Here is a 278,660-nt window from a genome sequence, read left to right on the forward strand (position 1 = left end):
CCTGTGGAGATCCTCGCTGGTTTGGGGTGGTGAAAACCACCCTGCTTCCAGGAAATGAGGGGTTTTGTGGGAATTCAGTGAAAAAGATAATGATTTTATTCCTTCTGCTCAGCAAGAAACAATCATGGTGGCAATTCTGATGTGCAGTGGGATAAATGCACAGCAACAAGATGCATTCCAACCCCTATTTACACCCTTAGGTGTTCAAAGTAGGTGTTTTCCCAGGAATTTTTCCCTGGGCTCAGCATCTGTGTAAATACTATATAAATCATCGTTATTCCTTCTCCATCACTGAGGGAAAAAGCAGCTGCCTGGCATTGCCTGACAGCGCCTGTACTTCCTTTGGCTCTCCAACAACTCAGGACTTGGAGAGTGGCCTGGATAAACCCCATTCCCAAAGACGTGCAGCTGGAAATGAAAACACTTGCACAACGCCCAAATCCCTGGGGAATTCTGCCCGTGGTTTATTTTTATTTTATTTCTGCACAGGGCCTCCCGCAGGCCTGGCTCACATCTCAGGTGATGGAATCACAGCATCCCGGGATCACTGAGGTTGGAAAAGTTCTCTGGGATCATTTGAGTCCAACCTGTGACTGATCCCCACCTTGTCACCAGCTCAGAGCACTGAGTGTCACATCCAGGCCTTCCTTGGACACTTGCAGGGATGGGGAAAACTGATGCCAATGTTTAACAACCCTAAATAAATCGATCCTCATCACAGAATCATGGAATATTTAGGGTTGGAAGTGACCTCTGGAGATCATCCAGCCCAAGCCAGGGCCACCTGGAGCAGGTGACACAGGAATGCATCCAGGTGGGTTTGGAATGTCTCCGGAGAGGGAGATTCCGTAACCTCCCTGGGCAGCTGTCCCAGGGCTCTGCCACCCTCACACTGAGGTGGAACTTGCTGTGGTTTAGTTTATGACCATTGCTGCTTGTCGTGTCACTGGGCACCGCTGAACAGAGCCTGGCACCGTCCCCTTGTCCAGCCTGAGCCTCCCCTCGAGCCGGTGCCCCTCCATGCCCTCCCCTGAGGGGGGGCCATTTTGTGTGAGGGGAGGGGGCCATTTTGTGGGTTCCACGTTCTCCTCGGGGCGGGCATCAGAACAAACAGAACATCCCGACGTGTCCGAGCTGTGCCAGGGCTGTGCGGGCGGTGCTGCCCGGTGTGCGGGGCTGCATTAACCCCTCTCCCCGGCCCTGCGGGGCTCCTGACACCGGCTCAGGGAGCTCCCGCACCGCTCCCTCAGTCCTGAGTCCGCTGGTGCGGTAGGGGGCGCTGCCGCCCGGCACAAGGAGCGGCCGGGGCGGAGCGGCCTCGTCCCGGCCGCATCCCGGGGCCTTCCGGGGCATCCCGGCCCGGCCCGGCGTGATTCCCGGGGTGATTCCCGGGGTATCCCGGCCTGCTATGATCCCGGTGTGATCCCGGCCCGGCGTGATCTCGGTGTGATTCCCGGGGTATCCCGGTCCGGCCCGGTGTGATCCCGGGGTATCCCAGCGCGGTGTGATCCCGGTGTTGTGATTCCCGGGGTATCCCAACCCCGTCCCGGTGTGATCCCTTTGGAATCCCGGGGTATCCCGGCCCCGCCGCCATGGGGAAGAAGGGGAAGCGCGACAAGAAGGGGAAGGGCGCCGAGAAGACGGCGGCGAAGATGGAGAAGAAGGTGTCCCGCAGAGCCAAGAAGGAGGAGGTGACGGGCGCGAGTGAGGGCGCGGGGCCGCTGCGGGTGCGGGGGAAGGTTGAGGGCAGCGTTGGCAGCAAAGGAGCGAGTCCAGACGGAACCTGGGCTGTCCAGGGAAAGTGTGGCTCAGGGAACATATCCTGAGTTGGAGGGGACCCACATGGATCATCCGGTCCAACTCCCGGCCCTGCGCAGACACCTCAGCAATCCACCACGTGCCTGAGAGCCGTGTCCAAACCTCCTTGAACTTGGACTTCCAGGGATGCCCCATCCCTGGCAGTGTTCCAGGCCAGGCTGGACGGGGCTTGGAGCAATCTGGGATAGTGGAAGGTGTCCCTGCCCATGGCGGAGGGGTGGAATGGGATGAGCTTTAAAGTCCCTGATTTTCTGATTCTAAGCTGAGTCAGTTACTTGGTTAAATCGCATGGCGTCCATTGTGTGTGACAGGAGGTGTAAAAGAAAGACAGGAAAGCACAGTTTAAGGCTCCTTTTTGCTTTCTATCCCCTTCATCCTTCTGGTCTTAAAAACAAACAAAAATCTTTGTTTGTCGCACTCTTCAAGGGGCTGTTTGCATTTAAGCCTTTTCCGAGTGACTCTTCCCTGTTCAAAACGTGGTGTTAGTGGCTTAATGACATGGAAAGTGTCCCTGTAGATGTGTCCTGGATGCAGGGAGAGCTGATTACATGCTGCAGAGGCAAAATTCCCACACTTTGGAAATCTCTGCTTGGCCCACACCTTCAGAAAGGTGACCTGAAGGGAGGAGATGAGCAGTGGGGTTGTAGGAGAGACCCTGGCTGAGAACTTCCTTCCTGCTTCTGCCCTTGGTCTGTCAGCAGTTTTGGGGGGCAGATTTTGGCTTTGATTGAGTGAAGTTGAAAGGGAATAAAGAAACATGAGGTTTCTCTGGATATAAAAGAGTTTCCAGTTGTAATTAGGTAGGATTTTCCGTTCTTTTTTTTTAAGGGAGGTTGTGGGAGTGAGTGCTGATTTCATGTGTGCTTCTGTGCATGTCAAGGAGCTCATATCTGGCTTTTTTTTTCCAGGAGGATCTTGAAGCCCTGATAGCAGAATTCCAGAGTCTGGATGCTAAAAAGACACAAGTAATTGAGTTGTCGTGCCCACCCCCCTCACCCAGGTAAGAGCTCGTGTGAGGCTTTGGCTGCCACTTGCAGAGCAGTTGGGGGTGCCTTTAATGGCATTTATTTATGTAAAGTTATTTCCCAAGAGTGGAAGGTATAGCTGATATCTGGAGTTAGAAAATACCTGATATCTGGAGTTATGAAACGCCTAGAATACTGAATACCTGGTTAAAAAAGGAACCAAAAACGTTTTGGTGCCAAAATCCGCTTTTTAACCATCCCATCAGCACAAAAGAGGCAACGCAGAGTCAGATTTCAGGGCTTTGAGGGAAAATAAAAGTGAAGAGGAAGTTTTGGATTTGGACTAGAGGGCTGAAGGGAATTCAGAGGCAAAAGGATGTGTCATGAGGTAAAAAGCACTTTATTAAAGTGGGGTTCACGTACTTGGGCTATTCAGGAGAGCAGTGACCAGCAGCAAGTGCAGAATAATGACACAGATAAATGGAGAGGAGACAGTGCAGAGTTCTGGGCCCTCATAAAAGTCATTTTTGTTCCTGCCACACCAGCATTAAAATTCAGGAGCTCACGTCAAAGGGGGAGTTAAATCACAGAGTAACGTGTGCTCCTGAAATAGGAGAGGCTCTCAGACAGTGCCCAATTCATCTTGGTGGAAGTTATGGAAGAGATTAATTTCTTTGGAGAAGTTTTTAGCCCTGGGGTGAACATCACAGGAGGGTAATTTGGCAGATGATAGAGAGACCTTTGTGGCTGGAGGGCAGAGGTGCTGATGCCTGAGTTAAAGGCTCCAAGGTTCAGGGTTTTAAGGACTTTCAGATCTGTTTTTTCCATCCTTGTTCTTCTTTCAGGCTGAACTGCTCCCTCTGTGCTCACCCCGAGAGAGACGAGCTGATCCTTTTTGGAGGTGAATATTTCAATGGCCAAAAAGTAATGTATACTTCATTTTCTTTTTCTTTATCTGCCCCCTCCCTCCTTTTCCTGTAATTTGCACGGGTCTCATTTGAAGGGAAATTCAAGGCAGAGTCATAAAATATGTATTTGTCCCTGAATGAGAGCAAAATAGCCTTTTAATTCTGCCATGGGTCTGTCTCATGGCTGAGCAGTTGGCAGGAAGGAGACACGCTGGAACCCATTAAGGAGTCAGAGTGATTGTCTCAGCATCAATATTTCAGGGCTCCATAATTTCTCCAGACTTAATTGTAGCCATATCTGCCCCTCATTTGGGATAACTAGAAAAGAATCTCTTCCACTTCTCAAAACAAGATATTTCTGCACCTTTGCTGCTGGCAAGGCACTGCCTGCCTTGGAGGTGGGAGTAGCAGCAAATTATTGCTCTCAGGAGCACTCTTGCTCCTGAATTGCTGCAGGTTGCAAGTGGTTGTTGTGCTCCTGGAGACAAACTGCCCTGGAAACTCCAGCCTGGCAGTGATATTTGGTCACCTCAGGGTTACCCAGTGTGATGAGCTAAACTGATTCTGCCTTTTTTACCACCTGGAGCTGTTCTTTGCTCTGGAGTTGAGCAGCTTTAACCTGAACATCTGTGTTAAGCTCCAGCTTTTTAAATCCTGGTATCTCAGGCTGTCACCAAGGGTTTGGGTAAGAACATTCCCAGCCCAGTGGAACAGTTGTTGCCTCCCAATGCAGTGCAGGAGTTTCTTGTCCTTCCCTTCCCGCAGAGGAGGTTGTGCTTTGCAATCTTCACCCAAATTCCACCAGGCAGAACTGAGCTGAGCTGAGCTGCTGTTTCCTGTCCCTGTCCCACAGACCTTCCTGTACAATGAGCTGTACATTTACCACATCAGGAAGAACAGCTGGGCCAAACTGGAGATCCCCAACCCACCCCCGAGGCGTTGTGCTCACCAGGTAAAGCTCTGGCTGCCAGAGCAGCAGCTGGGATTGTTTTAAAGATTATTTGGGAGGAGGGTTTTAATTTTTTCACCTCCTGAGGGTTTCTTGCCTCTCTTTGTTCTGCTCATAATGAGTTGCCAGTGGTGTCACTTCAGCTCTTCTGCTGAGGGGCCTGTCCAAGGCTGTCCGAGGTGCTCTGATCCCTGGGTGTCCTCTGGAAGTGTTCAGTGTGGAATGATGTTACAGCGGGGATACTGCAACACGCATATATCAAACCAGGAGTCCCGTGAAAAAGAAATAAATATATACGGACGGATTCTTGCTAGATGTTTCAGAGATGTTTATTTCCCCAGCCGCATGGCCGGGCTCTGCCGAGAGACTCTTACAGTCGGGGCCCGAGCTGCTTTGCCCGCGCAGGGGAACACAAACCAACCAATGGGGAACGAGGCTGAGCAGGGGCAGGGAAACCCCGTGCCTCCCTCAGGGCTACATGGCAGGGGAGGGACCCCAACATCTCACCCGTTTTATTTTAATAAAAGGAGAATGAAGACAATTGGATAAACATAACAAGAACAGTTTCAAAACAAAACAAGCCACCCTCCTGAGTCTTTAAATGTCCAAACAAATTCTGTGGAACATCTCAGGGCTGACAGAAGGGAGACAGAACTCTCTGGACATGCCTGTGGGGAAACTGAGGCAGGAGAGGGTTTAATTTCTTTCCTCCCCCTTTTCATCCCCCCATCGGCATCGGAAAGGGATTTTTGGGGAAACAATTGGCAAAGGCAGGGGTTTGTGAGGGAAACCATGGATGAAAAAACGGATTGGGAATAAACTGGGGATAGGGTAAACTTAGGAAAGGGTTCATATTGGGTATAGGGTAAAAGGGGAAATTAGGCTGTGGGTAGGGAAATTGCTGGAATGGATATTGTTTATAATTTTGTGCATAACGGCTGCCTTTGACGGGAATACCTCCAGGCCCAGTAACATTCGCTGCTTGTAAACCCTTCTTTCCTTGCACTATATCAAATTGAACAACTTCCCCATCTCCTACACTTTGCAGGTAATTTTTAGGGTTATTCCTTTTAATGGCAGTTCTATGGATGAATAAATCTTCCCCTGTATCATCTCGTGTTATAAATCCATAGTTGTTTTTCACATTGTACCATTTCACAGTTCCTGTGATTTTCGTTGCTAGAACGTCTCCTATCACGTGCTTGCGTGTCTGTCGTGGCTGCTGGTCCCGCGTGGCCGCCGCCTCGCCGACTCCGACGTCTCGGTCAGGCCCCCGCGCCGCGGCCGCTCTGCGCTCTCTGCACGGCCCCGCTCCAGCGCCTGTCTGGGCTCTGCACGGCTCCGCTCCGCAAACTCCACGCTGCTTCGAGAGCGGCCCCGTTCCGGCTCGGCGCTGCACTGCGCGGCTTCTCGTGTCGCTGTGGAAACCGCCGCTTCTCCCTGCATAGGGCTCTCCGAGCCGTATGCACAGAGCGGGCTTCCACGCTGACCTCCGGTTCCTGGCTGCTCGTGGCCCACGGCACCCATGGCGCCTGCGGTGTCGCTCCCTCACTCGCGGCCGGGTGGCTGGGGACCCCGAGACAGGGATGGGGTCCGCAGTAAGGCGCGCGCTCCCGAGGGGGCCGGGCACATCCAGCGCAGGCACCTCCGCTGGCACGGCTGCAGTCATACACTCCTGGGGTGGCCGCCACGCGGTCTCGGCCACGGGAGAAGTATGATCTTCTGCTTTAGGGGTAATGGGATCATACAGATGCTCCTGAAGAGCGTCACTGATTATAAAGGATCCACGGAGAGCTTCTATCGCTAGTCCATCCCTTAGCTTATCACAGATCTCGTTCCAGAAACACTCCTGAGAATATCCAGGAGGTTTGATATCAAAAAGTAAGTCTCGAGAAATATAGGGGAACTCTTTGAAAAGCCAGATAAAAAAGTGTTCAAGATCTCCCGGTTCCAATACTTTTTTGTTTTGTTGTTCAAGGATCCCTTTTACTTCTAGATACATTTTTTTCTGTGGCTCAGAGAGCCCCATTTCCCACGATTCTTCCATAGTCCAGATATGCAATAGCAAAACAAAACCAAGAAGAGGAATCCAAAGTTTCCAGGGTTTACTCACACAAATCAGTCACGGGGATCGTTCTGCCCGCATTCTCCACCATATGTTACAGCGGGGATACTGCAACACGCATATATCAAACCAGGAGTCCCGTGAAAAAGAAATAAATATATACGGACGGATTCTTGCTAGATGTTTCAGAGATGTTTATTTCCCCAGCCGCATGGCCGGGCTCTGCCGAGAGACTCTTACAGTCGGGGCCCGAGCTGCTTTGCCCGCGCAGGGGAACACAAACCAACCAATGGGGAACGAGGCTGAGCAGGGGCAGGGAAACCCCGTGCCTCCCTCAGGGCTACATGGCAGGGGAGGGACCCCAACATCATGAAGGTTTGGGGTTGTATCTGTTGATCTGGCAGGACTCCAGCAGAGCTAGGGGGGCGATTCTTCTTTAGAAATGAATTCTTTTTGCTGCATTGTACAAGGACCAGCTCAAATGCATAATCCCAGGGGGCCCTGGATTTTCAAACTGGAATTTGACCAAAGTGCCTTATTGCCTTCATGGCCACAGCCCTACATCCATGAGCATCCCAGACACTGCCACTGCTGCCAGCAGGGAGCACTTGGGCTCTTATCCACCTCTCTGGAAATCCAGGTCACTGGCTGCTTGTGAGGATGAAGGATTTGGGTTTGTTTACTTTATGTGAACACCTGCACAGTAGAAACCGGACCAAAGACTTGTATTTCTTGCAGGTCTTTGGCCCTCACCAGCTGATAAATTTTCTTACCCTGCTGCAGCCAGTGGGTGACTGGTACCTTCCCAAAGCTGCCATACAGGATGTGAATGTCCTTTTCCTACCCATCCCAAAGCTCTCCAGAGCTCCCTGGTAAGATGCAACACCCCAATTAGGTTCATATCCCTTTGTTATGTTACTAAGTGCCAGTCTTGCTCCGAGCTGCGTATCCTTGAATTGAAAGACTTGATTTTTGGGCTGCTTTATGTTGTTCTGACTAGAACTTGATTTCAGAGGCTGCATTCCAGTAGCCAGCAGGTGGCTGTCGAGCAGCTCCATCCAAAGGGAGCAGATCAGGAGCTGCAGCTGGATTACAACAACAATAATCTGAGGAGTCCTGCTTTCAGCAGTGTTTCCTGTCTGATAATTAATTATGGTTTCACAGGGGACAGTTCAGCCTCACGGGCTGACTGGTTTGTCTTCCTTGTGGCTTTAATGCATAGCTCAGAGTTAAACAGAAATGTGTCTGGGGGTGCCAGGTGCATGTTTTTAGTTTTATTTGTCATCCCTGGTCTCTGATACACAATCCACTGTTGGAGTTGAGGTGAGAGGAGCTAAGGGCAGGTGTTGGCAGTTGTTCCAGGAAAAGGTTTGGTTTTGTCAACGAATTTCAAGGCAGCTCTTGGAAAGGTCACCCACAAGTATGAGCAGGCTGTTGCATAAACCTTCCCCTTAAGCTTTTAAGCACAGGATGCCCATGGAATTCAGGCACATATCTGCTTTGTTTAGGTAACTTCATGTTCCCACAAATCCTGCCTGAAAGCACACCCTGGATTTTCTTACATAATCATTTCATGTTTGGGCTGGTTTATGGGAGGGCATGGTCCTGTGTGGGGCTAAAAATCTTTTTTTGCTGGGAGAGACAGGCAGGGAATGAAGCCTTGTGAGGAAAGAGATTATCCCAGAGTTGATCTGTGATGGGTACCCTGGAAGAAAACACAAATTGAAAATTGCACAGCCACAGCATTTCCCTTTTGGGATTCCTTCCTTCTTCCTTGGTCCTAATACAGATAATTTTAATGAAGTAGAGCCTTGCTCTCCTCCCTGCTTTTAACTGGCAGCTTGCATGCCAAAGGTGTTTTGGTGCTGTTCTGTGCCAAAAAAATATAAAAATACCCCTCTCTGCTATGACACAATCAAAGCAGTAACAGTCTCTCCTCTTGTCCAAATGCTGCACATTTCCTTCTGTGTTTGGTTCTTTTTTTTGTTCTGTTTTCTTTTTTTTTGTTTGTTTGGTTTTGAACAGAGGGAGTCGAACAGTTTTTGTTAAACTAATCCCAAGATGTTTCCTAGGAAACTTTGAACTTCCCCTAGGAAGTGGGAAGAGCCCAGCTCCTTGGCCATCTTTCCCTTGCTCTAGGGAAGGTGTGCTAAACACTGAGTACCTTTTATTCCAAATTCTCCTTCCTTCAGCCCCAGAGAGCTGCTGTTGTTCCCTCAGATTTGGAGCCATGTGCTTGGCTGGTGAAGTTCTGTGCCTGCTTTAGAATCCTGCTCTGATCCAGCTCTTCCCTCTCCTGCAGGCAGCTGTGGTGCCCACGGCTGGGGGGCAGCTTTGGATCTTCGGGGGGGAGTTTGCCTCTCCCAACGGGGAGCAGTTCTACCACTACAAGGATCTCTGGGTCCTGCATTTGGCCACCAAGACCTGGGAGCAGATCAAGTAAGTGCTAGGCCTTCATGTCTGGACCATGTTTTTGCCAAGAAATTTGGATCAGTGATCCCTGAGATCCCTGGAGATCTCCCAGTTGACTGGAGAAGCCAGTTTGTATTTACCCACGGAGCCAGCTTCATCCCTGGTAACTGGCATTTGCTGCCTTGAGATTCCTTGGGATAAGCAAGCCAGTGATTGAGACCTGTCAAAGTAAACAGGTGCCAAATGCCCTGGTAGTTTCTGACAGGAGTGAAGGTGTAAATATTTTCAGTGGATCTGGCCCAAAGTCCTCTGTTGATGTTTCCTTAACCTTTGGCTCCTCGCTTTGGCTGCTCACGTTTGTGTTTTCCTGAGAGGAGTTCTGACATGACACCCAGTGGACTGAGAGGCAGGAAATTGGCTTTGGGTCTGAGTTTGGCATTGGCTTCCTCTTGGCTTTGAGATTGTCTTGTACTCAGAACACAGCTTTGGGTGGGCTGGAGCTCCAGATCCACCCTCAAAGTGCGCTGGGAAAAGCAGCAGCTTTTGAACACTTAGGAGCTCCATGTTCTTCCTTCAGGTGGGAACACCAGATCTGCCCACGTTGATCCTTTTCCACCCTATTAAGGCATGGGATCTGTAATCTGTGTCTCTCACCCTGTTAAGAGTCTGGGGTCTGTTACCTGTGTCTGTCTCTGCTTGCACAGTAGCTGAGGGTGATTTGGGATGAGCTCTGCCTTGGCACATGCCTGAGGCCTCAGAGTGACTCACTGTGCCTGGCTCACCTTTCTCTCCTCTCCCTGCAAAGTGGGAACATTGATAGTGCCTGACAAGTGGGAATTTGGAGCCTCCTCCATTTGAGCTTCCTGCCATGTTTGGGTGGCTCTTGCTGGAATTCTGGGAACACCCATGTCCTGGTCCCAGTGTTGGAATCAGACAAAGCACATCTCCCATCCTTGGGCTGAGCTCCAGGAGCTGCATTAATGATGCAATGGAAGGGAATGGCTTTGTTTTAATGCTGACCTGGCTGAGCATGAAAATCCAGCTTCTGCTGCCTCTCTGCCTTTCTATATGGCATCTTGATCAGGAGCCTCCTTGGAAAAGGGAAAAGGAAATTGTTGAGATGATTGCTGAGTTCTGCAAGGGAGTTTTTCCAGCTTCTTTTAAAACTCTGATCATGACACCTGCTGCACTTCACTTCCCTCAGCATTTCCCATTTGCTGGGTCATGGTGGGGAACCATCCCTGGCACAAAGAGCCTTCACACGGGCCAAGGAAGAGTTCCATGTATCCAGTGTGGTGCCAGTGTTACCCCAATAAATGCCAGGTGGCAGACATGGGGTACAGACTAGAGCTGGGTGTAGAAGACATCATTTTAGTGCAAATAATAAAGAGAATTAATTATTTGTGGTGAAATGTCTGGACAAGAGAGGCAAAGTTTCCGTTTCTGTTCCCATGGGAGGGATCACAAGTGCCCCATTCCAGGTGGGTTTGATGTGTTGGTTTGTCCAAGATGACCCTGCTGTGATCTAAACTTGAAATTCTAGAAAATCTGGTTATTCCAGCCCCACAGTTCAGATTCCAGGCAGTTTTATTGTCCTTCCTGGCCTACTCTTCCTGCCACAAACCTGGTGCTGTGAGGGGCTTGTCTGTAAAACGCTTGGGAAGAGAAAACCTTGACTAACTGTGAAAACTTCCCTGTGCTGGGGAAGTGCAGCTCCATTTTCTCCTAGCACAGAGCACAGTGGTGCCAGGCTGCCTGGCAGAGTTCAAAGTTGCTATATTTAGCAAGATTTAGCTGTGTTTCCTTGCATTTTGCATGCACAAAGATGATCCAAACACAGCAAATCCCAGCCCGTTAGAAGCCGTGCCAGCAGCTGACTTTGACTTAGTGCAACCACCTTATCTTGTGTGTGATGCACGAGGTTTCCTCCGTCCATGAACTGTTTGTTACCCTGCCTTGGAGCAGCAATATTTTAACCTAATTGCCTCATTCCTTCCTAGACAGAACATTCCCCCTCAGCTCCCTGTGGCCCAGTGCACTCCCTCAGGGAGAGACAGGGAGCATCCTTGGGGCTGGTGCTTGGGAACTGCCACATCCCTCCTCTGGAGCTGTCATTTGAGCCAGTGGAGCTCCCTTCACTGAAATTCTGGAATGCTGATGATACTTCCTGTAGGATTTGGTGGGATGTGGTGCTGTAAATATCCCAGTTTCACCAGTGTCTGTTGAAGTGGAGCAGTCCTTGCAGAGCAGGATGGCCCAGCACAGGGCTGTGTCTGATAGATGCCTCTCCTTGCTCACCAGAAAAATCAGGTCCTGCCACACCAGGTAGAAGGTGCTTAAAGAAAAGAAGGGTGTTCTGGTGTAAATCAAGTAGATTGTCAGCCCAGAAATGAGCTGGTTCTTTGGCAGATCAGGAAACAAATGTACAACTGTGGATTGACTTCGCAAGGGGTTGGAATTGAGGATTTTGGGCCCTGTGCCAGTTGTGTTTTCCTTTCTCACCTTCCACCTGAGTGTCCAAACACGAGGGGACAGAATCTGTGCGTGCCACTGACCCCAACACTGGGGCATTCACAGGGAAAGGCGTAAAACAACACAAATCCTGAGTTCAGCTTCCTCTGAAGGATAAAAGTGCTCTGTCCTGAAGTGCCCCTTTGCTGGGATGTTCTCTTCACCCCCACTTTTATTATTATTGAACATTCCCAAGCTTCACCTGAGCGTTCTCTGGATGAAGAGGTAACTCCTGCAGCCTGTAGCCACTGGGACAAGTAATTCATGAATCTGGGGGCTGAATTCAGGTCTGGTTTGTTACTACAAGCCCCAGAGTAACTCCATGAGCAAAAGGAAATTCCTTATGGAGCAGCTCAGATCAGCCTCATGCTGTACATGTGTAGAGCCAGTCCTCAGCCAGACTTTTTAATCTATTTTTAAAAAAAGTCTGGAGAATTTACAGCTCCCTCCCACACGTCTGCTTTCTGGTGTCAACCCCATGAAATAGAGCATTAATCATAAAGTCTGGGAAACCATTTCCAAAAGGTTTCTTTGGGACCAGGAGCAGTGAAACAGGTAAAAGGGAAGAGTTTGTAGTTGGAAAACAAGTTGCAGGAAGACCCTTCTGGAGCAGGAATGAGGTTCTGCATCACTGCCAGTCCTGCCTGACTGTGCCATTTGTGCTTCGGAGTTAATTCTGCATAGGTGGGAGCTTTATTAAAACACATCAATGAGTAAACTTTTTATTGTTCAGGATTGATTTTGAACTTGGAGGAAACTTGCTTGAGAAACAAGGCACGAGATACTCTCTGGGAACAGGATTTTAGTGGTCATGTTGGGTTTTAATTCATTCTCTCCTTAAAAAAAATAAAAAGGTGATTTTAAAAGTGCCATCTTTTGGAATAATGACACGGGAGCTTTGTTACAGCAAGAGAAAATAATGATTTCAGGGCTTGATGAAATTAATACCAGAGGTGCTGTTCTGCAGGGTGATACTTAAAAACCCAGTAAATGCTTGGAAAAACCTCCTCTCTGTTAGAATAAAGAGTCCAAGCAATCAATATTAATTCAGTCTTCCCCAAACACTGCTGTTCTGGTGGAGTTTCTCATTATCACAGGGGTGAGGTTGTCATTTTCCATGGTGAATAAGGGCCCTCATTTTCCCTCTCCACAGAAATCCATCACCACATTCCCAGCTCCCTGCTGCCACTCCAAGTGTGGTGGGGGGCGGGGTTGTGGCTTTAGGTTTTGCTGCTGTTTTCAACTTCATTTAGGCCCTGATTGTGCAGTCACTTCCACACCTTAAGGCTGCCTGTTGGAGGAGTCTTGCTGGGCTCAGTGGTGCCAGCTGGGCACTTTGGGAGACTCCTCAGCGAGGGAAAACGGGATGGATTCCACCATGGGGGCAGGGAAGAACACACGCAGCAAACCCTGTTCGCCCTCCAGTTTGGCCTAAAGTTGGCTTTGTTTGAAAGTTCTTGGAGTTGTTTTTGTTGTCTCTCATGTGATGCTGTGGGTGAACGTGAAGGAAGGAGAATCCATGTTGGAATGGTGTCCAGGTGCCCGGCTCCTCGGGAGCATTTCGGATGTGACAGATGGAGGGGGTGTTGCTTGTTTTTGGAAGTGGAAGCAGCACATCTAACTGAAAGGTCAGAAAAGCTTGGAAGAGCAGAGCAGGGATGTGTAGCTGCTTTTGAGCGTGTAGGATCAGAGTGAGTCACAGTCATGGAATGCTTTGGGTTGGAAGGGACCTTAAAGCTCATCCAGTTCCAACCCTGACACCTTCCACCATCCCAGGTTGCTCCAAGCCCTGTCCAGCATTGCCTCAGACACTTCCAGGGATCCAGGGGCAGCCACAGCTTCTCTGGGCACCCTGTGCCAGGGCCTGCCCACCCTTGCAGGGAAGAATTCCTTCTCAACGTCCCATCTATCACTGCTCTCCTTCAGTAGGATAATGATGATAATGATGACTTATTTTGCTGCGATACCTTTGTTCTTGAGGAAATCTGAGTAATTCATGAAGTGTTTTCACTGGTTTGGTGTCATACCCAAACTGCAGGTGGATGAGTGAAGGTGTTGTGGGTATGTGATTTCCTAAGACACTGAAGGAGGGGGGATGTCAGAGCCAGGTTTTGTCTCTCAGTGCTTGGAGAAAACATCTCCGTTTGGAGTGTCTTCCCTGTAATTGTACAAGCGCTGTTCATTAAACTCTCCTGAAAAATCAGCTCCTGAGTCATCACTGAAAAGACTTTGGGTGCTGTTAGGATGGTTTATCTCAAGGAATAAAATTGCCTGTGCTGCCATCCCAAGAGTTCCAGGAAGAGCACACGTCCTGTTCAGGAGAAAAGCAGACATGGATTGAGGCAACCACGTTCCCCACGGTTCCCATGTCCAGGAGAGGTTGAGCTCAGCCAGCTCAGCTGCCAGTGACTTCAACAAAAAAGGCCTGGTGCACTACCAGGAAAGGGGATTTGGCTGAGAAATGGAATTTCTTTGTGTTTCAGGGCACCAGGAGGGCCCTCTGGACGAAGTGGACACCGGATGGTTGCGTGCAAGAGGCAGCTGATCATCTTTGGAGGTTTCCATGAGAGTGCAAGGTGGGTTGCAGGGGTGGCTGGGGGTTTGAGTCCTCCTTAAAAAAGGCAACAAAATTTCACCAGTAGCAGAAATATCTGAGTGGTAATGGGAGGATTATCCTCAGCAGAACTGGGACTGAAGTAGATTCTTGTGTTAGAAAGACAAGAGATCTTGATTTAAAGTCTTCAGGTGTGGGAGAAATCATTGTAGCACTGAAGTAGCTGCCCATCCTTGTAGCCAAAGCTCAGTCCAGCACTTTTGGCCTCTGAATCTTACCAGATCCTTATTTTGTAGAAACATCTTCTCCAGTGGGGTGTGCCATGCTGTGGGATCACAGCTAGGCTGTCATGGGGCTGGGAGCAGAGCTCTGAAGTGCTGTTTTAGCCTGTCCTGAGCGTGCCCATCACAAAACGTGCTGTGCCCGTGTGCTCTCCCTAGAGATTACATCTACTACAACGATGTGTACGCCTTCAACCTGGACTCCTTCACCTGGAGCAAGCTGGCTCCAGCAGGGATTGGGCCTGCTCCAAGATCTGGCTGTCAGATGACTCCCACTCCCGAGGGCAACATCATCATCTATGGAGGCTACTCCAAACAGGTGGGGGACACTTTGTGCTAAGTCCGATGTTGTCCACAGGCTGGGGACCAAAACAGGCATCTTCTAATTATGGCTTCTTTTCCATGCAGTTCTGCTGGTTGAGGGGCTAATCTTGGTTCAAATGAATTCTGTGTTTTCCCTGCTGTTCTAATCCAATATAAGGAATTGATATCACCGAGGGAGGAATAAGCAACTGGGAGAAATGACATTTTTTTGGCAACTTAAAGCATTCTCAGGTATTCCTTTGTGTTTCAGCACTTGCAGGTTGGAAGCAGCAGTTGCCAGGAGACTTTTATTTTGTGCCATCAGTGGCAGAGGTGAGGGAGAAAACTCAATAAGCCAAAAAAGACTTTTGATAAGCACCAGACTCCCCCAGCTCTGCTCCTTGCTCCGTTAATCTTGGGAATTTATTCCAGAGAGCCCTTTGGAGCACATTCTTCATTGAGCAGGTATCCCTGTCTCCGTGCTGGGCAGCAGGAAGGAAGTGTTTCATTGAGGAGAAGGCTCCTGCAAAAGCTTTTCGTGTTGGGGATGCAGGCAGAGGCCCTGGATCCTGCTGCTCCCATGGAAAGGCAGCGCTTCCAGCTGGGGGAGGAGGACGCCTTGTTCTTCTGAGGGGAATAAATGAACAAAGGAGGGAAGCAGGGAGAGGGGAGAGAAGGGAGTCAGTCTCTCTGTATATTTAGAAGCATTTATGCCTCCTCAGGGCCTGAGCTTTGGGCTCTGCCTCATCAGATATGCGTTGGATTCAACAGCAGTAACGACTCAGAGCCTTTCCCACCTGAAAGAGCTTTGTCCTCTTCCCTTGTCTGTCCTGTTTGCTCCCTCCTGAGGGTGGGAAGGAAGCAGGAGCCTGCATACTCTGCTAGGTGTGGAGCTCTCCTGGAAGCCCCATGGAAATACAGCAGTCACATGTGTTTGCAGCTGGTTCTGTTCCACTTCTGCTCTGGGTTGCTGTGGGCTGCTAAAAATGAAGGAGAAGGGATGGGGGGAATGCAAAGCTGCCCTCAGCCTTTGGCAGGGCACTGGGCAAGGCTAAGAGCTGAGGGAGGTTCTCTGCAGCTTGAAAAACAGCTTTTCCATTAAGACAGACACTCCATTAAGGCAAAACAGACATTCCATTAGAACAAGACATTTTAAACAGATGTTAAAAGTCTCCTTCCTTTGTCATGTAGAGAGCTCTGTGTGCTTCTCTCTGAGGGGCCATTCCTGACAGGCTCTGCTGTTGTAGCACAAACTGACCAAAGCTCTGGACAGAATTTTCTCTGCAGCCTTTAGGAACAACAAACCTTCAGCACGCTCCTGAAAATTAAATTCAGCAGGATATGGCCCCTCTAGGAGAGACCCAATTCTGTTAATGTGTGGCTATTTAATTCTCATTGTGTCTTCACTTAGAGCTGATTGTGGAGCTGAGTGTCTGGGTTTGCTTTGAAGTGGAGAAAATGTGTTTGCCTGGGATACTCTTGGGAGAAGGTAGACGTGGAGAAAACAATACTTAAGTGGAGTTGGGCAGCTACAGGAGAGGACTTATTCCTTGTCTCCAGTTAAAGAGGCAGATACTCCAGTCAGGGGTGCTGTGCAGACATTTTGGGGCATATGAAGACATTTTTCCATCTGAAACCAGGCAAATATCCAAGCAAAGCACCATTCATCAAATGTAGAGTGTTCTAAGAAGAGACAGGACTAAGTCACACATGTGATGGGAAATTTTGAAGGGAAGAGGGGAGGAAAATCATAATAGCTCTTCTTTTTGAATAGGGACATAATTTGGCTGTCACAGTGCTGGAGGAGGGTGGTGACATGGCAGGGCTGCTGTCCTGTGATGGGCAGGGAGCTGGGAAGGCAGAAACAGAGTTTTGGTCCCTGCTTTGATGTCCTGAACTTGCAGAAGTGATGTGGAGAGTCTGTTCTCAGTAACAGCCTGTCAGTCCAGGGCTGAATTCCCTTCATGGGACCTGGATAAAAAAGTCTCTTCCTGGCTGGGGAAGTAGAGGCAGAAAAGATGGAAGTGACTTGTCTGAGGCACTCTAGGACTTGCAGAGCCAGGACCAGCACCTTGGTCCCCACACACCTTTGCTGTGCCAGCCACTGCATTTTCCTGACCAAACCCGGCTGCAAATGGTGAAAAAGGAGCTTTCCAGCCCTGGGTGTGACTGCCTTGAGATGCTGGTGCCTGGTATTTTAAAAAGCAGGATTCTTAGCACAGTGGTGTCTGTGTGCTCCTGTTTCATCAGCAGCCTGGAGACGATAAAGACAATTTCTGTCATCTCCTGCAGAAGGGGATGTGGGTGCTGCCAGCTCTGCCTAGAGCACACCTCAGAATGCCCAGAGGAGCTCAGACTTGCTCTCCTGCTGATCCTAAAGATGTCCTGAGCCCTTTCCCGTGCTGGGGATGGGGCTTGCTGCAGCAAGCTGCATTTCGGGCTGTGTGAAGCACCGAGGCCTCTCCATTGCTAAGCAACAGAGGGGCTGGAGCTGCTGCTGCTCCGCCTTGCAGGTGCAGCCTACCGGCCAGGGGAGGGCTGGAGTTACACGTGGACAGGGCTTTGGGATGCTGGAGATGGCTGGGGTGTGGGGATTTTGTTGTTGGTTTGGGGTTTTTTTAGTGGCAGTTGTCGCAAAGCTGAAGTGGATTGTGCTGGGAGACGTGGAAGGGTTGAAGTGCCTGAATTGTAAGATCTGGTGGGACTGGCTCCCTCTGTAGCTCTGCCTGCTGAACACTTCTGCTATTTGGATGTTTTTTATCACTGTTGATCTCATATTGGACATTTTTAGCACGTGGAGAATCCTGATTCCACTTCCCAAGCTCTCCCTGCCTCAGTTTCTTTGCTGTCTGTCAGCAGAGTTGGAATTTCAGCTAATACCTGTAAAGCTCTGGTAACTCCCCACTGTACCTGCACGTGCAAACCACAGGCTGTCCACAGTGGATATCCTAGCCAGTTTTGTGCTGGAACACAAACACCTGGAACTTTAAAGCACAAAGGACAGTGGGGGAGCAGGAACCTCTTGTCAGTGATGAAGTGATTTGCTCAGGGCAGACATGTCCTGGCTGGGAGGGGATGGATCTCTCCAGCAGCTGGAAGTGTCTGTGAGCTGGGGAAAGCAGGCATGTCTGTGACAACAAAAACTGACTCCCACTCCTCCTCATGGCGGTTTTCTGAGCCCAGGGAGCTTTGTCATGTTGCACTCACAGCGTGTTTACTACAGGCAGCTTTTCAGGAGGAAGGAATGCAGTTATTCCACACAGCTTGGATGGTTGTGGAGCCAGCTGCTCTCTCTGTGTTTGCTTCCCTGCCTCTCCTGCCGTGCCCATCTCGCTGTGCTCCTCACACTTCACCTGTGTGCAGTTGTGCGGTGCCTGGAACACACTTCCCTCTCCTCTCCCTAAGAACTGAATACCATTCCCTGGAATTGGATACCAGGCCCTGCAGCAACAACAAAACCTGCCAGCTGCAGGGTACAGGTGTGCAGCAGGACTCTCATCCTGCTCTTCATCTTTCTGAGGGCTGAACCTTGGGATCCACTGCTGGGATCCCACTGGCATCCTGGGAGCACAGTTCCTCATCCCAGCAACACCATGGCCCCAGGAGGACAGGAATTACAAGGAAGCAGGAGCTGTGCATGAAGGATGGGTGGATAATGACATTATTAACAGACCTCCTACAGTGGTGTGGCACAGCACTGCCTTGGAATGCTGCTGTTGCCATGAGCACTGGAATCCAGGGCTTACAGGGAAAGGAGCAGGGAAATCACACTGGAAGTCAGGCATTTAATTGCTTCAGCTGAGCTTTCATCCTGCCCTTGCTGCTGTCTTGCTGTTGCCTTTTGTAGGGGTGGGAGTGGGGTTTCTGCTTCTGTTTGGGAGGACGAACCTGTTGCTCAGGGCTGTGTGGCACCCCAAATGCCACAGCTGCAGTGGGGCAGAGGTGTCACCTCTGCCTCTCCTGTGCTGTCTCGGGTGGGTGACAGGGACCCACAGCCTGGGCTGGTCACCAGGCTGCACCACATGAGGTCCTTGCAGATCAGAGCTTCTGCTCAGCATCCAGGGGCAGAATCCCAGAGGGCCTTACAAGCCCTGGGAAGTTGTTGTGTCCCACTTTGGGGGAGTGGGAATCTGCTGCCTTTTACAGGAGTTAAATCAGTCCCTTGAGAGCACCTGGCCCTGGCTGGGGCACAGTAAAAGGCAGGACCTTGGCTCTCCTGTTTCCTCAGTGCTGCCCATTTCCTTTGTTTGCAAAGCAGTTGGTTTTAATCCCTTGTGACAATTGATTTCTCCTTTCTGGGTCCCAAAATTCCTGCATCCCACAGTCTCCATACAGCCACAAATCCCCACAAACGTGTGCTGCAGCCTGGAGAGCCCTTCCTGCTGCCACAGCCAGGAACTGTGGCACATCACAGGGAGTATCCCTGCTTTGAATCCCATGGTTTGGAGCTGCCTGATGCTCCAGAGCCTCCTCTGTGGCCTCTCCTTGCCCAGTCACAGCATTTGCCTTTTCAGTTGGGTCCCCTCTATGGTTTGGGCCACTGAAGCTGTTTCCCTGAGCATCCCTGTGTTTCCCTTCCCTGCAGAGGGTCAAGAAGGATGTGGACAAAGGCACCCTGCACACGGATATGTTCCTGCTGAAGGCTGAAGGGGCAGGCAAGGAGGAAGGTGAGCACTGCAGGCTTGGGAATGGAAATCCTCTCCCTTCCTTGGAATAACACACCAAAAAAACCAAGGACCAAATCCCTCTCAGTGATAACCTCTGTGCCCTGATGTCGGCTCAGGAAGAAATCCAGGAAAAGAGATTTTAGTGATTTTTTTCTTCAGTTTGTATGTGGGAGGGAATTAAAACAACGTTTCCAGATTCTGGAAATTCTGTTTCTGGGACATTTTGATCAGTGCTTTCCCGTTCCACAACAGAAAATCATTGGGATTGCAGAATTCTCCTGGGGTGGGGTATTCCTGGGTGGATGCCAGGTGCCTACCAAAGGTGCTCTATCCTGCCCTCCTCAGCAGGAGGAGGGAGAGAAAATCCGATGGGAGACTCATGGGTTGAGATAAGGACAGGGAGAGATCACTCAGCTCTTTCCCTGCTCCAGTGTGGGCCCATTCCATGGGGTACAATACTTCTGGAACAGACTGACCCATTGTGGGTCGTTGGTTATCTTTGATTGGAATGGGAATTCCATGGTTTTCCTTAGGAGAGAGTATTTTGTCCTTCACTCAGGCAATGGGACAATTTCCTTGGAGCTGAGTTTCTAAAATGTTCAAAATGTGATTGATTACTCCAAACCTGACTGACTGGAATGGGATTTGGGGAGGAGGGTTGGTCACCAGCACCGTCTGGATTCCAGGCCCTGTTTGCATTATTCCTATTTGTAGTTTTATCTTGTTGGAATTGCAGTTCCTTTGGAAGCACAGGGCCTGGCAGTGCTTCTACCAGCCTGCATTTCAGGGATTTGCTCTGAAGTCAGAGTGGAAGGGGTTGGAGAAAAGCAGAGGGATAGAGCAAGAGCCTTGTTCTGCTGCTGAGCCCTTTTGTAAAGCCTGGTTGGGGCTTCTTGGGATGAGCTGTGTTTATTTTTGGGGGTAAGGCAGTGCTGCAGGGTGGCAGAAAAGGTAGAGAGAACTGATGGAAGGTGGGAGGGCTCCATAGGATAACTGAGGGACATTTATTGGTGCTTGAAGGCTGCATCTGACCAGGCCTTGTCTGAACTCCACCCTTCAGTAAAGGTGCAAACAGCCTCTTGAAAGATGTCCCAGAAAGCTCTGAAAACACCATGAGAATGTCCAAAACGGGTCATGGAATTCCTTGCTGGAATTCTGGGAGGCTTTGGAATGCACAAACCAACGAAGGCTTCTGCTCTGCTGACACTCCCATTTGTTCTCTCCATTGCAGACAGGTGGACGTGGAGTCGGCTCAGCCCCTCTGGAGTGAAACCCACTCCCAGGTCCGGCTTTTCCGTGGCTGCTGCTCCCAACAACCGCTGCCTCCTTTTTGGGGGGGTGCACGATGAGGAGGAGGAGGAGAGCATTGAAGGGGACTTCTTTAATGACATTTATTTCTATGACATCGGGAAGAACCGCTGGTTCCCTGCCCAGCTCAAGGTCTGGGGTTAAATACAGTCATTTAATCATCTGACACATCCTTTAGGCCTGGTTTGGTCTCTTTGAGCTTTCACAGTGTCACAGACTGGTTTGGGTGGGAAGGGACCCTAAAGAGCCTCTCATTCCACCCCTGCCATGGGCAGGGACACCTTCCATGAGCCCAGGTTGCTCCAGCCTGGCCGTGGACACTTCCAGGGATGGAGCAAGGAATTTTCTCTCTTTGGAGGAAGCCTGTGTTTCTGGTAGCTCTGGGTGCACCTGAGCAATCCCTCTCCTCCAGGAATCAGGCTACCCCATTATTGTGGACTGCAAAATGAATCAAAGCAGCTTGAAAATGTGTTTCTGGTGGTTTTTGAGGCCATCTCCAGGTCAGACCTGTGAGTCTGACATGAGGTAGTTCACTAAAAGCTACTGTGAAAGATCTGTTTGGGATCAAACCTGTCCCTCTTCTCCCCAGTGTTGATGAGCTACCAGAAGAGATGAAATATTAACCTTGGCTCCAAGAGCTTCAAAACTCAGCTCAGCTCTTGGATTGTGTTTGAGCCACTCTCACACACCAAGGGAGGTGCAAACCTGGTTCAGCAAACCTGGTTCAGCTGCTTCTTCCCCCTGCCCCTTCCTGGCTTTGTTCTCCAAATGGAGAAGTCAATCCCATAATAACAGGCAAACAGCCACTCAGGTGGTTGCTTCTGCCTTCCCAAACTGATTGTTCTCCAGCCCTTCCATACAGTACTTCCAAGACCTGGAGTGCTGCCTGGTAATGGGCTGTAATTCAGCACCCAGCAATTGTGATTTCAGGGAATCGTGGGTTACTTTCCTTTGTCACAGAGCAGTGACCTCTGCGTGCTTGTGGCACCTGGAGCAGGAGAGCTGCTTCTCTCTTAACAGAGGAAGCAATTCCATGTCCTGGATTCTCCAGGACCTCCACTGTTCCTTGTTTTAGGCTGGGAGAAGCTCATGCTGTAGCAGGGGACTGCAGTGATCACTTGAGACTTTAAATTGTGATGAAAAATAGGAATTGTCACTTCCTTCCCAGCAGCATCCGTGCTGTTTGTGTGAACTGCTGTTAGGGGCACGCAATTTCCCCAAAATCTCCTTTTATTCCTGTTCTCAGGGCCCGAAATCAGAGAAGAGGAAGCGCAGACGTGGCAGACAGGCTGAGGCAGAGGCTGCTGGGGAGGAGGAGCTGCAGCTGCTGCCTCCCCAAGGTCCCCTGGAGATCGTCAAGGAAGTGGTGGCAGAAGATGGCACCGTCATGACCATCAAGCAGGTGATTCCTGGAGCTGCAGAAGACAAGGACAGATCTGCCTCAGAGGAGGAGGAGGAGGAGGAAGGTGGAGCCCTGGGGCAGCCCGTGGAGCCATGCCCACGCTCCAATGCCATGGTGGCAGTGAAACACGGGGTCCTCTACGTGTACGGGGGCATGTTCGAGGTGGGCGACCGCCAGGTGACCCTCAGTGACCTGCACAGCATCGACCTGCACAGGATGGACGAGTGGAAGGTGCTGCTGGAGATGGATCCAAGTAAGCCCTGCTGGGAGCAGCTCTCCCTGTGCCTTCAGGGGAGCCAACACTGGGGAGAAAAACAACTGTGGAGCTTCCTCGGGGGCGGTGATGAGCCTTGGGGTGGAGGTTTTCCTTGGGAGTGTGTGATAATGCAGTGTCTTACCAGAAACCTGTGTGGCCCAGAGCTCTGGGGTCACTGTAGAGTGAGCTCTGCCCTGTTACTTGGAAACCCAAGACCTGGAAACAGAGTTGTGGTGGCATGAGCCATCCTGGGAATCCTGCTGTGCCCAGCTCCTCCGCTCCACCCTCAGGGATGCTCCTGCCTGTCCCCCTGTCTCAGGGCAGTGACGTCTGGTCCTGCCGAGCACGAGGGCATTACCTGGAGTTCTCTCTTTGTACCTTAATTCTCTCTTTGTTCTGTAATTATCTCTTTGTACCTCTCTTCTCTTTCCTTTGTCCTCAAAGAAACCCAGGAATGGCTGGAGGAGTCGGAGTCGGATGAAGAGGAGGATGATGATGTGGAAGGTGCAGAGGGAGGGGAGGAGGAAGAGGAGAGCTCTGAAGAGGAGAGTGAAGATGAGGAAGGTAATTATAAATGAATAATTAATAATTACTCTCCATACTAACCCGAAGTGGGGTTTAGTGCAGTGCCTGGTTCTGCTGCCAGCCTGGAAAGTCTCCCTGACATCCAGGTGAGTTTTCCAGCAGAAGCAGAGCTTTCCTGGTACATTGCTCTGGGGATACAAGAGAATTTCTCCTGGCTGCTGGTAGATTCTCAGGCTGTCACGTTCAGCCCCACGTGGCCTGGCTGATGTGGCCCTGGTGAGCGGTGTGTGACCTGTCTTTGTCCCTCTCTTTGCCCAGGGGAGCAGCAGCACCCAGCTGTGCAGCCTGGGGAGGCCCAGGCCCAGTACCTGGCCAGGACAGAGCACTACTGGCTCAGGCTGGCCCGCAGCCACATGGGCCCTGAGGCCAAGGACAAGAAGGTGCTCAAGGTGGCTCATGCCATGGCCAAGACTTTCTATGAAGATCCCGTGTAGATGTCCTGAGGCTGCTCCAGGAGTGAAGGAACGTGTTGGGAGCAGTGGTCAGCCCTGCTGAGCTCAGCCTGATGTCCATCCTGGCATTCCAGCCTTTCCCAGCTCTGAGGGCCTTTGGGCTGACCGGCCTGGATGGATGCTCTGGATATGCTGTTACTCCTGGGAATGCTGTGGGAGGGTCCTGAGGAACAGGATTGCTGTCCAAGCACTTGTTCTGCTGAGGTTGGGCTGTGCAGCACCGGCTTTGTTGTTCCAAAGTTGTTTGGGGTCTGTCCAGACAAATTGTGCACATGACAATGGTTCACTGGTCCCAAATTCCTGGCTGGGGCCAGGACGTGTCTCCAAGGGTTCCTACAATAAACTGACTCGGTTACATCATCTTGTTTTGCTCACTCAATCCCATCCCAGCTTTTCTACTTGTGTGGAAAAGGGATTGCAGTTCCTGCTGTGAGATCTGCAGGCAGCGGTTCTGAAGTGCACCAGCAGCTCTGCAATGCCTGGAAAAACCTGGGAATCCTTTCCTGCCTTACCTGTGAGATGCACATCACAGAAACCTCTTCCTTTTCCGTGTTCACTGTAGTTTTGCCTTTGTGGAATCTCCCAGTTTTTCCCCCTATTGGCCCAGTTGTCCTGCAAGTGAACTCTTCATGACCAGTGAAATTCCTACCTGCAGACCTTGCTGAGGCCAGGAAGGAGTGGGCTGATCCAGGGATTTGTTTTTCCCCCGTTTCAGCCCCTCTCCTCAAGGCATCCCTTCCTTCCCAGCAGAGCAGCGCTGTGTCCTTGGGGACAACAGATGGGATCCAAGTGGGTGCTGCAGCAACCAAGTGGTGCCTCGAGGTGCCACCAGGACTGGCTGTCCTTGTGCAGGGAATTCCAGGTGCCTTGGGTATTCCTCTGGCAGGGCCTTCCCCAGGGATGCAGCTCTCGGGAGAGCAGGGCTGGGATCTGCCGGGCTAATTAGGACAGAACATAGATTAAATGGAGCTGACAGGGAGCTTTAATTGGTGAGAGAAAAATGTGTCTGACAGGGAGGGACCTTCCCCACGAAATAACAGGTGAGAGGAGAAAACAAAGCATTTATTGATGATCCGGGAAGGAATCCCTGCTGCTTGCTCAGTCACTCACCCTGTTGTCCTCTCACTTGGGGGAGTCCACATCTTTGTGTGCCAAGCTTTGGGGGATTTGCCACTCCCTGTGAGGGTGGGCAGGCCCTGGCACAGGGTGCCCAGAGCAGCTGTGGCTGCCCCTGGATCCCTGGCAGTGTCCAAGGCCAGGCTGGATGGAGCTTGGAGCAGCCTGGGGCAGTGGAAGGTGTCAGGGTTGGAACTGGATGAGCTTTAAGGTCCCTTCCAACCCATTCCATGAGTCAATGATCCTACAACCAATGCAGTCATTCAGGAGCTGTCCAAGGAGCTGAGCTGTTCCCCTAAACCAGGAAAAGCTGCCTCTGCCAGGATTCTGTTCCATGCAAACCCCCAGGCCCCAGCTCAGGCCCCATCCCATCCCATCCCTGCTCTGTCCTGCCTTAGCACAACCCTCTGGAGCCGCCCTCTCTGTGTGACAGCTTCCAAAAATCCCTGCTTTCCATCCTCCCTTGCCTTGCCAAAGCTGCCAGGATGTGTAATTAGTCCTTAGGTCTCAATTAAGCCCTTCACCATCGATCCCACCCTGTTTTACTGTCGCTCCTCCCCTTCTGTTGCAGTCTGGCTGTGTTTTCCCGGCAGCGCTTCCTGGCAGAGATGCTGCCACAGCTCGGGATCTCTGGAAGCTCTGGAAGCTCAGGCCGTGGAGAGTGCTGGAATCTGGGTCTCGGGTACAGCAACCCAGACACCAGATGGGCTGGGGAGAAGCTGACGTGGCACAGGGCGTTTGTCTTCCTTCCTTCTTGCTTTTCCCAAGGATGCAGTGCTGGACCAGCCCCTCTCACACAGGTGGGATCCAAATCTCCTTTCCCAAATTTCCCCTTCCTAATGGCTCTGCTGTCCCAGCCCCTCCTCGTGCTGTCAGAACACAAAAATGCCAGTGCAGCCTAAAAAATGATCCAAACCTTCAACTATCCAAGTGCCTCTGCCAGCCTGGACATAAAGCAGCAGGTCTGGATAATTTCCATGGATTTATGGCCCACCTTGATGGGCATTTTAATGGGCCTTAGGTAGATCTACAGCAGCCAGGCTCGTAAGACAGGGAAATACACTGAATTACCTCTCTCTCTGGGCTACTTCTCAGGAATATTTCTGGCCTTGGGCAAATGTGAAAAGCCCAGAACTGAGACAAATTGCTCAACTGCCTGGGTTTAAGAAAGGAATCATTCTTTTGGACTATGTGGGTTGGGAGCCAATTAATATTAGTCTGTGGCTGTCTTTCCTACTGAGCAAAACTCAGCTTGACTGGGTGGAACAGAGAGCTGGGAAATCCAAGCTGGATTTGTGCTGGTCCAGAGACAAAAGCAGGAATAACTAGGCAGTCAGCAGTGGGAAAAATCCAGTCAGGAAACCACCAGTCCTTTTATTTGATGGATAACAAGAGGCATTTTGGTGCTGTTTTACAGATACCTGAATATCTGTGTGTGCAGGGCTCTGTTTAACCTGCTCCTGACAGGCCCTTTGTGTCATGCACCAAAAGAAAAGTCCTCGAGAGTCTTTCCAAAGAGTAAACACAGAATTCCAAACCCCAGGGGTGAATTCCCAGGGCTGCAATCCCAGTATGTCGTTTTTTGGTTCATTTCAAGTGTGCAGCAACCGTTGAAGGGGGGGGGGGGGGGGAATGATGACTAAGGAGCCAAAAGGAAAACCCAAAACAACACAAAAAAAGGAAGAGGTGGGAAGATGATGGACAGTTACCGTGGAGAATGGAATTTCAAAATTATCCTTTCCCCTGTCCACCCATAGCCCTGTGCCTGGAAAGGGAAAGGAAAGAAAAGAGGAAGCAAAACTGCGACAGGAGGGAATCAGACCATGTAAGGAAAAGAACTGAATTTAACTGGCACATGCTCTAATCCTTAGTTTATTTCTGGTTAAAAATATAGCAATCCAGTGCAGTGTAATAAGAAATCTGCTGAAAAGGTAGCAGAGAAACAGCTAAAACAGAAGCAAAGCAAAGCTGAGTCCACGAGTCCGGGCTGTATCCAACAACTCTGGATGTGAATGTCGAGGAGGGCTTTTCCCTCCTTCCCCACCCCCAAAATCTCCTGTGAGGGTCTCACCCTCCCCCTCGGGAGCTGCCACCCTCCTGCACCCTTCTCCTGCTGCTGGAGCTGCAGGGGGGGACACTGAGGGTGGGATTTGGTCCCCTGGCCCTACCAAATCCCAAAGGAGCCGTTGGAGCTGGTGGTGGTGGAGCACCATGGGGAGGGAATGGGAGCTTTGGGAAAGCCACTTCCAAGGAAGGGAGCTGAGAGCACGCTGTGTGATTGGGACCAGGACAGCTCAGAACAGGGATACGGCATCTTTAATGAGTATGCAGATTATCCGTGGGGACAGGGAGGGGACAAAATCAAGGCAGGCATAGTACAAAGATGGTAGAAACGAACAAATTAAGTGACATAGAAAAAAAAAAAAGAAAGAAAATACATCCTTAGAGGCTGCCATTGCCAATGATGTTTGGTTTGATTTTCTTTTTTTTCCTTTTTTTTCTTCTTTTTTTTTTTCTTTTTTTTTCTTTTTTTTTTTCCTTTTTTTAAATACAGGGACATGTTGGAAGCTGGAATATACATCCTGCATTACAAAGTGCAAAATACTACATGCTCAGAGCCCAAGCATGATGTCTGAAACAGTCCACAGCAAGATGTAAGAGACAAACCCACCACCCTCTCCCTCCTCTCTGGGACCTGCTCCAGGTGCTCCTCCCCAGGTGCCTTTGAGAAACAGTTGGATTTTTGCTTGGTTTTGTTTTATTGTCACCCTCAGTGGATTGGAATTGAGCCCTCTGTCCCCTGTCCCTCCCCACCCTGCTCCCTGTGCACACGTTTTGGGATGGGCTGGGATGCTCCTCACCAGCACAGCACCATCAGCCACTCCATCCGTGCTGCTGGAGGTGCCTCCAAGGTTTTGGTTGTTTTTGGGGAATCCAGGCACACATTTTTAGCCAGGAGAAATTGGCTGGGAATTAAAAGTAGCTCTGGGTGGTTTTCCAGCCTTGCTAGGGGTGAGGAGCAGCCTGGGGAGGAGGAGTGAAGGCAGGAGGGTGGTGGGGCTGCTGCTCACGCCTTGTGTTCCCTATTCCCCCCCCTGCCCCAAGGAAGTTTGCAAAAAGCCAATTTTGGTTTTAAAAACAAGGATCAAAATGGGGCCTGTTCTCCCATTTCCCATCCAGACAGGGTTCATTCCTTCCCCGTGCTCCTTCTCTCCTCCTCCTTACAGCAGCATTCCTCCATTTCCAAAGGGACAAAAGCCTGATTTTGCTTTTCTCTCCCATTTATCATTAAAGCTGTTACGGATTTCCCTGGGAATCTCAGCCTGGAGCATCCCAGAGCCCGTCCCCACTCCACCCAAACTCTCCCCACGGTCCCCTCGTCTCATCTCCATTTTGGGGTTCATTGCTGTTGTTACAAAGACAAATTTTTTTGGGGGGTTGGGGGGGTGAGGGGAAGGGAAACAAGGTTTTTCTTTTGTTGGGATTCCTTCTCATCCTTCCCAGTGTTGGGGGGGCAGAGTGTTGATAGCATTTTGCCATGCCACACAGCATAGTGTTATACAAGCAAAGAATTTTGGCTAAAATCCAAAAAACATTACCCAGGAAAAAAAGGCAAACTGTGAGTGAGACTCGATCGTTTGTTGTTCTTCTGTGAAAAGACTTGGAAATTGTCAGAGGACAGTTCGAGTTACGATTTTTCCCTTTGTTTTGTATTTTTTTTTGTTGTTGTTGTTTGTAGTTGTTTGGTTCTGGTTTTTTTTTTGTTTTGTTTTTGTTGGTTGTTTTTTTTTCCCCCATTCATACATGTAACTGTTATTTTTGCAAACAAGACAGTCTTGAATTAGATGAAAAAGTTAATAAACAAAATGGCGACTCCAATATTTAGTAAGATCACCATGACTACCAGGATGGGAGCTGAACCCTGCAAGAGAAAGAGAAGGACAGGAGTTAGATGGATCCTTGGAATTCTGCTGGGAGCTCTGTGCAGTCCAGGCAGCTCTGGGCATGAGCAGATCCCAATTTACACCTCCCAAAGTGCCCAGGAACCCTTGGAGGATTTCTTTAAGCTGCCAAACAAACACTTTGCTGCATCCCCTGACTAAAGTGGATCATGGATCATCCCCTGGAATTCTGGCCTTAAAAGCATAACTAAAATCAGTTGTTTATCAATGAAAAGGAAGAAAAACCCAAAACCTGAGATGATATCGGATCACAGAGTGGTTTGGGGATGGTTTGGAGCCGTGTCCTCAGGACATTTCCCAGTTGTTCTCCAGGTGTCCTGGACAGGCAACCTTTTGGGAATGCTCTAATAACCTCTGCTGAGTTTATATGGACCAAATGAAGCTCCTGGGAAATACCTGCAAGTGTCCAAGGCCAGGTTGGAGGGGGCTCGGAGCAACCTGGGATAGGGGAAGGTGTCCCTGCCATGGCAGGGGGTGGGATGGGATGAGCTTTAAGTTCCTTCCCACCCAAACCATTCCAGGATTTTACCTGGAAAGCATTGCAGGAACCCCACTGCAGCTGCCCTGTGCACACACCCACCCCAGCTGGGCTGAACATCCCAGGAATGGTTCCATCCCTCTGGGAGCATCCATCGCTTCCCCCTGAGCACATCCCAGACAATCCTGTGGCACCCGAGGGCACGGCTGTGGGACCCCATCAGCATCCCAGGAACATCGGGGCGCTGCAGCCAACCCTCCAGCACATCCCTCTGCAGAACACCAGTCAGGAAAACATCCACCCTGGCACCTCATCCATCCCTGGCACCTCTTCCCTGGCACCCAACATCCCCGGTGCCACAGTGTGAACGTGGCTCGCACCAGGGCGAGCGATGCTGGCAGCAGGTGGGTGGCTGCTATTTCTTGGAGTCGCTGGTATCCTCAGCTATTCCTGCTGCATCCAAGCTGTGCCAGCCTCCATCCCTGGAATGGTCCAAACGCTTTCCCCCAGGCTCTTGTCCCCCTCCTAGCACACCCCACGTTGCTAGGATGGAGTGGGGACAGGGCTGGGCACCCCTTGGGAGCTTCCCCTGGGCTGCTCTGCGGAGCTGCTGGCAAAGAAACGGGAAAGAACAGCTCCTGGCTGGCCAGGGATGGTTTCTTTTCCGAACAGCCTGATTCAGCTCGCGTTTGGGAGTGGGTGGGAGCGAGTATGCTGGAGCCTGCTGGAAAGGCGTATTTGTAGCTTAGCAACAGGGTCAAAGGCAGCCAAGCCAAGGCAGGGATCGCGGAGAGCCGCTCCCGGCAGCCAGGTGCCCATCCACGCCCGGCTGCTCCCGGCAAACCTCTCCTCCTGTGCCGTGCACAGCCTTCCAAAGGCACAAACCACCCCCTGCCCGCCGCTCCTTCCCTCTCCCAGCCCGGCTGTGCCAAGCCCGGCCTTGCTGGCACTGGGAGGGATTAGCTGCATCTCAGAAGATTATTGGGTTTTAGGGTTTTTGAGCTGCTGGTAATATAATAACAGATCGCAGGCGATTATCAGTGTCATTGTTTGCCTTGGCACGGCCCCGCCGAGGCATGGAACGCACTCCTGCCCCCGGCCCCGCAGCCAGGGAAGGCTCAGCCGCAATTCCACCAGCCCTGGGATGCTCCGTGGATGAATTCCCTGCCAAAACAGCAAACTTTCAGGGCTGTATTTACCCTTGCAGGACCCCATTTATTCCCTGAAAACCATCTTTACCCTTCCAGGACTCAGCCAGAGCTGCGCCTGTTCTGCTCACGCTGCTAATCCCTCCAATTCCCTGTTCCCTCACTGACCGAGGTGCAGCCCTTTGGTGCGATGTGTCCATGAAGGGAGCACAGCCTTCACTGGTGTGAAGGAATCAGCCTGGAGTTGTACCAGGGAGGTTCAGATTGGATATTTGGGAAAAATTCTCCACCCAGGGCAGTGGTGGAGTCCCCATCCCTGGAGCCGTGTGCATGTGGCACTTGGGGACATGGAGTAGAGGTGGCCTTGGCAGTGCTGGGGGAATGGTTGGACTCAATTCCAGAGCACTTTCCAACCTAAATGATCCCTTGGTTCTTTGATTTAGACACAGGGCATCCACGTTATGCCCTCAGCTGGGAAAATGGGGGATCCAACCCCCGCTGGCATCGGCAGTCCCTGGATTCCCGTGCACGGAGGCTGTGCTCAGCTCCCCGGCTCAGGCTGGGCCTGGCTGCATCCTGCATCCCCTCAGCAGGGCAGGGCCAGGAGAAAATCCTTCCTTTGCCACCACAGCTGTGGGGTCTCCCACGTTTGCCAGCCAGAGCACCCCAGGAACAGGGTGACCAGGGAGGGCTGGGAGCTCTGTGAACCGAACAGCTCAAATCCAGCTGACACCTCACAAATTCGGCTTCCTTTTCACAGCTCCCTCTTTTTCACCCCCTCTTCCCTGTGCTGCTCCAGCCAGGGCTGTCCAGGTGGGAATGGCAGGGAATGGCAGCTGATGCTGGATAAGCAGCTTTGCCACTCCAAAGATTCTGGTTTAGCTCCAATTACGGATCCTGCTGCACTTCCAAACACTTGTGTCTGGCTGATTTCTGTCCTGGGAGGTCTCGGTGCCTTCCCCTCTGCTCACAGGGAATGTCTGCCCCTCTCCTGTCCTATGGCAGGGATGGCCTGGGAGATGTGGCAGCACCAAGAATCATTCCTGCTCCGTGCCCGAATCAGTGCTGGAGCTGAGCTTTGCAAGAGAGGCTTTGCTGAGCCCAGCCTGGCTGCAGGGCACTGAGCTCCCTTTTGCTGCAGCAAAGAACTGGTGGTTTAGGACCAGTGGCTTTTAAACCCTTCCCACTGTGTTGCAACCCTCCAACAGGAGCCTCTGGAAGGAGGAGACACAGCCCTTGGTTTGCAGTTTTGAATGATGCTTTAGGAATTTGGTGGGGCTTTGTCTCATCTGTGGCCTCCTGTGGAATCATGGAACGGTTTGGATTGGAAGGGACCTTAGGGATCATCTCATTCCAACCCCCTGCCACGGGCAGGCATCTCCTGCAGACTTCTTTTAATTTTTTAATAAGATCCCTGGGGTCCTTCACAGGAGAAGGAAAACATCTGCCAAGGATGGGAATGTACACCAATATCAGCTGGGCAAAAGGATCTTTCTCTATCAACAGGTTGGATCTCCAAGGATTTTTAAGCTTTCCTTCCAGGCTTAAAGAACAGAAAGACCTAAACCCATGGAAACACTAAACTAGGAATAAACCCCTGTTATGGCACAGGAGTAATAACAGTAATCGTAGCTGTGGAGTAATTCCTGCCCCTCTGCCTTGTTTGTTTTCATCCTGGAACTGTTGTGTAGCAACTCCGGAGTTTTCCTGGGAATACGACGGACAGCTGGTTTACAAATGCAATTGTGGCATAATTAATTTAAGCATTAGCAGTCCATTATTATCTGTTATCACTGGGTACAAGCTCTGCCTCTCTGCCATGGAAACCGGAGTGCAGGTTACCTAGGAATCCCTCTGGGATCTATTAAGTGTAATTACTAAGGACTTGGATCAGCAAAAAAAAAATAGAGATATGCACCATTTTCCAGCCTCAGCACTGCAGAAAGGGCTGCAAACTTAGCAGCTCCATGACATTTGTGCTGAATTGTCACATCATTGCCAGGAACAGGCTCTGTGAAATGGTTAAGGAGCATTTAGCAAAGGAAACATCAGGGAGTCACTTGGCTTTCTCAGCGGGTTGCAGCGGCTCCCATGGCTCCAGGAAGGGGCCCAGGAGATGCCAAAAGTGCTCTTGTGAGTGAAAGTGAGTGGGGTGAGATGGAAAAACCTGCTTCTGGGGGGAAAAAACGGCTAAAAGAATGAGTGTTTATCCTCTTAGAGATCCTTTAGCCTCTTAGGAAACGGGTTTGTCACCCCTGGTTCAATCCTCACCTTCCAGGTGCTGGGACTGAACTCTGGGTGTTTGTTTAGGTGTGTTGGGAGCTCTATTTTTAAGATTTTTATTCTAAAAACAGCAGTCAAAGTTTGGTTCTGAGCAGCAGTCAAAAGCTGGTGTTTGGCCCCAGATTCTCCACGCTAAGAGGTGGAATCGGGCTCAAATCATAATCCAGATGACAGGAGCAGAGCCAGGAAGGTGCTCCCAGGTACATCAAAGGTCCTGGGGATGAAAAGGCTTTGAAAAGGAGCCTGTCATGTGGAACATCCCATTTCTCTCTGGAGATTATTTACCTCAGGTTGTCTGAACACAAAAGGGATTAGAGGAGGAACAGTTTATGATTATTATTTGTCCTAAGAAGAGACACCCCCTGCAGCAATGCTCAGCCCTGCCTCATTCCAGAGGTGTGATGGCAACAGGACTCCTCTTCCTCCTGCTTCCCATGAAATTATGGCTTCTGTTTGTCTGGACATGCAGCTGCCATCTGGGATCGGGGGTGCATCTGTTTGGTTGAGATGAGAGGAATAAGGAAAACCCAGGGGTAATTATATTGAGAGACCCAGGGGTGGGAAAAAATAAATGGAAAAACCTGAAGCTGGAAGGCCACAGGGATAAATCACGGGCTTGAATCCCTTGTTTAACACCAAACGAGTCCCCAGGTCCCTTTCTCAGCAGCCTCATCCCAAGGCAGCCAAATGGGAACATCTCCATTCACACCCCAACCAGGGGGTGCCTGGTTGGGATGGAGAAAACACCCAGGTTTTATTTTCAACTCATTCTACAACCTTTAGGGCTAAAGGCCCCCAACTTCCCTAAAAAAAACCAAACAACGCTCCACCTCGAGGTGAATCCCTTCAGGAATAACCGCCCAGCGCTGGCAAAGGGAGCATCCAGCGGGGAGGTGCCGGGGCCGGGGCTCCATCCCCCGCTCCCCGTGCCGGGGGAGGCTGTGCCGAGCCCCCTGCCCGCATCCCCGGCTCCGGCAGCTCGGCAGATCCTGCTCCGGCTGCAGATTGGCTGCCGGCTCCTGCCTTTCCCCAGCGACAGCGGAACCTGCCTGGAATATTTTGCTGGCAAATCCGCCCCTCTGCCGCTCGCTGCCGAAGGAGGGAGGGAGGGAAGGAGGGAGGGAAGGAGAGGCTGCGCTGCCGGGATCCCTCCCCGCCGCCCCCGCGGGGACCCGCCGGGGCCAGGGGGGGCTCTCGGAGATGCCTCAGCAGGGAGATGCCTTTAAAGCCTCTGCTGCGGCTCTTTCCCCGGGAATGTTTGCATTTGGGCTGGGATTTGCTCCCCCACCGTGTGACGGTGCGGGGAATGTCCGGGGTGGCGGGGCTGGGTGGGTTCGGGCTGCTGGCCTCGCGTCCGTGGGGATGCGATGAGACAGAGCCTGAAAGGGCCGAACCTCGAGCCTACTCACATGCCCAGGGTGCCTGCAGTGACACCACGACGCGTCCCTGGAAGGCTCCCTGTGACTGTTCGTGATTGCCGCTGCTAAGTGAGGACAGGCGGTGAATCAGGCTGCGGTCGTGCCTGATCCCGGCCCTTCCCGCGGGCACGCTGAGCTGCTCTGTGCCTAAAGCCCTTCCTTCTCCTCCCTTGCAGGAGCGGCAGATGTTCAGCACCTGCAGGAAAGGAGATCTATTCCCTTCTTTTCCTCCCCAGCCCTGCAACGGGCTGTGTTTTGTGCCCGTGGATAAAAGGGTCGCTGGCGTTTTAGAGAGCTTCTTTCCCTTTCCAGTCTCGCAACAATCCCTTTTTTCCTTTCCCGTTTTAGTTCTCCTCAAAGGCTTCAAGAACCTGTGAAGCATCCAGGCACAGGCTTTGTGCCTCGTGGGCCTTTAAGGCCGGGAAGGATGGTGACGTTCCTATAAATCCCTTTATTCCACAACACCAGCAGCAGTCCCGGCACGTTGGCTCCCATTTTCCTCTGCCCCAACGCTGGCAATTGCTGTGAGTTTGTCCTGTGGGTGCTGGGGTCAGTGCCCACAGAGACACAGATGGCCTTAAATGCCATTTTAAAGTGTTTGTGTGGCTCAGTGACCCCGAAACCCCCAAATCCCCCGGGAGCCAACACCAAGCACTGCTGAATTTCATCGACGTTATTGAGCCGTGCCCTCAAGAAATGACCTTTATGAGAGTATTTTTCAATTCCTGATGTGCAGCCCCAACAAAGGGGGGTTCTGGGAGCTTCTTTTAAAGGACTGGGGAAAAGTGACAGAGGAGAACAAAGTTCCCACAGCTCCTCCAGCAACCTGAACATCTGACTCCTCTGTGAGTCTGCATCCCTCCCTGTGCACACTTTGGAAAAGCTTGGATGTAAGGCCCCATGGTCCCAGCTTGTTTTTAAGACAGGAATCAAGAGCAGTGATTTTTTCGGGAGTGTGTTTTTGTAAGACCTGCACCCCCAGCCTGTTCCAGCACTTCTAGAGGTGTGCAGGCTCTGGAAGCTGGAGCTGGCCCTCCAGCACACAGCCAGCCCCCCGCGCTCATGGGTGGCTTGTGCAGAGCTGGTTTAGGGCAGATTATTTTTAAAACAAGCTAAGCCGTGAGGGTGACCTCGGTTCTGCACAGGGACACTCCAGGTAGGGCAAAAATAGCCGTGCTCATCTCCGAGCATCCTTCCCGCTCATTGGCAGCACCTTTCGGAGGGAGCCCAGCTGGTGGGAGGTGGGAGCTGCCCTTTGAGGGAGCAGCCTCCAGCTGGCACTGCTGGGATCCAGGGAAGAGGCTTGGAGCAGGCTTGGAGCAGGCAGTGAGCGGGCTGGAGCAGCGTGGGCTCTCACACGCCTGCACACAGCCGGCCTTGCCCCAGAGCTCACGCCCTGCCAGGCCACAGGGAAGAGGGATTTCAGGCCACTGTGGGAAATTGGGCTTTTGGGGGAATTGAGGAGCCTTGATTTGCTGCAGGGGAATGTGGAGCTCGAGCAGGATGCAGGGGGTTTTGCAGGACCAAGCGTGTGCATGGCCTGTGTCGCCGAGCACACGCCGAGGTGGGTGTGGGGTCTGTGGGAGAAATCCTTCCCCCTTAGCCTCCCCCTCCTCTTCCTCAGGGATTCACCACACTCCCTGAAGCCTGCAATGCTTTTGATGGCAGGTGCAGGCGAGGTCACGGATTTGGGCAGGAGGTTGGAGCGCAGATCCCTGCGCCTCCCATTCCTCCCCTACACCTTCCCCTGCTCCTGTCCAACCACCCCCTCCCTGCCAGGCCACTGGAACAAAACCCTGCTAGCACCGTGCAATTCCTGCTAGAACAAATTGTTGCTGGCATTGTGGGTTATTTAAATCCACATATTATCTCTTCCTCTGTATTACATTAGCTTCCTCCCAAACCTTCGCCATCTGTTCCACCCTCGGTTGTGAATGTGAGAAAACTGAACATACTGCTCCACAGCTCCAGCACTTCCAAAGTATGATGTGCATCCTAATGGCTTTTCCATGCACTTCTCCATGCAGGCTGGGGCCCTTCCTTAGTGCCCAGGACTCACTGGGAATGGTCAGGAATGCGTTGGCGGCTGTTTGCCTCCAGCGATGGGAAGGGAGCTTTATTGTGACAGCTCCGAGGTGGGAGCACATCTGATGGGCTGGGTGGGGAGGAACCCCGGGGCTGCTTGTGCCAGTGATATCCCCAAAATCACGTGGCTCTCAGCGAGGAGAAACAGTGGTTTCATCCCTCCTTTGGGCCCTGTGTCTCCCAGGTTTCGTTGTCAAAGATGCTGGAACATCTGCGTGTCCCACGGACTTCCCAGGGTTGGTGTCTGTGAAATTACTGCGGCTGCTCTTCCCTTCTGGGAGCCTGTCAGGCTCCTAATGCTGCCTGTCATGTCTCCAGTGCTTCCCAGGCATCCAGGCCAGCAGGCCAGGACAGCCTGGATGGCTCTGTTTTTCCAGGGCTGCAGGATGCATTCTGTGTAGCAGTCCAGCAGCAGCCCCCATGCTCAGCTCCCCCTCGGTGCTGGGTGGGAGCTGCCGAGCCTGAGCCCATGGATAGGGAGGCAGAGAGCCCATGGATGGGAGGCAGAGAGCTCCAGGGCTGCCATGTGGGGGATTTACCCACAGCCCCAGCAGGGAAGCTGGGGCAGATCCATCCTTCCCACATCCCGGGCTGCTCCCTCCTCTCTCCCCACCTCGGCTCTGCAGGCAGGGACTGGAGGAGCAGGGATGCTGCAGCCGTGGCAAATGTCACCACACCTCACACACCTCGATGCCTCTCACCCAAATTTTCGGCCTGACTGATGAATTCATTTCAGTTTCATGACCAGGCACCACCCTGTGCTCCCCTGACAGGGAGATTTAGCTCCTTTCCTCTGAAGTGTCACCTCCTGAGCGTGACAGGTTTTCCCTTTCTCCTGGGGCATCCTGGGGCATCCCCGTGGGACAGCTCCAGCCCTGCTCTGTGTTTGGCACTGACTCGACAAGGGGCAGTTTGGGGCAGTGGTGGCTTCCCCACTGCTCCCAGCAGACCCCATCACCTCTCCTGTCAATGCCAAACCAGCGGGGACAACAAGTGAGGAAGCTTCTAGTGGGAAATCTGGGAATCATCAGAAAACAAGACTGCAAAGGACCTAAAAACCACAGAGCTCAGCCTTCTCCCGAGGAGGTTCCGCTCTGTCCAGGTCCTGTCTGAGCTGGTGATGTCCAACCTTAGACCCTCTCCTCTCCCAGCCTCCACAGCCCCCCAGGCAATTCATTACAGCCCTCACCTCATTAGCGATGGTTAATGGCTCACCCTCCTTGACTTTAAGCCCATTAATTCTGTTCATGGAGAACAGATTATTCCCTTCCACTTCGCAGCAGCTTTTAAGATCGCTCTGTCTCCTCTCCTGAACACCTCCAGCCCTTCCAGCAGCCACTTCATGCCCAAAGTGTCTTTGTCTCCCCCAAAATGAGGAGCCCAGGGTGGGATGTCTCACATGGGGTTGTTCTCCACACACTTCTGGGCCAGCAGGAAGCTCTGTTGCCATAACCCAAGGAAACATCACCAATGCCTTCTCCTGCAGCTTTCCCACCAAATTCCCATCAATAATGGAATTTTATTGCTGACCCAGGGGCTGGGCTGCAAAACTCCAACTTGCTGCTCACATCCTTCAGGGAAAATCCTGCTGTTCCCATGGGAACACCCCACACCAAGGTCCAGCAGGATGGGAGAAGGGAGGAGAGGGGATTCAAGGCACAAACAGACGACAATTCACATTTTCCAAATTTCCCTCCCATCACTCCACTCAGCCCCACGACAGCCCCAGGCTTCTGGACCGGAATTCCACGCGCAATCCCTTCACTCACCGTACTGGATTTGAGCGCATCCCCACTGTCCTCTTCAGATTCTAGTGCAACAGGTAAAGATTTCTGTGGCGGGGAGAAGGTTAAGTCCCACCTCAGTAGCCGAGGTTCAGCTTTGTCCCCGAATCTCAGGTTTTCCAGTTTCTGCACCGTGGGCTCGGCAGAGGAAGCTGGCCTGAAATTCTCTTTGTTCTGGGACTTAGACCTCAGTCTCTGAACCCCGAAGCCCCGCTCTTCCCCGCGGTGCTCGTCAGCCACGCTCCTGCAGCCTCCCCCTTTGCTGTAGTGTCTTTTTTGGGTGTGAATCTCTTGCATATAAGAATCCATCCTCATGAGGGGCTTCATCTCCATCTCGTAGTTGCTCATCTTCTCCTCATCCAGCTCAAGCAGCTTGGAGCTCCCTGAGCTGTGGTTGTGGGACCTGTGGTGGGAAGTCCATGAAACCGTGGCTGGGGAATCTGTCCACCTCTCTCTCGGCTTGTGGTTGGAGGCCGAATGTTTGTGTCCCCCGCTCCGACCTCTGTAGTCTTCAGGGACAGGCGTGGAGCCCAGCTGCCCGCTGCGCATCGTCCCGCTTCTCGCAGCGCGGCTCCCGCCCACCTTCTCTTCGCTCCAGCTGTTGGGGCGCAGGTAATCCCCGCCACGCCCCTCCAGCAACATCTGGATCTCCCCACCCCTCTCTTCGTCCACCGAGACCTGCCTGGAGAAGTGGGCGCTCTTGTTCCTGCAGGAGGGGCCGAGGGGCGGCGTGGAGGAGGGGCTGGCAGGGAAGCTCTGCAGCGGGCTGTCGTCGGGGGTCAGGTCGGACGGGGTGGTCCCCTTGCGGTACAGCTCGGGGCTCTCTTGCTGCAGAGGCGTCCCGGTGGAGAGGACCTCGATGTCATCGCTCGAGTTCTGCCGCTTCGGCCGCTGGCATTCGAGCCCTTTAGGGGGCAGTGGCAGGGGGGAGAGAAGGGAGAGAGGAAGGCAATGGGGTTATTTCTATTTTACAGATGCCCCACGGGTTTTTTTGTGGCACGGAACAGGGAGCAGAGGGTTGGGCGGTGGGGAACAGCGGGGTGGGATTGGGACAGCGGTGTCACAGCTGCTGGCACTGCTGGCGTGACACCGAACCTGCCCTGACCCCTGGCCTGCAGAACCACAGCCAGCATGGGAATGGTTTTCCAGCCCCAGAAATGTGGAGAAGCCACCAACAATGCAGAGCTGCTGGGAGGGGGTTCTGATGGTTTTTTGGGATCCATCTGACCACATTTCCTATCAGTTCCCAGTCTGGAAGCATGGGAGGGAAATCTGTGATGTGGCTGGTGGCACACCCTGGGCTCTGTGTTTGTGTGTGCTGGGTGACACTGGGATCACCCTGGATGACACTGGGATCACCCCGTATGTGCTGGGTGTCACTGGAATCATCCCGTGTGTGCGGGGTGTCACTGGGATCACCCCTGGGTGTCACTGGGATCACCTGGAGTGGCACTGGGATCACCCCGTGTGTGCTGGGTGTCACTGGGATCATCCCTGGGTGTCACTGGGATCACCCTGGGTGTCGCTGGGATCACCCCGTGTGTGCTGGGTGTCACTGAGATCACCCTGGGTGTCACTGGGATCATCCCTGGATGTCACTGGGATCATCCCTGGGTGTCACTGGGATCACCCCATGTGTGCTGGGTGTCACTGGGATCACCCTGGGTGCCATTGGGATCACCCCATACCTGCAGCCCTCACACCCCTCCTGGGTGGGAACCACCTCAGTTTTCACCCTGCGAGGTGCAGGAGGGAGATGTCACCTCCAGCTTTTCATAGGGAAATGGCCACATCTGGGCAGTTGTGCAAGAAAAACCCCACAAACCTTATATCCAGGAGCTTTCCTGCCCCACACAGCCCAGCAGGACGTGGGTATTTCCCTGCTCAGCACCCTGGATGGGATGGAAGGCTGTGCCTTCAGGCAGGAGCCTGCTCAGGGCCACCTGAGGCCAGCACTCCCCATCCTCCTCATCCCACTGGAAACTCCTCATTCCTTCAACCCAGAGACTTCCCAGACAGTGTCACGCTGGGGATGGGGACTTCAGGAGGGGCTGAGTGTCTGCTGCTGCTGGAGGAACACGGAACAAAATCCTCCAACGTGTTCGTCACTGAGGAAACACTGAATGATTTCAAGCGAGCTAATAGTGGTTAATTCTCCTTTTCCCCTCTCCAGTCATTCCCAGCTAAAGCCATGCTAAATTGGGTGAATAATTTGATAAATATATTAAGTGCCTAATGCCCCTGAAATGCATCTAATTGCGATTGCTATGGCGAGACAAGAAACGAGGCTTGAAAAGGGAGAGCTCAATTTTCGTGCCGTCGTTTAAAAATAAACGCTCGGGAGAGCCTGCTCGGGTCTCTGCACTTCTGCTGAGGAATTTGCTCTCTTGAATCTTTTTGGGGAGCTGCTGGGATGTGCCTTCACCCCTGCCAGGGTTGGGATACACTCAGGGAATGCTGGAGTGTGCAGATGGATGTCCCCATCGGAGCACTGGCAAGGGAGGGAAATAGTAAAAAAGCTGCTTGGAAATCTATCCAAGCGATTTATGGGAAATGGTCTCCTAATGACTCAAGTTTTTGGGATAATGCTCACATAGTCCAGCCTTCATCTTTGCCCTGTTTGTATGTGGGAGACTGAATCTCCTGGGATTTATCCCTGAGCAATCCTCGTATTGGTGGGAAATTGCTGAGAAGGAGAAAGGTGGAGCTCACCCCTCTGTTTTCCTGCACAATAACTGTCTCTGGGATAAAAGACAAACTTTTTGGGGCTGTTTTCCAGGCATTCCTGTCCCAGCCACTTTCCAAGAGCACAAATGGGAAACTGAGGCACAGAGGGAATACATTACTTCACCTGACAAAGCTGGAAAGCCACCTGTGGGAACGAGCTCACCCGAGGCTTGGGGTGACCCTGGTTTTTGGGCTTTATCTTCCCCAGTTCAGGGATTTTGCTGGAATTCCAGGGATTTGTGAGCTTCCCACCAGCTCCAAGGCCTCCCGAGCTGATCTCCAGCCCCACAACCAGCCACAGCCTTGCTACACCCATTGCTCCTGTTCCCAGAGCCCCACAGAGGGACAAGAAATCCCAGTGGTGTCCCATCCCACCCCAGGGAAGAGAATCCTCCTCATCCTAAACCTTCCCCAGCCACCCTTGCCTCAATCTGCCCATGACTCTGCCTTTCCATGGGTTAATTCCCAAAGGGCTGGGGCTCTGGGAGGAGCAGGGCTGGAGCTGCTGGGGGGATGCTGGGCCACAGCTGCCCCCCAGCCCCAGAGCCCACAGGGATGGAGGCGTTTCCTCGTGCAGGAGCTCCACGGATGCACCCAGGCTGGCTCTCGGCACCCGAGGATGTGCAACAATTATCTGGAGCTAAAATTAGTCCTGGAGCACGTGATGTTCCTGGAAGAACGGTTGTGAGAGCACGAAGGAGGATGCAGAGCACCAAATCTGGATTTCCAGCAGGACAGAGACAGCCGAGCCCAGCCTCAGGAGGCTTCAAAGCCAAACCTGTGCTGCCCTGAGGAGCCACATTTGGGATTTGGGAGCGGTGCCAAGCTCCGGCCTCTAACTCTGGTGTGCTGCTGTCACCGGGAGGACTGAGTTCTCCAGCACCACTCAACCCAGGGGCCCATCCCGCTGTGTCCAGGAATTGGGATGAACAACCATGATGGGCACCTGGAGATCCCCATGGCTGATGGAGATGGAAACCACGGGTGAGGGGGTGATGCTGAACTGGGATTTTTTTGGTTTTCCCAGGTAAACACCTTTCCCTCCCAGGTACAGCAGCTGCAGGCACCCAGGGATGCCCAGGGATGCCCAGGGCTGATGCTGAGGTGGGCATGGACCCCCCTATGACTCTGGGAGTGTTCCACAGCATCCACAAACCCCTCCGAGGGGGCCACCCAGCACCCCTGGCACTCGCTGTGCCAGGTGGGTGGTACCCACACCCACCACCCTGCCGGGAGCACATCCAGCACCCAGGGTGCTGTGCAGGGAGCACAGCCAGCACCCAGGGGTGGGCGGCACTCAGCACCCACCACAGAGCGCCGTGGGTGGCACTGGGGACCTGCAGCACCCTGCAGGGGAGCACAGCCAGCACCCAGGATCCTGAACGAGGAGGGCACAGCCAGCACCCACAGTTCTGAATGAAGGGGGCACAGCCAGCACCCAGGATCCAGTGCAAGGAAGGGCATTGAGCACCCATAATCATGTGGAAGGGAGACAAATCCAGCACCCACAATCCTGAATGAAGGGGGCACAGCCAGCACCCAGGATCCTGAATGAGGGTGGCACATAGAGCACCCACAATCCTGTACAAAGGAGACAAATCCAGCACCCACAATCCTGAATAAGGAGGGCACAGCCAGCACCCACAATCCTGAATAAGGAGGGCACAGCCAGCACCCACAATTCTGAATAAGGAGGGCACATGCAGCACCCACAATCCTGAATAAGGAGGGCACATGCAGCACCCACAATCCTGAATAAAGGGGGCACATCCAGCACCCACAATTCTGAATAAGGGTGGCACATGCAACACCCACAATCCTGTACAAAGGAGACAAATCCAGCACCCACAATCCTGTGCAAGGGGAGCACATCCAGTACCCAGGATCCCGTGCATGGAAAGGCATTTAGAGCACCCATAATCCTGTACAAGGGAGACAAATCCAGCACCCACAATCCTGAATAAGGAGGGCACATGCAGCACCCACAATCCTGTGAAAGGGGAGCACATCCAGCACCCACAATCCTGTGAAAGGGGGGTGTTACAGCGGAGATACTGTAACACAATGCACCAAACCAGGAGGCCCGTGGAAAAGAAATATATATGTCGACAGGTTCTTGGTAGATGTTTCAGAGATGTTTATTTCCCCAGCCATGGCCGGGGCTCTGCCGAGGAACCCTCACAGTCACCGGGACCGGGGGTCCCTGCCCGCGCAGGGAGCACAGAACGAGGGAACGAGGCTGCCCAGGGGCTCGGGAAACCCCGTGCGTCCCCTCAGGGCCCCGCTCCCAGGGCTACATGGCGGGGGAGGAGAGCCCGACGGGGGGGCACATCCTGCACCCACAATCCTGAATAAGGAGGGCACATCCTGCACCCACAATCCTGAATAAGGAGGGCACATCCTGCACCCACAATCCTGAATAAGGAGGGCACATCCAGCACCCACAATCCTGAATAAGGAGAGCACATCCAGCACCCACAATCCTGAATAAGGAGGGCACATGCAGGACCCACAATCCTGAATAAGGAGGGCACATCCTGCACCCACAATCCTGAATAAGGAGGGCACATGCAGCACCCACAATCCTGAATAAGGAGGGCACATGCAGCACCCACAATCCTGAATAAGGAGGGCACATCCAGCACCCACAATCCTGAATAAGGAGGGCACATCCAGCACCCACAATCCTGTGAAAGGGGAGCACATCCAGCACCCACAATCCTGAATAAGGAGGGCACATCCTGCACCCACAATCCTGTGAAAGGGGAGCACATCCAGCACCCACAATCCTGAGTAAGGAGGGCACACCCAGCACCCCCGATCCTGTGCAAGGTGGGCACGCAGAGCCCCTGCAGTGCCCTGAGGGTGGTGGCAGCTCCCCCATCCCTTTCCAGCCCCGCCAGCCGTTTCCAGCCTGAGGTGGCGAGGGCTGTGGGTGACACAGCCACTCGCACCCATGATGTGCCCGAGTCGCTCCGCAGGCACTTCCCGGTTTCCCGGCACATCGGGGATGCTGTGTTTGTTTTTTAATACACTCTAAGTGGAGCCGCCTCCCCTGCCCTCCCCTCTCGTGGCTCTCACAGCCCCTCCTGCCAGAGCTCCAGCCACACAAACCCCAGCACGAGCGAAGCACCACGGCCCCGTCCAGGAGGTAGTAAAAAATGTATTACCTAAAAATATCTTTCCAAGAGGTGATTTAAACCAGCAAAGTCTCCTGGCAGGAGGAAATGGAGATGAGGAACATCTCAGGCCTAGAGAAGCCCCTGGGAGCTCGCAGGCCTTCGAGAAAGCTCAGATCTGCCGTGTACAAATCGGGCCTCGGCAGGAGGAGGGGTGAGGGGGGTTTGGAACAAGGCTGAGGAGGCAGAGGGTGCCAGGGGGGTGCCAGGGGATGCTCGGCCATCCCGGAGTGTCCCTGGCTGGGGATGTGGCCTGGCTCAGGCTGCAGCCGGCCCCCAAAGCCCGTCTGGGCCGTGGTGCTGACCAAGGGATGCCCCCGGCCGCCCCCGCATTTCCGAGCCACGGTGAGGAGAGCACCGGGCCAGGGCCAGGCTGGACCAGCAGATCCAAGGTTCCCTTCTGCCCGGGATCGGGAGCAGCCCCGGGCCCTGAGTCACCGGCAGCAGCTCCTGGAGCAATTAAAGCGGGTGAGTAATCCTGGCTTCGAGCTGGGAGGGGGAGAATAGTGACAGCCGCCTCCTGAGGAGGGCTCGGTGCTGGAAAACTTTCCCATAAACTCAGTCACAGATTAATGGTGATGTTAATTATCGCTGAGGGGACTTGGAGCTTCCTGCTCCCACTCGGCTGCAGACCCCGGCCCGACCCTGGGTTGGCTTTGGCTCCGTCCTCCCCGAGCCTTTGCTGAGCAAAAATGGGGACAAACCAACAAGGAATGGTGAAAAGGATGGATGGATGGATGGATGGATGGATGGATGGATGGATGGATGGATGGATGGATGGATGGATGGGAGGGAGGGAGGGAGGGAGGGAGGGAGGGTTTGCTACCAGGAATGTGGATTTTGCCATCTCAAATGTGGATTTTCCCCGTGACTGATTTGCACGGCTGAGGGAAGGGTCAGGTCCCATTGGGTGCCATCCAAGCATTCTAAAGAAATCAGGAACCACACAAGCCATGGGTGTAAGATGAGTGGTGACCTCTGAGATCATCTGTGTTTGCATTTTCCTTCCAGAGCCCTTGTCAGGCTCTTTCTGTGCAACCATCAAGGACTGTGAACTAAAAAATGGGGGTGTTCTGGTGTGAAAAGAGGTGATCCCGGGAAAAAAGCCCTGAACACAGTGGAATTGCTGGATATAGACAGCCTTGTGCTAAATCTCCCCAGACCTGGTGATCCAGGGAGCTTTCCCACCCCAAGAGCTCCACTGGGGATTGGGAGCTGCAGGCACAGACTGAGCCTCCAGCCAGGGGAGTTTTGGGGGGCTCGGAGGGGCAGGGACTGGCAGGGATGGCTCCTGGACTGACCGTTCTCCCTGTGCTGGAAGGAAGGCGAGAACTCTTTGGCAGTGATCCTGGCGATCCGCGCTTCCTCCTGAGCTTTCTGCGCCGCCGTCACGGCCGCCTCCGCCTTGGCCCTGGAGTGAGAGGTCCTGCAAGGCAACACGAGACACCAGGACCCCGTTAGGCAGCTCCTCCCTGCAGACCCCGCCATGGAAAACCCCACATTTCCCCCACAAATTGCTCCGAAACCCTTTGGCTGTGAGGGAGGAGCCGCCGCCAGGGCTTGGGGCTGGTTGGGGATTTTCCAACAGGTTCCTGAGCTGCTCCTCAGCCTGGAAATCACCCAGGAAATTTGGGATCAGGCGCAGGTTTTCCCCCAGGGTCCCTCCATCCCATTTCCCACCCCGTCCCAGCAGCCTCTCCGTGCATCTCCCACGAGCCTCCAGGGCTGGAGGCCTGAATTTCAAGCTCTGGTTTGGTTGGGTTTTTTTTTTAACCAAACCCATTCGCTTTGGGGATGGGAAAAAGAAAAAAAAAGAAGAACATTTCCACGCCCACCCCCACGTTTTGCGTAAAATGCTGGATGTAAATAAATACTGGGAGCAGAGGTAGGAGCGGGAGGTTCGGCTCCGGCGCCGCCTCCACCATCCCTTCACACATTTTGAGCGGGGCACTTTTTCCCCCCTCTGGATCAACAACTGTCCCCTGCACTCACCGATGATTCCCCAAAGGCTTTTTTTGGATGGCATTTCATCCGTCACTCAGGATTTACAGCATCCTCCGGAAGCTGCTTTGCCCCTTTTTCCCCCTTATCTGAGCTATCCAGGCACTTTCAAAAATTCCTGCTCCCACCCCGGTGCAGGCAGGGTTATAAATAGCTCCGCTGATTTCTCTTCCCTCCAAAATCAGGCCCTCCATCTCCTTTAATCATTTTTTTTTTCTGCCTCTCTCTGAATTCCCTCTAATTTCTCGACATCTGCGTGGAGAGGGAGTGCCATTTCTGACAGGCTCCTAAAAATGGAAAACAGGGCCAGGAATGTGCCTGCTTTGCTTGGAAGCATCGCCGGGGCTGGGGAACAGGGTGTGAGTGTGGCTGTGCTGTCACCTGTGTTCCACTCCTGACACTTCTCAAGTGTCTTTGCTTTGATAACTGCTTTATTCCCATCCACTGGCTGCTTTGGAGTAGCCCTGGAAGCGGATCTGAGCTGTTTTCCAGAGTTATGGAGGTGCTGGAGGGGCTGTGGTGATGCTGGCGCAGGTCCTGAGGGTTCTCTGTGATTGATGCACCCAAAAATTGGGTTTAAATGGGTTTTTACCCAGCTGGAATCCAGTGCTCTCCCTGCTCAGCACTCACTGGGGTCGGAGGAGGGGACAAAGGTGTCACAGCCCATTCCCTGTCAGGTATCCCAGCCCTGCTCTTTTAGGAGGAGCAGGGATGCCCCAAGGAGGAGCTGCAGCAAACTGCCGGGAGAGGAGGTACAGCCTGCTCCCGTTTTTCATGGAATCATGGAACGGTTTGGTTTGGAAGGGACCTTAAAATCCATCTCATTCCAAGCCCTGCCACAGGCAGGGACACCTTCCACTGTCCCAGGTTATTCCAACCCAGCCTTGGACACTTCCAGGGATCCAGGGGCAGGTACAGCTGCTCTGGGCATGCTGTGCCAGGGCCTGCCCACCCTCAGAGGGAACAATTCTTCCCCATATCCCATCTAAATCCACTCTTTTTCAGCTTAAAGCCATTCTCCCTTGTCCTGTCACTCCATGTCCTTGTCCAAAGCCCCTCTCCAGGTCTCTTTTTGGCTACATTGCTGGCACCACCGTGGTCTGTGGGAAAGGCTAGGGCATCAAACCTGTGGGTTGACCCATCGGAGCCACCAGAGGCCTAAAATTGAGATTCCGCCCCTCTGAGCTCATTAAACCTCTGGCATCTTCCAGGAGAGCTTCTCAGGGACGTGGATCCAAAGACCCTCCATCCATTTATCCCTGTGCTGTCTCCTGGCCTGGAAGCTGCCCAGGGCTGGGGCTGTCCCAGCCACTGCAGCTTTTTCCAGGCTGCAGGTCCCTGCTGGCCCCAGCCGAGGATTAACAACGTCTGCGAGCGCCTGGCCCGCGCTCAGCAGCCAGGATTACACCCTGCTCCCGACACTCCTCCCTGGAGAGGCGGCTGGAAGCGCTCATCCCTCTCTGCCTGCCAGGGAAGGAGGCTGGAGCAGCAGCCTGTGCCATTCCAGGGGGCTGGGGCACACGGGGGTGGTGGCAGAGTGGGAGGTGATGCTGGAGGAGCCCACATGGAGCCACTACCCCGGTCTGGGGTTCTCGGATCGCCCGGGCTCCGCTCCTCTCTGCAGCATTCAGCACCCCCTCAATGGAACCATGGGATCATTGAGGGTGGAAAAGAGCTCTGGGATCACCAAATCCAAGCTGTGCCCAATCCCCACCTCGTCCCCAGCCCAGAGCACTGAGTGCCACCTCCAGGCCTTCCTTGGACACCTCCAGGGATGGGCACTCCAAACCTCCCTGGGCAGCCCCTGCCAAGGCCTGACCACCCTTTCCATGGAGAAATTCTTCTTGACATACAACCTAAATGGATTAAAATCACCATCCCTTGGGGATGGATGCATTTCCATCCGTGAAAAACTCACTCCAACAACTTCTGGATCTGCTCATCCCTACAGACTCCCAGGATCAGCCCAGGAAGTGCAGGGAATTTAAAAAATGGAAACTTGGGGCTTTGGCTCAGAAAAGGTTAAAAATCAATCACGTCTAGGAAGCCACCTCTGATCCAAAGTACACTCGGAGAGGGCTGGAATGTGCTGGATTCCCTGGAGTGGATGGAACGGGCTGGGTTCCCCGGAGCAGATGGGATACACTGGATTCCTTGGAGCGCATGGAACGCCGCTGATTAATTGTTTGTAAAGCTCCCCGAGACGCCGGGAGGAGTGAAAGGCAGAATTATGGAGATCCATACGTTGCATGATAAAATCCATAAGTATTCCCAAATAAATGCCAGTAATCCAGTTAGGGCTTGCACGACTTTGTCACGTCCTAAATTTACCAGCTGGCTCCTTTCTCCACGCCTGCTGCTCGTGGCGTGCGCTAAATCTTAATTCCCACTTAATTGCCTGGAGTTTATTTCCCTGGAAAAGTGGGGTTTTTTTCTCCCTGACACATGGACAGGGCCTGATCTCATCGCTCTGCTCCTCCTGCCCTCAGTGCTGCCGTAAATTTTTTCTGGGATAGAGACGCCAAACTGGAGACCACGGTGAAAATAAAGCTGGGGCCGTCCTGATGAAACAGAATTATGGGATGGTTTGGGCTGGAAAGGACCTTAAAGATCATCCTGTTCCTGTGGGCTCATGATGGGATGGAGGGAAGAGTGATGCAAGAGGAGCTGTTTAATTCCTCCCACCTCCGAGCATCCCCATCCTCCTCCTCCAGCTGGGATGAATCTGGGATAGTGGAAGGTGTCCCTGCCCATGGCAGGGGGTGGAATGGGATGAGCTTTAAGGTCTCTTCCAACCAAACCATTCCATGATTCCAGGATTTTAGTGCACTTCACTATCCAAACTGAACTGGAGGAGGGTGTTTAGGCAAAGATTGGGATTGGGAAGAGCCACAGGGGGGAAGGCTGGGATGGTTTGTGGCTTTTGAGGCCCCGTTTTGGGTCAGGGCAGAGAGTCCCTGCTGGGGCTGGCCTGGAATATTTTATTTATTAATTTTTTGCCAAGCTGACTCACTCTTCTCAGAGGATGAGCGGGCAAGTGGTCAAACTGGCAAGAGGAGCTGGCAGGAGGCAGGGAAAAATCCCAACCAACCAGATTCCCGGAAATCTTTGCAGATCTCCTATGATTTGGCTGGAGCTGACAGAGGAAGGGATAATACCTGGGCCTGCTTCCTAATGCCAAGTTTATCAGCTCCAGCTAATCTATAAGAAGCTGGAATCAACTGATTTGCAAGAAAGAACTTGGCTTTTTAGGAATTCCGACAGCAACTCTGGGATGGCTTGGAGTGAGCGAGGAGTGGATCCAAGGGTTCTGCTGCAAACCCAAAGCTGGGGGCTGGTTTAGCCAAAAAGGGGTGAACTCCCAGCAAAATCCTCAGGGGTTCAGGAAGGAAGGAAGCAAAATTCAAACCAGGTGAGGCTTGAGAGGTGTTTTGGCTCCAGGAACGCTTTGGCAGGGGAGCAAGTGGGACAAAGTGCTTTAAAATTAGGCTGGAAATTAGAGCAAGTTTACAGAAGCCCAGAAAGCTTTCTGAGCTGTAAATGTGACACCTGGAATTGCCAGGATAGCACCTGGAGCCAGGAGAAACCCGGATCGCCGGTGTGTCCTTCTCCATCCATTGTTTGAATCCATCCAGGGGAGGGATTTGCTATCCTTATTCCTATTTTTCCAGCGCTTTTGTAAGGAAAACACATTCCAACAGAAACCAGGCAGCAGACTCTGAGCAAACTTGTGTTTGGGGTCACAAGGTACTCCATGCTGAACACAGGGAGGAATCCACGCTATTGGGAATGTTAAAAAGCATCCTGTGGGTGAGGTTTCTGGGAAGGAAGGCCTGTTTCCCGAAATTCACATGGCAGCTCTGGCTGGTCTTTTCCAAGGAAATTTCTCACTTCCCTGACACCCCCCTGAACTCAAAGCCTGGCTGAGGGACCCCCTGATAGGGAAGTAGGAAATTCCTGCAGGGACCCTGTGCAGGGATGGAGACGCTCAGCCCTCCTCCACCCCATAGCCAGAGCTCTCCTGGAATCCCAACTCCAACAGGAGCACCACAAGGCTGCACCAAGTCCCAAAAAACCCCTTTCCACCCCATAAAAGTACCCCTATTTTCATGGAAAAGCTGGAAATTGGCACATTTACCACAGGTTTCACCGGGAGTGGTGAGGATGGAGTTAAGCTGGCAGTGAGCTCATCCCTAATGAACAGCCTCAAGTTTTCCTGAGGGGCCGGGCTGGCTCCATCGGATTCACTTTGTCTCCAGGTCAATACCTCATCAGGCAGCTTTGGGGTTGGTTTTTTTCCTCTTTAAATGCATCTTTATCTTCCTATAGGAGGGAACGTTTTCTCTCCCTCCATTACAAGAGCTTCATGTATTTTTCAAATGGCAAAATTCAATTAAAACGCACGCCAGCTGCAAGGAAATACTTCAGGAAAAATTCAGAGAGAGCATTTGCAGGGCGTTTAAGACTCACTCATCCAAACCCCGGGGTCAGGAAAGCCTTGGGATGCACCTTGTCCTGAGAAGGGATGGCTGGATGAAGGAGGAAAAGGAGAATTTTAGTCCAGCCTCCCCATGTGGAAAACCCAGGCTGGCATGAGGCTGGATCAGGTGAGGAGAAGATTTTCAGTCCAGCCTCCCCAGCGTGAATCCCTGGGCTGTGTGGGCTCCACAGGGGTTGTTTTCCAATCCCTCTGGCACAGCGGGAGCAGGATCCAGCCCTGAATGCATCCACCAAGGAACACGAAGCACCGGTCCCCCGGTGATCGATGCCGGTCACCAACCCCGGAGCCCTGCGAGAGGGGGACGCTGATGTAGCGCTCTCCCAGGAATATGGGATCGCTCCGGGGTGGGGCAGGACAGGCCATCCCAGCTCCCAGATCCCTGCCAGCGTGGGATCGATCGCTGCAACAGCCCCGGGAGGCTCTGCCTGCTCCGGGCAGCCAGGAGGGGAGGCTTGGCTGGGCTTCGTGCTCTCCTAGATGGGACAAATTGGGACTGAATTATTAATAACCACTGCAGACTGTCTGCTTCCCACCTCTGCGGGAGCCTCTCTGATTTAGGGCACAGCTGCAGTGCCCATCCTGCCTCCCTTCCCCATTCCAGGAGCTCCGCCGGGCACCGCATCCCGCATCCAGCTCCTCTCCAGAGGCTCGGGATAAGCACAGCCTGGAGCCAGCCTCTGTCTAGACATCGCCCTGAGGGAACGGGGAGATGGCAGCAATTAACAACCTGTTTGTTATTTTCCCTATCTGGCGTTTATTGCCCCGATAAAACCCGCTCCTAATTCCAGCCTGGCTCTTCCCACATCTCTCCCGGCTCCCTTGTTATTGCACCAGGCTCGCCGTGAGTGATTTGTGCAGGCAGCAACACCGCGCGGGTCCTCAGGGGGTGGAATATTAGACGCACCAATTAGCTGTCTGTGGATAAATTCCCATTTACCTGCTCCGCTCAGGCATTTTTCCCAGCCCGCTCCCTCCGTCTGCTTTTCCCTCTGTCCCCCCTCCATCGCTGGAATTCTTAATCAAGGGGAAAAAGCTGCTTAATGTGACCTCTGACATGACGTAATGCAGCCCCGAACGGCTGCTCGGGCTCTGAGCAGCCAGACACGGAGCAGGTGCTGTGCATAGCAAAGAGAGAGCCAGACTTCCCGGCTCCAGATGGAGATTTTGGGATGGGAGGATGGATGGATCACCCCTGAGCACCGGCAGGAGGAGCAGGAAAGCTCCCACCAGCGGGAGGGGAGGTTGGGAAAGGCTGGGATGGCACGGGACAGAGGGAATGGTGGTGGCACACTCCGAAAAAAAAGGCTCTGGAAGGCACATTTCAAGAGAATTAAGGAAAAAAAAATACTCAAACCGTTTAATTCTGGGAATAAAACCCCCTCAATGTGTTTGTTGCTGCCCAAGAAAGCAAATTACAGAGAAGCATGGAAAATGTGGTGGTCAAAAGGGCAAATCCAAGTTTCCCTGTCACGTTCCGGGGGGAAATCATTCCCAAGGCAGCTGGGAGAGCTGGTGGGGAGCAGGTGCCCGTGGCCCAGCTGGGACATGGAATGCACGAGGTCTCCCAAATTCATGGAGATAGGGCTGGAGCCAGTTCCCATTTAGCTCATTGCTCCAGGCACCTGTGCCAGGGCCTTCCCTACCTTTATATTTTTGGATTTACAAATTCACCAAGGAATCTTTTGCCATTTTACACTGAAGTTCCATTTTTTTAATCCAAGTAAGCAGGAAAAAAGTATCCCAGGCTCTGTCCTTGGGTCCTGTGCCTTGCCTTGGAGTGGCCAAAAGGAGTTTTGCTGGAGAACTGAATTCACAACATGGAAAGATGTGAAATCTAGGTGGCTTGGGGGACAGGGATGTTTCTGGGAGAAACAGCTCAAACCACATCCCTGAGCTGGGTCATTCCCAGTGGAGAAAGGTGAGAGCATCAAATGCCAGGATTGTCTCCAGCTCACCTTATTCCCACCATCCCAAAAAGGTGCTTGGATTTCCTTATTTTATCCCTGTTTTTGCTGAACAAAAAATGCCAAGAAAATCCAACTGTCGACTTGAAAAGGCTGGGCCAGGTGGAGCTGGTACCCAGAGGCACATCTGGCACCATCAGCCAGGATGATCCCAGCATCTCTCTGGCCAAGGAAAACATGGAATAAGCAGGGCCAGGCAGATTCCTGCATTTCCCTCCTGGTGAGATTCCTTCCTCTTAACTTCGTGCCCCCCAGCAAGGGCAGAGCTGATGGGCTTTGCATCGAGATGATGCCCTGGATGTTATTTACAGCTGGCCAGAAAATCAACATCTGCAGAGGGAGCTCATCCCCGGCCATCTGTCACTGGGAATGGAGCTCTGCAGGAGGCAGGTGAATGGCACAGCCAGGCAGAACCTGCCCATCCCGGTGCAAAACACTGGGATTTGCCTTGGGAAAGGGTGGCTTTGAGGCCACTGTCCCACCTGAGGTTTGGCCTCTCTCCAGAGTGGTCGCTTGTCACTCAAAATGGGCAGTGCTGGGACAGGGATTTACTCCCAGGATGAAGCCAAGCTCCGGGAAATTCCCTCTCTTAAATCAGACACGGAGGGAAGAGCAAACTCCAGCTCCAGGGATGGATTTTCCCCTTTTCCTATAAACAGGGGAAGGCAGGAGACAATTGCAGAGCTGCTCTGAGCATTGTTACCTTCTGGAAAGGGCTGCAAAACCTGTGGGAAGCCACTCAGAGCAGGATTTGGGAAGAGCTCACTCAGGGAAGGGAAAGGAGTGAGCAGGGGGGATGTTCCTGCTTTCCAGCTGGGGTGCTTTGGATAGGGCAGGTTTCCATGATTTTGCTGGATCATTGCCATGTCGATCATGGGAAACGCACACAGCGGGAGTGGGAAAGGCTGCGCCCCCTCTCCATCCCCTGCCAGCCCTCCCATCCCGAAGGCACAGCAAACATCCCTGTAACCCCGGGCAGAACCAGCTCATTCCAAACCAGCCCGCCACTTCCAGGCGGGAGGCAAAACAGGTTGGAAGAGATCCCTAAAAATCCTTGGAAAAGCAAAACAAAATAAATAAAGGAAATAAAAAACCCAAGGAAAAGCAAGCAAAGGCACAAAACCTCCCAGGAAGCCGGGCAGCAGCGCTGGATCATCCACACACTGCAGCTTCTCCAGGCTGGATTAAGGCAGGAATGGAAGAGCAGGAGAGCCCTCCATGGATGCTGCAGTCGGAAAGAGATTTTGGAATGCACAGCAGGCCAAGCCCAGCTCCTGGAGCAGCCGTAGCTCAGCCTGGCCGTGGGCAGTGCTGGCCTTGGCTGGACACGCTGCTGCCCGGGCTGATCCCGCATTCCGGGCACTGTGTCCGGGCAGGGCCGGCTCCAGAGGCGGCACCACGGGACCCTCACGAGCCCAGCGCTGCTCCCGAGGCCTGGGAATTCCAGGGATTGGGAGGAAGCTTGGGGGTGGGTCTGGATAGGTGGTTTGATGGGATATGATCCATCTGCATGGAGTCATCAAGGAGAGGGGCGGGAACACACAGTCCTGGCATGGCCACGGCAGCGGGGTTGGAATGATGAGCTTGGGATGAGCTTTAAGGTCCTTCCCAATCCCCAAAAAACCATTCTGTGATTCCAGGATTGCTCCCAGCCCAGCCACAAATTTGGAATGACCTTTGTGGGATGGATGGATGGATGGAGGGAGGGAGGGAGGGAGGGAGGGAGGGAGGGAGGGAGGGAGGGAGGGAGGGAGGGAGGGATGGATGGATGGAGGCTGTCAGAAAACGCCTGGCTCCAGGTGGACACTGGGCACTTCCTCCTGCCCCAGGCTGAGGGACAAAATGTAGAGGATCCAGTGGACCATCAGCATCCCACCCTGGCCTCCATCACCAGGAGGCTCCCAAAACATCCCATTCCTCCTGGCTGGGCTGATGGTCCCACAGGATGGAGGAGGGATAGGACTCTCAAAGCCAAAGGTGCCAAATGCAGCACGGGGACAGGAGCTCAACCAGGCCAAGGGAGCTGAGGGAGCCTCTGCTCTGCCTCCAGGGAATCCCTCAAATCCCTCTGAGGAGCCACCAGCACACCGCAGCCCCTTGGGAATCATTAGAGGCTTTTTTTCCTACAGCCAAGGGAAAAGGGCTCAGAAGAAGAGAATTTGGGGAGTTCAGGCAAAAAACTCTAGGTGAGGGGGGGTGCTGACAGCAAAGCAAAGCTGAGCTGGCTGTTGAATTTCAGCTTCATTTGGATGAAACTGAAAACTCCTTCCGAAACTCCATCTAAAAAGAAGGAGTTAAACCAAATTCCAAAACAAACCACACCAGAACCACAAGGAAAAGTCTTTTTTCCTTCCCTGACCCTTTGCCCCCTTCGGGTTTTGGCCGAAACTCTTTGGCAGCTTCTCAAGTTTTGGTCACCTCAAGCAAAACAGACTTTTGGCAACTGAACTTTCCAGGCAATTTTTTTTTTCCCTGCTGATGGAGGCACAAAAGTCGGAAAGAGGCAGTGAAATGTTGTCCCTCCCTTTCCCCTGGTGATGGAGAGGGAAGATCCACGAACTTCCTCTGTTTTAACCCAACAGCAAAATCCGCCCCAGTTCTGAGCAATCAGCACAAAAACCTCATCCAGAATAGAGCAAATTCTCATTGAACTGAACTTAAAATTTTATTTCCAGCCCAGCCTGGCCTCGGGCCAAGCCAAGGAGTTGGAATGGCCTCGGGGGCACCGTTGGATGCTCTCCAGCTGCTGGAGGAGAGAGGGTTGATGTCCATCCTCGCCCTCCAGGACCCTCCACCGCCTCCAGCCCTGTGAGGTAGGAGAGAGGCTGCTTTTCTGGGTGATGTGACAGGGTCTGAGGGATGGAAAGCTGTGTTTGGATCACCAGGATGCTTGGGAAGGGAAAACATCTGTGTTTTGCTCCCTGGAGGGTGACACACAGGGACAGGATGGGGCCGATTCGGGATGTGGTGGCAGTGGGGCTCTGCTGTCCCGGCTGGAAGCGAGCTGTGGCAAAGGGAAGCTGCCCTCCATGGAAAAGGGGGGTTGGAGATGGGCTAAAATTGAAAAGTAGGTCCCACTGGATGCGGGGCTGAGCACCAGACACGGCCACCATGGGATTTTAGGGTGTTCAGCACCCTGGAGAATTGGGACTTTCTTAGTCACAACTTCAAAGGGATAATCGGTCGGATCCATGGGTTAAATCCCCCTGGGATTTTCAGGGGGGAAATTTGCTTAGCAGGGTCTACGGTCAAATCCTTTAATTTCCTGGATTAGGAAGTCAGGACAGCTTGTCATTTGTCCTGTGGGGAGGAGGTGACAGAAACCTCATTGCGTGGGGCTTTTCAAACCAAGTGCAAGAGCTTGGAGAGGCTGCGATACTCCAGCCCATTCCCTGCAGTTCCCGGCATCCCAAACTCGGGGGGAAGGAAAAGCAGCAAGGAAAAGACTCAATAAGAGGAGCAGGCAGCCTCCCTTTGCGCCGCACTGCCCTCGCCTCCTGCCCAGCGCTCCGGGGCAGCCCCTTCCCATGGAAGCGGTGCCTGCCAGGAGTGAATCACCTCCCGTCCTCCCCGCCTCGCTGCCAGCCAGTGCCACCCCTCCCTGTCCTTTTCCATCTGCTGTCCCTGCACAGGTGACCGCGGAGCAGGCGCTGCTGGCACCGCGCTCCGGCACCGCTCTCCCATCCCGGCTCTGCCACCGGCTGTTTCCTCCTGCATCCCAAATCCCTTTTCCTGCTCCATTCTCTGGCAGAACCATCCCTTCCAGCTGCGCTTTGCTGCGGGTCTGCCACGACACAAACCACACGGATTTGGGAGATCTTCCCTGTCCATCACGGGGAGCAGGACAGAGGCAGCTGGGACAACGCTGAATCCAAGGGCTGGGAATCTCTGCTCTGCCTGTGCCGTCTCTGCACAGCCCAGCAAAGTTGGGAATGCTTATAGGAATGTTTGTCACACACCTGGGCCATGGATAGGGGGTGTTTTGGCTCATATTTAGCTCAACGGAGAAGGAAGGGGGTGGGAATGGCCAAGTTGGGTTCAGTAGTGGTGGGTGAGGGATGGGAGTGCAATAAAAACCAAAACCCCACTGAGCTGAGCTGCTCTCCCAGAAGACACAAAAGACCCTGCTGAGGTTTTTCCTGGCAAAGCTTCATTCCTACAAAAGGCACTTCATTTTCCAGCCTACCCATGCCCGTGGATGGACACACCCCGTGGTGGGGTGGCTGTTGGGGACACACTGAGCTGGCCCTGTGCAAGCCCAGAGGCCGCTCCTGACTTTTGACACGGCCACAAAAGGGCTTAAGGCTGCAAATCCCGTCTGAGCAGGAAGTTATTAAATTGGCATTGCAGGAGCACGTAAACAGTCACGGTGCCGGCATCACATCCCGCAGGAGCCGGCCACGGGCAGGGATGGAACGCTCCGGGATGGCTGGTCCTTGGGTGGCCTGGGCTGGAGGTGGAAATGTGCCCGCCGTGAGTCAGAGGTGCCCTTGTCACCCCGGCTGACAGGGACACACCGCCAGCAGGAACAACAGCTGATCCTAATCTTATCCCCTGACCCTTGCCAGCATGGGCAGGAGCAGGGAGGGAGGCGGCGGGGAAGTGGCAGGGAAGGAGGGAATGCTCAGCTCCGTCAGCAGCAGAGCCTGTTGGGGGCTGCCAGCCCAGGCTTTGCTCCCTTTGGACTGCACAGGGAATGTCTGGGGGAGAGAGGGCTGGAGGGAACAAGGAGACAGTGCTGTGAAGAGAATCACCTCCTGCTCCAGCTGCTCTCAGCCTTTGAGTCACCCCCATCCATCCCCTCCGTGTTTTCCTCCCTGTCTCTTTGTGTCCCTTAAGGAAAGGATGGAGAGGCCGGGAAAGGATGGAGGGAGCAATTCACCCTACACGAGACCCGGTGATGCCCTCGGTGACCCCATCAGTGCCTAGCTCATGGGCTGAGGTGACTCCTGAAAATCCCGAGCACCAGCTGGCTGCAAGGGCCTCAGCAGGGAACAGCAGCACTTCTCCAAGGGGCCATAAGCAGAGGAATCTGGGCTCAGAGCTTCCCAGAGAGGAGCTGGTGGGAGACCCTGCCCACCTGGGCATCAGCCCAGCCCCATTCCTGCAGCCAGTTCAGCTCTGCCCCATCCTGGCTTTGTTTGTCCCTGCTATCTTGACCTGAGGAAGGGGACACAAAACCCTTTTGGGGCCCTTAACCCCCACCCCTCCTCCTCGTCCCTCTCCATCCGCATCAGGAGTCCCTCAGGCAGCACAAGGCGGGATTAGGGCGAGACTAATGCGGGGTCCCCCCAGGCACCCGAAAAGCAGCAGCAACCCAAAATCAAAGGCAGCCCAGACAATGGCAGAGCTGCAGGCTCAGGCCTGGCAGAGCATTAAGCAGCAGCATTACCGGGGCCAGGGAGCGCCGGTGGGGACATTACCGCCACTCGCAGCGCTCCGGTATGCGCCTGCAGCAGCTTTGCTTTTCTCTGGGTTTTGCCCAGGCTGCGTTTCCATTTTTCTCGAGAAAATACCTGTTTGGCTCTAAGAACCTCCTGCACTTTGCTGCTCAGCTCTCAGGGGCTTTTCCTGCCTGCCTGCTCCCTGTCCGACGTCAGCCGCTGCCGATGCTTCGCCCTCGCTGCAGCATCCTGAGGGAGCATCCAGGCTGAGTCCAAACATTCCCCTTCTCCCCTCCTTGCTGCCAGGTTGTCTTTATTTGCTTCCTGCTCCTATTTTCCTCCAGTTTCCCTCTCTGAATTTGAATGACACTGAGCTAATTTGCAGCCCAGCTCCTCCTGAGACCGTGGAGCTTTAATTATATTTTTCTCCTGGTTGGTGCAAGGCTTGGCTATAATTATGCCAGGAAGAGCATTACTTAGGACTGACCTGGGAGCAGCATTCCCTCTGGGAGCCAGCGTACTGGCTGCTCCCAGGAATTCTTATTTAAGGTGCTGGACAGCAGACTCCCACGAAGCTTGTGCTGGAGAGGAGCGGAGTGTTTGCCACATGCCACCATCCCTGGGACTCATCCCCAACACCAGTGATGGTCCCTCCTCTCATAGCCAGCCCAGCTGCTAATTACAAACCCTTGAACTGTGGAAGCAGGAGGAAACCCTGGAGAGATTTAGGGTCTGCCTGCTTTGCTTTAAAACTCCCATCACCCATGCTGGAGAGCTGGAGTTGGCCCTGAGCTCCCCCCTGCCATTCCCTGTGCATCCATCCCCCACAGCAGGTGGCTGTGCCAAAATCCAGGGGCTGGGATGAGCTTCCTGGCCCACCACTTTTGTTGCCTGGATATTATATTTTAGTGGATCATGACACACCAGTGCCTACAGATAATTTGCCTGAGGTATCAATTAGCACTAATGAGATGGGAGTCTGTGTCCAGTACATCCTTTGTCCTTCCAGGGTGGCAGCAGAAGGAGTGGTGGCTCTTGGCTGATTTGAGAGGGAATGAAGGATCCCAGAGCACTGAGAGAACACTCTGAACATCCATTTTAAACTGGCTGGAAAAGAGTTCCCTCCTTGTCTCCCTCTGAAAACTGATCATGGAATCAAGGAATGATTTGGGTGGGAAGAGACCTCAAAGCCCATCCAGTGCCACCCCTGCCGTGGGCAGGGACACCTTCCCTATCCCAGGTTGCTCCAGACTTTCTCCTGGCCTTGAACACTTCCAGGGATGGGCCAGCTGCTATCAACAGGAGTTCCTCAGCTCTCTTTCACATCCCTCCTCCCCGTTTGCCTTCCCCTGAACAACTCCAGCGAATCAGAGCGAATAAAGCGTTCTCCCCTTTTAATTACAGCAAAGAAAATTTAGGAGAAACTCCTCTCGACCCTAAAAGAAACTCCTTAAACAAGCAGATATCACCGTGCTCTATCCAGACTCCAACAACTTTAGGAAAGCAATTTACTTGTCTCCAGCACACTGTGCTTTTAGCCTACTTCCCTCAGGAAACGGGGCTCACTCCTGTGATTGTGCTGTTTATGTATCTATATGCCATCACTCCCACACTAATAACTTTTGAGCGTGTTGGCCAATTCCAACCAGATCTGACAGAGCGGCAGAGTTTTCAAAAATACTGAATTCTTACAAATTTAATGAAAGCCGTGGGTGGGCACATATTTTTTTTTTTTCCCCCACCAAGGGAAAGGCTGCAGAGTGAACTCAGGATGATCAGACAGAAAGGAATACACACACACACACACACACACATGCACAGCCACACCAGGGCTGTGTAAAACCCCTGGGTGCTGGGAAATCGGAATTTATGTTGGCATTAGAAGGGGAATATTCCACCCCTGAGCCCCAAAACCTCAGGAATGGGCAGCAGGATTCTCCCCAGTTTTATTTGGTGGTATTTGGATGATGCAGTTTGGTGTGGGCACTGCAGGGGAGAGTTCCTTCATTAGGAGGCTTTAAAATTAATCAGACTAAGATTAATAAGAAAGCTTTTCTAGCTGGATCTAGGATGTAAAACCTTGCTCTGCTCTGGTTCTGCGGGCTCAGGGACTCTGCCAAAACCCTTGCAAGGCGGGAGAGCTTGAGCTGAGGGATTGGAGGTTTCAGACAAAGCGGTTTAAGGTAAAAGAGCAGAGATTTACATGGGAATATTGGGAAGGAATCCTTCCTGTGAGGGTGGGGAGGCCCTGGCATAGGTTGCCCAGAGAAGCTGTGGCTGCCCCATCTCTGGAAGTGTCCAGGGCCAGGTTAGGAGTGGGAAATCCCCACCCAAACCAGTCTGGGGTTCTGTGATTTTATGATTCGGGTTGGAAGGGACCTTAAAGCTCATCCAGTCCCACCCCCTGCCATGGGCAGGGACACCTCCCACTATCCCAGGCTGCTCCAAGCCCTGTCCAGCCTGGCCTCGGACACTTCCAGGGATGAGCCTGTCCCTGGACCAGCCTAATCCTATCCATCTCCATCCTCCACCCTCCCCCCTCCCTGCTGCTCTCCAGCAGAGCCCAGGACCACCCAGTCAGTGCAGGGCAGGGAGGTGTTCACACCTGGCATTCCTGACTCGATATTTTCCTTCTCTCCCATAATTAGAGGTGGAATATTATATGCCAAGAGCTCACTAAGCATCTTGTCCAATCCCACTCTCATGGTGTTCCAGGATCATTACCCCTTGGGGACGGAGGATGCTCAGGTTCTCAAACCCAGCAGACTGGAGCTCCACTCTTCCAGCATCCATCCCACAGCATCCTAGAGCTCCACACTTCCAGGATTCCAATCTTTCGAGGTATTCCCACCCATCCCCAGATAACAGGGAAAGATCTGGTCTTCCCACTCCTCTGCAGTCTGTTTCCTACCTGGCATTCTAGTGGGATTTTTCATTTTTTCCAACCATCAGCTCGAAAACATCATCAAACCCAAATGTGCTCCCCAAGCAGGCCCAGGAGGCTCATTCATATTGCAGATAAGCCCTTGGCAGACGTGCTGATAAAGATTTCAAGTGTGACTCTGCATACAAATATTCCAGACCCAACAATTAATCCAGCACAGGAGGCTCAGGAGGTACCTGGGTTTTTCCCTTAACCCCAGCCCTTTTTTCCTGGCTGCTAAATATAGCTCTTGCTCAGAAAACAGAAAGGAATGACATGCTCTAATAAACCATCCCAAAATGTGAGACAAAGAGCCCTGAATTCTCCAGAGGAGCTTTTCCTCCTCGCCTCGCCACTGGTCCGGGAGGTTCCTGCAAGGCACAGGGCTCCAGGTACTTTTTGGGAGCCAGCTACAGGGTGCTTGAGCTGGCCCTGCTTTGAGCTGGGACCTTATTTCAACCTAAATTAGACATGGCTCATTTTCCCCTTCTCTCCTGCTGGTTTTCAGCCAGATCAGATCCCAGCTCTGGATCTCTGCGCAGTTCCAGAGGGCTGCAGCCTGTGCAGGGAGAAGGGGCATTACTGGGCACCCAGATCTGCTGTTTTCCAGCAGAGCCTCAGCCAGGGCAAACCCTCCCTAGGCATCAGCCACATATTTGACTTGTTTTCCTCTCCACATCCCTTTTGGGAATGGAAATAACTGGGAATCCTCGCAGCACAGGTCAGCCCTGGGATGGTTTCTCTTGGCTATGAGTCAGGCAGAGGGTATGGGCAAAGAGCACCTCAGGAGCTCTTCTGCTCAGGATATCACCCTGCTTATCCAAGAGGGAAGGGGAAAACGGGATGAATAACCCAATATTCCCTAAGTGACAGCTCTCAGCCTGTGAGCCCCACATGTGCAGTCCCACCATGGTGCCACCACATCCTGCCCAGGCTGCCCCGCTCTGGTGACCCTGCCTGGCTGCCCTGCCTCACTTGGGGACATTGTGCATCCCCAGCCTACTGGGAATTACCAGAGAGACAACTGGGCTTGGATCCACCCCGTTTTGAACAGCACCCCAAGGCTTGGGCAAGCCCAAGGCTGCTGCTCCTGCTGTGGGCCCCAGGTAGCACCAACCTGCAGATGCCCACCACGAGTCGCTTTCCTCCAGCAGCTTCCCTGCTGCAACAAAACCCTTATCCCATTTATCCCAAGTCCTCAGGGCAGGATCCCAGCTCAGACACGACCTCAGGACGGGCGGGAACCCCCTTACCTGGATGCCGCGATCTCCGCTTTCTGCTTGGCGATGGTGGCCGCCCGCTCGGCCGCCTCCACGGCCCGATCCACCTTCTCCCGGATCTTGCTGGCGCGCAGCGGGATGAGGTTCTTCCTCTTGCCGCTGACCAGGATGTTCTGCTTGTACTTGCCCTCCTCCTTGGTGCCGTCGGGGAAGGTCATGCAGCCGTAGCCGTGGCGCTTGTTGTTGGCCCACTCGCCCTCGTACTTGAGCCCGTCCGAGCGCTGGCTCACGCCCGAGCCCGAGCGCTTGTCGTTCTTCCACTCGCCCACGTAGATCTCGGTGGTGGTGGCGTCGATGTCGTCTTCGATGACCGAGAGCTCGGCCTCGCCCTCGCCCAGGCTGATGGTGGAGTTGATGTCGCTGGCGGTGGAGCTGACCGTGCTCATGCCGGCCTCGCTCCGAAACGAGCTCTGCTTGCTCCGCTGGCTGGCCAAGGAGCTCTTGGACTCGGACTTGCGGAGCTTGAGCCCGCTCAGCAGCGAGCGCCGGAAGATGCCCTTCTTCTTGCTCTTGAGGATCTCGGCGTCGCTGTGGGCCATGAGGACGAAGCCGCCGCGGGACACGGCCGGGCTGCCGGCCACGGCGGGCGAGGCGTCGGGGTGCAGCGCCGTGCCGTTGGTGTGCTCGCTGCGCAGGGAGTTGATGGACGTCCTCAGGGGTGACCTGATGACCGCAGCCATGCCGTAGGGAACGCTCTGCCGGACGCCGTAACCCTGGCGCATGCCCCCGACCCACTGGCCCTGGTATGTCCCTGCGGAGAGGAGACAAAAGCAAATGGGGGGGGTCATGGTATCAAACTCCTCTGGGAGCCCTTTGCAGCTCTGGAATCCCAGTCCCATCTCCAGGACGAGGATTGCAGCGTCACGTTGTGGAGGGAAAACTGGTTGGATTGCAGGCTTGCAGTCCAGCTGCAGCACGGGAATATTAGAAACCAGCCAAGGAATCAAGGAACTGCCCCTTAGATCAATCCCTAAGCTGAAAGGGAAGGGAGCAGGGGCGTGGAATGGGGGAATGGTTATCCAGGAGCACATTCTGATGCCATCCGTGCTGCTGGCAGTCTCACAGTGGATGGATAATGTATAACAATACATTTATTTATACACACAGTGCCTTCGTCCGCTGTGCTGGGGAAGGAAGCGGCTCCATAGAAATAAAGGCCTCACGGGGAGAGATCCATTTGGATATTCCCCTTGGAATTGTGCCCCTGTTGGAGCTCCTACATTTGCGTGGGCACTTCCTGGACTTTCTTAACTGGTTGTTGGTGGCACGAAAAACACACAGTGCTCCACCGCAGCACTGGGGATGGGGGGACAAGGAACCCACCCAGCCCGGGGGGCACTGCTGGACCACAACAACCACCCTGTGCACCGAAATGGGGGGTGGGTGGTAATCTGCTTGGGGTTCCTAATCCCATCCCCTCCTGGAGCTCGGAGCTTGGCACGATTCCAGACCTTATCCCAGCTGGTTGAAACGCAGGGCTTGTTTTTATTCTTAGGTCGGCTTAACCTTCTTCAGACCTGCTCAAGATGCAGCGATTCACTGCTCGCCTAAGTCCTCCTGGGGCAGACTGAGGAGCCTGAGGATGGCTCCTCGCCGGACACTGGAGCTGCTGGAAGGCTGTGGCCAGTCCCAGCTCTGGGATGTGAAGAGCTGGGATGGGCATAGGCAGCACCTCGCAGCAGTGGGACCTCCCTTTGTGCCAGCCCCACTCCCACACGCCAAGGGAGTCTTAAAATAGACCTGCTGAAATAGTGCACCCTGCGTGAATCGAGCCAGTCCTACCCCAGGACTCCCTTAGGAATTTCCCTGCCCAGTTCTGGAGCTCAGAGGAAGCTCTGGAGAGGTGTCTGGGCTTGAGCAGCTCATGCTGAGCACAGGAACTGCTTCCTGAGAGTGTGAAACCAGCACCTGGCCCACATCTTGGGGTGTATTTTGGGGTGCTTCAGCTGTCTTTTAGCTGCCAGTGCTTTGCACAAATCCCCCAGGATTTAGGCATCCTTCCCAGCCCTCCAATGCAAGCAACACCCCCAAGGTGTTACATGATCTGGGTGACAGCTTGGTGCACCCCAAAAAAAGCCAGTCCCAAGGTGGACATCCCACAGAGACTGCCCTGGAGAAGGGACATGGAGAGGCAGGGGTAGGCAGGATTTACTGAGGCTTTACTGGATTAGCACTGGGATTAGGGCAGGCAGTGGGATTAGGGCAGGCACTGGCAGGGCAGGGAGAAGGATGGGGGACAACCTGTGAGATGCAGCTCGGGGGACACAGCAGACAGGTCCTGTGGGGGGTTTGAGCAGTGAGCCTGCCTTGTCCTCTGTGGTGTCCCCAAGAACAGGGAACAACCAGTGCCGTGCACCCACGGCTCTCCCCGTGCCTGGAATCGTGGCTGTGGCAGGGCAGAGGCTGCCAAGGTGTCCCTGCATTCCCTGGGGGCCTGGCAGCACCTCTCTTCCCTTTCTGGCTCCATCCCAGAGCATCTCAGCAGGACAATGGAGCAACTGGGGCAGAGATTCCTCCCAGAGCCCCAAGTTCTCCTGCAAAGGAGCCTCCAGGATGGCTTGGGATGTCCTCACACCGTGCTCAGCCTCCTGCTTCCCTAGAGATGGATTCAGTGGGTTTCAGGGAAAAATGCCAGTGTGGGCAAGGGCACAGGGAAAACAGGTCCTGCATGAGATCCACCAGAGCCCACCCTACCCAAGCCCTGATCTCCCTTTCCCTTGGCTGAATCCCTTGACTCGATCCCTGACCCCACACAGGTCCCTCGACCTCCTCATCTGCTGGCAAATCTGCAGCTGAAAAAGCTCCCTGGATGAAGCTGGAGCAGTGGGAAGGATCACAGCCCTGTGCTGAAAACCTGAGGGACTGGCAGGGAGCAGAACAAAGCATTCGGGGCTGGAGCGTGACGGCGCGGCCCGGCTGGAGCACCGGCGGCAAATTGGTCACAGCAGGTCCTGGCTGCAGCCTGTGTGTGTCCCCAGCCAGGCTGAGGTGCCCAGGACGCTGCCATCCCTGCCTGGCCTCCAGACTTGCTCCCGGAATGGCACAGCTGCCAGGAGCAGTCTCTGCATCTCCTCGGCATCTCCTCGGCAGGGTGGATTTTCCAGCCACTCCGTCCTGCTTGTCCCCTCCCAGCACCGTGGAGCAGCTCCCAACCCCCAGCTCTGCTTTCCTAGGTGTTGTTGCTTCCCTGCAGGAGGCAGCAGCATGGATTATCCCTAGGGATTGCCTCAGAGTCCGCGCTCATGTCCCTGTCAGCCACCAAGACATCTGGGCACCTTCATGGCCACCAGCAGATCAAAGAGCTTCCTGTCAGGGAGCTCAGTCCTTCCTCAGCTCAGCAGCGCTCCTTCCTTCCCCTGACTTCATTATGTTTTAAACCCCTTGATATCCCAGGATTTGGCCATGGATACCGGGAGGCTCCGGAGCCATTTGATCTGCATCACACGCTGCCACCTCCTCCCCGAGCCCTGCTCAGCTTAACCTCTGCCCCAACATTTGCAGATATGTGCACAAAGCTTGATCTCACACGGAGCCCAGAGACTCCTGCTCCCCGCAGAGGAAACAGGATTTCACAATATTCCCCTTCCCATGCCAGGATGGACCGGCTGCAGCTGCTCTGGAGCTCGGGAGATGGAAAGGGAATGTACAGCGGGAATGTACATGGTGGGGACGCCAGGATGGGGCTGGGAGTGATGGAATGAGCACTTCTGGTGGAACAGAATGATCTGCTGAGGTGCTGCATGGAGAATTCCAAGGATTTTGGTTCTGAGCACCTCACAGGGTCTGGAACACTGGAGGGGAACGTGCTTCCCATTGGGTTAGGAAGCAGGGAGAAATCCAAGGCAATCCTGGCCACAAACTGATTGTATTGCCCAAGCCAGAGAAGAGCCAAAGCCACCGTGATGGAGGAGAATCCCTGGGGACGAAAATGTCCCAACCTCTTCCCTCAGCCATGCAGGGCACTCCTATGGATGCCTCCGAGATGCCACAAATACCCATCCCACTTCTGTGCGGTCCTTTTGCACCAGGCAAAAAGGACAAAGAGAGAGAAGAAAGTCTTGGACATGGAAAGTCAGGATAAAGGGTGAGGAAGTGGCCATGTCCATGCTGAGCAGAGCTAAGGACAGGGCACAACCTGAGGCTAGGAAAATACAACTGGAGTCATCCCAAAAGATGGATTGGAGAAAATATTCCTACTTCAGAAATAACAGATGAAGTGTAAGAAAGGGAATGGGCTCCTGGGAAGGACAGAGATGGGATGGAAACACAGAGAGAAGAAAAGGGGCGATGCTGTTGGACATATTCACTGGTGTTCCTAATCCTGAATTTGGGGGTTTTGTGGCTCACTCCCCTTAGAGCAGGGCTGGCTTGTTTCCAGAAGTCCTGCAGGAATTGCAGTTGCCTTGAGGAGCGTGCAGAGCCCCATCCTTGGCCGGAGGCAGCGGGGCTGAGAGCAGAGAGCGGGAAGTCCCTGGCCTGGGAAGCATCACTCCTGATTCTCCAGCAGTGACAGGGAGCAGCACTTCCTCAGCATTTGGCTAAAATCCATCCTGGGAAGAGAGCTGAGAGTCTGCAGGGCAGCTCCTGGTGGCCCCATAGTGCCAAAATCCCCAAAATCGGGGCTGGCCCAGGTTTGCACCCTGCAGCAAAGCGAGGGGGGCTCATCAGGACCCTGCTCCAGGCTGGGTGCAGCCCCTGCACCTCCATATTCCCTGCTGGAAACAGGGACAAGGCAGCGGCATTCCAGCAGTTCAGCTGGTTTTTGGGAACGCTAATTAAGCTCCTGTTTGCAAAGCTCTCCATGAGGATCAGAGGCATCGCAGGAAGAACGACATCTTTCCATTCATTTCCAAAGAGATTTTGGGGATCTTCCTGGGGAGGAGAGGAGCGATCTCCAGCTCTGGCTCATTCCTCTGGGATCCAGGCACTGTGGGGATCCAGCACTGCTCCCTCTAGCAGACAAGGTCTTTCTTCTCCCTGGGGAGGGGCAACCAAGCCATGGTTTGCTGTTCCAAACTCAGGAATTTCCTGGACCTGGAGTCCTTTCCTGCTTACGGAGAGATGGTGAAACCCCACAGTGATGCCCAGGGCAATCCGGCTTTCACACAAATAAACAGCCCAAGGAGCTCCCTCAGGAGCAGCTGGAGTTTGAACAAACCCCAAGGGAGGATTTTGTGCTGCTCACATGGGGCTTCCTCTGGCTTAAGGTGGGATCATGCACTTGGATATAAACCTGGTCCATGTTGCTGGAAGGAGGAAAAAATCAGGATTTTTTGGGTTGGAATGATGTCATTTTCTTTTCCCCCTCTGCCCACACCCGAGATTTGGTGTTTTGTAGTTGCTGAGCCCTCTGGCCCCACTCCAGGAACACCATTAAGGAGAAGCTTTATGGCTGGTCTCAGGATTTTCCCAAACCCACACGGCCAGTTCTGTGTTCTGCAGCATGAATCCTTTGGGAAACACATGGATAAAGCCCACGGGAGGTTTGCACGGACCTGCCCTCTTCCAGTTCCTCGTATGGAGACATCCAAGCAGGAATTTGGGATGTTGTGAAGCACTTTGAGGCCACTGGAAGCACACGTGTGATTATCACAACCTGACCTCAAAAAAAGACAAATGTTTGGAAAAAATTCCTTCTCCATCCCTAACACTGAGTTAAAAACCCAAGCACACCCACCACGGTGGGTCAATATTCCCAGGTTAGCTAAAATAATCAGTGACAGGGACGCAGCTTCCCAGGTTTGCCTGGAAAATGGGAGCAGCAGGCTCCAAAGAGCTGGAGCTCCATCCCATCCTTGAAGCACAGCCAGATCCTCCTGGTCCAGCGACCGTGCTGGACACCAGCAGCATTCCCAACCTCCCAGCTCGCCTTCCCCACTCAGCAAAATCCCGGGAAGGAGGGTGGAGTGGTCCGAAGTGCCCCTCTACTTTTCCAAGCCAAAGTAATTAGGTTTTACAAATTGCTGGCTTATCTTGCAAAGGATCTTTCCTGGTGTGCTCAGCCCCCCTCTTATCTCTGGCCTCTGCAGCATATTAATTAAAGATGTCCGATGGCAATAATTAGGCCGGGCTCTTGAATTCCGACCGAAGGAGGGAGTTTTACAGATATCCCTTTCCAGCTGCTCGATATCACAAATCCCAGGAGGATTCACACACAAATCACCTCAGAAAAACCCATCCCAAAGGGAAGGAGTGCGGGAGAAGAGAGACAACTGGAGGGCGCTCATCCAGCCTCAGTCCGGGTGGGGTGACAGTGGGGACGTCCTCGCTGGCCATCCTGGGGAATCACTGGGAAAAATGTGCCCCTCAAATATCCTGGCCTGACTGTATGGGGACCTTAAAGTTCATACTGTTCCTGCCCCATGTGGCAGGGACACCTTCCACCATCCCAGGCTGCTCCAAGCCCTGTCCAGCCTGGCCTTGGACACTGCCAGGGATCCAGGGGCAGCCACAGCTGCTCTGGGCACCCTGTGCCAGGGCCTGCCCACCCTCCCAGGGAACAATTCCTTCCCAATATCCCATCTATCCCTGCCCTCTGGCAGTGGGAAGCCATTCCCTGTGTCCTGTCCTTCCATCCCTTGTCCCCAGTCTCTCTCCAGCTCTCCTGGAGCCCCTTTAGGCCCTGGAAGGGGCTCTGAGCTCTCCCTGGGGCCTTTCCCTTCTCCAGGTGAACACCCCCAGCTCTCCCAGCCTGGCTCCAGAGCAGAGGGGCTCCATCTCTCAGAGCATCTCCGTGGCCTCCTCTGGAATTGCTCCAGCAGCTCCACGTCCTTCTCACACTGGGAAGCCCCAGAGCCGGACACAGCACTGCAGGTGGGGTCTCAGAGGGGGAGAATCCCCCCCCTCAACCCCCTGGTCGCTGCATGGATGTGGGGACACATTTCCAGCCAGGACACCCTTCCTGCACTGTCCCTGCTGGCAGCAGGACACGGTGTGATGCTGGGTGACTTCCATGCCCTGCCCTGTCCCCAGCTGCTGCTCTCATCCCCCAAACCCTATCCTAAATCCCACACAGGCATGGCATGGATGGCTGGGAGATGCCACCCGCATTGCCCACCGTGGAATGTGGGAATCGGTGACGCTGCCTGTGTCCAACTCCTCCTGGATCCGGAATCCATGGCAAAATTACCCTCCCTCCAGCCCTGCTAAGGTTCTCCATCACCAAGCCATGCTAAAAACACAGTCAGATGCTTCTGCTGTGGCTGCTAATTTGCCAAAAATATGCTCTGGTAACTGCTTACACAGGGGAAGGAAGAAAGTATGGATTTTTGAGTATGCAAATCTAATCTGCAGGCACAAACACGTGACGGGTGTTAGTCATAGTGCTAATGCTGGGTGCATCCAGACACGGTGGGCACAGCCAGGGCTGGGCATCCAGGGAGGCGTGGAGGGAAGGAGAAGAGCACGAAGAGGATGAGAGCTGTCAGGGGCTGCTGTGCTCCTGCCTGGGTGCAGGATGAAGTCTGGTTTGAGGGTCAGTAAATAATAAAGAATTACAGCTCGTACTTGTAAAAGCAGGGAGCCTCCATCTAAAGGCATCAAGCAGTGGAGGTGCTGGGTTTGGATGAGGTTTGGAAGGGGTAGGGATGGGAGCAGGGCTGGCTGTGGAGCAGCCAGAAGCTCTGCAGGAGCAGGAGCCGGGGGCTGCAGGGAGGAGATGGATTTCTACAGCCTTATGCCTCAGCCAGGGAATCTGCCTCCTCCTCCTCGTCCTCCTCCTCATCCTCCTCTGGATGCAAATAACAACAAAAGTATTTCTGGCTGAAACACCACAGAACAGGGATTGCTCAGCCCTTCTCCATGGGGAAAATCACCAGGAAATCACAGGTGGCAAGAATGCTCCTCTGGGGGATTGAAGCCCCATCCCAAACATGGGGAAACATTTCTATCCTCGGTGCCTGTCCCAAGGATGCTCTGCAAGCAGCAGGATGAAGCCTCCTCCCTCACTGGGAAACATTAGATTAATTTCCTATGGAAATTAATGTTTTCCAAGGCATTTCAGATATTGGCTTCAAGGGGGAAAAATCTTGGTTTGTTCTCCAGGAATAACCAAGCCTATCCTGAGCATCCCCTCCCTCTTCTCATTGCTTCTGCATCTCCTGCTTCCCCTAACCTGTTGGGAAATGCTTTTTTCCAGCTAGAATTCAAGGAAAGGCTTCAAAAAACCAGAATAAAGACAATCAAATCTCAGCATCACTGATTCTGGTGGAGCTCATGGTGCCCTTCAGGCCAGTTGTGATTCCCCTTAAAGCTGCAGCTCCTGCAGTCAGGGAAAACACAACTTTTAAAAGGAAACAACCAAAGAAAGACATTTCTTGTTGTCTGTCCTGGGAGTGGGAAGGGGTGGCTTTGCCAGACACAGGGAAAGTCAAGGAAGCATCATCTCCTGGTGAAATGGGGCCACGGTTTTCCCAGGGCAACTGAATCCCTGTGGATTCAGCCGCCGGCTGGGGTCAAAAGCAGGATGAGGTTTTATCCCCAGGGATGCAAACCACCTTAGGATATTGCTCAGCACCTTTATCCAGAACAATGTGCTCCTCTCACAAAGCAGAGTGAAATGGGGCTAATGCTGATTTCCCTTAATCCCCCCGTGCTCTAATCCTGCCACAAACTCCAGGATCTCACCCATTCCTCAGCGGAGATCCAGGAGGAAGGGCTGATTCCCAACCTCTCCCAAATGAGGCTGAGGGTTTGGGGGGCTGCATCCCCCAGGAGGTGTGGGGGGTGCTCAGATGGGTGGGATGAGGCTGAGCTCCCCATGGATCAGGGGTAGGGGGCTGCTCCAGGGTGGGATGAGGCACGAGCAGGGTTTATTTATTGTGGAATAAATCACGGAAGCACAGAGTGGTTTGGGTTGGAAGGGACCTTAAAGCTCATCTCATTCCAACCCTCTGCCATGGGCAGGGACACCTTCCACTATCCCAGGTTGCTCCAAGCCCTGTCCAACCTGGCCTTGCATGCTTCCAGACCTTTATTCATTCCAGGGAAACACCTTGCAGACCCCAGGTGATGCCCTGAGCAGGAAATAATACCTTTGTAGTGCTTATCTCCTTCTGGAAATCAGCAAAATGAGGGGCCCTGCTCTGGCTGTTCACTCATTCATGAAAATTCATGATGCTCTGCTGGGTGCTGAGAGTGAGTGGAACCTCTTCAGGGAATAATGTTGGGAAAGGAGTGGCTGTTCTTAGGGAATGCTCATGCATCCATTGCAATTTTTAAGGATTTTTGGTTCAAAGGCCAAGAGGCCAAGAATCTGCCTTTGAAAAGCCAATATTAAGCCCCAAAATAGAAACAGTTGCCTTTCAAGTTTTGTTTTCTCCAAGCTCCCCAGTTTTTCTGTTAAAAAATACTTTAACTGTGAGTTAAGCAGCTGCTTGCAGGGCAAATGACCACCAAGACTCTCCTGTAACTACTGCAAACTCCTGCAAAAAAAATCCCTTCTTGCTCAGGAGTTCAACCAGTGCCAAAACCAGACCCAAAGAGACAAAAAATCTCACGAGGCAGCCACTAAACCCCAGTGTTTGCCCCCAAAAGACCATCCCCAAGCTCATCCTGCCCAGCTCCTCCATCTCCAAGTCATGCCTACATTAATACAGCTCATTCATCTACGTCAGCGTTACCTGACTCAAAGCATTCAAAATTCATCAGGTTCATTTTAAAATCGAGGCATTTTTAAACAGAAGGCATTTTTAGCTCTCGTCTGCTGCTTCCCGAGCCTGGAAGAATGACTTTTCTGCAATAGCCTGGGTGGAAACCTTGCTTCCAAACTGAAGCTGAAAATCTTGCAAAATCACATGATTCCACAAGCTGGAGCTTCTAAAGGGAAAAAAAAAAAAAAAAAAAACAACAAAAAAAACTGTTCAGCTCCAGGAGCAGATGTCACCCAACCACGAGGAGCCCCATGGGATATCAAATCACATGCAAATATCCTGAGATTTGCATTCAAAGCCATGAGAAACCCACCCCAGTGAAACGACATCAACATTGCACTTCGGGGCTGAAGTCACCCTCGGCTGTGGGTCAGGGAGAGGGGGTTGATGGGGTCCCCAAGGTTGGGGTCCTGCACAATTCCCTGGAGAATCACTCCCTGGATAAAAGATTTGGGAAGATGGAGTGAGGGTCTGAGGCCTGTCTGGCAATTTCTGTCTCATGTTCTTTTCTCCGAGGTCAAAATCCTTCTTCCTCTGTCCTGAGCTGTACCTGAAACTAAGCAGCATGTTCCAGTGAGAGAAGTAATTACCATGAGTTCATAGCATTTATTTTTAATGAGGCTGGTCAGAACCTTCATTTAGTATTTTGATTCATTTTTCTGGGCTCGGCAGCTCCTGACGTCTCCGGTTTTGCTCTCCTGGAACCACTGCAAGCAGCTTCTAGACCCAACTCAGACAGTGGGATGCTCCATCACCAAAATCCTGACTTTTTCATCAATTATCAGGTTCTGAGGGGTTGTTAGGACCAGCTCTGGCTGCGTCTGGGTGCTGCAGGGATGGGAGGATCGAGGATCAGGGTGCTCTTGTATTTGCTTGTTTCCGCCCACTGTTTAAAGTGCATCAACAATTCCTTCCCGGCAGCAAAACAAGGGAAGTGCTGGTACTTTTAAGGTAATTCTGACATCCGTGCTATGAATAGATCCTTATGGAAATTTGCCCTCGCTCGTCGGTTCCCTGTGCAGGAACCCAGGGGAAGGCCGGGGTGGGGAGAGGCACCAGGCCTCGGCCATCGTGGCACTGTGGAATCCGGGAATGCTTTGGGTTGGAAGGGACCTTAAAGATATCTCATTCCAACCCTCCTGGCTGGTGGTGGTTCATCCCAAACCACGGCTCAGCTCAGGTGAGGGGATACAGCTCCTTCCCAGACAGGCAGGTCCCACACAGCATTCCTGCTCCATCCCGCCGGAGCAGACCTTTATGCTGGCTTTTGGGAAATATTCCACATTTTCCCCTTCCTCAACCACTCCCAAGCCATTTGGTCGGTAGCTCCTGGTGCACCTGCTAAGAGAGGTGTCACCAGTGCCACTGCAGGGCTGGGAAAGTGGGACATGGAGCAGGACAGGCTGGCAGGGCCCCACCCCGGCAGCTCCCAGCGCTCTGCTTCCCTCTCCCCATGGCAGGAATATTTCCCAGCCCGGGCCAAGAAAACCCACTTGCCTACTCAGCCAGTGCTAACAATGCAAACACTAATTATATTTCCCTCACCTATCAAAGGATGATTCATTTTAGGTGAGTGGGCACGGAGATTACACAAGATGAACACCACCATGCGACCGCCCGGCCCTTTCGGGGTAGCCCTCCTGAGAAACAAGGATTTAGGGAGCATGTGGATATCCAGGATGGGGAGAGGACTGGCAGCAGGATGAGCCCGGTTCACAGCACACACCTCCAGCCTGTCCCATTCCCTCAGGGATGCTGGGCAGTGAGCACCTGGGATGGGGCTGGTCCCATCCCACAGCTCCTGTCTGGTTTTGGATCCCAGTTGTTCAGCTGGGAAGAGGTGGAGAGAGGAGGAAAACAGTGTTGCCAGGGATGGAAAGGGCAAAAATAGATTTGGGGCTTCCTTCAGCCACCCCATCTCCTCCACCCCCACAGCCATGGTTTCAGCAGCTCAACCCAAACCCAACACGGAGGATTCCCATGGGAAGTCAGCAGCTACAATCCCAGCTGTCCCTAGGGTGAAGTCACTGAGCATTCCCAAAGTATCCGAGGCAGGAACCAGCTGTGATGTCTCCTGATCTCCAGACCTGCTCGGAAGAGGGTCTCCACCCCTCTGCTCCAGATCCCCCCAGCTCCACTGCCAGCAGCCCCAGCCTCACATCGGTGCTGATCCAGGTGCATGCAGCCCCTTTCACCTGAAGCAAGGGAGCAATTCCCGCTCCCTCCCCAGAGCTGGGATGAATCAGACAAGTGCTCCAACTCCAGCATCCGACTGAAGCAATCCTTGGGAGCCTGGTTTATGTAATATCAGGGTGCTCTGGAGGGGGGCAGGGGGGTTTTTGGCAGGAAGATGAGGATATATCAGCACTGCTGGGGAGGTCTGAGGGAGTGAGGCCACGGGGACAACGGGACAGCGCAGAGGCCGCGTGGCAGCCGTGCCAGGGACACTCGGCTACGCGTGGGCTCCTGGGAGAGCGGCACGGCTGCCTTGGCTGATCTGGGCTCCGTGTTGATGGACATGAATCCCCCGGGCTGGGGGAGCGGGATTTGCTCTCCCTGGGGGTCAGGGAGCGCGTGGGAAGGGCGTGGGGGGCTCGTCGGCGTGGGGGGACAGGCGTGGGGCGCGCGGCGTGTGCGGCGTGGGAGGTGTGAGCTCGGCAAGCTGCGCGTGGGGGCAGCGCTGCCTGCGCCGGCTGCGGGGCTGGCGGGAGCCCCCGGGCCACCGTGTGCCACCCCCGACACCCAACGCACCCAGCGGTCCAGCAGCCACACAATCACCCCTCCCAACACAGCGCTGGGGCAGGGGGAGCTGTGCCCTTCCCCGCTGTTGTGCAAGGGAATGGGAAAACTGGAGCGAATCCGTGGATTCTGGGGCTCCCCGAGCCCCGCTGCGCATTTAGGGCCCCATCCCCTAGCCAGGGCTGGGGAGCTAAAAAAAATGATGTGCAAGGGATGAATATTTATCTGTGGGTGGCAAGTGACAGATGCTGGGGCGAGGATTCTTGGATACTGGAGGTAATAACTGGAATAGATTAATGAGAAACATCCTTCCCAACAGTCGCCTTGCCGGTGCCACCGCTCCCGCACACAGCGGCCTCTGGGACCCAAACACACAAAGTTCAGCGAGGCTTGGTGTCCAAAAGGCTGCCGATGCCCAAGTTTGGTGGTTTCCACCCAGAATGGAGCCAGGCAACTGGGAAAGGGATGTGGCCTCTGGGTGCTGGGAGCTGAGTTGGTGAAAGTGGCCTTTGAGGTGGTTCTGGCCCAGCTGAGGTGGGGGAAGCTGGTGTGGAGGAGCATCCACAGTTCCCAGCACTCTGCATTTCCCCAGAATGGCATTCCTTCCTCCTTGGAAGGTTTGCAGAGTCCCACGGGGACCATTTTGCCACAGACCCTACCCTTTCCCAGCACTGATCCTCCTCCCTCCTCCTGAAATCGCAAACACGCGACATCGCTCTTGGGTCCCCGAGCACCGGCAAGCCGGGCTGGCCTGCCAAGATGGAAGGAGAAGCTCTTTGCTTCTGGTAGGTTCTCAGAAAACGCTGAAACTGCTGCTAAGCCACCCCAGTGTGGGGACGCTGCCCAGGTTTCCCTAAAAAACGCTGTGCTGCAGAGGATGGGGAGCGTGCCGGGGCGGGGGCACGTGCGTGGCTGGGGACAGGGCCAGCCCTGCAACACCCAGCCCTCAGAGACCTGTAGTTAGTCCAGACTTGGGTCTGTCCTCCCTCAAACCTCCCAGGCAAGGGCTGGGTGCCAGGAGGAGACAGCACCCACGTTGGGAGCAGGCAGAACTCCCCCCACAGCCCCTCCTGACCACCTTGGACGTGGGAGACCGCGCAGATTCCCTGCCCAAGCTTTATTCTCGACTGAAGGACTGCTGGGATTTATCCATGCCTTCCAAACACACACCCAGCACATCCCAGCTCAGTCCCCAGCATCCTTCCAGGCAGCCTAAACAAAAGGTTGCAGCTCTGTTTTGCTTGGGGGGAAAACCACCGGCACGAAATTATCCTTAAAAATCCCGAGGTGGTTCCGCCTCTCCCTATGAGAGCACAGAAAAAGCAGCTGCAGGTGAGGTTGAACCTCTCCTCCCTGTGCAACCACAAAGCAGCAAACTGCTTTTCCAGAGCAAGGTCTTGCAGCACCTTTCGGGAAGGCTGCGATGGAGCTCCCCGACGCTGCAATTTCCTCACCGTAGCCGTATGGAAAACCATAACGTCCTAAAAATAACCCGCCAGCCTGCTTTAGGAGGCCACAATTCCCGGGAAAACAAGGGGCCAGTGGAGCCCAGTGCCCCTGGCTGCCGGCAGGTAGGCCTGCCTGGGATTATGGTGGCAATTCCGACTGTGGAAGTAGCCACAACCCAGGAGAGAGGATGATACAGCCACTTACAGCACAGCACCAGCTGTTTCTCCCAGTTCAGCCCTAAAGCTTGTTAGCCCAGCAATTTTTTTGGGTTTGATCGCTCCAATTGGGTTTCCTTGTTTTTCCTCTAATCCCAGTTTCCCCTCAGCATCTCGTTAAGCCGTGTTGACAGCAGAGAAGAGCTCTGGTGATCCCTCTGAGCCCCTACGCTAAGCATTAAGCCGTAAACTAGGAATGTAAGACTCTTGTCTGAATTAAAGTCTTTTCCCTGGCATTATTGAGCGTGGGGCTGCCTTTGGAGGGGCTGCAGGAGGTGCTGAGTCCCCCAGCCCTGGCTGGGAGCTCTGGCAGCACTGGAGCTGCCCCATCCGCCCCGGATCGCCCCACACACCCTCCCTCGCCTCCATCCTGCCCCGCGTTGCTCCCATGCAAATCCTACAGGTTCCAGTGGTGCAGTCAGAACTGCCAATCCCATGTGCAACTTGGGTTGTCTCCCCAAGGCCTGGCCCACTCCATGCTCCCACTCTGGGCCAGAGCTGGGTGTCCCCCCACCAGCACAGCCCATTCCACATCCCAAAAACATGCGTGAGGAGGGGAAGGAGGGAGGTCCCAGTGCCCAGAGACCCCACGGAACATATGGGGCTACCTGTGGCAAAGAGCTGGGCTGATGCCACGCTGGGCTGGTTCCTTCTCTCCTGCAGGGTGGGAGCATCCCTTGATCCAAGCCAGCAGGTTGCAAACTCCCAGACTCTAAGCCAAACCCCGTTTGAAGGTGCTCCCCACCACCCTCCACCCCACCTGCCCCAGCCAGGAAGAGATCAATGCATCACCTACCTCCATCTGAGTAGGTCTCTGTCCCGTAGCCATCCTGTAATCCATTGCTCCAGGTGCCTTCGTACTTGGCCCCGTTTCCAGTGCATTCCCGGACCCCGTACCGTCCCTTAAATCCATGGGTCCACTCTCCTTTGTACACCCACTTCCCTTTGCTCTCCATGCCAATGCCATGGCGCTTGCCCTGCGCCCAGGTGCCCTGGTAAGTGTTGCCACTGGGCCAAGTGTAGACCCCCAGCACCTCAAAGCCGTGACTCCAGGAGCCCGAATATTCACCTTGACCCTTCGGGCCGGTACAGATTCCATGGCCATGAGCCTTTCCGTCCTCCCAGCCTCCACAGTACGACCCTCCATCGTCAAAATTAAACCTTCCCCCACTGGACATGCATGTAATTCGGTTTGCAAATCTCCCAAAAGGTGAAAAAAAAAAAAAAAAAAAAAGAATAGGAGAATAGGAAGAAATGCAGGAAATAAAATGCGAACGATGACTTGGGGAAAAAGAAATAAATAAAAATTAAAAAAAATTAAATCAAATCGAACTCAATCGAAATCATGCACCAGATCCACGGAGCTGCTTAAGCCAGTTTCTTGTGATTATTCATTCTCTGGGAGTATGTTGAGGATCAGTTCTCTCTTCCCCTGCTGTGGAAACAGGATCATTAAAAAAAAAAAAAAAAAAAAATAGCAGCAAGAACAGCAGCAGCTATTGGGTTTTGGTGCAAACGACTCCACCTAAAAACCATCCAAGGCAGGGAACGGGGGTGGGGGAAAAGGAGGAAAAAAAAAAAAAAAAAAAAAAAAAAAAAAAAAAAAAAAAAAAAAAGAGGCCAAATGCCAAGAGAAGGGAAGGGGAAAAAAAAAAAAAAAAAAGGGAAAAAAGCGAGCGCTGGGCAGCCCCGGGGCGAGGATGCTCAGAGCCCCCGCGGAGCCCCCCGCCGCCGGCCGGGCTGGCTGGGGCGCAGGGCCGGGGGCAGCGGCGGGCGCGGCGGCATCGCGGGGCTCGGCAGCAGCAGCGGCAGCAGCAGCAATGCGGTGCCTCCTCCGCCGCCCTCCCGCACGGCTCCCGGCCGCTCCCGCACCGCGCACGCCCCGCGCCCCGCGCCCCCTCCCGCCGCCTCCCCCGCGCCGCTCCCCGCCGCAAACCTCAGTGCCGGGGGGCCGCGCCGGCCGCGCCCGGCCGAGCCCGCATCCCGGCCCGGGGATGCTCGCGGCGAGCCCCGCTGCCGGCCCGAGGGGCTGCGGGGTGCACAGGGGGCCTGGGCTCGCCCCGCCGCCTCCCCCCACCCCCCCTTTCTCTCCGGCTCCCTACGGGGATAAATCCCGCTTATTAATGAGCAGGATCCTGGGCTTTCTGCTCCCGGCGCCGGGCTCAGGGTGGATTTAAAGAGACAGGAACTGCGTCGCCTTCGCCTCGCAGCCCAGCAGGGCCGCAGCCCCCCGCAGCCTCCCGGGATGCTCCCGCATTTTTATTTATCGCTCCGGCTCTCCCCCGCTCCGCCGCCGCCGCTCGCCCACGGCTCCTGCGGGGCGGAGAGGGGCCGGCATCCCCCGCCGGAGCCGGGGGTCCCCGTGGGCAGGTGGGTGGGTGGGTGGGAGGGTGGGAGGACACCGGGAATGGGCCAAACGCCTCGTTCCGCGCCGCCAGCGCCGAGTCTCCGGGCAGACTCTGCTCCGTGCCGGGTCCGGCACACCGCAACTGCAACACAGATTATTTATTCATGAAAAGGCCGCGCTGTCGCCTCGCTCCGGGCTGGATGGCAGCGCTCGGGATTTACGGCAGCGCTCCGGGCTGGGTCCCGATCCAGCTGGGCTGCGGCTCCCCTCCCTCCAGCACAGCGCATCCCATCGGGGTCCTCCCAGTTCCTCCCAGTCCATCGGGAGGCCCTCAGCGCTCTGGTCCGCAGATATTGGGGCTTTTTCTCCCTGGGATTTTTGCTGGAGATGTTGGGATCCTCCCCAGGCAGCGGCGGCAGCTCGCGTTGTGCCTCCGGAGCACGCGGGGTCCTGCTGGTGCATCCCCCTGGATCTGAACGTGCCGAATCTTTGCGGCACCGGGATGTGCGTGCGGGTCTGTGTGCCTGCAAATACCGAGATATTTGTGTTCCTACACCGGGGGATTCACACACCACTATAAAAGGGGGAGCTCTGCTGGAGAATAATTAAAAAGATGCTCACAAGTGCTTATAAGGCAAAATCTGGGCGATGGAGAAAAACTCAGCTCTTCCCCAAAATCTCCACGCACCGGCTCGGATTTGCACCCTGCCATCGCCACCAGCGTTACTGGAGTGGTGGTTTTGAGGCAGACCCAGCCTGGCCAGGACTCCAAGGAAAAAAAATAAACTGTGTTACCGCTGGTGATGGAAACGCGCGGGATTCAGGCTGTGCATCCCCTCTGGAAAGGCTGCCTGTGCTCAGTACCTGCCTGACTGCCCACCCACTGGGAACTTTCAGGCTGTGTCTTCCCACTCAGTTGTTTTTTTTCTCTCTCGATGCATTTTCTTGTCCATCCATGGAAACACATCACCACCCTCCTCTGGAAGAAAACCTTCCTCTCTCTCTCTCTCTCGGAGCTGGAGGGAAGAGATGCAACTGGAGTGGGTGGAAATTTTCCCACTGAAGCATTTCTTTCCAGTAGAAAATGTCTTTTCAAACTATGCCGAGTCCTTTGTGAATGCAAGAACTGTGCTCATTATATATCAGGGGACTTTATTGTTTCTTTCCCTAAAAATCCCACACTCCAGGTGCTGCATTGTTTGGCAACTGCAGACTCCCGTTTTTGTTTTTTTTTTTCACGGAGGGAGAATTTGGATGGAAACCCCCAAACTTTCCAAGAAAAACACCAGAACTGAAGTTGCTTAAATGCATATAAAAATTTTGGCTGGGAACAAAAGAAGTTCCAGTCCCCTTCTGTTGCTTTCTCACTAGTTTCAGACAGTTATAGTCGGTTTACATGTTAATTAGCCAATTAATTATTGGCCAGCTATTCCTTTGGGGGGCATTTGGTGGGATGTAGGGATCTGAGTCAAACACCTGTGTGTGACACCCCTCTGACCAACGTGGGATGCTGCTCCTCATAAAACAGGTGCTTAAAATAACAGCAAGTTTAATGGTACCCGGTGAAAAAGAAATTCCTGACAACCTGCTGGGGGAAGAGAGGAGAATGGGATCCACTCTCAGGATGGTGTGTGGCTTTAAAATGAGGGTTATTTTGGGAACAGCACCTTTGTGGCCGAGGAATGGGCAGGTTCCACTCTAAAAATGCAGCCTCGAGCAAATCTTCTGGTCATGAGCTGATTTGGGTTTCTTGGTGTGTCCCCAGCCTGTCTTGGTGCCCCGTGGCTGGAGAAGAGGGCTTGGTCAGAGAGGGACGTTTTGGTTATTAAAGGATTTCAGGTGGGATCTAGGAGGCCCCAAAATTTACCAGAAGCCACGCTGGAAGGCAAATAAAGCAGATTAAAAGTGTCCAAGGCCAGGTTGGACGGGGCTTGGAGCAACCTGGGATAGTGGAAGGTGTCCCTAAGGGGTGGAAGGAGCTGAGCTTTGAGACCCCGTCCAACCCAAACCATTCCATGATTCTCTGACTGTGGGATGGATTCTCTGTGGATTCTCTGATGAAGGGACTGGATGAACAATTAGAGGTGTCAGGGTGATCGTGGTGTGGTGGCCAACCATGACACTGCTGTCCCAACGCTGCAGGGGGACAGGGATTTTTCCTGGCTGGAATTCTGCAGCCCCGTGTTATAACCACCCTCTCCACTTGATTTCCACTCATGCTTGGAGGTCTTGACCTGCCAGTCCTGCCTGGAATCCCACTGGGCCTGGCTGGGAGCAGATGATCTCCCTCTCCCAAGCACTGTCCGGTTCTGAGTCATTAATAACAAGGAAATAAATGATCCAGAGTGTTTCTGGATCAATATTCCAGGAAATAAAGCATGAGGCAAGAAGGGTCTGCAGCAGGAACTCAACACACTCTGCTTCTTTAAGCAGCCACATCCGTAATATCTAATAAAAACCTTGGGATCACTGGGGAATTCCGGCTGAGCAATGGATGCTGGAGGTCCTGAGCTGCCAATATTAAAATACCCTTAGAACTTTGGGGGGAGGGGGAAAGATAATTTCCTAATGGAAAAAAATATTGTCTCCAGCACAAGGGAATTCCACATTTATCCTCACTCCAGCAGGTGAAGGTGGATTTCTCACTGTACCAGGCAGGGGCCTTCATGGCTTGATTATATTTGTTATGTGCAAATAAAGTTTAAAGCAGTAATATCTATAAATCTATATATTTACTTGCCACTTGAAAAGGTCCTGTTTCCCAAATCAGAAAATAATTATGAGTCAGATCAATTTAGAGAAGGACTTTAAGTGAAAAATGTGTTGAAAAGGGAGAAACCTTTGAGAATATTTTACCCCAAATGCAGCAAAGCAAACAGGGATCTTTGTTAAAATAACCAACACCACTTGGAAAGGAAGGGAAAGAGCTGCCAAGACTGACACACAAAATATAAACACACAAAACGAAGAAAAGGGAAACTGGTTGTAATTAATAGACCTCAGAAGCTGGGGATATTTTCCCAGAGCTTTGAGCAGAGGGGTGATCCTACGTGGAAATGGGAGGTTTATCAATAACACAGACAAGGCAGGAACGCTCAGGGAGGGATTTATCCTGGTATTTAGTGGGAAAAAAGGAAATACTTTCCAGGAGTGCCCAGGAGCATCCAGCTGATGGAGCTCAGTGTTTTCAAACCAGCAGATCCGAACTGAGGGAGCTGTAAAGGAGGTGGCCAAAGAGCTGCCTGGATAGTTAATGGTGGTTTCCAGTAGGTCTTGGAAGAGCCACTGGAAGCACCAGAGGACTGGGAAAAAGCCAGAACCAGCCCACGCTCCAAGGGGGGGAACAGAACACGGCGGGGTTGAAGCGTTTCAGGCTGGGAGGTTTCTTAGAAAATTACTGGAACCACAAACGCTGAACTGGGTAATTAAAAGAGGGTGGTGTCATGGCAAAACCTGGTAATTAGAGAGGGGTGGTGTAATGAGGGGCAAAGAGGAGTCTGAGGGAAACAGGCAGTGGAGACCTCTGGCTTTCACCTGCGGGGGGATGAGGATGTGAGGTAGAGATAATCCCACCAGTGGAATTCCTCAGCCTTCCACACAGCCCTGGGCTTGGTGCCTGCCACGGATTGATCAGGAAAAAATACAAATCAACAGGGCCTGCATGAAATAGATTAAGTTGTGAGGCAAAAGTGAGAGGGCCCAAGGTTCAGCTGTAAACAGGGAGGGAGTGCCTGTCCGGAGGCACTGAGCGGAGCAGCTCTGGGATGGGGAAGGATGGAGCTACAGGACAAGGGGGAATGGTTTTAAACTCAAAGAGGAGAGATTTAGATCAGATATTAGGAGCAAATTCCTCCCTGTGAGGGTGGGGAGGCCCTGGCACAGGGTGCCCAGGGAAGCTGTGGCTGCCCCATCCCTGGCAGTGTCCAAGGCCAAGTTGGAGCACCCTGGGATAGTGGAAGGTGTTGCTTCTCATGGCAGGGGGTGGGACTGGATTATTTTATTATCCCCTCTAACCCAAACCATTCCATGACTCTGGGATTGAATATCCTGCCTGTGCCACCTGCATGGAGGCAAAGGCTGGGGTTCAGAGCAGGCAGGAAGAAAGAGGAGGAGTTTATTCCCTATCTCCAGCTCAGTGGGACTCCCACTTTTGGCAGCACGAGAGGAGTCAGTGGTGGCTGCAGAATCCTGAAGCAGCTGGAGGGATCAGAAGCCCTCTGAGATGGCATCAAACTTGATACAGATAGAGATGTTTTTGAATAAACAGAGCACCTCCCTGGCTTGTAACTTTTTTGAGGATTGCTCACCTTCCACACCTCTCCTGGGATTAAACAGGTGCTGCAGCCCCCACCAAGCACAAGAGCCAAAACACTCCCAAGGTCTCCCAACATTAGATTGAAATGTGCAGCTTTGGAAAGTGGAATGATTTTCATTTTTGCTTCCCGCTCCATCCCTCCCCCAGTGAATTGAATTCCAGGAGTGCAGCATCACCTGATGTTGCCCCTAAGTTTTCTCTTCTCCACTTGGCCTCTGGCTAAATTACCCCCAAAACCAATTAAAGCCCAGAATGATATTGCAGCAAGCAGAACTGCTGCTAATCTTCCGGAAGACTGGAACTTATGGAAGTGATTGAAATGGTTGGAAATTACATTACTAGGACGAGGTCAGCCTTGGAGTTGTAAGTAGCATTTTTCTTTTTTAATATGTGGCTGCTTCAATGCTAATAACCCCACAGGTCAGGAAAAGCCAGGACCTGGGTTAAGCAGAAAGGAAAGCTCCTGCGTGTCCTTGGGTTTTTCTGCGGGCTGTGAAGAGCTGAGGAGAAAAGGATGAAACGTTTGGCACCGTGCAGCAACCCTGCGAGGGGAAATGGGTTTGCAGGGAGAGGAAGGATGGGGCTGGATAATGGGCATGTTCCAGGCATGTGGGCAATAAATTACCTCGATTGTCTTCCCCGTGCTGGGCATGGGCTGAGTGCATTCCCTGGTCACCGCCTGTATCGCATTAACCTGCTGCACACAGGACGTGTCTGTTTATCCTGCCAATTACTGCCAATCTAATCAGCTTGAGCCGGGTAAAAATAGAGCCAGTTTCCGTGTGGAAATCAGGAGGCACAAAAACAGCAGCAAAGAAGCTGATCCTGATCAGCCAAGCACATGGGAGGGAAGGTTGGCAGTGCCGGCAGCAGGAAATGGGTTGGGATGGTTTTTCCTCGTGGGCAGGTGGATCTTTTCCCCCCAGGGCTGGATTTTCCCCAGCATCCGTCAGGCAGCCTGAAGGAAGGAGCTGGAGAGTGTGGGAATCACAGGCAGGCCGAGAGCTCCTTGGAGTATGGATGTTCCATGTGCTTTCAGGAGAGAAGGAATAGGGCTGGAATCAGCTGGAAGGGACACACGAGGGGAGGCTGATGCCCAGAATAGAATCCTGGAATGGTTTGGGTTGGAAAGGACCTCAAAGCCCATCCCATTCCACCCCCATCCATGGGCAGGGACACTTCCCACTGTCCCAGGTTGCTCCAAGCCCTGTCCAACCTGGCCTGGGACGCTTCCAGAGATGGGGCAGCCACAGCTGCTTTGGTCTCTCCACCCTCACAGAATTCTTTCCTAAAACCTGATCTCTTTCAACTAAAAGCCATTCCATGATGATGGAGGGATGGATGGATGGATGGATGGATGGATGGATGGGTGGATGGATGGATGGATGGATGGATGGATGGACGGATGGATGGATGGATGGATGGATGGATGGATGGATGGACGGATGGATGGATGGATGGATGGATGGATGGATGGATGGATGGATGGATGGATGGATGGATGGACGGAGGGAGGGATGGATGGACGGATGGACGGACGGACGGATGGATGGATGGATGGATGGATGGACGGATGGATGGATGGATGGATGGATGGACGGAGGGAGGGAGGGATGGATGGATGGATGGATGGATGGATGGATGGATGGATGGATAGATGGATGGATGGATGGATGGATGGATGGATGGATGGATGGACAGATGGATGACCAGATTTGAGTCCCTGTGTGCTGTGGAACACACCCAGCAGCTGTGTTTGGTACAATCAAGCTGCTATCCCATGTAAGGGCCTGTGAAGGAGGTGTCATCCAAGGAAAAGAGCAGCACACGGCTCTGCAGGTGGTGGGATCCTATCCTCCTTCCCTCCATCCCTCTCTGATGTTTTCTGAGGGACAGAGGTAGATTTTTTGTGATCTTGGAAACTGGAAAATAAAACCAAGGGAAAACAACGTGATTTCCCCCCAACATGCTTTGTTTGCCCTTTTACTTTACTGCATCACCCTACAAAAAATGAATGTTGATAAATCCCAGCTCCATCTCCAGGAAGACACAGCCTGCCACAGGGGGTGGCCCTTCTTTGCCCTTCTCATCCCAGCTGGAAAATCCCCTTATTTGCAGGGACGTGGCTTCCCCAGCCTCCCCCATCTCCCCACATTTTCCACCCTGCTCGCCTGCCTGGAGCTCTGGGATACCCCTCAGCAGGGCAGAAACCCCCAAGGTGACCAATTTTCCACAGCTGAAAAATGCCTTTGAGTAAATCCAGGGTAGCCAGGCTTAACCAAACCAAGCAGGGCCTTCATTTCAAGGCTCGGAATTTTCTGTCTGAGCCCGAGGAGTGGGAACGCTGCCGATAATTAAGGGACATCTGTCGCCCGCGTGTTCCCGCTGGGTTTGTCAGGAAATGCTGACATAATGTGAGGAGAAGAAACCTGCTTTGGAGCAGGGCTTGGCATGCTGGCTTCCAGCTCCAGCCCTGCCACGGGCCAAGGCTGCTCCTGCCCGATGTTGGGAAGGGCTGGAGGAGCTGCTGTGGGACCCAGGAAGGGTCACATCCCAAAGCTTTGCCAAACCTGGAGCAAAAGCCATTTCTGCTCCCTCTGTCCCACCTCAGCCTTGAGATAAGGTTGAAGCTGCATGAGGTGAAAAAATAAACAACTTGGAGGGTGCTTTTTTTGCTTTGAGGGCATTTGGGGTATTTCCTGCCAAGAGTTTGGGTTTTTTTCTGGCTTAACAGCTACAGGAAGTTGAAGTTTTTAAATTCTGAGGATTTTTATAATCCAGAGAAGTTGAGGTTGTGGTTGCACCATCCTTTGCAGTGTCCAAGGCCAGGTTGGACAGGCCGTGGAGCAACTTGGGATAGTGGAAGGTGTCCCTGCACATGGCAGGGGGTGGAATGAGGTGATCTTTAAGGTCCCTTCCAACCCAAAGCATTCCAGGACTGTGTGATCCCTAAGAACTCCAGTACTGTGGGAGCTGCCATTTACAAGTATTGGCCAAATGGATTTTTTTTTATTATTCCCTCAAGCTCCTCAAATGAATCCTCATTTGTGACATCCCTGATGGGGAAACCCAGGCAGGGACCAAGGCCACACTCACTCCTCTGGTCTAACCCTTTGGAAAAGGGGCTGCTCTGACCTTTGGGATTAGAATCTGCTCTCAGAGGAAGAAATAAACATCAACCAAGTATTTTGGCACCTGAGAAGAAAGCAGGGCTCCCGCTCTCAGTTTAATGGAGCTGCTGATGCACGAATTCCTGTGTGAATAATGGATGTTTGGAAATGCTTTGAGCACTGTGAATGGGAAGGACACTGTTACTTCTCTGGGCTCTGAAAGCCAGTGGCAGAAGTTCCCAGAATTGCTTGGACTGTAGCAATAGGGATTTATAATTCATAACAAAGAAGAAATGAACCAAGAAGTCACAGCGACATAAAAAAGTTGACATTACTCATATTCTTTTCTTATGAACTGCTGTCACACAAGAGTGTCCAAGGACCTTTTTTCTGGGTAGATAAATACCTGTGGAAGGATTTATTCCATATTTGATGTAGGTTTTCAAGCAGTGTTTCCTTCTTTCAGCCTGTTTTGTAGGGATTTAAACAGATGCAACTTCCATCTGGAATAGCGTGTCTGGGCTGTCCAAACATGAGAAATTCCTGTGCTTCCCAAAAGCCAGAGTAGAAAGTTATCCTACACATTTTATGCATTGGGTTTAAAGGGGGAAAAAAAAGAGCAAAGCACAAAACAAACCCCCAGAAGACTCCAAGGCAGATTCGTGGGGTTTCAAGATCTGCTTAAGGAATCAGCGAGCAGGATTCAGGAGCAGTTAATAACAGCCTGTATTACAGGGTACCTATTAACATGGGATAATCCAGCAGGAAAAGAAAGGGCGAGGGATAAAGGAATGTCACCCTACAACAATGAGACCTTCAGAAATCAAGCCATGAGAGTTCTAAACCAGATTAACTCGGCTGTCACTGTCAGGCGCCGGTGCGGGCACAAAGCAGGAGCAGCAGGGATGGGGAAGAGCAGGATGTTGGGATTTTCCCAGGGATGAGAGGCACACCTCGGTCCTGCTGAAACAAAGCAGCCCAGGTGCTGACAAATCCCGGTGGAAATTGTTCTGAAGTGAGGGAACTTCTGGATTTGGACTGAAACTCATCCCAGACTTGATGGGATGAATGGAGCTCCCCAAAAGGAGCGGAGCTGGAGGCTGCATTCCCTGTCCTCATTCACTTCTTACCCAGCTTTGTTTCCAGCCAGGAATACAACCTTCCCTGGCTTTCCACCTCCTGGAAAAGCTCTTCTCACAACCACCCCAAGCTCCACTTTTACCCTCTGCTCTTATTTCCCAGTATTGCCTGACCCTTCCCTTCAGACTTCCTCCATTATTGACAGGATTTTCAAGACCGTGTGAATTTTGGATGGATAATTCTGGAGATCTCGGGGTGAAAGCTGGTGCCAGATGAAAACCTGCTTCAGTTTTTCACTTACCTTGAATGCCCCATCTTCATCAGGAGACTGAAGAGCAAGCAGAGGGCTGAAACATTAAAGTAAGGGGGCCAAGTCAAACTCTGGAATGAAAAGCCTCCAGGTTATTTGTTGGAAGAGAAAATTTGGAAGGAACTGGCTTTCAATCTGCATGCAGGCACCCAACTGATTAGCAGAGCTGCTGAGCACTCAGATTTGGCCTTCAGCTCTGGATTTATTGATCCTCAGTGCTCACACACAGCTCTGGAGTGCTGCAGAGCAGCCTCTGCTCCTCCTGACATGTTGGCAGCACGCAGCCCTGACAGGATCCATCCCTAAATCTCTGTACAAGTCTCCAAAGTTCCTTCTTGGCATGGTAGTAGAGGGATAGGTCCCAAAATGGGGAAATCGCATCCTGGGAAAAAACAGAACTATCTGAAATGAAATCCTGATCCAGCTGAAGTCAATGAAAGTTTGAACAGGGCTGAGGTCTCGCTCCGTCTGCAACAGGCGCCTGCCTCAGTGTCCCAAAAACCCCTCCTTAAACAAGAGCAGGCTGCCCATGGTTCTCATCAGTCTCAAGTACTTCCTATGTTTATTTCCTTGGCCCAGCCCCAGCTTTGCCAGTTGCTGCTCTGTGCACTCTGCTGGCCCGTGCTCCCTCCCATGTCCTCACATGTCCTGGCATCCCTTGCCATCCCAAACTGCTGAGCTGGGCCACTCTGAGCCCTGAATCCCACCCCATCCTCCTCCCCAGATACCTCTGGTTTATATTTACTCCTCAGAATGCTTCGAGATCATTTTGGGAAGGAAGACTCTCCAGCAATGTAAGATGAGACCATCCCTCAGTGGCTCTTCTCATGAGGGTGTGACTGCAGCCCAGGATGCTGCTATTCCCATCCCATGAAATCAGGGTGCTCACAGGGATCAGGGACCACAGACTTGGGAATAGGGTTTCCTCTTGCCCCTTGGCCACAGCAGCAAGGAAACAGCTGGGGATGGGCTGCCCAAGGTCTGCATGGGCCGTGTGTGATCCACAAAATCCATCCTCGTGACACCAGGGAAGCCACCAGGACCAAAAGAGTGGCCACAGACAACACCAGCACTCGGCCAAGCCTGGTTTTATTGCAAAACTGCAGTCTCAGACAAGTCTCCTGCTCCTTTACCATCCCTGGTTTTTTGTCTGTCAGCCAGAAGGAATTGCCAGCACACAATCCTGACTTTTGGGTTCAGAAGCACCGGATTCCTCCAAAAACCAGGGAAAGAAGCAGCTGTGAGCTGGCTGCTGACACAGCCCTCACCCACCTGCTCAGGACACCGCTGCTCCTGCTTTGTCCTGAATTCCCGGTCAGGAGAGTGAGGATCAGTCTTGCTGGGTGGCTCAGGGTCAGCCCTTCATCCCATCTGCTCTGGATCACCCACTGTGACCTGGGACAGGAGCAGACGGCTCCAAACCTGAGCCATGTTGGCTGAAATCCACGGGAAAAGCTGTCAGGATGCGATGCAGAGTCAGGCAGCGCTGGGCTTTGGGATCTAGACACGTTCTCTTCCCCGCCCTCACTGCAATCACCTGTAGCTTTCCAGACACCGACCCCAGGAAGGTTCCTATCCCCTCATCAACCACAACTCCACGTTCTCCAGAAGATCCCGTGCTGGACAGGCAGGTGGGGAAAGCGATGCACAGGGATGGATGTGCCCAGGATCTGCAGAGGCAGGGCAGGGACAAAGATATCTCATGTTCCAAGGATTCGTCTTCCTTTTTCCACATGTCAGCAGCAGTGTCCCCCCTGCAGCTGCACCACAGAGGAACCAGTGTCCACACTGCTGGGAGTGACAGGACACAGGGAATGGCTTCCCAGTGCCAGAGGGCAGGGCTGGATGGGATATTGGGAAGGAATTGTTCCCTGGGAGGGTGGGCAGGCCCTGGCACAGGGTGCCCAGAGCAGCTGTGGCTGCCCCTAGATCCCTGGCAGTGTCCAAGGCCAGGCTGGAGCAACCTGGGATAGTGGGAGGAGTCCCTGCTCTGGCAGAGGGTGAAATGAGAGGAGCTTTAAGGTCCCTTCCAACCCAAACCACTCTCATTCTATGACCGATCCCAATAAATCCACCAACCCTTCCACAAAATGATAGAACTTTTGTTTTTCCAAAGGTTCAAAACCAAGCAAGACACTTTTAAATCTGCCGTGTCTGCTGCAAGCAGCTCAGAGCTGAGGATGTTCTGCTCCTCCAAAGGGGCTGCTTTGGGATGGAGAAGCAAATCCATTCGATAACTGGGCTGTTACCTGAGGCTGGGTGATTTTTGGCAGACTTGGAGTAGAAGATGAGGCCCATCCTTTACTGTCTGTCCTCATCACTACACCCTGAGCACAACCAGTGGCAGCCACACAAACAGTTGTTTTCCACCAGAACTACCCATTTTTTGTGGGTAATACTTGGTTTTTTTTTTTAAACGAGGACTTCCTATTCACTCCGAGTGTGACAGCATTCCCGTGCCCAGAATCCTCTGGGAATGCTGAGATCTCCTGCTGCCCACATCCACTTCTTCAGAACACATCTCTGCCTGCAAAACACCCCCAGTGCAGTTTGGACAATGCTCTCAGGCACATGGTGGGATCCTTGGAAATGTTCTGTGCAGATCCAGGAGTTGGATCTGATGATCCTTTTGTGTCCCTCCCAACTCGGAGCATTCCGTCATTCTACGGTTCTCCTTTAGTTGGGCAGTGCAAGAATTGGGTCCAAAAATGGGTATGGATGTGCCCAGTCCCAAAATGTACGGCACAAAGTCGTGTTTTCCACGATTCCTGGGCTCTGTAGCAACAGTAGGTTCCTGGCACCCTCTAATGGAAAAGCTCAGTCACTGAATCACCGTCTCGGGCTGCGAGTCGCGGCTCCTGCCTTTCTGTTTTTAATCCCGTATCACAGGAATAACTCCGAGCCAGGCACGATACACGGCGTGCCAGGAAGGACCTGGAGAATGTGCTGAACAAATGTCAGGGCTGCTCTGGGGAAGGAGAGGCTGCCTGGTGCTCGCCCCCGACGCCGGGAATCCGGCACGCACAGGGATTGCTGCTTTACTTATGGAAATGCAAGGGAAGAGCTCATCAGCGCTGACATTTGGGCTTTGTTTGTGAATTTAAGGAACATTACTCGGGGGCTAATCATGTTACATTGCCTGACCTTCCCTTTCCCCCTCCTCTCCCTCGGCCACATTGAGAGGGTGGAATTTTCTAGGATATTTTTCCAAGTTTGGCATCCTGGAAATAGCTGAAATCTCAGGTCGGCCTTGGCTCTGGAGCCGGTTTGTAAACAGAATTCCTGGTTGAATTATAAGGTGTTTTGAAAGCTTGAGTCTTGCTAGAAAGTGACACCCATAGCCAGGGAAGCACTCCAAGGATTTGTCCCCAGCTGGGGGGGACACCTGACATGTAGAGGCACAGAAAAAGCCGGGCTGGAGGCAAGAACAGTGATCCTGTCAGCCTCAGGCCAAGGGGGCAGGACGCTGCGGCTCTTGGCTTCTGTCAGGAGCTGGGATGCAGGCTGAGGATCCCAGGGTGGATCATGGGGAAGAATTGGCTTTTCCACAGGTGGCTCAGTGAGATCCCTGCCCAGGTAAAACACGGAATGTCTGCCAAGTGAGAGTCTGCCCCTTGCTGAGCTGCCAGAGGAGTGGGGTAGGAAGCAGGACCCAGCTCATCAATCTCACCCTCGTCCTTTACACTCTATACCCAGAGACAAATAAAGTCATTTAAATAGCTGTTTAATAGAGGAGAATCCAATTTCCAGCAAATGCTGCTCCATGCCAGTCTCAAAGCTGTGGAGAGGAGCTCGGAGTCCTCCGAGAGGGGCTCTTCATCAGGAACTGGTGTGACAGGACAAGGGGGAACGGCTTCAAACTGAAAGAGAGTGGGGTTAGGTAGGATATTGGGAAGAAATTCCTCCCTGTGAGGGTGGGGAGGCCCTGGCACAGGGTGCCCAGAGAAGCTGTGGCTGCCTCTGGATCCCTGGAAGTGTCAAGGCCAGGTTGGAACAGCCTGGGGTAGTGGAAGGTGTCCCTGCTCATGGCAGGGGGTGGATTGGGATGAATTTTAAGGTCCTTTCCAACCCAAACCATTCCATGACTCAATGATTGGCTGCAGTGCGCAGGAGATTTCAGCCCATCAGGTGGCATTTCCCTTGGCAAAAGGCTCCCAAAAACCAATAAAAGCCAAAGAAAAAAGCAAGCAGCCCAGAGCCTGGCAAATGTGCCAGTGGTGACATGAAGCGTTTGACACTCCCATGGCTACCTGGGCATCTTTTGCCTCACAACACAGAGCAAAAACCAGGCTGAGATGTGCCAGACCATAAAAACCATACTGGACCAGTATTCCCCGGTATCCCCTGAGGGTTATCTGAGCCCCTCAGGTGAATTTTACCTGTAAGAGTAAGGCACAGTCAAACACAGACCTCTGGAAGTGAAAGCCAGTCCTGAAATCCAGCAGGTCTCTTCTGAAAACCCTTTAAAACCGTTTTACTTTTAGAATCCCAGTTTCCACAGCAACAAGACACACAGCTCTCTGCGGAGTTTGGGGCTATAAATAACCCCAAGATCTATAGTTGTGATATTAGCTATGAGGGCTTTAAAAAAAAAAAAAAAAAGAATTGTATGTGGTAATGAAGGGAAAAGCTCAGCGCTGAAAGGAAACAAATTTAACGAGGAAAAGATGGTTCCTAACTCAGAGCACAGCTTTGAACAAAGGAAAGCTGCTCCTGGTAAGATCCTGCCTTTTCTGAGAGTCAGATGGATTTCAGTCGGATTTTTGGGAGCAGTGCTTTACAATCTCCCTTTTACCTGTGTTTAAACTGTGTTGTCTCAAGAAAAGAAGGGGAAAATGGAAATTAGGTGTTGTTTTCCCAGCCTTGCTCGTTGTGGGGAAGCGATCAGGAGGTAACACTGAGCCAGGTTTTAGCACAGCCTGACCCTTGCCTGCCCCAGCAGCCCCTCCATCCCTCTTTGGGGAAGGATGTCTCCATGTGCTAACTTTAAACCAGCCTTTTAATCCTAATTGCTCCTCTGATCCGGGAGGATCAGGACCGCCCGCAGGGAAGATGCTATTCCTCGGGATGCAGTCAGAGGGCAGGAATTTGGTCTGCTGGCCCCAGAGAAGTGCTGGCCTTCCCCCTTGACATCAGCGTGTAAACAAAGGCACAATCCCATGAGGGAGGATAAATATTGGCCGTGCTGGAAGCAAAGAGGAAATTAAATAACCATCACATGGCGTAAAAATCAGCTCGTCAGGGGAGGGGGGGACTGGTGGCTCGGAGCTGGCAGAACAGATTTGTATACAGTAGTGAGGAGGAGGAGATGAGGAAGGAGAAGAAAGGAAACACAAATCAAAGAGTTATTTGGAGTTTCCTCTCTTACAAGCAGAAGGTCCGTGTTATTCAAACAGACGCACCGCATGTCACCAGTTTGCTGCTGTTTGTTATTTTAAGGATGGTCTTAGGAAGAAAATAAATTCCATGCCGAGGCTCCTTTATACCCATTTTAGGCAGTCTGTGGAGAGGAGCCCAAAGAGTGGGGTTGTGGAGATTCCTCCAGGCTGAGCTGCTGGTACATCCTCTGCTCTCTCTCCAGGAGGGAATTTTAGGGAATTGCTGGGAAGGAATCCCACAGCAGCTCCAGCTCGGGGCAGGCTGGGGCAGGAACCCACCAGCAGCACTGTGGAGCTGCCTCGCTGCTGCTCCTTCCCAAGGGCCCCAAAGAACTGGGAGAAAAAAGGTGGCTGGCACAACATGGATAGGCAAAATCCAGCAGAACTTGGAAATGGGAAGCTACTCTCTGGCCAGCAATTCCTACTCAGTCCTGTGTGGAGACACCTCTGCCTGGGGCTGGGGGGACAGAGGACTCTGCAGCAAGAGTGGAATAATTCATTTAAATGTGATCCCTTCAAGTCCAACCTGGGATCTGAGCAACCATCTGGGTCCTCTCTGGCCTCACCACCAGCTGGAAAAATTCGGTGGATGATGATCTGCAGTGGTGCCTCTCCAAAGGAATTGGCCTTGCAGCCCAGGATAAAGCAGGGAGCAGAACGACGTTGGAGTGTCCCCTGAGCCACACCAGAGTCAGGGTTTGTTTCTCCTGAAGGGGTTGGTTTGTCCATGGGGAGAAAAGTGAGATATAAACCACATTTTTCTGTTCCCCAGCACAAACATTATCCATATACAGAAAAAAAAAAAAAAAAAGAGAAAGAAAAAAAAAATTAAATGCCCAGCTGCAATTGCTGGGCTCAGAGTGCAAATATATAATTCCAGCACCTCCTGGCCTAGTGACATTTCTGGATGGATTGTGTTTTCCAAAGGGTTTTCAAGCTTCGCTCCTCCTCTGGATAAAAGCAAAGCAAAAGGAGACATGAAAAACCTTTCCCTTCAGAGAACACATCGGGCACAGGACATGCCGTGGGACTGGTGGAACACTTCTGTCCCTGTGATTAACTGAGCAGCACGCAGGACATTTCAGAAGCTGTTTTAATAGAAGACACAAAGAATTGGAATCAGTAAGAAATAGTAAAAGGAAAAGAAAACATGAGGCATTGCAGAGGGAGCAGGCACCAGGCCCATTCTCTGAGGGCTCTGTCCTGCTCCCACTGAAATCAAAAGGAGTTTTAGAGTTGGCTGCAGTGGGAACAGGAACAGTCCTTAAGGCACTAATTAGTACAGCTGGCTGAATAATGCATAATGAACAGTTCATTCAGCTAATTTCATCTCTTTTTCTATTCATGACTTGCCCGTGAACCAATCCCAATTTTCTCATTTTGGTCGTCATTCAGAAGCTATTTGTGGGTTTCTTCAGGAAATCATGCCCAGCGTGCATCCCAACATGTAAATATTGGGAATTTGCACAGAAATGTTTAAGTGTGGGACCTGCAGGTGGGACTGGGGACACCAGCTCTCTAAAGGTGGGCTGGGAGAGCTGGAGCTGCTCAGCCTGGAGAGGAGAAGGCTCCAGGGAGACCTTAGAACCCCTCCCCGTGCCTAAAGGGGCTCCAAGGGGAACTTTGGACAGGGACATGGAATGACAGGATGGGGGAATGGCTTCCCACTGCCAGAGGGCAGGGAGAGATGGGATACTGGGAAGGAATCGTTCCCTGGGAGGGTGGGCAGGCCCTGGCACAGGGTGCCCAGAGCAGCTGTGGCTGCCCCTGGATCCCTGGCAGTGTCCCAGGACACGTTTGAGCAACCTGGGACAGTGGGTTGGAATGGGATGAGCTTTAACTCCTTTCCAACCCAAACCGTTGTTTCATTCTTGCCCAAGCTGATTTTCTACAACCAAGTGCAGCAAGAATTTCAAATGTTGCAAAGAAACACTGAACTTTACATCCATATTCAGGACATCCTTGGGCACTTTTCCTTTTCTTCCTCGTCCTTTCTCCTCCAGCATTTTAGACGGATCTAGCTGGTTATTGGAATACTGACCCAAGCAGCGAGAGAAGGGATATGATGTGAAAACACCCCAAGGAATGTCACTGGAATGATCAAGTAAATACTTCCAGATTTTCCTTTCCAGCTCTGAAGTGTTTTGGCTTTATCAAGGAGTAAATTAACGTTGTGTAATGGATGGGGGCTGGAATCCGCCTGTGGATCACAGAGGACAACTCCATGCTAGGTTGCTGCCCATCCCTAATTTGGTAAAGTCACCCAAAATGTGACTTTGCTGGGGTAAGATTTAAGTAAGGAACTCTTCCAAACAGGAATGCAAAGGAAATAGCTGCCCTGTGATGGGGCAGGGGGGCCAGGCTGAGGCATCCCTGTCCTTCCAGTCAGGAGAGGCTGGGACAGGCCCAAGCACCGGCAGGGAAAGACAGAGAAACCCAAATGTGTTTCTTTCGCAGCAGTTCCCGAGACAGATGCACGGAGCGAGGGAAGGGAGCTGGGAAGTGTTTTTGGCAGCCAGGCACTGTGGATTTTCACGCTGAAGGAAGTGAAAAAGCCAGAAGGGCATCCTGGCTGTCCCAGAGGGATGTGCCAGCACTGCTGGAAGGGACACGGGGGACGCACGGGGCAAGGGATGTTCAGGGCTGCTCACGCTTTGAATTTTAAAAGGTGACAGGCGAGGCAGGGCGTGATTGAGGGGGGATCTTGACTGAGGGAGAGGAGAGCCAGTCTGTTATGCCTCCAGCTGGGAAAAAAACCTCTGGAAAATCCGTATTTACCGAGCCTTCTGTGCGTGTCGGGGTCCATCGGCAGAGGGCACTGACACTCGCAGGCACACGCTCATCGCCGGCAGCCTTCAATCCATCCCGCTCCCGCTGCCGTCACTGCAAGGACACCTTCCCCACCCTGCCCAAACCAAACCCGGCTTAATCCTTGAAAATCAAACCCCAAGGGATGCTGCAGACCCGGCATCTGGCCGCTTTTTGGTTTGGGGTCTGGGGTTTTTTTTCCCCCCTCTTCCCAAAGCCCACGTGATATTTTTCTCTGAGCTTCAAAGCCGGGGTTTGTTTGTTTTTTCAAGCCCGAGAGCTCCGATTCCAGCATCTGCGCGAAAGCCGACAGGAAATAACCCGTGTGCACAGAAGTAGTTGGGAGAACATGCAAGGGCAATATTTATCTTCCCCTTCCGTGGATCGGAGTGGAGACACGCAAGGCTCCAGCTGCTGCCACTCACTGCATCCCGGCAGGAAAGGACAGGGAGGGGTTTGGGGTGGAGCCGCAGGGTGAAAGGATTTCGGTGTGGGTTGGGAGAGCTGGGCGTCAGGCAGGGCAGAACGGCAATGAGGAGGAAGGTTTGGAACAAGGCAGCCAGGAAGGGGATAAAGGGAGAGGAAGGGGATGATCAGCGTCCGGAAATTTGGGAGAGGTGGGATAGAGCAAGGAGGTAGCGCTGAGTATCTCCAAAGGAGCCAGCAGGTCCAGGTGAAAGGCACAGAGATCGCGCTCTAAACAACCCAAAATTGGTCTGTCAGCTTTTATGTTCATCCATGTACAGAGTGGGCTTTCAGCTCAGATCATCCTGGGAAAGCATTCCATCCCAAAAAGAGGGAAAGCTGTTTTGGCATGGAACCCACCCGGGGGAAGTCTGCCCATCACAGCTGACTCATACCCGAGACAGCAGTGGGTTCATCCCTGGCTTTGCAAGTCATTTTGGTAGAAGATCTGGGATTTCCAGGCTGGATTTCTGGCAGAAGTGCTAAGGTTTAAGCCACATTTAGGAGGTTTAAAATGTCAAACATGTCATTAAATGGGCAGAAGTTTTTGCAAGTGTTGAACAGCCCCCTAAAGGTTCCTAAATGTGATGGGAAAAAGCTCTGAGAAGGTCCCTGTGGAGGAGTTCTGTGGGCTGGGAGCATTGGGCACTTGATGGATGTGGGTAACTCAACTGGTCTTTTATCCAGCAGCCTCCCAAACAGATCTCCTCCTTTTCCATGGTAGAGATTCTTATTTCCATTGTCTCTGTGGATGGACACAGGAGTGAACGATCTCCTTTCACACTGGACTCAGTTCCCCACCTCACACTGAATTATTTCAGTTAATTTTTATAGGCTTTTGGCCGTTCTGTATTGTGTGGAGTCAAACTCCCAGGAAGGATTTATCTGGGTGGATTTGGCTACAGTGGCTTTGAGGTGCTGCTTGAAGGGAAAGAAGCACATCAGCCAAGCTCCTTGGTTTAACAGGATTGAGGAAATCCAAACAGGAGAATTCAGACCCTTACAACAGCAGGTAAAACCGAGGTGTTGAAGGACTGGAGCCTTTCTCAGTCCTCAGCTGACTGCAACATGCAATAACAGCCTCTGCATGCTCTGAAAATACAAAAAGAGGAAAATTAGTTATTTTTTACTGATTAGTCCGGCACGGAATCTTTCCCAGTTGATGCACCAAGAGAGTTTTCAGGGAGAACAGGCAGGATCTGGGGATGAAATGAGGAGTTTGGTGTCCTGTGCTTGTCGGAGGAACAAGGCTGCACAGGCACCCCAGAACGACCTTCACGCCCAACCCACTGCCTGGACAAGGGGTAACATGAGCTCTTACACAGTTGATTTATCTCCCTGAAGGAGATTCCTGGCTCTGCCCCTGGATAGCCAGGAATTCTTGGTGACAGAATTATATGTCATGCCCCTTTTGGTTCCCTCAGGCTTCACCCAAAGCCACTTCTAATCAGAGAAAAGGCTCCCGGTTCATGTAATACACTTCAGGTTAGGGTTCGTTTTGCTGTCTGGCATAAAAGACAAAAAACTTCTGGCTGTAAACCACAGAATCACTCTTTTGAAACAAAATTCTCATTCAAACTTTTATTTAGACTCAGGCTTAGATCTGGTTCCCAAGCAGAAAGTTTCAACCTTCTTCACCTTGCTACAGAAACCCGACTTTGAGCACAGCGTGGTGCTTTCAGGATGGATTAGTGGATAAAGGATGTGCTTTCAGGATGGATAAAGACATCAATATAAGCAGAAAGGCCACCAAAGAGCTCATTGTGCCCATGCCAACAGCCTGGCCCGTGCTAGAACTCAATGCAGACCTTTCCTAAGGGACTGAGAGCACTTCCTCTGTTTTCCACACATCCCTTCCTCCCATAGACAAGGCCGGGCACGACAGGAAAAGGAAGCACATATGGAAGCACTCCGTGACGGATCACTGCAAGGAAAGGACACAGAGAGGCTGCGGGATTGTCAAGGACCCTCTCTCAGCAGGAGTCTGCAACAGAAGCAGGGTTGTGTCTCTTTACAATGTATGACATTATGCAGCCCCCGTCTGTGTCCTCTGCCTGCTGACTCCTGCATTTCAGTGGGACTCCAATAAATGCAGTCGATGGCCCGCGATATTCCACAGGGAAATAAAAAAGGATAAACTACCAGCATTTGGAATGTTTGTGGTGCAGCAGTTCGTCTCGGCAAGGTGTATAATGAGATTTCCAACAAAGCATCACCCAGAGGAATGAGACTTTTTCTCTTCTGTGATACCAGCATAAGTGGTCACACAACTCATGTGAGAGCCCACATTTGGGCATCTGCACATCCCATAAAGATCAACTCGAGATAAAATGCAATTTTGCCTTTAAAAACATCAATGTTGAGTCTGTTGTTTATCTGCGGTGCAGCAACATTGCACTTGTGAAAATAAAACACACGGTCCATCTTCCAAGATTACCATCATATAAAAACCAAGCCTGGATTCATTCGTTGCCTGCCTGGGGCTGCATTTAAAAATGTTATTCCTGGCTTATCCCACTTAAAGATCTTCACCCGTGTCATTCATCCAGCTGATGTGCAGTCTGGCTACTGGGCTACCACAGCCAAGCAGCCGAGTCCTGTGGAAAAGCACCATGAAAAACAGAAATTGTGTGTCCACCTCTTGGCCGCCCGATGCCATCCGTGCAATCCACAGGCAGATCTGCAGCCGACAACCCTGCTAGAAAATGTGCATTGCTATGTCACTGCCAGCCAGAATCCCGGTTTAGAATGGAGAGTGGGAATGGGGGGGGGGCGAAAAAATGATCTTTTTGAGAGGTCTTTAGCGTCTCTTTTGTTTCCACACTGTATTTAAAGACAATCTGGAGTCAGGTGCCAAACTGGCGTTGACTGCGGGTTGGGTTGGTGGCAGCTCAGGCAAGCACCTCTGCCAAAAGCGTTATGGGGGTTTTGGCATCACCGCCCAGCAGCGGCTCAGGCTGCATCCCTGAGGCTCTTTGTCATCCTAAAACAACGGCTGAGGAAGGAAAGCATTGTAGGCATTCCCTTTTCTACTCCATAAGGCTCCTCGTGGCTGGAATGAGGCGTTCAGACTGAAAAGGCAGGGAAAAGGCACCTACTGCCCCCACGGGAGTCAGCAAAGAGCACGGGCAGCACTCGGAGCCAGGGGACACACTGCAAACGCACCGGCCATGAAGGAGGGAAGGAAGAAGGTGCTTACACACGATTTGGGATGGCAGGATGCACCTTGAGGCTCCTCTCCAGCCTGCAAGCATAACCCTGCGGGGAGGACAGGAGCCCCAGGCCCAAACCCGTCAACTCTGCGAGGTCAGCTGGAGCAGGGCAAGGCGCAGCTCTGCCCTGAGAGGGGTCACCGCCCCTCAGAGACCCCCGGGGCAGGGGCGGCCGCAGCCGCAACCCCTCCGCCCCCGCGGGCGACCGCACACAAAAGGGAGCAGCGCCCGCCCCTCCCCTATTTAAGGGCCCCTGCGACCAATCAGCGCCGGGGGCGGGGCTAAGCCGGGACGATTGACAAGGCCCCGAGACCCCGCTCCCGAGCGCGCGGGAGGGGGCGGGGAGAAGCGCGGCCGCAGCCAATCGGCGCCGGCGGGCGGGCGGCTCGGCCAATCAGCGCTGCGGGGGGCGTGTCCCGCCGCGGGGTCAGGCCGGGAGCGAAGGCGCCCGTCGCTCCCTGTTCCTCCCGCTCCGCTCGCGGCCGAGCCTCCTCACCGCGGGATCCCTCCGCCTGCGCGCAGCGGCCGGCGGGGTGTGCGCGCCGCTCCGTGCCCCTCCGCCCGGGAGGGATTATTTCCCGCGGTCGCGGCGGCGGGGCGGCCCCGGCGGGGCCGAGGGATGGAGGCACCGGGCGCCCGCCGGAGGGACGGAGGAGCCGCCCCGTGAGGGAGGAACGGGAGCGCAGCGGCCTCCTCGGGGCCGCCGGCGGGCGGGGACCCCGCGGCCAGGCCGCGCCTCAGCGCTCGGGCCTGCGCCGCCCTCAGCGGGGCCCGGCCCGGCCCTGCCCGCCCGGGGCTGCCCCAGGCCGGGTGTGCGAGCCCCGGCCGGGGCGTGCTCGGCGCGGGGCACCATGGTGGAGAAGCGGTGCCCGCGGCTGCAGCGGGACGGCGTGTACCGCTGGTTCTCCGAGCTGCCCTCCCCGCAGCGCGTGGAGTTCCTGTGCGGCCTCCTGGACCTGTGCATCCCGCTGGAGCTGCGCTTCCTGGGCGCCTGCCTGGAGGACCTGGCCCGCAAGGATTATCACTCCCTGCGCGACTCCGAGATCAAGGCCAACAACCCCGCCGACCTGGGCAGCCTCACCAACCTGACGGACGAGGTGGTGCGCAGCAAACTCCTGGTGTCCCTCGCCCTGCTCGGCTCTGCCCACCGGGAGGCCGCCGGGGTCCTGTTCCGCACCCTCACCCACATCGACTCGGTTATCAACAACTACGGGCTGCAGCTCAACGAGGGCCGCACGGGGGATGAGTTCCTGTTGCTCTTCACCATGGCATCCAACCACCCGGCGTTCAGCTTCCACCAGAAGCAGGTGCTGAGGCAGGAGCTCACCCAGATCCAGAGTCTCATGGCCAGCACCAGCAAGAATCCCAGCACCTCTACACTCAACACCATGGCAACCTATCCTGGCTGCCATAAGGTGGGTATCCTGCTTTTTCCACGCTGGAATGGCACTGGGCTGTGTCTTCCGCTCTCATTTGAAACCGTGCTTTAGCACGGCGATAAATGGCAGCTTCAGAGGCTGGCAGTTGGTTGATGATGGGGATGGTCAGCTGAGGGCAGAGCGAGGGGATGGATGGAGTTCTTACGAGCTTGTGACATTTAAATGAGAAGGGGTTCACAAGCAGATCAACAGCAGCAATAGAAGCCTTCCCTGATTGCTTCTCAAAGCTGGGGGGAACAGTCCTGCCAGCTGCATGGAGAAGCAGTGATTTAGGAAAGGAAACAAATGTATCTTTAGATAAGAGCATCTGTTTGAAAGTTCCCCAGGAAAAAGTTGGAAAGGAGGAGTAGCTGTCCAGTGGCAAAGCATCTTGGTGAGCCTGGGTTTTGTTTAGACGGATGTGATGGCAAACATTCGGAGTTGCTGGTGTTAAGCTGAAAGAAATGTTGTCGTTTTCTGTCACTCTGCATCTCTCGGGTATTGATCCTGGTGTCGGGGTTCACCGTCATTAACTCGTTGTTCTTTCATTCAATTGCCAGCAGTTAGGCCAGACAGGAACGTTTTAAGATGTGCTGTAAGTAGATATGTGACTGCTTAATTGCTCTCAGCCTGCTACAAATTAGGGAGTTCGACTGTCTTTCTGCCTGATTTTAACCTGCTTGAAAGTTCAAACTAAGCACCAGCTTAGTGGATGCTTGTGAGAAGTTAACAGGCTGCAGCCTTTGAGGATGAGTGGATAATGTGTTACTCTGCTCTTGGGATAGGTGAGGAATACCTAAAAGCTGTGAAAACCCCTGTATTGGAGTAATATCCAAAATAAAGCTGTTTCTGAGGGCTCAGTAGAGATTTCACTAAGTTGAGCGTTGAATTCCAGACTGAGACAGAAATCTGTGCACAGTCTTCTTCTGCATACAAATTTCCTTCCAATTTCATGTTTCTTTAAACACCTCTGCTTTGTAAAATTGAGATGTGTTAAACTTCATCTTTTTCTTATTCTTCCCTTCCTGCCTTGTGCCTGTTCCTAACCTCCTGTAGTAAGGGGAAAGAACAAGGTATGGGCAAGCCTCTTAATTCAGCTGAAACCTCCATGTGGATAAAATGTAGCTGGAAAGAATATTTCACACAGGATGTAGAAGGGTTTAATTAACAGCAGAAAAAAAAAAGCTTCTTTTCAGATACTTTACTTGCAGCTTCCCTTATTCAAATAATGCAGCCACCCTGGGTTGGAAAGGAAACAGTGTAAATCACATACAAGTTCCCCCAAAATAAGGCCAGAAAAAAAAAAAAAAAAAAAAAAAGATAAAATCAGGCAGGCAGGAAGGTTTTTGAGAGTCTTCTTTCCGAGCTGCAGGATTTATGGAGCTGAAAAACTCCGGCACTATTTATGTCAATCTAAGATGGACGGAGAATCCATCCTGCCATTTTTCCTGCCAGGAATAAGGCAGCCAGGATGGTCGCTTGATTTGTCTCTTCTTCTGAGCTCACTGAAGGGTTGTCTCTTTAAAAAGCACATTTTTATAGAAATCTGTGTTGAAGAATCCTGGTTGCTAAGTACAGAGTAGTGAGAGGGAACACAAAGGTGACTTTGCCTTCACAGTCTCTGAATGTGCATTTTGTTTGAAGTGATGCAGATTTCCTTCAGATTATTTTTTTTGTTGTCCTTGACTGGGTAATTCTGCTACTTTTAGAGTAAGCAGTTGGCTTAAACCAGGAGTTGGATGAAGCAAGTGGAAAATACAATGTCTTTCTCCATTCAGCCCTGTTGAAATATGCACAAATAAATTCCAGCACGAAGGCCTTAGATCTTGTGGTGTTACCAAGTGATGTTGTGACAATCCTTGTGCTGTAACGTCACCTAGAAAAAGCAATGTGGATGTGGAGAGAAAGTGAGTGCCCTGGGCGGCTGCTTTTCCTCCTTGGAACTGGAGAATTCCCTCCCTGGTGCCAGCACTTTCTCATGGCTCCTGTTGCTTTACTCCAGCGTGAGCCATGCTGAGCTGGTGCTGGAAGCTGGATGTTAAAAAATGGGGGTTTCTGATCCTCAGGTCTCAATACACGCCTCTCTGACCCCATCCTTAAGGAACTGGTCACCATCTGAGGTCCTGAAGAACTTTGGGAAGCTGGGATGGTGTGGATGTGAGATGGGTTGCAAACAGGGAGCTGTTTGTGAACTGGCTGAGTTACCTTACAGCTTTCCTCTTGTGAGGGTGGGAATAGGGTGTAACTCGTGTGTAACTATACCTGCTCTACTGTTACAATTCTGATTTATGGATAACTTGTTTAGTCAGGGAGATGCAACAGAAATCTGAGCAGTGCTCTTTGTTCTCTTTGCAGAAACAAATGGGAATGTGCTGCTTCTGCTTAGCCAGTCCTATTAAAATATGCCCCAACCTGATACTCACTATAACCTTTTCCAGAGACCTGCAATCCTTTTCCCATCTCCTCTTTCATATTTTACAGTGAAATATCTCAAAATCGAATTGTTTAACAGTGAAGAGACTGAACAGTTGATACAAATTTACTGTCAATATTTCATGATTCCTCAAGTTGCTTTGGGGTAGGTGAGCACAGCTCAAGGTGGTCAGTGATGCAAACTGCTTCTTGCTGTTTTCTTTTTATTGCCTGCAGTTGCTGACTGTGAGGAGGCTTAAAACAGCTGCCCATATAAGTTTTTTTGATGCTTTTTGAGATGCTTCTTGCCTTATCTGAATCTTAAGTTTGAAGGAAAAAGTGGCTGTGGCTGGCTTTAAGTAGGTCAGTAATTATTAGATTCATGGTTTCTACCTGATGGTATAAAGTGAACATGGTTTCCTTGCCCGAAGGAGGGAAAATGCTGCCCTCTCTAAATTGCCTTGGACTCAGTGAGGATGGAATCATGGAATATCTTGAATTGGAAGGGACCCACAAAGATCATTGGATCCACCTCCTGGTCCTGCCCAGGACATCCCAGCAATCCCCCCCTGTGCCTTCTGGCTCTGCACAACTCCCTGACAGGAGGGGGCAGCCGGGGGGGTCGGGCTCTGCTCCCAGGGAACAGGGACAGGACAAGGAGAAACTGGGCCAGGGGAGGCTCAGGGTGGACATCAGCAGGAATTTCCCCATGGAAAGGGTGCTCAGGCATTGGCAGGGGCTGCCAGTGAGGTTTGGGGTCCCCATCACTGGAGGTGTCCAAGAAAGGACTGGAGTGGCACTCAGTGCTCTGGGCTGGGAACAAGGTGGGGATCAGGCACAGCTGGGACTCGGTGACCTTGGATGTCTTTTCCAACCTCAGTGATGCTGTGATTCTCTGCTGGAGTGGATGGCAGGTGGAAACACAAATGTGAGCTTGGATTCTGTGAGCTACATGGATACTGGACATCATAATATGAATCTCTGCATGGATTTTTCCTCTCAAGAGCTCTACTGTCAGTAACTCTGAGGACAGAACTTCAGAACTAGGGAATTTATTTGTGAATCTGTCACTCAATTTCCTGGAGTTGTTTCCTCTCCTCATTGAGATCGTGCTGTAAAACCAGGGAAATAAGAGAACGCTTTGGGTACTCAGCACCTGCTCTGCTGTGACAAGAGCTCTTCAGTGCAGTCAGAGTGATGAGCCATAGGTTTAGATCAGATATTAGCAAGGAATTGTTCCCTGGGAGGGTGGGGAGGCCCTGGCAGAGGTTGCCCAGAGAAGCTGTGGCTGCCCCTGGATCCCTGGAAGTGTCCAAGGCCAGGCTGGACGGGGCTTGGAGCAACCACAGCAGTGGCTGGAATGAGATGAGCTTTAAGGTCCCTCCCAACCCAAACCATTCCATGATTCTGTGATGATGATTCTGATCTGTTTGTGGGTTCAGCTGCAGAGGCAGGGTCAGAAATAGTCACCCTGAGAGCAGTTTGTTTGCAGCTGAAGGGAAATCAGGGGCAGTGACACTGTGGTTATGTGGCTGTTTCGGGTTGGAATCTTGTGAATGGGAAGGAGGGTTCTTGCCCAGTCAGCTTCCAAATACTGCATCAATGGCTATTTCAAGTGTATAGCATAAGGTACTATTTTTCACTCGTGCTAATTCCATAGGCTCCTCTGAAACTTCCAAATAACTCAAGGCTGTATATTGGGAGCTGTGGAGTTGCCCTGAGGGATCCGTTTCAAACACCTTCACCTATCTGCACTGTTTGTCTCAGGAGCATGAATGGACATAACTCCATTGAGAAATATTCTGATATTTTTATTTCACCAATGGAGTGATGAGTTATAAAGAACCATCACTTGCTGGGTTGAAACTGAGTCCTCAAGCCCTCACAGAGAAACCAATGCAGCTATTAAGTGGTCTATGTCAGCTGCCTTTATGGCTTTTTTTTTTTTTTTGAGCTTTATAGGGATAGAATAAATCGTGACAAACTTAATTTTTAGCCTCTTTACGGGTATTTTATGGATTTAGCAGATGACCATGTTAAGAGCAGTTGCTGGCTGGGATTAGAGGCGTTTACTCACTGATACCAGGAGTTGCTATCTCAGAATGATCTCACTTTCCAAACTACGTGAATCCAACCTCAGGAGCTGTAGGGATAGGTCTTGTAGCTTCCAGCTGGTGACATTGCCAAGCCCTGCATGTCTTTTGCACATCCTTTGAGAATTTTGGGTACTCCAGGCAACATGGATTGCACATACCTCTTGATATTCCACTTAAAAAATGTGAGGCTTCCACTTCTGGCTCTTTTCTTACTCATGGTTTTGTTCGAAATTTGAAATGGTTCAATCTCAAACCTGCAATATTTTCAGAAATGAGCTTTACATATAAAGGAATCCTTAGAAGACAATGGTCTTGGGTAGTAACAATATTAATTAGCACCAAATTCACTTTGCCTAATCATATGTTCTGTGCTGAACTTGAATTTAGGAACCTAACCGAGTTTGCCTGGGAAATGCACTGTGCATCCAAACATCAGGGACAGAGCAGCCAAAAAAATGTGTGTTGAGCTAATAATGATGATGTTTTTTCCATGAACTGTTTTCCCATTTATTTTTGCATGGGCTGAATGAAGTTTTTGTTTTAAGAGTGCATTCCACTTCACTCTTTTAATTTACTCTTTTTTCTACTAATTACCTCGTAACTGTTAGTTGTCGTCAGTGAAGCAACACTGAAGTGGGCCTCATTCTTGTGGAGTAAAGATTTCTGTTGGAAGGTGTTGGATGTTTTGGACTGTACCAGATCCAAACTGTCTTAATGGAATCAGTGCACGAGCTGGAGGAGATCCTGCCGCAGATCCTGCGTGGAGAGGCAGAGCCAGCAGCAGCTAACCACACCTCACAGGCATTCCAGGGGCTGACTTCAAAGGTGCTGAACAGCAGCCTTGTTTGGAAGTGTTGAACCATTTGGTTTAGTGGGTTTGTAGTGTCTGAGTTGCTAAAACTGAGATCCTGTCACCGTCAGTGACAGTAGATACAGCCCTGCCTCTTCCTGGCAGGGCAGAGCTCGGCTTCTTCTGTCATCTTCAGTATTCAAATACTCCACTGTCCATTTACTTGCACTGGAGTGCTTTTAATCCCTAAAGAAAGCAAATATAGTCCCAAGAACATAGATAAGATTTCTCAGAGCCCACAGAATTTTATTATAGAAATGCTGGATCTAATTTGTCTGTGGAAATGAGAGCCATTGTCACGCTTCCACTCGAATTTGACTTCAGTCTTTGGCAAAAGAATTGGAGCCAGTTGAATTGAAGCTGTTCCCTCCTGAGGTTTGAAATGGGCATTAATTCGAGCAAAAGGATGTTGGTATGGTTCAGATCTGTGTTTCTTTGCATGGGGTTTCTAATAGCTAACTTCTAAATTCTGTTCTATTGCCTCATGCTGAACCAGAATTTTTCCATTGATTCCATTGGGATAATTATCCAATAATCAGCATTGGAAGGGATAAACCTTTTAACAGGTGTTCAGGCCAATACAGGGCTTCAGGGGTTTTGTGAATAGCTGAAGTGATCCAGAAATAATCAGATCAGTTACTGAAGAGCAAGATCTTAATTTGAATTACAGACCTCCCAATTCCTGATGATAAAGAGTGAAAGTGAACGCTTGCCACGTGTTTTATGAATTCTTCTCCGATACACATCTTCTTTTATCACCATAAGTGGAAGAAAGAAGGACGTTGAGAGCCTGGAGTGTGTCCAGGGAAGGGAACGGAGCTGGGGAAGGGTCTGGAGCAGCAGGAGAAGCTGAGGGAGCTGGGAAAGGGGCTCAGGCTGGAGCAAAGGAGGCTCAGGGGGGACCTTGTGGCTCTGCACAAGTCCCTGACAGGAGGGGGCAGCCGGGGGGGTCGGGCTCTGCTCCCAGGGAACAGGGACAGGAGAGAGGGAACAGCCTCAGGCTGGGCCAGGGGAGGCTCAGGGTGGATATTGGGGAAATTCCTTCATGGAAAGGGTGCTCAGGCATTGGAATGGGCTGCCCAGGGAAGTGGTGGAATCACCATCTGTGGAAGTGCTCAAAAAACGTGTGGATGTGACACCTGGGGATACGGTTTGGTGGTGATCATGGTTGGACTTGGTGTCTCAGAGGTCCTTTCCGACCTTAATGACTCTGTGCTTCCATGATTCTGAGTAGTTTTATTACACTCAAGCCATTACTTAAGTGAATGTTGAGAAGGGGAAGGAGGGAGAAATAGAATTCAGTGGATTTGTGACCCGTCAGATAATTTTTTTGTGAGTTGTTGCAGAAGAGAAGGGTGGTTAGCTTTTGGCGGCATCAGGTGAAGAAACAGGGTCACATTTGCACATCAGTGCTGGGATGTGGAGCAGCAGTGTCTGTTCCAAGGTCTGGTTATAAGCAGAGATTTGTTTTGATTTTGAGGTGCTTTGAATGATTGGTTTGTAAAATTCAGATTTGATGAGTTCAGTAATTCTATGGTACATTTGTGTTCCTATTATTACCAGTGTTCACAATTCTTTAAGCAAAGGGTTTTTAGTGGAAATTAGTCTATAAAATCCAACCCAGACTTATTTTGGTCCATCTGTTCTCCTGAATTCATAAGGAGCCTCGGAGCAGGTGCGTGATTGTCCCGTAGTGTTTAAGTACCACATGCCTCATTTCATTCCAGAGAGTCTCCCAGGACAAAACCATCTGATCTATTATCCATTATCCCATTTCCCTGTGAATTGCCTCTTCACCCTTTGTTTTCCTTCTCTAGGAGAATAGGTGGATTTTGTAGCTGTTGAAACATGGAGGCACCTGGCTCTTACAGCTTTTTCTGGCTGTTGGAACCACTTGAATTTCTAGCACAAACCAAACACTTCCAGTTGCATCCACGTCCCAGTCCAACAAAGCAACTGAATGTGTGTAAATTTAAGTGATGAGCACTTTACTGGGTATGTGGAAAGTGAGGGGCTGTTTGTGAGCACTTCTTAAACGTCCTCATGGAAGAGCCTGAATCTTCCAAAGGAGAAGGTTGGAATTTTCTTCTGGTGGGAGAACAGTGAGGTGTTTGGATATGTGAGTAAATGCAGGACTGGTGCCTGAGGTGGTGGTTTCACAAGCAGCTGGGCAGACTGATGACTTGTTACTACCAAGAGGAAGATGTTTGCTCAGTCCAGCTCCTCCTGGGGTTGTCTCAGTGGATTTGGAATTCCAGATCCCTGCGCTGGTTGCTCTTGTGTCTGGCTTGGACTTAGCCTGATCAATAATGTCATGTGGTGTCAGACTGACAGCTGAGTCTTAGCAAGGCATTTTTATTCAAATTATTTAAAAACCTGAGTTTGCCTCTTTGATGGGAATCAGCAGCTTCTCTGCCTGAGCTTGCAGGGGCCATATCCTTGCCATCAAACTTCTCCTGGAGCATTGTTGCCAACAGGATTGCACCATGTTAAAGACCTTGGTGTTAACCTCAAGTAAGCTGCTGTTAATACTCAGTAATATGAACCTGACAGGACAGGAGCTGAGTGGTTTTTACCCCCTGGATTCACTGTTCCCATTCCTGAGCTCACTTATACATGTTACCTGCTCTTGGAGGGCAGTTTATGGCTAAAACACCTTTTTAAAAGGAGAATTCCAAAGCCAGCATGGACAGAAGCATTTCTCTGTGGGACTCTCAATTTATCATTGGCCATTGCTGAAAACATGGAAAAGTTTTCCTGTGTGATCACTGGGAGAATGTGTGGCTTGGAGTTCCAGGACCTCACTTAACTCACTCTTTGCTCCTATATATTGTTTGTTTTCCTGTGTAATACATTATTTAAATTTCTTAACTGACTAGGTGTAAAAATCCATATTTTGTTCCCTCAGATCCTGTATCATTGTTCCATGTGTCCACGGTGCTTTGGGTAGTGGCTGCGTTTATTTTTTTTTATTTTTATTTTTTTGGCTCCACTTCAAACTAAGTCAGCAAATACTTTGCTATTAAACCATGTATTTTCTGTGCTCTGTTTATTTTTCAAAGGAACAGATAATTGCTGTTTTGGTAAAACTCTGACCACATTAAGTTTGACTCCTATCAGTCCTGTTATTTTTATGAAAGACTTTGCTGTATTAAATGTTAGCAAAGCCAGCAGTTACCCAGCTTCCCAGATTGACCATTTTCCACAGTGACTCCCACTGTCTGGGACAGAGCCACTTCAGGCAGCAGTGGCTGCAAGAGCAGCACCACCTGTGGGAAGTACCTGGGCTTATTTTGCTGTGTGCTTTTTGATGGATTGAGAGCTTGGGAGAGCTTTCTAGAGCTGCTTTTGCTGTCCCAAGATCTGAGCCTGTTAGGACCTCTCTGGTGCTGGGAAGGAAATCGCTTCACTCTGGGGGGAAAAGGGTTGGGCTTGGATGATGGCAGGTGAAAATGGGAAAAATGGGATAATGGTAGAATTCTGGCAATGAGTTCTGTTCCCTTGGCATGTTTGTCAACAATCCCTGGGTCAAAGCAATTGTTTCTCTTTCTGGTGACTCCTGGGGGTGGAGGACTGGAGGGCAGTATTTAGTGATCCTTCTGAATAATCTGTGTTGGGAAGGATCCACTTTTCAGTAGCTGGTACCAATTTTGATCCTGTCATCATTGCAACAGAGAATGAGGCAGAGAAGAATTCACTCTGAGCCTCAGTCACTAAGCAGTGATCAATTTTCTTTGTTATTTTCAATTCTGGCTTTAACTTGAAATGCAGAAGACAGCAGTGTTTGCATCTGGAAAATCAGAAGTCCATCTGTGAGCCAGATGCTTTGCTATGGAGGGAGCAGATCAAAGGATCACAGGATCATCAAGGTTGGGAGAGACCTTAAAGCTCATCTCATTCCAACCCCCCAACACCCTCCTGTAGACCAGCTTGCTCCAATCAAAGATGCAACATTAGAGTGGAGTAAAAATAGTTTTGAGAATCTTTTCTGCACCCAGTTGCAGGTTTTAGAGGCATAGAAGAAGCCTGCAGGCCACTGGTGTGTGAAAGGAATTCTGAACAATGCAGTGAAGCTATGGAGAGGTGCATCAGAGAGTTTTCCTTCTCCCTGGCCCTCCAGGAAATGCTGTGCTGGGGGTAAAATCAGGCACAGTGAAGAATATTTAACACTGGGCTTGCTGCTGGTTTTGATTGCTCTTCATGGACTGTTTCTGCTGATGTTCTCAAATAATTTCTGTAGAAAAATCCAAAGCCTTTTATTCAAAGGTCTGACGCTGTTTCTTCTTAGACCTTGAATGATTCATGGAGTTTTTTCCTGCATTTATAAAATGTCATTCCTGTGGTTTGTTATGATGTATGGCCTGAACATTCCTGGTTCCTGTGATGCCAACTTATCCATCTTCACTGTGGCCTGTTACTGCCTCAGAAAACAAGCCTTGAACAGTTCTTGAGCTGCAGATGTTTATTCCTTAATGGCATCTTGGCTTTCTCAGAGATGTTACAGCTCCTAAAAGGTCCAAAGCGATTTGCTCCCTTCTTCTCCAAATCTTTATCTCTCTGGAAAGCCTTGTTCTTTATTCCAAATCCAGTTTCTCCTGAGTAGTTGTGCTGAGCCCAAACTGGGGAATACAGGAGTGTTCAGATATATCTGGAAACCATTCCTTCCTGAATTTACCTGATGCTGAGTTTCTACAGCTGAATTTGGACAGGTCCTTCCTGTAAAGCTTTTTCCAGTGTTTCTCCCAACCCTCCCAGGACAATATCTCCTGCAGTTCTGAGCTGATGGGTTATTGTTCCTCTGTTTGGCTTGGCCTCAAGTTTAAAAAAAACAAAAAAAGAAAGAAGGATAAAAAAAAAATGCTGTTACTATTTTGGAACTAAAACTTTGATTTGCAAACCACTTTTCATTATTTCACTTTCCCTAAACAAATCCAAACCGTTGCACTATCGTGATGTTTAAGTCAGTGGAAAAAATTGTTTCAAAATTTGGAATGGAAGCTTTAAGCAGTGGGATTCAGTGGTTCTAACACCATTCAGCTCCCTAACAAAGTGCTCCATTTGGAACTAATCAGAGCTTTGTGATTTTTCTAGGCCAATTTGGAACTGCTTTGATGTGCGACGGGATCAGATAGTATGAGCTCAGGCAGGCAAGACATATGGGCTAAATTAATCCTTACTGAGTCTAGGAAAATTAAATCTTTATGGAAAAAAAATGGAGGTTATGTATAAACAAAATGCAAATTATAAGCTGCACGCGATGCTTGTTGTAAGGAGAGTGGAGAGGAGGGAATACAAGATAAGAGGCAATAAATTGTAACAAACTGCTTGTTCAGAGATTTTTCTGGAGCTGCGTGGCTGCTCTTACTCAGTTTGAAGCATTCTGAGTGTTTGTATTTCTGATTGTTCTGAATATTTGGAACCTGGTTGTCCAGGATAATGCAGCCCTGCCTGAGATCCTTTCCCAGCTTGCTCCTCTGCACTGTCCCTTTGCCAGGAGGATGGTGCTCAGCCCTCTGGAACTTCCTCCCAGCAGCCCTGGGCTGGAGGGAGAGTTTAATGAGCTCCAGGAGAGAGGCTGTGTGAGATAAGCTCTGCTAAAGACTGACTTTGGCAAGGAAATTTAAACTCTTCCCCACCCTCCCACTGAGCTTGGAGTTTAATGGTTGGTCTAAGGGAAAGCTTGGTGTTAAGTTCTGTTATTGGAGGGAAGCTGTGCTGAAGAAGTAGTATATAATTAGATAAATATAATACTTTTGCATTTATATATAAAAAATAAACTTTATTTTTTTTATGAAGAAGTAGTGCTGAAAAGGAAAGCAGCTGCCTGTAACCCTCCTTTCTCTTGACACCCATCTGCCATTCTGGATTGATTTCTTTACACATAGAAGCTTTTTTATGGATGTCAAGTATACAGAGCCTTTCACTTGTTCTGCTGCCTTAAAGTGTGTATAAATCTATAAATGTCAGTCTTAAAATGGAGCTTACAATAGGTAATTGTATGGAGTGGGGCTGTGCTATTTCTGACCTGCATTGTGTGTGCTGACTGACGGCAACATGGAATGGGAGGGCGTGCAAAGTATTGTTTGCTGCAGAAATTGTCCCAACTCAGGGCACTGTGTCAAGTTAGCAGCGTCTGAGGGAGCCTTTTCCCTTACAGGGACCTGGAGCTGCTGGTATTGAGTTACCCTGAGTGAAGGAGAACTAATTTTGTTATGGCAAGCTGCACGTTTTCTCCTATGATTTGCGCCAGGCTAAAATCCATGTGAAATTCTAATTACAGCTCTCCCTACCAGCATTTCAGGTTGATTCCAGATGTAACAATTGAATTTCAAGTTACACAGTTACTCTGAGTAGTTATTAGGGGTGTTTCTGTTGGTCTGAACTCCCTCTTTAGTGCATCTTTTCCTCTTCAAGGTTCTTAAACCCTTTTTTGTTTCGATACTGAAACCTTCTGCTTGGGCATTGTTAGTATAGGAGTTTCCATTGAAATATGATCATAACAGGTTATTAAATGGCAAAGACAAGAAAAATCAGGGTTTTGCTAAGAATTTTTCATTGCAATCTGTGTGGAAATACTTGGGAATGCCTTGAGTCTCATCCCTGGAGAGGTAATGGAGCCCCATGCAGCCAATTCCTGCTCCCCTGGCATCAGGATGGGGAGAGAGTGGGAAGAGTAAAAGTGAGGACACTCCTGGGTTAAAATCAAGACAATTTAATAGGGAAAACAAAAGTCCCACATGCAAGGAAAGCAAAGGAATTGATTCCCCATTTCCTGTGGATGGGCAAGGTTTGGCCATCCCAGGAGAGCAGGGCTCCCTCACGGTCATGGGGATTTGGGAAGAGTATTGGGGTTACCAAATGTCTCCTGCTTCCTTCTTCCCCCAGCTTTCCATACTGAGCATGATGCCACGGGCCTGGAATATCTCTTGGGTCATCTGTGCTCAGCTGGCTGCCTGTGTCCCATCCCAAATCCTTGTGCCCCCCCAGCCTCTGTGCTGGTGGAGTGGAGTGAGGACCCAAAAAGGCCTTGGCTGCGTAAGCCCAGCTCAGCAGTAACCAAAACATCCCTGAGTTATCCACAGCTTCCAGCACAAATCCAAACCAGCCTCACACCAGCTACTATGAAGAAAATTAACTCTACCCCACCCAAACCCAGCACAGTGATGTAACATTAAAATTTTCCAAGAGCCCTTTTCCCCAGTTTTCTTGTTGAAAAGTTAAAATCTGTGGTGTGCAGAGGTTAAAGGTCTTGCAATCTCTCTCCAATTGACTGCTGGGTGACTATTGTTTAAAAAAGAATTATGCTGTTAAGTAGCTTTTTAGATTAGCCAAGATAATCTCAGTTTGTGAATAGCTGCTGACTGAAACCACTTCCCTGAACTGTTACTTGGGGAATATCAGGAGTAACACCCTCAGTTTTAAAGGAAACCAACTTGTCCTGACTGCCTTCCCAGAGGATCCCTCACTGCAGAGAAGGTGTGATGTTTGTGTATTCCCTCCATTTATTTTAATGGATTTTTGTACTTTTCTTTCCAGGTCTCTCCAAGGTCCGAGACCCCCATCAACAGTGTCAGCAACAGTTTGGAAAATGTGCTCCATACATCCACACATTCCATGGAGGAGTCATTACCCAAGAGGCCTTCGGGGAAACACTCCAAAGGTGTGTCCTTTTCCTCATGCCTGCTTCCAGTGGGGAACCAACTCAGATCCTTGGTGGCATTCAGCTTTATTTTCACTGGGATTGGAGGCTGGAATTTTGCTGCTTTACTTCTGGGTTGGGTTGAGCAAAGGAAGTCACAGAAGGATTTGTAGGAAGTATGAGTGTGTCAGGGGGAAATGGCCAGCAAGAGAGGAGTATCCTGCTGTTTCCATTGGGAAATAAGCAAGAAGGTGCTTTGAAATACCTTCTTTTGAAATACCAGCTTAGCTCTCATGAAATATTCTCCAGGAGTGAGTATCTTGGATGTTCCACCACTCCCCAGGTTATTTTTTGGATAAAGCATGTGGTGTTGAGTGTTGCTCCAAGGGAAAAGGCATTTAAACAGTTTGATTGCCACTTCCACCTTCCTCTTGCTTTCCCAAGTGAGAAACTGAGGGAAGAGAAGTGGAAGATAGGAGACAGATCTTGCACCTTTGTTGCAAAATAAATCTGGTTTTGTAATGCTATATTACATGCTGACCTGGCTAAAAACTGGGCTTAGCTAATCAGGGTTAATTATTCCATTTCCACACTCCAGGCTCTGATTGCAAATATGAAAATGTCTGAGTTAAATGTGACTAACAGTATTTTTATTTAATGCATTAAAAAACCCACTGGTAAATGAGGAAAGTCTTTGAACTGGGAGCTGCTCTTTGTGCAGGGCAACTTTTGTGAGCCTTGTAGGCAGAATTAATCAGGGGAAATATCTGCCCTCATATGTTGCCTTCAAATATCATTAAAAATATTGTCATGCACCATCTACATTTTTTAATTTGGAATTTGTCTTCTGAGTTCTGTTCTCTTCTCTGCCACTGGTTTCCTACAGAGCTTTGCAAATACAGTTTGATACCACAGAAATTGAAGAATTTCAAAGCACGTCTTCACTCAGAAGATCTGATACAGCTCAGAAAGGGTTAAAGGTCCCAAGAAATGTTGACTTGCCTCCACCAGCCCTCCTTTTCTGTGACACACTCCACTGTAATCCCAGACGTGTAAGGAGCAGTAATTTTTTACAGCACAGTAATGCTGGAAGTAGCCATTTCTCCAGCTGTAAAAACCATCAGGGTGGAAGAAAACGCAGCACTAAGCAGAAGCATGGCTGGGTTTGTGGCTTTCATCTGATTAAAAATAGGACAGGGTTCAACACTGTTTTCATTTGTACTCAGTGATTGCTATTCCAGTACCATATATGCTAAGATTAGTCATGGTGCGCTGTGAAAATTAATTAGGTTTTCCTCTGATCTGTTTTTCTCTTATAGAATACCTGCCTCATGTTCAGTTTAATTTACAGACTGCCTCAGCGATAGTTGGGAAAAGGGGGTGTGGAACAAATACTGATACTCTGCTTTCTGCTTCACCAGCGGTGTTGAATTCTCCTTGATATTTGATGATCTGCCTGGGAGTTCTGTTTCTTCAGCTTGGAGTGCAATTTAGGATTATTTGCCAGCCTGAATCCACTGTTACTGACTTATATTCCTCATTTTCATAGGAAACACAGTTCTTAATCTAGCAGGACCCACTAACTTGTTAACCTGGAGCACATAAAATTGTCATGAAAGCATGGGATGCTTGATTTTCATGTTGTTGTTTTTTAGTGAGACTGGTTTCAGACAGCTTGACAGGACAGGATTTCTCCCCAGAAGTAATGAGCTGCCCAAGGTCATCATTCCTCTCCTGGCAAAGCCCTTGAGCTGGAAGTGTCTCAGTTAAAAAGGCTCTAGCTGAAACATGAGAAAGAAGAGAAAAATGAGAAAGGTGCAGTATTTGTTGTGCTTAGCTGGATTGGAGACAGTTTGTATTAACCCAGGGAATGTTTTAATCCTGATGTGGAGAAATGTCAGTACTTAACTTCCTCTCCACAGCTGAACAGTGGCTGGGGTTGTAGTAGCTTGGACCTGAAAGCTCTCAGTGACTGTGTTTTCCTTAATCCACCACTTTTGGCATCAAATATTTGAGTTTGTACGTGGGAAAGAGGCGGGCAGAGAGGAGCATTTTGCTGCATCCTCTCAGTGACACTGTGTGTGCACTTGGAAGTGGTAGCTGGGAATGTTTGTGCAGCTTCATGCAGAGACTTGTCAAATACCTGGGAATAATTTCACCAGAATTGTGCTGCCTCAGGAAATGAATTTATAACAGGAGTGTCAGCCTGAGAAGTGCACAAACCTTTGCTTTTATCTCAGAGGCCCAGCACTGTCAGGCATTAAATCAGAAATTATGGAATGATTTGGATTGGAAAGGACCTTAAAGATTGTCTGATTCCATGGGCAGGGGCACCTTCCACTAGCCCAGGTGCTGGATCCATGCTGCAATACCCAAGTTATTGGGAGTAGTGACCAGCAAACTTGTTTTTTTATCAAAATTCCTCCATTTTTTCATGCTGTTTCTCCAGCCTAAACCCCTCTGTCCCTGTGTACATATCAGTGGTAAAATGGGATAAACCAGGTGGACGTTGCTACAAAGTGAAAGTTGTGGCACTGGGAAGCTCCTGTACCTGCTGACACATAAACATTTTGGGGATCTGTGCTCTATCTGGGCTTTTCTTTTGTAAAATTAAGTTTAAAAATTTGCCTTATGCAAGTTGGGAAAAAAAAATACAGATGGGTTCTGAGAGAAGGATGTGGAGCTCTCATGAAAACCAGCAACTGTAACATGCAGTGTAAAATGTGCTTTTTATTCCTATTTTGATCAGAGATTTAGGGCTGTTCAAAGCCGTTTTCACATACGTGGAATTGTTTTAAGTGGAGGTAACTTTGGGAAGTGGAGGCATTCCCTGTTCTCAGGACCTGGCTGTTGTTGTGCTGGAAGCTGCAGGCAGGCTTGTTCACAGGTTTTGAGGCACTGACAGATCTCACTGGTCGAGCAGAACAGAGATAAACACAGATTCTTGAATTACATATAATTAAAATTCCAGGAGGGATGTGTTGCTTTCTGTCCCTCTTCCCACTTTCCTACAATGTAGTCAGGTTTTAATAATGGTTTTAACACCACTTGAACAAAATAAATTCAAATAAAGGTTGGGCATTTTTTGTCTCCCGAGCCATTCCCAGTAGCAAGGTGGTTAAAAAAAAAGTCACGAGTTAAAATTGCTTTTCACTATTTTGTTTTGCAGGCAATCCTCTGCTGGTAGCAAAGAAAAATTCAGGAAATTCCATTTTTATTCCAAAGTTCAGGAGGAGCTATGTGACCCATGGGAAGCCCCATGCACAGAGCTAATTTTTAACAAGCCTGTAGTTGTAGAGTTGGGGTAATTCCCAAAAGAGAGTAGTTACGGTTATCACAGCTGAATGAAAAAAAAAAGCTTATTTTTATTTGTTCAAAAAAGCAATAGGAATTTTCCATGCTCCAGAGATGTTGTTAATTACACTTCTACTGTAAGGTTCCAAGGATTTGGCCATTAGGTGGATAGCACTGGAGGCAAGTCCTGCTCTCTGCATGTGACATATTTTAGCAATGTATTAAACATAGTCAGTGACCACAGCATATTTTCCAAAAGCACAGAGGAATGAAGTGCATTAGACCAGATGTTGAAGTGCAGAACAAAAGAATCTTTATTATAAAGACAACATAAGTTACAAACATCCCAGTACAGAGACTCTGCAGGCTTCATCCTGTCACAGCTCTCAGTGCTGAGTAAAATCCTGATTGGTCACAGCCTCTGGGTGAAGTTTTCTGCACTGGAGGCTCTTTGTTGGGGTTTTGAAGTTGCTCATCCCTGCTCCGACCCTTTGCAGGTGGCACTTCCCATGTCCCTCCCCAGAGCAGCCTGGCCAATGATTTCCTCGACTGAACAAGTCTCATTTTCTGCAAAGTGACAGAAACTCTCCTATTCTTGTGTTTCCTGTATATTTATCTTGCCTTTCCGCTGTTGCCACACAAAACCCTCCAAATTGTCTCCACGCCAGCCTGATTTCAAATGAGGCAACTGTTGAAATCTGATCCTTATAGAGTGAAGCTGAATCATAATTCTTGCAACACGGGATCTAAGGATAGGCACAAGCTGCTGCTGGAGAGCGAGGAGTAAAGCTTTGAGATGGAAAATGGGGGCAGGAGGCTTTATTCTACAATCTCGTCCCCATTTAGCTCTGCTGAGCACAGGAAAACCAATTGCTTAATTGGAGGGATACTCTGAGTCCACACACAAGGTCCTGCAAAGCCTTGATGTGTCCCAGGCTTGGATAAATACATGGAATAGCACATGACTGAATAAAAGTCTGTGGACACGAAGCAAAACGAGCTCTAAATGCATCTCAGAAATGTATTGATTTAATTCTCAATCAATATTAGGATGTAAATATAGCCCTGTTTGCAGCATTCCTGTTGAGCCCAGGTGGGATGAGTTGGAGGTGGGTTGTGGTGGTTGTCACGTGCAGCAAACGTTGGTGTCTGAGTTATTTCATGACAATAGTTAGCAGAAATGTGTGATGTCAGCCTTCCAGAACTTCTCACCACTATTTTTGCCTCTCTGTTTTCCTTGGCAAAATGTGTTTGTACGGTCTTGCACCTTTTTTTGTCTCCCACTTCCTTGACTCATTCTTTTTCCATAAGAAACCAGGCTGCAGGAGCTCTCGCAGTCTAATGGCGATCGACAGCCTTTTCCTCTTGAAATGTTTGACACCAGTTGTTCAGGCTGCTGAAGGCAGGCAGAAAACACAGGGGGAGGAAATAAAAAGCTCTGAAATCTGTTTTGTTCAGGTCCAGACATTAGAGTGCCTTGTTCTGCATCAGTTGTGGAGCTGGATTATTCTATTTTTAAGTAACTACATCATCTCAAACAATATTGGGTCAACTACTGGTAGGGTAGGGCTTAAAGAAATATTTAGGCTATGATAATCCTTCAGGAAAAATCTCCCTCTCCCAACTGTATATAATTTTTCAGCTGTTTGTGTATGTCCTTGTTCATTTTGCCTCTGAAGGGAGAGCTCTGCTTCTAAACTTGAGCAGTGTAGGTTGAGATCACACACCAGGCACCACGTTCCTGACCTTCTGTCTCTGCCACATGAGTTGTCTGAGGAGTATCAAGTATTTAGAGTGAATTCTAGAAGTCAAACCCGAGGATTAGTGTGCTCCAAAAAACATGTTTTGATGTTGCATATTTTCCCCTGTGCTAGAAGATTATTGTATATTAAGGAATTTCTTGATGATGGATAAATCATGTTGCTCAATCTGGAGCTGGGAGGTCAGTTCAGGTTGGAGGTTTGATTTTGCAATCAGTACTCAAGTTTAGGGTTTAAAAAAACCATCAGAAATGTTGCATTTCACCTCAAGTTTTTATTGATAGTTCAGTTGTCCTCTGCTTACAGAAGCCCATTTTATGTCCCCAAAGCCAGGGTTGAGTGGCCCATCCTTGGGCTGTTGTAGAGGTGGGAGTGGAGCTCCTCACTCCTGAGGCTGCACTTGGGCTCTGGCAAACTGATGTTGTCAACTGTTAATAAGTTAACTTTTATCCTCTCTCAAGGTTGGAGTCAGCATTTCTTTGTCACTGTCATTGCCTCCTTTTCCCTGTCATGAGCCTTGTCAGGAGAGATCTGGGGTGGCTGAATAGGACAGAAAGGGAGGGGAGGGAGCATGGACACTCCTCTAACTGGGTGGGAAGTTGGCTCCTGGCTGTCTGCTCATGCAACACCTGTCACAACCTTTCTGTTCCAATCTGAAAATGCTTCTGCCTGAGGTTTGGAATCCATGGCCCCCATTCCTTCCCTTTGTGCTCCACAGGGAGGACTCCCAGGTCACCCCTGCAGTGGAAAGTGATGCTCTGTGTGTTACGTGGCTCTTTTGGAGTTCATATCACAGAGGTTTCTTTAATTTCCTCTGAGCAGTTTTGGTTGTGCCTACACCATATGCCTTGATCACATATTCCCCTAAAATAATGGGTATGAAGTATTTACCTGAGGGCCTTATCCTGCTGATTGGTTCTCTAACTTTAGTCTTGTTTGGACTTCCTGCTTGTTTTTCCTCAGTAAAGAGGTGGAATCACTCTGCTTGGGCAGCTGTTGGTCCCTACCTAATTAACTGCTGAGCCCGTTGATTAAATTCATTCAAATTTGACAGAGCTATTTAGAGATTTTATTTACAGTTGTGTCTGGATAGAAGAGACTCATTCATGCTTCCTCCAGGAGAGGTAAGAACAGCTGAGGTGCAGCATGGATCCATGGGAAATATGGCTTTGCTCCTTGGTAATCCATAGAATCCCAGAATTTGTGTTGGAGGAGACCTTAAAGCTCATCTCATTCTACTCCTGCCCCCTTCCACTAGCCCAGGCCACTCAGAGCCCCATCACTCATCTTGCTTTTATTTATCCTTGTGTTAAATAAAGGTTTGTGTGCTGGACAATACAATTTCCTTATTAAACATTAGGAAATGAGCAGTTTTCTGCTACAATAGGATTTGACAAAGAACACTTAATTTGGAGTACTCTGAAGTCCTTTCAGTTTGGCTTCAGTGGGAGCTGGATAATACTTTTGTTTATAATTGATTTAATCAAGCTACTCTGAAAAATCTCAGTTCTAGGAATAGGATGCTGGTAAATCCATCTGTGCCAAGAATTTACCTCAGGCACATTCCTGATCTTGGATAAGGACAGTGTAGTCATCAATATCTCCTGTGAGATTATAAACTCATTTCATATTATTTGCCTTTTTCCGTGGCTTTCAAGAAGCACTGGAGGCCATACGTAGGATGTGCATTCCTAGAAGGATTCTCCCATTTCCCAGTCCATGCCTATGGAGTCCTGGAAGTGCCTCCAGTGGCACATGAGTTGATAATGAAGGTGAAATTAATGGTCATTACCTCAACAGTTCTGGAAGCAGCAGCATGACCTTCTCCTTGTAATGGAAACAACAAAGCAACTTCAGCTTTTAATTAAAATTGCATTAAATGGAGAAAAACAGTTTTTCTCAGATCTTAATGGCAGTGGCTTCATGCAGCCCATCTTCTGAGGCAGAAAAAAAGGTGTTGGGAGAGCTTTTCCTGTGGTGGAACTAATGCTTAAACCTGCATTTTTACTGAAAAATCCTTAATTAAAGGCAGGAGATGAAATTTGAATTTTAAGAAATTACTGAAGGATAACAAATATGTAATTCAAGACTCTAAAACCCCAAAAAAACACCCAAGAAGGTGAAAGTTAACTGCTGATTTTTGCCTCCTGGCTCATTCCTACTGCAACCTGATGGGAAATGGCTCCGTGGGGCTGGACATTCCCATGTCTGCTGCTTGCAGATTGAGTGAGGGATGTGAGAAATGTTCAGAAATGCTCAGCTGTTCCTTGTGCCTTCAGAATGCAGCACCCTGGAACATCTGGGAATGCCTGTTCTGAAATAGCCCATTTTGCTGCCATCTTAAACAGAGGCAGGCAAGAATTTAGGAAAGAATTTAAAAGAAATTGCTTGCTTATCCTATTTATCCCTTAAATGAAATTGGATAAAAATTGCCACTTTAGAGAAGAAAATAGGAGTGATTCATATGTATTCCTAGAAGTCAGGAGGTCCCTGCCCATTTTACATACTGTCACCACTGTACTAATGACTAAATGGCAATTTTCTGGTGCGTGTCATGCTTAGGAAGCTTTTACAGCTGGTTAGTTGTTGGCTGGTAAATGTTCCTTGCCTTCCCTTAACAGTTTATTCCTAAATCCCCCCATTTTCCAAAGCATATTTTTCATTTCCATCTACCTTTCCATTTAGATGAATTCTTGCCTCCAAAAACTGAGGGTAATAGGCTTAAAGTACAATAATTTTTTCAGTAGGTACCTGGAGTTTTTACAGGTGTCTGAATATACAAGTTAAAAATGGTGTCATCTCTCAGAGACTTTTGGGTCCAGACCTGAAAATATCTGGGTATCTAAAATAAATCTGAGGTTTCTTGCTTGCCTTTGATGTCAGCATTGGAATTTTCACAGGGGGGCTTTTCTCTGCCAATATGGGAGGCTGTAATTTTGGAAAGAATCAGACTGCAGCAGGGAAAAGATAGCAGATATTGTAGGACTGGAGCAATGGGTGATACTGGGAATTGGAAATAATAAATAAATGAAATTGGGGCTGTTCAACCGGCAGTGAAGCTGGAGAGGGGCTCCATCAGGAACTAGAGTGACAGAACAAGGGGGAATGGCTTCAAACTGAAGGAAAATAGGTTTGGACTGGGTATTAGGAGGGAATTCTTGGCTCTGAGGGTGGGGAGGCCCTGGCACAGGGTGCCCAGAGAAGCTGTGGCTGCCTCTGGATCCCTGGAAGTGTCCAAGGCCAGGCTGGATGGGGCTTGGAGCATCCCTGGCTTAGTGAAGGGTGTCTCTGCCCATGGCAGGGGTGGGATGGGATGATCAAGGTCCCTTCCCACCCAAACCATTCCATAATATGAAAGAACAAAGCTGAGAAGAGTCAAAGCAGTGGAATTCTGTCCATTAATTCAGTTATTTTGGGGTTGTTTAAAGGAAGTTGTGTTCTTGTGTTTAATGGCAGCTTAATGTAGTTTTGATAAATGGCATGTGTTGGAAAATGCCAGAGCAGAGCCTGATCCTGAGACCTGGATGAAGAGACTGGACAGCTGTTGGGGAAGGGAAGCATCTGGAGCTGTTCTTGGGCTGATTCTAGGGAGTAAATTGAGAGTGAAATCTCCTTTGGGGATTGCAGATAGTGGGAATTGCGAGAAGTTTGAGGGGTGATACTGCCCCAAACCCATGTGAACATGGTCCCTTGTACTTCCCTACAGCATTTCATGGAATCGTGGATCTGATCCATATGGTAGATCTGTTCCTTTGTGCCACACAAGTAGAGGAGACAAATAGTCAACTTTGGCATTGTTTAGTGCTTTGAATTTTCATTTCTAATTTCATTTTCTCTTGTTCTTTTAAGCTGGAGAGTCACAGGCTGTAATTATGCAAGACAATACTTTTGATTAAAGTAAATTTTCTTTCTTGGGTGCACAGAAATGCTAAGCTAAAAGGTTAATGTTTCATTTGCTTTCTGACTTGTTCTTTTATCTCTCCCTGGAAAAAAGAAGGAGAGGACTTGCTGTGCTGCACGACTTCCCTGCCTGGAGTGGATGCATTTCATCAGTGGAGGGTGCGGGTGCTATTTTTAACCATCACTCAGAGGGGCAGCCCTGCTAAAATTACATCATTAATATCCCCAGCTGAAAGGAAATGGCAGAAAACACAGCAGGGCCTTCAGAGTTTCTCCCTGTTGTGTTTTCCACTCCTGGGGGTGAATTATTCCAGGTGTATCATTCCAGCAGAGTTGTTTGCAATCACACCCTTGTGAACAGGTCCGAGGAAAAGCGTAATAAGTGCATTTGTCTGCAAAAACAGCAGGTGTGAAATAGGTCTCAGTGGCTTGGAGAGCTCCAAGTTTGTATTCCCTCCTGTTCCTGTTATTAAATAGTTCAGGGATTTGCTGAATATCTGGCTATTGCAAAAGAAAGTGGGGACCTAGAGCTTTAAACAGTAATTTTTGCTAGAAGTGGGGTTTGTTTCATTCTGTAGGCCCTGCTAAAGGATCTACTGGCAAGTGTGGAGTTTCAGAGCTTCAAGGCTTTGAGGTTTTTAGTGGATGGGGTCTGGTGTTTTTTCCATTCTTTTAAGCTCAGTTTTTGGGCATTCTCATTGCCCTGGCAAATAAAATCTACTTTGGTCTTTTCCCTTCTGTATTTGCCTCATAGATGTGTTATAGCTGTCCAATAGTTGTGTAGTGTCTCCAAATCAGTTTAACTGCTGAATTTGAACCTTTCTTCTCTTTGAATCACTGGTCAAATCTTGTCTGGGATCCAAAAAGAAGGAACAATGAGTTGTACAAAAGTAGAAAAGGGAACAAGAATATTGAAGCCTGAGAACAGAGACACAAAAATTGCCACAAAAGGGGAACCTCACAGAAGTGGCTGTGCAGGGATATTTGTTTCTCACTGAACTGAGCACTTGAATGCATTTGTGGCTCTTGGCAAGACTGTCTGTACTCAAGGATTTTTCTATTCCACATGAGTCCCTTAGTCTGGTGTTTTTACATAGAGAATAAGAGAATTTTTTTTGTTGTTAACAAGGCTATAATTCCTTAGAAAATAAAAATTGAAACTGCTATAACATGACTTTGTCCTTGCTGCTGCTTGTTATTGCAGCCTTAGTCATGAGTTTCCAGTGCTGAGCCCAGTCTCAAAAATGCAGCAAACAGCACGTGCTTATTTACAGGAGCATTAAACCCTGCTGGCCTGCAGCAGCCCTTCCAAACCAGGCAAGCTGCTCGGTTCATCTGCCTTGGGGACTGAAATGCTGCATTTTCTCTGGAGCTGGAATCTCTTAACTCCTTTGGGTAGGGATAGGAATCCTTGGAGCCATCTGATCCCGGAGCTGTGGTGTTTTAGCACCAGATGCCCTTCAAGCCAGGGCACGTTGGCTGAGCAGCTGCGGCCTCGTCCCCTCCCTCTGGGCTCCAGCCATGCCGATATATGGTTACAAACTGCACCCTCGGGCTGGGAAACAAACCCCTCTGTGTTGGGAGAAATGTATATTTATATATGTAGCACTCAGCTCCTGCCTTGGGGTCTCTGAAAGTTGAAATTGTGCTGGGCAAATCCTCATCGGATGCACTTGGGATTGGGTTTATGCAGTGAGGGCTGGGGTGTTTTAATAGAGCAGCAGTGGATTATGATTAGCTAAGTGGTCTTAAATCAGCTTTATTCATTCATTAAGTGAATAAAATCGTGAGTGATGAAGGAAAACTAATGGGTAGTAACAGCCTTAGCTCAGTTCCCATTTTCCTCACCTCCAGCAAAGGTGGTCTGTAGTTAGTTCAAGCTGCACCCAAAGGTGCTTTGGTGCATTATTTCACTGTGTGTTGCTGTGAGACTCAATTTGTCCATTGGTATTTAGGACACTGCTCTGAACTTCAAAGCAAACACCAGCTCAGATTCCCAGCTGTGGTGACCACCTGAATGTGTCACTTTTTCCCTGTTCTGGTTTCCTTTCTGAGGTTTGAATCCTCTCTCTGAGCTCAGGGTAAGCACCTGCTCTGTGCAGACCTCAAACTTCAAAGGCTTTGGCTGAACTGGGTTTGTTCCTCTGGTGATCTTTGGGATTTAGGGAAGTCTGGGGTTTCTGGGCTTTGCTGCACTTTAGCACAAAAAGTAAAGTTTTCCACAGAAAACTGACTTTGCATGTGGAATTTTGTAGGTGAATACAACCTTCAGATCAGAATTAATCACGAGGCTCACCTTCGGTTTGAGGGGGCTCAGGGAATTTTATGTGCCAGAAAAAATCCTTTCTGGGGAAAAGCAGGAGATTTCTCTGTGACGAGCAAAGCTTCTCTTAAGAATGAGAAACAAAGCCAACATTTTGTTTAAAAGTGCTCTAAGAATAGTAAATAAAATAAGCACTCCATCAGATAAGACCAGACTAAATATACAATTGCGTCTTGCTTACCCAGAAAGTAAAATTATTTATATCTGAAGTTGAACATTTCTCTTGATTTCAGAGATGTTTTTGTTAGATAAATTCAACACAGGCAGCCTGCTTATTTAAATTGCCTGCACAAGGCTGGATGTTCATGGTTACTGAAGCTGCCCTTCACCCCAGAGTTTGGGGTTTTGGTCACTGTTGCAGGAATTCTTTTCCATGTTTCTGAGCTAACTGGGAGAAGGAAAATGAGTGACTGGGCTGCATCCCTGAGCAAACAAAGACCAGAGCTGCATTGAAAACTTACACGTGCCCTTCTCACTTGTATGCAAATAGTTCATTAGCTGCAGTTCCAGGTGGAATTAGGCAGTAAATACAGTGTGCAAATTAAATTCCTGGAATCTTTTAAAAATGCAGCCCCCAGGGCACAAAATCTGAGCTCGTGTTAGACTCTCACTGTCACTGATATGTCTGAATTCGTTTTAGGATACCTTTCAACCTTCAGTGTTGCCCATATTTACCTAAAATCATGCTTGGAAATGCCATGGTGTTAAACCCCATCCTTCAGGATTCCTTTTTCCCTGTGTTCTGCCTGATATCCTGAAGAGCCGCAGCTATGCTTAGTTAGAGCTGTTTAAGTTAAGGAATATGTTGCTGGGTTGTCCCTCATGTCAGACTCTTGCAGCCTTTCCTGGCTCTATACCATAACTTTTTCCACCCAGAGCACCATTCCATATCTCAGCAGCAGATCCTGGTGGATGTTCCCAGGCCCAGCACCTGCTCAGTGCCATGTGTTGGTGCTCGGATTTAGGAGCTGTTTCACAAATACAGCCAATCCAGCAGCCCTTTCTGGGTAATTTATTCTGCAAAAGCTTTTTCTGGCCTCAGAAAAGACGAAAAAAACTCGGTAACTTGTCAGGCAGTTGTGTGCTCAGTGGCCATGGCAGGAGGGAGCAGGGAGGCAAAGTGCTCCTGGCCTCAAGGATTTGGGAAGAAAACCCTTCAAAACAGTGTTTGAAGCCGTGTCTCGATTTTTTTCAAAGCAGCTGAGTGGCTCTTCAGGGTTTTACATTTTCCTGTCCAGATGGGAGTTTTCTCCAGCCTCCAGCACAGGCACTTTGGGGTTTAGCGAAGCTTTTGAATCCAGGGAAATTGCACAACCCATCTTTAGGTTGATTGACTTTTGTGGTTGGCTGAAGTGCTGACAGGATCATTCAGGAAAATGCATGAATTCAGTTAAAAGCTGAGATATACAGGCTTTTTTTTTTAATATCTGTCTGTTTTGGAGAAACATAAGAAGGTCACTTAGTTGGCAGCTAAAATCAGCCGAAGTGAGGAAATAGCAGGGGCATGAAAATTCTTCATTTGTTTGGGGTGAGTGCTACAATCCCAGCGTGTTGTTGCTTCTTCTGGGCTGCCAAAACTCAACTCATGGCCTTGGTTTTTAAAAAAGCTGTGTAATTATTTCCTGTGGAATACTGCACTTCATAGGCTCCAGCCTTGCTCTTCAATTAAAGCAGGATTGATTTGTCACCTGAACTCATGGTGGAGGTATGTGTTGGTTTGGATCTTAAATATTCTGTATGTTGGAAGAACCCTTATTTTTCACACAGGAAAATGCCAGTTCTGAGAGCTTTTCCTCTGCTGACAGAAATTTTTCATTCTGTCCGTGAAACTTTAATTTCCAGGGTTTTCCTGTGGGGGAGCAGCCAGCCAGAAGACTTTCTTGCTAACTAGTAAAACTGCTCTGTTTGCTTACTAGTTTTTTCCCAGCTGCACCTTCCTTTTCCATGGAAAAGCTGTTGTCTGCTCATCCACTTTTAGTTTTAAGGGATACCAGCAGAAAACTGGACGTGGATCCTGTCATGATGCTGAGCAGGGTCCAAATGGGCCCAACTCAAATTGGATCTTCCTTTTTCTGTAGCACTTCAATAATTTTAAATTTAAACATTGATTTTTTTTCAACTCAACATTCGATTTAAGTATTCCTTAGCAAGCAGCAGCTTTATATTTGCAGAGAGTATTTGGGGTCACTTCACTGTTTCAGGCCTCTTCACACGGTGTTTTCTCCATCCATAACCACTGCAGGATGTGAAAACAGGTTAATATCTTTATAAATTATCCTCCTGGAGAGGTCAGAGATGTCACTTCTCGCTAATATAATAACAAAAGGTCATTTTCACGTGACAAGTCAATGCAACAAACTGCAGAGAGAGTTGCTGCATCTACTCCTACATTTGCCTTTTCTAGAAGTAGTAAAATCAGATGATTTTCAAAAAGAAACCTCTGTTTCTTTGCCTGTTTTCCCTCCCTTTTAAGGGAATATTTGAAACACTTCTGGATGCTGTTGAGTGGGAGCATTTTCTCCTCTGGTATCTCTATAGACAAGCTCATGGCTCGTCAATGAAGTTAATTATGCCTTTTAATTGTTTGCTGCAGTTACATGGAAGAGTGTATTTGATGTTCTTTGCCTCCCCAGCAGCAGTTTCTGTACCTACAGCCCTCCTACAGCAAGGAGCACCTCCTGTTCCTCCTGCAGTTGGACTCTGGCCCATCAGTTGATGCAGATTAGATATCTCTGGGGAGGAATGGTTTGTGCAGGAGTTAATGTGTCATGGAACAAGCCAAGGTGTGTTTTTGCTGCCTGTGGAATAGAGCAGAGTTCAAGCTGAATGGTTTCAGTGTCATCTTCTCCAGATTTGAGGGGGTCAGAGCCTGCTGGAGGCAAGGTTGGAAGTTTGAAGTCAGGCTTTGGGATGCTCTTCCAGGGAAATCTTCCTCTGAAATCATCCCAGGCACAGATGAGCAGTGCCAGCTCTTTCTTGGCTTTAGTGACAGAGCTATTAGAAGATAATATTGTCATTCTATGGTTTGTTGAAAGGAGTTTTAGTAAATAAACATGAGACTGACCTGATTTGAGCTCCTGGGACATAGTTCCTATCCCTGGAGGTGTCCAGGGAATGACTGGATGTGGCACTCAGTGCTCTGGGGATTGGTCACAGGTTGCACTCGATGACCTTGGAGCTCTTTTCCAACCAAAGTGATGCTGGGATAGCACCAACAGCAACTTCTTGGCATCCTGAAAGGTGTTGATTGTATTTAGATCTCAGTCCTCATCCTACAGACTCAAAACCTAATATTTGATTCTGCAGGATTTCCTCAGGCCTTCAATATTCCAGTTATAGGATAATTTAAATTTTGAGAAGTAGGAGACAGGGAAATCAAATTTAGTGATGAGAAAACATAGCCCTTGTGTGTTTGTGCAGAAGAGGATCAATGTGTGTGCTGGGAACAAGAGGGTATCCTGATTTTTTTCATTCCCCATCATAGCCTGGATCAAAAGCTTTAGAAAGATTAGAAAAATGAAAGCAGGAAGTTTTCTGCAAAACAGCCAAAAAAACCTCTCTTAAGCTGATACTTATAAGCAGTAAAAAAACCCAAACAAAAGCCCCCCAAACCCCTTTAATTTCTGGTGTTTTGTTGCCATGAATATGTATTGCCTGTAGCAAATAAGCTCTTCTTTCTGTTTCCCTTCTCTCTTGCCTGTGTCTATGGGAATATAAATCCTGGTGGGTTTGTGGGGACCCTCTGTGGGATTTTTTTTCCTAGATCTTGGCCTCTAATGGGCAGCAGGAATTGGGTAATGCTGCTTTGGAAGCATTTCTTCAGCACACCGAGGGGAGATGCCATGTGAAAGTGGTGGTGCTGCATTTCTTCCCACTTCTGTGTAAACAGGGATGTGGAAAGGATTTTATGAGTTCCCTTTTGTTCCACTTTTTCAGCACAAACTCAGTTGCTGTCGTGGTATTTGATGCCTCTTTCCATGAAGGTACAACTTCATGAATGAGAATTTAATAAATCTTTTAATCCAGAGGCATCATTTATGATTGATTATGGCCTCCTCTAGAAAGGATTTTACTTAGGATTTTTTTTCCAGCTTAAAAATAACTTGCAGCCTTTCTGCTGTTTTTGGTCAAGTACCACGAACCAAGATGTTCAACCCAGTTTCAGGAGACTCAGATTTTGCCACCTGGAGAGTGGCATTTCCATGCTACATCCCACACAAACTGAGCCTGCATCCAGGGATTTAATCAAAGGAAAACTGCTAGCCTAGGTACGGAATGGTGAAATACTGGATTTTATGGAAAAGGGCTGGGCCACAATCAACACTCCTGATTTATCTTGAATTACTTTACTTTTTCAGGAGGAGCACAAAATTCTTAGTGGGGATTGAGGCACTGATCTGTCTAACCCTTTTATTAGGATGGATCCAGAAGTTGAAAAGAGGGAAATATAAAAAGATCAATATCCAATGGGATATTGAGATGGCTTCCCAAAATGTCTCTTCTGCCCTTGCCTACGTCCAGTACATGTTGACCAGCCAGGAATGGCAAATCCTGAAGGGTTGGAATTGGCCTTTTGCTTTGTGTAGCTGCTGACATTTTGGGAAGAGGAGGAGCTCCAAGCTTCTGCTTTTTTGGAGGTGGAGGCAAGAAATCCGAAGGATTTAACATGTGGTCATGAGCAGAGGGAGGGAATTGTGTCCTGTCACAGAAGCACTGAACTGAGCAGATGAGAAATGCTCCCAATATCAGCCAAAAGGGTGAAAATCCTGGTCTGGAATAGGAGAACAGACCCGAATAAAATATGTTCAAGCTCCCTGGACCTGTTTTCCCTGGATGTTGTGGAAGGGGGTGGGAGGCAGTGTTTGAAAAGGAGACAGATGACGTAGCTCCTGTCCTGGCTGTGATTCCTGGCTGTGCCTCAGTGCTGGAGTATTCCACACACAGTCTTCCATGCTGGGTACAATGAAATGCACTTAAAAACTGCATGGAAAATGCTTCTCTTTTGTTTTAAGAAAGCAGAAAATAATAATAATTTAAAAAAACCCTAAGGAATGATGCCAGAAGATTCTGGGAGCACCAAGGGTGCCACAGCCTCGCTGGAGCTTCTCTGAGAGCCCTGAGCTTCTCCAACCCCCTTTGTTTTCCTCTCCCCCTTTCCTGGGGGATCTCGTCCAGCTGTTCCACTTACCTGCTGGAATTTCTCAGATATTTATGGATAAATCTCCACAGCCAAAAGCCTTGTGTGCCCCTTTGCCAGTGCAAATATACTCTGGGAATCTCCTGAATTAGAAACTTTACCTTTTTGTATCCCCTGGGCTGGGAAGTTGGAGTTTTGCTGAATTCAGCATCCTGAAAAGACATCAGTATCATGTGTCCTTAATTCTGTAAAAAGGTTTTTCTGCTCCTGGACTCATTTATTGGGATATTGAGTAGAGTCAGCTCTTTAAGCTTTTGAGAGTAAAAGCAGTAAATAAAAATCCCTTTTTTTTTTTTTCCCCTTGTGCTTGGTGGCTGGCACCTTTTCTTCTGGAGTTCTTTATCACTGATTGAATAAAGTTAAGCTTCAGGGTAGGTTTAGGAAGGTTATTTTAATGAAACCAACCAGAAGTTAAACAACACAAAGAGCAGGTGAGAGGCCACAGAAGAAAAACATACAACTTGAGAAATTAAACAAGATTTCTTTAGGCAGGTGATACTTTTCATGGTGTTAGCTGGCTGGGAGAAAATTCCTGGAACTGTGTATAATAAATACCAGGAATCATCCAGTTGGTTGTCCCTAAAGCCTGTCCTGCAGGACACTGAACTGTATTTCATGCTCTAGAACAGACCTAATCTTACAAGATCAGTGCAAAAATCTTTACCTAAAGGTCCATTTTTCTAATTGCAATCATTTTCCATGGATAAATTCACTGCAGTGGATTTTATTCACTGGGCAAGTTCAGCCCAGAAGTTGAGCAGGAAAAGGTTGTGTCACTGTCGGCACCACAAAATCCAGGGGTGATTTAAGGTTTGTTATTAACCCACAGAGTAAAACAGGAATAGCTTGATTTTATGTCTCTGGGTAATCCAATTCTGCTTGAATTGCTGGAGATGAAAAATGAATGACTGGAAGAGATGGGATTTGAATCCTTTAGAATAGCAAATGATAAGAACAGTTGCAGGAAAGTGATGCTGGGTTTGCTATAAACAACAAATGTTGCGTAACACCGGCTGTTTTTCAAAACCAGATGTTGCAGCAGTTGACACCAGGATTTCTGCAAGTTATTTGCTCATCCTTCAGCTGCTTCACCACATCTCCCCTCTCAATACCCATTTTATACATCCTTTCTCGTTATAATCCTGTATTACTTACAATTCCAATCAATGTTCAGTGCATTTTAACTGTGATCACAATTCAGGGGGCTCTGAATTCTCTTAAATAAATGTACTGAGGTTTTTTGTTTTGTTTTGTTTTTTTAATTAACCTTCTGCATGTTCAAATCTTCATGTTCAAACCTTCATGCCACTAAATGTTGTCTGGATGGCTCAGCAACGTCTGGGGAGCAGATTTATCCCTGTGGTGCTCAGCATGTGGCACAAAATCATTTCAGAAGCGTGAGAGGAACCCACTGAAATCTTTTGAAAGGAACAAACCTCTACAAAAAGCAGAATGTGCAGGAGAAAGTAGTAAGTAATGAATTGCCATTATTCATAAGCCCAGGGATTGATGGAACTGTATTTGGGAATTACATGGAGGAGGAACAGTTGTGGGGATCAGAAAAGGAATGTTCATCCTCTCCGTGTAAAGACAGGCACAATCATTGTAGATCTGAGTTTGGAGGCTCTCAAAATTTTCACTGCATATAGGACTCAAATAGATTTTTAAGCAGCCAAGACCCAGGTAGCAGCATTTTTAAATGAACAGGACCTGCTGTGCTCCCCTGAGACCCCACCTGCAGAGCTGCATCCAGCTCTGGGATTCCCAGTGTAAGAAGGAGCTGCTGGAATGAGTCCAGAGCAGGCCACGGAGATGCTCTGAGGGCTGGAGCCAGGCTGGGAGAGCTGGGGGTGTTCACCTGGAGAGGAGAAGGATCCAGGGAGAGCTCAGAGCCCCTGTCAGTGTCTAAAGGGGCTCCAGGAGAGCTGGAGAGGGACTGGGGACAAGGGATGGAGGGACAGGATACAGGGAATGGCTTTAAACTGAAAGTGGGGAATTTAGATGGGAAACTAGGGAAGGAATGTGAGGGAGGTGAGGCCCTGGCACAGGGTGCCCAGAGCAGCTGTGGCTGCCCCTGGATCCCTGGCAGTGTCCAAGGCCAGGCTGGACAGGGCTTGGAGCAGCCTGGAATGGTGGAAGGTGTCAGGGTTGGAATTGGATGGGCTTTAAGGTCTTTCCAACCCAGACCGTTGTGGGATTCTGTGATTGTCTGAGGACACAATAAAACATTTAAAAGGCCACAACAAAACCTTCAGGCCGTGACTGTTGGGAAACAGAGGGCACTCAAGCTCCAGATGGGCAAGAGGGTCCCTGGGGACAGGGACAAGGAAGGTGGCACCTGTTGCAATGGTGCTGCTGTAACTTCGGCACTGCAGTGTTTTGTTGGGCACTTAGGAGGAAGTTCCATGTGATAAACACTGGTTTGAGGCTTACTGATAGTAGAGAGTATAAATAGTTCTGAAAACAGGTGAACAGCTTGTAAATGGTGATTCTCTGGAAATAAAGTGACAGAATTCTGGGCTCTGCTTGTTAGGACTGCTCAGTGAAAACACACCATGCACAGCACATGTCCCTTCAGGGACCTGTCACTCACAGGTAAAATTTTAGTGACTTTGAGTTGGGATAATTCTGCTTTTGTAGTTTTAAGCCAATGTAAATTGGCTTTTTATAAGAAAAAATCCGTGTGTGTATCCCCATGAGTGCAGTCAAAAGGCAGGAGACATTTATAAGAGAATAGAAAGTCGATGAAATAATCTTTAGAAAGTTTTTCATGGTGAGTTCCTGATCTGGGTATCTTGGGAAGTGAGAGTCTCCAAGAATTCAGCACATCAAATACCTGACGTGTAAGATGGTGTCTTTAGAGGCTGAGGGATAGAGGCAGTGACCTGTCCTGACATTCCATCCTTTCCACACTCAAATCCTGTTTTTACTTACACCTTATTCCAACGGAGGCTGAAATTTCTGTGAAACTGCTGGAAGGGAGGAGTCAGGATGTCAACAGAGCCATAAAACCACACTGAACTTGTAAAACCAGGCCCTGAAAACATGGAGACTTTTTCCTTGTCCCAGTTTCCCTGGGAGGGATGGTGTTTATTCCTTGATGGTGCTAAGATAATTCCATGTGTGTGTAGTGTGTTATTACAGCGATGAGTGGGGTGATAAGGCCAGGAGGAAATAAAGAGCTTTGCTTGGAGTGGATTATTTGGGTTGAAACTGCTTGGAATGAAGCTTTCCCAAGGCTGGAAGTGAAAAAACACAGAGTGGTGGTACCAACATTCCTATCCAAGGGAAGAAGGCAGAGCTGGGCACCTGGAACACCTCCACAGGTCATGGGATGCTCTCAGAACAAGGCCTGGTGCTTCCCAAAAGTCATCACTTCTGCCTGTATTTAGGAATATCCTCCTTATTCGTCTTCTCTCTTTTTTTTTCCATAGTGAGTGTTGAAAAAGTGGAATTAAAGGGACTGGCACACAAGAAGAATGAAAGAAATGTTGAGTATTCCTTTGAGGTAAGTTTGGGTTTCCTGTGCTATGAAAGAAGGGAGGATAATGCTTAAGGAGGAGTTAAGGAAATTCTCAAACTTTATCGTTGGATCCCAAAAGTTGGTCTAGCAGGGCTCCTTTGGGATAGATGGTAGTTTTTAATTAATGATTTGAAAGTCATAAATGGCTGTGGATGATGCAGAGGTTGGTAGGTGGGGACTGGCAAAAAAAAAAAAAAGTTATTTCAATGCAGGAAGTCTTGGCAAAGTGTTTATTTAGGGGGAAATATGATGCCACACTTACAGGATGGTTACCCATATCCATGCCCATTCTTCTGCTGGAATGCAGAAGCCAGAGAGAATTTAAATCTTAATCTGGACAAAGAACAATGTGGGGCTCTGAGGGCACAGCTGCTGGAAAGAGGCAGGGAAGGGAGCCTGTGGGATGTGGTTCCAAAAGGTTGGAGAGTACAGAAAAGCTTTGGAAATTCTTCAGGACTTGAGGAAAACTCTGTGGAGTGAGAGTTGGGGGACTTGACTGGAAGGGGACTTTCACAATGGTCTAAAAGCATTTCCAAAGGGAATAAAAAGACTTCCCAGCAAAGGGGTTGCTAATCCAGCAGGAAAGGCAGCACAGGAACTGTTGTCTGTGAACTGAAGCCAGCCTGACTCCGAGTGGAAGTGAGAGCAGTGCCTGTGGAATGAGTGTGGTTCACCACACAGCACCAGAAGTGGCTTCCCCCCGGATTGACGCAGCCTCTGGAGCTTGGGTTGCTGCTCCCAATTCCGGTGGAGGGATGAGTTCATCCCATGAAACCCTGGGTGAATGGCAGGGATGGATCTGGGTGCTGCTGAGGAGCTGACAAACTGCTTTTCCTCCAGTTGGAATGAAGTATTCCAAAATCCAGGATGCACAGCCCAGAAAACGTCTCTGGTTTGTTTAATGAGGCCCCGGAGCCGAATGTGGGGTGTGAAAAGGAGAACCCAAAAGGAACCGGGCAGGAGAATCCCAATTATCCACAACTTTCACCAAGTTATTCCTTAAAACTCCCAGCCAGGGCAGAGCAGCAGCTCAGCATCTGTTGGGATGTTGGCAGCATTAACCTCTGCAGGCTTGGATTCATGGAGAATGTCCCGAATCTCCTGAATCCCTGTTTGTTCCAAATGTCATCGATCACAGACAGGATTTTTTCCAAGGGCTTTTCAAACTCTGTATGAAGCCTGCAGTTGTCTCCACTCCAATTAAGATCTCGTGAAACTTCTTTTCCTATTACAAATTTTTCTATAAATAACAGAAATTACTGTACCCAGTGTTTCCCTTGACAGCTTGAACTGAAGGGAGAGCTGAGACTTCAGCTGAGCTGATAAATTGCTGTTTGCTGGGTTAAAAACCCAATTATGGAATGTTTTTGTTCTGTTTAGGAGCTCGGGAATAGCAGGTCAATGGATGAAGCAGTTTAGTGTTTGCAGTGCTATTGTTCCCCCCATTTACAGTTCACATTATTGTTTTATAAGTCTTGAAAGTCCAAGTTAAAACAGAAGTCGTGACAATTGTTGGGTTATTACAGAGCTAGAAAAAAAAGAGAGAATTTCCTGTATTTTCTGAAATTCCTCATGAATTTAAAAAAAAAAAAATATTTACAACAAATTAAAAAAAAAAGCAACCCACAAGCTTGGTAAAACTGCTCAAGTCTTTCTGTCTTTTTTTCCCCCCCTTTTTTGTGTAACAGCTTTGCCGAGAGGAAATTCCTCCCTTATGTAATATATTTTGAAATCCTCTCCTCTCCCCACTCTTTTTTTGGCAGCTTTTGGATGGCTGGAAAAACTTTGTGTATGTTTTGAGTTGTCATTGAAACTAATGTCATGTGAGAGGCTGCTCTGTGATCCCGAAACATCCACCCAGCCCCTTCCCCTATGGATCCAGATGCCTCCCAGACGCCTCCAATGGATATTTTGAATCCATAGGGATTCATCCCTGGCCTGACTCATGCTGATGTTCCTCATGCCAAGAAATCCTGACTTTTGGCTCAGTTAAACTTCACCTCCCAAGCAATAAGTGCTTCAATATCCAAGGATGTCGTGACTCGTTTGTGTGGGAATAAATACTGAATATTCCCCTTTTTTTAGGGCATGGACAAGATGGAGTCTGGAGCAGGAGCTCCAGGTTTCCTTGGGAAGGTTTTGCTTGGTTTTTTGCTGCCATTCCCAATTTCACGTGGCATATGGAGTTGATTAATTAGCAACAGGCAGCCTTGTGTGGGGGGAGCCGTTCCTGTTGGAAAGCAGATCCTACTAAGCAGCTGTTTTCTTTAACAATAATGAGAAAAAAAAATTCCATTGCTCCATGGTTGGTTGCTTTACTCTGAATGTTTGCAGTGTGGAAGGGCTGTGTAAACTCTGAGGGGCTTTTCCAAGCATCCAGAGTAGTGTGAAATGTAAAAACAGCAAGAATTGGGCAACAATTTTATCCTTGTGCACCAAAAAAAGTGTTTCCTTGTTGATGTCACCCATCACAACATCTGTGAGGGACAGTTGATGCCAATTACTGAATTTTTAGAAACCAAATTAAAATAATTACTAAACCAAATCCTTCTTGCTCCTCCCCAAGGTCCTGTGGTCTGATTCTTCAGTGACGTTGGTAACCAAATCTTCTGCTGAAGTGACTGAATTTATTTCAAAGGTAAAGATGAAAAGAAAAACACTTTGAAAATGAAAAAATGTTTTGTCCCTCTCTCTAATTTTGTTCAATGATACTTTTCAAAATGTGCCAAGATAATTCAGATTGAATTTCATTAAATATTTGATTTGTAACTGGCAGTGGCTTGAATCTTGTAGAAATAACAAGGCTTCTTTTCACTTTTTATTTGTAATATCCTCCCCCTTTAGCTATCTCAGCTGTATCCAGAAGAAAACTTGGAGAAATTCATTCCTTGCTTAGCTGGTCCAGATTCATTTTACCTGGAACGGAACCACATGGACCTGGAATCAGACCTGAGGTATGCCGGGATTTTGTGGGGTTTTTATCTTCACACTTGGCTTCTTTCACCAAGAAAAAACCAGGAAATAGAAATATTATCTCCATATTCTAAATTACTTTAAAGAAATTAGAGCCTGATCCTCAGCTTTTTTCCTTGATGTTCCATTAATTCCAGTGCATAACAATTTTTCAGGAATTCTTCAGAAATACAGATGGTAATAATATTCTGTATTAAGCTTCCTGAAGAACTGATATTTCCTCATTCCTTGTGAAGAACAAATAGAGGATCACTGGCTCTGCAAAAGTTTGTTTTGGACTCAAAAATAACCAGAATTGCTTAAAACAATCGCTCAAAACTCAGGAAAAAAATAGAAGCCTGAATAGTCGCCCATCTGTACTGAGGAATGAGTTGTGGGGATTTTTTTTCCCCTTTCCCCTTTCATGGAGTTTTTATTTTCTCAGTTGTTTTAGGTTGTTGTGGTGTTTAATTTAATTTAAAAATGTTAGGTATGTATTTAGATATTATTAAATGATTACATTTTTTGAAGCCTTTAACAGCTAAAATATTTTTGAAGCCTTAGCTTGTACCTCCTTAAATTATCACAAACATCTGGCCATTATTTAATATAAACCAGTATTTTAAATATCATAATCTGTGGTAGATCACATCAGATTTCTCTTTCTAAATATGATTTTCCTAGGAAAATTAGAGGGACTTAAATTCTTTTCAGCTGCTACTGTCTGTATATATGCAAACTGAGATTATTGTAATATTAATATTATTCTGATCTTAGTATGATATTATTATAATATTAAACGACACTTTAAAATATTAATTAACTTCATTAGAACTTCTGCTTTACACTCATTTTCCCTAAGCCACGGTGGATATTGGTTTTCCATAGGCAGCAGCCAGCAGGTGCATGCCTGGATTATTTTTCATGGCAAAGAGCATTCCCGTTCCCTTGCTGTGCTCCAAGGAGCAGAGGCTGCAAGGAGGATTCGGGAAGCTGCAGGGAATGTGTGTGGCTGCTATTGAGGAACCACAGCCTCTCCAAATCTGGGTTAATGGAGCAGCAACCTGCACTGCCAGGGCTCAGCTGCAGCTCTGGAGCAGGGGCAGGAGCTGCTCTGAGGTGCTGCTCAGCTGTGAAATGCAGCGGTGAACTGTGGGGTTTCCAGCTGGGAAGCACCTCTGGGCACGTGGAGGTGCAAAGTTTTGGGAGATGGGTGTTTTTTCATGGAATCCCAGAGTGGTTTGAGTGGGAAGGGACCTCAAAGCTCATCCCATTCCACCCCTGCCATGGGCAGGGACACCTTCCACTGTCCCAGACTGCTCCAAGCCCCATCCAGCCTGGCCTTGGACACTGCCAGGGATCCAGGGGCAGCCCCAGCTGCTCTGGGCACCCTGTGCCAGGGCCTGCCCACCCTCACAGGGAGGGATTTCTCCCCAATATTCTGTCTAAATCCACGCTCTTCCAGCTCAAAACTGTCCCTCCTTGTCCTGTCACTCCATCCCTTGTCCAGAGTCCCTCTCCAGCCTTTCCACAGGTCCCTTTAGGCACTGGAATGCTGCTACAAGGGCTCTTTTCCCTTAAAAGAGGCACAGGGAAAACGTGACATAAGTTTTTCCCTAAACTGCCAGACTCTGCATCTGCTGTTTATCTCCAAGAGGAGGAAATTCAATAACAGATCCATCTCTATTTTATATTCCTCAGGTTCCTGCATTTGAAAGGCAATTTTCAAGTTTACATTTGAACATTTTCTGCCTTAGGAGTGTTCAGGGTTCCTAAGTGAGGGGCATCTTTGCTGAAACACTCAACGGAGTGAAAACAACCCAGAAGTAACAGGGTTTGGTATTAAGGAATAAGAATATCCATAAATTCCCAGAGTTCAGAATTGCATGGTGTGTTTCAGCTTTTAAATTTCCAATCTAACTTCCAACTGTGCTGTCCAGAGTGCAATCCTGATGGATTTGGGAGGCTCTAACAGAGCAGGGGCTTTGTTTGCTGCAGGTACCTGGCCCCGTTCCCTTCCCACGTGGTGAAAAACGACCACGTCAGGAAGTTCTTCAGCACTTCATCTCCCTCACAGCAACTTCAGAGCTCAAGTGAGTTGAAATAAAGTTTAAAAAGTTTTTTTTTGTGCTGGTGTGCATTTCCTAAACTGATGCCATTTGTAACTCTGTTCCTTGTTTCCAGATCCTGGCAACCCCTCCCTGTATAAAGTAGGAACTACGCTGGGAACATCTGGAAGGTGAAATATTTATCTTGCTTACAACTCATTCTCTTTAAGAGGCAGTTTTCATTTTCTCCAAGGAGCCCATGTTGTGGCTTCTTTTGCCACTTCTGTGTGGAAAGGTGAAAAATTTCCATAGGATTATATTTGGGCTTCTTCACTTCTTTTTAACAATGCAACGGCTATTCTCTCAAAAGCTTTTTTAAATCACAGAGAGGCAGCAGAATATTTAATATCTGTGATTATTGAAGGAGATAATTGAAGGAAAATTCTGTTTAAGGTGAAGATCAGCTTCACCCTTCACCAGAGCTGCCCTGTTTTACTGAGCTGTGGAACAGGGCAGGTACAAATCTGTACCTTGGCTCCAACGGGGCGGTTTTTCCCCAGAATCCCAATTTCTGTGTCCGCAGCAGCTGAACTCTGGCTGACACAGCTTTTATCCAATGTGCTAAACCAAACCTGCTCCTGTTTTTCAGACCTATATGTGGGGTGGCTGGAATTCAGTCCTCCCAGAACCACGTCCAGCACTCGGCTGCCACTCCCGTTGCTCTGCCCCACTGCTCCCACTCCGGAGGCGCCGGCTCCTCGCTGGGCTATCGCTCCCAGATGGACACCTCCTCTCCATCCATGCTGATGTCTTCCAGCCCTCAGACCCCTCAGACACAGGAGCAAAATGGGATCCTGGACTGGCTCAGGAAGCTGCGCTTGCACAAGTATTACCCTGTCTTCAAACAGCTCACCATGGAAAAGGTAGGGCAGGAAATGGGGGAAAGCAGCCAGCTTTTAAATTATCCCCGTGTTCTCCAGGCTGGGAACATCTGTGCTGAAGATCCCACAAGTTTCTGGCACTTCACTTTCTGATTTCTGGTTTTCACTTTCTGAGAGCAGTAATAAATTAATGAAAACCTTCTTGCTGTTTTCACTCTGTGTTGTGTCCAGGGCTGTCCAACAGCTGCTGCCTCTCCCAGGCTTCCTCGTGGAATGCTTGGAGATCCAGCTGCCTTAGGAGCTGCCTTAGGAGCTCGCCTTGGCTCCCTGGACATCCCTTTGTGTGCAGTAGATACCTAAATATGTTGATTTCTCTTTATTTCTGCTTCTTGGTTGATTTTTCTCCCAAAATATTTGGTTATCCTCGTTTTAAAAAATAGATTTCCAGAGATTCGGGGCATGAATGTGAACACGAGTGAGTGAGCTCTGTTTCCTGCAGAAATTCCTGTGGAAAAATCATCTCTTTGCATTGTAAGAGTCCCAAATAACACCTGTGTGTGCTGGATTTTATCTGAACAACGTTTTAGAGCATTTTCCCAGCTCCATTGGGGAATTCCTTGTCCTCTGTCTTTTGGCCTGGAACGCCCTCCAGTGGAGGGACGGCTTGGGCTGAGCTTTGTGCTGGTTATAGAATATTTTATGGCTTTAATTTTAATCTCTTACCAGAGTCTTCTGATTTAATTTTCTTCATTACATGAAGGGAAATATAGTGGTTTTTTTTTTTCTTTAATAAAGTAGTAAAACTCTCTATTCCAGTATATTTTTAAAAAGCAGTTGTTATTATGCATACTTCACTGGCTTTCATTTTAATTACATTTTAGTATAAATGTCTGTATCTATCTCTATATTTTATTATTAAATTTACTATTGGTGTATATTTTCCACTGCACTTCTGTGGTAAATGACACACTGGGAAAACTGGAGTGGTTTTCGAAGATCCTTAAATTCACTGATAGCACCAAGTTCTATTTTAATTTAATTCTATTCTAATATGTTCACAAGTTATTTCATCTTTATTGGGACTGGTTAATGTAAGCACACTCCTAATTAAATTAAATCTACAGGTCTTCTTTCTTTCATGCCAGTCCCCCACACTTTCCTTTTACATTGATTCTATAATTGAAAACTGGAGTAAAGGGTTTGTTTGAATTTAAAAATTTTAAAGTTGCCTTTTGGAATTACTCTTCACTGAAAATGGGAATAAGAATATTCCAGGTTATAAAACTAAGCACATGTTTTTTTCCAAGTTTCTGAGTCTTACTGAGGAAGATCTGAATAAGTTTGAGTCCCTCACCATGGGAGCAAAGAAGAAGCTCAAGACCCAACTAGAGCTGGAGAAGTAAGTGAGGGCTGGGGGAACTTTCTTTAAGGTCAAAAACTGCAAGTTTTTTTTACAGTAGTTTTTGCTTCCCAGACCACAAACCCACCAGGATTCCCACCTGGAGATATGGATGATGCTTATCTCCTTTACTAAACAATACTGAGTACTTTCTGGTTTACTGCTGCCTGTTCAGGGTTGTGATAAGGATACCAAATTTTAAAATAATACACAAAATATACACATTATTTTTGCGTTTTTTAAACTTGTGTCACAGTTATTGCAAAGATTTTGGGCTCCCACCCAGCTGACATTGATGGGAGCTGTAAGATTTGCAAGCCCAGGGGATGCACACCCAAAGTCAGGGTGTCCAGCAGGACTTTTTTCTCCTAGGAAGTGACAATTTTTTGGCTCCAATCCATGTGGATGAAGCACAGCTACTTTGGGAGCTGCCTCAGTGTCCCACGGTGACCCCAGGCAGCTGTGACAGCCCTTTGGGGACACTGATGCAACAGCTTGTCCTGGTTTGTGCATCTCCACTTACAGGGAAGTGTTTATTCTGCAGCTACTGCTGTTCCTTAAAAAGCAATTAGAAATCCAAATCTGTGCCCATTTATCAGAGCTCCTTGGCAGCATTTTTCAGCAGTCTTAGTTTTTCCAGAGCGTGTTTGGAAATGGAAAACTTGGAACTGTGTTTGTTTTCTCTTTGGGTTTGGTGTGCAGGGCTGGGTTTGGGATGCGCTGCCATAATATGGGATAGAATTTTAGGGTTTAGTCAGGGTTTGGTGATGTTTTACCCTGGACAAATAAGAGCATTAGTGTTGTAATCAGATGGCAAATAGTCCAACCGTAACTGCTGGCAGTTATGGTCAGCACTGGTGTGATTTCCAAGTGTTTCCATTTGAAATGAGCACAGCATCAGTGGATTGTTTAATGGGCTTTGTCTGCTTTGGGTTCATTCAGAAATGGATTTGTGGTTGTGTCTTAGCCAGTTTCTGTCTCTTCATACTCCTCTCCATCACCCTTAGGGAGAAATCAGAGAAACGGTGCCTAAACCCCTCCACACCTTCCTCAGTGACCAGCAGTGGGGTGGCCAGGGTTCCCCCCACTTCCCATGTGGGGCCTATCCAGAGCATCCGGGGCAACCACGCCGCAGGTAAGGGGGGCAGGGACACAGCTGTGCTCAGCTCTGCTTACACAAGGGTCAGCTCATTCCTGTGCTGCTTCTTCCCCAAGCTTTATCGTCCAAAAGCTATTGGCTTGATAGGGAGCAAGCAAAAAGTCTGATTTCAGTGATTATTGGGGGCAATAAAAAGTAGTTTCTTCCTCATGGCTCTGGTGGGAATGGGCAGCTGCTGTGGTCGGACGGTTCCACCTCTGATGTATCTCTGTAAATCCTGAGCATCGCTGTGTTGGTGTTCTGAGCTGCTGCCAGCGTCACCCCCGTGTTCCCACCCCTGTCCCTGCAGAGCTGCGAGTGGACGTGGATCAGCCAGCCCACCCCCTGCCCCGGGAGGGCAGCTCCTCCGAGTACTCCAGCTCCAGTTCCAGCCCCATGGGGATCCAGACGCGGGAGGAGAGCTCGGACAGCGCCGAGGAGAACGAGAGACGTAAGCAGAGCCCCCCAGCCGTGCCCCCTGCCATGCCCAGGGCTGTCCTCACAGCTCCTCTCTCCCCAGGCCTGGAGCTGCACCTGGACGCCTCGGACAAGGAGAAGCCGGTGATGCTGCTGAACCATTTCCCCTCGAGCTCTGCCAGGCCCACAGCCCAGGTGCTGCCCGTGCAGAACGACGCCGGCTCGGGCCCGGGCGGCCACCACGCGCTGCCCATGCAGATGCTGTCCCCCACCCCCTCACACATCACCCCCATCCGCATGCTCAGCTCCGTGCACAAACCAGAGCGCGGCTCTGCAGACATGAAGCTGCTCTCGTCCTCTGTGCACTCCCTCTTGTCTTTAGAAGAAAGGAATAAAGTGTCTCCCGGCTCCAGGGGCAGCATAAAGATGGAAAAGGGCTTTGGGAACGCCGTGGTGGATGTCATGTCCGCGTCCTCTCCGCACCAGCCCTTGCAGGTGCTGTCGGGGGGTGCCGAGAGCAGCTCCCCCACCTCCACCATGAACTTTGGGCCTCGGACCAAAGTCGTCCACGCTTCCACTCTGGACAGAGTGATCAAACCAGCCCAGCAGCCAGGACTCATAGTGGAGACGAGCACTGCTGCCACGGTGACATCCAGCACAGTCTTCCACGTGGCTCGTCCGCCCATCAAACTGCTGGTGTCGTCTTCTCTTCCCACCGACTCCGCCATGGCCGGACAGACTTCCTGCTCCAGTAATATGCAAATAACGGTGTCCCCTGCAATAATCAACCCCCGGACTGCTCTGTACACAGCCAACACCAAAGTTGCCTTTTCTGCCATGAGCAGCATGCCCGTGGCGCCCATGCAGGGCAGCTTCTGCGCCAACAGCAACGCGGCCTCCTCCAGCAGCCACCCGTCCCCGTCCTTCACCACCATGGCCAACCTGCCCAGCTGCCCCGCGCCCAGCTCCAGCCCCACGCTCTCCTCCGGCGCCGACAACAACTTCTACAGCAGCAGCAGCAGCAGTAGCAGCAGCAGCAGCAGCAGCGGCTCGGCCGGGAGCGTCCCCGTCCCCAACCAGAACCACCACCACCACCACCACCAGCAGCCGCCGCCGCAGCCGCCCGGCTGCATGGTGTGCAGCTCCTGCGGCTGCAGCGGCAACTGCGGCTCCAGCGGCATGACCGTCAGCTACGCCAACTATTTCCAGCACCCCTTTTCAGGACCTTCCATGTTTACTTTCCCTTTCCTGCCCTTCAACCCCCTGTGTAGCAACGGCTACATCAACACGCAGCAGTACAACAGCAGCACCACGTTCCCCGTGGTGCACACGGCCTACAACAGCGGCCTGGCCCCCGACTCCGTCATGGCCGGACAGTCCACCTTCGCCGTGCCCCCCATGCAGAACTTTATGGCGGGCACGGCCGGGGTGTACCAGGCACAGGGAATGATGGGCAACGGCAACGGGTCGAGTCACAAAAAGAACGGGAACCTCTCCTGTTACAACTGCGGGGCCAGCGGGCACAGAGCTCAGGACTGCAAACAGCCGCCCATGGATTTCAATCGGCAAGGTAAAGGTGGGCTGCAGAGTGTGGCCTTGAGCCCTGCCCCGGGGCAGGACGGGGTCTGACGGCATCTTGGAATCTCTGGCTTGTGAAAATACTTTGTTATTAACAGTTGATGGTCTGAGCTATTGGCAAATTTTAGGCAGCCTCATCAGGAGGACCCAGGCGAGGCCTCAGGTGTGCTCTGTGGGGTTGGCAGTGTTTTTTGGGGAGGGATGAAGCATCAAGGAAGGGAGGGAGCTGCTGTGGACAGGTTGCAGCAGAATTGCTGTTGCTGCTTCCAGCCCTGTCAGCCAGGTCAGCTTCGGTCATTGGTGCAAATTCCCCTGGAATTTTAGAAACTGAAATCTCTGTTTTTCTTCCCTTCCTGCCCAAAACAATAACCTGAATGAAGAATTGCTGTTCAAACACTCCTGAAGGTCCTGTTTGCTGCTGTAATTATTTTATAGGACATGTTGCATACACACTTAAGAGCACAGGCTTATCCAGGAGAGAGCTGAATCCTTTATTCTGGGCAGGAAACAGCTAAAAGAAAAATGCTACTTTACCAAGAGCACTTTTTAGTCCCATTTTTCTTTTTTGTTTCAATTGTCTTATGTTGAGATAATCTGAGAGTGGTGTAGGCTAAAAAATGAAATGAAACTCTGAGTGAACAGCGCTGAGGTTTCATTTGACATTGTGCCTTGTCTGTAGCCTTTACCTGGATTCATTTTTATGTGGTCTCAACAGTGTGAACACCATAAATTAACAAGTGTCAGGCATTGGGTGGCAATTTACAGCAGGAAAAAGGTAAATTCTGAGTGAATTCCTGTGGCAAATGGTTTTGTGTTGGCCACGGGGAAGCAGAGCTGCTGGCCTGTCAGTCCTGAGTGGGAGAACTTCAGAAATGCAGCAGACTCTGAAGTCTTTTTATGTTGCATTTAATTTCATTAATTAAATTCCTATTTAAAGTCTCCCGTTCACAAGGGCATGGACTGACAGGACAAGAGGGAATGGCTGTAAATTGAAGGAGGGCAGGGTTAGATGGGATGTTGGGAGGAAATTCTTCCCTGTGAGGGTGGGGAGGCCCTGGCACAGGGTGCCCAGAGAAGCTGTGGCTGGCCCTGGATCCCTGGAAGTGTCCAAGGGCTTGGAGCAACCTGGGGTAGTGGAAAGTGCTGGGGTTGGAACTGGATGATTTTTAAGATCCCTTCCCACCCAAACCATTGTGGGATTCTGTGACTCCATTGAACAAACTTGTGCCAGCCCTAAATCTGCCCCCAAGCTCCAGTGGTGCATTCCATGTGTAAGAAGCAGCAGGTGGGTTTGGGAAGCTCTGGGAGGTGCCTGATGTGTAACTCCTGTGTCCATGTCCTGTCCCAGGTACGTTCAGGCTGAAGTACGCCCCTCCCTCCGAAAGTCTGGACTCCACAGACTGAGATTCCCCCACCTGGCACCACGATGCTGTAAAGCCATGGAGAGCGACGGAGATCGAACTGCAAAACTGAGACGTCCAGTTGCTGTTAAGCTTAATGTATTTTTTAATCCAAAGGTGCTTTACTTTATTAGACTAGGTAGAAAATCTAGCTTAGGGGTGCAGCCAACCCAGTTTTGATTGCCAAATTCAAGCTTTGTTGTTGGAACTCCTGACTCCATGTCCTCGGACCGATGGACGGATGGATGGTGGAGCTGGCCAGCTGCAGTTCCTGCTGGAAGTACAACATCCCGTGTACTTTTTTGGCTGGAGAACATTGCCATAATTGGACTTTCCAAGGTGAAAGGCCTGACTCCAGGGCAGCTGCGTTCTGAGGCGAAAGGTAGGAGTGGCCGGAAGGACTTTGGCACCCCTGGGCTAGGTAAAATGTCTACTTTTTTTCAAAAGTGATCAGGCACTAATCTCTGGGATTTTTAAGGATTGCACTACAGAAGAATGTAAAACTCTTCAAGCTTTCTGCACTTTTAGCAGACAGTGTCACTCTGAGACCAGTGCAAGAGGCAAAGAAGTTCCAACCTTTACAAATTGGCACCAGCAGGCTTACGGGACTTAATTCCACAATAAAAATCCTAAAAAGTCTCTCTTTTCCCTTCCAAAAGAACACACACGGCAGTTTCGGTTCCTTCTGGAAACAAACTCGTGCTTCATTGTCTCACCTATTACTAGCTAGTGCTGGATTCCCAGCACTGGAATAAACTTAGTTTCCAAGGGTCCAAGTCCCAGAGACTTCAGAGTCATAAAGGCTTCAAGGATATTTTCCTGTAATACACAAAACCTTTACGTCCTGTTACTGTATATAGGTCTCTTTCACAGAAACCTTATTATTCTGCTTTTGTAAATGAATTTTAAACCATCCTAAAAAAAAAAAAAATCACACTAAGAACTCTGGCAGCAGAGTTGATAAGCTTTTGCTTTACTTTATATGAAATACCCTTTGGCTCCTACCCCAGGATTCAGGAGTGGTGGGAGTCAAACATGTAAAAGGTAGTAAAAACTTCATTATTATCAAGACTTGGAAGGATTTCTTGTCGGCCTCCTTCGTTGCAGTAGGTTGTAGATGAGTAGCTTTGGTGTTAACTACTTAGTCCATCATTTGTGGGTGACAAATCTAAATTAGGACTCGAGAGGAAGCCAAACCCATCTCGAACTGCTAATTTGAAACACTTTGGTCCTGTCTGGTTGAAAGAAGATCCTAATCCTCATGGCTCCCCCCTCCCCGGGAATTTGACGGCATTAAATGGGTGAGGCCTCCTCTGTAAAAGTGTCTGACAGAGAGATATTTGCATCCTGTAATTTGGGAGACACCTTTAAAGTCTGAAGCCTTGTTTACACTCGGAGGTATTCCTTACACCAGGATGAATCCATAGGATTTGTAGCGGAGCAGTGACTTGGGAAGTCCTCTGGGAGCAGGAGGGTTTGGAGCTGTGCAGAGCTGCCCCCAGGAGATGGGGGGAGCTCAGCCCTTCCTGGGCCATGCTCATAGGAAAGGAACATTTTGGGCCACCCCTGTGTCCCTCTGTCTCTCCAAGGGCATCTCAGCCTTGCTGGAAGGCAGGCGGGATCACGAGCATCGGGAGAGCCTCGGGAGTGCAGGTGGGCAGAGCCAAACTGGGCCCAGGGAGGGATCCAACATGGAAATTTGCAGAACAGTTGGTTTAAACAAACAAACAAACAAAAGATACTTTTTATTGCTATGCAATAAGAACCGCCCCGATTTGTGTATTCCCAGCCCAGCTCCCGCTCCCTCCTGGCTCTGCCTGCATTTGAGGACGTTCCCTGTGTTCCCATGAGCAACCTTCAGACCTACAACACTAAAGGGATGAAAACTGACAATGCAATTTACTTTGCCTTAATGAGCTCGAGACAATGGTAGGAACAGTCTGTCCCACTGCATCATGCCCAAGGAAAACGTGCAGTTCCGTGTTTACTATTTGCAGCTTTGAGGGTCTCTCCAGTGGCCTGGAACATGTGCTGAAAGCCAAACTTAGTGTTATTATTATTATTATTGTTATTATTTTTTTCACTTTTTTTAAACAATATTTTAAAATTGTATTTAAAGAAACTGTATTTCAACACACATGTGAGTGTTCAAAACCCTCTCAAAACAGCAAAAAACAGCAGCAGCAGCAGCAAAAAAAAAAAAAAAAGTCATTTCTGTACCAGTTGTGTTTTGTTTTACTGCCCAAGGCTGGGCACAGTTGTGTCTGATCTTCATCACAGAAAAAAATCATATCAAAAGGACTGTAAAACTGAACTTCTGTCCAGCAAATTGTTTCATTCCTTTCTCCTGAGCTTTCTTTAGGATCCTTTCCGTGTGTAGAGTTAAGGCTGATGTTTCCAGCAAACTGTTTCATTCCTTTCTTTGGGATTGTTTCTTTGTGTCAAGTTAAGGCTGATGTTTCTTCAAGTGGCTCGTGGCTGCGTTTGGGTGGCGCTTTGGAACAGTTGGGGCTGGGTTTGGAGTAAGATCCAATCCAGAAGGACCTGGAGGCAACACGAGAGTCCGAAAGGAAGGTCTGGTGAGCCAGCAGCAACCTCAGAGCCTTCCCCAAATCCCAGCGAGTTGGGGCTTCAGACCTGCCAGTGAACATCCTCCACTCTGTACCCAGAACAACCAAAGTTGGTAAGTCCGAACAGAGCACCTTAATTCCATAAAATTATCCTTAATCTGTTCTTAAAAGGCACAAATCCATCTTTTTACCCCTAAAAAGCAAGGCAGCTTGGCTTGGAATAGTAGAGTTCCAGCTGCCCTGCCTGAAGGAACCAGTTCTTAAACCCTATTTTTGTACATTGAAAGATGGAGATTTCAAAGAATGTTATTTAGCCCTATCTTTGTCCTGCAAGTATAAAAAGAATTCGTTCTCCTGATGGATTTCACTGTGGAATGGGAATGATTTTTCAGTGTAAGAGGGAAGGGAATCCCCAGCCACCTCCCTGCAGGGGCACAGAGAAGTCAGCGAGGAGCCTTTCCCAGGGGAGGGAGCAGCGAGTGGTGCAGTTCCAGCTGCATTTTCCATTTGATGATGGAAAGACTCGAAATAGGCTGGAATTTCCAGCAAACCCCTCCTCACCCTGTGCAAATTAAGCATTAATAAATATTCTGGGCTTGACCCTAACGGGGAGAGCAGAGGAGGAGGAGAGGGAACCGAGATACTGATCAGAGGGTTCCACCCTACTTTTATTGAAAACTATATTTGAACTGTTACTAAAGTTTATCAAAACTGGTTTTTATTGAAACCAGCTCTGTCACACTCAGCTTTTTGTGAAACCTTTTCATACCACGGTCATTAAATCTTGGCAAATTAAGCACCAGACTTCCCAAAGTTTACCAGTGCAGCACCAGGCCTCAGCCATCCCCCCCAAACCCCATTTCCTCGCCGGCCTGCTCCGGGCAGAGATATCCTGGGATGAGCCAGGCTGTGGCACCGGGTGGAGCAACGCTCCTCCCAAAATCATCCTGCGGGGGAGCTGTGGCTGTGCCAGAGGCACCCTCGGAGCGCTGGATCCGGGCTAGTCTGGAACACCTGTAAATGGGATGAATATGGGCAACTCTGGACAAAAATCCACATAATGGAGCATTTGTGAGAGTAGGAATCACTTTGGCTGGTTGAGGCCCTGCAGCTCTTGTAATAAACCCTTGGAATTACCCATTTGTTCCCTGAAATCTTCCTGATGTACGCAAGAACCATGTTGGTACTGAAGCAGAAAGCAAATCCCATGTGTTTTCAAGTGCAGATTAACAGCTTCTCTTGGACATAACTTTCCATTAGGAATGAAGGAAATTCCTGCTCCATTTGAGCCATTTCTTTTACTTCGATCACTTCTAGTATTACAAATTCTGCATGTAACTTTATAAATATTTTAAATAGTTTTGTAAATATTTAATATTCAGCTAATTTGATTTTGAATTGTAAATGTCAAGTATTCTGGTATTGGGATTTTTATGTTTTATTATACTTTGTTAAAAGTTAAATTGTACATTTTTAGAATGTTTTTATCTGAGTAAATTTAATGTATGGAAAATAAAGAGTTAAACAGAATCCCTTGGTATTGGCTTTCATTTTAAAGGGATTCAGCTGTGTGGGGGCTTCTCCAGCTTGGCAGTAGCAGTGAATTATTTTTAATTCCTTTAATTATTTTGCTGTGAAAGTGCCTAGGAATAACCACACGAGCCAGAATTAAGTTGGGATGTAATCCATCCATATCAGCACTGTATTAATTTTAAAAAAGCAACATTTGTACAGGAATATCAGTCGATCACGTCGTAATTACAAGTACAGTTGTCAGTTATGAGTTAAACGAATTCTTACACGAACAGAACTAAACACAGAACGAGCTGCATCAAAAAGTTCACGTCGGAGTAAAAACACAAAGGACAATAAAAAAACGGGCGGGGGGCCCCGGGAAGGAGATGCATGCAAAGAGTGCAGGAGGTACGGGGCGGAGGGGCTCCAAGGCGCGCACCCCGCGCAGCGCCAGGCGCAGCAGTATTGCTTCTGTCCCCGCCAGAGCCGAGCTGCCGGTGACACACGGAGCCAGCGCCCACGGACGCCGCGGGGATCCCGCCGCGCCTCGCTCCACAGGTTTGTCCTACGGGAGAGCTCCCCTCTGCACAGCCGCGCCCTGCCCGGCCACAGGGACACGCTGCAGCCTCCAGCGGTGCCACAAATCATTTGTTCGTCAACTCTCGGCAGCGACTCCCGGCCCTGAGCTGCTTCTCCCGATTCCCAGGTAAGGGAATGGCCAACCTTCGGGCTAGGGGCATGATCCTATGGATAGCTGGAAGCCAGCTCAGATGAACACACAGGGATTGGGAATTCGTAACAGACTGGAGTTTATTTCAATGTTACCTGTCCAGGTGTGTATTTTACAGTTAGACACTTCCTAAAACTACAATAAAGCTGTGGTGTTTGGTATGAGTATTCCAGAAACCGGCACCGCCCCGGAGCGTGCGGTGCCCAAAAACCGGAGACACAAAGAGTCCTCCCCCAGCTCACCCCAAGCACTTGCCTTAACTCCCTGCAGCGCTGACACAATGGAGCTGCAGAAGAAAAAGCTCCCCTTTGGAACATTAAAATGCATTTGCTCTCATGAGAAACCTTCCCATTTAAAAACAAAAAAATTTAAGGAATCATAGGGAGATTTTCCAGCAAACTCACAGGAACACTTTAGCTCCTCCCTGGTGCCTGTTTGCTTGGTAAAAGTCAATCGAGTGTCCCTTTCTCTGCAAGTGTCACATGCACAATTGGGCTCCTTTCGTCAGGTCCAGATCTGTAAGTGTGCCTGTGTGGAATATTATTAGGGCAGGTTTCAAAGCTGGAGGTGCTCGTCTGTACTGTTTAATAGTCACAAACAAGGCAAGGTGAGATGAGACACCTGCTAAAGCAAGACTATGCTAAGGACTGAGAGCGTAGGTGACATCCGGTTCTTTCCCTGGGGGGTGTGTGGGGAAGAGTGGGGGTGATGGCCAAGGGTCAACCCAAATCCTAGGCTAGAGCCGCTGGCGTGTCCTAGGCGGAAGCCGACGCTCCGAAGGTCTCCTGGGAGGCGTAGACCATGTACAGGAACCCATCCTCGTCCTTCTCGCTCTCGTACACCTCGGAGATGGGCGTGGACACGCTCACCATGCTGTGCCCGTTCACCAGCAGGAAGAAGGCCTGGTTGGAGTTCAGCTGCAGGCGCCGCCTGGGGAGGGGTGAGGGGAAGGGGGGACAAAGGACAGATGGCACCGGACAGTCCTCAACACTGACAGCAGCAAGGTCATGGCAGAGAATCGGGGAATGGTTTGGGGAGGAAGGAGTTAAAGCTCATCTCATTCAACCTCTGCCACGGGCACCTTTCTCTGCATGTCCCCACCCAGCCCTGTCCCTCAAAACTGAATTCCTCCACTAAATCCAGGCAGGTGCATCCACTCGCTCAGGGGAAAAGCTGCACTCCGGAAGGGCATTAAACCGGAGGGGCTGGGAAGATGCACCCCTGGCACAGCCAGGGACCTTCGGCTTGCAGCTCACAGTAACAAAAACCCAGAGATCTGTGGGAAGATGGGGAAAGATGGGCAGAGCTTCCTTGCAAAACCTGGGAAACTTTTAAACTCACTTTGTCACCAGCTCTGTAACAGCCTGACTTTAACCTTGGAGCATCCTGCTCCCTCTCTTCCTCCCTCCCTGGAGAAGCATCGTGGGAAGGGCACGGAGCCACAGGCTGCACAGACTGCCTGGCACAGGAAACAGCTGATTTCTGGATTTCCCTTGGTCATTCCAGCTCCGGGGAAATGGGTGTTTCTGCTAAACTGCCTCCTGCGGAGCAGGTCTGCAGAGAGCAGCTCTTTTCCCACTTGATAAACCAAGTGAGCAACAGCAGCTCAGGAGTGTGGAGCTGCCACCACAGCAAGGAGGACAGAAAAGATCAGAAGAGCTTCCTGCTGCTTCCACTCGCTGCTGAGGGGCAGCAGCAGCTGGAAACAAGGATTTATTTAGCTCCCAACCACAGCCCTGGACAGGGAGCCTTCCAAAGCCTGGCTCTAATCACTCCAGAGACAGCAGGCTGAGGGAAGGCAGCAGCTCTCCAAGGTTTGGGAAGGATGGGCTTTGCTGTGCATCACTGGAGCTGGCTGAGGCCCAAGTCTGGGTGGTACCAAGTTATTTATTAACAGTAAAGTCAGAGAAAAAAGGTGGGAAAATCCTTCAGCTTGCAGTTAACCTCTTTGCCCAGGGCCTTTCATGTTCCTGAGAAACTCTGCAAGACTTGAGCAACCTGGTTCCTGTCTCCAAAGCCTATCTCCCTCTCTTCATCCTGTAGGAGCTGGGATTTGCCTGTGAGAGTTTTTGTTTGGACACCCTGGACAACTCCCACAGCCTGTGGCCTCCACAAACCAGCTCCTGCTGCAGCATGACCAGCACAGAACAAGCTCTGGTTTGCTGCTCACTTCCCAGTTACCACAGGAGAGCCCTTACCAATCAGACCCTGCTGCTGAGCCAGCAGAGATGCACTTCTAGCAGAATTTCTGACCACAGTTTTCGACCACACAACTTCCACACGAGGCTGTTGCCCTTTGCCTTTCCTGTAAGCTGAGCAAGCGGCCGGGGCAGAACCACTCTGGCCTGAGTGGGTGTTCCCCAGGCCTCAGTGCTGTCACTGAGGGAAACTTCCAATTCCCAAGGGATGCCAACAGCTCCCCAAGCAGCAGCACAGAGCTCTGGCTCTGAGCCCAAACTCCCCTTCCCAGTGGGTGGGAAGAGGCAGCCACTCCAGAGGGGGACTCCATGGCACAACTGAGGAGGCATCCCAAAATAGCCAAGGAGGAAGTGCTGGAGCCCTGGGCAGAAGGACCCATGTTAGACAGGGATTCACAGCCCCACATTCCCTCCTACAGCTCTGGGAACCAGTTAATTCTCTTGGAAGCAGACTACAAGCCCAGCTCCCTTCAGAGTGGAGTTTTTCCAGCAAAGCAAAAGGAAAAGCACCTTCTCCTGGATTTGTCCTAGTGCTCATTAGATGAATTTTCCATTTAGACCTCCCAAGTGCAGCAGGGGGGAATTAACAGAGCATCACAGTCCGAGGCTGATCAGTTCACACTGGAATCCCAGCAATACTACCTGATAATTTTGATTAGCTCGCTCATGTTGACGTGATCTGGCACCAGGAACTTGGTCTTATCCAAAACTGGAAGCTGCTTCTCTCCCTTGTACCTTTCAATGATCACCTGAGAAGAAACACAAAAAGCAGAAGGTGTGAAAGGCAGGAGCAGTGCCTGGTGCCCTCATCTCCCCCTTCCCAGCTCCATTTCCCTTCATGTGTGAATGCAGCACCTCCAATCTGAAAATGGACAATTCATGGTTGGACTCAACGACCTTAAAGGTCTTTTCCAACCCAAACAATTCTGTGTTTCTATGAGAATTAATAATCTTCACGTGCTCCTCTGTTCTGTTTGCAAGAGCCACTGCACAGAGGGGTAACACGCAGGGATTTTCCAGCACACATCCACGGCTTCTGTGCAATTTTAGAACAGTTCCTTTGATGCAATCATTTGATCCAGCACTGAACTACCCAGCAAGAAGGAAATCCAAGGAAAGATCAAGCCCACTTCCCTCTAACACACTGCAGTGGCTGACCAGGGGTTTGTGCTGCTATAGAGGTCTGCCAGATCAAGCAGTTTGCGCTGGAATTTCTCCAGTTTCAGGCCATCTCTTTAAGAACTACAACTCCAGATGACTCTGCTGTTCCATCCACCTCTCATGATTCCTCTAATGCATGAGAAAAAGCTACTTTGGAAGGCTATAAACCCTCCCATTTCCAAATTAAGGAGAAAATTTCCTCAAGCATGCTCAGGAACCAGTAATTCTGCCAGGATTGCTGTGTAGTAACCACTTAATTCACAGAGAAACTGCAGATTTCCCAATGTAAGGAACACCCTGCCCAGCAACTGAGGGCAGTTCCTGCTTTTAAGAAGTGATCTCAGAACTCGTGTGCTCCTGTTTCCACAGCCATGGGGGGTTTGTTGATTTTCAATCAACAGGAGCTACGTGACACCAGTCCCTTGGATCCTTTCCATGCTCATGGGGTCTGGCCGTGTTGATCTTAAAAAGCTGCACAGGTGAAGAGACATTGATGGAATTCTACCAGAGAAAGAGCCTTACATCACTTGAAATAAATGCTGGCTCCTTCTGGACAACAAACCCCACTATTTTTAAGCAGCTCTGCCATCAGCAGGAGATATTTCTAACAGCAGAAGGGAGGATGTTGACAGCACAAGAGGGATTTACTACCTCGTGTGACATTGCCACCTTATCTCATCCAGAACTGCTAATGACAACAACGAGGCAGTGACTGGCCCAGTGAGACTCCAGAGAGCCCAGCAGGGATAGCTGGGAGTTTGCATCACTGCATGTCCAACAAGTTCCTTAGGTACCACTGGATTTTTGCTTGGAATCTCTCCATGGCTGACTTAAAGTGAGAGTTTTGCCATAAATCCCTGGCTTTCAGTCAGTGGTCACAGAGCTTGGGGACTATGGCTAAGTGGTCCCTGAAAGGTGAGTGAAAAAGCAGTATTTGCCAGGAAACGGATTTGTAAGGAAAAGTGCCTTTGGGAAAATGAAACATTCCAAGAAAGTCGGAAAATCCCTGCTGTGAAGTATTCCTTGTTCCTTTGTCCCACTGCACAGGGAAACAGCAGTGGCAGCTCCGAGGTGGAGTTTAAAGCTCAAGGAAAGCTGAAAACCTTTCGGTTTCGGTTTCTACGGCAGCTTCTGTCAGTAAACTGGCTCAGGGACGGGGGACAGTTTGCAGCAGTTGGTTCACAGCAGAATTCCCACACACTGGGGTCACCAGCTCTCATCACAGAGCCAAAGGCTGAGGGTCCCATTCAGTTCCCTCTGCTGAAGAACTCACCAGTGACAGAACATGACCCATGCCCTTCTCTGCATTTTTAACTTTGAGGATGCCATGAGTAAAATAAAACACAAACTCAGGCAGCATTTGGAGCTGAGCAGCTAAAGAGTGACAAGGTGAGGGGTGATACCCAATGTGAGGTGAGCTGGAGGGGTTTGACAGCACAGGCCCATTCCCAGGAGAAAAGCATTTCTGTCCTTCTCAGCACGGGCTGATGATCAAATCCGTATCTGCCTCTACACTCCTGTCTACTCTTCCTGGTGAGCCTCTGAAGACTCTTAATTCAGAGAGGAAAACCACTGAGGGAGCAGAGCTGAGTGCTCAGGAGGATCTCAGAGCTCAGCCGGGGCGTGGTTTTCTTCCAAGTTACAACACAGCTGCTAAACTCCGGAAATGCCACTTCCTCCAGCCCCCAGTGAGCACCTTGCTCTACCACACCAACCCTGAGAACTACTCCTTGAGAATGCTCCTGAAACCCAGGCTTAGCCACCCTGAACAGCCATATTTTCATTTGGTCTCCTTGGGAAAGCTCTTTCCCAAGGTTTCTAACTGCTAAAAAGAACATGAGACTAAAAACTGAAGTAAAAAATTAAAAGAACTGGACTTACTGGTATTTTAGTGGGATGCTGATCCCGAATCAGTCGTACATCTTCCACTCTTTGTTCTGCAAGGGATTAAAAAAAAAATCTGTTTAAACATTCACAGCTAATGCTGTTATTCCCTTACTTCTCCACCACTGAAGAGAGGGACCACGTGTCAGGAAAAGCCAGAAGAGGAAATTCAGGCAAAGCAATTTCCAAATGGGCCAGCGCTATCAGGAGTACAGCCTCTCCTGTGACAGCTGATCCCCTGCTCCTTAACCCAAGATGACAAGTGCTGTGTGCACCTGCCTGGCACTCCTAGAAAGTGTTAAAGGAGATCCTTTGCTCCCCACACCCTCTCACTTTCTGCCCACTGAAGCACACATTTAACCTCACACAGTTATGGCCTCAAATTACACTACCCAAGTTAACAACTAAATACCCTGTGCTATTTCTGTGAGGTCCCAGAAGAGGAAATGGTCAACAATTATTTGAGCCCCGGGACTGGCCCAAGCCTGGCAGCATCAGCTTTCCTTGTGCGCTCTCGTGTTACCGAATTCCAGGTTTTATTTTGACTCGGCCGCACCCATTGTCGCAGGAGCTGCTGGAGGCTCTGCCGGACCTGCAAATTTTGCCACTCTCCATGCCAGTTTTCAGGATAAAGTTTGCCTCTCCTCAGACAGAAATATTAATAGAACAGATATCATGAACCAGGCTAAAGTACACGAGCCAGAATAAACAGCCGGTTGCTTTCAGGGGCCGCTGCATCTGTGTGTGCCCTGCCTACTTTCAGATTCAGTGAACTCAATTTTAACCCCTCCGGTTTTTCAGCGGGACGGGGCTTTCCAGGCTGTTTCCATGTTCCAAACAGCTCTGAGAGAGATGATTTAGCGTTGCATCACGGCTTGAACACACACCTGCCTAGGGAGAGAAGCACTTAGGCCAGCTCCCCGCTGGAATGCTAATGGCAGGACACTCAGCAATAACATCCCTCGGTCTCCATTAGTCCGTGTTTGTGCCCGTGGAATACATCCTCCTCACGAGCCCGGCAAGGAATGCAACTGCCGTGAATCACCGTTTGAAGCTGCAGGTGAATCAAGCAGAACTAAGGCAAGGAGCACGAGAAGCCTTCACCTGAAAGCCACCCCACATCCCGAGCCACATTCCCACAGCACAGCGGGAGCCGGCCAAGGGCAGAGAGTTCCACCTCGTTAAAATATTTTTTAAGATTAACCAGAAATACAAAAGATACGTGGAGGGAGTGAGAGCAACCATCCACCTGGCAAGCACTAACTTTTCAGCTGGAACAGCAACGTTATTCAGCAGAACTCCCTGGAGTAGAAGGAACATAAACCGGGCAAATCATGGAGATTATTGTGTGTGGCGTGTTCAAAATCAGGCCCCAGTCAGCCACAGATAAACACTGTTCTCTGACGACAGTAGTTGCAGTGGCAACTGCTTGGCTGCCATCCTAGCTGAACTTAATACCTGCAACAGAGGCTGCTGACAGGCAATGGGGTCAACAACAGTTTTGGAAGGCTCTGAGAAAAGGGGCAGCATAAACACAAGAGTTTTGTGAGATCAAAATCCTCCCTGCTTCACTGCAGGGAACAGCTTACATTTACCACAACAGCAAAGGCGAGGGTGGGCACATCACAAAGCTCTCTTAAGCAGCTTGACTTTAACCCAAAGGCAGGAAGAAAGGAAAATCTGGATCAATTACTTCCACCAATTCCATCTCACGTACGGGATTTTATAGTTCATGCAGAAATAGGTTACGCTGCCAGTTCTTGTTACCCTCGCAGCGCTTCAGCCTCCCTTACTGACACACATGAGCAGATCCTGAGCCCTTTGATTGCTCCGGTCCCATCCTGAGCACACACAGAAGCGTGGCACGGCTCTATCGAGGCTGTTCCTTCTCGGAAGGGACTAATCTCATTTTCCCAGCCATCATTACACAGCTCTTTTCCATGCCCTGCTAGTTTGCAACAGCCAAACAGAGACAGGAGCCACACGCCCCAGTCCAGTCGCAGCTGCCCGGGTGGAGAATTCCTCCCGCCGCACCAAGCATCGGCTGCCAGTGGAGCTTTAATTCCGCTGCCACCGGCGCAGAGGCCGGCGGACACGGAGCAGACACCGGAGGGAAGGGCAGGCCCAGCTCCTGGCACACACGCCGAGGATGTTTCCAGGCTCCTGGGAGTTTTGCAGTCGATAATGGATGATGCCATGAAGAGATCTCCCCACCCCAAGCCCCCTCTCCCAGCGCAGAGCTCGCCCGGGCACAGCACAGCTGTCACCCCACACCTCGCGACACCCCAAAACCCCCCTGTCCCGAGCCACCGGGCTCTCACCGGGGTAAACAAGCCCCGGAGGCCGGGCCGGGCATTGACTCCGTCGCAGCCCCGAGCAGGCCGGGACACCGGGGCGGCTCCGGACCCGCTCCGCCCGCGGGGCCCCGCTGTCAGCAGCAGCCGCCGCCCGGGGATCTGCGCTGCTCCCACCGCGATCTGCCCCCTCCTCTCCCCGCCGATCCTCCCCCCTCCGCAGTCCGCCCGGGCCGGGAGCACCGGCGGGCCCCACCCCGCCGCATCCCTGGCCGGGGCGCTCACCGAAGGTGCGGCGCTGCTTGAAGCTCTTCTCCGAGGGCATGGCGGCGTTCGCTCGGCCCGGGCCCAGCGGCGGCTGTGCGCGGCGGCAGCAGCGGCGGACACCTCCGAGTGCCGGCGCCCGCCCCCCGCGCCGCCACGGCCGCTCGGCCGTCAGCTGACCCGCGCGTCACGGGCGGCCCCGCCTCGCCTCGCCCCGCCGGCATCTTGAGCGTGGCACCGGGGCAGCGCCGCCCGCGCCGCTGTGGCCGCCTCGGTGCCAGGCCGTGTTCCTCGTCAGGCACACGCCGCCATCGTGCTGTGTGAATGTCACGGTGCCCTGCCAGTGTCCCCGCACTGCGACACACAGAGCCGTGGCCGCCTCGGTGCCAGGCTGTGTTCTCCTCAGTGACACACAGAGCCGTGGCCGCCTCGGTGCCAGGCTGTGTTCTCCTCAGTGACACACAGAGCTGTGGCCACCTCGGTGCCAGGCCGTGTCCCTCAGTGACACACAGAACCGTGGCCACCTTGGTGCCAGGCTGTGTTCTCCTCAGTGACACACAGAGCCATGGGCACCTCGGTGCCAGGCTGTGTTCTCCTCAGTGACACACGGAGCCATGGCCACCTTGGTGCCAGGCCGTGTCCCTCAGTGACACACAGAGCCGTGGCCGCCTCGATGCCAGGCTGTGTTCTCCTCAGTGACACACAGAGCCATGGCTGCCTCGGTGCCAGGCCATGTCCCTCAGTGACAGAGCCATGACCGCCTCGGTGCCAGGCCGTGTCCCTCAGTGACACACAGAGCCATGGCCGCCTCGGTGCCAGGCCGTGTCCCTCAGTGACACACAGAGCCATGGCCGCCTCGGTGCCAGGCTGTGTCCCTCAGTGACAGAGCCATGGGCACCTCGGTGCCAGGCCGTGTCCCTCAGTGACACACGGAGCCATGGCCGCCTCGGTGCCAGGCCGTGTCCCTCAGTGACACACAGAGCCATGGGCACCTCGGTGCCAGGCTGTGTCCCTCAGTGACACACAGAGCCATGGGCACCTCGGTGCCAGGCCGTGTCCCTCAGTGACACACAGAACCATGGCCTCCTCGGTGCCAGGCTGTGTCCCTCAGTGACACACAGAGCCATGGCTGCCTTGGTGCCAGGCCGTGTTCCCCTTCAGGAACAAAAAAGAACAATCTTCCCAGGCAAGCAGCAGATTCCCCAATATCGGACACTTTTAAGATTCAGCCGTCTTGTCTAGATTGTCTAGATTGTGCTTTTGCCACGGAAGGTTGGACTAGATGATCCTTGGGGTCCCCTCTACCCTGGTATTGCATTCTGCCACGATTCCATGAACTCACAGCCATGGCCACCTTGGAATGCCCCACAACGTCCCCTTCAACAGCATGAGCACTTAACCACTTTTCTCCATGCAAAGGTGCAAGTTCAATGATCTCTCACCAGTTTGCCTTCACATTGACATGAGTATGTGGTAGAGTTTATATTTGGGGAACAAAATTTTAGGAGCAGGTGCTCCAATTGTCTTGGAAGCTACCTCCTGGTCTCGTGCGGTTTGTAAGGAATTGATTAAATCACAATTTCAGTCACAGATACCATGTTGTGAGTAAAACTGCCCAACTGTTTCCTGCTTAGCAGCTTTCTGACACAAGCTGTTGGCTGGAGCCTTTCAGCTGCATCTCTCCTTCTCTCTTTCTCTCACATACATTCCCAGCACCGTGTTTTGAAATTTAAGGATGAATTTGTGGCAATAGGGTGACACAATCTCACTGTACAATCCAGGGGGCAGAGAGGTGCAGCCAGGATTGTCCTTGGGGAGTACAGGGAGAAGGACAGCTTTCTAACCAGTTTAGAGATTATCAGTGTTTTTGCATTTTTGGGGTGGAGCAATGCATTGAGGTTGGAGTGAATCTGCACTCACACAAAGGAATGAGGGTTCATTACCTGTTTTTGTGATTCACGGTCACACAGTTCCGGTGACCTGTAATTATGAGGCCATTAAAGATGTGACTAACAAGGAAATACAGCCCTAAGGTGTATGATTGCTCTGTCCATCACATCACTGTCCAGGGACAGCAGGTGAGACATGGATGACCAGCAGAACACTGATACATCTGCAGCTTAAACCAACAATCCCACATTTCTGTGTCAACAGAACTCTTCTTTATTTAAATGTCTGCCTTTAAAAAAAACGTTTTCCAGGATGAGGAAATTCCACCACGCTCTCGGAATTGTGTCTGAAGGCTGAAGGCAGGAGGATGAGCCCTGGTGAAACCACATAATGTTATTTTTGGGGTGTACAGGTGCATCCTGGAGTCAGGGCTGACAATTCCGGGCTCTGTGTGCCGTGTGGTTTGCATCCACAAGCTGACTGTTAGCAGGGCTGCAGCTCCGGCTGAAAGCATCCATATGGTGCTTGGGGAGAGCCACAATCAGAGTATCTGCTGACAGGCTGGGCTATCACATGCTCCTCTCATAAATAATCTGCAGAGACTGTGAGAAGGAAACTTAGATCCACACCGAGACTCTCGCCTGACCTTTCCCTCCTCATCTCAGCCTTCGCCCGTGTCTGCGTGTCGACAGCACAGACAGTTGGCGAGTCTGGATTTGAGGAAGGTGTTAGGAGCAGTTGGAATGACAGCATGGACATAGCCTTTGGGATCAGCTCTGCCTCAGCACAGCCCCCCAGCCCTAGTGAGAAAACGCTGCTTTGGAAAATGCTTTGGCTTCAGACTCGGCAACGGCGCTGGAATGGAGCCCTTCAAAAATGGAGCCGCAGAGCATTTTTATCCTGGCCTTAGAACATTTTACAAAGCGTTCAGGCTGAGGAGGAGGAGACTTAATCCAAAGGGGACATTACATCGTCTTCAAATATGCAAAAGGTTTCTGCAGAGCAGGAGGGAATTAGCTCTTCCCTGCATGCTGTGGGACCAGGATGAGAAATAATGAGCTTACATCTTGGAAAAGGCCGTAGAAATTAGGCACTGGGCTAAGGGTAAGAATAGTTGAGCACCAGAAGAAATTCCCCAGGAAAGAAATGGAATAATCACCTTTGGGTGTTTTTATTTAATGAGAAATTAGTAAAACGTCTGCTCTGAAGAGTTCAGGGAGAATTGTTCTGATCTCAGGGAGAAGGATGGGGTAAATAATCCCCTACAATCCCTGTCAGCCCTAGTTTTTCCTGAGGCAAAGGAGATGTGATTTCCCAAATTTACAAAGCAGGTTAGAGCACAGGCCGGGTTTGGATTCCAGTTCAGATCCTCCTGGCTGCACCTAATACACCAGACTAAATACCAAGTAGAGACAAAAAGAAAAACAGGTTTTCCCAACTGTTCTATCTTCCACAAGGTTGGGTTGGTGTTTTTTTGTTAAAAAGCCAGTATGAAAAAAAGCCAGTGACTCCAAACCGTGGCTGACATTCACAGCAATTCCCTTGGGAAAAACTCCCACTTTTCCTATTTTTTTCCCACATGAGCTGCCTCACAATGAAGTGAGTGTATTTCACATTCAGAATTATAAATCATCCCCTCATTTTTCTGGTACAACGGGACTGAAAAGGCTTTTTTTTCCAGGGAACAGGCAAAGCTGTTCCTCTGCAGTGCTGCACCCTTCCTGGAAGACAGTGCTCAGTGTGTGGGGCTGGGAGCTCAGCAGCTGTCAGCAGTATTAAATTCACCAGGAACACGGAGAGAAAAGCCCCATAAAATAAAAGGAAGGACACTGTGCTGATAATAACTCGCATTTCAACCTGAATTAAAATACCTCCCCTCAGTTCTTTTCTCACAAATTGTTCTTATTGATCCAGCTCAGCTCAAGATTAATGTGGTTTAGCTTTTTTTATAAGCGTGCAGCCATTACCCAGCTGCTATTGGACATTTTCAGGCAGAATCAAATAATAGAGAATTGTTTGCAATGCCTTAAAATAACTCTTCTGGGAAGTTTTCCTCTTAAATTTGCCTCAAGATGGTGGCTACCCTTAAGAACAAATTCCCACACTTCAAATGTCACCATTTGAGTTAGGAGAACTTTAGGAAGAAGTAGTGAGAATGGCAAAATACCTGTTTTGGGGGTAGAAAAGTGTAATTTGAGAAAAGTAAAGCTAAAGAGACCACTTGCAGAACATTTTGCCTGGGTGGGTTTTCTCTGAGGTCTAACAACAGCTGAGCCCGTCCCTCAGTGGGAACACAACACTGTCTGTTGGAATATCACATGTTCTAGACTATTAGACATGCTTTTTTGGTTGGCAAATCCAAGCTAACACACAGATGTGTGCAATGTCATCACAAAAACATCGTGTTCCTAGAATGTTTGGCTAAAAACTCCCTGCACTCCCTCTGCACGAAGGATTGCCCAAGACATCATTGCCGGGTACCATAACCGACATCAGTTCCTGCTGTTCCTGCTGCTCCAGCGAACGGCTCTTGGCTCCAGGATCAAGTTTTAAGTGGGAGACGTTGCTTTCACGAGGGAACACAGTAAATCAGTTGGTGTAAGCAACAGTGAGTTGTGTTTGTGTACTGCTTTTCACTCAGAAAATCCATAACGTCTTGGCAAGCAGCAACGACAGCGCGAGCGCGGGAGGCGGAGCGGGGACATCGTGGAATAACACAGCGTGTAACAAGGTCTTCCCCTGATTTTTGATACTCCTAGGATTGCAGCAATGCCCCAATGTTCAAATATTAACCGAGTACTACGTTGCCTGTGGTTCAGTTAACACCCTCCTCACTGACGCTGAGAAACAAGGACAGCGCGCTGAAGAAAGATCGTGCCCTCTTCCATAAATCATAGAATCATGGAATGTTTGGGGTTGGAAGGTTGGAATAGGTCTTAAAGCTTTGGGTTGGAAGGGATCTTAAAGCTCATCTCGTCCCACGCCCTGCAATGGGTAAGGACACCTCCCACTATCCCAGGTTGCTCCAAGCCCCGTCCAGGGGGCACTTCCAGGGATCCAGGAGCAGTCACAGCTGCTCTGGGCACCCTGTGCCAGGGCCTCACCACCCTCCCAGGGAAGAATTCCTTCCCAATATCCCATCTATCCCTGCCCTCTGGCAGTGGGAGCCAATTAAAGAGAGCTCTGCTCTAAAGCAGAAGGATGTAACCACTTCCTGAGCCATCAGCAGCTTTTCTGCAGTGCTCTGGATTTTCCCTGAAGAGCCCAGCCTGTCCAAGGGTGTTTATCCTGCAAAGTCTGGTGAGATCGATGTCCACAGAGAGAGCAAGGAAGTGGGAAATCATAGACTCAGGACAAGAAGAGCTGTTTTCCAGCTTAAAATACACACATTACAAAAACCAAAGCAAAACTCTTTGGTCTTTCTATTGGAATATTCTCCCTTTGATGTGTCCTGCCTCCAAGGATGGAGGCAGTTTTTTAGGAGGCAGGAGGAGTCTTTGTTTTTTATTACAAAGCAGAAATGTCAGTGCAGGCCCATGCCAAAAAGACATGCTGCAAATACTCTCTGTGGCAAACAGGGCTTGCAGAGAGGGTTTGTTCATCTGTCTCGGCCTGCCTTGCCACACTCTTCTGTCCCTCTTGCCAAATGGAAAATAAATCATTCTCTCCTCCCTGTTGTGGTTCTAATTGGCTGGATGTGCCATCAGCTGGCTCATCCCCGCTCAGAGCCTGGGAAGGGGTAAACACATCCAGGATTACAGAAAATGAGGACACTAACTTTGGGACCCATCCAAAGCCCTTTAGTGAGCGTGAAGACTAATTGACTACAGCAAGAGCTGCATCAGCTCCTTAATTGCTGAGGGGAAATGAAACAATAACATTTCCCCTTTCGCTGCATCCTTTTTCAAGAGCCCTGTGGTAATAGCTGCAAGCTGCCTGCCTGAGACAGCAGCACTGGAAAGCTCTGGGCCATTACTCTGGGAATGTTTTGCAAGGAGGGTGCTCAGAGAGTGCCACAGAGGCTGGGAGATGATGATAACTCACTTTTCCTGTCTTCCCTACCGTGACAAACAAAGCTGGTTGATTCAGATAATGGATTTGGTAAGATAGGGGAGAAAGCAGCAGTTTTATACTTGGATGATGGGGTGGTGGATACTGAAGTTGACGGTGAAGTTCAGTTATAACCACCCTGTTGTGCACCAGCTCTCCACCTTCTGGGCCCCAAGGACCTGGGATGTGCCCAGGCTCCAAAATTATTGTGTGTTACTCCACAAGAACAGCACTGGAATTTGGAGACAGCGAGTGTTTCTCCTCTCTGATGTGATGAAAGGCTGGGATTTCCTCACTCTGCTCTGTGGGAAGGGGAAACATGGTCACTTGGAGCACTGAGAGCTTTGCCTCAGGCTTTGCTGGGCTCTGGGTGACATCAGTGTGGGATGCAGGTGGGTGCTGCCGGGCAGACTTTTCGCCTTGCCCTTCTTCACCTGGAGTAAATCAGCACGGGGCAATGGAGTTCCTTGGGAATTGGCATGGATTTGGGATGGGCTGTCCTGCCTTCTGCTGGGCTGGACTGGAAAGGGGGTCAGTGGGCCAAGGGAAAGCCTGATTGATGAGAGATGTGGCTCAGCACCCACGGAGCCAAGACTGTGGGGTAAGGTTATAGGGGTCAGGTGGGTGAGGGAAAGGAGAGAAGGTTGTAGGGTGATTAGGCAGCAGGAGCATTCAGTGGAAAAGGAAAAAGAATAAAGTTCAGATAAAAATAGAAAGGCAAAAGAGGGGAAAGCATGTGTGTGCTCTAGACTGCCGTGGTTCTGCTCCAGGCAATGTCACCCAGGACATCTTTTGTTTCATTCACATGAAAATCCTTGCCTTCAGTACTCTTCCCTGTCCCCTCCATGAATCCATCAGTTCCTAAACAAACAGACATGACAAGGCCTTCGAAAGCTGTGTCAGAACCTTTGAGTACCAGTTGAGCATAATGTAACAACGTGGGAAAAGCCATGTGATTCCCTACAGGTGCAAAACAGCTCCGGCCGTATTTCCAGAGAGCTGGTGTTTGGTTTACATGACTCACTGTCCATGTGCTTTGGTTTAGATGCTTGGAGCAGCTTCTTGTAATGTAATCAGAACTGCGGGCACTAAATTTGTCCATCACTGAGGCCCCAAAGGATTAGCACAGCACTAAAAATGACACCTCATCCTGCACGTGGGCAGAGTCAGAGGGCGGAATGCAGCGGTTCAGCCTGGGAGAAACCGAGCGTTTGCTCATCCCAGGGTTGGAGCAATGTTGTTTGTACCACGAGGCGGCCTGGATGTGATCATCCCATGTGCATGGCCACCCAGATCCTTGGGAATCAGGGTATCCTGGCCTCGAAAACAACAGCTGCCCATCAGTAAAATCCTTGGGCAACTCAAGCATCTCATCTGGTCTGGTAGGACTTAAAAGGAGTGTGAGCAGTGGGACAAGGGGGGTGATTCTCCCCCTCTTCTCTGCTCTCATGAAACCCCACTGGAGTTCTGTGTCCAGCCCTGGAGCCCCCAATGTAAGAAGGATGTGGAGCTGCTGGAGGGAGTCCAGAGGAGCCACAGAAATGCTCCAAAAGCTGGAGCCCCTCTGCTCTGGAGCCAGGCTGGGAGAGCTGGGGGTGTTCACCTGCAGAAGAGAAGGATCCAGGGAGAGCTCAGAGCCCCTTGCAGGGCCTAAAGGGGCTCCAGGAGAGCTGGAGAGGGACTGCGGACAAGGGCTGGAGGGACAGGACACAGGGAATGGCTTCCCACTGCCAGGGGGCAGGGAGAGATGGGATATTGGGAAGGAATTCCTGTCTGTGAGGGTGGTGAGGCCCTGGCACAGGGTGCCCAGAGCAGCTGTGGCTGCCCCTGGATCCCTGGAAGTGTCCAAGGCCAGGCTGGACTGGGCTTGGAGCAACCTGGGATGGTGGAAGGTGTCCTTGCCCATGGCAGGGGGAGAATGGGATGATTTTAAGATCCCTTCCAACCCAAACCATTCTACAATTCTACAGTGTCCAAAGGTCTGTTCGTCCTTCATCCTCTGCCAGCTCCCCGCTCTGCAGAGCAGCCTCCCTGCAGCGATTCTTGTGGGCGACGCTCGCAGACTTCCTGCATCAATTAAATCTCTCTTTTCCTGGCTTCTGCCAGTTTGGGGATTTGTTGCTTGATTGTCATGGTGACTGCTGCCGTGGGACCCTCGCTGAGGGTGAGGCCCCTCCATTAGGATTCAGGGCAGCGCTTCAGCCTGCATCACTGGGGACCCTCTTGTGCTGAGCACTCTCTGAGAGCAGGGAGCTCATTCCACTGCAGAAATCCCAGCTGAACAGCATCTCTTCGCAGCAAACGAGGCTGGCTCTAATTTGTGTTAATTATGTGGAAGCAATTTGATTTCCTCGTGAGCATGTTGTCAGTGCAGTCCTCACGGTCTATTCCTGGCCAGCAGGATGAGGATGCTTAGGAACCCCGAAGGACTCTGCAGCTGTTTTGCAGAACAACATGAAAAAAATAGGACCCATTTACAAAATAAAGAGAAGAGACAAAACCCAAGATCTTTCTTGCAGAACAGCGTGGGAAAGAGGAGCCATTTCCACAAAATCTGAGGTCTGGCAGGCAGAAAAGCAGGGAGAAGAACGAATGGGGAAAAAAACAACGAAACGAACAAAACAGATGCAGAAAAGGAGCTTTTTGTAAGGAAGGAGGTTTCTCAGACAGCGCCTCGGGAACGGCGGTGACGACAGGAGCACTGGCGAGAGTCCGGGGAAGCGGAGGCACAGGGACAAGAGTCCCGCGCGGGGCGGCGTTCCTCGAGGAGCCTCGTTAGCGCAGTAGGTAGCGCGTCAGTCTCATAATCTGAAGGTCGTGAGTTCGATCCTCACACGGGGCAAAGACGGTTTCCTCCTTTTCGTTTTGTTTTTCCCCCTCCCGCAGGCAGCCTTTCCGTAGGGAATATCCTTTTTTTTTCCCATGGATTTCGAGCAGGAGGCGGGATCGAAGCGGGGGGAACGCGCTCCCCAGCCCTGCACCGGCCCGCAGCGCGCCCCGTTACCGAGCACCGGCCCCGCCATGCGCGCGGTCCCCCCGCCCGCTAGGGGGCGCGCACGCTGGTTGGATCGGTTAGGGAACAGCGTCCGCTACCGGCGGGGGCGGGGCGCGGCTAGATGAGGCGGCGCTGATTGGCGGAGCCGCGCGGTAGGCGTGGCCCAGCGGCGGGACGGGCGGCACCGATTGGCCGGGCTTTGGGGTGGGCGGGGTTAGCGGCGGGCGCGGTGGCGCGCCCCGGAGCGGCGGCCAGAGCGGCGGCGGCCATGGCGGTGTGCGCGCGGCTGTGCGGCGTCGGGCCGGCCCGCGGCTGCCGCCGGCGCGGCGCGGCGAGGGAGCAGCGCCGCGGGGCCGCCGACAGCGAGCCCGACACCGATACCGACCCCGAGGAAGCGGGCGGCGGCGGCGGCGTCGTCGTCGTCACGGAGGACGAGGAGGCGGCGGAACGCATTGAGGGCGGGCGGCCCTTGCCGCCTTCCGTCGAGGCCGGCCCGGCCGGGCGGGCCCCGCTGTCCCTGTTGGAGCTGCCCCCAGAGCTCCTGGTGCAGATCTTCGGCTCCCTGCCCGGTACCGACCTGCCCAGCCTGGCCCGAGTCTGCACCACCTTTCGCCGCATTCTCCGCACCGACACGATCTGGCGGCGGCGCTGCCGCGAAGGTACCGCCCGCCCGAGGGGATGCACGGTCCGGGGCTGCAAGGGCAGCAGCCTCGAGGATGCAGGAGGACACGGAGAGTGCGGGAGGGGATGGAGTGGGCGTCCGGAAGGGCTGGGCTCCGTGGGTGCCGGGCAGAGCTGGGGTCTGGGGGTGCAGGCTGTGGGGCCGTGGCTCGCAGGGCTCCGCATGTGCAGGGTGGAGAAGTGGGCACATTTCGGGTCCCCTGGGCACGGTCCCTTGGTGGTGGCACTTGTGGCAAAGGGCATTGAGCTGAGGTTGTCCCCCAGGAGTAGCTAAAAGGGAGGAGTGGGATGGCAGCAGGCCGTGGAAGATGATGCCTCCATGCAGCATGTCCTTGGGGGAATCCTGAGGATGGGGGGTTTCGGCAGCGAGGACAGGGAATGCTCAACCCCGGCAGCAGGGGAGAAAGGGGGGCCCTTGGGATTCCTGGAGCCGTGGAGACACGGGGGATACACCGGGGGCAGGGAGCCCCTCTGGGTCCTGTGGTGCACGGAGGAGGCCAGGCACATCCTTTGGGGAAGCATAGAGCCAGGTGTGGAGAGGTTCCAGGTTCGTGTGTGCATTTTTCAGGGATCGTCTGGTGCAAGGATGCTGTGCTGCAGTAATGTGAAGGCCTCGGAGGTGTTTTTTCTCAGCTGTGCTCTATGAGGCTGCAGTTCTCCCTCGTTACTCCTCATCCTCGTCCTCCCACCGTTGTGGCTCTCTGTCCTCTGTTATTTCAGTCCTGTCCCACCTCCCAAGGTCTGCCTTGCTGTGCTCATCCTCTTTCCAAACGCTGCCATCCTGCCAGGTGCTGCTGCTGCCAGCACATGAAGTCATGTGTATTTCCCTGTTTGCTTTCTGTTTTTAATACCAGTGAGGGCACAGGGATGAAAGATTTGGGTATGTCAGTGGCTGCCTGCCGTGGGATCTGTTGGAATGCCTGAAGCCTTGCAGGAATGAATTTGTGCCTTTATCAGCACTATCCAAGAACCTTTGGACAACACAAAAACTGCACCTGGAAAATGTAAACCAAAGCATTCGTATTTCATAGTTCAGCATTGTCCCAATAATTTAACATTGGTTGTAGGAGACAGGCAAATGAAATGGTGTTAATTCCTTCCTTACACTCCTCTAGTGACATAGAGCCCTCATGGATGTTTGTGTGTTTGATGAATGGTTTGCAAAACTTCACTGATTAATTATTTTAATAGGTTATGATCCTGGCAAGATGTGTATATAGAAATATATGTCACTTTTTTAACTATAGGCACGGTTGACTTGTAAAAGAGCCACTAAATTAGGCCTGGTGGAGAAATGCATTTATCTATCTAATTCATGTCTGCTCCTTGGATTTTCTTTCCACTAGACAAAGCAGTGTTCAAAAGCTCAGCTGAAATTCAAGGAAATGAAGGAAACAGTGGAATTGGTATGGCTAAAACTAACCTGGACAGGAAGGGAAGGTATCAAGACTACACTTTTGTCTATGGCCCTTAGCTAACTACCAGGTGAGAGGTGCATAAACCAAATTTTGATGCTTTTTGCGTGTAATTTCTCCTGCTTCCCAACATATCCATTCCAAGGAGGGTCAGAGAGCAGCTTGATGGCTGCTGGTGTGGCTGAGGAGGCTCCTGTACCAGAGGCTGGTGCCCAAGCCGTGCTGAACAGATAAGGGGCAGTTCCTGGCCAGCAGACTTCCTACAGTGGTGAAACTGATCCTGAATCTTTTAACCAGCCCTGGTTTTCCAAGCAGTTCCTCAGCTGGATTTCTCAGGCTGTTTGTGGTGCTTTGCATTGCTCTGCTGTGGTAGGAGTGGAACTTTGAGTAGTTGTACACACGAGGATAAAATTAGGCATTATTTTATGGGTAAACATCAGGTGTTGGTAAATAAATACACATTTAAAACTTAAAATACTCTGTGCTGTGTTTCTGCACAGCCATGCACCGGAGACTGTGTGATAGTCAAACATAAAATGTCATCACTTTTTGTAATCTTTGCCAAAACCAAACCAATTCCCATCTCTAGTCAGTGCTTAAGTGCATGTTTGTATTGCCTGAGTCGTGTGGTGAGGCTGCATGTCCTAAAAACAGAACAAGAACACATGTGCCTTGCTGGTTTATTCACTCTGAGGCCTCCTGATGCTCATGGAATCACAGAATATCTTGAGTTGGAAGGGATCCATGAGGATCATCCAAATCAAGCACGATGTTCCAGAAGTAACTGGGAGACTTCAGCTTGGTGTCAGCTACATGTGCAAAACTACTTCTGTTTTTAGGAATGCACAGCAGTGCAGAGGCAGGAAAGGATCCTGAAATTCATCAGAACAGACAGAAGCTTCTCTGGGAGAAGCTGTTGTTGCAGTGCTTTGTTTTGGCCATTTTTCCCTTCTCCTTGGACAAGAGCAGCGCTGGATGTGAGGAACAGCCTGGCTGTGTCCCAAGTTGGATGGGGCCCTCAGTCCATGCAGTGTTGATGCCTTGCTCTGCCCTGCTCTGGGCCAGCTCAGCTGTAGATAGTCTGAAAACATGCTGTGATTATTCCAAGTGTCCAGAGGACTTGTCTGCCTGTAAGTGGAGTGCCTTTTGCTGCTGGTGGAGGACTGGGAGAGCGCTGGGATGAAGCAGGGGGAATTGTGTAGCACTGACACGACTGTCAGAGCTGTTGTCCTTTTATCATTGCAACTGTGTGGGGTAAACAATGTCTCTGGATTGCTTCCTTGGCAAGGAGAGGGTTGCAGTCACTTCCATGTTTTCTATAAATAGGAGATTGCTGATCTCTGCAGCAGGAGCAGAATTAAAGCTCGTGTCACCCTGGCTGGTGGCCTGACCTACCTTGATTAACACCTTATAGTCCATTTTTAATCTTTAATTTCTTTTTTCTTAAACCAGAACAGGGCAAGTGCAGCAGGACACCTGGGAACAGACCAGTAATGCAGAATAACCAGCTCTAGAGCTTGGAAGAAAAGGCTTTTGTTTGTGAAAGCAACCTCCAGCAGCTCTTGGGCCTGCTGCAGAATGTCAGCCAAGGTGCTGAAGTTTCTGACCTTCAGGTTGTATGGAAAGAGGTGCCTGTGGAGAAGAGTGGGGGAAAAAGGCTGGGAAATGTGGTTTGTACACTCAGTGAGGAGACTCTTGGGTGGGGTTCAGCTCTTACAAGACTCCAGGGAATCCATGCAGGAGTTTGATGCACAAAAGCTGCCACAACAGGAGCCATTTCTTGCAGTGCTGTGCCCTCGTGAAGGTGGAAGTGATTTTCATAAGTCACAAAGCTCCAAGCTCCCTTTGTGTGAGGTGGAAGCATTGTGCAGTGTCAGTCTGTGGCTTTTCTTCATCTCTGATGACCTTTTCTGGCCTTTAAACTACAACCTGGTAGTGGTTTGCTGTTCCTCACTGCTCAGGCAGGTGCTCAGCACTCTCAGCCACCCTTCAGAGTCTCAGACCTGTCTGCAAGCTGCACATCTTCTGCTTTAGGGTTTCCACAAATATTTGCATTTGTTGCAGATCAAATCTCCTTTTCCTCCATGGTAACTCCAAGCTTTTCCCTGGGAGAAGTGTTTGGGAGAGGACTGGGTGTGTTTTAATCTGATTGCTCAGCCTTTGGAAACAAGAATCCAGTTCCAAATTTGTCCACCTGGTATTTCAGAGGTGCTAACCTGAGAATCTCTCATTTTTGTGGTATCTGGAATAACCCAGTGAGTTTTTATCCTCTCTGTTCTGTGTCCAGCCTTGTGAACATGCATTTATCCAGGGATAATTGCAGGATTTGATTAGCCAGGACACAGTGGAAGTTCAGTAATGGTGAAGGGGATCGAGCTCTGCCAGACATCCTCATTTCCTCAAAGCTGTGGATGTGCACACACAGCTTCCAGCAGCTCCCTGGCATTGCTGTGCTGGGAGAGGCAGCAGAAAAGCAGGAATTGGGGCTTTGATGTGAGCACAGGGGTTCTTCCCAACCTGGGGTGGAAGAACCTTGCTTGTTTTTAAACTCCTGCATGGGCCACGCAGGGTGGGGGTGACACAGCTTCTTTTGGGGGAGGAACAGGGAATGTGAGGCTTGGAAGTGGGAGCAGGGCAAGGAATAAATGCCACTTGGAGAAGTATTAGTGCAGCTCATGCCTAGATGGAGACTGCTTTTCCAAGTCCTTTAAATTCCCGTGCATGTGACCATGGAAACAGCAGCGTGTCCCTGTGTTTGGGAAATCAGCACTCCTTATAAACCCACTCCAGCAGCCTTTCCAGCTGGTCAGTGGGAACTTGGAAAAACCAATTTCCATCCTTGCTTTGGGAGCAGGATTAAGTAGCCATTTTCTAAGGATGTGAATTTCGGTGACTATTAACTCCTTAAAATAAAAATACTTTACTCAGTGAGCTATTGCACTGAGATAACATTTCCTTAAAATAGATTTAATTGCACTGAAGTGGAATTTTCCAGGAAGCTTGAGCTCTTCAGATCTTTCTTGGAAAGGGATTTCAGTTCTCTGTAAAGAAAACCTTACCAGTTTTCTTTTTCTCTCATTATCTCGAAGCTCTACTTGCTGTTAATTTATGTCCCTCTTGCCTTCTGGGTTAAAAAGAGATGGCCTTTCTTGCTTATGCTATTTGGAGGGGTGTTGTTTTTAGGCACTGTGAGCCAAAAGATTGATTTTTCCCATAAAATGGCCATCCTGGTGTGAACAGCTGGGTCAGGAGAGCTGCAGTAATGCACTTGTGGAGCTCAGCCGTCACTGTGGCATTTTCACTCTCTCTCTAGTTGTTTGCTGACCAAAACAGGGTAAGAATTAGTTATAAAATGAGTGTTAAAGCACATTAAGATGAGATTGTTTTTTTCTTGATAATACTTTCTTATAGGACTTGGATATCTAATGACAAATAATGTGTAGCAATATACAAATCCTAAATTTTTCTGTTATTTAAAGGAAATTGTTATTTGAATCTTTCCAGGAAAGGTTTTAATTACAACCACTTTAATAATGGTTTGACTTTCATAAAATTTCACGGCAGGTTATCAAGAGCCCTTGCATGAAGCTTTGACATCAAATGCCTTCCCACCCTGTTATTTGGAGGTAGCTGCTGGTGGTGGATCTCCCATGGCACTCACTTGAGTGATTTATGGATTAGGGAGAAGGCTTTGGGAAAAATCGGCCCCTTCTGTGGGAAGAGAGAGTGTCACTCTTGGTGCTGTTAGAGATTCCATTTGGGCAAGATCCTCCCTTTCCCATGCAGTATAAATCCCTTCTCTGCCTGACTTCAACCTGCCTCCAATGGGAAGGGCTCATCTCACCCATCCTGGGGCCATGTGAGTGTTTGTTTACATGGACAAGAATTGCCTGTTCCCAAACCACGCTGTTCCTGCCCTCTTCCAAAGACTTTCCAGTCAGCTGGGGACATTCCACACTGTTCCCTGCATCCCTGTGATGTATTTACCCACCACATTCTCACTGACAGAGCAGTGCTGGAGAGCCTGGAAGGCTCTGGCAGGGTGGGGCTGCATTCCCAGGCTCCTGTGGAGCTCTGGTTTCATGGATCTGCAGGACACAGCTGGCACAGACCCAGCACTAAATGGTTTGTTTATGCTGGGCTGTTCTTCCTGCGAGCTCAGCTCGTCTGCCCTCTCCTAATTGTGCTTCCTCAGCCCACCTTGGGATTGAGCTCTGAACCCTCAGAGCTTCCTCTGGCTTTGCCTACGGAAGCCAGCAGGAATTCTGCCACTGCCCTTGGTGGTTTCTGGTGAAGGGCAGCGTTTGTTGTGCCTTGTGCCCCTCTCACCTTTGCTGCCCTCACCACCGCTTAGGCGGAGCGATGTGTGCGGGACGTGTGTTCCCTGGAGACAGGCTGACAATAAACCCTGTGAGGGCTTTCTCATCATGTGCTTGTATTTATAGACAGAAGGAGGCTGAATTCATTCAGGGAAACTCCTGCTTTTCTCATCTTTGGAACCTGAATGCTCTCCTGCAGCAGGTTTCCAGTGTTAGGTGGTGCTTCACAGCCACAGTTGGTGATTCAAGGATGCTTAGCTGAGGATCAGTTTCATATTTAACGGCTTGATGAGGGTCTGCAGAGATACAGTTTTGTGTCAAATAGCTGGCAGATGTTTGTGCTGCTGAGGAAAGCTGCTGTTTGATCTGTACTGTTGATGTCTTTGATGTCAAGGAGGGCACTTTTCAACTGCTGAGATCTATCGGGGTCACTGCAGCAGGGTGGCATTGTCACTGCTGATTTTTTTGGGATCTCCCTACTCTCATTTCCTCCCTCTGCTCTTCTGAAGATTTCTGGCATTGAGACATTAGTACTTGGCTTTTATTTCTTTTTGAAGTTTCTTAGAAGTTCGATGTTGACTTCCTGAAAATGAAAGGAGAGAATCTCATTTTCTGCTTCAAAGCTGCTCCGAGATCTCCGACTCCCTTTGTTTTCGGGGCTTCTGGGAGCAATCAAAGGCATCTGCCTGTACAACACCCCCCTCTCAATCTGATCTGCTTTCAAGTGTAACCATATTTGTGCATGCTGGGGTCTGTTTTATGTCTCCATTTCATTCTTTTTCTAATCTGTGACCTTTCCTTTAGGATCCTAATAAGCAGTTTTCCCTGTCGGGTACCTCAGTGGGAGTAGATAATTGCTCTGCACAGCGGTGATTTGCTGGAAACAGGCACACAATCCCAGCTGGAATGGGGATGTCTCCCACATTTCACACTCTTCCTGGCTGAGGTGTGAGCAGCTGTGAGTTTGCAGGGTGTGTTTGTGCCTTATGGTGTGTTTGTTGTAGGCATTGCTTGTGAAATGTCTTGGAATCGTCCACAAAATCACATCCGGTTTGTAAAGCAAAACTAAGGTTCTTGGTCTACTCTGGCAGCTTCAAGAATGCACCTGATCAGATCTCAGTAGCTGCTACCAAGACTCTGGGTGCAGACTTGTTTGTGCCAGAGTTGACCCTTTTTTCCATGTTGTTGCAGAGTATGGAGTGTGTGAAAACCTGAGGAAGCTGGAGATCACAGGAGTGTCCTGTCGAGATGTTTACGCCAAACGTAAGTGATAAACCCAATCCAAATCTTGCTTAATACCTGTTTTTAGAGCATAGAAGTGTTGAATATTTATTGAACTTTGATGGCAGAAGTTGTTCAGACTGACTTGCAGGGGTTTCATTGGGAAGTTGACATGTTTGGAGTTTTATTTCATACCAAGCAGATGCCAAGAGTTGGGATTTCTGTGCCTCCCAATCCTTTGGTGGGAAAAGAGCATGGAATTTAATTTTTTAATGAAGTATATTAGGGTTTTTTCCTCCTGTTTTGCCATTTTCAGATTTTGCTAAGGAACTAACGGGTATTTTTTCTAAGCCTTGATCTCAGTGAAAGGAAATGGCTATAGGAGAGTGGAAAAGGGATGAGCATTCCCTGAAGGAGGAGAGCCTGGCAGGAGCTGTCAGTGTGTTTTGGGAATGTCTGTGGGGGTGGCACCCTTTAGAACCTGGAAGCAGCAGTGACCTCAAGTACTGATCTTAAAGCTGGGAAGAAGAACAGGTAGAAGGGGTTTAATCCCATCCTTAATAGACTTGCTGAGCATCCACAGGAAAATTATTTCATCACCTGATATCTGTCTTTCCCTATTCTACTACACTAGGAATGGAGCTGCCTAATTCTCCTGGCTGGGAGGGCTGAGTGATGCTGAGCCAGCACACAGATGTCCCCAGAGAAGTCCCATTAACCTTTAATTCCTATTTAATCCCGTATCTCTGTGTGGCACTGATGTGGTGACAGCTACACAGCACACACCAGGTCAGATGTTAGCTCTTCATTGCCACTTCTAAGTGGGACAGCATCTCTTCATGACCTGTAGTCCTTTTTACTACATAACTTCCATGGCTCAGAGATATTAAAGTGATACTTGGTGCTTTTTATGCACAAGCTGTGGGTAAAAATGGCCCTCCTGGCTCAGGACAGTGGTGACTCTCTAGCCCAGTATCTCCCAGCCATGGCTGTGGGCAGGGAGGCCGAGGAGAGAGCAACCCTGTGGGATATTTCCCTAAACATTCCCACTGTTTCCAGTTTTCCAGAGTGTAATCAGTTTGTTTATTTAATAACCTGCAATAGATCTGTCTCACTCTGTTTCCACGAGTAGTTTTCAAACCCATGGCATCCATTAACAAAGAGTCACACTTGGTGTGTGAGAACCACCCCTGTGATGGTCTTTCCTGCACTTCTCTGTGAGGTCTGTGCCTGTATCCATCCAGCAATCCCAACCAGTGATGGTTGCTCCAGAGTGGGAATGCTTGGCAGCCGTTCTGGCTTTCAGGATGTGCCATCTCAGCTCCTCTGCTCAGATGCAGAACTTTGCCCTGTGCCAGGAGCAGTTTCCTGGTGGTGTCACCCCATTTTCTCTACTGTCCCATAAACCTCTTTAATTGCAGAGGAGTTAATTTGGGATTACTGCATGGACTTTTCTGTTCACTGAGTGTGCTTCTGTGAGAAATGGTGGGGCAAAATGGGAGCTGAGCTCAAGTGCCTGAAAGCAGAACTAATCCAAGGCCTGGGCTGCTGTCTGTGGACTTACTTGGTCTTCTTGAGGCAGCAGTGCAGAGTTTGAGGAAGGACTTTGATTCCACTTGGAATTCACTGGATGCCATTTGTAAATGATGTCTGTGGGAATCTGGAACAGGTCCTGTGTGAGAAATCCTGCTCACACGAGACCGGGGGTGACGGAACCAACTGGAAGCAAAGTCAAGGAGAGAGCTGGACTTCCCTGCGTGGTTGTTCCAGATCCATGGAACTGTTTGCTGGTCCCAGTGGAGCAGAGTTTGCTGGCACTCACCCTGCTCTGTCTGTTCAGGTATAAACCCACGGGTGAAGTCGGGGCGTTTTATGAAAATCCTGCCCGACTACGAGCACATGGAGTACAGAGATGTTTACACCTGCCGTACGTACCCCGCTGCTGCTGCTGCTTCCTGCACCCAGCACGCCCGGGATGCTGCATGGAGTGTGCCCTGGCTTGGAGCAAAGGACTGGGGATGACCTTGGGACAGCAGGGAGGTGCCACCAGTTGTGGCTGGTGTGTGTTAGAGGAGCGCTGTGACCCTGCAGGGTGACAGCGTGAGCAGGGCAGGCACTGAGGGGTGTTGGTCTTTTTTTGAGGTGCTTTTTTGAGGATCTCTCCTCACAGAACAGGAGCACTCACTCTGCTCGTTGGGAATTGCTCCTTTCTTAGAGGGAAGAATTCTGATACCCTGGTGAGGCCTCCCAAAAGCAACTCTGGACTGGCAAAGAGCTTTGTCGTGATCTAAGTGAGCCACAGTCAAATCCACAGCCCTCTCCAGTGCAAAATGCTGAGTGTTCCCATAGTAATTCCCTCCCTGCACACTGAATGCTTTTAAGCACCATCTGTCTCTAGGAAACGTTCTGCTAATGTTTGAAAGATTGTGATTTGCCTTCCTCATTTTGGATAACCTTTTTTTCCCCTCCTCGTGTTGTGTTGAGGGAGGAATAGTTAAACCCTTGGAGTTTAGTGTTCAGCAGGAATTGAGGGGGAAGGACTGATTAGTTTACATCAATTAAGGAAGCCAGGAGTGTTTGGTGTTTATTTGGAGAGGGTGTTGAGCTGTCTCTGATGTTCCTTTGGGTCTGCAGAGTTTGGCAGACTCAGTTACTAACTCACTGCTGCTTGGGAATGGAGTTTATCACACACATTAATGAGGGAGTGGATGCTGCAGAATTCCCTGTGCTGAGGGAAGCAACTGAGCAGAGGCCATGCTGGGAAGGTGGGGACTTTAATGTGAGTCAGGACAGACCAGCAGCACGGCTACACAGCAGGAACTGGGACAAAAGTTTGGGGTTTGGCAGCCTGGGGTGCCTGTCAACACCAACTGTGTTCCGAGGCTGGATGGGAATGGGAAGCAAATCCAAGCTGCAAGATGGATTCCTTTGGAGATTGGATGTTTGCTCCAAACATGCTGTTTGTGGGGGCTCTTAAATGACATTTACTGCTGTTCCCTCAGTTATTACTTCTTTAGCTGTAGCCCCAAACTTCTGATGTGCCCCTTTTCTCTTGGGCTGTGTTGTGTTCCTTGGGGAGAAGCTTGGATGGTTGGACTCGATAATCTTAGAGGTCTTTTCCAACCTGAATGATTCCGTGGTTCTGAGCCCATGTGGTTTAAGATGCAATGGCCCATTTCCCTTTTTTCCCTTCCTGTGTTGTCAGGATTTTCCATGGAAGTCTTCCCTAATTCCTGTTCCTGTAGTATCACCCAGGTGAGCTCAGATCGCTTTCCCCAGGGGTTTAAGCTCACCTGGATTACTCTGAGCTCTCCCTATGAGCAGTTCAGGCATCACCAACCTGGGCACTACTTCCATTATTCCAGCTCATTTTGCTTATAGAGACCTTCCTGCATCCCAGGAGTCCGGGAGAATTGCAGTGGTTTGGGTCTTTCCTACTCAGGATCTTTCCCAGACAGCCTTCTCTTGGTGGGAGTTTGGCATTCCCTGCATTTCCAAGCCCATCCCCAGCTGGATTCAAGCCCCCTTCCCATCTGAAGGGTGTGCCGGGCTACTTGTGGAACGTGGGGAACATCCAGGCTGGATGAAGGTTGTCCTGGAGCATCCCATGGATGTGGTTTTGCTCCGTTTGGCAGGATGTGGACTCAGAAATTTGGACAGGCAAGAGGCTTCTCCAGGACTGAGCACAGGCAGTGGAAAACCTTGGAGAAAGACCCATGTGCTGTTTTCTTTCGAGGAGCAGGAAGGGAAACAACTATCAGATTCTTCCTGTCTCCTACCAGGAAGAGCCAGAGCTGGAATTCATCAGGTTTTCCCTGCAATTAATATTAGCTGCTGTTTTGCTGGAGCTCAGAGACAGCCCAGGCTTGAAAACTGAGCTGTGCTTTGAGACTTGTTTGGGCCCTTGGCCAAGTACCAGCATTTTCCCCCGTAGCTTCTGGAAATGAATGGGATTTTTTTTTTGGTCTCCTGTGTCCAGAAATCAGCCCTAGTTCCTGAAATTGCTCCTAACAGGAGCTGGGCTAGGAGGAACATCCTCATCTCCCTTGGATAGCTTAGTTTTCTGTCCTAAAAAAATAGTCATACATTAAAAAAAAGCTGGGTTTTATCAGCTCTGTGGCAGACAGGGTAGAAGGCAGACTGTGGTGGGTGGAGCAGCTCATGCCATTAATTAATGTGTAATTACTGAGCTGGGAGTGGGGTTTGCCTGCTTGCCTTAGTGCAAGTCTCAGTCTGAAATTGTTTATTGCCCGGGGAAAAGGCTCTTCCAGGCCAGTTGGCAGCAGCTCTGGACTTCCCTCCCTGCTGTCCTAAACTCCTGTGGAAGTTCTTGCTTTGGTGGGATAAAAAAACTCCTGTAGCTCTTGCTGTCTGAAGTAATTAATGAAACAAAGCTGCTGGAACAGCTGCACTGAAACACAATTCTTCTTTTAAATTGATGCAAACCCAAAGCTGTTATTTAAGCCAGTCCTGGAAGTTAAACTGAGTTCTTGTGGCCTTCTGAGTTGGCTGTGGACATCTCTAAGGCAAGTGAAATATCTTCTTCATGGAAATAACATGTATGCTGCTGTTCCTGCCCAAAATGCCAGGCTCTGTAATGCCTTCTTGTGGAGGTTACTGATCCTGTGAGGAAATCAGATGGACAGAAGGAAATTAGATGGACAAGAGGAATGGCTGTGTGAGGACTGGAGGCAGGTCCCACCTCTAAGCTGTCCTCACAGCAGCAGGTTTAAGATCATTCTGTAAAAGCCCTTTCCTCCTGATTGCTGAAAATATTCCTCTGTTTAGGTGGGATTGGAGGGACACCTGGCTCTGAGACAAGAAACAGAGAAGCCTCAACTGCTACAGTAGATTTCGAGTGGGTTTTGGAAGCAGCTTTTGGGCACTGCTGAGGTGTGGTTGCTTCTGTAGAATTTTTAAGGCCGTGACTGAGCTGGCCTCACCACCAGATTCCCAAGCTGGAGTGACCCATGTGCTTTGCCCGTGCTCCCAGTGGCTGTTTCTAAGGATGCTTTAACTCTGGAGCCAAGTTTGTCTACACAAGGCAGTGAAATGCTTTCAGAATATTCAAATTTCCTTGTTCCTTCCTGCCTTCCTGCCCTTCCCTATTTTCTGTTGCTTTGCAGTGTGAAGCATCGAGTGCATTTTTCGTAACTGGAGGTGGCAGATGCTTCTATTTGTTTTTAGCTCTGGTTATATCGTGTGATTTGTATTATTGGGACTGTGTTGCAAAACTTTCCCGGGAATTCCTGCTGAGGTAGGTGGTTCTGCCCTTCCACAGGGCCAGGAGCAAAGAATATAAATATTTGTGAGCTTGGGCGAGGCCTCAGCTCAGAACTTCCTGGCTGGGCTTGGACACAACCACTTTTCCCAAGTCAATGCAGTTGTGGGTGCTATTGGTCAGTGCTGTGTGCAACCTGGGAGCAGGCTTTTCATTCCCAAAATCCCAATTCTTTCTCTGGATGTGCTCACTTGAGTGTCTCCCTGTTCCCCAGTGCTGCACCGCTACCGGCACATCCTGGGATTGTGGCAGCCGGACATCGGGCCCTACGGGGGACTGCTGAACGTGGTGGTGAGTGAGTACCTCATCCTGGGGCTTCTGAGGGCTGAGGGGGGTTTTTCCCACACTTTCCACCCTTGGCAGCTGTTCCCAGACCATTAAGAAGTCTGAACAGTCAGCCCTCAAGTGAGTGATTTGGACCCAGAGGGTGCTCCTTGGTTCTTCCTTGGTTTGTCTTAGGTTGGACATCAGGAGGAATTTCTTCACAGGAAAGGTTGTTAAACATCGGACTGGGCTGCTCAGGGAGGTGGTGGGATCCCCATCCCTGGAGTGCAAATGGCACTCATTGCTCTGGGTGGGGATTGCTCACAGGTTGGACTCGATGGTCTTGGAGCTCTCTTCCAGCCTGAATGCTTCTGGGATTCTTTTTATCATCGCCACCTTCCTCCAGACAGTTCTTTTATTTTTCAGCTCTGTGCCAAACAGAGCTCCAGGAGCAGGTAGAAAACATGATCAGTGTTTGAGGGAAAGGCTTGATTTAGAGTTTGACACTGATATTCCGGTGGCTGGCACAGGAATCTGTTCACTTACTTCATTTTCTTTGCCTGCAGCTGAACTTTTTGCAAAGGACTTTGCAAAAGGCAAACCTTTACACCAGCTCAAAGACTGGTGCATCAGATGTAGAGTGACACTGGTGCAAGATGTGTGGAGTCTGGCAGCTCTGGTGCTGCTGGGAGAGCAGTTAATGAACAATGTTTGACTGAACTGGTGAGAGCTGAGCCAGGAGTTTGCCTGGAGCCCTTTTTTCTCTGCACCAAGGTTCAATAACTGCCAGGTTGAAGCGGAACAAACATGAGGCCTTTGCATTTTGCAAGATTCTGTTCCATGAACTGGTGTAAGAGGGCACCCAACTGCATCAATACTTCCACTGTGACCTTATAAAGACTTTGTGGCACTGCTCTGCCTTCATCTCAGGTCCCTCTGTTTGGAGAATATCCTGCCTCTGGAATTGCAGGGCCTGAGGGGGAGGATTCTGTTAGGTGTGCAGGAAGGGGGCTGGCACTTGTGCCTCTCAGGAGAGGAGAGTGTTGCTTCCTGTGTTCTCTGAGTAATAAAGCCAAATAATTCCTCCTCCAAAAGGCAGGGATAATCATGGGAAGCAGAATTCATCTGCTGGAATATCTGCCAGCAGGAGCTCTCAAACCAATTAGAGCCTGACTTGCTGTGTGGTCTCTCCCTCTGGATCCTGCACTCCAGGCAAGTCATTTGCAACAATAAAGGCCTGAGCTTTTTCCAGTGGTGCAGGAAGCCTTGTAAAAAAACTCTCTTCACCCAGGGAGTGCTGGGAGTGCATATGGTCTGGGTTAATGGCTGGAAAGCTGTTTGGGAATGCAGCAAACTGTTCTGCAGCTCCTGCCCTGGGCCAGAAGAGGCCTCAGAGTTTGCTGCAGACTCACAAGGAATCATGCAGGGCTGATCTCGTGGGCTTTGTGTCCTGTCCCTCTGCAGGTAGATGGTTTGTTCATCATTGGCTGGATGTACCTGCCACCTCATGACCCTCACGTGGATGATCCCATGAGATTTAAACCCCTCTTCAGGATCCATCTGATGGAGAGGAAATGTGCCACGGTGGAGTGCATGTATGGTCACAAGGGACCTCATAATGGCCACATCCAGGTGAGTTCCTCTGCCTCTCTCAGCATTGTGTGTGCACTTCAGCTTTGGGAATGGATTCCTCAAAAAGCTGTGAGGATTTTATTTCAGAGCTGTGGCTTTCACCACCCTGCTGTGTGTGTGGGCGCCAGCTTTACGCTCATTATGTGTCTGACAGGTTGTGTGGGCTGTTCCCTGCTCTGAATTTGTTCCCTGGCAGTGGCACAGCCAGGCTGTTGTGCTGTTTTCCGTTGGGCTGGAGCATGGTGGGAGCACCAGGATCTGGGGAAAGGATGTGTAAACTGGCCTTGGGCAGGTGGTGAGTGTGCCCAGGCAGACACAGACCTGTTCTCCAGCTCTCTCCACAGTGAGACCTTGAGAAGGTGATGCAGCATCCACTGGATGCTTTGAAAAGCTTCCTGACAGGCTGTTTGTTTTTCTTTAAAGGAGGAAGCTCAAATAGGGAAGCAGCTTAAAACTATTATTTTCATTAGAGTGCATTGAGGTTTTATTGCTTTTATTTCTCTGTTCTGTAGCTGCTGCACTCGGTAGCACTGAAGGATTTCTGTGTTGTAGCAAATCCAGTAATGTTTGTTTTGTAAAGCACTTGCTGTGAGCAGTCTTGGCTACGTCATCCAAAGCATCTCTGAACAGGGCTGTAACCTGTTCAATTCTCCTCCATGGTAACCACAGATTGTAAAGAAGGACGAGTTCTCCACCAAGTGCAACCAGACGGATCACCACCGGATGTCAGGGGGGAGGCAGGAGGTGAGTGCTCTGCCAGGGCTCCACACTGAGGCTCTTTGTGTGTCCTCTTCCTGAGGAGCAGCTCTCAGCTGCTGTTGGGGTCTGGGAGGTGCCCTTCTGCCTTCTGATTTCTGTGTGATTGAGCAGATATGAAACCCCAGGCTGCAAGCTGATTTCTTTCAGGCAGCTTTCTGTGTCAAGGTGCTCTTTGAGCCCCAGCACCTTCCTCTTGTTTTGGTAGCAAGAGAGGGTCCAGAGAGGGTCAGCAGCACATCTTGGACATCAGCAACACTCCAGGCACTGATCTCTGTCTGTATAATTCAGATCTTTCAAACACAGTGAGCACCAGCTGCATTTGGATACCTGCTGGTCAGCGAGGCACCTTCCCACTGCTTGCCTTGCTCGAGGGATTAAAAGCTTCATTTGGTTGTTTCTCCTGTGTCTGTCAGCTCTACCCAGCAAGGCCGATTCCTGAGTGAAATACCTGTGTTTAAATGCAGGTATAAATGTCAGGATGAATACCTTTGCCAGGTACTGCTGTTTGCTTCCAGCTGGTTCCACGTGACAAATCTGATATTTGAGCTGCTTCTGAGGAACTCTGTAAAATGTCTGTTTGCTAATGGGAAACAGCTGGGTGAAAGGTTTAGTTAAGTGTTTTCTGGTGCTGGAGCAGATGAGAAATGCTTTAATACTTTCAAAGCACCAGTTAAGTGTGCGTGGCATTATGGTAATTGGAGGATCTGGCTTGGGAAGATAAAGGAGGCAGGTTTGGAATATCACTTGGCAGGCTGCTATCTCAGTGTAAGCTGTTATCACACCAACTCCTGGCAGGGTATTAACTTGTCAGAGCTGGAGTTGGGGTACTTCAGGAGATGCTTTCAAAGCACCCTTTGGATTTAGATGCATCAGAATTAAATCAGCAGGTTTTAACCTCCTAAACCCTCACTGCTTTTCAAAAGCTTTTTCTTTTATGTTGAACATGTCGGGACAGGGCACAGGAGTCAGCTTGTGGGCACACAAATGAGTTACTGTGAGGGAAAGAGTAGATGAGCTACTCTGCAGTAACAGGCCCTGCTTTTGCTTTTATTCTGAAGGGTTGTATTGGTTCTACCTGGGATTTCTTTGAAGGGGAGCCTGTTTATGGTGTGACCACTGGCAGTTACCATAATCACTGTTTGTTAAGCATATTTCTGAGCCGACACGTGCTTGTTCCCAAATCCAGCCACGTTTCCCTGTCTTTGGCAGAGGATGTGCCCTGTCTGTGGCTCTGCCAGTGAAATGTGCTGCCACAGAGTCACACAGTGAAGTCATCTTGGGGCAATGTCCTTATCCTCCCCCTTTTCTCCTCGTGCTGCAGGAATTCCGGACGTGGCTGAGGGAGGAGTGGGGTCGGACTCTGGAAGACATCTTCCATGAACACATGCAAGAGCTCATCCTGATGAAGTTCATCTATACCAGCCAATATGAGTAAGGGCTGCTACAACCTCACAAGCATTTTTCCCCAAGACAGGGGTTTTCCATGGGCTTCCACAGCCAGAGGAATGCTGTGTCTCTGCAGTGCTTTCCAGCTGTACAGGGAGATGAGGTGGAATGACAGCAGTAGGAATAGGATTCCAAGTTCTACACAATAACTGTGCACAGGAAGGTGCTTTTGAGTTGTTTAACTGTGTTTAATTTGAAGACAGAGCAAATGCCTGTGATCCCAAGGAGTGTCTGGTTATTATCCATATTAGTCAGTGTGCTCTGTAGGGCAGGAATCAAGAGTCCCTGAGAAACTGGGGGATTTAACCATCTCTCCAAGCTTCTATTAGCAGCCACCTCGGTGTAGCAGATGTTTAAATATGCTTCACTCTCAGGTTCTCTGGGAATCTCAAGGGCTGAGCAGGTTTCTTTGCTGCAGGAATCTCCTGATGTGCTCACAAGGATGGTGGGGAGAGAAGTGCAGGGAGGGAGGAAGTGCTTGCAGAGCTCTAAAGCAAATCCGCTCAGCTTGTTGGCATTGCTGAATACACAGATCCTGCCTGTCTTGACAGCATCCCCACGCTGCTGGAGGAGCAGAATGCAGACCCATTGCTGATGGGGAGGGGTTTTTTCTTGACTTCTCTGACGTTTTTCTCTTGCACAGCAACTGCCTGACGTACCGGCGCATCTACCTCCCCCCCAGCAGCCCCGACGACCTCATCCAGCCAGGCCTCTTCAAAGGCACCTACGGCAGCCACGGGCTGGAGATTGTCATGCTGAGCTTTCATGGGAAGAAAGCCAAGGGCACCAAGATCACTGTGAGTGCATTTTCCTTTCTCTCAGGTGCTTGTTAAAGTGTTCTCAGTGCCGTGGATGCACAGGAGAGATTTCTGTCTGGGAGTTGGCAGCCCAAACCCTGCTCCCTGTGGGGATTGGTGGCATTGGGTGAATCTCAGCACATGCAGAGTAGCCAGAACCTGCTCTGCAAAGTTTCTCCTGGTTCCCCCTTCCTTTCCTCCCCCTTCCAGCTGCTTTCTCTGAACAGCTGGTAGCAGGTCTCTGGAGATCCTCTGTGTGTGTCTGAAGAGCAGGTACCAAATGTTGGCAGCTCTTCACTGAAGTCAGGCTGGGGAGCTCCTTCCTCCCCGTGGGGGAGGGATTCTGGTGAAGTGCAGCTACAGCTTTGACTTTCTTTCACCCTTGCAAGTACAGCTTTTGATTTAAAGTTCTGTTTCGGGGAAGGGGAAAGCAGAGATGTCAGAGGACAGCAAACAAGGTCCAAGCAGGTTTTCTTTGTTGCCAGCTTGGTGACTGTAGAATAGAGTGAACTATTAACAAGGCAGGTGATGGTTCTGTACCACCTGGTGTGTGCAGCCGTGCTATTCCTTCCTGCCCTAGGGAGATCCCAACATCCCAGCTGGACAGCAGACTGTGGAGATAGACCTGGCACATCCTCTGCGGCTGCCTGACATCGAGAACCTGCGAGACTTCAGCGAGCTCTCCCGTATTGTGCTGGAGGTCCAGGAGCAGGTCCGGCGCGAGGAGCAGGAGCGGGAGCAGCGGCAGGAGGAAGAGGAGCATTCCCAGCAGGCTGCCTCCCAGCCTGCCAGTCCCCTGGGAGGAGAAGGTGCTGAGGGGGAAGAGACTGCAGCTGGGGCAGAGGGGACGACCCAGGACAAGGCACCAACTTCCCAGCCCTTCGTGCTGCCCATGGGAGTGATATCGAGGAACGAGGATTATCCCCGGACCTGCCGGATCTGGTAACTGGTGGTTTTATGGCCCAGTCACTTTTTGAAAGGGAGGGGGGAATCTTGGAGGTGTGTCCTGTATTTGTGTGCCCTTTGCCTGCCTGTGGATCTCCCAGCCCCTTGGGCTCAGATTTCATGGAATGCTGAGATCGTTTGGGTTGAAAGGGACCTAAAAGCCCATCCTGTTCCACCCCCACCCTGGACAGGGACACCTTCCACTATCCCAGGTTGCTCCAAGTCCCATCCAACCTGGCCTTGAACACTTCCAGGGATGGGGAGTTCACAACCTCTCTGGTTCCTGCCTCTGCTGCCCAATTTCCCATGCTTTAGTTTGTTCCCTCTCTCACCACACTGTCACCTGCCATCCCACTTCCTTGCTGGATTTACTTCCGAAGCTGGCACCTCTCCTGAATTCCACACGCACATCCATTTTTTTGGTGTGTTTTATGTCCCAGAGCTGCCCAGCTCACATATTTAGAACTGTTCAAGCTGCTTCCCATTCCCATGTGTGGTCATTCATGTTCCTTGGCTGTGGGAACACAGTGCTCTCTCCCACCTTTCCCTGGCCTCTGGTGCCGTGGGGCAGCCCTGGCAGGTGCTGAGTACCCCAAGCAGGAGGTGTAGGCATGCAGAGAGCTGTGTTCAATGGGAGCTGGAGTTGGTGAAGCAGCACACTAAATGAGGTGTGGAAAAAGAGCCCTAAAGCTGAGTCTTAGGCAGGTGACCTTCAGCCAAACATCTGTGCTTATGGAAAAACCTACCCAGAGCTGGTTAATCCCAGAAGGCTCCTGCTGTCACAGCTGAGTTGTTTGGATAAAACCCCGCTCCACCTGCTGCTTGCTCAGAGCTTTGACTGACCTTTATTCCTCCTCAGATCCTGGTAGATTTTTCTGCTTGTTAGATATTTCTCTCCCTTCCCTTAGGTTTTGCCTCTCTGGTCATGCTCTCAACGTGCCTTTGCTTTCCTGGGAGGATTGAGCCTGTGCTGATCCTTGAGTTGCACAAGTTAATCTCAGATGGGTTAGGGGGCTGAACTACTGAAAAACCCAGCTTTGGTGTGCAGGTGCTAATTAGGATAACCCAAAGCAGCAACCTGCAAGTAGCAATGAGGAGTTTCTTGTCTTAAACCGAGTGTAAAACTCGCTGTTCTGTCACACCCGGCTTCATCAAGACTGGCTTCATCAAGACTGGCTTCATCAGAGTTTTGTGCTGATTTTTTTGGATTAAATACTGGGTGATTCTGGTTGTTCTCACACCTGTTTTGTCCTTATCCCCTTGCAGTTTTTACGGGACGGGGCTCATCGCTGGCCACGGCTTCACCAGCCCCGAGCGGACGCCGGGGGTGTTCGTCCTGTTCGACGACGACCGCTTCGGCTTCATCTGGCTGGAGCTCAAATCCTTCAGCCTCTACAGCCGCATCAAGGTCTCCTTCCAGAACGCCCAAGCGCCTTCCCGGGAGGCCTTCGATGAGATGCTCAAGAACATTCAGTCCCTGGCTACTTGATGAGTGGTTGGTGATGGACAGGGCTCGGGGTGGCAAAGGCTGCTGCGCTCCCCAGCTGGGGCTGGGGTGGGGAGTCCTCGCTCTTGGTACCTCTGGATAAAAGCATGCACTTTGAATAAAGCCTTTTTACCCCAAATGTACACACATCCCAGTTCAGACATCCATGACTGCCCTTTCCTCTGTGCTGCTCCACGCTGCTTCCCAGCAGTCCTTGTTCCCCAGTCTGGGCTTTGTAGAGCTGAAGGGATCCTGCAGAGGAGGGAACAGATCTTCCTCAGTGCAAAAAAAGAATATATTGGGACAAAACCAACACCTGGTCAGAGCTGGGCAGAGGAACAGGCAGTGACAAAGCACATCCTCCTCTCCAGAAACCTTTCTGTGGGTGCAGCATTGCCAGGACAGGCTGGTGTGATAGCTGCGTCCTTGGCTTGGTAATTGGAGTGTGTGGTTTCCTCTGGAGAATTCCCTCAGCAAGGGCAGGATGAGAGTGTTCAGCATTGTCCTGGTTTCTGGAGCTGGATGGATGTGCTGTCCCTGGAGCTCCAGGTCTGGGTGTCTCCCTGAGCACAGAGATGATTCTTTCTCCTTGCAGGAGCTGGCTGTGGCACTGGAACTGGGTGTAAACTGCAGAAGCTCTGATGTGTTCAGACTGGTTTGTACCTGGAAGGTTTTCTCAGATCTTGTGAAGTGGGTCTGAAAATGGAAAGGAAGGAGCAAAAAAGAAACCCAGCTGTGAGATAAGCCCAGCTGGCTCCAGATGGGCAGCAGAAGGTGCCACATGTCACTGGTCCTGTGTGACCCACAGGTGTCATTCCTGTTCAGGATGCCCTTTGGAGTCCCAAGGAGTGACAAGGGATTGTCCTCCTATTGTGTGGCTCGTTCTGACTCCTGGAACGGTGGGTGCTGCTGGGTGGGTGCTGCTGCCCCACTCACAGGGCCCTTCTCTTCCTTGTTTCATCCCAGGTGATTTTATGGCAGATCTGAGCTCTGCTGGGAATTGTGTGCTGCAAGAGAGGAAGCAGATTCCCTCTAGACTGTGCTGTGCAGGAAAATCCTGGCCAGTGCTCATCTCCAGGCTGTGAGCTGTGCTATGAACCAGCAGCACTAACACAACCCTTTGTTGCAGCTGCTCTCTGGCTGTGAGGACAAACTCCAGGTCCCTTCTCTTCTCCCCTCATCAGTGTCTAACAAACCCCTGCCTTTACATCTCTGCAGTTTTAGGTCTTTAAATGTGTCTGTACCTGTGCTGGGAGGTTTCAGGCCCCTTCTGTGGAGAAGTTTCAGTCCCTGCCTGGTTCCAGTGCCTGTGAGCAGCTTTTATTCTCACTCACACAAGGGCTTTTTGCCATTTCTGGCTCATGAGGTCTCTGAGCTGTGTGAGAACCCAGGCTCCAGCAGGGATGCAGAGCAGCAGCTCATGTCACTCACAGGATTAATTCCTGTCTCTCTGATCAGAGTTCTCCAAACTTCTGGGAATTTGAAGGTAATGTAGGGCACTTTTTGCTGTATTTCCTGCAGGTTTGTGAGGAGTGGAAAGCCTGCCTCAGTGGTGGGGGTGAGGAGCTGTTACAGGCTTGGTGAATAAGCTGTGAAAAGTAGGTTGGTTGTGAGCAGCCTGTAGGGGTTTTCCTGGCAGAGGGAAGAGCCAGTTTGGATCACACAGAGCTGGGGAGAGAGGGAGTGACTGCTCTCTGTGCCTTGGTGTGTGGGCAGAGAGGTGACCTGGAGCTGAAATTGGGCATCTCAGCCTGCTGCAGCTGCTGAGCTCTGTGCACAGCTTGTGCCTGATTTGCAGACTGAGGTTTCTAACTTGGTGCAGGTTCCTGGGACAACTGAAGATGTTCAGAGCTGGGTTAATGGTTGGACTTGATCTCAGAGGTCTTTTCCAGCCTGAATGATTCTATGTTTAGGGCTTTATTTGGTGTCTCAGTGGCCTGTTTATCTTGGAGTTTGCCATTAGGCAATCTCTTGTCTGCCTTGTGTTTTCCCTCACAGCCCAAAGGGATGGGAGATGTCCCCTTGGGCAGCTGTTCCCATTGCATGTCCCTAAAACCAGCTCTTCTTCAGCTGGATCCATAGCTCTGATTGCAGATTCCTCCTCCCCACTTCAATATCCCCACCAAAAAAAAAATCTAAATCCTGAAGTTTTACATTACTGACTTGAGAATTTTTGCTTTTAGCTTTTAAATTACGATTCACATTTTTTAAATGGAGATTAAAATCCAGATTGCATTGATTGCCCTGCAAGTGCTTGGCCTGAGGCTTGAGTTGCTCTCCCAAGTACTGACCTGTCTGTAGCCTCTGTCCTTTGTCACCTGGGCAAGGTGTCACCTGTTTGCTCTTGGCACAGGTTGTGCATCTGCTCTTCTCCAGGCTTCTTGTCCCTTCTGCCAAGGGTCTCCTAAAGGCCAGACCTGCTTGGCTGGCTGGAGAGAAGGGCTTTGGTGGAAGCTGATGCCCTGTGGGAATTTTTCCCAGCTCTGCCTTGCCCCTGTAGTGGCATCTTTTTATTTATAACTTACCTGGCTGGCCTCAAAACGTCAGGATAATTCCTGATTAAAGGGAAAACTGCTGGTACCCCCTGGCTTTGTTCTGTCTGGAGCAAAGGAAATAGCAAGTTTTGTATTAATATTCCTCCTCTGATGCCTTTTCTCACCTGCTGCTGCTCCAAGCCTGGCAGGCTTTAGTGGCATTTCAGAAGAAAATGCCCTCTGATTCAGCTGAGGGTGAGGAAAGCTGTGGAGATGGATTTGGGAATGCTGGGGATGCTCCTGTGCCAGTTCCTTTGTGCCTGGCTCTGTCAGTGCTTCCAGAGCAAAGCAGGGTAACACGGAGTTAAAACTCCCAGCCCTGCAATCTTTGGGAAAGGGGAGACATTTAGGAGCAGGCAGTTTGGATCTGATCCCCCATGGCCAGGGGGATGCTCCTGCTTTCCCCAGTCCTGCTTTTCCTCATGGGAAGTGGTGCTGACAGGACAGGGCTTTGCTGTGCTCGCTCATGTTTGGTACAGGCTGTTCCACCCCCTGCCCAGCACTGCATACCCCACTGCTTTCCCAAATCCCGGTTCTCCAGCCCCCTGGGATCTTTCTGGGAGCTGTTGACAGGGATAATGTGTGCTGGGGCCCTGCAGATGGTGATAAATCTCTGCTGCCGACGTCTCCTCGTCCTGTTGGCTCTGCAGGAAATCTTGGGGACAATTGGCTGGATTTCTTCATCCCAGATGGGTGGAAAGTGCTGGCGAGGATGGAAAACAACTTGTCAGGGGTAGGAATACTCTTGGCAGGAGCCTTTTGGATTAAACAAAGCCTTTGCAGGGAGGTTGCAGAGCCCCAATGGCCACTGCAAGACCTGGGGCTGAATTTTGGCTCAGGGACAAAAAGTGACTGGTTCATGTGCTGGGTTCTGCTCCTCCATCAGAACACATGGATTTGGCCAGCTGGAAAACAGGAACATCAAAGCTCCAGTTTGTTTGCCTTGGGTCTGATTTGAGAGCTGTGAACATGCTGTGCTTAGGCCTGGTGGTTGTGGGAGACTCTTCCCTCCATGGGGATTTGTCAGGGTGGGTTTTACTAAGGAGGGGGGAAAAGGATGGAATTGTTTGTGGATTCGGGTGTCAGCTTCTCTGTGGAGTGAGCAGCAGTGCTGCTGTTGGAGGGCAGTTCCTTAGGAGATGTGTGCTGGGGAGAAAGGGAATTCCTGTGCAAATGTGCCTGGAGCTGTCAGCTCCCAGGAAAAGCCCAAACTGCAGCTGGCTCAGTGTTTACTTTTCAACAAGGATGACTTTTTCTTGCTTTTTATTAATTTAAACCTAGTGGAACTCGATGGGAGTGTTGGCTGTTGTGTGGAAATGGGGTGTTTAGGCTCGACTTGCTAGTTTAGGGAATGATAATGTGTTAACTCTGTCTTGTAGCTGGCTGCTCACGTGGCCAATAATCCTCTGATGTTCAGCTGCCAAAGGCTTGTGCTGCCCTTCCCAGTGGAACAGTGAATTTTTTGGGATGTGGAGTGGAAGATAGAGGTACTAAACTGTGAGTGCCACTGACCTTTGGGTGCTTTGTGTGCTGAATTAAAATGTGTGATTCTGGTTTTTTGTTTGGATTGCAATCTTTGGAACTTTTGAGGCAAAGAGCTCTCGGCTCGACCGTGTTCATTAGCTTAATTAAAGCAATCTGCACTTTTGTTTTGTCATTGATTACTCCCCTTTCCCTGTTCCCACGTGTATTTTGCACTCACCACTTTAACATGACACTAATGGATCGATCTGGGCATTTCCTGTAGGTTTTGAGTGTGGATAAGTCTCGATAAAGTATTAAAAGTGAAGGTGAAAGATAAATCCCTGCTTTGTACAGAGGGCAGTGGGAGGAAACCACTGGACATCCACCACCACAGATATCCATGTGGAACGTGAGCAGTTGTAATTTAAACACCTCACCTGCCCAGTCTGCTCCCCTGCCCAAGGGCTGGGGCTTTGCCTGTCCTGTTCTTGGTGGCTCTGAGAGGAACAGGATGTATAAAATCAGCACCTGGCCTACTTCACCCCAGGTTTTGGAAAGCTGAGCAAACCCTGTGTGTTACTTTTACACCTGATCATTGTTACCCAAGGAGCCTTTTCCAATTTCAAATAATAAAAAGCAAAGTTTTGTGAACTTACTTCTGTTTGCTTCTTTTTTTCCCCCCTCCTTGTCCCAAAGGAAAATGCTGGGCCAGTTCCACCCTCCTGACGTGCAGCTGCCTGTCTTCCATCGTGGGACAGGAATTAATTTTCCCTTGTTTGGGTACTTGGTGAGCAGTGCTGATTTCCTGAAGATGTGAGACACACCCCCCACACCTCATGCTGTAAAATCCCAATTCTTCCCCTATCCCTATTTTCTGTTCTCTCCTCCTCCATCTCCCCTGGGGTGCCTGTGGTGCCCTGCTCCCTCCCACTGCAGGTTTGGGGTGGCAGAACTGACACCCTGAGCCCTGACAAAGCCTCTCTGCCCTCCCAGGCCCAGCTTTCTCTGTCTGAAAGGAAGCATGAGGTAATCCTGGATTTTTTTTTTTCCCATTCTTCCTTCCACTTGGTCTGAAAGGGATCAGCTGGCACTGACCCAGCAGGAGGGTGAGGAGAGGGAGGCAGCATGATGGTGTCATCCCCCTTCTCTGTGGGGTCACACTGGGAGTTGTCTGCATTCCCTACACTTGAAATCCACACCCACGCCAGCTCTGCACTGCTTTTCCAAGTGATGCTGTGGAAATGGGACAACTTGTGGCATGAGCTCAGTGCCACCAAGGAGCTTTTCCTCCTCCTGCTGCAGATCCTGTGCCAGCCCCGTGTTCCCTGGCCTGCCTTTCCTGGAGGGAATGTCGTGCTTCAAGTTCTGCAGCCCAGTTCTGCTGGTAAGTTCCTTGGCAGCTGATTCTTTTTGAGAACAAACCCTGGCTGGGGAACACTGAACTCCCCAAGTTCAGGCATGAGCTCCTAATCTGGAAGTGGCTCTGCTTTAGTGCTGGTGGTTAATCCAGGCTGGAGGGCTCTGTTACAGCTCCCCAGTGCTGTCCTCTGAATGTCTGGCATCTTCCATTTCCCCTCTTTCATGTATTTGTATACACCAATGCCTTCCCCTCATCCCATGCCTTGATTTTGTGGTGCTGCAGGCCCGTTGGAGTGTTCAGGACTTGGCAAGGGAGGAGTAAAACACAACAAGTGCAGTAACTCCTGCTGTATGTTTGGCTTGGAGGAGCACAAATGTGGTTTCTCAAGAGGCAGCGTTGCTGAATCCCAACCACAGGCACCTCCCAAGTGCTGGATTGGGAGCCTCCCTCTCCTTCCAAGGAAGCTGGAGGTGTGAAGGATCACTGCAGGGCTGAGCTCCTTTGCTGTAACCCCTGGCCAAGGAGTGAGGAGTTCCCTGGGACTTGGCAGAGATGTTCTGGGCAGGTGGGTTCCTCCTCCCAGCTCAGTGATGGATAAAGTGATTTTGCCATCTGCTGGGGGTCACGTCCTGACTGTCACGGCCTTTATGGGCTGTTCATGTGGAACAGGGTAAGAGCTGGCCCTGGAGGTGTTGGCTCAGGAGCTGAGGCCGTGCAGGGGTGAATTATTCCCTTTCTGACAGGACAGACACGTCCCACACTGGTTTGGGGACATCATCTGCGCTGGGTCATGGTCTCTGCTCTCAGGGATGTCTCTGCTCCACCAGAGAGGCCACAGCATTCCTGCACAGCATTCCTGCTTCTTCCTACCTGGCTTGTTCCTAAGACCCACAAGGCTTTTGCTTCCAGACAGGAAGGAAGGTGGCTCTCCATTCTTAGAGCCACAAATATGAGCCTGAAATCACTTCCCAGTGTGAGCCCAGCCCTGGCAGCAGCCGGAGCCTTTCCCTGGGGTAAGGATGGGATGTGACAGCTTCAGGCTCTGCCATTCCCTCTGCCTTTCTACCCACCTTGCTCCGTGATCCAAGGGCTACATTTCCCAATTCCCAAGACTTCGGGAGGCACCTGAACAGGAAGAATGTTGGGCTGTCCACGCTGTGTCTCTGCATCATCCCAGCGCCTTGCCTGGAGGAGGGTGAGCAAACTGTGGGCTGTGTGTTCTGCTCATCCCGATTCCCAGCAGGAACGTGCTTTTTTCCTCCTCTTCTCAGTGGAGGAGGTTAATTAATGGCTAATTAAAGCCTTCTGAGCTCCCTCTGTAGTTCCTTGGAGCTGTCACTCCTTTCCTTGCCCACTGCCATGTTCTTGTTGTCATTAAACCTCTGTGGGTGATGGGCTCTGTTCCTGGCTCCTGGTTTAATGTCACCTTGTCCCTTCAGGGCCCCCGTGGGCTTCATCCCGTGGGCTTCATCCCGTGGGATTCTCCCCGAGCAGCCGCTGCCGGGCGGGGCTGGGCCGCGCCGTGTCCGCCAGGGGGCGCCTGGAGACCGGACACGGACACTCGTGGGACCGGGATCGAACGGACACGGACATGGACACGGACATGGATATGGACACTCGTGGGACCGGGATCGAATGGACACGGACATGGATATGGACACTCGTGGGACCGGGATCGAATGGACACGGACATGGATATGGACACTCGTGGGACCGGGACTGAATGGACATGGACATGGATATGGACACTCGTGGGACCAGGATCGAATGGACATGGACATGGACACGGACATGGATATGGACACTCGTGGGACCGGGATCGAATGGACACGGACATGGATATGGACACTCGTGGGACCGGGATCGAATGGACACGGACATGGACACGGACATGGATATGGACACTCGTGGGACCGGGATCGAATGGACACAGACATGGACACAGACATTTGTGGGATCAGGATCAAATGGACACTGAGACTTACGTGACCGGAATCCACATGGACACGGACACTCGTGGGACTGGGATCTGCACAGACGTGTGAAATGTTGTGCCCTGGCACCCTGAGGCTCTCGGGTCAGGCCACTTGCTGAAATCGGGACCCCTGGGGCATCCCTCAGGTGGGGTCAGGTGGCACCTTTGGGACTTGGCCCCTCCTTCCCTGCTCTCTCACCAATCTGCTGTCGCGCCTCCCACCCCTCCCCAGCAGATCCCAAATGAACCCATTCCCATCATCCCATCTCCCGTACCTGTGGGACAACCCCAAATTCCCTCCCCTCCCTCTCTCCCTCCCTTCTAGCCTTCAGTCTTGCCTCTCTTGGAAGCGTTTTCCTCCACGCCTGGCTTCTCCCTGGGGCTTTCTGTCACCTTGTCATCCCTCGCCTCACCTCCGGGAACCCAAATTATTCCCGCCCCGGGCCACACTGCCCACCCAGAGCTGCAGTCCCGGCTCTTCCCACGGAGCCTCAGTCCTGCCCTGTCCCTCAATCCTGGTTTCCATAAGCCCTGAGCCCTCAGAGCGAGTGTCCCCTTGTTCCCTGCTCCGGTGCCTGTATCCCACCCCCGCTCCCAGCCTGTCAGGAGTGGTTTTCCCGAGCTCCGTTACCTGCCTGGCTCGGCCCCTGCGTGTTCCTGCTAATTAAATACAAAGGACGAGAAGCTGGTGAGTGATGAGCTGGATGGATCCGCTCCATTTAGGAGTTCTTGGATAAATAACATGGAAATTTAATTTTCTGCCACTCTGGAAAAGACAGGCCTTGGATATTACTTGTGCACCTTTCCAAGCGTCTTGCTTGCTACAAAAGGGAAACTTGGCTTTGCTCGGGTCCCTTCCTGAAGTTTCCCACATGGATAACGTGCCTGTTTCATCCGTGACCACATCCTGGCCAGTGCTGGTTCTTTTAGGGAGAAGGTGCCAAATTATCCCTGTGCTGGGCTGTGCCTGACACGGGGGCAGCTGGAGAGGAACCTTCTCCTCTCCAAAACAAGCGGATACGGCGGCGATGGGAAAAAACACGGCTGGGAGCCAGGAAGCGGGAGCTGCGTCCCGACCCCCGCCGCGCTCCTCGCACAATTCCCTTCTCCCTCTTTGTTTTCTCTAATTGCACAGCGAGGCCTCCGGGCACAGCCTGTTTCTTCCTCCGCGCCGGCACAAAGCCCTGCGGAATGGGGCTGGGACGTGCTGACCCGGGAACAGGGAATGCGACCTTGGGAGAGGGATCCAGCCGGTTTGGGCTTCCCCGCGGAGCGATGCTCGGCCGTGCTGGGGACTCTGCTCTGTGGGGCTGGAAGTGCTGCTCCCCACCCCGGCTATTCCAGCTGGAGCATCCCCTGGGATGGATGGAGGCGCTGGGGCAGCACCACAAGCAGCCGGAGCGGGGTCCCCGCTGGGATCGCAGCGGATTTAACACTTCCCTTTAAGCCTTTGGGGCGGGATATCAGCTCCTCCCGCTGGGCACGATTCCCTCCTTTCCCCACCGCTTCCCTGCCTGCGGCGGGATTGCTTCCCATCGGAGAGGGCTTAGGGAGGCGAGGTGGAATTACAGCATTACAGACAAAGCCTTTAATATAATCTTCCCTGCGTGAACAGCGGTGCAGGGCGAATGTTCTGCTGGGCGGGCTGCAAATGAGGCACTGTACGGTGCAGGATGTACGAGGAATTGCTCCATCACCGCTCCTAATGGCTTAACCAACAGAATCCATATTCATAAATCAAGCCAGGAGCGGGAGCCGACCTCTGTTCAGCGGTGCAGCCAGGAATAAAGGCAGATTAGGAATTGCACAGAGCTGCTGCAGCTGCCACGGTTCGGCCTTGGCATTAAACGGAGCCCAAGGAGAGAAGATACAATCAAAGCTGTCTGGCGGCAGCTGAAGGATTAGCTGAGTCAACCAGCAAAGAGCTGAGCTCATTTATCGGGCTATTTTCAGGGCTGAAATGCACCCTGGATGGAATTTTACCCTCAATTACCGATCTCACACGTGGACAGAAGGGAATCATCAAAAATGGGCTTTTTCCGTGCGCTGGCTGTTCGGGTTTGGGCGCTGCAGGGTGTGGTGGAGCTCACTGGGGTGAGCTGACGAGGGCTGGGAAGTGGAGCCAGGGAGAGAGGGAGAAATGGATGGATCTGTTCTCTCTGGCCAAGGGAATTGTGGTGCAGGGAGTGTCACAAAGGTGGTGGCAGGAGGACCTGGTGGTCTCTCACCACCACACAGGGTTGTCACCAGCACTGGGTCAGACCAGACCTTGGCTTTTCTGTCCCCCAAGGACACAGGAGTCACCATTTTCCAGCCTGAAAATGACCAGTGACCCCTAAAATGTCACTGGAAAGTCCAGCACAAAGCCTGGCTCTGCCCCTTTGCAGCTGAGCTTTGGGTTATCACAGAATCCCACAATGGTTTGGGTTGGGAGAGACCCTAAAGCTCATCCCATTCCAGGCCCTGCCATGGACAGGGACAGCTCCCACTATCCCAGGTTGCTCCAACCCACCCTTAGACACTTCCAGGGATCCAGGGGCAGCCACAGCTGCTCTGGGCACCCTGTGCCAGGGCCTGCCCACCCTCCCAGGGAACAATTCCTTCCCAATATCCCCTCCATCCCTGCCCTCTGGCAGTGGGAAGCCATTCCTTGTCCTGTCCCTCCAGCCCTTGTCCCCAGTCCCTCTCCAGCTCTCTTGGAACCCCTTTAGGCACTGAAAAGGGGCTCTGACTTCTCCCTGCAGCTTTCTCTGCTAGCCAGGCAAAGGTGGATTCTGCAGCTTGAACCAAAACTGCCTCTGTTTCCCCCAAAGTCCGGCTCTTTCCCGGTGAGCTGGCAGCGGGAGGGAAGGGGCTCTGCAGGGCTGGCTGCTCTCCCAGCCCAGAGCGGGTGCAGGCAGCAGCTCCTTGTGACGGAGGGGCCAAAAATAGAAATTTCCCAGGAGCAGGGAGGAATAATACTTCTCCTGACACCCTGCAATAGCCTCGAGGCTGCCAGCGTGGTGATAAGCAGCTGTTCGCCTGTGCTCTGGAGCAAGCGTGGTTTATCTCTTCCTTGTTCCAGCCCTGCAGGAAAAACCCAGCGATTTTGCTGCCTTGGGACCCCCAGGTCTGTATTTGATTATTGCTCTCTTCCAGCAGCACCTGGAGATTTGACTGGAATTCCCAGCCCTGGCAGGGCTCTGGTCTCTGCTGCGCTCTTGGATTAAAAGCCAGGAGCAGGAGGTGCAGGGGAGCTCTGTGAGGTTTAGGTGGGGTGAGCTGGGCGGGTCTGATTCCTGAATTAGCGGTGTTTTGGAGGCTGGGGAGGTCAGGGAGGTGAGTGCCCATCCGGGCTGCTCCCTCCAGAGCTTTTCCGGGAGGAGGAAACGTTCGCAGCCGCCTGCGCAAACGAGAGGCCCCGAGGAGGAAACACATCAGGCTGGGGAAAATCCCGACCTGCTCCTGCAAAGCTCAGGGCTCCAAGAGAGGATTAAATCCCAGAGAAAACTCGGGTTCCCCCTTCCCTCTGCTGTCCTGCCCCCCAAATTCCTGTTTTCGGGTGAGGTGATGCCACTGCCCCGTGCAGGGCACGGTGATGCCGCTTTTAGTGTGCAGAGTTTGGTGAGCAGGAGAAAACCTTCCTGAGACCCTTCAGAAAAGATCGATATTCAATATTAAGCTGGTTTTAGGTGGTTTTAGCCAGCAGCTGCTGGGGGTGGTGTCTGACTTCAGGGGTCCCAGCCTCTTGCAGCAGCAGCACTGCCCAGGTTCAGCTGAGCTTTTCCCTCCATAGAACTCCTCAAATCCCCTCCTTTGCTTCCCACCTTCCCTGGAGCAGGGGTGACACAAGCAGAGGCTTTTCCCATCTCCAGCCCCTCTCTGGGAAGCAGGGTGACATTACATCCAAAACAAATTACGTTGTGCATCCGAGCGAGGCTGCTTGGATGCGTTTTCCTTCCCTGACGATGGAGGCAGTGGGAATTGCAGCCCCATTAATTTCTCCTTTTTGCCTCCTGCGAGTTGTCAGTGCCTCTCCCCCGTGCCTGGTAAGTGCCTCATCCGCTGGCTCGGATGCTCTGCTGTGTCCCTGGAATCTTTTGTACAACCTCAGTGCTGAAAGGTCTCCCCAGCAGCCTGGGAATGCCGTGGGGAGGATGCCGGGGCTGCAGGATGCAGCAGGATTACAGGGAGCTCCGGAAGGGCCAGCCCAATCCCGGCATCCCACAGCGTTTCCTTCTGGTTTGTGCCTTTGGAACCTTTTGGGGTTTCTGGTGCAGGATGAGGGGATGGGGCAGCTGCCAGGCCCCAAAGCGTTCCCAGCCCGGAGGAAGATCAGCCGTGCTGCTGGCTCTCGGAATGGGAAACTGCTGCTCAGAGGACAATAAAGGTTATTAAATGTCAGGGAGAAATAAAGCTGCCTTCTTCCCACTTTTTTTCCTGTTTTCTCCCCCTGGCTGCACTGGTTTGCAGGTGCTTTGTGCTGCAGGGGGAGATGGGGACTGGGAGCAGCTGCCTCGGGGCACCCCAGCGGTTCTGGATTTGGGATGGGGTTACTCCTCGAGCATTTGGGGCTCCCAGCCAGGTCCAGGGCCCCCAGGCCCAGCCTGACTCAAGGACAGATTAAATGGGTTCATTCCCTGGGCAGGCACAGCCCCACAGGGAATTACATCGGTCTGGGCTCACTCTTTGGGATGCGGGATGCATCCAGCCGGCTGCTAACCTGTCCCCAACCCTTTGCCAGGCGCAGGGTGTCGGTGACAGCCGGGAGGCGGTGACAGAGGCCCTGCTGGCCTCTGCCACACCTCTGCTGCCAGCGCCGTGCCCTCGTGGAGCACCAACAGGTCTTTCCAGTCCCGCCGGAGCCTCCGGGAGCTGCCATCGGCGGGCGGCACCCGGGGACAGGGAAAAGCAGCGGGTGCATCCCTGCCTCGCCTGGTCTGGCTTTCACTTTGTCCCCCGGAGCTTGAATTAATCATTGGACAGCGGTGGCTGCTGGCGGAAGTGTCCCTGTCACGCCAGGCTGTGTCCGCCCGGGGCTGGGCACCCGGGCATCGCCTCTGCAAGGAGCAGCGCCGGGAGCCGCGGCCGGGGGCAGAAGGTAAAGGGGATTTTGGGGCTCCCCCGGGAGCAGGCTGGGCTGGAGGGGGGGCGGTGGGTGCTGATGGCACCCGGCAAAGCTGCTGGGAGGAAATATTGGCCTGCAGCAGGGAGGCGCGGAATGGCAAAAGTCGGAAAATTCACTGTAGTTCGGAAACTTATTGGTGTTTTTTTTGGGTGGTGAGCAGGGCGAGCCCGAGGGTCAGGGATCAAAGTGTGGCTCCCATGAGATCCCAAATTGTGGCATCTCTGCTGATCACTCTCAGGGGCTCACCCATGGCACTGCTGGGACATTTCCATCCCCCACATTGTCCCTCCCCTGCCTGGCTCCCGGTTTGACAGGTGGCTGGAGTGACAATTGCTGCCTCCAAAGACGATATTTGTAAATTCCTTGCTGGGCTGTTACCCGGCTTGTGGGGGAGCTTTACCCAAACAGAGAGCCAGAAGTCACTGCTGGAGCTGGGAGGGAAATAACATCACACAAGGCACTTCCAGAGAGCACGGAGGGTCGGCCAGGGAAGCAGCTTGGGAGGGTAAAATCAGAGAATCATGGTACAGTTTGGGTTAGAAGGGACCTTAAAGATCATCTTGTTCCACCCCACAACTCGCAGTGAGCTCGGTTTGGGTAGGTTTGGTGTGTGTTTAAAAATAGTTGCTTAGGGGTGACTGGCACTGGGATCTCATCCCATCCCATCCCAGCCTGCCCTATCCCATTCCATCCCATCTGATCGCACTGGAAGGAGCAAACTCCATCACAGAGGGCAGCAGGACCATGAGCTGAAGTTGCCTTCCATGCCTGGAGTTAACTGAAACGCCCTTATCCTCTTCTTGGTTATTTGCTCGTGAATTTGGAAGATCTGCATGCAAACCAATTAGGGATGGGATTCCCTGGGGATGGAGTGATGGAAGTGCAGTGGTTGTTTTGTCCTCCCTGTCCCTTGCTGCTGACCAGGATGGTCGGTGCCCAATCCTCTGGGATTGCAGAGGTGACGTTGGGAAGGGTGACCGGGAGAGCAGGGAGGTGACACCTCAGCGGGATGCTCAGGAGAGGGTAGGTGAGGTGGCCTGCTCAGGGATCCCATCTTTGTCAGGATTTGGGAATAAAAGCAGGAAAAGGGCATTGATCCCCTGCCATTGCCGTGCCTTAACATTCACATTCCTGAGCTCGAGTGCCACCGTGCTGGTGACCTTTCCTTTGGAGCTGTGGCCACTGGGGTGTCCTGGGCATCCTCTGCCCTCATCCTGTACTTGTGTCCGAATGCTCTGGGAGCTGCAGGGCTCCCACCAGCTCCTCTCCCAGGTGCGAGGACCACGCTCTTCCCGGGAAAGATGGTGCAGTTGGAGGTGATGCTTATCCCTGGCTTGTGACCAACTGAGCCAGAGCAGGAGAAGGGACTTGGGACACGAGAGCTGTGCTGGAGGCGTCACCAGCACCGCAGGTGTCACCAGCAGCGCATTTTGGGGACGCTGGTGGGGACACCGTGGGGTGGTCAGTGGTTGAGTTGTGGTGCCATGCCCCGTGAATCCCATTGTTTTGCCCGAGCTGAGGTGTATCCTGCCATCCCAAGGCTCCTGCTGCTGCACCCTGAGCTGCTGGTGAGGTCCCTGCCACCACCCCAGCCCCGTGGCACTGTGACAACAGAACCCTGAGCTGTCACTCGCCGCTGCAGCCTTTGCCCTCCCGGCAGCCCCACGGCCACTCCTCGCCCTTCCCACTGCCTGGAATGGGCGGGAGGGAGGAAAACCAACCTCCTTCCTCCCAGCTCCACCACTGCTGGGGCTCCACGTGTGGTTTTCCATGCTCCAAGGGCTGGTTTGCCATGGACTGAAGCCCTCTGGAGCTCTTCCCCAGGTCCACGTGGACTTGCAGGCAGCGTTGGTGGGTTCAAATCCCTGAGGATGTTCCTGTGCTGAGTTTGATGGATCCAAACAAGATCCAGGCTTATTTGGAGGGGAAGCAGAGGGAAAAGAGCCCTGTTCCTGCTGCTCCAGCCTGTGCCAGCCTGGCCACCTGTGTCTCGCTTTATAAATAGGTTCGGCTTTCCTTTTAGGAAAGATAAAACGGGTTTCCTTTTCTGTGGCACAACTTCCCTGCAGATTCCAGGGAGACTGAGGGTAATTATAACAGTTTCATCCTCCTGGCTGCCTCCTGGCTGCCTGGCTGAGCTGCTCTGACACACGTGTGGTGGCAGATGTTTGCTAACCAAGAGGACCCCGGGAGGGTTTTTCCTCCCTGAAGGAATTAGCGCCACGGAGGCGTGAGGCTGTGACAGCCTCTGGCAAGCCCCGTGTTGCTCAGTGGAGTTGTGTCCTCCTAACGTGGGACCCATCTGTGGGATGGCCTCAGGGAGGGCAGAACATTCCCAACCCCGAGCCGTGGTAGGGAACGTGGCTCTGGCATCTTCTGTGGGAATAACACATCAAACTAACGTGGTTTGGGGCTTGTTTCCTAACCTGGATCCCAGCTGGGATTTATGGGGGAAGCTGGAGGTCAGAGCAGGGTTTGTCCCCTCCAGCTCTTCCCCTGTGGCTGGATAAGGAGGAGAAAACTCTGTTTTAAACCATGTAAATCCCAGCACAGGAGAGCTCCTGGCTGTGTCTGGATCTGCCACACTGGCACAGGGAGAGGTTTTCCATGCCCAGACTGGTGACACAGGGGATGTGCCAGTGGGACATGGAGCTGGGAGTGCAGGTGTGTCCCCATCCCTAAACACCTCAGTACAAGAGGAAAAGGAAGCTCCGGTGCCTTCTGCATCAGAACTTCAACCAGGACAGAGGAAACACGAGGATTATCCCAACTGTTGAGCAAACAGGGGCGTTCAGTATGGGAGGGTCCAGCTTAACGCCATAAACAAGATTGGATTAGGAGGGATTTGCAGAGGGTCAGTCTGGAAGAGCAGCTTATTTAGGTTTTTAGCAGCTGTGTCACAACCATCCGTGGTGTGGCAACACTCGGTTGCGTTGTGCCGGTGTTGGGTTTGAGGGCCCAGGGAGCTGCCGGGATCTTCTGGGCTGGGAGAGGGCTCTGGAGCACAGATCAGCATCAGGAACTCGGCATCTTCCTTGTCTTGGGAGGCTGAACCAAATCTTTCAGCCTGTGAGATGGTGGAGGGTGAGTATCCTTTGGGGCTTGGGTGCTTTCCTGTTGGGGGTGTTTTTAAAGCCAATTAATTCATCCTTGTGCAAGTGACCCAGTGATGCTGAAGCCTCTTGTTGCCCCTGTCCCTCTCCAGGTGCCTTGGCTCTGGTGGCACCACCCTGCCCACAGGAGCTGCCCCTCTTTTGGCCTGGGGTCAGCCTGGCCCTGTGGTGTTGCAGGACCTGGGCTTTGGGGTTTTTATCAGAGCTGTTATCTCGTTTCTTGCTCTGCTGTTGTTCCTTACAGCAGGATTTTGCATCGAGGGGGGAAGTGAAGGGGAAGCAGTGACACCTTCTCTGTGGTGAGCAGGGACAGGACCTGAGAGAATGGCATGGAGCTGGGCCAGGGGAGGTTTAGGGTGGAGATCAGGGAAAGGTTCTTCCCCCAGAGGGTGCTGGGCACTGCCCAGGCTCCCCAGGGAATGGGCACGGCCCCGAGGCTGCCAGAGCTCCAGGAGTGTTTGGACAGCGCTGCCAGGGATGCCCAGGGTGGGGTTGTTGGAGGGTCTGTGCAGGGCCACACAAGGACTGGATAATCCTTGCAGGTCACTTCCAACTCAGGACATTCTGTGATTCCGTGATCCATCTGCCATCAAACCCCTGGCTCCTTCCTGGATCCGCCAGCTCCTGCCCTGGCCCTTGTGCCCGGCCCCACTGCTCAGGGGTGCAAAACAAAAAATTACCCAATGCTTCAGCAACTTCCACCAAAGATTTGCTTCCCCTTGCAGCTGCCGAGTCGATGGGGATGTCACCCTGTGCTCAGCACCCACCCTGCTCCCAACCTCCCTCCCGCTGCTGGGGACCCACCCCTGGCAGATGCGGCACTGCCGCTGCTGGAGCCATGCCGGGATGGGATGCGAAAGGGAAAATAGGGCACTTCTCGTGTGTGACAGCCACAGCCGCCCCCGGAGCCTTTGTCTGCGGAATGGGAACGCGGGGGGGAACATCCCCGGCACCGGCAGCTCCCCCTGTGCCAGCGCTGCAGCTGCGGCCCCTCTGCCAGGGGGTTCATGGGCGTCCCCGGGATGTGCCAAGGAGGGAGGAGGGCGGTGGGAGATGGTTGTGGGCTGGGCAGGGAGCTGGGAGAGGGGTCACTCTCCCAGGAGGGTGTTTTAGGGGGCACCACCATGGAGAGATTTCCACTTGGGGAGTCTTGGATGTCTCATATGGGTGCTGGAGAGTAAATAACCCAACCTGACCCCTGGTCCTGCTCCTTGGCTGCTTCCAGGGGTGGCAGAGTTTTGGGATGGATGCTCTCCCAGTCCCTGGTGAGCAGCCTGGGGCCTCTCCTTTCCTTGTTGAGGTGAAGAATTCCTGGGGAGAGCTTTGAGCTGAGGTGGAGGAGGCGAAAAACGTCATAAAACCATGGAATGGTTTGGGTTGGGAGGGACCTTAAAGCTCACCCAGTCCCACCCCCTGCCATGGGCAGGGACACCTTCCACTATCCCAGGTTGCTCCAAGCCCCATCCAGCCTGGCCTGGAACATTTCCATGTGCCAGGAACGTGTATACTCCCAGGATTTCCACCTCCCATGCTCCAAACCCTGGCTCAACTACAGAATAAACAGATAAAAACAAACAAATAAAGTACAGGCATCCACATGAAGACCCAACCAACAAGAACTGGCAGGGGAGAGGTACTAAAACCCCTCCCGTGGTGTTGTATCAGAATCGGGGAGCCAGGAGGCGTTTTTTCCATGTCACTTGCAATTCCTGAAGCCTGGCTTAATTAGAATAATCACCCTGGGCAGACAGTCAATTAGTGCTGCTCCCGGGTTTCTGCTGAGCTCATACGTTGTGTCACAGGCGCGCTGTCCCCTCCGTGGGCTGATGATGATGATGATGATGATGATGGGTGTGCAGCATCCCTGGTGTGGGGATGGAGGGGGCAATGACCAGTTTCCCACTAATTGGCACCATTTGAGCTCTCCTGACGAGGATGCTCCGTGGCAGCAGTGACTCACCCCTCTCCCTCGCTCCTGCCTGGCTGCAGAGCACAGGAAAGCCACAAAATTGAGGCTTTTGACTCTTTTCCAAGGGTGCCCTTGAGCAGCAGAACTTGGGTTTGGCCGGGCTCTGCCAGGGATGCTGAGTTCCCATCCCAGCAGTATTCCCCTGGAATCACACAGTTTGCTGTGCCTTGGCATCTCCAGAGGGGGAGGATGTGGTTCCTACTGGTTTTTGGGGATCAGAGCAGGACTGGCTGCTGCTGCAGGTCCTCCAGGCCATGCCGGCTCAGCAATCCCTCTCTCCCTGTCCATGGGATGCTCTGCTGCATGGAAAGCGCTCTGCTCGGGGTTGGGGTGATGCTGGGGCAGGGAGGATGAGCAGGACCAGGGATTCTGTGCTGATATGGGGGGGGTTCCTGTCTTCCCTCACTGTTTTGGTCCCCTAAACCCTCTGAGAGACCCCTCTGGGTTAATGCAGGCAGTGCCTGGGTGCTTTTGGGAGGGCTGAGGTGCCCTAGCACGGGCTGGCAAGGGCAGAGCTGGAGGGCTTGGGTGGCCTCCTCTCCATGGTCGTTTGCTTCTCCTTGTACCAGAGACTCCCCGTTGTTGAGAGCACCCCAAAATTTCCCCCCAGGCACGTGACACCCCCTCCCAGGGGGCTCAGCCTTTCCCTGTTTCCCATCTCTTGCCATGAGACCCCTGGAGTTTCGTTCTGGAGGGTCAGGGGAGAAGCCAGATCCCAGCACTGCCCTCTGAGTGGGCAGGAATTCCCCTGAGCTTTGCTCTTGTCCTGTTGCTGCTCCCACCCAGTTCCTCCTCTCCCCCGGGGCTTTCCCCCCTCTCTGATCCCACCTGGCCCTTTTTTCCCTGGAGTGGCTCACCTGGGGAGGAGCAGAGCAGGTAACCCACAATCCCCAGGGGGCTGAGTGGTGGCAGGGCCTAAAAAACAGCTAAAGCCGAGAAAAAGGGCTGGAGAATCCCCCTTTGGAGGTGATCCTGCCTAGTTTTGTTTAATATCCCAGATGTTGGGTGCACAGGGGCTTGGACAAGCTGCTTTGGGCTGGAAAATCCCCCATTTATGGGAGCCCCACCTCATTATGGTTAATATTTGGGATAGCTGCATGTGCAGGCAGTTAGGCTGATTTTGGGCTGCAGAACTCCTTGTTGATGGGGACCTCACCTCATTTTGGTTGGTATTTTAGATATCTGCATGTGTAGGGACTCAGGCTGGTTTGGGCTGGAGGACTCCTGTTTTGATGAGGATCCTGCCTAATTTTGGCTAATATCCCTCATGTCAGGGTGCACAGGGGCTTGGAGGGGCTGTTTGGGGCTGGAGAATCCCCCTTTGATGGGAACCCCACCTCATTTTGGTTGATATTTTGGATATTTGATCCAATATATGGATTGGATATTTTGGCTTGGTTAATATTTTGGATATTTGCCAATGCAGCTACTTAGGCTGGAGAACTCCCCTTTGATGGCAATCCTCCCTAATTCTTCCTCCTATTCCCCATGCCAGGGCGCACAGGGGCTGTTTTTGAGGGCCGATGCCCGCCGTGGGAATCCCTCCGCGGGCGATCCCTGGCTGGAGAAGGGCCGGCGCGGCTCTCCCGGGAGCCATGGGCGCTCGGCCGGCCGTGACAAGCGTGGCCGGGTGGCACAAAGAGCTTTTCCGCCGCGCTTTCCCGGGAGCCGGCGCGGCCGCAGCCGGGCCGTGCGCGCAGCCGCGCGTGGGCACCGCGGTGCGCCGGGGCTCCGCAGGGAGGGAGCGCAGCGTCCCCGCGCCGCCTCCGCCGTGCCGGGCCCGCCGGCCACCCCCGGCCCGGATGCTGCTGAGCCACCGGCGAGCCGAGGCGCTGCGAGGCTCCCGGCTGCAGGTAAAAAGCCGAGGGAGGCAGGGAAAGGAGGGAGGATGGGGATGCCGCGGCTCCGCCGTGACCCCGCCTGGGGACAGGCCTGGGCTTTGATCCGTCCTCCGGGCCCGTCTCACGCCGGCAGGTGACACCTCGCTTTTTTGCAGCTCTCTTGAAGCCCCGCACATCCAGGGGGATGCATCCATCCTCCTCGGGAAGGAGGGAGGGTCCCCGCGCTCCGTCAGCCTTTGCAGCTCCGGCTGCATCCCGAACCCCTCCGCAGGGGCTGGGAGCAGCATCTCCCGTGGGAATGGGGGGCTGAGGGTGGTCTGGGCAGGGAAACCCCCCTCCCCCCACGCCGCGTGCTTTTTGGGGGCCTCATTTCCAAAATATGGCCCCCGGGAAGAATTTTTGCCAGGTAAAAATTGGAATTGCAGGATAGGTAGCTGCATTTCGGGGCTCCGTGGGGATGGGGCCGTGGCGGAGGGGGGTGCGTGAGAGCTGCGCCGCTGGGAGGTGTGAAAGGAGAAACCGCTGCTCGGCACAAAAGCCCGGCTTGCGCAGCTCAGGTCTATTCAAGAGGCATTTAATTCCCCTCGCAAGTCCAGGCGAATGGGGAGCTGCCATCTGGTGTCTGATGGCAGCGCGGGGAAAGGAAAGGGCTCTCTGGGAAGCGGCGCGCTCGCCGGGCTTCAGATTCCCTGGAAACGGCTCCGTTATTAGGGCTGGGTGATGGTTTTGTTCGTCCCCCGTGTGGGCTAAAGCCGGGCTTGAGAAGGGGAAGGGTCCTGAAAGGCAGCAGCACCCCAACACTGGGGCCGGGACCCTCTAGACCAACGCACACCACCTGCCAAAAATCCTCCCTCATCAGGCACTGGGATCCCGGTGCCGGCTCAGGATGAGCTGGGAGCTGACTCTGGCATGAGCCGAGTGTGTGCGGTCTCTGCCCCACTTGGTATCCCCTGGTATCCAGGGAATTATTTTAGGAAGTTGCGGAGCTGTGGGCAGTGCTGCAGCACGGCTGCGCCTTGGCCAGGGCACGCTTGAGCCTCCCTGATAAAGCCGGGAGCGTGTCCCGGCACCGGCAGCAGAGCGGATCTGCGGCGGCCACGGGCAAGCCCAGCGAGGAGGAGTTTCGGCTCTCCAAAGTCCCAGGATGTGTTTAAACCCAGAGGTTCGTGTGTTTAAATTCAGCGGGGTGCTGGGGAGGGGGGTAGGCGCGGTACCTCTGGATTTAGGGTGGGTTTGGGGGATCTGGCACTCAACGGGTCTGCCCCGCGGAGCCGTGACCCTGCTGCCGGCGTGTTCTCTCCGGGGGAGGGACACGAGGGAACAAGACTGACCAGTTCCCAGGGAGGAAACAGGCTGTTCCCTCGCGGCACAGGGAGTTTTCCTTGGCAGGCGCTCAGCCGTGCCCGGGGTGCCCTTGCAGAGCCCTGCCGCGCTGGCTCCGCGCCCGCGGTGCCACGAGCTGGGGTCAGACCCGTGGGTGCGGTGCGGGTGGGTGGCTGCGTGGTGTCCCCGGGCAGTGCCAGCAGCAGGAGCAGGTGGCATTCCCGTCTCAGAGCCGTGCCAGGGCAATGCAAGCCCTGCACAGGGTGGATGGGACAAGGGTGGGCTGCCACGGAGGGCCGCAGCGTGGGAAGGTGCCAGCACCGAGCGGTGGCACTTTGCCAGTCCCTCAGCAGCGGTGATCCCCGTGCGTGTCCCCTGCATCGGGGCTGCCTCCTCCCCAGGGCATCAGGACGTGGGATGGGACAAGGCAGCAGCGCTCTGACCCCTTTCCCGCAGGCTGGGAAGGACGTGTCCACCGGCACAGCAGGGAGAGAGATGTGGGATGTGTTTACATCACCTGTGCTGCAGCACAGGGCACAAACGCTGCCCTGCCAGGGCCGGGGGCTGCCCACCTGAGCATCCCTCGCCCCCGCACAGCAGCGGGATGCAGGCAGCCCTTGGCATCCACAGCCCTTGGCATGGATGCAACGCCAGAGCTCTCTGCGGAGCTCCCGGCTGTGTCCAAAGGAGCAGAACCTCCTTTGGGCTGCCAAGCCCTGCAGGAACATCAGTCGTGGCTTTTCCCCTTTTTCCGGAGCTGAGTGTTCCCAGGGGCTTTCAGAGCTCCTGCACACTGGGTCTGGGTGCCAGGCTGCAGGGATGAGGCTATGAGGAGGCAGCCAGAGGTTTCTTTGCTTTAATTCCAGTTTTTGGTCATCCCTGGCAGCTCCTGGCTGGAGTGTCCATGCAGGATGCAGATGTGAGTGTGGCTTCGAGCACTGGGATGTCACCCACGGCCGGAGCTGGTAACAGGGATTATCTCAGTTTGTCATCCAGCTCTGGGGACAGGCTGGGAGCAGCTCCTTGGGACCCTGTGGTTGGAGGGAGAGGAGAGCTGGGCCACAGACTGGCCAGATCCTGCTCTCCTCTGGGATTTCCATTGGGGCAAACTGGGATTGGATCCCACTTCCCAGGTGGGAATTGCTGAGGCCCTGCAGCAAATGTGACCTAACGCACCTGGAAAAAGCCCAGAGAGGAAACTCCATGCAGGGCTTCGGGATGCTGGGAGACCCAGCCAGGAGTGCTGGATTCAAAGGCAGGTCACGGATGAAAGCTGCTTGCACACATATGTGCAGCTGTAGGTGAATCATTCACATCTACCCCAGCATTTCTTTTTGGTAAAAACAGGCATTTTCCAAAGTTTCAGGGCACCGTGGGTTTCCTGAGGAATTCCCACGTGTGGTTTCAGCACATTCATGGATGATATTCCCGGGCTGGTGTCTCCACCAGTCTGGCTGAGCTTCGTGGTTAAAGTCAGCCCAGGAACTGCTGAATTTCAGGATGATGCTGAAGCTCATGGTGTTGCATCAAGGCTCCCAAGCAGCCCAAAAGTCCCTTTTTATTCCAGAACCCTCATTTACTCTCAGACTTGACCCAGCCAGGAATGGGACCCCTGGGCAGTGATGGGATGTGCAGCTGTGCTGATGTCCATGAGTGGACAGTGCCAATTGTGGGACCTGAGGCTCTCAATTGGTATTTTGGCTAATCCTTTCCCGGATTTGTTCTGCTGCAGCAATGAGCAGGTTGTGGAGTGGGGACAGGGCTGGTTTTGGAGCTTGTTTTGGTTTTGAAGCTCTTCTGGGCTCTGTGCTGAGAACCCAACCCCTTCAGAGGTGCCTGGGCAGCCCGGCACCCCCAGCAGCCGCCAGCACCTTGGAACACCTTTGGTGGCCTTTGCTCAAGGGCAGGGCTTTAGCATGAGCTGGTCAGTGAGGGGTTAAACCTTTTCCATCCCTCTTTGAGCAGGATGCACTCCCTGGGGCTGCTGGGCTGAACTCCAAGTCCTCTCTCCCAGAGGGTCGTGGGGCGCCCTGTGCCAGGGCCTCCCCACCCTCAAGGGGAAGAATTCATTCCTAATATCCCATCTATCCCTGCCCTCTGGCAATGGGAAGCCATTCCCTGTGTCCTGTCACTCCATGCCTTTACCCAAAGTCGCCACCCAGCTCTCCTGGAGCCCCTTTAGGCACTGGAAGGGGCTCTGAGGCCTCCCCAGAACCTTCTCTCCTTCAGTGCCAAAAGGGACTTTGCAGCTGCTGGGGGTGGATGGATGGATGGATGGATGGATGGATGGCTGGATGGATGGAGCACAGCGAGGTCCCTGCAGCAGGAGGGGTGGTTTGGGGGGGTCAGGGACATGGAGCCAGGCTGCAGCTGGCTCCCTCCCCACGGGAACAGCGCCAGTCCCTGCTGTGCCGCAGCCTTGGGCTGCTCCTCTCCCAGGAGCCGATGCCTCGGCAGCTCCCTGAGTGCAGCAGTGTCCCTGCAGCTCCCTGGCACCAGCTTTAGGTGTGTGCCAGGGGGCTCAGTGAGGGAGGGTGGGACAGCAGGCTGCCAGCGGTGTTGGCTGCATGACTTCTGCCACCTGAGGTGACTTTTCTTTCTGTCCCCGCTGTCTCTGGGGGACCGGGGCTTTTCCCAGACAGGAGCTGAGCTGTCTGATGCTCAGGGAGTTGTGTTTCTCTCACTGTCCCTGCATTCAGCTGCCCCAAAGGGTCCCTGGAAGGGAGAGGAGGAGGGGGGTGCTGCTGGAAGAGCGGCTGCTCCTGCAGCCCAGGGGTTGTTTTCCCACTGTGCCATGCTTGGTGAAACACGTCAGGTTTGGTTTCAATTTGAATTCCTGTTTGTCTGATGAACTGGACATCGGCCCTTTGGGGGATTTTTGCTCTGGGGGCGGTTGTCTGTGTCCTGAGGTCAGTTCCCTGGAAGGCAGCAGGGCAGCTGTCGTGCTGCCCTGGGTTTGTCACTGTCACCTGTGCTGCTGTCCCTGCTCCTGCACCCTGTGCCCGGCTGCTGCAGCATGTACTGGGCTTCAGACACCATAATTCGCCACCTCCTGGAGCAGAAACACCCTCACAGAGGACATCAGTGACTCTCTGACACAGGGGCAGCTTCAGGGTGGCCGTTTCTTTGCCCTCTTGCTGCACAGCAGCTGCTGCAGCACCGTCCAGGATGGGCGTGTGCCGGAGCATCCCGGTCCATCCCTGTCCCTGTGGTCTCTGTACCTCCTTTGCAGGACTTTTGCAGTCTGGGGTGGATGCCAAAACCCCTTAACTGCAGTCCAGAACCCTGTGTCCTCATCCCATTCCAGTTTCTCTCGTGTCCAGCGTCCCCTTTCCATTCCCAGCTAAGTCCATGTGTGTTAAACTCCAGGATGCTCCACCCTAGAGATGATCCCATTTCCAAACGGGGTCAGACAGGCCTGTGAGCAGAGACAGGGCAGGGACAGGAGGAGGTCAGGGCTGCCCTGGGGAACCACCGGTGTCCTGCCAGCTGCTGGCTCCCGCCAGCCCAGTTCTGCCCATCAGGCCATGGGATGTCACATCCCAAATGTGACTTTTGGAGCTGAAGCTCCAGCTGTCCCTTTTCTGGGCTAAAGGATGGAAAACCCTCTTGAGTGGTGCTGAAAGCACGCGGGTATTCCGTGGGATTGCTGATTCACGTGGCTGGTGGAGAGGAGCCAGCTCTGTCTGTCCCTCCACTGCTGACGGACATCCTGGGGACGTCGTGGGCAGTGGCCTTGCCCAAGGTCCATGGTGGTCGTTCCCAAGGACCTGTCCTCATTCTTGTCCTCCCTGTGTCTTTCAGATGTCCTGTGGTAACCTGTCCCCCACCAGGAGGTCCTGCCTGCCTTAGCCAGCACCCTGCCAGCGATGGCCTCAACGCCTCAGTGAGGGGCAAAAGGACGAGGAGCGAGTGTCCCCAACACCGCCACATCCCCCGGGACAGCCATGGAGGCCCCTCTGGATGTGCCCGTGGGGAACCTCATTGACTTTGACACCGAAACACCCGCCTGTGACCCCTCAGAGCCCGCTCCTCCTGCTGCTCCCAGCGACAACGGGCACCTGGGGGACACGGGGGACGTGGCCGCAGAGGAGAGCGATGCCACCGAGTCAGCAGACAGCGAGAATGACATGGGGGACTCTCCCCGGCACTGGGGTGGCTACCGCCGCTCCTCCTCCAACGAGTCCTTCTCCTCCAGCCAGAGCACGGAGTCGGCCCGGGACGAGGCCACGGCCGAGCGCCGGGAGTTCATGCGGAGTTACGTGGAGAAGATCTTCACTGGGGGGTGAGTGAGCGGGGCTGGTGACACCAGGGACATCCCGTGGGATGGGACGGGATGGGATGGGACGGGATGGGATGGGATGGGATGGGATCTGGCTGCTTTCCCCCTCCGGGAGCAGCAGTTTGTGTCCTTCTCCGAGCTAGGCTGCTGCCCCATGGTGTTGGTGCTGAGGGGGATGTGGCTTTTGCCTTGCACCCCTCTCCTGGCCACGGCCCAGCTCATCTTCCACCCCCAGCTTCCCTCCCTGCTTCTCTCTCCCCATTCCCATGCCAGGGCTCACCGTGCCGGGGGTCCCTATCTCCTCTCCCCGCTGATGCTCGTGGAAATGCCGGCGGCTCGCACGTGCCCAGGGACCCTGTGGCAGCCTCTGGCTGTGCCCCCAGCCCTGCATCCCCCAGATCCCGGCGCTGTGGGCTCCGTAACTCCGTGGCTCAGCGTGTCAGGCTGGATGGAGCAAATGGAGCGTGAGGAGCAGCAACAGGGCTTGTTTTCGCTCTGGGGCTCGGCGCCTGTCTCCAGAGCTCGGTTTCTGCTCGCGCTGTCCTTGGCTCTTCCCTTCTCCCTCTGCCTTTGGATTCCCTCCTGCCAGGGAGGAAGAAAAGAGCAGCACAAGGCGAAGGATGACAAAATGGATGCTCCTCTCCTCCTCTTCCTCTGCCTTCCTCCCCGGGATGCTGATGCCAAGAGGGATGTTGGGGGTTGAAGGTCACATCCTTGGTCTTAATGATGTTTTTTTTAATTTTTTCCTGTTTCAGGGAGGATTTGGACCAGGAGGAGAAGGCCAGGTTTGGGGAGCTCTGCAGCAGCGAGAATGGGAAGGGCAGGGAGTGGTTCGCGAGATATGTGAGCGCCCAGGTAAGGGGAGTGGTGGGGAAGCAGCAGGAATCCTGCACGGGGTTTGGAACAGCCTCAGGCCAGGGGGATTTATTTATATCCCAAAGAAGTATTTTTGGAAGGCAGGAACTCAAGGAAAGTGAGGAACCACAGCAGAGGGAGACACAGCAGCGAATAAATGCATTTTGAGCAGTTAACCACGCCCTTGGTGCAGCACGGCAGAGAATTCACTGGTTTTATTTAAAATTAAATCCCACCAGCACTCAGACTCATCCTATTCCCTAAAAACACAATCCAGACAGGCACAACGCTGTCTCTGAGGGGGAGACCCAGCCTTGAGTGCTCTTTTGCCCCCTGCCCTTGGTGGGTGGTCCTGGGGTGGGCTGGGGCTGTTCCTGCTGCTCTGCTGAGCCCTGGGCTCTGTCCCTGCAGCGCTGCAACTCCAAGTGCGTCTCGGAGCAGACCTTCTACCGCCTGATGCAGTCCTTCGCCCTCGTGCTCTTTGAGTAAGTCCTGGGGGTGCTCTGGGGCTTTGTGGCAACCCCCAAAAGCCTCTGAGGGCAGGGCCGTGAGGCTGCTTGGGTTGGGGTGTCCTCACTGTGTCCTCCCTCTGTGTCAGGTGTCATCAGATGGACGATTTCAGCCCTGCCAAGAACCTCATGACCATGTGTTTCACCTATTACTATATAGGTAAGGGAACCTGCACCCCTGTGGAGGCTTTGCTGGTGCTGGGGGCCAGTTTGAAACGTATCCTGTGCGTGGGAAGGGGGTTGGAGGGGTGCCCCAGGTGGAAAAGGGCCCCCATGTCCCAGAATCCATGCCAACCTGCCACAGTGCCTCGCTGGGGTGGTGATGCTGCTTTGTCCTTGCTTCCAGCCAGGAATATTTGCACGTGACAACCCCCAGATGATCCCAGACCCTGGGGGGGTGGGATGTGAACACCCCAGCCCAGAAGCACCTTGGTTTAGTGCTTGCTGTGTGGTGGCCGCTCCTCCACGGGGGGCTGGATTGGGAGGGGGGAGGATAAAAATAAAAACCTACAGGAGTTGGGATGGGAACTTGGGTGTCTCCACCTCCTGGTGGTGCCTTGTGGAGCTGGGTGCAGGTCTCCAGGAGCTGGCAGCACTCAGGGCCGTGGGGCTCACTGAGGTCCTGGCACATTTTCCCCAGGGAAACCTCACGCCCTGCCCTTGGAGGCCAAGGAGAAGCCCACGGGCAGCATTGACTCATACCTGAAGTCGGCCAACACCTGGCTGGCCGAGAAGAAGGACATCGCAGAGAGGCTGCTGAAAAACACCTCGGCCAAGACAGAGAACGTCAAGGGCTTCTTTGGGGGCCTGGAGACCAAACTGAAGGGTCCTGCCACCAAAAAGAGCGAGTGGGTGGCACTCCCTTGGGTGGGCAGGGGGGCTGGGCACCCTTGTCATGACCAAGCCAGAAGCCTCCCGGGTGTAGGGCCACCATGGGTTTGTCACTGTCACCTGCGCTGCTGTCCCTGCTCCTGTCCCACCCTGTGCCCTCTCATGGCCACGAGATGTGGTCTCTAGCCTGGTCCCATGCTTTAGTCACTGTCACCTCATGGTCTGGGAGTCCTGTTTCCCTTGGCCATGGAGTTTTGTGGTTCCCAGCTCGTGATCTTCTGTACTGGGCCCGATGGGAGGGACATCACTGTCTCTGTCACCTTTCTGGCCCTGGGGATGGTGGTATGGGAGCAGGGGGTCTTTCAAATGAGGGCAGGGGGCACTTGTGGACATCTGCCAGGGGGCCATGGGCTGTCGGGGGGACAGGATTTTGGGAGCTGACACTGATTTCTTGTGCCACAGCGAAGGTGAGGACAAACCAAAGGAGAAGCTGAAGAAGACAGGTGAGTGCAGCCAGTGCTGGTGAAACAGACACGGTCAGGGCATCCCTGGGGAAGGAGAGAGGGTTGGAAATGCTGGAATTCCTTGGGGCTGGGTTTGAGATTCCAATCACAACTCTCCTCCTGCGAGGATCTCATCCTCAGTGTCACAGGCTGCAGAGGTTTGGGCACCCACCACCTCCGAACTTTGGTGGTGCACCAGTCTCCCCCAGTGCCTGTGTGTGCTCCCAGACCAGTGGTTCAGTCCCTCCAGGATCCTCCTGGGACATCCCTGCCTTCCTCAGGGCTGATCCCTGCCCTCCAAGGGCACTCAGAGCTCCTCTTGCCGTTGCTGGGGATGTGTTGAGGACGTGTTAGGTTTGCAAACCATCCCGGCTTGCTCAGCCACCAGACTGGGAGAGGGCACAGAATCCGTGTGAAGCTGGGGAGGTGGGAGTGCCCTAGGCCTTGGCACATGACTCGGTGTCCCCACAGTGTCCCTGCAGAGCCCAGAGGAGGAGAAGAAAGGGGAGAAGATCTACCTGTACATGCACCTCAAGCAGCAGCCGATCTGGTAAAGCCCCGGGGCAAGCTGGCTCCAGCCCGGGGAGGGGTTTGTCCTCCTGGCCACGTGTGCCCAGATGTCCACAAGTGCCCCTAACAGGCACGTCCCCTGTGTTTGCAGCCACCAAAGAGCTGGTCCAGAAATGCCCCAAATTTGCCGGGCTTGTTTGGCCCATCCTGACCCTTGGGAAGACTCAGGGACAGGCTGGGTGAGATTGTAGGATCCTGGAATGGTTTGGGTTGGAAGGGACCCTAAAGCTCATCCCATCCCACCCCTGCCATGGGCAGGGACACCTTCCACTATCCCAGGTTGCTGCAAGCCCTTTCCAGCCTGGCCTTGGACACTTGCAGGGATCCAGGGACAGCCACAGCTGCTCTGGGCACCCTGTGCCAGGGCCTGCCCACCCTAATTATGAAATCCCTATTGGCCATTCCCAACATCTCCCTCCTTGCAGGCACAACCTCCGGTTCTGGAACGCCGCCTTCTTCGACGCCGTGCACTGCGAGCGCAGGAAGAGGTCCCCCACCACCAGGTAGGGCATGTTCCCGTGGGAAAAGGAGGCCCCGTGTCCCCTCCAGCTGCCCCAGGGTGCTCCTCCCAACAGCCCCGAGCTTGACCAACCCTGGGGAAATGCTCTGCTTTCCATCCCTGACTGGAAACCTGCTGGGAACACTGGGAAGTGGGGTGGGGGCAGTGAGATCCACGGCCTGGTTGGGATTTGGGAGCATCAAGGTTTTCCTGTGCATTTTGCAGCATTTTTGGAGGAACCAAGCCCCAGAGGAACCAATGCCCAGGAATCCCAGCCAGGGATTTCTCAGGCTGTTGGTGCTGAGTTTGCCAGCAGGTCTGGGAGGGGCTCGGTGCAGCCGTCAGGGAGGTGCAATGGATGGGGGGGATGTCCCAGCTGTCCCCAGGAGGGACAACCTGCAGCCAGCAAGGACAAAAGCTGGGGATGGTGGCACTGCCAGCACCGAAAATTGGGATAAAACTGCCAGGGAAGGGGCTGCTCGTGTCGGGGGCTGGCATGGGGCACATGGGATGCAGAAGTGGGTGAGACACTCGCCAAGCTTGTGCCCATCTCTTGCTCCACCCGGAGCAGCCGGGAGGGCTCCAGCCATTCCCTCCTCTCCTGAGGCAGTTTCCCACTCCCAGCCGGCCCCTCCCGCTGTCTGTGCAGTGCCCTTGGGCTCTGAGCTCTCCGAGCCGCCCCCTTTTCGGAGCGCTGACAGCACTTTTGAGCAGCCAGCTCCCCCCGTGTCCTCCCCAAATCCCGAGCTAAGCCGCAGCAGCCCTGGCTCGCGCCCTGGGATGCTGTGCCAGGCTCAGCTCACGCATCAATCCCTATTTTCCCTTTTATTGCTTTCCCTTTTTTTCTCCCAAGCCAGCACGGGAAGAGCCCATTGAGCAGCAATGTAACCAGAACTGCATTTGCCTTGATTAAGCCCCAAATTAGCAGCAGCAAATGCCTCACAAGGACAGACGCCACCGGCAGCTGCTCCCTGCTCCCAGTGCCTTTCCCAATTAATCTGATGGCTGAGTCTGCCTCGGCTGCAGGAGCAAGCCTGACTAACAAAGGAGCTTTGGGAACTGCAGCCCGGAGTCTCCCGAGCATCTCGGGGGGGTTGGAAGGTGGTGGTGACCCCCCCCCCCGAGTCCTCTGGAGAGGATGAGAATCCTCAGAATGAGCTGGGATGCCGCGTGCTGGGCTGGGGGCTGAAATCCCTGGAGGGAGGAGCTGGCTGGTGAGGGCTGGTTTGGAATTCCCAGTCGGTGCGTGGCCGTGGCAGACGTCCGGAGGGTCCGTGGGGATGGGGTTGTGGCCATCTCTGTGATGGGATCACCAGGACGTCTCTGGGGTGGCCGGGCCTCGTTCTCCCGGAGCTGCAGCGAGACCTGGGGAGGTTTTTTTCTCCTCTGGGTGGGGAGGGCAGGGGAGGGGGTGAAGGAATCAGAACTAAACTCCTCTTTTTCTCTCTCTTTCCTCTCTCTCTGCCTCTAACAACCTTCTTCCGTCTCTTCTTCTCTCCGTTCCCCTCCATCCCTCTGTCTTGCATGATCTTTTCACGCACCACTTTTGTCGGCCCCGTTTCTGCTGCCGCTCCAGAGGGAACACTGGGGAGGAAGAGGAGAAGAGGTGTGTCTGTCCCTGTACTTCCTTAGTGTCCCCAGGCTGACGCTCACTTCAGGTCCAGATCCTGCCCTGGGGAGGGGGGGGATGTGTTTTGGGGGGCTCTGAAAGGCCCTTTCTCCACGGAGGAGGAACAGCTGATGGAGGTTTGAGCATGAGCATCACCCTTCCAAAGGGCCAGAGGGGTTTGCATTGGCTCCTCTTTCATGTGGTTTTTAAAACGGAGCCTGAATGGTTTCAAGCTGTGATGTTTTGCTGGGAACATCCCTCTGGGCAGGTCCTGGGCATAAACTGAGTTTCTTTGTGTAGAAAGCATCCCCCTCTCCTGTCCTTCCCGCTTGCTCCTGGCTTCTGCTGCCACTTAGAGGTGCTGGGGATCCTTTGCCAGCTGGAAAAGCTGGCCCTTTTCCATTTTCTAATGCGTTTTTTTCTGCTGCCATCCCTTAACAAAATCAAAAACGCAAATGGGGGGCTGCATGTCCCGATTGGGAGCATGTCCTTGGGGCCACGAGCTGGCACTGGGACAGGGGACAGTCCTCGCTCTCTTGGAGTGTGGGATCTGGGAGCAAATCCCTCCAGGTGATGGCTTTAGCAAGAGGATGAGGGTTCTCGGAAGCCTGGCAGTGAATTTTCTGTGTGGCTGAGGAGTGTCCTGCCAAAGGGATGGTGTAAATGGTGCTGGGGAAAATGCTGCTGCTGGAAGAGGAGAGAGTTGGTGAAGAGTTCTCAGCACTTACAGGCACAACAAGGCTTCCCTGGATACCCCAAAACACAACCCACAGCCCCGGGGGTTCCTCACCCTGTACCTGTCCCACTGAGCCAGTGTGAAGATCAAAGGCTTTGAGTGGAGCCACATGTGGGTTTTCTCCCTTCCCAGGCGTGTTACTCTGCAGTAATAAGTCAGAAACTCAGCCAAAATTGTTTTTTTGGGGGCACTTTGATAATGTTTTTTCTCCCGTCTTCCTCCCTTCAAAACATAAAAAGGCAGGAAAAAAAGAATTACAAACATGCTTCTTCTGTAAATGAGCCAGTGGGGTCTGTGAAGTTTTGCTTCCAGATTTCAAAGCCCCTTCATTGGATTCTTGCCCTCTCCTTTCAGCCTCTCCATTTGGGTGTGGGTTTTATTTGCTATCCTGGGCTGTATCTGGGAGAAATTACACCTTCTTTGCTTTAAAAGAAAATCCCCTGAAACATATTGTGTACATTTCCAGAGCCCTATAAACAACGAGCTGGTGACTGGAGGCTCAGCTCAGCAGCTTTGCACATTCGGGTTGGGGTGATTTAATGGGGCCTGGCTCCCTTTGTGGGGTCAGCCTGGCTGAGCACCCATCCTCTTCCAGTTCCAGCCACGCCGGGGCTGAGCCAACCTCCCCAAATTTAGGGTGAGACACCCTCTATCCCAATTTCCCCTCGGCACAGCTCCCCCCCTCCTGCTTGGCATTCCGGCGAGCTACAAGTGTCTGTTCTTCTCCCCATGTTCTCCTCTTCCTTCTCCTCCATTTTTCTTCTGCCTATCCCTGTTTTTCCTTGCTTCTCCTCCTCTTATCCTTGGCTGTGACCTCACCTGATTCTCGGGAAGGGGCCGGCTTCACCGTGGAGCTGGAGTTTCCCTGGCGTGCATGCACTGAGCCCTGCTGCCACCGCCCCAAGTGGCATCCCTGTGGCACAGGCTTTATTCCCGGGATGGGGGCTCTGCCACTGCCTAGAGCTGGTTGCAAACACCCAGAGCTTGAACCCCTCCGTCCCTTAAGGCGATGCTGCAGTTGCAGGAGGCCGGAGCGGAGCCGTGGCATCTTCAGGGCACTGCTGGGATGAGGGGCCGTGGGGAGGGGTGTGGGAGCTCCCGCCCTGGCGGATGGGGAGGTACGTTTGGGGAGCACCTTGGTCGGGATTCGGGGAGTTGGAGCCTTGCTGCAGGTGAGGGACAGGTGCCTGGTGTCCCCCTGTCACCCTCCCAGGCTGGGGGGCTTCAGCAGAGTCCTGCTGGGATGGCCATCCCCTGCTTTCCTCCTCATGCCCGAAGGTGAGCTCTGTGCTGGAGGGATCGATGCTATTTTTAGCTCTTAATCAGGGCCTTTGCAGGCAAAGCCGAGGCTGAGTGAGGTTTTTCCTGGAGCATCTCTTGCTTTGCTCCAGGGCAAGAGCTCTGCAGATGGATCCATGTTGTGAGCTCATCCCACACCCAGGGGCTCTCGGTGCCTTCCTGTCCTCCAGCAGCGTGGCCCAGGGCGGGAAGAAGCAGACGGGGGGTCCTGGGGTGACCGTGGTGACAGAGTGGTGCCAGACTGGCTCGTTCCTTGCAGGGAGAAATGGTGCCACATGACGCAGGAGGAGCGCGACGACAGCCTGCGCTTCAACGAGAACATCACCTTCGGGCAGCTGGGGTGAGCAGGGCACCACGGGGACCACCCCCAGGGGACCAGCTGCTGAGGGGGGACCTCCCGCTGTTCCCCCACTGGGGACATCCCTTATGGTGCAGAGGATGCCTGGTGCTTCTCCCTGGGACCTGCTCCTGCCCCTTCTGTTGAATATCCCGGTGCCGAAGGGACCGGGCTGAGCATCATCCCAGTGCCTGGGACAAGGGGCTGTGGAGAAGGGGAGGAAGGTGGGGGGAAGAAGGGGAAGCTTGGCCATTCTCTCACCCAGAGCATCTCTGTCCTCCCTCAGCACCTTCATCCACAACATGCTGGCGTTCGGCCTCAACAAGAAGCTCTGTAGCGACTTCCTGAAGAAGCAGGCGACCATCGGCAACTTGGATGAGGGTAAGGGAGAGCCCGGGGGATGTGCAGCCCCTTCCTGGGGTTCCTGGAGGGATGGAATGTGGTTGGGATGGTTCAGCAGCCTCTCAGAGCCCTTTTCTCTCTCCTTCCCAGAGCAATACAAGCTGCTCAGTGACCACATCGAGCAGATGGCCACGGAGTAGCTGCCTGGCCGGCACGAGGCAGCGGAGGGACAGTGGCCGGACAGGTGGGGAGGGGAGAGGAAGCCACCTCCGGGGCTACCTGTGCCTGAAGCTGGGCTACCTACAAAACAAACCACACACACGAGCTGCAATAAAACCTGCATGATCATCCACCAACCTCTAGAGCTGCCCAGGGCAGCCTGTAGGCATAGGAGCCAAACAGCCCCCGCCCTTGCCAGACCCTCCTGCCTCTATTGCCAGAGTAGACAATCCCAAAAGCGATTTTTGTTGGTTCAAAAGCAAACCAAAACACAAGGGAAAAGCAGGAAGAGCGTGGCTGTGCAGCCCTCGGGTGCTGTGTCAGTAAACGCTGGTGAGATCTCTGGTGGTAAATCCAGAGGTATCCAAGGCTGCCTTTCCCTGCTGGCCTCCCCTTGCTGATGCGGGGGCTGCACCAGGGATGCAGGAGGTGATGGCAGGGACCACAGCCAGGAGCACCCAGTCACCTGTCAGTCAGGCTGTGTGGTGTCTCCAGGGATGTCACCATTGCCTGGGGACCTGGGCAGGGTGGGGCCTTGCTGAGGGCAGAGGTGGGGCTGGCAAAGTGTGCAGCTCCTTGGGAGCTGGAGGGAAATCCTCCTTTGGGAAACCTTCACTGTGCTGCCTGTGTGGGTTTGTACCTCTGGGCAAAGAGACAACAGTTTGCTCCTTCTCGTCATCCTGGACAAGTAGGAAAAAAGCCATGGCCTGGGGCGGGATTGCGGGAGAGGAGCTCTGCTGGGCTTGGGAGGGGGTGGCAAAACGCCTCATCCCTCTCCCTGCTGCCCTGTCAGTGCGGGATGCTGCCGGATTGTGACATTTCCCAAAGCCTCCTGGCATCCCGTGGCAGTAGATTAATTGTCCTCCTTCCCTGGGCTGCCCCTCTCTGCCCTCTCCTGCGCCAGCTCTTCGCTCCAGCTGCTCATCCATCAAACCTGAAATAGCCCTGTCTAAAGGACATCTCCTGTTCTGCTCCAGGGGTGACAGCTCCCACCGTGCAGCAGAGCTGTTTTATCCCTTGGACCTTGGCACGGTGTTTGCAGAGAGGGCTGGGGACACGGGGACATCGCTGGGGACACGGGGACATCACTGCTCCCCTCTGCAAGGAGCAGCCCACAGCGTCAGAAACCCCCAGCCCTGCACAGCCAAGGCTCCAACAGCCTCACCCCAAAACCATCATCCCGAAACGCAAGTCCGGGTTTCAATCAATCGGTTTTTCCCTGTGCTGCCAGCTGTATCCCATAGGAAATAGCATAAATGGATATTTTTCCCATGTAGCTCTTGGCTTCTGGTGTCATTTCCAAGCATCAAAGTGATGCTTTTACCTAAGCTGGGCTTCCCTTGCCGCTGGGGATGGGATCCATGCTGGGTTTTGTAGGAAGGATGGATCCAGCACCAATTTTTCCTTGGTCATTCCCAAACCTGGGCAGAGTTACTGGAAAAGGGTTTTTGTTGGGTTGAGGGGCTGATGTTGGTCCCTCATGGCAGTAAAGACCCTCCTGATGGACAAAATGTGCTGGACCATGAGCAGCTCAGCAGCCTGGAGCATCCCATCCCCATGGCATTCCCTGGTATCTGTCTCCACTCAGGTCTTTCCCAAATCCTCATTCATTTCTTTATTATTACTATTTTTTTTTCCAACATGAAAAGGAAAGTTCAGTGCTGAAGTATATATATTATTTGCATGTGTATTTTTCTATAAAAACAATTAAAATCCAATAAAAAATAGCTATAAACCCTCCTAGACCAGGACTGTGTGAAGATGGGATGAGAGAGAGAGAGAGAGATTGGAATAAATTATCTTAAAAATGAATATTTTTGCTCAGTTGTTGTTGTGTGTTTTAAGCAGCTGGATTTTCTCCACGCTGCCTGTTCGACCTCAGTGGTCCCTGGTGCCTCCATCAGCTTCTCCCTTTTGATAATCTGTTTTTTAATAGAGAAAAATTGTTGCACTTTTTACAGAGCTGTTCTCATTTGCCCTGGAGCCAGAGAGGCACATGAAGGAGATTTCATTTTTATTTTCTTTTCCCCTGTGCTCTCCCTCTCTGCCAGTGGCCGCTGAGCTGACGGTGGAGCTGGATCCTGCTCTGGCCTCGGGACATTTGATTTCAGTGTATTTAAAAATCAATTATTCGGTATTATCTTATTAAGGAAAAGACGTTCCCTTAGGTTAAGGGGCTGGGAATGTCATATTCCACCCAGGATTCAGAGCCCCCATCCCCTCAGGTCTCTGTGTGGCCAAGCTGAGCCTGTTCCTTGCCCTGCAAGGCTGGTTTCTCTCTTGGTAGCCCAGAAGGAGGGTTCTACGGCCACATTTCTCTTGGGAAGGAGCTTTCCCTGCTCCTTGTTTTTATTTAATTACCCCCCGCTGCAGGAGGGAAACCCCCAGCCCCAAAGCTCAGATGTTTTCCCTGGTGTTTCCCCTGGGTGTGGACTGCTCAGCTATGGAAAACAAGGAGCCTGGGATCCCTTTTGTTCCCTCCACCTGCTGAATTCCTTATCACCTGGCTGTGTCTGATAAGTTTGTGTGTACAAGAAAGGAGGGTTTATTCCTGAGGTATTTGCCCAGCTCCAGGTGCCCTTTGAACTGGGTGCCCCTGGCACCTTCCTGTTCCTGGTTTTGCTGGCGGGTGCTTAGAATTGTTTTGGGAGGATATAGGGGAAGCTTAGGAAGAGGGGAATGAGATCTGGGGCCACTTAATCCCAACCTGGGATGGAGTGAGATCCATGGCCAGTTACCCTGGAGCTGGGAGATCTCCTGAGCTCCGGAAAGAGCCAAGGAACAGCATCCCTGTCCTGCTGGTCGGGTGGTGATTGCTGAGCCAATTTAGTCGTTACCAGATTAAAAAGTGGTGTCACCACACCCAGGAGGGTCATTGGTGGAGCTGAACCCACCCTTGGTTTAAATCCCTGCAGATGGGGTAGGCCAGGTGTGGGAATGCAGGAGGAGCCCCTGGAGAAGGTACTGGCTGTCCTGGGCACAGCTTTTCCCCTTTTCCCCCTTCCCTGCCGGGTATTAATTACACCATGCAGCAGCTTTAGGAAAGCTGATCCAGCTCTGGGATGATTCCACCCATCCATTAAATCCAGGGTCAGCCCGGTGGCTGCTCCAGCACTGCTCCTTCAATCCTGAGCACAGCGAGCAGCTCCCAGCCCCGCTGCCTCCCTCGGGAGGGATCAAAGGACGGCTGCTCGCCCGGCTCCGGGGGTTTTATTGCGTCTCTATTAAAGCTGTTAAAAATCTTTCCATTGTAGCAGTGTCTGGGAGTGATAAGTATTCATAACAGAGGGGATTCAAGATGGGTTTGGTTGTAAAAACACCTCTAAGCTGGCTGGATTTATGGCTGTTAAATCATCCCTCCTCTCATCTGTCACAGCCTTTTCAGATGTTCATCGCTGAACAACAGCGAAGTTGGGGCCATAATTTGTGCTGCTGAGTGCAGAGCAGGAGGAGGGGAGTCCTCTCCATCAGTAACTGCCTCACGATTTATGGAGACTTCTCTCAATCTTTTTTTTTCCCCGAGTAGGAGAGGCTTTGCCTCACTTTCTGCTGTTGCCAGCTTGCTCAGCCAGCTGGAGCCAAGGAAGTCCAGGTGGATTTAGAGCCCTGCTGGAAGGTTTGACAGCAGCTTTCAGGGAATTTGGGGCTGGCCCTTGCCCGCAGCAGGATCTGCAATGCGGGGCTGCGCCTCTTGCTGTGCTCAGGCTCTGCTTTGGGGCTGGATCTTCCCATCCTCCCCTGGTTTGGGGATGAAACATGGGAAAATCCCACTGATGCAGCTGGTAAAGGATCCTAGAGTGGTTTGGGTTGGAAGGGAACTTAAAGATTTGCTGGCTCGCTGATATTGAGGTGTAAGTTTGGGCTGGGGGGGTTCACCAGGCTCTGTGCAGCTCCAGGCTGCAAACCAGGGGCTCCCTGCCTGCTCTGGCAGCCCAGGGGGAAATTTCATTCTTATTTTCTTTTCCCCCTGAGATCTGGGATGATATTTAGAGAGACCTTCTTGCTCTCTGCACCCACCTGAAAGGAGGTTGGAGCCAGGTGGGGACGGTGTCTCCTCTCAAGGAACAAGGGGCAGGACAAGAGGAGATGCTGGAGCTGGGGAAGCCAGGCTGTGTTTTCCGGTTCCCTGGGATGATTCTGGGAGCCAACGCTGCTCTTCCCAAGAAAAGCTTTAGGATGTCTGGTTTGGAGCTCTGCTGACGCGAGGGGCAGGGCTCCCCTCTCCCCTCTGAATTGGGTTTCTTGTAGGGACGCTGCACAGCTGCTGCACCAGCAGGTCCCAGAGCTCCCATCAATTTAAAACCAGTATTAGCCAGAGCCAGTCAGTGACGTCTCAAGGGGGTTTTGTGCTCAGCCATTGCCAGCCCCAGGTCAAACTCTTCTCTGTGCATCGGTGGCACCTCCAGCCCCACACTGGCGAGGGCAGACGGGCAAGAACCTGCCTTGAGCTTCTGTCCCAGCCCTCTGCTGCCTCATCCCAGAGGGATCAGCCGCTCCTGCCTTCAAATCATGTCCTCTGAGCCCTGCTGGCCACAAGCCTTCATCCCCTGGGTGCCCCAGCGCTGGCCAGAGAGGGACCATCTCCTCCTGCCACACGTGGTGCCCCAAAAGCTTTGGGGTGGATGTATTTTTGTCAGAGTGTGTGTACATTTCCAGGAGTTTTTGGGGCTCTTTTTACCTATGTGAAAATAAAGTACGGATTCAAAGCTGAATTGTGGCATTTGCTCCCACAAAGAGAAGGGTGGGAAGGGCATTCCATAATCCCATGGAGGTTCCAACAGGATCCATTTCTACCCCTGTGGCAGCTAATAATACATGAATAACTACAATACTAATTAATCTACTCTTTATTCCAAGAAATAATCATAGATTTGGGTTGCAACAGGTGATTTTACTACTGGATCCTAAAAGATAATATTGTCAATAGAATTTAATAGATCCCAGCAGTAGAATTTATTGATCATCGTACTAATAGCTAATAGCAAGGCTAGAGATGCTGCTGCTTACAGCAGATGATAATAAACACTAATAAAATAAATGAATACTATTAATTAATAAGAAATATGAATAAAGCTAATAACCACCTCCTGTCACTCCCCTGACAGGACAGAGGGCAAAGGATGGGTGACACCTCAGGCCACTGGGTGACCCTGAAGCCTTGGGCTCCCCTGGATTGGCCTGGCAGTGTTTGATCCATGACACCAAAGTGCCCCTTCTCATTTGGCTCATAATATTAACCCTTGCATTGTCATTTGACCCTTTGATCAAGTCTCAGAGTCTCAAATGACCTCAAGTAACCCCAAATGACCTCAAGTAACCCCTGTGACCTCAAGTAACCCTTATGAGGGCCTCAAATGACCTCAAGTAACCCCTATGACCTCAAGTAACCCCAATCAGGGCCTCAAATGACCTCAAGTAACCCCTATGAGGGCCTCAAATGACCTCAAGTAACCCCTGGATCAACTAAAAAATACTCAAATGACCTCAAGTAACCCCTATGACCTCAAGTAACCCCTATGACCTCGAGTAACCTCAATCAAGGCCTCAAATGACCTCAAGTGACCCCTATGAGGGCCTTAAATGACCTCAAGTAACCCCTGGATCAACTAAAAAATACTCAAATGACCTCAAGTAACCCCTATGACCTCGAGTAACCCCTATGACCTCAAGTAACCTCAATCAGGGCCTCAAATGACCTCAAGTAACCCCTGTGACCTCGAGTAATCCCTATGAGGGCCACAAATGACCTCAAGTAACCCCTGGATCAATTAAAAAATACTCCAATGACCTCAAGTAACCCCGATCAGGGACTCCAATGACCTCACACAACCCCTGTGACCTCAGGAAAATAGCATGAAGAGTGCAGTGTATAAAATCTCATTGTTGTGCTGTTGCTGAGGGAGTTGTAACAATAATTCTGACATTAATTCACTTTCGAAGCTGCTGCAGGGAGGGCAGCTCCCTCCTTTCTCCAAACTCTGCATCGACCACACCTGCGTAGAAAGCCGAAGCAGTTCCTCCGTGATAAGAGACGTCTTTTTACACATCAGAGTAATTTTTAATAATTTTATTATTAAATCTAGTGGGGAGTTTTGGGGGATCTTTATTTTCTCTTCACTCGAGCAGATGCATCCCATGTTTCCATTTACAAATGGGATAAAAGCCACTGAGGAAGGAGTTGGCAGCCAACCAGGACCGAGTCCTCTGTGGGATTCTCACTTGGTTAGAAAGAGAGTGCATGAGTAAAACACCTTGTCCGACTGGGATTCGGACTCAAATCTCCGGGATTCATGGAGTAACACAAACCCTTCTGTTTGTGGGAGCAAACTCCACAACCCAGCTTTGAATCCGTACTTTATTTTCACATAGATTAAAAAAACCTTGCGAGTATTGGAGGAAAAAATCCCTCCTGGAAATGCACACCCAGTGCGAGGAGTAACGCTTAGCCCTGGCCACAGGCTGAGCTGAGCAGTGACAGTCTGCAGGCAGGGCTGAGGGAAGGGCATCCCCCGCTCAGACCTCCGGACCGAACCCCTGTGGGAACCGCAGGAGAACGAAACATAGGGAACGAACAAAAACCCAGCCCTATGTGCCCCCCTCTGCCCCTTTCCCGCCCAAAAAAACCCCACAAGAGATCTCCAAGTGCAAACCCTACAAATGCTAGCAACAAAACACCGCCTTTTATCATATTTCTCCTTCCAGGTTGGCTGCTGGAGCTCCCGGAGTTTCCCAGACCACCACGAAGAGCCCCCGTTTGTTTTAATGATGATGGTGCCAGGATGGGCCGGGCGGGGCAGTCCCCGATCCCAGGAGCTGTGTCACAAGTCCCTCCTGTCCTGGCGGAGTCACCAGAAAGCGATGTCTTTTCCGAGCCAGACTGGGTTAGGTGATAAAAAGGGTGACCTTTAAAAGGATCCTTATGGTGCACAACACGCTGGATGAAAATGTGTAGAGGATGCACCCTGTAACATATTTACAATTTTATATGTTTAGCAAATCAGTGGAACTGGCAAGAATCCCCAGTTAGAGAGGTAGGTGATGAGGTAATTGCCCCTGGTACTACCCTTTCCTGAGTCCCTGAGCTCATTTGGGGTTAATTGAGCTCATTTGGAGTTACTTGAGACTCTAAGAATTGATCAAAGGGTCAAATGACAATGCAAGGGTTAATATTATGAGCCAAATGAGAAGGGGCACTTTGGTGTCATGGATCAAACACTGCCAGGCCAGTCCAGGGGAGCCCAAGGCTTCAGGGTCACCCAGTGGCCTGAGGTGTCACCCATCCTTTGCCCTCTGTCCTGTCAGGGGAGTGACAGGAGGTGGTTATCAGCTTTATTTATATTTCTTATTAATTAATAGTATTCGTTTATTAGTGTTTATTATCATCTGCTGTAAGCAGCAGCATCTCTAGCCTTGCTATTAGCTATTAGTACAATGATCAATAAATTCTACTGCTGGGATCTATTAAATTCTATTGACAATATTATCTTTTAGGATCCAGTAGTAAAATCACCTGTTGCAACCCAAATCTATGATTATTTCTTAGAAAAACTAGTAGATTAATTAGTATTGGTCATTACTAGCGTATTATTAGCTGCCACAGGGGTAGAAATGTGTCCTAACCCAAACACCTCTCTAACACTCCCCCCTTCCACTCTCATCTCCTCCAGCCTGCACACCACTACAGCTAAGGTGCCTGGGACATCCCAAACCCCAAATTTAACCAGCCTCTCTGAGCAAGTTCAGGGTAAAAAACCCACATCCAAACCTTCCCACACATGTACAGGACAGATTACCTGAAAAAGCCTCAAGTCCTTCCACCAAGTAGGGATTAATGGGATCGTTCTTCCTAATGTTCTCCGGTGTAGTGAAGCAAGTCTGGCTTTGCTGCTCAGGCAACACCTGCAAGGCTGAGGGAAGGGCCAGGTGAGTCAGGGAGGTGTCCCCTGCACGTCCAGCACGGTGACACACGGGTGGGCTCTGGCCGTGCTCCCCAGGGGCTGGAGCAGGGCTCGGACAAGGCAATGCAAGAGCAGGGAAGGTTTGAAGGAAGGAAGCCCTCCGTAGGTTTCCTCTCCAGTTTCTCAGAGCGATGGATTTCTCCCTCTTCAGTTCTGCCAAAACAGAGAGAGAGCGAGGGAAAACGAGCGGTTAGGGATGAACACAAATCAAATCCTCTGCTGCAGGTGTGGTAGTGACCCACACAATGTGCTGGGGGACAGCTGGGGCTCCCTCCCCAGGCTAGAGGTGAGCATCTCAATGTCAGGGGTCTCAGGGACCCCTGGGAACAGAAACCATCCCACACGTATTAGGAGGGACAGGATGGGATCCCTGCCAGCCCCGCAGAGCAGCTGCCCAGCCATGCTGCCCTCCCGCCCTGTCACTCACTGTAGACGCTGAGCTCGGTGCTGTTCTCACCCAAGCTGTAGCTGCCAGCTCCCACCTGGCACACCTGGTGTCCTGCACTGTCACCGTGCTGATGGACAGGGCCTTGTCCCCACAGCCACTCCCTGTAGTCCGTGTTGTCCTCCAGGACGCTGCTGGCCGTGCTGTGGTACAGCCTCACCTGCCTGTTGCTGCGTCCACCTGCAAGATGAGAGGTGACGCTGGGCTGGGCAGCCCGGCAGGAAGCCCTGGGCTGGTTGCCACCCCAGCCCACCAGCCAGAGCTGCTCTCCCAGCCCAGCACTCACCTAGAACCGATCGATGCGGGTGTAGGAAGCATCTTCAGGGATGTAGAAGTTGCACTCGGTCCTGGCTGTGCCCCCAATCTCCACTTCCACCACGGCTGGCATGGGGATCTCCAGCTTGCTGGCTGCAGCTGTGGGACAGGATTTGCTGTTAGGGGCAGGACGAATGGGGAAGAATGAGGAAGAATGGGCTGTCTGAGCACAGCCTGTCCCCATCCCCATCCCCCAAAAGCTGTGGGGCAGAGCCATGTCCTGTGCCAGTGTCCCCTAGACACTGTGTCCCAGCCCAGCAGGAGTGACAGCCAGGACCCCACTGTCTTCAGCATCCACAGAGAGCCCACGGGCTCAGACCAGCGATCCCATTCCCAAGGAGGGGACAAGGCAGGTGGTGCCCCCAGCAGGGGGGTGTCCCCTGGACAGTTGTGTCCCCAGGACACCATTGGGAGGCAGCCTGTCCCTGACCACCACAGCACAGCCAGGACTCCCAGGACACTGCACAAGCTCTGACCCTGCTGCCCCAGCAGGAACCCAGCAGTCAAAGCATCCATCCCTGCAGCATTCCCAAGGTGTTCCCTCGCTGCTGCTCTTCTCCCTGCCCAGCTCTGCCCAGCCACAGAACCCCTGTGAGCGGAGCTTGCCCATCCCTGCACCCCACCTTCCTCCCAGCCCAGCCGCCCGCAGCAGTAATGGAGCTGCTGGCACTGCTCTGGAGCAGGATGGGAAATGTAATGGCTATTGATCCAGGGCAGGGAACAGAGCAGCTTCCCAAGGGATTGGGAGCAGAGCAGCCCCAGCTGGGCAGAGCAGAGACAAGGGTGGCATCACAGCAAGGCTTGGAGTGCCACCACCACCATCCCTGCTAAAGCAAGGGGGGATCTGCACGCCCTGGGCTGGCACATGGCCCTGCAGAGGGGACAATAGTCTGTCCCCAGGCAACAGAGCCAGACCAGGCTGGGGACAAGAGGAGGAAGTGGTTGCATCAACATCTCCCTTGATAGCGCCCGTTCAGTGACAGCCACCACCAAGGTGACTTCAAAGGGCAGCACCGTGACCACAGAATGCTCTGTTTGGAGTGGGTATGTGGTGGCACACGGCCAAAATGCAGCCAGAAGCCCTTGTGCCACAGCAAAGGCCCTGACACACAGGACCAGCCACCTCAGAGCACCCCAACACAGAGGTTTTGGCCCTCGCCCATCCCCTCAGCATGTTACAGTTGGCACTAAGCAAAGAGAGATGAGCAAACACAGCACATCAAAGAAGGTGCTGGAAAAACAGGTGAAAGTCCCAGAGATCAGCACACACCCTCCAACCTGGCCTCAGACACTTCCAGGGATCCAGGGGCAGCCACAGCTTCTCTCTAGGGCCTCTTCACCCTCACGGAGAAGAGTTTCTCTCTAATATCCCATCTCACCCTGCCCTCTGACAATGTGAAGCCATTCCCTCTTGTCCTGTCCCTCCATGCCCTTTTCCAAAGCCCCTCAAAGAGCTGGGATCCAGGCAGGTGGGAGGTAGGAAGGTCACCTCATCTTGCATCTGCAGCAGAAAACCAGCAGAAAACCTTGCACTTTGCAAGGCAGCAACTCCCGCTCTCCCTTCCCATTGCCACACTCAGAACATGGAACAGCTTTTGGAGGTGAAGCCTCCAGCTTTCTCCAGGTGCAGCCAGATACTCACTGAGTATCCAGGAGACGTGGAGCCTGGATTGATGCCACCTGGTGCCGGGCCCAGCATACCGCACGGGTGGTGGCAGCTGTGGCACCGTCAGCCTGGCACCCGCAAAGAGAGACCCCAAAAATACCTGGCAGAGGCCGTTCTGCCCCCCGGCTGTGCCAGCTGTGCCGGTATCCGGTTTCGTAGCCCCATCCAGTGTCTGCCAGGCGAACTGCACCGCTGGCTCCCGGGGCGGGCAGCGCTTGGCCCAGGGCAGCCCATGGAGCTTTGGCTCCCGGTGCCGTCAAAGCCGGCATGCGGCTGGAAAAGCCGCCTGGCTGATGTGCTCCACCTGCTCTCCCGCTGGGAAAACCACAGGTGTGAAGGGGGGGTTCTGGGCAGGGCCGTCACCGCGTGTGTCCCTCGGTACCTGGTGGCAGCGGTGGGTAAACAGCGACGGTGAGTGTGCCAGGGGCTCTTTGAGGGTTGATGGGGGAAGGGAAGCCCTTCCCAAGGTGGGGGAGCTGCATCGGGATTCCACAGGAACGCCCAGAAGTGATAAGCTGTGCCCAGCTGGTGGCAGGGCTCCCCTCTTTAGATTCTCTGATGTCTAACACATGGTGGCTCAGCCTCATCTCGGTGCTTTGGGGCTCTCTCCACTAAACGCTGCTGAGTTTCCTCAGGATTCTGAGAAGGACCTGTTGAAATCCCCTTATTCCTCCTTCCAGACATGGAACATCTCCAGGAAATGTTTCCTCTTGCCCTCTGGGATGTGTCCAAGAAACCCCAGAGGATTCCTCGTTGCCCTTCCACTGGGATTGGGGCATGCTCGGCTTTTAAGTCTCTGAACGCAGAGAGATGAATCCCACCACTAAAACATTTGATTTTCTCCTTCTCTGAACGATTTACAATTGAAATTGGAAGATTCCCATGGAGAAACATAGCTTTGATTTGTTTTAATTTATTTTTTTTCCCCTTCACAGGAGCCTGAACTTCCCAAATCTCTTGTACTGCAGCCGAGGGAAGCTGCTGGGAAGGGCTGTGCGTGGCTCCTTTCGGAAGGGCCCGAAGGCAAGGCTGAGTCACTGAGACAGACCTGCAGAGAGGGGCTGGACAGTAATAAAACACATCTGTCCTCTGTGACCACATCCCAGATGTGAGTCACATCCTCTCCTTCCTCACTTCCAACTCCAGGCCATGTTTGGACAAGGTCACTGCAGCTCCTTGTCCAGCCAGGAGACAGAGGGGGTGTCTTGGCTGAGTTGATTTTTCCCCTGCTGGTTTCCCCAAAGGACTTTGAGCTCATCTGCCAGCAGTCCTTGCTATGGGCTCAGCCAAACTTGCCCCTCCACAAGCCAAGCAGGATGGGCAGCTCTGTAAAAGCTGGATAAGCTGGAAAATCCCAGAAAATCAGCATGCTTTCTCCCCCTCTGGAGCTGGTTGGGCATGGAGCTCAGGGATGGAGCAGGATGCAGGACTGAGGGGGCCAAACCCACCAGGCAGTTCCCTTCTCTCCTGGTGCTATTTTTGACAGCACTGCAGAAGCTTTTTGTAGTTTTATTCCAGCCCTAAGGCTTTTGCATGCGTTGTGGCTTCCTAAGGAAGAGGATGAATGCTGAGCTGGTTGGCTCAGCACCAGCAGGCTTGGGAGCCCCCACCAGCAAGAAATCCCAGCCCTGACACTGGGAAGCTCTTGCAAAGGGTGAAAGCCTTGTGTGTGTCCCTGCTGGGAATGGAGGCTGAAGGGAGATTTTTCTCCTCCTTTTCCAGCTGGGATGGAGGCAGGTGTGTTTTCCCTGGAGCACACTGTCTTTATCTGGCAGCTGATCTGCTCAGCTGCATCCCCAAGCTTGTGCTTTATGAGCCATTTCTGCACTTTCTCCATGAAATGGGACATTTTTGGCTGCAACCCTGGGATGGAAACCCTGTGGGGCCAGGTGGGACATGAATTCTCTTGTGTAACCTCTGCTCAAGGTCACCTTCTCCAGCCTTTAGCTTTTAATCAAGGATGAACACCTTTCCTTCTCCCTGGGGATTGGGAATTCAGGGTGTGAGCAGCCCTTTCAACAAGAAACCCAGGGATGTGGCTCAAAAAAAGGAAAAGACTGAGGTCCTCAGGGGATTGTTGTGGGGCTGGCAGCCAGCAAAGCCACTTCCTCGCCGAAGGGAGGCAAAATTGAGCAGTTTTCCTTGGCTGGCCTCTCCTGCCACTGCGTGTGCCGCTTCCAGGCAGGATGCTCGGGGACAGGAGGGGACAGCAGGGCCACTGCTTGCTTCCCGCAGGCTCCCAGCTTTGCTGTCACTCAGGCCGTGCTGGAAGTGGGTCTGAAATGACCTTTCCCGGCTGCAGCCCCGTGGGTTGTTGCTTTTGCCTGTGGGTTTTGGCATCCAGCCCCTCCATCCCTCACAGAGGGGATGGCTGCTTGAAGAAGAGCTGGTCTCTGGAGCAGAGGAGGAAAAAGATGCTGGAACTGCTTAGCTGGGAGGTCAAGTTTCCCAAGATGGCACTGTGGTGGCTTTTTTGAAGCTGTCACTGTCAGCAGAAGGGAAAAAAACCCTCCTGGATAATGTGGGCCTGCGCAGGGCAAATATTTGATGTGCTGAATAAATGAGCAGGAGGGAGACGTCAGGGAGAGCAGGGAGCTCTGACTCATGTTCCCACAGCGCTCCAGACACCTTCCTGGCAGGCAGCTGCCAAATGTCCGTGTCCCTGGAGCATGGCAGGCAGAGAAGAGTGTTCCCACAGCTCTGCTGGCAGCCAGGGATCTTTGCAGAGCTCTGGGGTGCTGTGGGTACCCCCAGGTGGGCTGGGACAACCCCAGGAGTGATGGAGAGGCAGCAGCAAGGGGGTGTCTGGGAATTGGATTTTGGGTTGGGCCTGCTGGTTCGGCCACCCCCTGCCCTCCTTTTCTTGGGGGTGCTGAGTCTGATCCAGCCTTATTCCCACTTAGGATGCTCCTGTTGAACAGCTGGCCTGGGGATGCTGCAGCTATCTCCTGACAGGGTGATGGGCTTCACCTCCTGGCTCTGACACAGGTTCGAGGTGAAAATAGCGGGCAATTTCCTCCCTCCCAACATGCAATTTAAGCGTGTGGTGAAGCAGCAGCGTTTCTCTGGCTGGAAAGCTGCTCGGTGTGAGCGTTTGAGCAGAGCTCTGTGGTTTTCCTGCCTGTCCGCCTGCAGCTGCAGGGGAAAAGCGGAAGATCTCGGCTGAACTCTCGTTTCCCATCAGGGCAGCGTTTGTGCACAGCGGGGAGGGCCAACCTGCAATTCAATCTCCAGCTCTGGGGACAATACAGCCTGTGTCCTGCTGCCGACAGCCATCCTGTGCAGGGACAGGCTGTCCCAGCCTCGTGCTCGTGCTGGTGGCACCGCTGGCTGGAGGGACAGCTTGTGCCTCTGAGGACACGGCGTATTTTGTGATGTGCGTCAGCTTTGCTGCCTGTGTGTGACTGGGAAATGCTCTCTCCCCCACTGGCTGCATCCTGAGGTTTGTGGATATGAAAGTCCACATGTCTCTTTCTTCTTTTTAATTGCTATAATTTGTCTGGCTCTTACCCGTGGTCAGGAGCAAGGCTTGGCTCTGAGTTCCCTCCGTGGATTTATTTTGATTTCGATGCTGTGCAAAAAACCAAACCACCCCAGCCCCTCGCGTGGTGCCCTGGGTGTGCATCCCAGGCACGGGTAATTTTCCTCGCTGGAGTAATTTCCTTGCCCCCAGTGGGACTCCTCTTGTGAATAAAGCTATGTGGGATCAGAGGCTGAAAACCACAGCCTGGGAAATTTATGCAGAGGAGGGAAGGAGGGAGATTGTTCCTAGCAGGCAAGCAGCGGCGCTGATTGCTGTTCTCATGGCAGGCGGACAGGGCTGGGGCTCATTAGCAGGCGGCGGGAGGCAGGGCAGGGTTCGAGAGCTCACAAATTGCCTCGGAGCAGAGGTTGGTGCCTCCTGCCCTGGATGCTGTGGGGACGGCTGCCCAGGGGGATGGGGTCGGGCTGGGAGCGTTCCCTGTGTCGGTACCAGGCGTGGGGTGCTCGGTCCTGACCCCGTCTTCCAGCAGCCTGGAGCCTGTGATCCTGTTGTTCCTCTTGAGCAGGAAGGGAGCCTGGATGTGCTGCTGTTCTGGGGCTCACTGGCAGCGAGTCGGGGGTCTCTCCATTTGCGGTGTCCAAGGTGGGGTGAAGACAAGGGCCTGAAAGATCAGGAAAGGGAACAGTTGAGAAAAATAAAGGGTCCCAAGCAGAGAGAGGTAAAATCTGAGGTATCATGGGCAGGAAAAGATAAAGGCTGATGGTTTTTCACGGGGAGAGTGCCAGGAACAAGCTGGGCTGAGCAGAGGGCACGGAGCAGGGGAAGGGCTGAGCTGTCATGGGACACATTCCCTGGGACACATTCCCTGGTCCTTTTCCCGCAGACACAAGCAAGCATTGTCCCCATCCCTGTGGGACTTCCCAGGAGCGGCTCCCACACCCAGGCTCATCCTGCACCCATTCCTGTGGACAGGGCAACCCCAGCCCCTTGGCACAGGGGGATCAGCATGATCCTCCCAGACCCCACTGTCACTCCAAGCCCTGGCAGAGCCAGCGAGCTGCGTGTCCCCACGCCGGCACTGCCACCCCAGGTGGCCTTGTTTTCCTCGGCAAAGGCGGATGGGAGCCACCATCTTCTGAGCAAAGAGCATTTTTAATCTCCTGCTCCCGCTCCGTGCAATTAACTTGATTCCCTCCCCTCGTTTCCTGCAGAGGTTTAATTAAAATGCATTGTTCGCCTCGCCAATTATTTGCTCTGTCCCCCGGATAACCTCTGTGCAGCGGCTGCTTCTTGGGGCTTTTTTTTCTTTCTTTCTCTTTTTTCCCCCTCTCTTGTTGTTATTGAGGTTTCTCTCCACTCCCCCCTCGGCAGCTCCAGCAGCGTTTACCTGCCCGGGAGAGCGGGATGGGGGAATTATGGCAGCACGGCAGCCCTGCACGCACAGGGGCGAGCGGGGGCCGCTGCATCCCCGCGGAGCCGGGCGGGGGGAGCGCATGGAGCTCCGTGCCCCCGAGCAGCTGAAACAACAAGACCTTGTTGACTCGCTTTGAGTTCCCGGCACTCGGCAGCTGCTGCTCCAGCAGGTGATAATTGAAACCGGGAGCGAACCTGGATGGCGGCAGGGGTTGAGATGTAGTTCAGCCTTCAGCCCCCTCCTTCCTCGCCCCGCTGTCGCGGTGCAGCGACGCTGCTGCCACTGGGAGTTGCACAGGGTGGGGACCCTGGGCACCGTGGGTGACACTCCCCAAGGAGAGGGGTGGTGGGGCAGGGAGTGAGCGGCTGCAGCTCCGCAAGGTCATCCCTGGAGGAGCCGTTTGGGAGAAGGGGTGTTCAGCGCTTTCTAAAAATAACCCCGTAGCAGGACCGAAATAACAAGCTGCTCTCGAGCAGCTTTGGGCTTGAAGCCGGGCCAAGGCAGCTGCTGCCGGGCCGGCGGCGGCCCCTCGGGGTGTGCCGTGCAGCTGGACCTGCCGGGGGGACCACGGGAGTCCCCCACCACCAGCCAGGGGGCGAGCATCGGATGCAGGATGGCTCGGAGAGATGCTGGTGTTCAGCCCAAAAGCGGGGGAGGAAGGGCAGGGTCTGCTCTTGGGAAGGTCCCTTAGGAAGTGGGGTTGATCCCCTCCAAGGAGCTGGGTGTTGAGAGAGGTGACACGGCCATGTGGTTTCCTCCTTTTCCATCGGGTCCAGTTTGGAGAGCAGGGCTCATGTCTGGATCTGTTCGAAAATGCTGGGTGTCTGCGGAGTGTCAGCATCATATCCTCCTGCAAAATCTCCTTAACGTGTCCCCAAAGGCTTCCCTGCTCCTGCCTTTTTCAGATCCTGCCCCAGTTCTTGGCTTTCCTTGCAGGGGCTCTGGCAAATGTCACCTTCCTGGTGGTCCCACACACTGGGATTTGCTGGCTTGCTGATATTGAGGTGTAAGTCTGGGCTGGGGGGGTTCACCAGGCTCTGTGCAGCTCCAGGCTGCAAACCAGGGGCTCCCTACCTGCTCTGGCAGCCCAGGGGGAAATTTCTGGAGATCTGGGATGATATTTAGAGAGACCTTCTCGCTCTCTGCACCCACCTGAAATGAGGTTGGAGCCAGGTGGGGACGGTGTCTCCTCTCAAGGAACAAGGGGCAGGACAAGAGGAGATGCTGGAGCAGGCTGTGTTTTCCTGTTCCCTGGGATGATTCTGGGAGCCAATGCTGCTCTTCCCACAGGTAATGGGGTTTATTGGAATGCACAAGGGGTGGCTGGGGACAGGATTCAGCCATTCATGGACCTCTGCTCCTTGAGGTTCCAACCCAGCAGCCTGGCTGGATCTCAGAGCGCCATCCCTGAGAGATCCAGGTGGAAATTACTCCCACAGGACATTAGGATGAGCTGCTTTTGGGGCTCCAGGGTGAGCAGACATCCCTCAGGGGATGTTGGCTGGGCACTGCACTTGAGCCCAGCAATGCCAAGCTCCCCTTTTCTTCCACCTGCCTTTCCAAATCCACTGATGAAACTTGGAGCAGTTTCCAGTCTAATTGCAGCTTCAGAGTGGGAATCCCCAGCCCTGCAGGGAGGATAAATCCTGTTTTATCCCTCTGGAAGAGGGTACAGCAATAGCCTGGGGAAGACAGCCCCACTCACGCATCCTTTGAGGGAAAGGTCCAAACCTGCCTCACACTCTTGCTTAAAACCTGGCTCGAGTTCAGCCCTGGCACCTCCCAGGCAGGCCTGCAGGGCTGATTTTTGGGGAGAGAAGAGCTCAACTGCATGTCACAAGTTGGAACAAGCATGTCCATGGGCTGACAGTGGTGGCCCTGCTCCACCCAGCCAAGCAGCAGCCGGTCCCTCCTGGGCAGCGTGTCCTTCCGAGTGCTTCTCATTTTGTTTTTATTTTTATTTTGGTGTTCTTTAGGCTTAAAATCCATACTCCTGGCTGTTCCTGCCCTTATATGCAAGTGCTCTATAATTGAAAACTCTCAGTTGTGCGCTTCTCCCATGCAAAGCGAAGGCTTCAAAGCAGCAGGTGGAAATTGAGCCGATATCTTGGCTGCCGAAGTGAAAATTTGAATGAAAATTTAATTTTTCCTTCACAAAGCAGGGAGTTGGGTTCCTGGGGCCCTGGCCAAAAGCCTGATGTGACCTTGTCTTGCAGGGGCAGCGAGGGGAGCAAACCCCAGCTCTGTCCTAGGGATACAGGAGATGCAGCGAAGGAGATTTTTCTGGAAATTCTCTTGGCCAGATGGCTTCAGCTTCCGTGTAACAATAATGGGATTTCCTGATGGTTTTAGGAGTTGTATGGGTTGAGGAGAGGGGACTGAGCATCTCCTGGGTTTTGAGCATTGCCATTGAGGCTCAGTCCTTTCCTACAAGAACACTCAGCAGCCTTGGGGCAGTGCAGGAGCCTGTTGATGGTGTTGAGTGGTGCTCCCACACTCCAGGTGTGCTTCATCCAGGGGCTTTTCTGCATCATCAAGCTGTCCTCGATCCACTCTGGCACCCTGCTTTGCATGCCCACCCATCTGGCAGCCAAGGACCCTGTGCTGGCTGCCATTGTCACCTGTCGAAGGCAGCAATGACACTGGCATTGTGCAGGAGGTAAAACATCACCGTGAGCATCTCCTCCTGGGCTGGGAGCATCCAAAAGCTCCCGGGGAGTTCCAGGGGCTGGATCCACTGCAGAGGGTGCAGGGCAAGAGCTTCCCATGCCCACATTTGGGGACCAGAGGGATGACAGGGAGGGAGAGAAGCAAGGAGAGGGAATGTGGATGTGGAAAGTCACTGCCTGAGCTGGAGCTGTGCCACTGCCGGCTCTGCGAGGGAGGAGTGTTCCCCCCGAGGGGCCGGGGGCTTTTGGGGGGCGTGTGGCCCCTGAGGAGCGTTCTCTCGCATCCCACGTGGATTTGATTTCCCAGCCCCCGGATTCCTTTGGGCTGAGGAAAGCCGGCGGAGCCGCCTGTGCTAAGGAGCCGCGCGGCCGCAGCGGGCGGGTCTCTCCCGGCTCTTATTTTGTGTTTGTTTTTAATTGAAAGACAAAAGGCCTCGTGCTGGAGGCAGCCTGCCTTTCCCTTTGTCCTACGTCTTCATGGGATGAGGAGAGAGATGCGAAGGGAACACGGCAATCTCGATCCTACCCATGCCTGGGGCCAGCATTCCCTGTTCCCATGGGACCACCAGACCCCATCGAGCAGCAGCTGCCCCTTTCCTGGGGGTGAAGGGGGAGCAGCTGCGGGGTGATGCCACAGGCAGGTGTGTCCATCGCTCCTGCTCTCCTGAGCTTTAGTCCTTTCTTCTTTTTTTTCCTCTTTTAATCCCTGGAAACAAAGCCAGAGGGCAGCTGCGCCCGGCAGCGCATCCCGCTGCAGGCAGGGCTGGGGCTCCGCTCACGTGCGGGATCTCAGCTTTGCAGGTGATTCCCCAAAAATCCCTTTGCCAAAGCCAACCCTCTGGCTGCCCGGGGGTTTCCGGGCAGGTCAGGGTGTTGGCCGGAGCAGGGATGTTTTGGGAGTCCAGGAGAGAAGCCCACCCTGCGGGGCTGCCCGGCAAAGGGGTGGCTATTTCTGGGCTGCAAAAGGAAAATTGTCCAACTGCTGAAATTGGCAGCGAACCCCAGGACTATAATAAACAACTTCCCGGCCAAGGTCCCTGGCTATTTTCTCTCTGTTTTGGCTTGGAGAGGAAGATTTATTTTGTTTGCCGCTTGGAATTTTTTTCCCTTGTCTTTTTTTTTCCCTCTTCCTTTGGAGGTATTTAAAGCCAACACCCCCCCGAGTCCAGGCTGGGGTTGCTGCTCTCCTGGATGTCTCCGGGTCCATGGAGGTGTCAGTGCCACCAGCTCCTATGCTGACACTCCAAGCAGAACCTTTTGGGATGTGTTCAAAGCCCATCCCTTACAGAGCTGCAGGGCATTTGCAGCTTCCAGATGAGCCTTGATAGCAAAAAACCCCAAAATAATAAAAAACAAAAAAACAAGCAGAAAAAAATTTCCACCGGCTTCCAGGAAGGGTTTTCCAGACTGTGGGACCGAACAGTGAAGCAGGAAGGTGGATTCTCTGTGCAACCTTTTCTATCCTCATTGTCCTTGGGGAAGTGTGGGCTGCCAGATCTCCTCCGTGGGAGGTTTGGGAGCTCCCCCATTGCTGTGCTGTCCCTGGGTGCCCCTTTCCCCATCCTGCAGAGAGCTCCCAAGTGCCACAACTCATTCCTGTGGGATACAAAGGGCATCAAGCTGGATAAATCAGGCATGAATGATGGGGGTGTGCGGCATCTCTGTGCAGTGACAGCTCCAGCGGTGCTGCAGCATCCCAATCCCTGTGCCTGCAGCAGGCTGGAACACTGCAGGTGGGATAGCAGGAGCTGAGATCCATGTTTTGGGACAACCCTTGCTTTGCACAAGTGATGGAGCAGCAAAGTGAGGGATCACTGGCACCAATACCCACCAGGAGCTGGGGCAGCCCTCACTGCAGGGTTCTACTCACAGCCAGAGCTGAGGATGCAGTTGGAAGTTTGTTGTGGATGGGGTTTGGTAGAGGCTGCTCCCACTGTTTGTTGATGTAAAATCCAGTTTTACTCTCTTGGAATGACATTTTTCCCATCAGTTTTCCTGAGGCAGGACTCACTGTGCTCTCCAGCCAAGAGCAGGGTAAGGTCCAGACGTGTTTTCCCTGATACCGAGTCCTCAAGGTGCTGCCAAGGAGATGAGGATTTGGGCAGAGTGCAATGCTGCAGCCAGCTCTAGTGTGACAAAGCCCCACCAGGTGTGGCAGAGGGGATTCCCAAGAGGGATCCCTTTGGATTTTGCATAGAATTTCTCCCTTTTCCCACAGAGCCAAGCTGGCTGGTTGTTTTCAAGCTGAGGGTGGGCATCTCCAAGGTCTCTTCCTGAGGGATGAGCAGTGTTTGGCCATCAATTCTGTTATCCTGTGATGTCTGACCTGGTGCATCCTGGATTTAATGGGGGTCATTCCCCACTGGAGGTGAAGGGCAGGGCAGGATGGGACAGGTGGGGTTGGCAGCACTCCGACACATGCAGCACCTCCCTGCAGAGAGTCCCGTGGAACACGAGGTGCCATCAACAGCAGGATCCATTGGCACGACCCACATCTGGCTGGAATTTCCGGGATGCCAGGAGCCAGCTGGGAGATGCAGAATGGGGCCAGGATGAAGCTGTGCAGAGCACATGGAATGAGGGGGCCAGGTCTCAGCAGAACGCTGGGAAAGGCTCCCTGGGGCTGAAGTTTTCTGAGCTAGATGAGCTCAGAGCTCTGTTTTCACCTCTATTCCAAGTGGATTTGGTGTGTTTATATGGGCAGCTCATCCCTCAGCACCCCAAAAGTATATCTAGTATATCTGCTATATATAGCTGGAACTGGGAAATGGATGGGAGCTTGGAGGGATTTCCACTGGGGGTGAATGGGGGAGCCCCCCCCCCCCCCATGGAAGCAGCAGGATGAGAGCTGGGGTTTGGCTCTGCCCTTGCTGCATTTTCCCAAGGAAAAGGGGGTGCTGCCCTATTCTGAACCTACATCCCTGGATCCATCCGACCTGGGGAGGCTTTGAAGCACCTCCTGGGTGAGCTGCAGCCCTGGGGAGCCGGTGCTGACACGAGCCAGATTTTGGAGCCGGGCGCAGGAGGCTGGCGAAGGCTCTCCTTGGCAGAGCAGCCAGGGGAACAGCTTGTGACAGCCTCTCTCCCTCTCCGAGCGCCTGCTGGGGTGCGTTCCCTAACCTTTCCTGCCTCCGTTCCACTCCTGTGTTTCTCTCTCTCTCCTTTTTTTTCCCCTTCCCTTTCCCCTAACTGTAAATGCGCCATAAAAATGGATCAAATTGCTTAAATCACTGTCATTAAATCAGTGTGAGTCCCCCCTCCGCCCCTGTGCTCGAAGCCTGGCAGAGAACATTTGTTCCAAAGGCTGAACAGCCGTCTTATTGCTCTGAAAGCATATTTGCTGCTTGATGGAAGGAGGAGAGGGGGAGAAAAACAGCCTGCAAGGGAAGGAGGGGGGTGAAACCACCGGGGGCTGGTTCTCCTTGGACACAGAGGGGGGAGCTGGGCCGTATCCTGTGGGCTGGGTCTATGAGATGTGATGGGGTGACAGGGATGAGGGGACCAGGGACACCCCCGGGGTTGGCTTTGATGGTGAAGTGGGGGTTTCATGGTACAGGGGATGCTGGAGAGGGGTGGTGGGGATCCCAGTGCCAGCACAGACCACCCAGCCACAGCCTATAACGCTGCAGAATGCTCTCCATCCCGACCGGATTGAAGCCTAGCAGTGATGCTGTGGAACAGCTCAGCCTGGTGCATCACAAGAGAGCAATGGATTCCCAGTAAACAAGGCAGGTCAAGCTGGTGAACCTTCCCGAGGCCCTGGGTTGATTAAGCCCTGCCACTCCCAGCTTAAAGAGCGGCTTTAGACCTGCTGGTGTTTGCACATCCAAATAAAAAGCTTTTGCAAACCCTCACCATGGGCCCTGGCAGCTCAGGGGAGCTGGGGAAAAGCGATTACTCTGGAAATTCGGAGTATTTTGGAAGCCTGGGTTTTGGCACGGCAGAGCAAGGCAGCAATGGAGGCAGAGACAAGACCGACTCCAGGAGACGCCGTGTGCTCCCCCACCGGCACCGGGCCACACGGGGGAATGCAGGAATGCTTCTACCCAGGTGGTCTGGAAAATCCCTAGAGAGAGCAACGCGAATGCCGAGGAGAGCCAGGAGCTGGAGGTGGATCAAAGGGCTGGGGAAGGGGCTGCCACAGGTGGCAGGTGCTGGCAGGGAGAGCACATCCCAAAGGCACCGCTGTGCCGAGCCCTCCTGGTTTTCCAGAGCTCCAGGCTCTCTTGCAAAGCTGTTGCACTCACCAGCCGCTTTCTGGCGCTTTGTCCCTGGGAAGGTTTCTCAGAGGATGCTGGTTCCCTCCCTATCCATCATCCTCCACCCTGCTGAGCCGGGACACCGCCTCCTGCCCTGGAGCGGCCTCCTGGGCTCTGCCTGAGCGCTGAGGACGGGACTGAAGTTGCCTCCAGGAACAAAATGTGACCCCGGGGATGCTGTGCTGTCCATGGACCACGGCAGGGCCGGTTGTAGCCTCCTGCTGCACCGATCCCTGCTCCAAAGCCCTGAAGAAAGCAGGAAGATGAGATGTGCTGGCGCAGATCCCCGTGTGTGGGGCAGATCTGAGGGGCACAGCCCTGCTCCTGCCTCTGCCATGGGTGCAGGACATAAAAGCCAAAATGCAGAACAGCTCGCAGGGCTGGAGAGCTGCCCGAATTTCCACAGCTCCAGATTAAAAACGCACCAGCTTGGAAAGGCTGCCCGGAGGCTGGGGGAGCTCAGCCTTCCCGAGGCTCGGCACGCTCCAGGTGCTGCTTTGGAGAGCCAAAGTTGGCCCTTCCCAGACCTTTGAACACCCTGTTCCAGGCGAGCAAGGACTCCCATGCCCTTGAAGACCCCGTAGATGGTGAGCAGGGACCCCCTACCACGAGATGGGATCTGACTGGAACAATTCCAGGGTCCCCCTTGGAAATGGGAGCACGGAGAGGGCAACGCAGCCATTCCCTCGTCGTGGGCTTTGCAGATTAATTATTCCCAGCGTAAGGAGCTGCTTAATGGCTCTCCCCCTCCACCCCCCTTCTCATGGGAAACTGCAGGGACAGCTTCTCCTTGTCCCTCAGGGGCGATGCACGTCAGGCTTAATCCCTGAGCATCCTGCTGCTTGCTGGGGACACTCAGAGCTGATCCTTGGCCCTGGTCTAAATCAGGAATAACTCCCTTAAAGGCAGCAGCAGTGAGTTAGCATCTCCCAACGCTGTGACACAGGAATGCTCCGTGGAGGAAAGCAGGATTGATAGGAATAATCAGGTTTTGTTTAACCACATTGAACTTTAGGGTGAGGGGCAACTCCCTCGTTCCCAGCTTTTGGTCTTTACTTTGGTTTCTGAGTGCCTGAGGGCAGCAAATCTGTCTTGACAGAAGTGCTAATGGAGAAAAAAATGGATATTAATTCAGGGGAAGTGTTTCCAGACAGGGATTCATCTCTGTAAGCACCACTGAAGTACATGAGCTGCTCAGCTCAAAGCAGGAGCAATGATTTTTTTCTGGCTGCATCCTGGTCCACAAGGATGCTGAGGAACAAAGTGCATTTTGGGCTCATTTGGACCAGATACAGACTGGGGGTCTCCCAGCTGGTGATGCTGGACCATCCAAATATCCACTTACCTCCAGGTTCCATGTGCCATGAGGCAGTACAGCGGAGAGCGGGTGATTTCTCTTCTTTCCACCCCAAAAACCCTCTGAGAAGCAGAGATGTGTCATCATCTCAGGCATGGTCCAATCCTTGGCTTGATTTCCCTCATCCAGACATCCCAGGAACAGAAATTTCTGCCCAGGGATGGCGAGGAGAGGAGGGAAGCACATCCCTCCTGGCAAAGGCAGCGGCTGCCACAGAGCCCTTGTAGCTCCCTTCACTGCAGGTGTGTGTTTATTGCTTCCCGCCGGGAAGGGCCACAGCTGGGATCTGTTTGCTCAGGACCTTGTTAGGGGCTTGTGGTCTCAGCTGCTCTCTGCCTCGACCTGCCTGGAATCCTGCAGTAGGGATAAATCCTGGCAAACCCATCCTGGCACAGGGCTCCAGTGAGGGCATAACCTGTGAGCTGCTTCACCAGGAGATCCACCTTGTTTTGGGGGCTGGCCACCTTCTGAGGGTAGGAAACCATCAAGGATCTCTCTGGATTGGCCAAACTCTCCATGAACTTCATCCAGCTGCACCTGGGGGTGACTGGAATTGCCAACAATGGTCTGAAAACTTGAGCCATGGTGTTCCTCAGCATAAGGAACCCTCTTTCCCACCTCCTTAATGGATAGAGGCTGCTGTTCTCCTTGAACACTGGCTTTCTGTTAGGGGTTAGGATTTTTCCTTTTGTTTCTTTCTCTCATGGAATTTTGTCCCATCTGTGGCTAAGAGAAAATAACGACAAGTACCTAAGTGACAAAAGAAATGGCCAAGGTGGGGGAATGGTGCAGCTGGCTGCTTTCTTACCTGGAAGGGCAAAGATACCTCGAGATTTTGGCTGGGCTTGGCTCCTCTCACTCTCGGCATCAGAGGGGAGACAGGCTGTGGCCGCCATGGGGAGAATTCGCCACCACCGTGGCGTTCTGCCTCCTGCTGTCTTCTCCTACCATGAATGAAGCAGCCATTGCACTGGGACCTTATTAACACCTGACCTCACCAGAAAGGACCCTCACCATCTACTAGGGTGCCTCAGGGGAAACCTCGGGACCCCGAGCCCCTCCCGCTCTGAGGGGGCCTCTCCTGCTTCAGCAGCCGGGCTGCCGCTGCCCAGCCCTGCCATTTTTTCTGCCACTGCTCCGGGTTTTTCGCTACACTGTAACCCCGCACTCCCTGCCTGCCAGGACACCCCGCGGCTCCCGCTACGGCTACAGAGTTTCTGACACATCCCGTTTACCACTCTGGGATTTGCTCGCCTCTGCCGTTCCAGCCGCCGCTCCGAGGTTCCTGCTGCAGCCCCTTCCGCCGCCCTCCCGCCCGCCATCGCCGCGTGAGGGAGAGAGGCGGCCGGGCTCGGGCACAGCGCCCCCTGCTGGAGCGGGGGGAGCCGCACCCGCCCTGCCCGGCCGGGAGCCACCGGCGCCCCTGGAGGCCGCGAGAGGAACTGCAGCAAGCTAAAAGTGCCCGTGGCCGGGAGAGGCCGGCGCTGGGTTTCTGTTCTGTTCGCTGTTTGTTTTCACATTCGAGTAAAGAGCTGGTTTTCCTTTTCCGTATCTTCGCCTGAAAGCCCCTTAATTTCAGTTATAATAATTCAGAGGGAAGGGGTTGTTTTTTTTCTTCCATTCCAAGGGAGGTTCCCACCTTCCTCGGCAGACACCTGTCTTTCAAACCAAGACACGTTCCCCACGAGTGGTGTCCACCCATCAGATGGACCCTGAGGCCAAGAATCCAGCAGAACACACCTGGACAAGGCTGGTAGGAGCCGTGCTCACTCCTCCAGCCTCTCCATGGTTCCTGCCCTTCCCAGTGCTGGTGGTGCTGGTGGGCTCTGGGTTGATGACTGGCAGGACCTTGAGTTTCTCTGTTCCAGTGAACATCTGCTCCCCACTCCTCTGCCGAAACAAAAGCAATTCCAAGCTGCTTCAGTGCTCCTAAGCAGTGTGGCGTCACGTCCATTCACCTGGACGAGCTGGGGACCAGTGAGAGAAGGGAACTGGGACCAGTAAGGAAAAGGTGGGAAGAGCTGACATACAAGTGAAGGTTGAGGGAAAGCTGTGGGGGTTGAGGACAGGTCTGGGGATGCTTTTCTCCAGAAACAAGGAGCAATTTGGAGGATGCTGGGTGGATTGGGATGCACGGCTTGAAGCCATGGACTCTCAGGAACACCACCACAGCCAGAGCCAGCAGGTCCCCACCACAGCTACCTGCCAGGAGAGTGGTGGGAATGAAAGGAACCTCTCTGCTGGGAGGAACACCTAGGGCAGGAAGGAGGAAGCAGCCTGGTTGTAGCTGCCTGGGAACCTCTTGGGCTCTGGAGCTTTTTCCTGATGAGGCCCCACAAATCCCATGGCGGGATCTTGGCTCCGATTGCACGGAACAACGTATGGATCCAATAGAGCACAACCCCTGTTTGTCAGAGCAGCCTCGGGGCTCCAGCAGATGCAAAGTTTCGAGGAAATTGTGGTTTCTCCATATGTCTCTAAACACTGGATCCAAACAGGGTCCTTCTCCTCCACCTCCTGCTCTCGCTGGGAGGCAGCAGGACAGCAGAATCCTTCTCTCCGTGCTTTCCTCCCTTGGAAGGGATGCTGAAGGGGCTGTGATTCCCAGCACACAGCTTTCCTTGGGGAGCTGTGCTGGTGGAAAAATAAACCCTTGTGTATTTGGAGAGCAAAGCTGTTGGTGGCAGCCAACTCCAGCATCCCCATGCAGGTAACTGTGCCCAGGCATCATCGCTGGGCTCGTTTTCAATTAAAAGCTGATTTGTTACAGCCCTTTGCTGACCTTCAGGCTGGCAAGCTGCTGCTCTGCAGGGGAAAACAGCCCCGCTCCCCACCTCCTTCACTGCTCTTCTTTCCTTCCCCCATGCCTGAGATAACTCCCTGTCTTGCTCTGTCATCATGTCTTTATCTTAACCCTACAGGTTTTTCCCTTCCCCAGCGAGCTGGATGATTTCTTAATGCTTATTGACAGGGGTTTGTGGGGAGTAGGACACAGAGGAACCTGGGGGAGGTCCGTGCTCCCGGTGGCAGGAGGGGCCACGCACAGACAACACCCTTGGCTCGCCTGACAGACCCACGGCTGTGCCCACACCCAGCGCCTGCAGCTGATGCTGCTGTATAACCAGGATCCTGAGGGATTCTCCTTCCCCAGAGCCCTGAGACATCTCCCATCCCCAATTTGTGCCAGCACTGCTGCTGCATAACCAGGGTCCCACAAGATTCCCCTGTCCTGGGGCTCCTGAAGCATCTTCCTTCCCACTGCTCACAGAGGATCCCTACTCCCCATGTGCCTTGGAGCTTTCAAGGCTGTGGCGTGGGCAGGAATTGCCGGGCAGGCTCTGGCTCAGCAGCTCTGGTGCCAAGCCTGGGGACCCGCAGGCAGGGGAGCTTTGGCCGGGCCCTCTGCCAGTGCTGGGACTGCAACGACAGCTTTGGATTTAGCAATCTGCAGACTTTGCCTTGCGGATGCCAGCCTCCCAGTACCTCCTGTGGATTTGCTTATGAGAGGGAAAATGATGGAGCTTTGGAGTGAGGGAAGGAGGAGGGAGTTACCTGTTGGGATGAGCACTTTCTGCCTGGGGATGGAGATGAGAGTGGGAGGCAGCGTAACTCCAGGGCAGGTCGCAATCCTCTGGGGATGGAGATTGGATCTCTACCCTGGAGATTTGATTTATTTTGTGGAGATTTGATTTATTTCCTGCGTGGAAGGCACTGCTCAGCTCGGCTGAGTGTCTCTGCAGGCTCAGCCAGCAGCAGTGGCTGCAAGGAAAACCTTAAATGAGAGGTAACGGGGACATGGGACCAGAAAGGGTCTTTGCCAGCCAGGGGGATGGAACAGCCACACACGGGTTTGCCGAGCCGGTGGCAGCCGGGCTGAGCTCGGGCACACTCAGCACACACGTGGCAGCAAAGGACAGCAGTGTCCCGGCCAGCCCGGGTGGAGCCCCCGGGGTGGGAGCCGGGCTGTCCCCGCTCTCCCTGTCCCTGGACCAGCAGAGGGCAACAGTGACCTTTGCAACCGGCTTGTCCCCAAAAAGTCACCCTCCCTGCACCGGGGAGGCTCGGCTGGTGCATCCCGGCTGCGGGGGACACGGCGGCCCCGGGGGGTCCCATGGTCCTTTCCTGGGAACGCGGCCTGTTCTCGGCAGCTGCTGTGCCAAGTGGTGGGACCTGGAGTGGTGACCCCATCGATGGAGTGACAGTTCCCACCTCGGAGCCCATCCATGGGAGGGAATAGTCTCTCCAAAGTGGGAACAATCGTCTCAGTGACGGCTCCGAGGTGGGACTCATCACCCCATCAATGACCTTGAAGATGGGAATCGTCATCCCATTAATGGGCTCCAGTGTGGGCTATAGAGCAAGGAGAGCTGTGCCAGGCCTAAATTTTGGGCTTGAGAGAGGCCTGAAACTGCCTCCAAGGGTGATGGGGTTACCAGCGTACAGAAAATCCCACTATGAAAAGCCACTGTCCATAAAGGAGACTGAGGAGTCCTGCAACCTCATTCAAATAAAGCGAGAAACTCCCCCTGGGCACACACTCGCAAGGTTTTCTCTCTCCAGGTTTCGGGGGGGCACAGCCTCCCTTTATCCCGAACTCCCGGCCGCACCATGCCCTCTTCCCTTCCCCCTTGGCTGAGGTGCCAGGAAGGTGCAGCCTTCCCGAACCGTCTGCCCCATATCCCCCCTAGAACCTGGCATTTTACCCCAAAGGTCAGAAGTTCACAAGGTCTGCTTGTGCAGACCCACTTGTCTATTTTAGGAGCCAAACTGTCTGGGCTCTGCACCCAACCGGCTGCCCAAAGTCAGCAGAGACAGGAAGACCGATTCCAAAGACGTTAACACCCATCCCTTCACCCACCGAATAGTTTGTAAAGATATTAGCACACATCTTCCCTCTCACCAGCAGCAGAGCTGCTGTGTTTCCTGGCCTGTGCATCCTCCCCGTGGACACAATTTCAGGTAAGAACCACTCTTAACACTGATGAAGAATGGTTGAATGCTGCCTTGAAGCCCAAGCAGCAACTCCGATGCTTTGGGAGGGAATGGCTTAGGGAAATGTGCTGGGATGGCCTATGGGATGTGGATCTGGAGGAACAGCCCTTGCAGGGGTGCGGGAGAAGGGCTGGAATATGGGAGATAGGCACAGCCAGAGCCGGCTCAGCTGTAGTTTGGAGGCTGCAGCGGGATGAGCCCTGAGGGACCTGAAACCCAGACAAGATGTGAACCATCACCCCCAATCCTCGGCGGCCAACCCCTCTGCAATTAGCCTCCTGAACCAGCCAGCGGGCTGAAGCCGCAATTTTCCTTCTGGAATAGCTCTCTCCCTCGACCTGCGCGAAGGTCACACCCAGAGCGGTCGTTAGCGCCGCATCGACCTCGCATTAACGCCCCGAGCTGCCGGGAGGGGCGGCCGGGCAGCCGCAGCCCTGCCAGCCCGAGGGGTGGGCGGGGGGCCCTTCGATCTTCCCGCAGATGTGGGAGTCGATCCATTTGCTGAAATGAATGGGAAATGCTTGAAAGGCTAAACCTCAAATGAGGTATTGACTATCTGCCGAGCCGGGCAGCGCTACCTGCCGCAAGCTGAGCCCTGCTTCCATCGCTCCGCGTGTGCGTGGAGCCGCTGGACCCCCCGGCTGTGCCAAAGGGCTGCTGGCATCCCATCTCAGGGATGCTGGAGCAGGGATCAACTCGGGATCAGGTTTTCCAGTGCCCGCTCGCCAGGGAGCCGGAGCCTTCGGTGGGGCTGCGCTCCAAGGCGAGACAGTAGGGCTGAAATCCTGCCGTCACGCTTGGGTTAATATTAAACCATTAAATGTGCTCAGCTCTTAATAGAGGGGCTGGTTGGAGCCTTAACCCTGTGTTTGCTGGCAGCTGCTGCGTGTCCGCCTCTCCTCTGCCAGGGATGGCAGTCCTGGCCCTGCTTTGCACGTTTTCCCTGCCGAGGTGTTTGCTCTGCAGGCTGCTTTGTTTTATTTTATTTTCCTTTACTTTCAATTTCCCCCCCCTTCCAGATACTCTCCTGCCTCCTTCCCCGGTCCCAAATCCAAGGCCAGCCCGCCAAATATGTTTTTAAAAGTCTATTCATTCGAAATCCCGTGGTACTCTGCAAAAATGGTGTTTGAACAAACTCGAAATCATACTTTAAAGAAAACACAGCTGTTTAATTACAGCCTGCATGCAAAGCAGCCTCCATCATGTGAGTGGAGGAGCTGGGTGCTGACTGTGTGTTTGGCCTCTGATCCCCTTTAATCTCTGCAGTCAAAGGATTTTGGTTTGATTTCCTTTTATTTCTCCACCCGCCTTGGAATCTGCAACCAATTTGTTGTTGTTGTTTGGGAAATAAACCCCAGGGAAAAGGTCTGGATCCGGCACAGCCGGGCTCGCACCGGCTCTTGCCGTGCCGCCTCCTGGTTACCCCAGCGCCAAGAAAAAAATCTGTTTTCCCTTTGCCCATCCTGCTCTGCTTTTTTTGGCCCGTCTCTCTCCCGCCCCGAAGGAGCCGATGACTTTCGCATCTGCTGCTGCATCTGTTTTCTCCATCGGGTCCGAGTGTGCTGATAACTTCAGCTGGGAATGGGAACCCACTGGTGAGCCAGGGGGAAAACTTTCCTCCAAGAGTCCCTCGCTCCGCGAGGAATTGAGTGTGAAAAACGGGGGTGTGTGAATGGCTGGGTGTCCCACTGGGGCCTGGAGTCCTTCAGAGGGGTTAAATCCAACTTGGAATTTTAGGCAGTGAGAAGAAGATAGGGATGCCAGTTGCACAGCCTCCTTCCACATCATACTTTTGGGATGGGGAGCCCATTTTTTTGGGGATGGCGAGGGTAGCAGGCTGCTTGGCCGGTGAGAACACACAGATGTTGCTGCAGGCTGCAGCCCCAGGTTCATCCTGGTACAAATCCAGCGCTTCCAGGCTCTGCCTGAGGGGGATCCAACAGCAGCGAGCAACAAGGCAAATAACCCCTGGCCCTGGATTAAAGCAGAGAGCTCCAGGCAAGCCCTGGTTTGCATCACTGAGGGGTGGCCGGGGGCTGTCCCCGAGCTGCAGTGGCAGGGGCTGCTGTCCCAGGGGATTTCTGGCTGCGGACCAGGACCACCAGGGCAGCAGGATGAGCTCCCTCGGCTCCGGCAGCCAGTTGTTCATCCAAACAAGATGTGGACAAGGTGGGAGGGTGAGTGTCCTCGTGGTGTCTGGGGTAACCAGCTGTTGGGGACAGTGAGTTATGTCTCCTTGGGCTGCTTTGTTTCCCTGAGGTGACCCTGGGATAACTTTGGCCAGGCTTCACACAATCCCAACCTTTCCCTGTGCCTCTCCTTGCCCTGCTGAGCTTTGTTCCATGCCTCCAGTCCGGTCAGCCCCCTGCCCGGACCCTGCACCCTCCGAGGGCTTCAAGCTGTGCTCAGCTCCAGTCTCCAGCTTTGATTCCTCCTTGGAGGCTGCACCAGCCTTTCATTCCCCTCTCCTCCGCCGTGCCCGGTGCCTGTGCCATGAGCCTTTCCAGGCGAACATTAAAGCCTTTGTCTGGTTGGGAGTGCGGAGCAGACCATTTAGGAGGAATTAGTGGTTACATTGAAAGGGGAAAATAAGGGCTCCTGGGTTAAATGCACTTTAAATGTCTTAATAATTGCAATTGGCCAACTCGTTCCTCCCCGGAGCCAAAAGCCTGTAATATGGGAAGCTTTTCTCTAATCAAGAGCAGCACTGATACCTTATGTAGGAAGCCACATAGGATGGAGGGAATTATTTCTCAGCGCTGCCTGTCTGTCATCCCCCAGCCGCCGGCCGGCCCCTCCGAACCCGCCGGTCACCGGCACAGCCGGGATGGGTTTGGGATGGCTGCGAGCCATCCCCATCCCAGGTGCTCTGTCTGTGGGATTGCTGCGACCGTGCTCTCTGCTCCGAGCGAGGGTGGCCCTGCTTGTCCCAGTGCCACCCCCCGGGTTGTCCCCCTGGCCGGGAAGCCCCGCGGAGCCCCGGCAGCCGCCACGCTGCTGGCGGGCAGCCTGTCAGTGCCATCCAGGTGGCTGGCTGAGCCCCCGTGCAGACACAGCCCGGCTCCCTGGCTCCAGCCGCCGCACAACCACGTCATCCATCAGCGATGACAAGCTCCTTTTGCAAGGAGCCTTTGTTGGCACCCGGTGCCGAGCCAAGGAAGGGGGGAGAATCGGGCTCTCTGGCTTGCGGCAGACCTCCAAGGCGAGAGCATCGGCCCCGGCAAGGAGCAGCCCCCTCCCTGCCAGCAGCCGGGGGAGGGAGGTTAAAAGGTGCAGCTTGGAGGAGGTTAAAAGCAAAGCAGCTTTTAATTTATAACGTGGCCGAAAGAGAAATGGTAGCCAAAAAAGATAAAGATGCTGGAATAGCTGGAATTCTCCAGCCGCCGCGACTCCGAAGGGTAAAGCCACTGGAATGTGTGTGTGTGGCGGGCGGGGGTTCTGCTCTGTCCCCCTCGGGGCGTCCCCCACGTCCCCTCTGCGAGAGCAGGGGAGCAGCAGAGGCAGGAGGGGTGGAGGTGGCGAAGCCCGAGGGTGCCCCGGCACCCACGCAGCTCTGTCAGGATTGGGGCCGTGCGGTGCAAGTCTGCCCCTGCTCCCAACCTCCCCGGGTGGTTTTGGAGCCGAATCGGACCTGCTGCCACCCTGCCTGGGTGAGGGCAGGCTCGGAGGTGCTCCCAGGGCAGGGCTGGGGGCCAAAGCGCCTCCGTGTTTGGGCTCAGGGCTTGGCTCGGGCTTTCTGAGAAGCTCAGCTGAAATTGAACGGCTGCCCAAGGAGGAGGCTGCTCCTGCCCTGGAAAGCAGAGCGAGCAGGGGCTCCCCCCCAGCCGGCACCCCTGGGTGCACCCCTGCTGGCAACGTGGGTGGCGAAGAAAGGGTGCAAGCTGGGGGGGAGGTCTGCTCTTCCAGACGGGCCATAAGGCTGGGTCTGCCCTTCTGCAAGGGCTTTTGCAGCTCGGGTTTCTCAGATCTGGGTAACCTTCAAGCAAGGCTGGCCTTTAGCACCTGGCTGCATCGCTCAGGGCTCGGGCCACCGGCCCGTGACGGGGACGAGCCTGCTCCCCATCTGCTCCCTTCCCTCTCCCCGATCCACTCACAATAGCCCATTCAGAAATCCATCCCGGATCTTGGAAGAGAGCAGGAGGAGGCGAAGAGCCATCAAACCCTGTCTTGATGGGGAAACACCCCCAAAAATGAGTGGGAGTGCTCCATCCCCTCACTGCCACAGTGATGGGGCAAAACTCACCCCTGCCCCAGGGGTGAAATGCGCCTGTCAGGGAGGCCTGAGATGGAGCTGGTGATGCCTGTGCCGCCTTCCCGCGCTGGGCCATCTGCTCCATGCTGGGAAAGCCGGCTGGAGCCTCCACAGGGCTTTGGAGACCAGGAGAGGACAGATTCCCCCAGCACACCTGTGTGCCAGGCCAGAGCTGCCCTGAGGATGCTCGGTGGGAGCCGTGCTTGTCCTGGCTCCCTGCTGGGGGATCTGCGGGTCTCCCGGACCTGGCAGCACCTCCAGACGTGGGTTGGGGGGAGAAGGGGCTGCTGGAGCGGTGCAAAGTGCAGGGCCTGGCTGTGGGTTCGCCTCGCAGCCCCTGGCAGAACAAGGAGTCCCTGTGTGGCTCCGGCAGTGCGCGCCGGGCGCGGCTCGGCCGCAGACACCGCTCGTGTGTCTGTGAGCGGCTCCAGCCGCGCTCCTGCCGGCAGCTGCGGTGGATGTCCGGCCCAGGCCCGTGGTCTGGAGCTGGGGCAGGTCTGAGCCTCCTGCCCCGGCCTCGCCAGCTCTGCCTGCACGGATGGATGCTCTGACCCAGTTCTTGGCTCTTTGCTGTTGCAAACTCCAGCCAGGCATGAAAACCAGGGCTGGGGCTGCCTGGATGGAGATGGGGGAGCTTTTGGGGTTTGTTTTCCATAGAGGGCTGGAGGCAGAGCCTTCCCAGCCCCTCTCCAAACAGTACAAAACCACCCAGGGCATCCCGGGTGGTGTCAACAGAGCTGGGCTGAGTTGCTGACACTTATTTCAACTCCCTGGTTGCTCCTTTCCGTGGTTCATTTTCCTTCCCTTCATCTGGGAGATGGGACAAGAGGCTTCCTTGATTTTTTCTATGGTGTTTGTAACAGCAAATCTTGCGCCTGTGGTCGCTTAATGGGAACAGTGTTAAAGCAATGGAGTTAATTTGTTTCTGCACCCCCAGGCTGCCAAGCATCCCTTCCCAACGGGATTGGAGGCAAAATCCGGGCTAGGCAGCCCAATTATCCATGTTTTGTTTGTGGCAAGGGGCAGCCGCTCTTGGGATGGCACAACCCTGCTGTTGGGACAGAGAAGCCTGGGATGCTTCCCTCTAGGGTGAAAAAAATCCCATTTTCCAGTGTCTACAGGAGAATCTGAGGAAAGGGATTTACATTCCCCCCCCCTTCTCTTCCACACTTGCACAGACACAGCTTCCAGCATCCCTGTGGCCGGAGAGGAGCCCCATCCCATCTCCCATCCAGATCCCAGCCTGGCTGCTTTTATCCCAGGCTTTAATACAAATAATTTCATTACCAGGAGCTAATGGAGCAAGTGTGCCCCGACTTCCCTGCTCCTTGCTGCACCTTCCTTATTTACTTCGAGTTATTTAGAGGAAAACTGAAGTAAAACCAGGGCTGAGCCCTCCCCCATCCCCACTGCTGCATAATTAGTGCTACAGCAAACCCATTAATGCCATCCCTGGAACAGGAACTGCTCCAGCCGCTGGCCTGGGAAACAAAAGGGATTTTTTTTTTTTTCTCCCGATGGCTTTATTATTATGGGAATACCCAGCGCCCCTGCTCAAAGCCATCTCAGGCAGATGCTGTCAGCCTGAAAATCCCACCTCCGGAAATCCCATTCCTCTTGCTCCCACTCTTGCCTAGTGCTCCTTCCTCTCACACGATGGAGGGTTAGCCCTGGTGAGTGGGATGAGGATGGAGCTCCTTCTTCCTGCACCATCCTGAATCAGAGCAGACACTGGAGGGAATCTCCATGGATAAGCCAGGGAAGTGGTGATGGGGAGGGTTGTTTTCCCTGCTGGAAGCTGCTTTGCTGCTGAAAAAGCTGCTTTATTTTACCCAAGGTAAGTCCCACCTGAGAGCTATCCCGGCAGCAAAAGCTCTGGCTGCTCCAAACCCAGCAGGTCCACCCAGGAGGGTGCCTGTGGCCCAGCATGGGGAGTTATTTCATCATGAAATGAAAGCAGCTCCTCTCTCTGCTCTGCCTTCACCACGAGACTCAGCAGACACCGCTGAGCTTTTCCCAGCTTGTTAAGCTCAAGCCTGAGCTTTGAAATGGCAGCGCCGTCCCTGTGCTGGGACACTGGGTAAAAATAACGCCGGGGGGATGAAAGAGGATTTGCCATTTTTAGTTGAACTGCTGGAAGTTCTGCTTTTTGGCAAGTCATCAGGGCAGTGCAAGGGGGGCTGCTGCCGTGGTTCCCCCCCATGTGGGCTCTTGGCTGCGGCATGGTGGAGACCTCACGTGTGTGGAGCTGCTTTAGCTAAAGAGAGAGGCTTTGCCAGATGGGAAATGTGTTGTTTTGCAGCCTGTGTTAAATAATTTTTAACCTAGAAGCCATTATCAAATAAAAACTCTGTGGTACAGAGCGAGGCGATGCTCCTTGTGCTGCTTTTCCATCACAGTGTGCCCAAGGGCTGCAAAAACCAGCTCGGAGGCTCCTCTCTCCTTATCAAATGGAGAAAAACCTGTGGTTTTCCAGTGGCTGGGTGTCAGGATGGCAGCAGGGAAAATCTGCCTTCAGATCCGACTGGATTAGGACTCTACAGGCTGAGATTTCCTCTTGTGCCCATGGTTTTTATCACCATCGATGTCCCCACAGATGGTCTTGCTGTCCATATAACGGCCTAGGAGATATTTATTTGTTGGGAAAGGGATTAATCCATGGCTTTAATCCTGTTGAGCTTCCAGCTTTGCTGCTGTGGAGCTGTGAGGAATTCCCCAGGTTAGCACTGAGCTCTGTTCTGGGGAAAAAAGGGAAGTAATTTTCTTTCCATGGGCTGGTTCTCCCTGCTTAATGCTTCCTCTGCAGCTCTCCTGATCCCTCTCCATCCCATTGCCCAAGGCCTCATCCTTCTGCTCCTGCATTTCTGCACTTGGCTTCCCTGCAGGGAGGCAGCCTTGGGCAGCAGGGCTGCTCCAGCCCCTCCTCCTCCTCCTCTTCCTCCTCCATCGCCTTCTCTTCCTCTCTGGTGGTGTCTCCCCAGGCCGAGGTGCAGCAAAAGGAGCGGTTTGCATTGATCCATCTGCTGCCACGCTTGGATCTCCTTCCTGCGGGATTTGGGCTCGCTTTGAGCCTGGCAGTGTTCAGGAATCACTCTCTCCATCTTTCATGCTGCCGAAGCTCAGCTCCTGCTGGCTTGCCCCAGGCCCTTCCCCAAAACCCCTGGACGTGTTCAGCATCAGCCTGCAACCTCCTCTGGTACTCTCCAGCTGGATCAAGCCTTTATTCCCTCCCTCTGGAGCTGTTTCCAGCCTTCCCAACCTCGCTGACCTTTGCAGAGGCTGCGGCAGCCTCTGGCAGCGCTCTGCACCCTCCACCTCCCACCCCGTGTCCCCTGCCACGCACCAGCCATGGCATCTCCCTCTGTGCACGAATCCTGCTCAGCCCCTGGCAAATTCCCGTGCCAGGAGCCGTTAGTGGGAATGTCTTGGCTTGGCCGAGCTCCCTAATGCGAAGGTTCGCCTCCAACACGCCCGTGCTGGCGCCCAGCGCTGCGTCTGTGCTGCCGCGTGGGTGGTGGGGAGCAGGTTCAGATGGTTTCCCTTTATGGAGGATGGGGGGATAAAGCCTTTCCTGGGGATTTTTCAGTCATAAAGCTGCTATTTCTTTTCCATGGATGGAGCCTGGGATGTGCTGCCCTGGTGCAGAAGGAGGGAGTGATCAGGGAGATTGGGGCAGAGGATCAATCCCCTTTTTGCCAGATCCTGGCTGGTGACGGTGGCCTGGGGTCTCTGAATTGGGGAGGGGGAGCCTGGATCACGTTTATCCAGGAAATTCTAAACTGTGGAGGGTTTTCCTACATATCCCAGCCCCTCTCCATTGTGTTGCTGCCTTCCCCTCCCTCTCTGGGAATCCTGGCCCTAGGAGAATGCTGGGGGTTCCTCAAGCTGAACCCCTTTGTCCTGGCTGGGGTGAGGGGGCCTGGGCTGGTATTTGTAGGAACTATCTCAGTGCTGGTTCACAAAACCCCGCGGAGTGCCGGGCTGGATCCGTGCTCTCCGGGACTTTCCCTCCCGCATTTGTCAGTGTCAGCAGCAGTAATTTCATAAATATGCTGGGAGCAGGGGTGGGGACTTCACCCAGACTTTACGTCAATGTAAACAGCCCTAATTGGTGCTGGAGCCTCATAATTCCAGGATTTCCCCCCCTCCTTGCCCGCGTGCATCGAGGAAACCTGCGGTGCCAAGGCGAAACGTGTTTTCATTCATAAATCCTGGGAGGGGGGAGCAGGGACTCGCTGGCATTTCATGCCTGGGGGTGCTTTTTTTACATCCCCCTCTTCACCCTCCCCAATCTGACTTATCACTGGCTTCAAGCAGCGGCAGAAACATGGAGTGTTTAATGGGGGAGTGCTGGGAAGAGAATAAAGCCATTTACTGCTCAAATGCAGTGCTGGAGGCTGCCGAGGGCCCCTGGGAGCCTTCATCCCTCTCACAGTCACTCACTTGATGGCCTATGTGAGACTGGAACCATGTGGGCTTTGTTGTGGGCTCACCCACCTGTCTGCACCTCACCTGGGGGTTTCAAGGCTGGGACACCCCCGGGGGGGCTGTGGGATGGGGGTTGTGCATGTTGGTTCCTTGGAGTGGGCAGTGATCCCGGTTTTCTTGCTGGCCTACTTCACCCAGGAACTGTTTGTGTTTATTAATCCATCCTGTGCTGGGAAAGAGCTGGGAGGGGAGAGAGATGGGTGAGGATGTCTGGCAGGGAGGCACAGAGCTCTCCAGCTCCTCCTGGGCAGCCCAACATTCCCAGGAGGCAGCTGCCAATCACTCACTTGCACTGCAGCTCTTTTCTTCCTAGGAAATTAGGCTCCTAAAGGAAAAAAGCCCCAATTTTGGCAGCCCCTGGGGCAGGGTCCTGCTTGGCTGCAATCATCCCCCTGACCCACAGCAAGGGTTGGCAGCCATGGAATGTGGCTCTTCTGGCTGCCCTGCTCAGCAGGGATGGGTGTGAGCGTGGATTTGGGGTCTCCCAGGAAGGGCAGCATCACCCCTTCTTGTCCTTTCAAACCTGGCAGAGTGACTCAGTGGGTGCAGCGCGGTGTGTGGGAGGACTGTGGTCCCTTTTCTAAGCTGGGAAAAGGGAAATGACTTCTGGTGTCCAGACTTAAATCCTTCCCACCCACTCTTCCCCAAATCCAGGAGAAATCAGCCACCATGGCTGTGTTTGCTTCCCACGTCCCAGCCTGTGATGGATGGCAAAGCTGTGCAATAACGTGGGGGACCCCAGCTGGTCCCTGGGGGGCTGCCCATGGGTCAGACCCCTCAGCTGGCAGCACCTGCCTGGGGACAGCAGCAGGAGGGTGTGGGCACAGCTTCCAACATCTGGGCTGCTGCTGTGGGTGTTGGACGTCCCTTGGTGGAGCCGGGGGCTGCTGGTTATGCTCCCACTGCGCACTGGACTTGTCTGGGTAAATCCAGGATTAAGCAGAGCTGGGCTCCATCCTCCCCAAGCAGCTCTGCTGTGAAAGGCAGCCTGCTGTTTTAATCCATGTTTTAGCACTTCTGGGCTCCAGTGCTGAAGGGAGAAGCCCAGGAAGGGCAGCGGGCAGGATCTGGGCGTCCTTGAGCAGGACCGGCTGCTCTCGTGCCCCGGTGCCGGTGCAGGACGTGCTGGCCATGGTGTCACCCTGCCCTCGGGCACACACCCGCTCCTTTACGCCCTCAGCCCCCTCGCCGACTTTGACGGATTGCAGATGTTTTCTTTGCAGCCCGGTCAGCGCGAGAGGAACGGCTCCGTGTCCATCGGAAGCGCTGTAAATCACTGCGATGGGTTCCTCAGAAGGGCTTCCAGCCAGGGCCATAAACATCTTGCCTCAGGCCAACGTGACATCCGTGGAGCTCCCCCGCCATCCCCCCGGCCGGCGCGCGGCTCGGCGGCTCTATCCCATCCAGCTAGCACTCAACAGCTGATAACTTTTCCCCCCTGCCTTTTCTTCCAAGAGTTGGGCTGTTCGTCAAACTCAAAAGCTCGGAAGGGCCTTCAGCCAAGAGTTTGAAGCCCAAGATGAAGGTTTTGTGAGCTGGGTGGTTTAGCGGTTACAGAACACGTGCTCCGGGACCCCCAGCATGGGCCAAGTCCCCCCAGGCAGAAACTCAGTCCCTTCCCAGTGTGCACAGGCTCTGGTGACTCTGGAAAAGGAAATTTATTTCTACTGGCCACAGCAACTCCCACTTCTTTGGGGAAGCAGTTAAAAAAAAACAACCAAGAAACCTTTGAGCACAATTAAATTTTTTAAACCGTAGTCATCCCCTCTGTTCTCCAGTGATTTCCCACCGGCAGGGTTAGGAAATCATGTTTTACATCATTTTGGCTGCTGACCCTTGTGAGAGCTGCTGGATTTTGGAGAGGAGCTGGAAGGGATCTTCTGAGCCCACCTCAGCCCAGGCAGAAGGAGTTGTTTCACAAAGAGGTGTAGTCAGCAGTTTGATCTAAAGAAAACAGCATGGAAAAAATTCCTGAGTGATGGATACTCTGGCTGCATTGTGGAATATCAAGGAAAAGATTCCCTGTGAGTGCTGCTGCTCTGTGTTTCTGGGTCCTTTGGGACCTTCAGGGAAGGGCTGCGCTCCCAGAAAGTTTGCAGTGGATGTGGTCTGATGTGGAAAAGTACAAACAAGGGATTTTAATTTAAACTTGTCAATATTTAATCACTGCACAGTCAGTGTTTCATACCCAGGTCGCAGCATCGCCGGCAGGATGGCTGGGGTCACCAGGGACGTGGTGGGGCTGGGATCATCATTAGAGTGGGAGAGTTTTCCAGTCCCTTTTTCTGGTGCTCTCAGCAGCGTCTGGCTGGGATTTTATCCTGGCTCCCAGTGGGTCTTTCCGTATGGGTGGCTGCCTGGCATAAGCCTCTGGCACAGCAGAGCTGCCTGCCCTGGGAATGGTCCCGAGAGCCACAGCTTGGCCTGTGCACAGGTATCTGCTGCCTATTGCAGGCAGGATCCTGGCTTTGGTGCTCTGCCCCTGTCACCTCCAGCTTTTCTGTTGATCCTGGGGGATTTGGGGACTGCTCCGTGCCGGGGTGTTGCACGCAGCATCCTCTCTGTGCCATCCCATCCCAGACCACCGCGGTGCAGGTGAGCTGCTGGCGGCAGAACAAGCCGGGAGCTGCTCCCCCACCTCCTGCTCTCCCTCCCTCCCTCCCTGCGGAGCGTTTGGACAAATAAAGTTCGGAAAAAATCCGAGCTGGAGCTGCTGACTCCTTGTGCAAGCGGTTTAAAATAGGCCACGCTGTTCCAGGCTGGCGGCAGCCAGCTGGCCCCGCGGCCTCCCCGCTGGAAAACAACCGGGAACAATAACACGGGAGCCCCGCGCCGAGCCTGTCACCGCGGCGCGGGGACGTGACCTGCTGCCACCCGGCCTCCCTGGCCCCAACACGGGGCTGAGGGACCCTGGGGGCACCGCGCGGGGCTGGCAGGAGCAGAAGGGCAGCTTGGGGACATTAATGAGACATTTCCCTTTGCCGTGCAGGTGGGAGCCCAGCGCGGGGAGCAGAGGGATCGGCACCGGGAAGCTGGGATGTGCAAAGGAGCATCTCCGGTGAGAGCATCTCGCTCCGGCTGTGCCCGTGTCTCTGCTCCAGCGGGGTCCTGGGCAATCCCCCCGCTGCTCCCATTGTGTTTCTGGATTTTGAAGACAAAGCAGCGGTGCTGGCCGGGAGCCCGGCGGGAAGTGGCCCCAGGTGGGCTGGACAAGGTGCCGGGGGGCAGGCCCACGTCCCCCCGGGGCTGGCCGGTGCCTGAGCCCGCGGTGCCTTTTCCGTGCTCGGCGGTCCTTCGGGGACAGGAAGGGCTGCATTGTAAGATGGCCTTCCAGGATTTCCTCCGGCAGCCCTCGGAGCAGGATGCGGCCATGCACCAGCTTCCAGGGGAACCTGCAGGGATGCTGGGGTGCCCTGGGGACTCTCCACTGCTCCTGTCCAAGTCAGCCCCAGGGCAAGCCCAGGCGTTGCGGCCGCAGATAATGGCTTGGATAATGGCTCAAGGGAGGGCTGAGAGCCCAACGAGGAGATGAGAGCCCCATTAGCCCTGAACTGATCCAGCTCAGCCAACAGGCTCCTTCGCCTCCCTGGCCCCAAAAAAGGGAACAATGGGACCCCAGTGCAGGTGGTTTAGCACAAAGGTGATCCTTGGCAGTCTCGTGGAATGATGTGGCAGTGAGGGCTTGGCCGGACAAGGAGCAGGAGCAGCACAGTCCCTCGAGGGAGACCCTGAACTGCAGGTGTGGTGATGCAGCTTGTGAGGATGTGAGCAATGTCCCCGGTCTCCCAGGGGAGCAAGGATGTCACCCCATCCCAAAACTGCCTGCACACACAGGGAGACTGTCCCTGCCTTGTTCCCTTGTCCCTGGACACCCCTGCTGGCATCTGCTTTGCTTCCCTTTGTCACAGTGCTTGGACCGTTTTGGATCTTCCTTTCCTGCTGGTCTGGAAAAGCAGCAGAGCAAAGGATCCATCCACAGGGACAAAGCAGCAGTTGTGTGCTCCAGCAGCACATCAGCCCAGGGTTGGGGCATCAACCAAAACCTCTCCAAGGAGTGCAGCAGTGTCCCTGTCACTGGCCATGAGGGACATCGGCGCTGCCACTCGTCCTCTGCACCCGCTCCCTCCGCTCCGGGGAGGGCGATCGCTCGTTGCAAGGTTTAATGGTTGCGTGCAGCTTGCCTTGAAGAGCCCTGCACCCTGGCTGGGGAGAAGAGGAGGAGGATTTGGCAGCCAGGAGCAGAGGGATTAGCAGAGATTTGTTGGATCTCAAGGAGAGAGGTGCCAAGTTTTATTTGTCAGAGCACAAGTCCTGCGGGCAGGGGACCCCCGAGGATGCTGCGTGTCCCTATCAGCTGGATGCAGCACCCAGGGCTGGCTGAGGGGGATCAGGGCTTTCTGTGGGGGGAACCCCATGGGCCAGTGCTGGGGCTAGATGCCAGGGAGACAGATTTTGGGTTGGAATAGGTCCCACAGGCTTCTGGATGGCACGGCCAGCGCCATGGGGATGTCCTGGAGGATGGAGCTCTGTGGGGCAGCGTGAGACAGAGCAAGCACGACGTTCCTTGCAATGTGCAGGTTAAACAGCTTGGGTTTAAGCTAAGCCCATGCAGTGCTGGTCCCAAAACGCCCTTGGGATGCAGATCCCTGCTGTTGGGAAGAAGGGACGGGGGTGAGCTCGTACCTGGGGCATGGGGAGCCTGCAACATCTTGTGTAACAAGGAGCGAGCATCAAAGGGAAATGCCTGAGCGAAGCAATAACCCACGCTAACAACAGAAAAAAAACCCCCTCTCCCCTTTCATTTCCCTCCCTCCCCTCTTGACCTTGAAGAATGCTGGAAGGTGTCATGTCATCAGCATTTCCCAGCCGCTGGGAGCTTGGGGGGGGGATTTTTTTCTTCCTTCGGGGCACCCTGCCAAGAATAACAGCCGACTCCAGCAGGTCGGCACAGGAAGGGAACGGCTGGAACCTGATTTGCAGTCAGACGCTCGGAGAGCCAGAATGCGTTTTATTGAAGAGGTCTCCAAGGAGGCATAAACCTTTCCCCCCCCCCCAAAAAAAAAAAGGAAAAGAGAGAAAAAAAAGCCTTTCCGATGAAGCTGTATTTTTTATATGCATTTTAAAAAGTCTTTAAGATAAATTTGCTTCTGGTTCATGTTGCTGGTGTTGATTTAGGGCAGGAGCGGGAGTGGGGAGGAACGGGGGGGCACTGGCGTTGGGGTGCACCCTGATGTGAACTTGGGGTTGCGTGGAATCCCTTGGATGAAGGCACATTTGTTTTCCTGGTGGGATCAGGCCTCATCTCCGCTGCCTCCAGCGGGGCCAGCGCATCCCTTGGGATGGATGTGTTTAGCAGAGGTCAGAGAGAGACACGCAGGCGCAATTCCTCCCAGGAAGGGGGTGTTGCTTGCCCGAGAGACAACCTGGGCACAGGTCAGGAGGTCCAGTGTCCCCATCATGACCAGTGCTCCTGTGTCCCATGGCGCGGAAGGTGTTGGGGGGACTGCTGGGCACTGAGAGAGTGTGGAAGGGACAAATCCCTGCTGGAAACCCAGGTTTGGTCAGGAAAGTGATGAGCAGGACACAGGCATGCACCTCCACTGGACAGACCAGACAGGAGCCAGCAAAGGAGGCGATGCTTGACCCATGTGGAATCTCTGGGATGAGGGAGAGCTCTGGGGCTGGTGGTGCCTCTTGACAGGCACATGAGGAGCAGGGCTTGGGATAGGGAAGCGATGAGCTGGTGGTTATGGGAATTTGGGAGGCCTGGGCTCACATTCCGGCAGATTCCTTGCCTCAGTTTCCCCAGGTGTCACAGCTGAAATCTGTGTCTGAAGGGATGTGTCCATCACGGCTGACGGGTTCCAGTGTCACGTGGGGAGGGTGACCCTGCAGTGACAGAGGTGACATCATCTACATGTCCCCAGCTGGTTTCCCAGGCCTCTGCCCCCTTGGTGTCCCCAGGCCACCTCATGGGGACAATGTGGACAGCAGTTCTGCTCCAGCCTGTTTCACCTGGATGATGACACCTTTCCTGGGCATCTGTGCTTGCCACGGTGGGGCTGGACCCTTCAGGGGCTGTCCTGGCTGCTGCTTGGCCACAGATTTCTGTCCCGTTACTGCCAACAAAAATCTTTCTAACCTCACCCTTTGGCTGCACGAGGGGACATTGATTCCTGATCCTCTCCAGCCTGCCTTTGGAAAAGAACAAAACCCAACCCCATCCATTGCTTGGCCACCCAAAAGAACAGGAGAACCTCCCAAACAAGCTCTTCCCCCAATTCTTAGAGGGAAGACACTGGAGGCATCCTGTGATCTCCAGCGCTGGGGTGAACCTGCTGAGCTCCCAGCCCTTATTCCACTGATCTCATCCCACAGCTCGCTAAATCCAGCAAGATAGTCCCAACAAGGAGCACAGACCAGGCTGGGGTTGTCTGCACAGCTCCATCCTTGGGAACATCTGGTACCCTTGGCTCGTCCCAGCTCCAGTTGGCTTCGGGGGAGCAGTGACCGTGGGTGGTCACACCCTGCTGAGCCGCCCCGGGGTGCCACAGGGTTGGTGACAATGGAGTGACAGCCGTCCACGGGATCTCAGGGTGCTGCTGGCTGGGCGCTGTGCCGACAGCTCGGCTCCTCCTGGCACATCCTCGTCCCAGCAGCGGGAAGCACCGGGGAGGAGCGGGATCTGCGCTGCCGGGGCCGCGGGATGCGGTGAAGCCCTGCAGCTCCCCAGCTCCCTTCTAATTCCTTTCCCAGCTGCTTTGCCTCATCGCCATGACCAGGCTGTAACCGGAGCAGGTCAGTGTTTTGCTGATGGAATGTTTTTCCATCGGGAAATACCAATTTCTGTGGGAACATCTCAATTTTGACCAAAGTTTTCTTTTTTTTTGGGGGGGGGAGGAGGGAGAATACTTGAAAACCAGGCCTTTCCAGAGAGCTGCCTTCTGCCATTGCTTTTGAGATAAGCACAAAGGGTGGTTGTGGCATGGGAAAGGTGGGAATGAGAGCTGGTGTGGGAATAAAACCATGGCTAAGGACAGACCACGGTCCCTTCAAAAATAGCAAGCGAGAATATTTTTGAAAAAGTCAAAACGAAGTGAACTGGTGGGTTATCCTCAAAAATGCTTTCACTCTGGATTTTGGAGTAGGATTTGGGCTTTGTCTATCTCTTCCTCTGCTTGCTTTGTCTTTTCCTAAGTGGTGCTACTTGAGCATCCCTACCTCCATTTGGGATCAACATCCCGGCAGGAGGAGGAGGCGATACCAAGCAGGGTTTTCTGCTCCAGCTGCCTCCCAGGGGGATGAGGGTGCTCGACTCCAGCCCCGGATCCAGCCCCAGCTCCCGTGGCTGCCCTGCGGGGCAGATCCATCTTTGACTGGTGAATAACGGGCTGGGAATAGAAAGCTGAAACCAGAGCCCGCGTCTTCCCGTTGCATCTTCGGAGTCATGTGAGAGGTTCCTTCCCTCCCATCCCACTCGGCAGCAGCCAGGGCTTGCCTAGAAATAGCTCCTGGCACTCACGGGGCAGGACCCCGACCCCGCCCCGTACCGGGGAGCCGGTGCCATGCACGGCGCTGCCGTGGCTCCCTGCAGCAGGGCCTGGAGGCCGGGCAGGAGCACAGCAGCCTTGGAAAACCCTTGGAGCTAGAAAAACACGTCGTGCTGCCCACAGGGGATGCCGAGTTGATGGGATGGGTTTGTGCTCTGCAAAGGCAAGGGGTGCAGAGTCCCTGCTTGATGCCAGCTCCCAAGGGCACTGCAGGGGTCCAGCTGCTGCTCCCGGATTTTTACTGCTCTGCAAGCTGTTATTATTTGCAGTGACAAACCTTTTCTTCTCTTTTTCACCCCCCCCCCCCCCTTGCCTCTCTTCTCCACCCTTTTTTAATAGCAGCCTCTAACAGCCACACTCATTCTTCTTTGTTGACACGGCCCTTTGGCATCAGCACTTGGCATTTGCGGAGCTGCTCGCCCTGGAAAGGAAAAGAAAAAAAAAACCTCTTAAAAAAAAAAACAACAAAACCTTATGAAAAAAAACCCACCAGCAGCAACTGGGCCCTTGTGCCTTGCAGGGGACGTGGCTCCCTCCTGCCTCACGGGACATGGGGACATGGGGGGGATTGGGGCCTGGTCCCAGTGGGGCTGAGCAGGAGGAGCAGCACGAGGTCAGCACTGCTGGACACCCACGGAGGGAATTGGGGCATGGACTGAGGGTGCTGGATCTTCCACTGATATTCATGGACTCACAGGGTGCTCCTGAGGATCCTGGTTGGACCCAGCTGCTGTGACCACCGTGGCAGGCACTGAATGTGTCCCCTGTTGCAGGAGCAGCAGTTTCTTTGCCACAGCCTCTCTGGCCGAGCAGAGAGGCTCAGAGTGTCCCCACAGGGCTGTGGTGGCACTCAGTGGCCCCCTGTCCTCCTCAGGGTCCCCTTCCTGGTTCCTGCCTGGTGGGCAGCATCCCAGCAGCATCCCTGCATCCCCGCTCAGTTGGTGGCTGTGATTCCAGCGTGGGATGGCCGTGTCCCCTTCGCCTCCACTGGTGTCACAGCTCCCTGTCACCTGTGCACAGCTTTCCTTGGGTCATTATTTCTGATTGCAGGCTCCCTGCTGTGCTGAGGCAGATGTTCCTGCTCGCACCAGCTGTGATCTTGGCTGGGAGCATCCTTGACTCACCTGCAGGGCCACGCGAAGGACTGGGGGGAGAACAGTTTGCGAGCAGGAGAAAAAACTGCCTGGGCTTTTCCAGCAAGAGGAACGGTGAAAAAATCAATGAAGTCAGTCCAGAAGTTCAAAGAAAGGTTGAAGCAGCAGATAAGGGATACATCCCGACTATTTCCATGAACCAGCCCTATCTCTCCCATCTGAAAAATCAGCACCAAGTGCAGAGATCAGCCTTTAAAAAAAGAAAGGAAATAAAAGCTTGCAGAGACAAATACAGCTGTTGAGCAAAGAGTTCAAGGTCGCTGAACCCCAGACCATTGTCCCGGTGTCCCGTGGCAGCCACCTTGCCACCTTCAGCCTGGGTATGTGACACCGTGGAGCTCAGACTGGCCGCCCCATGCCTCAGTTTCCCCAGGTGGCGCAGCAGGGACGGTCACCCATGCTGGCACATGGTGGCATTTAGATGTCCCTGCTGGATTTTGAGCAGGGATGATGACAGGGCTGGGCTGCCCTTCCCAGTGCCCTTCCCTGCCCGCTTTGCTCTCCGGCAGGACGCCAGGAGCCCACGGGCGGAGGTGGGAGCCTGGACAGGCGCCGTGGGGGCAGCGGCTGTTCTGCCTCCCCGGCCACGCACGGCTGGGAATTGCCTCCTTGGAGAAATATTCCCTTTTCAAACACCAGAGGATTATCCAGAGGGGGTGGCTGGGGCAGCAGTCACGCTGTCTCGAAGGCACTGTGTTGTTTGAAATGCTCTTTAAGGCACTTGATGACTCACTGCAACAGCTGGAAGGAATAAGCAGTTGGTAATTTCCATATTAACCTCCCGGTCCCAGGGATCTGGGATCTGCAGCACGTGCCTGCTCCTCAGGGTGCCATGGAATGGGTGCTGCTGGGCCCCATCCTGCAGGGCCCCAAGGGCCAGAGGGGCTGGGACAGGGATAGGGATAGAGACAGAGATGGGGATTGGAATGGGATGGAAATGGGGATGAGGATGGGGACAGAGCTCAGGATGAGGATGGGGAGGGAGACAGGGATAGAAATGGGGATGAGGATGCAGATGAGGATGGGAATGAGGGTGAGGATGAGATGGGACAGAAATGCAAAAAGAAAGGGGGATAAGGATAAGGATGGTGATAGGGATGGGCATAGGAATGGAAACAGGAATGGGGATGGGAGTGAGGATAAGGATCTGGATGCAGATGGGGATGGTGATGAGAATAAAGATAAGGATGGGTCTGGCAATGGGGATGGATGGAGGAAAGGAGGCAGGAATGGGGATGGAAATGAGGATGGGGACAAGAATGGGAATGGGGACAAAGATGAGGATAGGGATGGACCCAGCACCAGTCAGGCTGCTCGTGCATCCATCCTGAATCCCTGCCCCATAGAAGCCAGGGGAGCCCCCTGCCCCACGAGGGCAATCACAGCTGTTTGTACAGCACCTTGCACAGCTGCTGCTGAGTCCTGACGCAGGACTCAGTCCCCAGCCTTGTAAGGGACATCTGTCCCTGGGACTCGTCTTTGAGCAAGGGGCCAGGAAGGAGCTCTAAGGTGGGCACAGTGAGGTGTTGGCCATCCAGAGTGAGCAAGGAGCCTTCCTGCCCTGCATCCCACTGTCCTCACAGTGCTGGCTCGGAGGAGCAGACCTGGCTGTCACCACCCCAGCCCTGGGGTGGCTGTGGAACGCCAGCTCTGGCAGGAGGGCTGCGCGCCGGCAGGAGCCGCGGTGGAAAATCCTGCGCTAGGCTCGCCTTGATCCCCGCGCGCCCCAGGGGACGCGTTTGCCGCCAGGGCATGTGTTTTCAGTTCTTGCCGAGGCCGACTTGAGAAATTTTCTCTCCCTCCCAGCTTCTCTGTTGCAAACAGCAACCGCAGGGCCGGGGCGGCACAGGATGATAAATGAGCTGCTCTGTCCGGGCTCAGCCAAGGCCCGGGAAGCTGCTCCGAGGCCGCGTCCCAGTGGGGTGCGGGGGAAACGGGGGAGCCAGGGGCTCGCGGTGCCTCCGGAGAGGGGCACGGAGGGTTGGTGTCTCAGGGCAGGGTGAGGAGGGGAGTTTGGCCCTGCTGAGCTCTGGACTTTGAATGCAGCGTGTTGTTTTCTCGCCCATCTGCGGAGCAGGCGGGAGAGCATCTGTCGGCTGCACTCGAAGGGTGGGCTGAGCTGGTGGCCACAGCTCCTGGGGGAGCTCCAGCTGGGCAACTGGGGTGAGGCATTCCCAGATCCGGTGCTGCCGCCCGGGGTCAGGGATCCCATACGGCCCAGTGGCCCCTTTCCATCCGGGAAAAGGGGTGACACCGAGAGACTGTGTACGTCTTTAAAGAACATCTGAGTCATGGTCCACCCCGACGTGCGGCGTTCCCACTGCCCTCGCTGCATAGAGCAGCCACCACATCAGCCCTATAAATAAATAAAATATAACGAGGCCCTGCTGTCTTCTGGAAACCCCTGAAAAAGCCCCGTAGAGCCAGTTCTCCCAAGGTATCGTATTCCCGCTTTGTGTGTTGCCTCCCACCCCCTGCTTCTTTACTGCCGGAGCCATCTGCGTGGAAACTGGATCCGGGTCCCTGAAGAGCCCTCCTGCCCCTGCCCGCGCTCCAGCTGATGTCACACAATCTGTTTGATCTCAGGGCCAGTTGCTGGGGAGCACCGGACGCCGTCACCCGCAATCCGGGTGGGAGGTGACACGAGGGGTTGGTCAGTCCAAGGGGGACCCAGACGGGGTGCCCCGAGGAGTGATGAGGAGCAAGGGACAATGGGGCTTCTGTGCATCATCTGGGTGTGCTGGCACGTGGCTCAGACATTCATCCTGCTGTCCCTCTGTCCCCGTGTCCTATGCAACCACTGACCTTGCCTCTTTGGGTTTCATTCTGCCCCCTCCAAGCTCAGGGAGATTTGCAAGGACAGCACCTGGGATATTGCAGCGACTTGCCATGAACTCCAACTCCACGGCACTGCTGGGAGCAGGCTTCCTCCTAAAATGACTGTTTGAAAAATCCCCCTTCCAGCTCCTAATATATTTATTTAATCGGGAGAGCTGTGCCGAGCCGGTGGGCATGCTGACGAGCCGCTCGGGTGGTTAATCAGTCAGGTTTAATTGAGGCTGGCCCTGGGTACAGTTTGCGCTTCCGCGGTGCCTATTGTCCAAGGACAGCAAAGTGCTTTCCAAGCATTAAATCTTATCGCAGGCTGCGAGGCAGGTAAGGATATACCGGGATTATTGCATGCGCCGCTGAAACGCCGCCAGCTCCGGCTGGGAACACATCAGCTATTTACCAGTGAGTGGCAAAGCGATGCAGCATTTTAGGACCGAGCGGGAAATAGAATCTGGTATCGAACTGGAACAGCGGCAGTAGTTTTAAAGTGGGAAATAAATTACCGGGGGTGGTCGGGACACCGAGTTAATGGCTGGAAAGGGCAGGAAAGGGCCGGTGCTTTCGGTGGGATCCGTCCTGCCGCCCTGAAGCAGGACACGGTGCCTTTGGGGAGTGGGAGCCGCACAAAGCGCCCTGCCGTGCTTAGGGGGCGGCGGGTGGGACGCTGGTGACGGGCGCGGAGGGGACAGCGCGTGCGGGGGCTGCTGCGGGGATCCCCGCGTGGGGCCGGTCACGAACCCCCTCGGGGGGTGGCTTTGTAAATCCCCCCGTCCCTCCCCCGTGGGGTCCCTCCCCCGTGGGGTCCCTCCGCTGCGCTCCGCGCCGGGCTGGCGGCGGGCGGGGGGTGGCAGCGGCTCGTTCCTCCCCCCGGGCCCCCCCGGGCGGGCAGGTCGCGGCGGGGGGGCCGGGGAGGAGCCGGGCCGGGGGCGCCGGGGCCGGGAGGCGGCCGGCAGCCGCCCTTCCTCCGCGCCGCCGGCGGGACCCAAACTTTCGCACCGAACTTTTATCCTGGCTTTATTTTTGTTGCTGTTCGTGGATATTTTGTTGCCGCTGGGAGCTTTTTTTTGTTGTTGCCGTTGTTTTATTATAATTTTTTTTTTTCCCTTTCCTTTCTCGCTGCCTTCCCCCGGCGGGAGGAGGCGGGCGGAGGGGTGGGGGGGGAGCGCTCCGCAAACCCGCCCCCCGAGCCTGCGTGTCCGGCGGAGCCGCGGGATGAGCCGGGGGCGGCGATGAGCGCGGCGGGGCCGGGGGCGGCGGCGGGGCCGGGGGCAGCGGCGGCGCCGCTCTCCCGCAAGCAGCGGCTGATGGCCGCGCTGGCGGCCGGCGAGGCGGCGGCGGCGGCGGGGGGGGGCGGCCCCGGGGCCCCGCAACCCCCGGCGCCCCCGCTCTGCTGCTTCATCTGCGGCGGCGGCATCAGCCGCGGCAAAGAGCTCAAGCTTCAAGTGCGACCCCCCCGCGACCACCGGCCCTTCTTCCCCTTCCTGCAGCACCAGGAGCCGGCGCCCGGCGCCCGCGCCGTCTCGGCGGAGGGCTGCGCCCTGGTCTGCGCTGTCTGCCGCTGCTTCCTGGGCGAGCAGTGGGACTCCTTCGAGCGCAGCCGCACGCCGGTGGAGAAGCGCATGTACTGGCTCAAGCGGCCCCATCAGTGCGAGGCGGCGGCGGCGGCGGCGGCGGGGGGAGCCGGGCTGCGGCGGGGGGCCACGGGCTGGGACCCCGCCGCGCCGCCGCGCCGCGCCGCCGGCCACCCGGAGGAGGAGGAGGAGGAGGAGGAAGAGGAGGAGGAGGAAGGGCCGGCAGCCGGCTCCGAGCTCTCCGAGCTCTCCGACGCCGAGCCCCTCTCGGAGCCCGAGGGGGCGGGCGGCGCGGCGCGGGCCCCCCCGGCGGCGGGGAGCGAGCGGGGGCCCCCCTGCTGCTCCTCGGACAGCGAGATCAACATCACCAGCGAGGAGGAGGACGACGACGAGGAAGGCAGCGAGCGGCCCGCTTGGGCACCGGGCACCGCCTGCTACATCTGCGGCAGCCCCTTGGCGCCCGGCGCCCAGCACCGCGTCCACGTGCAGAAGCAGGAGAAAACCTCGCCGGGACCTTTCTTCCCGTTCCTGTGGCTGCACAGCCCCCCGCCGGGCGCCCAGCCGCTGTCTCCCACCGGCAGCACCCTGGTGTGTCCCTGCTGCTTCGCCTCCCTCATGCAGCAGTGGCAGAGCTTCGAGCTGGCCAACGTGCCCGTGCTGCAGCGGCTCTACGTGGTGCCCCTCAGCGCCGGGGCCATGCCCGCCAAGGGCCGCCGAGGGATGAGGGAGGACGGGACGGGCATCCCGCCGGTGCCCGAGGCTTGCTACCTCTGCGGGGAGGAGTGCGGCAAGGAGGCGAGGCCGGTGGCTGCCAAAATCACCAACGGCAACGCGAAGAGCACCATGCACTTCCCCTTCCTCAGCCTGCTGCCCTGCCCGCCCGGCGCCAAGGGGCTGAACAAGCACTGGGAGGTCAGCAGCTGCCGCAAGTGCTTCGGGGTGCTGCAGGACCTGTGGGCCATGTACAGGGCCTGTCACAACGAGGAGCTCATCTCCTCGGTGCAGAGCTTCTTGGGGCGGTACCACCAGGTCTTCTCCGCCGGTGACCTCGCCGGTCACCCCACTGTCATCAAGCCTGGTCCCACCTCTGTCTGTTACATCTGCGGGGCCGAGTTGGGAGCTGGCAAAGAGTTCCAGCTCAACGTCAACCCACCGGGGCGATTTGGGGAGAAGGAGCCCTTTTTCCCCTTCTTGACGGTCTACCCACCCGCCCCGCGGGCCAGACCGGCCGACTCCACCGGGCTGGTGGCCACCTGCATCCTGTGCTACCACGACCTGCTGGGACAGTGGCTGCAGCACGAGGGCAGGAACTCCCACCACCCCAGCAGCGCCTGGTCCCGGCAGTACAAAGTGGAGACCTTCGTCTGCTTCTTCTGCCGGCAGGAGAAGAAGCGATGCCTTGGATTAAAAGCGGTTCAGGTGGCCAGGCTTCCCGTCTTCCTCTACACCCTGCGCGTGGCCAACAGCCTGCTGGTGGACGATGGGAAGCAGCTGACCATCGGCGCTTGTGCCGAGTGCGGGGCCGTGGTCCTGGCTGGCAAGAGCATGACCCCGCCAGAGCTGCTGGCAGTGGCACCCCCGGCTCTCCTCCCCAAGGTAAGGCAGCTGGCCCAGACCCCATCCCTCCTTTCCCAGCACTTCCCACCTCTGGAATCCAGGAGGAGTTGGAGCAGTGACATAGATGGATGCTCTTCTTTTGGGTCTGGTTCCTGGGGGCGAATGCTAATGGATGGGGTGCCTTTAGCAATGAAATTTTGGAGCTGTCAAGCTGTGAAAGAACAGATAAAAACCCTTCCAGGAGGTGGGAAGAGCCAAGATCTGTCCCGTTCCAGAAGTGTCTGTGTTATTGGCAGCTTCGCACGAGGGAGGTGGGAGCCAGGACAGAGGAAATCCCAATCCCGTCCCGCTTGCCATCAAGGGTGCTCAGAGATGCCAGAGGGATGGGAGGGCTGCCTGGCCTGCCCTCCACGGGAGCATCCTTGGGAAGCTGGAAGGAGCTCATGGCCTCTGTAGGAAACTTCCCAACTTATCCCCACTTTTACAAGGCACCCTAATCAAGGGATTTCCCTCGGAGAAACCCCAGTTCTTCCCACAGATGGGGGGCTGATGGGTGGCCACAGGGCTGGGTGCCCCGCACCCGTGCTGCTCTGGTTGTCCTGCAGTGGGGCCCCCAGGCAGCATCCCCCTGGGCCCCCCTGAAGGGTGTCACTGGTGTCATCGCCCAGCTGCTGCCAGTTTCCCCAGTTGTTCCTTTCTGTGCCTCCCCCTGGGGCTACACAGGTTGCTTTGGGGGCATCAACTCGAAAGCACATGGCAGAGCAAAAGTTTATTCCTCCCAAGCTTGTCTTTCTCCTGGGATGGGGAAATAACAGCTTTCACCCCCAAATTTCCAGCCTGTGGGAGCTCTCCAGAGCCACTGCTCTGTATCAGCAAACCGGGCCCCAGGCTGGGCTCTGTCAAATGCCAACATCCCAAATCCCTGAGGTCATTTTCAAGGCCTTTCAGCTCCATCTGTAGCCAGAACCCTGTGGCTCTCCGAGGCACTGGCATTTTCTTTAGAAATGTAAACCAGCCCTTCCAAGACAGCGCTCCTTTTCTCTCCCGTCGCTCGCCCTTGGCTGCTTACAAATATAATTTCCCACTCAGCTGTGCTGGCTCCTGAACTGGGAGGGGGACACTGCTTGGAAAGCCACCAGACAGGAGCTGCATTGACCTGGAGGGTGCCAGGATGGCACCGGAGGTTGGGTTGGCACCGGCGCTGGGAATCCTCTGGAAGCCGTTGCTTTTGGGGGGTTTCCCCCGGCGTCTGTCAGCCTGAGCTGGATGGTCCTGACATAACTTTGGGTCATTTGTGCATGCAGGTGGTTCATTTTCATGGTTGCTGGGTGGGTTGTGATGCCCACGTGGTCACGGGTCTGGTGGCATCTGCAAGGTGCTTGTGGCCATGGAGGGCTCAGGAGGCAGGAGAATGGTGCTGATCCAGGAGTGATTTTGGCTCTGCCCCAGCAGAGCCCAGGTGGGTGCAGCTGATGGGAGGGGCATCATCTGTGTGTCCCCAGCTGGTTTCCCAGGCCTTTGCCCCCTCGGTGTCCCCAGGCCACCTCATGGGGACAATACGGACAGCAGTTCTGCTCCAGCATGGATGGGTGCTCTGGGTGCTTCCCGTGGGGTTCCTTAGTGACCCCCCCAGATCCCAGCCATTTCTCAAGCACGCCACTCCTCGTTCCTGCTGGCCCCAATCCCAAACTCCCAGGAGCACACAGAGTGTGTCCCGGGGAAGGGACGTTGTTGAGTTCCTCCTCTTTTTCCCGGGTTTGCTAATGAGCAAATTAAGGGGCTGCTGCAAGGGGCTGAGTGGCAGGAGGCACAGCAGAGCTGCCTGGGGACAGCGTGGCAAGGGCTCTGCCATGTCTTGGTGGGGACTCTGGCTGGCCAGAAGGTCCTGGCGCATTTTCCCTCCCTGTCTCCACATGCTTTCCAGCAGGCTGAGACCTCACAGATGTCAAGGTTATTTAAAACACGGCTTAATGCTTGGGTAGGGCACTTGGTTAATTTAGCTGTACCCTTGTTCAGCCACGCTTGCTGGTGTAAGTCACCCCAGATGAGCCTTTCACTCTTGTGTGACACCCAGGTTCCCGTTCCAATAGGACCAGGCTGGAGGGAATGAACCTGAGCAGTTAAAATCGTCTCCCCAGTTCTCCTTGCAGCTCTGTAACTTCATTTCTGGGCTGCACTTGCTTTTTCACACCCCATGCACACAGAGCTGGGGCTTGCTGCTGTCCTGCCTGTGTATGGTGGACACAAATGGCTCAAAGCTTGAGGTCAGTACCCCAAAAGCCACCAGGCACCCCCACATCTCCCTCTTTTAGCAGGTCAGCAAGAGCAGGATGGGGTTAAGGCCCTCCCTGTAACAGAGTGGAGGTGCTGGTGAGGGACCCCCACATCTGAGGCTGGTCAGGAGGGAGGAGCCAGCGATATTTTGGGTGGGTGGTGGCTCTGCTGCTGGTTTAGTGGTGGGGAGCAGTGGAACCAGTGATGCTCTGTGGAGGCATGTGGTGGGGCCTGAGGTTCTCCTTGCTTTAGGAGGATCTCCTGGAGGTGAGCTCTGCAGAACCCTGCTGTGGTTGGCATGTGTGGGGTGGGTTTGGGTTCTCCCCTTCGAGAAGAAATGGCAATGCTGGGTGTGGAAAGGGCACCCAGCATGGGCATCCTTTGGTTTGTCACCCTCGATCTCCAGATGTGCGCCATGAGAATGGATTTTCTTTCCAGCTGTGCCCCTTGCAAGGGGAAGCTGTGCAGATCTATGCCCTTACTGGTGTAGGGCTCTGAGTTTGGGGCATCTGGGTGGGATATCTCCTCCTGCTGATCTGGATAAACTGCCTGTGCATCCCACTGGGATGTGCACCCACCCCAGGAGGAGCCGGTTCCTCGAGCAGCTGCTGTTGGGAGTGATGGCTTTGAATAAACCATAAAATGCCCAGATTTTGTTGCTTCTCAGAGGTGACAGTGACCTGTGTCCCTGGATGTGCCTTCTGAAGTCACCCCCAAGCCCTCCAGCCCTCTCCCCAGGGGTGAAGTGCTGCGTTCCCAGCTCAAGGGCTGCTTGTCCTCAGCCTGCCTGGCACTCTCAGTGTCCTGCGCTCCCCAGGAAAAACTTCCCCTGTCTTCCAGCTCTTCCCATCTTTGCCTTCCACTCTCTCTCTGCAGTTATGTAAAAGTGACTCCTCTTGAGGTTTTCTGGGTTTTTTTCCCCTTAAATACAACTTCTTGGAAATACTTTCAGGTGTCTGGAAAGCTCTCAAATCCCACCATAACTCGAGCACAGCTGTTCAGGACAACCAAGTGATCAGGCCCAGCCCACATGGGTTCATGAATGGCAGGTCCTTGTCCCCTGATGTCCTGTGACAAGGTGACCCACTCAGCGGGTGAGGGAAGGCTCTGGACGTTGTCTACGTGGACTTTAGGAAATGCTTTGGCAGCGTTTCCCAAAGCATTCTCCTGGAGAAACTGGCTGCTCATGGCTGGGATGGGTTACTGTTCCTTGGGTAAAAATCTGTCGGGATACTGGGCCCAGAGAGTGGCGGTGAATGGAGACACATCCTGTTGGTGGCCGGTCACCAGTGCTGTCCCCAGGGCTCAGTGTTGGGGCAGCAGGGCTGGGGAAGGCTCTGGAGCCCCAGGAGCAGCTGAGGGAGCTGGGAAAGGGGCTCAGGCTGGAGCAAAGGAGGCTCAGGGGGGACCTTGTGGCTCTGCACAAGTCCCTGACAGGAGGGGGCAGCCGGGGGGATCGGGCTCTGCTGCCAGGGAACAGGGACAGGAGGAGAGGGAACGGCCTCAGGCTGGGCCAGGGGAGGCTCAGGGTGGGTATTAAGGAAAATTTCTCCACTGAAAGGGTCATCAAATCCTGGCACAGCTGCCCCGGGCAGTGGGGGAGTCACTATTCCTGGAGGGGTTTTAAAGATGTGTAGGTGTGGCACTTGGGGACATGGTCAGTGGTGGCCTTGGCAGTCTGGGGGAACAGTTGGACCCGATGATCTTGGAGGGCTTTTCCAACCTAAACGAGTCTGTGGCTCTGTGTTCAGTTTCCTTTGGTGCTGTGAGGTGCTGTGGAGGTGCTGCCATCCCACTGCTTGGGAGCAGCTGGATTCCACTGCCTCTCCCAGCCTTGTCCTCGGGCCGGTTTCTGGGAATCACGTGGTGTTTTCCATGCCCCATTCCCGCTCTTCAGAGCACACCTGGGGCTGGTTGTGTGGGGCTGTGCCTGACAGGGCACAGGCAGTCTCCAGGGGTTGAGTTCACTGTATTTACTAATTGCCAGCAGTGCTGTTGGCTCAGCTGGGGATTTGGCCCCTGCTGCAGGTTCTGAGCTCCAAAGGTCATGGCTGCGTTTCCAAATCACCGCGTCGAGCTGACAGCTGTTGGTGGGCACTTTCCTTTTGGCTTTCGAAAAGGGCTTTGGGCAAAAATCAAAGAGTTCTTGTGTTCTCCACTAAACATTGTCCCACTGATGCTGAGTGGCAGCCAAAGCTCCTGGATGCCAGAAAAGCAAGCCCAGAAGGCGGGGAGTGATGCCTGAGCCCTCCTCCTGCATTGCACCAGGCCAGATTATGGGATATTTGGGTGCACTGCAGCATGAGAATTCAGAGACCTGTGTAGGAAGAGCCCCAGGCGCCTCTGCCTTCTTTGCATCTTTTACAGATTTTGAAGGAAATCAAAAACCTTCCGGCCACTGGCAGTATTTTGGGTGGTGGTGCTTTTTTGGCCAAGCTGGTGTCACCTCTGTGTGTCCCCAGGTGTCATGTGTGGGGTCCAGGGGGGTGACACAGGCTGGGTTTGGCTTCTTCTCATCCCTTGAATAAGGAGCAGAGCTGGTCTTACATGTCTCAATCTTTTGGCTTCCAGCTCGGGTTGGTTTTGGTGGTTCTACCTGTGCCTGTGCCAATTTCTGCCACCACGAATTCCAGCAGCTTCAGAGCAAAATCAGGCCAGTTTAAGCCAACTTCATTGAGATAAACCTGTTTAGTTTGCAGCATGGGAAGGTGTTTTTAGTGGGGCCTATGCTGCCTTTCAGCAAAGCAGCTGCTGCAGCCAGCCCCGACCCGGGCTGGCATTTTCAGATGAGATCTCAGTCCCAGCACGGAGGTGGCAATATAATCATGATATGACTTCATGTCTCGGGGCACGGCCTCCCTCGGGATCATGTTCCCAGATGGCAAACAAAGAAAGAACACGGGGAAAATGTGCTGTGTGCTTTCTCCTGCCGCTGAGCCCAGGGGTGCTTTGCTCTGTGGGAACTCGCACCTGGCTGTCCCTCCTCCTCCTCACCCACCACTTACCTCCTGTCAGAGTCACTCCCTGGCGTGGTGCCTTGTCCCCCTGGGGTTTCCAGCCGGGGGTGTGTGTCCTTCAGCCACGCTGGGGGAGCAGCACAGGGGTCTTTGCTGTGGCCGGGCTGACCTTGCTGGAGCAGCTGTCCGAAATTCCAGGGCTCCCGCGCCGCTGCCAGCGCCGTGTCCTGCAGACCTCGTGCTGACTCCACAGCTCACCAGCTGGCTGCTATATATTTATTTTTCACCCTGCCCTCCCTGCTCTTTGCTTTCTCCCTGCCTTTCCCAAAAGCAGCAGCGCTGCAGGACTGGCAGCTCGAGCGGGCACCTGCCAAAAACGCTGGTCTGACGCTGTGCTGCAACCCCCGAAATACCCCCTGTGGGCCCCCTGGGGAGAGGGACCGGCTCCGCTCTCACCCCATGCAGTGAAAACGCTTTTGAAACCGCTGGAGCATCTGCAGCAGCCTCTGGAGTCGCAGCCAAGTCGGGAGATGGGGTAAAGGGGCGGCCGGACGGCTCTGGCTGCTGCGGCCGGACAGATGTTTTGTCCAGACACTTGGCCTTTCTCAGCCATCCGGGAAGCCCGGTTGCAGAGGGCAGCCTGGGATGCTCTTTGGCTGCTTCCCAGTGAGGAGGGACTTCCCTGCATAGCAGCGTGGGTGCCTGGTTTTCCAAGCACATCAGGAATGGCAGGGGTTGGCTTTTCACCCCCCAAGATACCAGCTGGGTCCTGTCCTGACACCCTTGTCACTGTCCTTGAGTGGCAAGGAGCAGTCTCCATCTCCAGAGCAGGGTTTGGGGACCCACGATGTTTTGGGGCACAGCTGCTTTGCCAGGAGCCTGTTTACATCTCTCTGGCTGCAGTAGGTGCCCTGGATCTGTTCCCACGTTGGTTTTTGGGGTGAGGAGGGCTCTGTTTGCTCCCTGATGGCTCCTTTGCTTGGAGATGGTCCTGTGCTGCTGGACAGCATCTGCCCAGATGTTCCTCCCCGCAGCAAAAGGCCTGTGCCACATGCTGCCATCCTGGCCTGGAAGGGATGGCATGGAAACATCCCTCTGGTGCCTCAGGGGGACACTGCCCTCCTTGGGGGCAAATCCAGGCAGGTGGTGAGGCAGGAGCATCCCTGGGAGCTGGGGCAGGAGCCCGGCTGGCGGTGGCAGCCTCCCAGCCATGCCGGGCTCTCTTCCGCAGGGAGCAGCTGGCGGTGGGAGCCTTTCCAGTGGCATGATTCCCCCGGGCCCCGTCCCAGGCCTGTGACAGCCCCGGGTCCCCCCACCGCCAAGGCGGGTGACAGCGGGGCCTCGAGCGTGCCTTGGCTCCTCGGTGCCGAGCAGCGGCGCGTGCCAGCCGCGCTTTGGGGGCCGCTCCTGTGCCAGAGGC

At 52.5% G+C, this 278,660-nt stretch overlaps 6 protein-coding genes, 2 long non-coding RNA genes and 1 other non-coding gene across 18 annotated transcripts; 6 read left to right on the forward strand and 3 right to left on the reverse strand.

Moving 5' to 3' along the window:
* The first annotated feature begins 1,318 nt into the window (after nucleotides 1–1,318).
* Nucleotides 1,319–23,796, forward strand: KLHDC4 (kelch domain containing 4). The gene is made up of 12 exons (XM_069026802.1): nucleotides 1,319–1,691; nucleotides 2,727–2,818; nucleotides 3,629–3,707; nucleotides 4,545–4,643; nucleotides 9,008–9,144; nucleotides 14,112–14,204; nucleotides 14,623–14,782; nucleotides 19,352–19,433; nucleotides 20,665–20,873; nucleotides 21,988–22,396; nucleotides 22,844–22,963; nucleotides 23,243–23,796. Exons 1-12 carry the CDS (start codon nucleotides 1,593–1,595, stop codon nucleotides 23,416–23,418), a joined length of 1,755 nt encoding a protein of 584 aa, XP_068882903.1. The 5' UTR covers nucleotides 1,319–1,592; the 3' UTR covers nucleotides 23,419–23,796.
* A 4,595-nt stretch (nucleotides 23,797–28,391) lies between these two features.
* JPH3 (junctophilin 3) lies at nucleotides 28,392–76,900 on the reverse strand. Its single transcript, XM_069026801.1, has 5 exons — nucleotides 76,519–76,900; nucleotides 61,643–62,420; nucleotides 44,918–45,042; nucleotides 37,696–38,615; nucleotides 28,392–28,474 (listed from the first exon to the last, which is right to left on the reverse strand). Exons 1-5 carry the CDS (start codon nucleotides 76,898–76,900, stop codon nucleotides 28,394–28,396), a joined length of 2,286 nt encoding a protein of 761 aa, XP_068882902.1. The 3' UTR covers nucleotides 28,392–28,393.
* Nucleotides 76,901–99,219: 22,319 nt separating this feature from the next.
* Nucleotides 99,220–149,066, forward strand: ZCCHC14 (zinc finger CCHC-type containing 14). Of its 2 annotated transcripts, XM_069027179.1 has the most exons (13): nucleotides 99,220–100,162; nucleotides 113,060–113,183; nucleotides 133,071–133,144; nucleotides 135,726–135,797; nucleotides 136,004–136,113; nucleotides 138,110–138,204; nucleotides 138,296–138,350; nucleotides 138,809–139,082; nucleotides 140,348–140,439; nucleotides 141,447–141,574; nucleotides 141,888–142,028; nucleotides 142,098–143,564; nucleotides 144,921–149,066. In XM_069027179.1, exons 1-13 carry the CDS (start codon nucleotides 99,599–99,601, stop codon nucleotides 144,974–144,976), a joined length of 3,252 nt encoding a protein of 1,083 aa, XP_068883280.1. In that variant the 5' UTR covers nucleotides 99,220–99,598; the 3' UTR covers nucleotides 144,977–149,066. The 2 variants fall into 2 exon arrangements, with proteins under 2 accessions (XP_068883280.1, XP_068883281.1); XM_069027180.1 differs by lacking the exons at nucleotides 99,220–100,162; nucleotides 113,060–113,183 and adding an exon at nucleotides 126,855–131,105.
* A 144-nt stretch (nucleotides 149,067–149,210) lies between these two features.
* On the reverse strand, nucleotides 149,211–157,756 carry MAP1LC3B (microtubule associated protein 1 light chain 3 beta). Its single transcript, XM_069027181.1, has 4 exons — nucleotides 157,610–157,756; nucleotides 155,028–155,083; nucleotides 152,628–152,734; nucleotides 149,211–150,717 (listed from the first exon to the last, which is right to left on the reverse strand). Exons 1-4 carry the CDS (start codon nucleotides 157,647–157,649, stop codon nucleotides 150,543–150,545), a joined length of 378 nt encoding a protein of 125 aa, XP_068883282.1. The 5' UTR covers nucleotides 157,650–157,756; the 3' UTR covers nucleotides 149,211–150,542.
* Nucleotides 157,757–166,297: 8,541 nt separating this feature from the next.
* TRNAM-CAU (transfer RNA methionine (anticodon CAU)) lies at nucleotides 166,298–166,370 on the forward strand. The gene has a single exon. It is a non-coding gene; the product is annotated as a tRNA-Met (tRNA).
* A 421-nt stretch (nucleotides 166,371–166,791) lies between these two features.
* Nucleotides 166,792–191,422, forward strand: FBXO31 (F-box protein 31). Of its 3 annotated transcripts, none has more exons than XM_069027142.1 (10): nucleotides 166,792–167,182; nucleotides 174,130–174,201; nucleotides 176,000–176,086; nucleotides 179,655–179,731; nucleotides 181,169–181,336; nucleotides 182,006–182,080; nucleotides 183,417–183,526; nucleotides 184,185–184,338; nucleotides 184,919–185,280; nucleotides 186,550–191,422. In XM_069027142.1, the coding sequence occupies exons 1-10, from the start codon at nucleotides 166,792–166,794 to the stop codon at nucleotides 186,770–186,772; spliced, it is 1,719 nt and encodes a 572-aa protein (XP_068883243.1). In that variant the 3' UTR covers nucleotides 186,773–191,422. The 3 variants fall into 3 exon arrangements, with proteins under 3 accessions (XP_068883243.1, XP_068883244.1, XP_068883245.1); XM_069027144.1 differs by lacking the exon at nucleotides 166,792–167,182 and adding an exon at nucleotides 172,093–173,896; XM_069027143.1 differs by lacking the exon at nucleotides 176,000–176,086.
* Nucleotides 191,423–191,462: 40 nt separating this feature from the next.
* LOC138117115 (uncharacterized) lies at nucleotides 191,463–192,686 on the forward strand. Its single transcript, XR_011154522.1, has 3 exons — nucleotides 191,463–191,554; nucleotides 191,845–192,151; nucleotides 192,410–192,686. It is a non-coding gene; the product is annotated as an uncharacterized lncRNA (long non-coding RNA).
* Nucleotides 192,687–197,136: 4,450 nt separating this feature from the next.
* KIAA0513 (KIAA0513 ortholog) lies at nucleotides 197,137–221,858 on the forward strand. 5 transcript variants are annotated; one of them, XM_069026773.1, is made up of 13 exons: nucleotides 197,137–197,211; nucleotides 211,260–211,740; nucleotides 212,493–212,592; nucleotides 213,004–213,077; nucleotides 213,191–213,261; nucleotides 213,742–213,949; nucleotides 214,395–214,435; nucleotides 214,907–214,985; nucleotides 215,431–215,508; nucleotides 217,081–217,110; nucleotides 219,408–219,488; nucleotides 219,772–219,866; nucleotides 219,978–221,858. In XM_069026773.1, the coding sequence occupies exons 2-13, from the start codon at nucleotides 211,403–211,405 to the stop codon at nucleotides 220,025–220,027; spliced, it is 1,245 nt and encodes a 414-aa protein (XP_068882874.1). In that variant the 5' UTR covers nucleotides 197,137–197,211; nucleotides 211,260–211,402; the 3' UTR covers nucleotides 220,028–221,858. The 5 variants fall into 5 exon arrangements, with proteins under 5 accessions (XP_068882874.1, XP_068882873.1, XP_068882872.1 ...); XM_069026772.1 differs by lacking the exon at nucleotides 197,137–197,211 and adding an exon at nucleotides 199,046–199,182; XM_069026771.1 differs by lacking the exon at nucleotides 197,137–197,211 and adding an exon at nucleotides 206,020–206,144.
* Nucleotides 221,859–226,150: 4,292 nt separating this feature from the next.
* Nucleotides 226,151–230,587, reverse strand: LOC138117063 (uncharacterized). 3 transcript variants are annotated; one of them, XR_011154486.1, is made up of 5 exons: nucleotides 230,531–230,587; nucleotides 228,736–228,863; nucleotides 228,496–228,629; nucleotides 227,840–228,157; nucleotides 226,151–227,008 (listed from the first exon to the last, which is right to left on the reverse strand). It is a non-coding gene; the product is annotated as an uncharacterized lncRNA (long non-coding RNA). The 3 variants fall into 3 exon arrangements; XR_011154484.1 differs by having other exon boundaries at nucleotides 228,462–228,629; XR_011154485.1 differs by lacking the exon at nucleotides 230,531–230,587 and adding an exon at nucleotides 230,407–230,460 and having other exon boundaries at nucleotides 228,462–228,629.
* Between the last annotated feature and the right edge of the window lie 48,073 nt (nucleotides 230,588–278,660).

The sequence above is a fragment of the Aphelocoma coerulescens genome, chromosome 11 (genome assembly GCF_041296385.1).
Source record: "Aphelocoma coerulescens isolate FSJ_1873_10779 chromosome 11, UR_Acoe_1.0, whole genome shotgun sequence".
NCBI lineage: Eukaryota > Metazoa > Chordata > Aves > Passeriformes > Corvidae > Aphelocoma > Aphelocoma coerulescens.

Excerpts from the sequence above, each read along its gene's own strand:
- KLHDC4 (XM_069026802.1), top strand. The coding sequence starts at position 1,593 with ATGGGGAAGAAGGGGAAGCGCGACAAGAAGGGGAAGGGCGCCGAGAAG. Across the intron at positions 9,145-14,111 it reads AAGACCTGGGAGCAGATCAA|GGCACCAGGAGGGCCCTCTG; the intron begins GTAAGTGCTAGG and ends TTTGTGTTTCAG. Across the intron at positions 22,964-23,242 it reads GGAGAGTGAAGATGAGGAAG|GGGAGCAGCAGCACCCAGCT; the intron begins GTAATTATAAAT and ends CTCTTTGCCCAG.
- JPH3 (XM_069026801.1), bottom strand. The coding sequence starts at position 76,900 with ATGTCCAGTGGGGGAAGGTTTAATTTTGACGATGGAGGGTCGTACTGT. Across the intron at positions 45,043-61,642 it reads GCGGAGATCGCGGCATCCAG|GACCTCTCACTCCAGGGCCA; the intron begins GTAAGGGGGTTC and ends GTTGCCTTGCAG. Across the intron at positions 28,475-37,695 it reads ATGCGCTCAAATCCAGTACG|GGTTCAGCTCCCATCCTGGT; the intron begins GTGAGTGAAGGG and ends TTTCTCTTGCAG.
- ZCCHC14 (XM_069027179.1), top strand. The coding sequence starts at position 99,599 with ATGGTGGAGAAGCGGTGCCCGCGGCTGCAGCGGGACGGCGTGTACCGC. Across the intron at positions 100,163-113,059 it reads CCTATCCTGGCTGCCATAAG|GTCTCTCCAAGGTCCGAGAC; the intron begins GTGGGTATCCTG and ends TTTTCTTTCCAG. Across the intron at positions 135,798-136,003 it reads TGACTGAATTTATTTCAAAG|CTATCTCAGCTGTATCCAGA; the intron begins GTAAAGATGAAA and ends CTCCCCCTTTAG.
- MAP1LC3B (XM_069027181.1), bottom strand. The coding sequence starts at position 157,649 with ATGCCCTCGGAGAAGAGCTTCAAGCAGCGCCGCACCTTCG. Across the intron at positions 155,084-157,609 it reads CAAGCAGCGCCGCACCTTCG|AACAAAGAGTGGAAGATGTA; the intron begins GTGAGCGCCCCG and ends AATCCCTTGCAG. Across the intron at positions 150,718-152,627 it reads GAGCTAATCAAAATTATCAG|GCGGCGCCTGCAGCTGAACT; the intron begins GTAGTATTGCTG and ends ACCCCTCCCCAG.
- FBXO31 (XM_069027142.1), top strand. The coding sequence starts at position 166,792 with ATGGCGGTGTGCGCGCGGCTGTGCGGCGTCGGGCCGGCCCGCGGCTGC. Across the intron at positions 167,183-174,129 it reads GCGGCGGCGCTGCCGCGAAG|AGTATGGAGTGTGTGAAAAC; the intron begins GTACCGCCCGCC and ends ATGTTGTTGCAG. Across the intron at positions 176,087-179,654 it reads CAGAGATGTTTACACCTGCC|TGCTGCACCGCTACCGGCAC; the intron begins GTACGTACCCCG and ends CCTGTTCCCCAG.
- KIAA0513 (XM_069026773.1), top strand. The coding sequence starts at position 211,403 with ATGGAGGCCCCTCTGGATGTGCCCGTGGGGAACCTCATTGACTTTGAC. Across the intron at positions 211,741-212,492 it reads GAGAAGATCTTCACTGGGGG|GGAGGATTTGGACCAGGAGG; the intron begins GTGAGTGAGCGG and ends TTCCTGTTTCAG. Across the intron at positions 213,262-213,741 it reads TTTCACCTATTACTATATAG|GGAAACCTCACGCCCTGCCC; the intron begins GTAAGGGAACCT and ends CATTTTCCCCAG.